Source organism: Amblyomma mixtum, chromosome 4 (assembly GCF_055824585.1).
Source record: "Amblyomma mixtum isolate Tamu chromosome 4, ASM5582458v1, whole genome shotgun sequence".
Classification (NCBI taxonomy): domain Eukaryota; kingdom Metazoa; phylum Arthropoda; class Arachnida; order Ixodida; family Ixodidae; genus Amblyomma; species Amblyomma mixtum.
Window position 1 is genome coordinate 72,437,840 of NC_143015.1, and position 272,163 is coordinate 72,710,002.

Consider the following 272,163-nt stretch of genomic DNA (forward strand, 5'->3'; position numbering starts at 1 on the left):
GCCGCTCCCTGCGTTATCACGTACGTTAGCAGGGTCATGAGTATCGGCCGACGCCATTGGCTAGAAGGCGGTCCTTGACGGGGAAAAGCTGCTCCGTTCTTGAGTTGTATTCGACTACAGTAACTACTTCATACCTGGCGTACGATCACACAGTAGGTTGTGTCCTTGGAGAAATCCTCTTTTTAAGAGGTGACATTTTTGCTTTAATATGTACTCAGCGTGCTGGTAGTGCCATTCGTGACGTCACTGTAGAAACCCTCGTGAGAGAGTTTTAGTTGTCTGCGTTAGCGCAATAAGATCCGAGCCATTTTTGATTTCACATGAACAGCATATACTGTTTACTTGCTGATTCTCCATGCTTTCGAAAACATAATTCAGTGCTGCTTGTTCTTTAACGTATTCTCTTTTTACGCTTTTGATTACAGGGCCACATCCGCCGCATAAACCATTACCAGGTACCTATTTTTTATGAACACGTTTGCATAAATTTACACGGTACTCATATTTTCGAATAACGTGACCTCGGTGAAACATGGCGTTGCATGTAGGTGAAAAGTCGAGGGGAAAGTAAAGCCAGAAGTAGATTTCGTAACTTCAAGTATGCAGCGTAATATGCGTGCGAGCTGAGGCGCACTCAGGAGCATATCTAAATGTCGTCACGTTTAAAAAGCTTATTTTCCTTCACCAATTGTATGAATGCAGCATTTCTTTCCTTTCATTGAAGCCTAGACGTTGCTGTGTTCCTTCAGTGGCTGTGGAATCAAAACCGGCAACGCGCCAGTCGTTTTTTTTTCACACTAGTTTTTGTCAGTGCAGCTTAACGGAGGGCATTCCCAAACGCGTACTCATACTTCGGATCATCAAAATAATTTACCAGCTTGTGCGCTCTCGTCGTTTTTAAATCTCTTCATAGCTCGCAGAAATTTGTTAGGGGCGCTGAAAAATTTCTCCAAGAATTAATAATACGACAGTCGCGTTTTTATAATATGTGAATTAACCTTCCTGTCTGCTGCCAGACTCGGGCTCGATTCTATTTTTGCAAAAGGATTTGCCGGGCTAGTTGGCTTATTTCTGAAATAAAGATTTAACTGCGCGAAAGGGTTAGGACACAAGGGAGGCACATTCACAATACTTAGAATTGACTCCCATCGCTGACATCGCGTAGAAGTGTTTCGTATACTGTGTTTTATCCTTGCTAACTACAACCACACAACGAGTATAACTGTTGTGAAGTCTAATCTCTGCCTCCCATCGCTGTCATCGCGTAGAAGTGTTTCGCATCGCCCTGTTCCACAAGTTGTACCATCACCCCGCTCTTCGTGGTCACCTCATCTCCCAGCCAATTTATGTATCCCACCGCATTGGTCACAGTCACAAAGTCGTAATTGTGTCATGCAACACGAAATGCTACTCGCGGTAATTCCTTCCGCGAGCCTCACGTGACTTTAACCACCTTCCCACACAAGTTGCTGGCATTGAAAATTACGAGTGGTTCCACGTAGCACTAGCTAACATTGTAAATTCAGCTGCTGTTTAACATTCATATAACCAACTGAATTTTTCTCTCCATGTTTGTATATTTACCACTCCTCCCCTGTAATGCCACTGGCCCTGAGGGCATAGCCTGTGTTCGTGAGATAAATTTTCTTGATTTCGACCAAGAGATAGACTGTCGCTGTATTTGGGGGAAAATACATCTATTGGCATAAAACAAGTCTAATATATGTATAAAATTAGAACAACTTGATAGGGAAATACTTCATGTACTTTGAAGGAATAAGGTTACATCCGCGTATTCTTCTTATGACACTAATAACGCTGACAGCTCTGCAGGCCACATGCTTTTGTGGACAAGTTGACTGTAGAAACGGTTCCTCGTCGTCTTTTTTTTATTTTCAACCGGATGCAAGTAGTTCAAAGCCCTTAGCCACTACGTGTCCCCAGTTACCATATTTGTCCGCATATTGGTCGCTACGTTGAATAGGTTGACCCTCTGTCTTCGAGAAACAGAAGAAGGAAATATAAAGCTGGAGTGTCGCTAGGCTGACCCGTTGGGTGCTCCGAGCCGCTAGCATTTTTTTAGCCGACCGGCGCACTGCCACACATATTGGAGCAGCGGTGTCGTCCACCTCATCGCCTAAGACGGCACACACAGCCTAGGGCGATTTGCACCCGTGTGTACCCTATCGGCGTCCCTGTCTTGTTCGCGCTGTTTCAAGAATTATCTGCCGCCTACTCGCCCAGTGGCAGACAACACAGATATTTAGCATAGCGTTATCCCCGATTCGCTGCCGCAAGCCTGTTCTCCGAGGCACCACCTGTGCATGCGCAGATAGCTTCCATGGGCGCACACCCGTCACTGCGGAGGCGCTGTTGCGTCCCAGCTAGTTGCGCTGTGCTAAATCTCTCTAATACCCCATTCCGAGAAACGCGTGGGAGAAGGCGTGTTCCGTTAGCGCTTTCTTTTTGCTATATTAATGTTCGACAGACATCATCAACGTCATCAGCTTCGCCGACGTCCTATATTAAAGGGATTGATCGTTGTGGGTTCATGTGGGAAGGCACTCCTCCGCTTTCACTAATAAAGCACTTTCTTTTCGGCGGCACTGAAGTTATCAGGTTGGCGCTGAATTTGCCGACGTCTCCGCGCCGATGATGGCCGCTCGCTGAAGTCCAGCAGTGGGGTAGTCAGTCTGATGATGATGATGATGATATGGGTGGCAGTACTTGTGGCACGTCTGAGCGAGCTTCCTTTCTACAATGAGGTTCCTAAAGCGCACGGTCGGTGCTGTGCCGGCTCAAAGGTTTCGTGCTGACCTTCCTGTCGGCCTTACCTGAGAGTTGCTTTTACGGCCACCGTGTAAATGAATAGGGACGCGGAACTTTTTAGCTGCAATGCTGGCATCTGCTGCCAGTCGTGATTAACGTATCGATTGAATTCCAGCCCGGAGAGCGTGATTTTCGGCAAAAAGAACAAGAAAAAGGTGGAACTACACTCGAGTACATAACAGTAAACAAAAATCCGGCTGTTGGCATGTAAAGCGATGCAAGGTGCTTTTCAGGATGTCATAATAGGCATTTGAAAGAGTTGCACGTATTGTTTAAAGCGCATGCATAATGCTTTCTTTAGTCATCTGTTTGATGCCACGACTTTACGTTTAATCACCGTTCTGTCCTCTCTTCGCCTGCTCCTCCCACAGACGAGACCGGTTCAAGGAGTACCCTCTGTCCCCTCCGGTGAACCCTCCCGGCTACTTCATGCCGGTGTACTACCCCCGTCCTCCTTTTCCTCCACCAGCTCCGATGCCCGCTCCAAGCGCTCCTGTCCGAACACCTTATCCTGCACCCTACAGCACTGTTCAAACGCCTGGGCGCGGCAGGATTCGAGGTAGGCACTCCACCGCATTTTTCTTTAAATGGTTAGTGCCTTCTTTGCTAATCAAAGTTTCGTACCGAAGTTAGGGGCTTGGGAGAAGGCTTTGCTTGGCAGTGAAAATTGCTGCCATTTTGCAGTGATGTTGACGGACGGCGATACCAGGGCGGCAATGTGTATTATGAGAAAAATACTGTTGCATTTGATACTATGACTGAAAGAAACATTGCGTATTTGATGCCTCTTTTTATACTCGAGGCTCCAGTCACACTGAAGCGGAATTCATTTCCAAACGCCGGCGCCCAACCCTCGTTTTAGTTTGGCTCACCGTAAGGCGGGTGTGCATAGATTTAGTACAGCCGTGATACTAACTGACTGCCAGGCTGAGTGTGAGAACTTCCGCTGAATAAAAAGACCCGCCATAATCTCTGTGCCGCCTAGTGTGGAGGCGGAGTGGGTGGAGGAGGTGCTGCGGTTTAGGTGCAGGGATGCTCTTGTGCAGAAGTGCATCCAGATTTGTGCAGCTTTTGACATGCTATGCTAATACAGTTTGCACATTAGCAGGTCCGGAAGTCTCTTCACTAGTAATTCTCCGGGTTATCCTTTTCTACTACGTTTATCATGATAATAAGCAGTTTATAGGACTAATAATAATAAGTGCTTCCCAGGCAACTCGCCTGCAGCATTAATAGACTGCTGGTTTTGGGGTTTTGCATCCGCAGTTTATGTGATATGTGATTAAATAATAATGTCGGGCTATTTGGAGTCTAGCGTCTGTCCTTTGCGTTTCTGCACGCTGTTCTTTGTGTTTTTTTTTGGCGCTAGTAATATGTCGCAGTTGGTGAATGATATGTCTACCACGCTACACGTTCTCTGGGTTGTACGAAGTTTTTCTTCGACAGATTACCACAGTGCTTAAGTCACGGCTGTAACAAGATGTGTTCCATATCGCTGTGGTTGTCTGTCGAAAAAAATAAAATGAACCTCCTAGTCCAGACCAAAATCCTCAAGGCAATAGGTTCGGAGAAATTGATTTAAATGCAGAAAAAAGAATATTAGACGCCAAGAGGGGGATTATTGGCGCCATTTTTTCACCAGATGAAAGGCTAGCCTATCATGCTGTGAATTATTACCTGCCTCTCGATTAAGGTGCGAAGGACACTGGGGGCAGGTTTCCCAGCATTTACAGTGTTGGAGCACTTGAAATGCACTAAATTACTTCTTTCAGTCTGCATTCGCTTCATTCACTCTCAAGACTCTTGATATTAAATATTTTGTTTTCTTTTTCAGCCACGACTGGCCAGACCACAAGTGACGGGTGAGCGCGGCAATATCTGATGTGGTTCTTGAAATTAATTCGCAGGGTTAATCTGGCTGTACCGACTGCATTTCCAGGTTTTAAATTTATGGCGGAAATGAGAAGGAAACTTTCAGTTCTGTCTCGTTGCCTGGGCTTTACATGTGAGGGACAATGGCGCATTAATCACACGTGTCAATGCGTCACGTCACAGAAATGTTGTGCACGAAACTGTTCGCACTAATTTCTCAACTGTGTCAGTGGTAAATACGAGAGTACTGAATGCGTAGTAGGGGCAGCATTATGCGCAAGAACCGCACATTCTCGGCAAAAATGATAACTTAGCGCTATGGAGCCGCCTGAAAGTCATTGCGCAGGTCTGGTATGGTGGATATAGTTTACATCTAGTAGAGAGTGACGGATGGCTCAGCAAACTTAATCCCTGAGCTTTCACTTGCAAAGCCGAACACACAGGCAGGAAAAGAGGGCAGGCCGCCGGGCATACGTTCCTTTCTGCACTTAATACTCCACTTATCTATCTTCACACAGTGTAGAGCACGTTTAACTCGCACATCAGCACAGCACCCTATCATGCGTGAATCTCTGGCTGAAAAAGCCTGTATAATGTACAGTATTTTGTGAACCCTGTAAACAGCACACCTCCCATATGAAAGTGGCCAAAACTGACAGCCGTGATAACTGCAGTGCAATAAAGCTTTATAGATATGGTTCAACTCCGTCGCCGTGGTGCCCCACCCTTTCCATTAAGCGATTCACAAAAGCTTATCTTTGTGTACTAGTACTTCTTTTATCTGCTATGAAATGAAAGGTTTGCTTGAATAATGATGTTCCAGGTACTTTATCGCGATCACTTCGGGGCTCATATCACTTTTTCTGCTTAAATTCTGAAACAGTGCCTTGTGAGAGCGTAGAAGCGCGTTTTGTTTGTTTCGTTTGGAGTACTCTATGCCATGCAAGGTGTGCATGGTTTCCGCTGAAAGTTATTGCAGCTAGATGGGGGAAAGAAACCGCACGGTTATTACGGTTTCTCTGTTAATCAGCAGAATAGTAGAGGGACTCAGTAGCGAATGCCTTTTTGATACCAACGCTTCGTTATCCTGTAATAGAGCGGACCTTTCCTCCTTAACTGCCCACTGACAAACGCCGAATAAGAGCGTAATAACGAGCGAAGGTGCAATGCAAAGGAACAGTGGTATTACTTTGGAGATTTGAATGAATGTCACAAAGAGCGGAAAGTCCTTGACTTATTAGGTTTTGCTTCGATAAAATGTTTATTGATTGCATGTCCAGTTAAGAAACCGCGACAACATAAATCAAACGATGCAGACGCATTAAAGTAAGGTTCTTTGTTCCAGGTATGCTGTTTAAAGTGTTCACTAATTGCGGTACATTGTTCTTGCTTTTTGAGGTGCAGCTTCACGTGTGATAAGTCGCTGTGCCAATGTACTGGTTAAACGGGCTCAACAATGTGTGAATATTGATAAGAGAAGTATTGGTACAGAAGGGAACGTGTGCACGGTTGCTTGTCTGTTTTTCCTGCATGTGTGTTTTGCTTTGGGTTAGGATCCCAAGCAGCACAAATAATCGACCCTTTATTGAAAATGCATTGGCGAAGGCTGGCCTAACGAAAGGCGAGAGTTAAACCAACCGTTTCCAACATTGGCCTGATTACATGTGCGGCTTGGGATAGTCTTACAAAGGCACAGCATTCTTTTTGCATTCTGGGTAATCTCGCGAAATGCAGTACCGACTTTCTCCCATTACATCATGGATCCATGGGTTTCTGTGGTGGACCCCAGGATCACGTCCTAACTCTGAAACTGCGGCTTGCTTTTTGTCACAAAATTCGGCGCAATTTTGAAACAAATAAACAAAAACAGCGCAGCGCGGACGGGTCTCGCCGGCGCGAGCTGAACGGGGGAGAAGGAAAACCCCCGCTTAGCGCGTGGCTCTCTGTCCCCTCCGCCACCGCTCACCGACACGGCGTGCGCCGAGGGAATGAGTCATCCATGCCGAAGATTTCTCTAGAACATCCGCGTCGCTTCTACCGCTGACCGGGGGAAAAGGGGGAAGCCTTGCGTACACGAAGACACGTCCTCCTCGCCCGCCGGCGGCGGCGCCACGCCAGAACTAACGCGAACATTCGCGAAACTTCTCCCGACTTTGACCAATGAGGACCCGCGGCCAGTGAGAAGAGGGAAGGGAGACAGCACTGCCGATGCTGCGTGTATGTGCTCGCCTACTTTGGCGCGTGGAACAAACAGACGTGAGAGCGAGCCTATAAAAGAAGGACGTTGACCGCTGTCAAGTCAGTCCGGACCGCCGTTTAAGCTTCATCGAAGCGCTCCCGTTCGACTCCCGGGAAAACACCACTCGGCCAGCATCGGACCAACGAGGCAACGGTCGCCAGTCTGCGGGACGGCATCGTCGTGGAACTCTGGTCGTCGGACTGCCGCAGTGCCCGGTGAACAAATTGTGTTTTCTTTGTTTGCCTCTCTCTCTTGTGTTAGTGCACTTTAGGTGCAATATTGCCATTTTCTCGTATTCTCTCTCGAGTTTAACTTTGCACGAGTTGCATTGTGTTGTTAATCACTTGGTATGTGTTTGTACTAGTGATTGTAAAATCCTCTGTATCGTCTCATTGCTGTAAAACATTGTTTTGTTTGTGAACCTTTGGCTTCGACCCATTCCCTGGCTTGCGACCGGCGAAAGCCGGGCACCAAACGCCCAAAAACCTCTTGTCACTTGGTAGCTGGTCTCCGCTGAGCTTGCCACGCTGAGTCGAGGGCATCTCCTTTGAGTCCGAGACCGCTGCCCCCACACGCTCTAAGGGTGTCTGGGAGCTTCCCACGTAAAAGTGCGCGAAGTCTGGGTGACAATATATTCTGGCGTCCGCGACAGGACGTTTGGTGTTTGCAAGCACAGGGAACGGAGAAAGAGTCGGAATGAGTTTACGAAGAGGTCGTAAACGAGGGTTAGCAGCAGAGCGATATTGTGAAGTGCCGCGCCGAAGGGGTTAGTGATGTTCACCGTGGTGAGGTACTAGTTGCCTTGAATGTAGAGTTCGGTCTCCAAAGATGAGCTTCAAGGAGCTAAAGGAGCTAATAGAGGTCGGTCTCCAGATGGGGATGACCGGAGCGGAACTGCTAGAATGGGTGGACCAGGAAAGAGAGAGGGCTCGAGAAGAGAGAGAGAGAGAAAGACAGCGCGCTAGAGAAGCCGCTGAGAAAGAGAGGCAAAGGAAACGTGAAGAAGAAGAGAGAGAAAGGAAAAGGCGCGAAGAAGCGGCCGAAAGAGCTTTTGAAAGAGATATGGCAATCCTTCAGAGGAAGCTTGCTGAAATGCGGCGTTTGAGGAACGTCAGGGATCCAGTGGAGCTTAACCCCGGAGAGGGCGGGTGGAAGACTAAGGAATCTAATTTGTTGACAACCACGGAAGAGGTTGTAACTAGCTCCACTAGTGAGAGTGAGGTTGTGGAACAGCCTGTTCCTGCAACTGAAACCACAGAGAGTGAAGAACAAACCGGAGTGTCGCTTCCTCAGGAAGTTGAAAGTGTAGCTACTGCTGAAGTAGTAGGCACTGAAGTTAAGTCCAACGTGACGGTTCAGTCAGAGGGGACCCTAGAGCAGCCGCCTGAGGACGAAGAAGCAGTTGGGATCTCTATGGAGGAGTCCGAGTCCTACACCTCTGAGTCCGGCAGTGAAGACCACGAGAAAGAGTGGTTAAATGGCACTGAGTGTGAAAGCTCAGACGTAGTAATACCTGAGGAAAGTGCACTCAGTGAATACCCGGAAGCCGTTCCGAGTGAACCCTCGCGCAGCGAGCAGGGCTTTCCCGAAGAGGAAGGCGAGGAACTTTGTGCCTCTGAGGAAGGAGACAGTGCAGTACAAGGAATGGAGCACCACTGCACTGAAACTAACGAGCTCAGGAAAGTATCAGAGAAAGCTGAGGAAGCAACACTGAGCGAAAGTGAGGAGAATGAGTCATCAACGGCTAATGAGCCATGCTCAGAATGCCCCTCACAAGGAAGGCTCCAAAAGAAGAAAAAGGATTTGGAAGAAGAAAGCTCAGCCCTCGAAGAACAAAAGAGAGCTGAACCAGTGGCTTCATCCCGAGACAACACCGCGGATGACGCAATTGACAGTGAACCGAGCTTGACCCGAAGGAGAATTCGGAAGAAAGTAAAAAGAAATGAGTCGGACACCACCAAAGCAGGTGAAGCCGAAAAGCAGAAGCCCTGGAGAAAATTCAGGGAAAAAATGAACAGAGACAGAACTAAGCTGAAGACAGCTGAGTCGAGTCCAAGTGAACTGCCGGAACATCGCAGCAAAGTGAGAAAAAAGTTCACACGAACGAGCCCAGCGTTCAACAAGGACCCAGTCTGGAGGCGCAAACGCAAACAGAAGGGCGTATGCCAAGAAGGAAAGCACGGGAAGCGCAGCCGTCATGAGCGAACTGGCGTCAAATTTGTTCGCAACAGACGCGCTAGCCACAGGAAAGGAAGAAGGGCTCGAAGCCTGGGCACAAAACCAGACAGGAGTACGAGTAGGAAGCGAAGCCAAAACAGCGTTCGGAAGAGAAGCCTCAGCACAAAGTGGAAGAAGACTCGAACCCGCGACGGGAAGAAAAGTCAGAGTCGCGTAAGAAAGAGAATTGAAAGTGCGGCAGAAAGATTGAAGGAAACAATCCTGCTCCGAGCCCGCTGTTTAGGCCAAACTTGGAAGTATAGGCGAAAGTGTGCCTTGTACTTGCGTGCTCCATATTTGTAATGTTGTGTCAATGTATTGCCGAATCGCGGTATATTTGAAGCGTATTGCGAACATTGCACTTTGTTACGTATGTGGAAACATCATTGTATAGATGTATGTATTTTCACATGTAGTTTGTGAGCGCATGCAAGTGCGCGCGAATTGTACCGGCGAACTGCGGCGTGTTTTGAAGTGAAATCTGTCCATTGCACTGTATGTGAAACATCATTGTATTGTTGTATGTATTCTGGCATTCGCCTTGAGTTTGTGAGTGCGTGCATGTGCGCACGAATTTTGTGATTTGTGAATATTGTTACACAATATTCTTAAAGGAAGGGGCAGTGTCACAAAATTCGGCGCAATTTTGAAACAAATAAACAAAAACAGCGCCGCGCGGACGCGTCTCGCCAGCGCGAGCCGAACGGGGGAGAAGGAAAACCCCCGCTTGGCGCGTGGCTCTCTGTCCCCTCCACCACCGCTCACCGACACGGCGTGCGCCGAGGGAATGAGTCATCCATGCCGAAGATTTTTCTAGAACATCCGCGTCGCTTCTACCGCTGACCGGGGGAAAAGAGGGAAGCCTTGCGTACACTAAGACACGTCCTCCTCGCCCGCCGGCGGCGGCGCCACGCCAGAACTAACGCGAACATTCGCGAAACTTCTCCCGACTTTGACCAATGAGGACCCGCGGCCAGTGAGAAGAGGGAAGGGAGACAGCACTGCCGATGCTGCGTGTATGTGCTCGCCTACTTTGGCGCGTGGAACAAACAGACGTGAGAGCGAGCCTATAAAAGAAGGACGTTGACCGCTGTCAAGTCAGTCCGAACCGCAGTTTAAGCTTCATCGAAGCGCGCCCATTCGACTCCCGGGAAAACACCACTCGGCCAGCATCGGACCAACGAGGCAACGTTCGCCAGTCTGCGGAACGGCATCGTCGTGGAACTCTGGTCGTCGGACTGCCGCAGTGCCCGGTGAACAAATTGTGTTTTGTTTGTTTACCTCTCTCTCTTGTGTTAGTGCACTTTATGTGGAATATTCTTTGTACTGTAGTCTCTCTCTCTCCAGTTTAACTTTGCCCGAGTTGCATTGTTTGTTAATCACTTTGTATGTGTCTGTACTAGTGATTGTGAAACCCTCTGTATCTTCTCAATTGCTGTATAAACTTTGTTTTGTTTGTGAACCTTTGGCTCCGACCCATTCTCTGGCTTGCGACCAGCGAAAGCTGGGCACCGAACGCCCAAAAACCTCTTGTCACTTGGTAGCTGGTCTCCGCTGAGCTTGCCACGCTGAGTCGAGGGCATCTCCTTGAGTCCGAGACAGCTACCCCCACACGCTCTAAGGGTGTCTGGGAGCTTCCCACGTAAAAGTGCGCGAAGTGCGGGGTGACACTTTTACAGTTCTGCGTTGGCTGTTATCTTTCCTCTTTCGTGACCATAAACGTGTCGATCTGCATTACAGAAAGATGTCCCTGGCGGCGTGTATATCGTACACTGCTCTGGTGCTGGTCGGCCTCCTCCTCTTCACCTTGGCAGTCATGCTCGCCGTCGTCATGGCAGGTGAGCTGCACTGCTTGTGAAAGCACGCTGCCGAAGCTTTGGGTTGACAAGACTAAGCAAGGACTACAGTGTCATCTTTACCTTTGGACTAGCTTCCAGTGGAAGTACTTGTTGCACATCAAGAGAAATGAAATATGCAGGTGATCTTCTTTCACTGCTCATTTTGCTAACGTGCAAAAGCTGACTTCCTTTTTTGCTGTCACTATATTACTCTATTCTAGGGCAGAGTAGTAATGTTGGGTTTATTATTTAGTCATCACCATCACCCTTAGGGCAGGTAGTGACCGCTGATCCGGATTATCAGAGGGAAATAACTAGGAGAATAAGAATTACCCTCAAGAGAAAAGCATAAAACAGCTGTATCTTACCGCTACTCACCTACGGGGCAGAAACGTGGGGGCTAACATAGAGTGTTCAGCTTAAGTTAAGGACAACGCAGCGAGCTATGGAAAGAGAAATGATAGGTGTAACGTTAAGAGATCGGAAACGGGCGGAGTAGGTGAGAGAACAAACGCGCGTTAATGATACCGTAGTTGAAATCAAGAGGAAGATGTGGGGATTGGGCAGGGCATGTAATGCGAAGGCAAGATAACCGCTGGTCCTTAAGGGTAACGAAGTGGATTCCAAGAGAAGGCAAGCGCAGCAGGGGGTGGTAGAAAGTTAGGTGGGTGGATGCGATTAATAAGTTTGCGAGGATACTGTGGCTGCAGCTGGCGAAGGAAAGGGTTAATTGGAGAGACATGGGAGAGGCCTTTGTCCTGCAGGGGGCGTAGTCAGGCTTCTTCTGCTGCGGATGATGATCACCCTAACTGCGGCATTACTGCAGGTCAAATGCCTTCCCCACTGATCCCCCATGAACCCTTTTTTGCGCTTGCTGCGGCCAACTGATCTCGGTAAACTTCTCAATCCCCTCCCGCCAGCTGACACACTGCTTGGCCCTTCCCCATGTGCACTTGTGCTTTATTTCTGCTCTCCTTTGATTTCTGATCCAGTCTTTTCACTTCCTGCCGCTTAACGTTGGAAAATAATTTTTTTTTCTTTCCACATCTCGGTGCGCTATCCTCAGTTTTATTTAAACTATTTTGTATAGCCTCTCATTTTCGACCCCGTATGCGAGTGCTGGCAAGATATAGATGTTCCACCTTTCTAATTAAGGGATACCGTCAAATTGCTATTCGCGATATTAATGGACCTGGAAAATGTACTCCACCTTTTCTTATTGTTATAATTATTTGAATCACGTGGTCCGGATCCGCGTACACTACCTGTCCTTAGTATATGTTTGAATCACGGGGTCCGGATCGGCGTACACTACCTGTCCTTAGTATATGTATACCCTAACCGGTTCTAGTGCTTAATAGTCAACTTGTTCTTTTCCGAGACTATGTAAGATCACTAGTTTTGTTCACGTTAATTTGCTGACGCGCTTCTCTTCTTTGCCTGCTGCGATCCTCAAAGCCTGGAATTCATCCGCTGAGTTACTTAGCAGGGCAATGACATCAGCAACTCGGGGTTTAGTAAAGTATACTCAAATACCCTTTATTTCAAAATCTTGCCGATTAAGGTCTCCGAGTACCGTCTGAAAGCGCGCAAATATTAGTACTGGAAAAATTGTTTCTCGGCCTTACATGCTTCCTAATGGGGACTTTATCATTTTACCTCTGGACGGCTCTCTTCTTTATGAATCAGAATATTATTGCCGTTTTTGCAAGTTTATCGGACACCCGGCGTCGCGAGGCATTCCATATACAGAATGAAAAATTCTAGCCCTATGTTCGCACCTTGCTACAACAGACAAACGTGTTGTTACTTGACGTTCATCTGCCGCTTTCCTGTTTGGGTTACCTGTAAGGTTTTCTGTACCTCCCCTATAGTTACTAGCCGGTTATCCACTAGTTCGGGAATATCGCCTCTGTCAGGCGCATCCTGACTTCACCTACTACAGATATCTGTATAGGACAGAGGCTGTTTTGCCGAGGAAGTAGATGTAACGCCGGTCAGTATATAGAAAGTGCAGGAAACCTTAGACGCACTGCAAGTGCGAAAGCGGTAGATGAACGTGAAGGAAGCACTTATTTGTTGTAGGGAGGTGCAAACATGGGATTATTCTGCAAAATTAACCTAGTTTCTAATTTGCTAGTGGCACGGCCCCTCTTGTTTTTTGTGCGTACATTTGATTTTTGCTCGAGACTTATTTTCTGTTTAACGCTGTCAGACTACCTCTTTTCATTTGAGCAAGTTCGATCATCTCCATGCTACAACTCCTCCTTTCCGCTCTTGCGCTTATTATTAGCTTTGACAATTCGCCCAGTTCTTTTCTGTCAGTGGGGGAAGAAGCGTTCATGTTTGAGCTCCATCTTAACTCTGGCCTCCTGGGAAAGCTTGCCAGCGTCCTGCCTAGCTGCCCTATCATTTCATTCTATAGCGCACACTGGGATTATATGGGGAAGATCACCCCTGTTTGAACACTACCGTTGTCATCCTAAATTGCAATGAAGTCATGTATGACGTCACTGCTACGCACCACGGTGAGTAGGCTAAACATAGTCACGGCGCGGGCATTTTTTCAAAGAATGTAAGTAATAATGATTAAAGAATGATACTGCGCCACACACAGCTCTTGGTGAATCTGGCATTACTCAGTGGTAACCATCTTGTGAGCTTCTTAGTCTTCTGAAGCCGCTCTTCTAAAATAGCTCCAGCTTGAAAATGCCTTAAGCATGTTTCAACTTCCGAGTACTCAAAGCGTTTTGCTCATAGAGTGAACGTTCTCAGAGCGCCTAGAAGTGCTGTGACTTCGGCTACATGGCATACTGCTTTATAGTGGGCTAACGCCACATATAGTCTTCGCGTAGCAACGACATTGCGTGTTTCACTGGTCTTTGACCGACGCAATCACTCTTGCCATTCACAGTGCAATACAGTTTTTGTTGCACAGATCGGAGTGTACATGACAGAATATGACCATAAGAGCGTCACTGACACCAGACGTCTTACTGCGAATAGACACTGATTTCGGAATGAAAGGTGGACTGTAAATGTGCAGCCTGTTCCAGGAGGCCAGCCGATTGTGGCACCGCCTATCAGCGAAGCAGTCAGCTATTGGAGGCGCCCTTTTCCACCACACTGCCTCTTTGCGCAACCATTCATAATTTATCTAAACGTCGTAAAGAAGTGTTAAGACGCGTTAAGGCGTTTCGGAAAAGGTATGTTGAAAGAGCTATCCCTAATGTCGCCACGCAGGGAGAAAATTCTCGGTGAGGAGGCACACGACTCTAGAAGAGGAGGGGCCAGTCGTGCTCAGGACGGCTCCTCACGAACACGTGGGACTCGTGCCTCCGACCTCGATCCCTATTGAGGCTGGGCGTGCCTACCAGCAGATCCCCGGCGTCGCATCCACACCACGTCGACGCCGAAGATTCCGTTGAGAAGACATGATGTTATCCTTCGCCTCTTCTGTCTGCGCTTTCTGTAATCTGCCACTTTTTGCTGGCGCCGTTGCTTTACTGCATAAAAGTTTCCGCATTGATCGATGTAGCGCTTGTTGTGACTTGCGTATACGAGGTTTTTACACCACGCCCAGCACCCTCCCTCCTACCCCCTCCAAAAAAAAAAAGAAAAAGAAAAGGACGTCTAACTAAAGAGCGTGTGCAGCCGTACGACCACAAAGGGGTCTTGGACTGAGGACTTTTCCCGTGAAGACATTACGAAATCCCTCTCCCGACCACCTTTTCGTGAGGCTCAGTAAATGTTTTACCGCCATCACAAAGGAAACCTACGCAGTTTTTCGAATTTTCGAAGTCGCTGGAGAAATGGTCCGAGGTTCTACCCTGTTACCACGGTTGCTTTCGTGTCACAACCCATCATAATTGTCTCGCGTTTTTTTTCGTTTTGGGGCACCTCTTTTTCATGCATGATGCTGAAAACCTCACCACGACCGATTTTTGAGGCAGGAGGAAAGGCGGGCCTGTTGGTTCGTACTTGCATGGATATTAACCACGCGAACGACAAGGGACGAAGGAAACAGACAGGACGGAGCGCAGATGAATTTTACCTCATAGACAAGGCTCATATTGTCACGTCTGAAATTAGCGGCCGAGGGTGAACAGCGGCGTAGCCCAGGACGTGCACTTCCAGAACACTTTCACACACACACTTCCTCCTCCTCTTGAAAGGCGCTTTCGTGTGCAAGAGCAGCACCAGCAGCAGTTAACACCAGCAAGTCCGTCGGGCTCAGTTGTTGAAGCAGTTGTTAAACTGTGCACACACCTATTTTCACTAAGAGCGTCAACATACGCCACAGTCGTTCCCTTGTTAAGGTGGTGTTCGTTGCTGAAACTGGCGACAAGAACATTGACCTTGCTATCTTCAAGGAAGCCAACCGCCCTGGCGACGGAAATACCTCTGTCCAGGCGCAACAGCTGCTTGCTTTCGACGACACCCTCAGTTTGCCGTATGTGCTTGGAGCCGACGGTTACCATTACACTGGAACGTGGAGGCACGGTCACGTGTTCGTCCAGAATGTGCAGCGCCGCAGAGAGAACTGTGACGTTCCGTGCGTGAGCTACCAGGGCCCATATCTTCGGCGGAATCTTCTCTTTGCTCAACCGTCCTACTCCCTTGTCTCCCCTTAAACGGTCCGCGTTCGGCGGCGCCGCGTTGACGGAGCCCCAGCGGCGGCAAGCCACTGAAGGGGTACAATGGTACGAAAGCTGCCGGCGGGAGACAAACGACATTCCAACGAGGGAGGTCGGGGGGCCGCAGGCGCCGCCGTGGAAAGGAGGAAGAAAGAAACATTCCAGTCAGGAAGACAGGAGATCGGGCGTGGCCGGCGGAGCAGATATAGCTGGGGAGTGCGGACGAAAGGCACGCTCAGGACGAGATCGGACACGAAAAAGGGTCCTTGAGCGCCGAAGCCGGACAGCGCGCGGTTTCTGCCAGCCACCGACGGATCGCAACTCCGGAGCCCCTCCATCGCCCCCATGACGGCGTCGCCACGTAAGCTCGGACACCCCAGCCTCTGATGTACCATGTATAATTATTGATTACATCATTTTGTTTAAACTGAGCCATACGGTGTCTTCTTGCCTCTCCATCCCGTGTGGACCTGCGCAGTATGTGGGGTCGTCACACTGGTGTCAGAAGTGGGGTCTAAAAAGCAAATGTCCTCTGAATGCTGCGACATTCATGACTTCAAAATTGTAATGAAAGGGGAATCACGGGACTGATTGTGGGACTTTGACCCCCATTTGAGAGGCTTGAGGCACCGGAGGGCTGGAGCGGAAAAACATGTCTGTAACTGACGGAGCTCCCACTCCACAGCCGTCGCTCGGAGCAAGCATGCTGGCATTAGGAAGCGTCATTCCGACGTTTACGGGAGATAAGACAGGGGTTCCAATCTGCGATTTCTTTTCCATGCTAGAAGAGATTGGGAAAATGGGGGGATGGTCCGATGCTCAAATGCTGGGAATGGCGAGGTGTAAGATGGCAGGAGCTGCTCATGATTTTGCTTGGCGAGACGAAAAAGTAAAATCCACAAAATCATTTGCGGAACTTAAGAAGCTCGCGTTCGAGCATTTCGACACTGAACCACGTCATGTGCGGGTACAGAGGTTCCGTGACGCCGGACAGATGGTAGGGGAGGACGTGCGAACGTTTGCGTCGCGGCTTCAGCGCCTAGCGCGCGATACGCTGAGTAGGGAGGAGGAAGGAGACCAGCTAAAGAAGAAATACGCGGAGGATCTACTTAAAGAGGAAATGACCGCTTTGTTTGTGGCTGGTCTGCAAGACCCCGTGCGCCGGTTCGTGCTCTCGCGCAAGCCGAGCAATTTCGACCAAGCCGTGGTGGCCGCATTGGATGAGGAACGAAATGAGGCGCTAACGGCGGCCGCAGCGAGAGTACGCGTCATAGAGAGAGCGGTGCCCAACCCTGAGGTTGCTCTCTTGACAGAGCGGTTAGATCGCTTAGAGCAGCTGCTATCTCAGCAGGTGGAACGCCAGGTTGAAGCGGGCGCTCAACGGCGCCCATTCGCTGGAAACCGGAGACCGCCACAAAGCTACAGGCGCGGTATGCAAGATTTTGAAGAAATCGTGTGCTTCGCGTGCCAGGGTCGCGGACACATCGCAAGGTTCTGCCCAAACGTGCGCCGTGGGGAGCCACAAAGAGAAGCAGGCGAGACACGCCCTAAGCAAGCCTACAGCGAGGCTCCAGATACAGGGACAAAAAACTAGGTTGTCCTCCCCATCCTGATGAGTGTGGGGAGGGAGCAGTGGGTAATGAGGTGGTGGTGGTTTGTGTGGCCGACGAGGCATGCCCTGTTGTGCGTTGCAAGTTAAATGGTTGTTGCATGGAATTGTTGATAGACACGGGGTCAAAGGTGACCTTCCTTAAGGAAAGCAGCTTTAACACGCTTCGAAGGAAAGGGGACCGCGAGGTGTTGGAAGCGTCTGGTGGTATGGCAACCAAATTTGTAATCATAACGGGGGATCCTCTTGGCATAAGTGGGCTCTACCGGTTACACTTCACTCTCGGCGGAATTGCATTGGAGCACCCCTGCTACGTATGCCCGGACACGGTGTCTCTGCCAAACGGAGTGTCAGGTATATTAGGGCAGGATTTTTTGAGAAAAGGGAAGGTAGTAGTCTCATTCTATGAGGAAGAAGTTAATGCGGGGGGCTCAAAAGTTCCGTTTTTGAACAGGAGCAGGGCTGAGATTCGCAGTACCGATATTGACACCCGTCAAACATTGGGATCATTAGAGAAGGTATATTCGCGGGTTGCCGTAAAGCTGGTCGATGAGGCGGTCGTCCTTCCGCGGTCGGAGCACATTTTGTACGCTTATGTGCCTGCAGATGTAGAGAGCGGCGCCATGGGAGTGCTTGAACCGGTCGACTCTCTTAGTAATGGCCTGAAGGCAGCCGCGTGCCTCGTGACTGTTAATGACGCCCACAGAGTGCCTCTACGGGTGGTTAACTGTAGCCAGCAGCCACTGAGCCTTCCCAAGAACAAAACATTGGCTTTCTTCACCTCTGCGATAGAGAAACATGAGCCCACCGATACGGTACTCGCAACTGTAGAGCATGCTAGTCCTTCGGTTCCTCCAAATGCGTTGTTCGATCTTTCCCACGTAAAATCCAGGGAGAGGGAGGCTCTGGCTGGTTTGCTGAACGACTACTCAGAGGTATTCGCCGCGTCCAACCTGGATTTGGGCTGCTGTAGCGTTATAAATCACAGGATAGAAACCGACACTTCATCGCCCGTTTACCAACGTGCGTACAGGATTCCTTACTCCGAACGTGAGGAGATGGAGAGGCAGGTGCAGGACCTTATTGATCGCGGCATTGTCGAACACTCAGTCACCATGGGGAGCACCGGCACTATTGGTGGAAAAGCCAGATGGCTCGTATCGATTGGTGGTGGACTATCGCAAACTAAATGCCGTAACTCGCATCGATCCATACCCCATTCCCAAAATACATGAGACGCTTTCTCAGCTGGGCTTTGCGAGGTACTTCACGGTAGTGGACATGGCGGCGGGATTCTGGCAGATAGCAATGGATCCGGCAGATGCTGAGAAAACGGCATTCAACACGCCCTCAGGGCACTATGAATGGAAAAGAATGCCGATGGGTCTGGTCAACAGCCCTGCTGTCTGGCAGAGAACCGCTGATCTTATCCTGGCGGATCTTCTGGGGAAGCTGTGCTTCGTGTATATTGTCACGTTGTGACGGCAGTCCAGCGGTCAGGAAGACACCGGAAAGACTTGCAAATGAAGCTCTTTAATTTGGGCTGACTTGCGCCCGCAAAAGAACTGAATCACTCGGCGGCGGCGTAAGCAACAAGCGTGCTCGTCAATCGTCGAACTACTAATGTCCGCCGCTCGCGGCATCGCTCAATTTAAAGCCGGCAAGGAAACTTCCAGATAACAGGTCAAGATCATCTACGGTAATATGGAAAAACCTAGATGCAGCCTTTCATGGCTGCGAACAATCGAGATTAGTCTGGTCGCTTCTCGTGCCAAGAACAAAAGTGATAACGACCCTTTCCTGCTGCCTTGAGCGTGAACGAACACACACTGCAATGATACGTGGCATTACCCCCCTTCCAAAGAAGCATCGTCTCGATGCTTTAAAATGAAAATAAATACGGAGCATGTAAACTTAGAGAACTTCAGCGTTCATAATAGGGTTTAAGGCGGCGGTAAAAGCTTCAAGTCTGGCCGTGCCATCGTTGTCGTAGTTGTCGTAGATGTCGTCGTGGATGTCGTCGTGGATGTCGTCGTGGATGTCGTCGTGGATGTCGTCGTGGATGTCGTCGTGGATGTCGTCGTGGATGTCGTCGTGGTTGTCGTCGTGGTTGTCGTCGTGGTTGTCGTCGTGGTTGTCGTCGTAGATGTCGTCGCGGTTCTCGTCGTGGTTGTCGTCGTGGTTGTCGTCGTGGTTGTCGTCGTGGTTGTCGTCGTAGATGTCGTCGCGGTTCTCGTCGCGGTTCTCGTCGTGGTTCTCGTCGTGGTTCTCGTCGTGGTTCTCGTCGTGGTTCTCGTCGTAGTTCTCGTCGTAGCTGAGGCATGGTCTTGCGTTTTCGTCCATGGAGGATCTTAATTATTGCGCTTAGAAGCAACCTCACCTTCAGAGGCTGCTTTATTCAGCTTAACCTTGCGGGGGCTGGGGGAGCGTCCACGCACTGCGTAGCTTCGGCTAGGAGATACATAGCGCGGTGACGATGGCGACGGGGAACGTGATAGGCGGCTCGGCGATGAGCATTCTTCCCGACGCAATAACTCTTCTCTTTCGGCAGGTCGCTGGCCGGGTCGAGTTCGTGGGGCGTCGTAAGAGAACCCTCGGATGCCCATCCTCCTGTATGGGCAGTACCGGAGAATGTGACGGGCATCTCCGCAGTGGAAGCATAGTGGGCGGCGCTGGTCGGGTGTTCTCCACTCGTCGCATTTCCTCGGCCATGAGCGACGCTCGTAGGACGGGCGTGTTCGGGGGAGAGGGCGGCGCTCCAGCGCAGCTGGCTAATGGCGATAGGGGCTTGGGTCCCGTCGTCGAGGTACAGGACGGCGCACTGCTGTGGCGTAAGTCATGGCTCGAGGCTCCAGAGGCTGCGTGGTAGACTGGAGTCAGGTCTTCCGGTGAATAACTCAAAGGGTTTGCAGGGGTTGTCCGGTACCTGGAAGGTTACCCCGCACCTCCACCAGATGTCACGTTGTGACGGCAGTCCAGCGGTCAGGAAGACACCGGAAAGACTTGCAAATGAAGCTCTTTAATTTGGGCTGACTTGCGCCCGCAAAAGAACTGAATCACTCGGCGGCGGCGTAAGCAACAAGCGTGCTCGTCAATCGTCGAACTACGAATGTCCGCCGCTCACGGCATCGCTCAATTTAAAGCCGGCAAGGAAACTTCCAGATAACAGGTCAAGATCATCTACGGTAATCTGGAAAAACCTAGATGCAGCCTTTCATGGCTGCGAACAATCGAGATTAGTCTGGTCGCTTCTCGCGCCAAGAACAAAAGTGATAACGACCCTTTCCTGCTGCCTTGAGCGTGAACGAACACACACTGCAATGATACGTGGCAATATGGATGACATAATCATATACAGTGACAGTTTTGAGAACCACTTGCGCGATATTGAGCAGGTTTTGGTGCGACTAAGAGGAGCTGGTCTCAAGCTGAAGGCTTCTAAGTGCCAATTCCTCAAAAACGAGGTGAAATACCTCGGGCACGTTGTTTCAGCTGACGGCGTGCGACCGGACCCTGAGAAACTAAGGTGTGTCTCGGATTTTCCATCCCCGACTAGTGTCCGCCAGGTCCGGCAGTTTCTCGGCCTGATCGGTTACTACCGAAGGCTCATAGAGGAGTTCGCCAAGCTCGCTAAGCCGCTCACTGCCTTAACAGCCAAAAATGTCGCCTTTCGCTGGTGCAAAAACGAGGAGGATGCTTTTGGGGCCCTGAAGAGGAAGCTAATGAGTGCACCGCTGTTGCGCCACCCGGATTTTAATTTGCCCTTCGTTTTGGCCACAGATGCGTCAAAGTTCGCAGTTGGTGCTGTGTTATCTCAGGTTATCGAGGGCTAAGAACATCCCGTGGCTTTTGCTAGCCGACAGCTGAGCCCCACAGAGCAGAAGTACGGAGCTACAGAAAGAGTGCCTCGCCGTTGTCTGGGCAGTAAAGCACTTCAGATGCTACCTTTACGGCCGCCAATTCAAGCTAGTCACAGACTGCCATCCTCTGAAATGGGTGATGAGTGTCAGGGACCCTAGCTCGCGACTCGCTAGGTGGAATCTACAGCTGCAGGAATACTGCTTTGAGGTGGAGCACAAGTCAGGAAAGACACATCTGAATGCTGATGCGCTCAGCCGTACAGCTGCCATGTCAGCTATAGATGAGTTTGTCCCCGTAGTCGACCCCGCCGAATTACGCACAGAGCAGTGCAAAGATCCTGACCTGAAGCGAATAATCGAAAGCTTAGAGGGCGCACCATCTCACCCCGAACAGCTAGGTTATTTCATTGGCAAAGACGGCACCCTGTGTCGGCGCACGAGGCCAACCAGGAAAGGGAGACCAGAGAAAACCGCTTGGGAGAGAGTCGTCATACCTCGGACGTGGACAGAAAGGGTTCTTCGCGCGTTCCACTATGCGCCGTGCGCCGGTCATTTTAGCGTAGCGAAGACACGCAGGCGCGTCGAGCGTTTGTACTTTTGGAGTGGCACGGGACAGGATGTTAGAGACTACTGTGCGAAGTGTCATTCCTGTCTCGAAAGAAAAACACCCAAGGGACGCAGGCCAGCACCAATTCAGCCGTTCCCTGAGGTTTCGGCTCCTTTCGAGCGGACAGGTATGGATATAATGGGCCCATTGCCCACGACCACTTCTGGAAACAGGTACATTTTAGTATTTGTCGATTACCTTTCAAAATACGCGGAAGCGGTAGCACTCCCAGATCAGAAAGCAGACACGGTTGCAAGAGCATTTGTCGAACAGATCGTGCTCCGACATGGATCTCCGAGGCAACTCTTGACAGATCGGGGAACAAACTTCGTGTCGCAGCTAATGAGGAGAGTTTGCGAGCTGCTTAAGATCACTAAGAAGCAGACAACACCGTACCATCCGGCTTGCAACGGCGCGGTGGAGCGACTGAACCAAACCGTGGCCGGGTTCCTGTCGCATTTTGTTTCGCGCGACCAGCGGGACTGGGACTTGTGGCTCCCGTATGCAATGTTTGCCTACAATTCCGCAGCACACGAGAGCACGGGCGAATCGCCATTCTTTTTTCTCTACGGCCGAGACCAGGACCAGCCTAGTGAAGTGCCAGAGGGCCCCCGTCGTGTCCCATACGCTTCACTGGACGACTATAAGGTTGAGCTAGAATCGCGCTTGCAAGTGGCGAGGGACATCGCAAAGGAGGCCTTAAAGAAAGCGGCGAAACGCAGGAAGGAGGTGCACGATCGCGGTGCTAGAGACGCGCCGTTTGATGTGGGGGACAGCGTGTACATCGAAAACTGCCAAAGACAGATTGGGTTGGCTCGTAAGTTCCAGACGAGGTGGAGAGGACCGTGCGAGGTTGTCGAGAAGCTTTCTCCGGTAAACTTCAGGGTCCGAGACGTGAACCGCCGCTTGATAAGGATACACGCAAATCGCCTCAAGTCGGCACCGGTTCAGTATTCACGAAATGAGGAGGGGGAAAGCGCAGATTTTGATGGGGACCGAAGTGAAGCGGAGCGCGCAGATTGTTCGCAAGAAACGCCCTCTCCTGCATTTGTTCGGCAAGCGCCAGAGGTTACGGCAGGAATGCCACCGGATTTACTTCATGCATTGCTGGAGGAAGAAGCGCGCGAGGTTGCCGCGCAGATAACGCCAAGAGAGGCTCCTGCCACGAGCCCTCGCGAGTCTCAAAGCAGACAAGGGGTCACAGAATTACTTGGTACGACTCATGAACGCCGATATCCGCTTCGAAATCGGAAAGCTAAGTCGGTCTAATGGCGTAAACAGAGTGGAGTTGGGGACTGGTTAAGACTGTAATGATGCAGCTCATAACATTGCTATGTGCTTATGTGTTAAAATATCGGAGTTGCTAGTTAAGCCTTTCTGTCATTAAGTAACACTTTTACACAGGATGCAGAACATGCCCGACTTCCTTTCGTTATCTTTTTTTTTGTCTGTGCCGTGATTGTGCTGGAAGTGGGAGCTCCTTTGTAACTGTGGTAAATTTATTTCGTCCAGTTTGGACTAGCAGGGAGAGGCTTGGGTGCTGAGTTTCATGTTTGTCTGTGAAAGAAGATCAGTGCTGCCCCTGGAGACGCCAGTTATGACAGCTGCGGCATATGGTGCAGTGCAGTGGTGTTGTGTGCAGCGAAAAGTGTTTTGTCGGACGGAATGTGCGAGGCGATTCAGAAAAAGAAGGGGAGCTGCCTGGACTCAAATGTTCGGAGAACATTCTTCTGGAGGGTGAGCGAGTGTGACGTTCCGTGCGTGAGCTACCAGGGCCCATATCTTCGGCGGAATCTTCTCTTTGCTCAACCGTCCTACTCCCTTGTCTCCCCTTAAACGGTCCGCGTTCGGCGGCGCCGCGTTGACGGAGCCCCAGCGGCGGCAAGCCACTGAAGGGGTACAATGGTACGAAAGCTGCCGGCGGGAGACAAACGACATTCCAACGAGGGAGGTCGGGGGGCCGCAGGCGCCGCCGTGGAAAGGAGGAAGAAAGAAACATTCCAGTCGGGAAGACAGGAGATCGGGCGTGGCCGGCGGAGCAGTATAGCTGGGGAGTGCGGACGAAAGGCACGCTCAGGACGAGATCGGACACGAAAAAGGGTCCTTGAGCGCCGAAGCCGGACGGCGCGCGGTTTCTGCCAGCCACCGACGGATCGCAACTCCGGAGCCCCTCCATCGCCCCCATGACGGCGTCGCCACGTAAGCTCGGACACCCCAGCCTCTGATGTACCATGTATAATTATTGATTACATCATTTTGTTTAAACTGAGCCATACGGTGTCTTCTTGCCTCTCCGTCCCGTGTGGACCTGCGCAGTATGTGGGATCGTCACAGAACACTATCCACTGATATGGCGTTCTCGGTCGAGAAATTGACGGATTGCGATTGCAGATCAATAACTGCACCGTTTTCGGCCGGAAAGTCCATACCAACGTCTGGGGAGAACTCGGCTAACACTACAAACGTTGTCAAGAATGTTAGGCCTTGCACGGTTACCATCGATGTGCACGTTCCCGTAGGTGTAATCAAATGTCCCCCTGCAGTACGCATCTGTGGGCCGTCCCAAGCGGTTGTGACCTTTTTTAGTGCCGCGGTGAATTGTCCACTAAGTACAGAATAATCGGCAGCAGTATACAGCAGCGCGGTTACATCGGCGCCGCCAACCGAAATCTCCAAGTCGGCAGTTGGTGGTGTCTTACTTTGGGTATGTCGAGGCATTCGGTCTCTGCTGCGGTGCGTCGAAGGAGTTCGGCATTGAGAAAAGGCGTCGCGGCCATGGAGGGGTGCGTCTGAACATCGGCTAGTTTTGAGGTACAGTACGTGGGCTCAGGAATCGTCGGTACGGCTACGGAATTCGGCGTTGGTTCAGAACTGTCTTGTGGCGACGGAGGATCTTGTACACTTTTTCGTTGAGCAGCCGCACCTCCAGAGGCTGCTGCATCTAGTTTACCCTACGGAGACTCCGAGACTGGCCCGTCCTGGGGAAGGGAAGGGAAAACTTTTTTTACACTAATGGTTTTTCCTGCGGTTTGGGGGCATCTTCAGAGACGTCTTGGTTCTACCCCCAGGAGCCTTCTCTGTCGAAGTCGTCCGCCTCTAATCAGTGGTCGGTTGCCCTCAGTCCAGGGCTCCGCTGGCCACTGCCGCCCGTTGAGCTCGCTGCACCAGACCTTGTTGGTCTTAACAGCGGTCGCTGGACAGCAGAGTCTCCCACTGCTCCGCAGTCGGGTTTTGTATTTTGGGGACCACGTGTATGTTTTGGAAGGCCCATGTGATGTGGTATTGTAAGGAGATAGCGCCACCCAGCGGCGTTCGTGAGGAGAAGACAAAGCACGAGGAGCGCGTGCGGAGGGGAACGCGGGGCAGGTCGAAGAGGATTACGTGGCAGAGAAGAGAAGAGCGCGGTGGGCGACGGACGTGGACGAGTTCTGCTGGCTCCCCGAGTTCCGGGCTTGGGCCTTAGCCGCAGACGTCCGGGCCACCAGACCTGGACATCCATCGTCGAGAGCCTCAACCACCAGGCCCAGGCGCCACTCTTCTCCGTCCATCCGTCAGCTGCTCCACACAGGCCGCCTCTGGCGCCTACGTGACCTTTTTCCGGGATACCAGACCTGGGAACCGTGCCGGGAGCCCACGAACGCTGACGCTGCGGTAGCGTTTCATCGACGTTGGAACGCCAAGAGACTCCTTGACTGCCCGACACCCAGCCAGTCCTTCCCGCTCGTTGCTCGAATAAGACAAGTAGTGTGAACTTTCCTCTTTGACTCTTTTTCCTGCATTTATCATAAGCACTTTGTTCTGTTCCCCCGTGTGTTTTTCCCGTGTATTGTTGCGTTGTTCTCTTGTTCCTTTCCTTTCTTCTCGCTCATATTGTAATTGGTTTCCTTTCCGTTAAAAGCCGCCTCGTTTATTGTTTGTACTTTGGTGTTTGTTGAAAATAAGACCTGCAATCTCTCAGAGATCCTCACAAATTTGGCGTCCACTACGACAGGACGAGGTCGGTTATTATTTCTTTGCCTGTTGTGTTAATTTAGGCACAGTATGAGCGCGTCAGATTTGGTTACTTTAGGCGAGCGCATGGGCTTGTGCGGCGCGGAGTTACGAGCGTGGGTGGAGGACGAGCTTCGTAAGGCACGGGAAGAGAGAGCCGCTGAGCGTGAAGCTGCGAAGCAGAAATTGGAGTTAGAGCGAGAAGCTACGAAGCAGAAATTGGAGTTAGAGGCACGGAATTTAGAGACGGAGCGTGAAGCTGCGAAGCAGAAATTGGAATTAGAGGCACGGAATTTAGAGACGGAGAAACAGAAATTGGAGTTAGAGGCGCGGAACTTGCAGCTACAAATAAGGCTCATGGAGGGTGGCGCAAATCCTCCGAGTGACCGTGGAGAGCGTAGCGTCTCATCGACCAGCTCCATTAACCCGCACAGCCTCATACCACAGTTCAATGAAGCGCGGGATGACCTCGATGCCTACTTAAAGAGATTTGAGCATGTGGCCACGGGGCAGGGTTGGCCAAAAGAAAAGTGGGCAACGGCGTTGAGCTTGTGCCTTGGCGGCGAAGCACTTAGGGTCTTCGGTCGGCTCTCGCCTGAGGATTCCGTGGATTATGACAAAGCGAAGCTTGCCTTGCTTCAGAGGTTTAGGTTCACCGCGGAAGGATACCGAGAGAAGTTTCGCCAGAGCAAGCCCCAGGATGGAGAAACGGCCTCGCAATATGCTGCCAGGTTGTTTAGCTTCTTTGACCGTTGGGTCGAGATGCGGGGTGAAGGCCGCACTTTTGAGGTGGTTCGCGAGATGGTCGTGAGCGAACAATTTCTGAACAACTGTCATTCTCGTTTAGCCCTTTTCTTACGTGAGCGGGAGGGCAAGACAGTTTCTAAGTTGGCGGAGGCTGCCGATCATTTTCTCGAGGCACAGCGGCAAAATAACTTGTTGTTCTTTAAAGAGGAGGGTGAGCACACGATAGTTAAAGCCAAGGACGAGGTTTCACGTTCACAATCCCGCCTTCGATGTTTTCTTTGCGAGAAGACTGGGCACAAGGCGGCGGATTGTCGGACGAAGCCGAAGCAATCGTATTGCACCTGGTGCCGCGAGGTAGGACATGATGCCCAGTCGTGCAAGGCTAAGAGGCCAGGAGACCGTGAGGAGTCCGCCTGTTGCATGACACCTCGATATTCACATCCCGATAGCACTGCAGTGGTAACGCGCGTAGAGGGCCAGTTGGGGGAGATGGTCTGTCCTTCCAACCCGGTGGAAATTGCTATGCCCGTGGCGCACGGTGAGGTGTTCGGCCAGTCTAGTTCGGTATTACGGGATACGGGCAGCACCGGCATTGTTGTGCGTGAGTCCCTTGTACCGGCAGCGGCGCTTACAGGGGAACAGGCTACATTATTCTTGGCCAATGGGACCCGTGTAGAAGTTCCGGAAGCGGAGGTGGTGATTTCCTCACCATACTTTTCGGGTAAGGCCATCGCGCGGTGTTTATCTACACCCCTGTACGACATCATAATAGGCAATGTCCCTGGCGCTAAACCTCCATTCTCGGTTGACCCGCCAGTTCTCACTGATCAGGCAGTTTCCCTTGCCATGACGGGTGCGGTCGATGTTCCTTCCCTTATGGTGACAGCAAAGGTTTCAGAGAGTAGTAAAAGCCCCACTCTGAACACACTCCACTTGTCACGGCCGGAGTTTCGCCTCAAACAGGAAGAAGACCCGAGCTTAGAGGTGTGTCGCAGGAAGTTGGGGCAAATATTTCATGGCAAGGGACAGACCGCCCACTCCTTTGATACAGATGACGGTGTTCTTTTCCGGTCGTACCAAGTGTGTCCCGGCCAAGTCGTTGAGCAAGCGGTGGTACCGAAGGGCTTACGCACGCAAGTTCTTAAGTTGGCACATAAGAGTGCATTATCCGGCCATCATGGAATACGGCAAACAATAGCTAGGGTGCTCACTGAGTTTTACTGGCCCGGTGTACAGGCTGACATTAAGAGTTATGTCAGATCGTGTGACATGTGTCAGCAGACTGTGTCGAAGGCAAGGGAGAACAGAGTGAATAACATCATAGGACGGGAACATGTAAAATCATGGTGGAAACTGAGGTCGGTGTGGAGAAAACGGTTTCACAAAGGAAAACGGAAGTATTAGCCGGAAACGTTCTCGCGACGGTGATGTGGTTTGATGGGAACAATGGAATACGGAAGAATGTAGCCCACACCTATTGTTGGAATTGTTTTTGTTTGTTCATGTTTGTTTTTGAGTGTCGGCTATCTACTTTTTATGTTTTCCGTGTTTCTTCGCCCTCTATGGACGCTTTACGTTGACTTTCCATGTGCTCTCTGTGTTATGTGTGCGAAGGTCTGTGAACGCTTCGAACATTGACGACCGTCGTATTGTGTGTGGTGTGTAGTGTGCGCGCTGTGGTGCGGTGTTCTGTGTTGCGATCGTCGAACGCGTCTGGTGTCGCTCTCCTGAAGTTGAGTTCTTTCCCTTGGAAAAAACTTCCGAAGAGGGGGCCTTCTGTAAGGAGATAGCGCCACCCAGCGGCGTTCGTGAGGAGAAGACAAAGCACGAGGAGCGCGTGCGGAGGGGAACGCGGGGCAGGTCGAAGAGGATTACGTGGCAGAGAAGAGAAGAGCGCGGTGGGCGACGGACGTGGACGAGTTCTGCTGGCTCCCCGAGTTCCGGGCTTGGGCCTTAGCCGCAGACGTCCGGGCCACCAGACCTGGACATCCATCGTCGAGAGCCTCAACCACCAGGCCCAGGCGCCACTCTTCTCCGTCCATCCGTCAGCTGCTCCACACAGGCCGCCTCTGGCGCCTACGTGACCTTTTTCCGGGATACCAGACCTGGGAACCGTGCCGGGAGCCCACGAACGCTGACGCTGCGGTAGCGTTTCATCGACGTTGGAACGCCAAGAGACTCCTTGACTGCCCGACACCCAGCCAGTCCTTCCCGCTCGTTGCTCGAATAAGACAAGTAGTGTGAACTTTCCTCTTTGACTCTTTTTCCTGCATTTATCATAAGCACTTTGTTCTGTTCCCCCGTGTGTTTTTCCCGTGTATTGTTGCGTTGTTCTCTTGTTCCTTTCCTTTCTTCTCGCTCATATTGTAATTGGTTTCCTTTCCGTTAAAAGCCGCCTCGTTTATTGTTTGTACTTTGGTGTTTGTTGAAAATAAGACCTGCAATCTCACAGAGTCCTCACAGGTATAGAGTAGGTTTTTCGTCGCACCAGGGGCATTTGTCCGTGTATATCGTAGGGTGCATTTTGTTTAGTATATGTAGTTTTGGGAAAGAGCCTGTTTGTAATTGTCTCCAAGTGACAGCTTCCGCTCTGCTGAGAGATTTGTGCGGTGGGGGATATCGCATTCTTCTGCCTCTATAGTATTGTAGTATGGCCGAATATTCCCTGGGTGCTGGCGCGAGTTCGGCGGTCTCGTCGGATGCTCGGAAAGTAATGTATCCTCGAGCTATCCTGTCGGCCTCTTCGTTCCCTGCCACCCCCGTGTGCCCCGGTACCCACACAATTTTGTGTGGGATCTTGTCGTTTTGTTCTTCCTGGTTTTTAATTCTGTCGCTCGCTGCGAGGAGTATACGGAGCGCGTGACGACCTATCCTGCCATTCATGTAATTTCGGCAGGCTGTTTGAGAGTCCGTGAGTATTGTTAGTGACCGCCCGGTTCTATAGCCCTCCGCCACCGCTAGAGCAACGGCTACTTCCTCGGACTCTGCAGCTGTGCAGCCTCGGAGAGACGCGCTGGTCATTTCGCGTAAAGACGAATCGACCACCGCCGCTACAGCGATTTTGGTATCTCCTCCTCTCCAAGACGCGTCTGTATACACGGTCGTGGCTTGAGGAGCGTATGTTTTCTCAATGAATTCGGCCCTCGCTTCTCTTCTGCCTCGATGGAGGTTGGGATCCATGTTTTTTGGTATTGGTGCTACCTTGAGGGTCTTGCGAAGCTCGTCGGGGATCGTTGCCGTCCTCGACATTTCTCGCATCTGCTCGCGGTATCCGAGCCTCTGCAGGAGCGCTCTTCCAGTCGTTGTTTGCAACAGCCTGAGTTTTTCCGACTCAAGCTGCGCCTCTCGTAGCTCCTCAAAGGTGTTATGTAATCCCAGGGCCATGAGTTTTTCTGTAGACGTGTAGCGTGGTAGTCGGAGCGCTGTCTTATACGCTTTGCGTAGCAGGGCTAGAGATGTAAAATTTCAAGAAATTTTGAATGGCATGAAAAAAAAACGTTTTTTCCAGGGCTTTTTCATGAAAAATTGAAATTTTGAAAAACGTGAAAAAAACAGATTTATTTGCAACAGCACAACGATCAATAATAATGCTCCGAAGTTCAGTCGAATATGCAGTTATAGATGTCATATTGGGAAGCGAACTTCTTGTTCTATTGCACCGAGAAGATAAATAATAATTTGCATTTCAGGCGAATATGGAGATATAAATATCATATGTGTAGAACTAACTTCTTGTTCTATTGCAGCGAGAAAGGGAACATGAAAACTGATCTATAAGTCACTCCATATCGGACTCAGAGTCACTGTCGCTGGATGCGGCACTACGCGAAGCAGCATGGATTGAAGCTGAGTCCACAGCTAGGTTCGACTGCACATACACAAACTTTCGAGCGCGTTCCCCTGAAAGCCTGTTGCGAATCCTTGTATGGACCTTTCCGAAACGTGACCAGATTCGTTCGCAGCTGGCGGATGATGGTGGTATCTGCAGCAGTCGGCAAGCCAGACGAGTTAGCGGCTGGTTGGTGCAAAGGTCTTGCCACCAGGTAGATGGGGCCACGTGCTTCGTTGAAGACCCCTGTCCTGGACAAATTCCTGCTGTTGTCCTGTACTCTGCTACGTTGGAAATCAAGAAGCTAGGCTTGTATTTGGCAAAAACCGCTCAAGTGCACAGCAGCCTATGTTATTTGTGCCATGTGTGCAGCGCTGTAGAATTTGCAGCCATTTTGTTCTACTTCAGCTGGGAGTTCAAGTATTAGTGTGTTTTTAAGTCAAGCCTGGATCTTATATGTGACCTGGCCTTCAACCCACGTACTCGTAGCACGAACGTTTTAAAAGCACTACCTGGCACCGGCGATGACGACTGCTCTCCAATTATTCAGCGATACACGCTGTAATAGTTTTCAAAGCAAAAACAAGAACCTAGACTAAAAGCAAGCAATCATAAAACCTTGAAATCGCATTGTGAAATTTTCGATGTTTCTTTCCATTTTTCCTCGTCTGAAAAAAAACAAAAAAAAACGTTTTTTTTTTTCAAAATTGCAGTGTTTTTTTCAGGCCTTCACATCTCTAAGCAGGGCATCCGCTTGTTGTATTTCGTTTTTGTTGAGGCACTGGTAGGGTAGGGTAGCGACGTGGTGATGGAGATCGAGAGAAACGGCACTGTACGGAGTCCGCATGCGAGATGTAGTCCGCGATCTCCTGCGGTCGTTCTCCATACATCGGACGAGGACAACCGACGGGGAATCCTCGAAGGCTCATCTCCTTGTATGGGCAGCGGCGCCAAACATGTCCAGCAGATATCAGTTCTGCGGCGTCGCAGCCGCTGTGGAGAGTTCGGTTGGGGAGGTGGAGTTCGTGTAGCGGCGGAGGCGGGTGTGTCGTAACGTGGGTTCGGCTGGAATGGAGTAAAGCGGCGTGTGACGGCGGCGTAGCGGAGATTCGGGGGCTGAGGCTGCACAGGGCCGGGAACAGGCTGTGGTGTGCAGGCACCTAAAACTTACTGCACCTCCTCACGGACAACGCCGGTAAGTGTGCTAACCTGAGGCTGTTCCTTGTCCGGAAAAGGCTTCGCCAGTTCTTCCCTCACGATGCATCGAATGATATTCCGTAGAGAGTCTGCCGAACTCACCGTGGCGCCATCCACAGTGGCCGTGAGCATCGATGCTGTTGTACGGTCGTACTGCTGTGCCCTCATTTGAAGAGACTTCTCGATGGTGCTCGCCTGCTTTACGAAGTCAGCTGCAATGACTGGAGGACATCGAACCAAGCCGGTGAACAGCTGCTCTTTGACACATTTCATCAGGAAGCTCAACTTCCTCTCTCCTCCGACATGCTTGGGTGCGCACGTCAGAAGAGTCTGTTCATTTCCTCAACATACAGCGTCACACTCTCGTTGGGGAGTTGATTTCGGGCCTTTAAAAGCAGGTCAATTTCTCCTTGCGACACGTACTGTCCTTGAAGTCTTGGAGGAAATCTGTTTTGAACGTATCCCACGTTCCAAGGCTAGATTCATTGTTTAGAAACCAGGTCCTCGCGTAGCCTTCAAGGGCGAAGTAAACAAGCCGCATCTTGCAGTCAGCACCCCAACCATTGTAGATGGCCACCCGGTCATACTGGTCCAGCCAGTCTTCGGCGTCCTCGTGCGGTTAACCGTGGAAATGGGGTGGCTCTCGCTGGTGGTGGAGCAGGACCGGCGGGACTGTAGCCGGAGGATTCATTGTTGTAACACTTGCCCTCCGTTAACAATGGGAAACAGGGAACAGTCCAAATTCGGGAGGTAAGCCCTGCAATTGGCGACTGCCCTGGTGGACTGGCGTGTCTACCTTCGGTATTTGTCCGGGGCTTGAATTGCGGCTTGAAGGGGGCGTACGGTGCATTAACGTCGTACTCAGCACCTCCACCACATGTCACGTTGGTAATTAGCGGCCGAGGGTCAACAGCGCCGTAGCCCAGGACGTGCACTTCCAGATAATTTTCACATACACACTTCCTCCTCTTCTTGAAAGGCGCTTTCGTCTGCACGAGCGCTGGCTTCAATATATACGTCTCTCGTAATCACACCTGATAACTGACAATCATCACCAAACAAACACTGGCATGCGAAGGTGTTGATGTGCTCGTTTAGAGTGCTAGCTCGATTGCTCGCATTATTCGAGATCGGGTTAGTGTGAAACACAAGGTCTGTCAAGGGGGACCAGTGGGTGGTACCATCGGTGCACAGATTGTGGACCATCTAATTGGCGTAGTATATTCGGAGTCCCATCAAACGATTGAGCTCGGTACGGAGCATATTATTACTAGTCGAATGAAAGTCTTGCAAGTCATAGAGATTGGCACCGACGACCTTTGGTTCCCTAAACCATGACTTCTTGAAACTTCAAACGTCCATTACGGCCAAAGTAATTGACGTAGGACATTCGGAGTGGTATCAAAAGATTTGTCTTCTTGCGCTGCATACGTTGGCGTCAAAAGTAGATATCCGGATATAACAAAAATTTGTACCGCATGTAGCGAAGATGACTAATGACGCAATACTCGTTCGGTATTGCTAATGCTCGATACTCAGACGCTACCTCAGCGTTTTGCTCTTTTTGCTTAGCGGGACAGATGTGTGGTCTTCGCCCGAGCCAGATTCTTTCTGTATACGGTGAGCTTCGTAGATTTCTCTGCAGATTTGGGACGAGTGCTATTTCAAAATTCTCGTTTCACGAGAATATTGCCGCGCTCTGTCATGTCTGTTTCTTTCTTCCTCCCTTGTCGTTCGCGCGGTTACGAGATGCATTCATTCAGGCAACTGCCACGCACTGTGGAAACGGTATGCTTACTGCAGCTGTCCACATAATTTCGTTGCAGCGACTCGCACTAAGATCGACCAGGGCCCGTCGTGGTTTCGAGATTAACGCTCCCTCAGTTCATATGATCTCAGAGTTGCTGTTTCGCCTTCTTGTGGTCACGGGGCCGAAATATATTTACCTTAAATTTTTCAATTGCCGCTCGTCAGCAGTTATTTCGAGATCTAAGGGCATTACTACAAGAGATTAAAGGAAATGCATAAGTACAGCTCAGGCGCTGACTTGCGATGTGGAACGAAGTAAGTGCTGCCTCAACCAACTCGAGTACTGACGGGCTAAGTAGGCTCAACCTAGCTCGGCGAATTAGGTTGCGCAAGCTGACTCACCTTTGTTCTAAAGTGTGTGCACTTAGTAGGTCGCTAGTTCACATTGGTGACTCAGAGCGGAAAATAAAATGTTCATTATGTTGTACAGAGCAGTGGACGGTTACAATGGCCTCATGAAACTGAGTCTGGCATGGCACGCCTGCCAGCCTTTCTTTTTTTGTTTACTTTCTATAAAGGAACGTTCTCGCGAGCGAGGATAGCGCGCGGTTTGGTGAAGACAGGTGCAGGAAATGACAGTAGAGATTTCAAGGCTAGAGAGGCTGCAAGCAGATATGAAAATTGAACAGCCGTAGAAATTGCCTGCGTTGCAATTCGTCGCAGTCGTGAATGCGGAGCCCTCATTTGGGTGCATGTTTGTAACGCTGATGCCTTTTTCGCATGCGCCTGTGAGGAATGCTCGATGCATTTCCATTAAGTTTGTGGAATCCCGCCCCGCTCCGTCCCTTTTGGTACCCTTTTCCATGGTGTGCTTTCTAGTTACCTTGCCTTACAAGGGAGGACGCTGGGGTCGCAGTGACACGAACGCCACGGGCGGCGTGATAGCTGCGCGCGAGCGAGACAGCTCTCTCCGGCTCGGGAACGCGACTTGTGCAGACGTTTCGACGTGGCGCTGCGCTCACCGCCAGCGAGTAGAGGAATTGTGGAAACATTATATTTTTATACTTTATACTTTTAATACTTTAATCTCCATGAAACACTTATGCTTCTGAAATGGCATAAAAATGTCGCTCGAAAAGTAGACGTGAATGTAACGTAGTAAAATTTACTATCAAAGTGTGCAAAATTCTCAACCACACCCCGAACATTGCTTTACAACCATTGACATTTGTTGCTATTGTACGCGTGCATCAATTCACGCAGGTTCAGCCCTGAGAATAGAAGCAAGATAGACCCGAAGACGTACCAAGCATATGGAAGTGGGCTACGCAACTGTGTTGTCATGTGCTTTGCACAGCTGGTGCTGAAGATAACTTTGGCAAAGCTGCTCCCGAGGTATCAACTGACTCTGGATGCTGAGAGGCATAAGGTATGCTTTTATATGTACTAGTAAGGTATGCTTTTATATGTTTTTGAATTGGTCATGTTTGGATGATTTATTTATACATCAGTTGGACATTACTCTCTATTCAGCTGCTCAATGCATTGCTGTGATGTATACTAAGAAGTTTTCGTGTGCTCTGCTGAAGTCAGATTTTTGTACAAGCTGATCATATTCTTGTTCAGTTTATTTTTTCCTTGTAAAACCAAGGGCTGACATAATGAATGCAGGAATATTTTAAGAAATGAGGCTACATTGCAAGGAAACTCTTAAAAACGTGTTCAAGTGAATACTGCGTTTACTTGTATAATGAACGCAGCCCCTACAGTGCCATTCAAAAAGTGCAGTTATCTTTCCTTCTCTATGCACCACTTTCTTTTGGCATGCAGCCTGTTGATAGCTGTGGTGGACACTGAAAGACCTACATAATAATGTAAACCTCCATCTGTCGAATGTCAGAACTTTTATACCTCTCCACACGAGAGGAACACCAATTAAAAATGTTTCTCAAGGAATCCGAAAACCAATAGAAACCGTTCATTTTCACAAAGAAGTCCTTTGTTCGATATTCCATAAGGATTGTAGAAATTTGTCGCTGTTTGGGTTCGCGCTGAATTGCATGAATTGAGCTTGGCAAGATATACATGCAGGTTTTAATATAAAGGTTATTGGATATGCTGTCGAGCATGCAAACAGTGTTGAAGGGTGTGTTAAGTGTTATTTAGAACAAGAGTCACACTGCAAGAAGTGTTCACTCCTTCTTTCATGTTTTTAACCACTTGAAATTATTTATAGTTTACTCACCATGATAACCGTATTGCTTAAACTTGCAGTAATTTTTCTAGAAAAAAAGTGCATTCATTCTGCTAGTAAATACACAGTTACGATGATAATGTGTGGAGTCTTAGCTGTTGCAGTACTTGTCAGCGCCAGCTGAAGGCTGATTGTTGCTAGCTGGTAAAAGTTGTAGCCCCCCCCCCCCCCCCCTCATATGAGAGTGTTCACTGCAAGCTCTAATGATTCATATGACCTTAAAGGGAGCATCTTAGATTGATCCCATTCACTGGCCCGCCTGGTTAATATTCTTATGGCCAGCAAGTGAATTGAAAATTCGAGATTACAATGTACTTTCACTGCTGATAATTCCATTTACCACAGAGGAAGTCCTGATTGCAGTTACTGTCGTAAAAAGTTCTTTGTTGTATTCGCTGCTCATATTTAGCTGGTCATTGCAATGGCGCATGTGCAGTAAAACTGGAGGGACAAGTTTCCCACCTGTGCTTCAGAGAAGAAGAAAGTTATAAGAGCCAGAAAACTAAGACATACAGAGCTTCCAGATTGAATTAAAGAAGTGGTTGAGCTTAAGCTGTTCATTTTGCAGAACTGGTCAGTCTCGAATTTGTACCTACCATTTTTATCAATACTCCTCCAGTTTCATTCGCTTCTCTAGCCTTTGAAGTCCATTGTCGCCGTCCGCATCATATTCACGGGCCACATATCTTTGTGGAAATATCGAAGGCTATGTACAGCATCAGCGAAGCTTGGCTTTGAAAGTTTTTTTTTGTCATCACTGCTGCGCCGATTACACAGACTGCAATGATTTCTGTTGTGCTCTGGTACTTCGTGGGGCTGTGGAGGGCCTCAGGATTTCTCAATATTATTATCTTGCGAAGAAGCCTCCAACATTTCGCTCTTTCTCTATATTCATGCTCGTGCTTAAACAAGTTTTTATATGAAGCTACCAACTGTTAAATAAAAAGAGCATGCTAGCGCAGACACAAGGATGCAGTTAAAAACCTAACAGAGCTCTACCATCTAGCCCGAACCTTGATGTGTTGGCCGCCATATTGCTGTTAAAACTGGGATCGAAACAACTTGAAAGAAGAAATTCATGATAAATTATTTACTTGGCATTCCACGTGGTGATTCATGCATACAAATGCCTTTCGCATACCACTTCAAGAAAGAGAACATGGAACCAAAAATTTGGTCTACAGTATATTTTTTAAACATCCGCTTGCCTGAGACCTGCCAGTTTTCTCGTTGATCATTGTTTAGTGATAGTTGGCCATGATGATGACCAGTCTGCTAAATGCACTTCAAATGCAGTTGCATTTTTTTACTTGCGAATATTTAAGGAGAGCACATCGTTAGCCTCTAAATGGTTCCTTCAAATGCATCGCAGTAAGGATTGTGGAGTATCATTTTTTTCATTTCTTGATACTCTGGTCTTTTACAAGACCTTAGCAGGATGGGCATACAATATACGTACTGGTAAACACACATTGGAAACAATAAACACTGTCTTAACATGTTCAAATTATAAACCGATTATACAAAAACATAACTCAAGAAACAGGAATTTCAAAATACACAATACAATGCAACAACAATATCATGTGGTGGAAAAGACGTAAGGAAACTAAAGATTAACTTCAAACATTTTTAGTGAGAGTTGCGATACTGTATAATTAGAGATTATCCCAGTCTGTAATCGTACAGGGGAAACAGAAATACTTATAGGAGTTAATTTTTGTGTTTAATGGTGTCATTGAAAACTCGTGCCATCGCCTTGTGTTATATCCAGATGATGGTTTGGTTTCGTTTATTGGGGTCTAACGTCCCAAAGCGACTAAGGCTATGAGAGACGCCGTAGTGGAGGGCTCCGGAAATTTCGACCACCTGGGGTTCTTTAACGTGCACTGACATCGCACAGTACACGGGCCTCTAGAATTTCTCCTCCAAAGAAATTTTAGCCGCCGCGACCGGGATCGAACCCGAGCACGATGAGTACGATAAAATGTTGGAGGTGCTGAACTTGTATTCGCCTTTGGTCAATTGAAAAAAGAATTAGAAATGAGAGATGCAGAGTGATTCAAGCGCGCATTGTTTTGAAACCAGGGTGACCTGAAGATAGGCTCATCATTCACACTGGCGTATCCCTCTGAAGGCGTGTGGCTTCAGCTGCAGGAACTGTGTTGACTGTCATCTGGCCTGAAGGTCAGTAGCAAAATGAAATGAGGTTAATTGGGCTTGTTGGGAAAGGTAGGGTTAAGCTAGCCGAAATTTAGGGAAAGTAAGGGCTGCAAAGAAGGTGCTGAAATATTTTTTTTGCCAGATTTCGCATAGAAATAACGTTGGTTTTGCAAATTGAGTACACACATATATACCCTACTTTACTGTGTTTTTGGGGCTAGTATATACTGAATGCTTGGCATCATGCATAAGCTGTGGGTCAGATGTTTAGGGGAATTCCGCAAGGTAGAGTAGATTTGTAATTGGGTGCAATTACTCATTTACATCCACCCGAGTGGAGCCATACGGCTACAAAGGAAAGCTATACAACTTTCTGAGAAACTTCGTAGTTAAAGAAAAATTCGTGCTGGTCCGGGGTTCAAACCCGGGACCACCGCTTCACGGGAGCAGTCGGTCTACCAAGTGAGCTAACCGGGACGGCAAGCTTGTGGTAGGACGAGAGCGAATTGATCAATGACTCGAAGTGGGAACAGAGTTAAATGTTTAGGGGAATCTCCCAAGCTTTCCTTTGTAGCCGTATGGCTGTGCTTGGGTGGATGTCAGTGAGTAATTGCTCCCTTATTACAATGCATAAGCTGTAAGTTGCTGCACAGAATTCTTTCTTTAAGTGCAAATTAGTGGAGGAGCATGCGGAGTGGTGAAGAAATAGATACCAGAGCAGTCGTAGCATCGTATTGTTATTGTATTATTGTATTGCAGTGCCTGTTCTCATTTTTCTATAGCTGGCCATTCGTATATATGTTATCGAACCCCCCGCCCCCCCTTATGTAATACTCCTCTTAGGAGCCTTTAAGGGATAATAAATGACGATGGTGATTCAGTACCGTTATAGCATAACGCCGCATCTAATAAGGGAGTCAGTGGAATGAAAAATGTTTTGCTTAGTTTACGCTTTTGGCACAGCACTTTTTAATCGTTGCTCTCACTTTTTTGTATTGTATTTTTCTTTTCAAGCTCTTCAGACTTAGCCACTTACACCACATCATTTCAGAACTGCTCATTGAGATCCAGGTGCCAAAGTTGGAGCTTCGTTGGATATGTGGAAACATTTCACCAAAAAGTTCAAATGCAGTTTATATTTCCATAGTCTCTGGATTTCACTAAGTCAGCCATGTGCTTCTCTGTCATATTGAGCTTAGCATTACTATCTTAATGAGCATCAATGATATTAATTCGTAGTTTGGCCAAAGCTTTATTCGTTATTTTTTGCCCTTTGTGCACCCTATTTTGTGTGAAGAAATATTTTTCTACTTGACGTAAGAAAGACCCTAATAAAGCTTACAAAATATTCTCCTCAAGGTGTTTCATTCATGTACTAATAATAAAAGGACAGCCTGCTAGTATGTTGTTTGGCTGCTGTGAGCCACCTTTGCTGAAAAAAAAAGTTTAAGATTCAGTGCCATTGTGTCTTATTTTGCGTATTGAACGGGGAGGTTTCACCACAGCCTCAAGCTTCATTTTTAATCAGTCTACATTTATTCAGCTCGCAGTCTTTTTGCACGTTTGATATTCATCACCTTAATTCTCCTGGCACTTCTGTTCTGTGCTTATGCAGGGTGTTTTAACTAAGCTGTACCTAGCTTAACGACTGTGCACTCTGCATAGAGCAAATTAGGCCATATTTGTAGACAGTTGTCTTGAGCAGGCGAGCATATTTTTAAAAGTGCCCATTTGCTAATTAGCCAAGATAACTGAGGCAACTTCTTTCTGTGAACTTCAGCACATGGTTGAGCTCATGGTCATTTTTTAAACTTGGCAAAAGCACACTCTGTGTTGTGCTTATATGGTCTTTTATAGTCCGTGCTTTTGCATGTTGATGGAAGAAATCCAAAGCAAACAAAAAGCATTGCATTCATTGCAGTATTGTCATAAATTCTAGCTTAGGAGACGGTCATACTAATATGATGCCATAGTGACAACAGGTAGGCAGGAAGCTACTGAACTGTTCACGGAGAAGGTTTTACTCGCAATTGAAGATGAAATTTGATGGCACTGCTTTGTCACATGTCAGTCATGCATGCAGCTATGCACTGTGTGCTGTAAGTGAAGTTTCCGTGGCACTAAATATTTAAACAGAATTAAAGCATTGGACACAGCTGAGTGACAAGGTGTGCATTGGGTATCTTGGGCTTGTAGAGTATATTGTATCAAGCCTAAAGTGTACACAACAACGTCAACGCATTTCGAACAGCCACACTATGAAGTACACGTTTGTATCAATTTCATGCCAAGGATAACAGCGCTACTTTGAGCCTTTATAAAAAAGAACCTGCATATATGTCTGCAACCTGAGGTAATAGCTATCCTCACATTGGATATTTGAAGATGCTGTGAACAGCAGACTTCTGAGTGGCTGGAAGATACTGCCTCTTGGCAACATGCTCAGTCTTGAAGGAAACAACAGAACTAGTAGCTAAGGTTCCTTTCTTACTGATAGCTAGAAAATAGCGGTAAATGTGCAAAGAGTGATTTCTATTCAGTTCGGTGAAGTCCATGTGCCCAAGCCAGTATGACCCATGCTCAGAAAGACAAGAGAAAGTGAGTACCTTCTAGTCTGTTTCATTGAGGCACTTCCACACTGTCTAAACGTCTTGCCACTAGCTAGCTGATTACAATAAAGTTGGAAACATGGCTATTTCTGACCAGTCTGACCATGCGAAGAAATAGGTCCGTAGGGAACCGAGTATCTCTGGTCTACACTCACAGACTGATGGTTAAGAACAGCCCACTGAAGGAAGACGTGGCACAAATGAAAAGAGACTGCAGAAGTGCTAACTCTCAGCTCTTCTGACTTACTTTGCCGAAACGCTTTCACTGTAACTGCGCGAAAGTTTGCTGGAACTCTCGGCTGGACAATTTTTTAGTGAATATGTAGATGAATATTATCGACTAAAATGAATAATATAGACCTAATTATCAGCTCTCTACAAGTCCACCAATTTCACTGTGTGTCAAAGCAGGTCATTATCGCTATACTGCACCGCATATGCCTGGACGACACGCATTTTTCCCTAAACGGGTGGTTTTCCCATCACGAGCAGTAGTCCTCCTCAGTGATGTGCAGATATAACCATACTGGAATAGCGTCCCCTCCCCCCCCCCCCCAATGACTTTTGATGCACAGAGCCTAACTCATTGTGTGCCACTGTGCTGTATGCCATAATTCCCCAAAACAAAGGGAGTTTCACATATAACTAAGCTGCTCTACATGGAAGCCCATCATCCCACATATCGGGGAGCACTGTATGTCTTCGATGGTGTCCGTGTAAATTTCACTGACCAGCCGATCCACGCTCGCGATTATCCGCGCTCTCCGAACTGATTGTGTCTGGGTGCTTCTTCGAGAAATTTCGGCGCTTGCGATGGCTGCCAGTTTTACTGCTCGTGTCCCGCTGTTCCCTGGGGCTGTGGGTAGCCAGGGAAGCCGCAGCTTCCGGTGCCGCGCCCTCTTTTCCTGTAGCAGCAGCGACGTCCGTTTCCGGCGTCAGTGACGCCAGCAAATGTGGCGTCTTTTCGATGGCCGCCTGTTGGCACGTTGGCAGAACCAACGCGCTTGCAACTGCCCGCTCGGCTTCTGGAACAGCCGTGTCTTGCTGCTGAATGGGGACCGGCACAGGCGCCGTCTCGGTCGCGTAGGACTTGTTACTCTGCACCGTGGAATGTGCCCCCAGTGAAGCGAGCGACGGGTAGTCCGGGGACGCCTTCAGCGTTCCAGCACTTCCAGCGGTTGCAGCGACTCTGCTGGTTTCGGCGTCGACATCAGGAGGCGCTTCGAGATGCCTTTTCGAGCGGCGTCCTCGGCTCCAGCGGGGTCTGTGCGCCACTAGCTTGCGCAGCAAATTGGTGGTCTTGCCCGATGATGACTTGCGGCTCCTCGAGAAGTCTGTCTGGCTGGTCTGAGGCTGGGACGGGTTTGCCGCGTCTTGCTGTGCCTGCAAAGAAGCGCCGGATGGTGGCCGTGATGTGAAAGGTGCCCGTATACGTGACGTTTAAACTGCGTCTCAGCGAAGCTCAGTCTTAAAGATAGACATTTCGAAGTGAAAGATTGCTTTTGCTAAGTGGCTGTACCAGTGGTGGCGGAGGTTAGATTTTAAAGATCCCCATGCGGCCGAAATTATTCGTAGCCCTCCACTAAGGCACATATCCTTTGTCTTTCACTTCCTCCTTTATCCTATGCAGAGATAGCAAGACAGTTACTAGGTCATCTCCTTTCCTCAAAAAGCTATTTTCATTTTTCAGTTTCCTTTTTGATTGACTGGGTCATAGAGTTATGACTGGGCGCATGATTAATTCTTCTATACTCGGGAATCCGAAATATTTTTGATTATTGGGAGCCTTTCACTCGAAAAAGTACAAAAGAAAGGCAGCACAAGCGAATGAGAGCTAATAAGAATAAAGCTAGGGGTGAATGTTTCCATTTTGCTTGAGCGTATTCTGCAAGTAGTGCTGCTGTTCAAAGTGCTAATATCTAGAAGCCCGGGCAGACGGTGTGAGGCAGGTGGCTCAGTCATTCTCTTACTATGGCATGCAAAGACTAATGCCCCGTATTGGCAGTAGTACATCGGCGGCTGGTGGCAGCTATGGCAAAAGGTAATGCATCCGTGAATGTATCCGTGCAGAAAGAACATTTTGAACCTTCGTTTCGAAAAGCGGAACTTAACAAACTGCTATCATATTAAATTTCCTTATACTACAGGAGAATGCAGTTAAACCTGTATAAATTATAAGCTGACATAAGTCGGCAACTTTTAGTTACATGTGTAGTTACATGTGTAGTTACAGTGCAAGCACTGTCCGCGGTATTCGCTCCCGCCGTCCTTCTGCTGTCGGCGCCGGAATCATTAGCAACATAGTCGCGGCAATGGGCGCGCACTGCTAGTCACGTATCTTCCTTGTTTTGTGCTGCTTTTGGACATGGCTCTAGTATGTGCCACTAGTAGGTTTGACTACAAATATGAAAGCTGCGATGGCTACGGAAAGACGCCGATCGCGCTGGAGCACGGCGCATTGTGCTAACTTTGTTCGTAGACATTCCTCTTATTTCAAACTCAGTATTTCCACTACCTAAAACATTGTCGGCGTTCGTTATGTCAAGGTCAACCGCCTTAAAAATTACCTACTTACGTGGAGTTTTCAAATACACACGCTTTCAAGGGGCTCTGAAACACCTCAGTCGAGCACAGCAACTCGCGATCGCTTAGTCACTGCATTATGTTGCAACGAAAACCCGAGCCAAATACAATTCGACGCGCAGCTGAGAACCCACAATCTTTCGCGAAAGTTGGCAAACCCTTCCCGGCGACTTTTTCATGCTCGCACTTTCCTCCGTCGCTCGCACCTGTGTATGCAAACTGAGAGATGGCCATTGGTTAGATTCTTTCAGACGTCAGGCAGCTACCATGACCGCGGCCAATAAGCTGCTTAGCTCTGGCGGGTCAGGAAGCTCCGCCCACGGAGGTGGGGCCGGCGGAGGAGCGCAGATTTTCCAGTGTGCAAAAAGTGACGAGAGGAGAGGGAAAGGCGCGAAGACGCTGAAGTTCAGATTTTGACTACAGCTGACACAGCTTCTACAAAGGGTTTTGAAAAAAGTTCTTTCTGGACAATATTCGTGAAGCGGCGTGCTTTAACATCCCAAGCTTCCCGCAACTTTAGATCCCCTTTCAGAGCTTCTTTTAAGGCGCGAATATAGTCCGACGTAACGCGCGCGCGCGCGCGCGCTCGCACACGCTGCGTTACGTTGCCGAAAACAACTCCTCCTATAGTCCGACGCACTGCAGCGCCGACGTAACCGGCGGCTGCCAGCGCGCCCCGACGAGCCCGGCGCAGATTTGGCTTCTGCTCCATTCGCGCGCCGGCGCCGCCGACCGCGTCGACCCACAATGCATCGCGCAGACAAAGATGGCGGATGTCTTTGCGGGCAGCATGAGTGGCGCCTGCGGCTCAAACGTCGAACTTGCGTCGGATAGCGTGGTGGAGAGGTTCATTGAAGCGATAAAACAGCACCCCTGTGTGTATGATACCAAGCGACTCGATTTCAGGGACCTACCGCGCAAAGAGAACGCGTGGGAAGAGATACGGCAACGCAGTGGTCTCTCCACAGGTGAGGTGTTTAGCGACTGCTGCGTTCGGCTTCATTTGTACGTTTGTCGGCCGAAGCATCCCAATCCCACTTGCTGGTTGCGCCGTAATGTTTGACCGATTTTTTTGTCCCTTGTTCCTGTTTGTAGTTGCAGAGTGCCACAAGTTGTGGAAAAAGCTGCGAGATCGCTTTACCCGTGAACTCAAAGCAATCGAGCTCGCAACAAGGAGCGGCAGCGCCTACGTTGCGAGGCAGACGTGGGAGTTTGCTGATGCGATGAACTTTTACAAGAATTGCGGTCGTCCAAGAAAGTGAGTTGTTTTCTCTCTGTTTTGGAATGCCTGTTTTCGCAGCTCGAGGTACGTGGAGTTACGAGCATGAAATGTGCTAGTTGTACTGCATGAATTGTGTGCTACGTTCACGCACATGTTGTTCACTGAGCCTCCTTCGTTAATTTATGCTTTTTTACTGTGACTTTCACCGTCACCGTCTTTGTGGGAGCATTTAGTACCTTTTTTTGCTTTTTGTTTTGTTGCATGTAACTGCCTATGAACTATTGCGCTGTATTACGTTTAACAGCATAGCTTCAGGGGAAGACCCTGGAGAAGCGTGTGGACAATTGCTGGTCTTTTCGGAACGTTTCGCAGCTTTTATGCGGCTCAGAAAAGAGAGGACTCAATCCGTAATAAAATCAGATAAAATTTTGGCCAGCTTTGAAAAGCTAGAGTAATACCAAAGATGCTATCAAATGAACTTGCCGGACAGTCAGACATCTGTTGCGAAAATTGTGAATCCTCGAGCTTCGGATTCTGCTTCGGTGTTGTGTGTTTTTGCATGTTTGGTTTCATGGGTTTGGCTCAGCTGCATTCTTGGAACTCGCGTAAACTTTGTTTTGGGCTAACGTGGCATGTGCATTGGTTTTTCGTTGCTTGGTTGTTCGGCCTGTGTCTTTGCTGTTTGTGCTGAGGGTGGGTCGAGGGTTGCATAGGGTCTGTGGGCAGCCTCCTGCCTAGGACATGGGTCGGGGAGGTGGCTCCTGCTTCTGGAAGGTTGAGGCGTTGGTCACCGTAGTTTGAGGACAACACTTTGTGACACTAATACTAACGGGGACAATTGGAGCAGTTGGTTTAGTATTTTGCTTACTGGAACAGCGCTACTCACCGGCACGAATACGAAGGCAAGACAAACACATGGGTCCTGAATTTCAACTGAATTTCAAACATCAGTTGAAGCCAAAGCTCATATGTTTGTCTTACTTTCGTCTTCCCTGTGTGTAATGCTGTTCCACTCGACAAGACACTGGCGCTCTTTTTGCAGTAAAATAAAAAAGTGAAACGACAAGACTGAACTAACTGGAGTCAAAACTGTTTTTTCAGGACTACCTGCAACGTGGGCTCAGGTGCCCTGCCAAGAGGTGACGACAGCGCCTCAACAGCAGAAGAAATCTTTAACGCAATTCAAGGTAATTCGTCAGCACCGTCGCCCATCGCCAATATTGATGAAGACCTGGAGCCCTTGGCATCAAGTCCTGGTCAACCTGCCAGTCAGGAAGACATTACATTGAGCGAGCCACCCTCAAAACGGCCAAGGAAAGGAAGGGGTTGTGACACTTTCGAGCAGCAGCTCCTTTCACAGCTGGGCAAGCACAGCACAGAAAATGAGGCTTTTGGGCAGTCCATTGCTATGAGCCTTGACAGGATGCCAGCGAGAATTGCCTCTCGCTTGAAAGTGAAAATAATGGAACTCATAGCAGATGTTGACCAGTGTGATGCTTAATTTTAACATATACCTTTTGAAGCGTAGGTAACAGCAAAGATATCTGCGCTTTGTTTCTTTAGATAACCTCAAGTGCATTTGAGTTCATTTTTTTTTTGCATTTCCTGTCATGCAGCGCAGTTTTTTTTATATCATTGTGTTCATGTTCCTATTGTTTTAGTCAGCTGCATAGCTGTGATATATTTATTAGACTGTTGAACTGTTTCATTGTAATTATTGGAAGTTTCAATGTGGTTAGTAGTCTCCTGCCTCTTTCACCACTTCATTTTTTTGCAATGCAAGCTGTCTGTGATGTGATGGTAACTTGAAAGCATTTTTTCAGTGCAAAATTAGGTAGGATGTAGGAAAGGGACACACGCAGCAGAAATGCCGTGTCCTGTGTTTGTCCTGGGTGTGTCTCTTTCCTACACCCTCTCTAATTTTTCACTGAAAAAATGTTTTCGAATCACTGAGACCAAATAGCATGTCTTTATACTCTTGCAAGTGATCTCATGCTTCGAGACTTATACTGATTGGAAACAAGAAGAAAAAGAGGGCCATTGCTGAACTTCCACCATATATTTATTCACATGGTATGTTGATTTATATATCAAACATCTTCCGCAACATAATCAATCCTACATGCCTTGATGTGTTCAAATGAAACGTTAAACACGAAAACAGTTCAATAATAAGGTGTATAAAACAAGCACACAACTTTATGTGGTATGCGTGTACAAAAAGCAGAAACACAAATGTTACATGAACAGTTGCAACACACGTGTGGCATGTCATTAGTGCAATCCATGTACAACTACTGAACTGAATGATCACGAGATTGCTAAATAAAGTTTCACATTTTGAGCTGGCGTGTGACTTTTGCTTGTTTTACATGGAAAAGAACGCAGTTTACAGACAGAGAGGCAACAACTTCGTGCTGTGCATTAGCATCGCCTGACTACCCTCAGTTGCCATGGCAAGGAACCCCTTGGGGACATGAAGTACTCTGCAATGGAGTCACGAATTCTCATGGCATCTGAAGCTGAGCGGCTGCCATTGCGAGTACCCTGATGGTTTAAGTGTGCTATGGTCTGCCTCCAGCCACCTTCTTGGACTCTGTCACCACTGACCCTGTCACCATAATCATTAGGGCAATAGGCATTGTCCGACAGCAGAAAATTGTGCAGGCACACCGCCGCACTAACCATGTCCGTTAACAACTCCACATCACCACTAACGGTTCCTAGGAAGCAGCGCCAACGTGAAACCAAAATTCCAAATGCGTTCTCAACGCAACGACGTGCCCTTGACAGCCTATAGTTGAACACCCGTTTTGTGTCATTCAGTTGCCTGCCGGGGTAAGGGCGCATTAAGTAAGGCTGCAGGGGAAATGCTGCATCTCCCACGATGCACAGTGGCCACCCGTTATGCCCCGAAGGCAAGTTAAGTGTGTTCTCCTCAAAGCTCTTTCTGATGGGGCTTTCTCGAAAGAAAGAGCCATCAGAGAGTCGGCCCTTGGCACCAATATCAACCAGTGTGAAGCGGTAATTTGCGTCTGCGACCGCCAGCATCAGTAACGAGTAAAAACCCTTGTAGTTATAATACTCCGAACCACTCTCATCAGGGCACGTAATAGCGAAGTGTTTGCCATCTATGCACCCTACACAATTGGGAAAGTTCCATTTGGTGTCAAACCCCTCTCTGATGAGCTGCCATTCTTCTGAGGTCGGCTGTCGCAGCACAATTGGGGAAAGGCAGTCCCAAATGGCAGGCAGAGTCTCTTTCAGAATGCCGGAGACCGTGCTTACATGCATGCGATAGCTCATAGCAATGTCGATCATAGAGCCGCCGGTTGCCAGAAACCTGGGACGGGTACAAACATAAAAATTGAATTATAATGCAACAGTGCTGTTCGTTCCCAGAAACAGAATTGGGACTCGGGTAGCACGCACGTAAAGTGTCACTCAGTTGAAAAGGAGTGTTAATATACGATTAAGCTGGAGGGGGTGACGACGCAGCTGTCTTCAGCTATGTTCAAGCGTTCAGTCATTTGTGACGTGCTGTTTTTTCACGGAAAAGAATGAAATGCGCGGTATGCAGGTGGAAAGAAAATGTGCGTTCGGAAAGACCAGCGCGAGAAGTGGTCAGACGACACAGAATTGTTTTCCCTGCTATTTCACTGCATAAAAACAAGAGAGATCAAAAGAATAAAAATTTTCTAAACCTTATCAGGAGGTTATGTGCTTACTTTCATCTGGAGATCTAGGAAATACTATTCACAGCGATAAACACACGATAACTTCGTAGGTAGAGCATTATGACAGATAAAAACAAGTGGATCTCGGTAAATAGACTATTGAACACAACTAAAAGCCAAAATATTTACCGCAACGTGACTGCCAGCCTTTCTCCTGGGCTGATCGGGTTCTTGTGGTTCGGCGGATGGAGGATGCGGTCATGGACAAGGCTCAGGAGTTTATCAAACGAGGCCTTGGTCATCCTGCGCGGGAGGTCGTTGTACATAACGGCTTTCAAGCATGCACTAAGCATGTTCAAAGCAACACCAAATCCCATTTCGACCGGTTACATACAGTACAGCCATATTTTTAAAATGGGCCAAACAGCATCACATAGTGTGAAAGCATTCGGCCCTAAAGCATAAAACAGGGCTCCATTTTCCTTCGTGCATTTTTATAGAAATAAAAAGCTGCTCGCATACTTCACAGCGAGCTAAAATCTACTCAAGAATAAAACGCACCCTTTGTGCGGTCTGGTTACCTGAAGTACTTGAGGTGGTACTCTGGGTCCTTCTGCCGCAGTTCTTGAACAAGCTGGTGGTACTCGCCTGTGCTTTTCCGCTCAGAGAAAATCTCTCGCACATACATCGAGCGCCTGCGCTTTCGCCGCAGGCGGCGTACTAATAACGCGAGAGCAAGTTTCTGTCGCGCAGATAACATCCTAGCCATGGTTAGTAGTAGCCGCGATGCCGTGGATGGAGCGAAACAGATGAACCGCCGAAGAAAAAGGCGCGAACGGAATGCAGACGGCCCGCGGGTCGGAAATTGGCGCGCGGGTCTGCGATCGTTCTGCGCATGCTCCGAAGAGTGCCGCCGACGGCGCGCAGCGCCGAAGTATAGAGGGGTTCGCATTTTGTCTGGCGTAGCGAAACCAGCGTAGCGTGGCTGACCGCGAGCGACGCTTGCCCGCGCGCCGACCACGTCGGACTATAAACGCGCCTTTATGGGCGGCGTTGGGGAATTGAGAAATTTTGTAATATTGAGCAAATTACTACAAGAGCTTCGTTACATCCAGGTTTCACTGTATCGCCATACACTATGTGCTGCAGCTGTCGAGAAGAATATGTTCGCATTACCGTCGACATTCCGGCCGCATCCATCCCTCGCTGCTCGGCCACTTTCTCGGGCGCTGTTGTCTTGCGCTGTCCCTTCGCGACTGCTTCACTCTTGTCAAGCGACGTCGCTACCTCGGCCGTAGGTGCTCTGGCTGGGACCTTTGCGCGAGACGCTGCCCCCGAGGACTGCTTGTGGACCGGTTGCTTCAGCTTAGACTGCCTGCTCTCCTTGTCGCCAGTCGATTTTCCGGAGTATGGCGCTGAACTCGTGTCTCTTGGAGGCACCGCCGCCGCTGTGGCTGAGGAAGTGCCGTATAGAAGTGCCAGCTGCAAAGGCTTCTTGTCTGCAGTGGCAAAGCTCGGTGCTTTCTGGGAAGACGATGAGGACTTCAAGGAGGACGAGTGCTTTCGCGAGGAGGACTTCTTGGGGGTAGTCGGTCGTCCCTCGAACGACGTCTTCACCGAGGGTCCATGCGGAGGCTGCTTGAGGAGTGCGTTTTCCTCGGTTGCGCCCGGTATAGCTGGAATACCTAGAGGTTCTTGCGCAGGACCGGAAGCCTTCTGGGCTTTTGAGTCCTCCGAGGCCCGTTTCACTGCTTCTTCTAGTATGGCAAGCTGTTCGTCATGCACCGTCGATGCTGCGACGTTGCTAGCGCCTTTGTGTGGTACCGTCAGCTTAGCGTCGTGGTGCGGAGCGGTGAGCAAGTCGGGCTCTGGTCGTTGTTCCTGGACGCTTGGTTCGAGACCCTCACCCGCGCGGCGTTGCGTTGGATCTTTCCGTGCAGTGTCGTGTTGTGACGACACTGACTTGAGGGAGGCGACATCTTGCTGAGCGGGCTTCTTAAGAGGCACGCTGCCAATGGAGGCAACTGGTGCCAGCAGGAAGTGCTCAGCCGCTGAGTCGATGACAAAGTCCTGGTTGTCGATGGTCTCGCCGCTGTCGTTCTGTGCGTTTTCAGGGATGCCGACCGCAGATGGAGGTATGATAGGTGCGCAGGGTACAAGGCCCGCTGAGGGTATCGCAACGGCGGCCGGCTTTTTTGGTTTGACTATAGCCTCTCGAGTTTTGCTCGCCAGTCGCCTCAAGGAGCTGAGTCTATGGGACACGTGGATGGTGCCAGACTCCGGAACGATCTTTTTGGAGGCCCGCTTCTTTTTGGACTTTTTCCCGCGATGGGTCTCTTCGGAACTGCATTCACGCCAGTCGGACGGCGGTCCAACGCACTTGGCCGGATCAGAAGGCACGTACTGGTGCGTCGCAAAGTGTTCCGAGGTCGATTTAGAAGTTGGAGAATGGCGCTTCTTATGCGAGTGCTGATGTTCTGTGTCCACAGCGGCTTCCGCCACCGACGGCGGAATAGAACCCTTTTCCAGTTCGGGCTTGCTCTTCAAGATGTCGATGTCTTCGACCAAGGCCTGGTGCCGGTAGACCATGGCGTCTTCCCAGCTCAGCGGAGTCCATGTGGGCAACGGGTCGAGGCTATTCTTCAGTTTCTGTTGGAGGGAAATTTGGGAGACATGAGGAAGTGACTCGAAAATTGCGCTTTTTATGACCGCTATGGGCAGAGCGTTTAGACGAACCGCACTCCGAGTTCCTTGGTGTAATGGGTTCACTGCTCAAATGCGTTGTCATGACATCCGCGATAGCGATTACGGTTAAAAAAATCCCATCCCACGTCACTCATACTGACAACAAAGCTCTTGTAACGTAGAAAAGAGCAAGAACCAAAATACAGGTATCGCCGCCACACGCCAAACTCGCAAGTGCAAGCGTGATGACGCCATAGGACAAAACAGTGTTGCTAGAACCAATGGTTCTAGAAACACTAGGACACGAGAAGTCACGAATCACTGAGGCGCAGCCAATGCATGCGCAAATCTTCTTGACGTCGCCAGATGGCGCCACGTATCCGGCAGCTACGCGCGCGCCTGCAGCATCGGGACCAATCACAGCCTGCTCAACGGCCTTAGGCGGGCTCCCGGTATTCCGCTAACGGTACAAGGCACACGGTATGCTAAAGGTGTCTATTTGCTAGAACTTCGTTGACGACTTCGAGAACGGGATCCATCGTCACGCTGGCAAAACGCCGGTGCAAACGTAAACGAAGCGAGGTAGCGATGGCCGCAATAGCCGATAGATGCCTTCAACGTGCGGCCGGCGGTAGCTTTCTTTTCGGCTGCTGCAAGGCCGCACTGCTGGTCGCCAGAAATCACGGGGTCTGCGTTACGTCATGTGCACGTCATGTTTCACGTCACTTAGTCCTGTGTCGTGATAAGAGAATCCCAAGTTTGAATCAGAGCGGCGGGAAAAACTTTTGCAGCTTCGAATCCAAATTTCTTAGAAATAAATGCACCTTTTGCTGCCTGCCAAGTGGCAACAAAGCCATGAAATGCCGAACTACCGGATTTTGCTGTAAAAAAAAATATTAATAGAGCTCTCCTCACTGTCCCTTTAAGACTTTATCTGTAGTAAGCATGGTGCTGTTTGACACGCGTGTCGGTTGTTAGAAGACATTAAGGCGAAAGCCTTTAATGGCTTATACTGTCTTCCGTTAGCAGAGGGTGTCACACCTTTGGCAGCGTTTAACTCGTGTTAACTCGGGAAGAAAAAAGATAAGAGAAAACGAATGGTTTCTTCAGATAGAGGAGGAAAAAATGAGCCCAGAAGCCACGTTTAATCACTGTAGAGTGATTAGTTAATTAATTATAGTGAAAAATGTCAAAATTGGGTCGAAATAACGCAGACGTCGATATAGCTACGGAAACGGTGTGGCGTCACATTCACTGGAGATCGTCACGGCATAATGAAAATAGTCACAGAATGGTCGAAAAAGGCCAGATTTGCGTTAAATTAGATGGAAAGATGTGTAATTAAGCGTAATTAACACTTAATATGCCCAAGAGATGTATAATTTGGGTATCGATGTATCCACGGGAACGGTGTGACGTCACATCCACCGGAAGTCGTCACGGCATAGTGTCCTCGGCTTTCGCATCTTAAACACTGCAGTTGCCAGTGTCCTCGCAATTTTTATCGCACGTACAGGATACCAGGAAGGACAGACAGTACGAAGCTGTAGCTTTTATAAAAGTTGGTTACGTGTGAAAAGATCCTTATAGTCGGATACAACTTAAGTCTGCAGTGAAGCTCCGCCCATATTCAGCCTTCGTGCACAGAATTCCTCCACGACAAAAAAGTAGTCCGCTGCTTAAACAATTCTTGTTACTTTAACAAGAAGCTTAAGACAAGAAAAAAATTATGACCTCTAGAATTTTTATTCATGAATTGTTTGATATAGTCAAACATTAAAAAGCTGATTTCGTTTACAGTTGCGATTAGCCAGCGGAGTAATACAAGACGCCGCGGACCGCGGCCCAGTGTTAGCAACTGCTGTTTTTATAAGTTGTATCCTACTATAGTGTCCTTCTGAACAGCAGCCTCGAAAGAATGCTCACCATCTTGGTACAGACGAGGAAGACGACGGCGAAGACTGGTATGAAGCTGAACTCGACCATCTCGAACCACGCGATGATGAACGCCAGCCCGACAGGGTAGCTCTCCCACGCGCTAAACGCAGCCTTGGCCCACATGAGTGTCTACGAAAGCGGGCAGGGAGGGAAAAGCGAAATCGTTGAGACGCGAGAATGTCCCGGGCCTCATAGTTTGGGGCGTCGGGATGCCCAGGGATGCCTTGTATGTAGGTATTGTTTTAGGGGCGATTGAGGGGGCGTCTCAAATCTGAGCCACATCTAGGATAACATGAAAGTGCGCGCTGTCTCTTGCTATGCGAAAAATTCGTCTTCGTTTGCTCCCTGTGCATCGCGCTAGCAAATAGTTAATAGGACTTTCTTGTTCTGATACGTTTCGGCCGCGCCGCAACGTTTCAGCTAGGGAACAGCGTAGTTTTAGAGATAAAGTGTGAATTTAAAGCGAATAACGCCTATTGCAAGCACCTGTAGTACGCTTTCCCTTACAAAAATGTTTCTTGAGACAGTGTTGAAGTTCTCATGAGCAAACTTAACATGGCATGTTAAATTTTTGTTGTTTAAACTCATTGGAAAAGTGGCCACCGTGAGAGTTGAGCATTCTCAATAAAATTTCTGCATTGCTTTCATGTTGCAATTACTGGGGTGAATGAACACATCATTCTGAATTTTGGCTGTGGTAAAAGAAACGAAAAATCCTTGTAATACATTCGTATTGCGCCAGATGGATCGACTACCAATGCAATTTTCGGTAGTATATTCATATTTATTGCCTGCAATTTCTCGTTAACGTGACGCTGACAGTCCCGGTGGTGCAGTGCTCCACACATATGCACAAACACACGTGTGTGCATGCATGCATGCATACATACAGTAAATTTCCAGGTTCTTCTTCTTCTTCTTCTTTGCACCATAGGTGCACCGCCAGAGACGGTTGGTAACTCGAACTGAAGCTCTTCGCACCAGGGGTGCCACGTCAGAGACGCTCGTGTGATCAGTTGACACGCAGGGATAAAAAAAAGGCAATAACTGAGGTTTATGTACAGATATTTACAGCGTACAGAAGTTTAGACACTCGAGACAAATTAAACGGCAAACGGACAAACAACAAAAAGGGCGGAACTGGCTAATACTAGGGGAGACCCCTACTCGGCGTTGCCGAAGATGCGTTGCATCTCACCTTAGCGCAGAACCCCGCTTCCACCTCCGGGGCCCGGTTTTAAAGCCCTAAAGGCCCGGCCCACATTTCGTAGCTTCCAATCATGTCACAATGTTCACATGATTGGTTTATCAAGAGCCTGGCCAGCCCTCCAGCTTCCGTAGGGCAAAACGCCCTTTCCACAAATACAAACGCACGGTCGTGCCAGTACGTGCAGAGAACATTCCCTCCACCACAAAATAAAAATAGAACAAACACAAATACACATCCGTGCCAGCACGTGTGCGAATCGGTACCGCGGGTGGGGTGGACACCCGTACTTCCCAGCGCGTTCGCGAGCGGCCGCGTTCCAAGAAAGGAGACGCTCTGCTTTGAGTGCCCCCAGCCGCGTTCCGATTACCCCCGCGAACGCTACCGATACCTTACACGCCCTTCCCAAGATTCTACAAAGGGCTCAAATGGCACTTTTAGAATTATAACAAAGGGATCGGTACGGGTCACAAAACCACCCTGTGGGTTACATGCCGCGGATACACTAGCACTGGCACAAACAAAACCAAAAACAACAAAATGCACACGGGCACCAACACAACATCACGCAAAATGCACACTTAAATACACACAGTGGCATGCCTGCCGTGCGCCGTAACACAGCGTCCAAGTTGGTGCGTTGCACCCAGTTCACCAGCATGCACGCCGTCGTCCTGCTCGCGAATGAGCACACAGACACAGACACTCGCGACTGGAGCGTTCACAGCACTCGCCCAATGCCCACGTGAGCCTCCTTAGTCGCACCGAGCGTCCCTGTGTAGTAACATTTAAGCCACCACGTGTTGTCAGTAACACAATTAACGCCTAAACGGTAACTCACTCATTAGGCTGGCGCCACAACGGGGCGCGAACTGAAAAGATGGTGCCCTCCAGGATCAAAAACGTCCCGGTTCTCGATGGGTCTAAACCCCTGACCACACAACGCACCTGAGAGCACTCTCTCTCCGGCGCACCAGTACGACACGCGTGCTGCGTAAAGAGCATAGCCCCTGGCCCGTCCAAATATAGCAGTAACGTCAGTCTTGCTACACTTGATATGCCGACCTCTAGCACGGAACATACTGTTCCTCGCGTCGACTTTCAGCGTGAAAGCCACGCACCTGCCTCCTGCCACTCCACCTCGCCCGGGGCCATCTGCACCTTTACTGCACGAGCAAACTTTGAAACCGCCGCTCCGTGCTTGATCAGCGCCCGCTGGCCCCGTGGCATAGTCTGACTCCGAGGCTCCATGAGCTCCCTGACAGTCACTTGACCCGGGCTTGCCTTGCGGCAAGTCGCCACTCATTTCCGGGTCCTCAACTGACCTGGTCGGGCACACACCGGGTGCGTTCAACTGCTCGGCGTTCTGCCCGGTCGGCCCAACAGGCCCACCTCCGCTCTTTGCCTCGGATGAAGGGCTCTTGCCACCAGAAACGCTACGGGGCACTTCATGCTCCATACCCGACACAGTGTGCGGTTGCGGCAACGCCAGATTTTCACTGGCTGTTACTAGTTCCGCGTCAGAGGTCACAATCTTAGAGCCTACAGGAATTCCACCGCTGTCCTGTTTGTTATCGGACACCTTGGTCACGATTGGCCCTAGATCACTAGAATTGGGCTGCTCCTGTTCTTTGCTAGCCGCCCGCGGTGGCGGAAAAGTTGTGGTATTTCCGCGTCCTTCAGGAATCCTGTTTTCACTTCCTGAACCTTTCGCGGCGTTTCCTAAGAAAGATGCGTTCCCGCATACCGGCTGATTGCTTTCAGCGTCCTCACTGCTTTTTCCCTGACCTGTGCATGACAAGCATAATCCTTTGTCTTCCAGCACAGGCTGCCTCACCTCTCGGGACTCGGAGCAGTTCTCCCTGATTAGTTCACTAGCTTTCCTAGACGCCTTGAGCTCAGCGAGCTCCAGCGCTAGCTGCTGACGCTTTGCTTCTAATTCATCCAAGACGCACTTGACATCCTGAGGTTTCTCCACGCACAGCGGCGCCTTTCCTCTATTCACTTTCGCAAGCTCTGCCTGATAATACGCTAACCGCGCCTTCGCCAGTTCAACCTGGTACTTCACATCAAGTGAGGGCCGGCTTGGATAACTCTCCATACCGCCTTCCATACCCCCCAGCTGTCCTATCGGCTCGAACACAGGGACGTGAACAATGCGACCAAGGAAACTCACGGTTTCGATGCGTCGATCCGCATTGCCCGCTCCTTGGCGTCGGAGTACACCGCCACTTTCCCCGGACGCTGCTATGAGTTGTCGCACGCCGCTGGTCCGCCGCCGGTGACCGTCAAGTTATCGACGCGCTGCTTTTCTGGACCGTATGCAGTCCCGCGTCGCTGGACACCTGCCGTGGTCCTTGCGTCCTTGCCGCCGTCTCTCCGCAGGTCCTTGCTCGAACGCTGCTGTTGCCTGGCCGTCGCCTTTATCCCTGCGTTCAATTTCTTCTTCCTGCGCCGTCTTCCGATGGCCGCAGGATCCTGTCGACTGCGCCAGTAAATTTCCAGGTTCTTCTTCTTCTTCTTCTTTGCACCATAGGTGCACCGCCAGAGACGGTTGGTAACTCGAACTGAAGCTCTTCGCACCAGGGGTGCCACGTCAGAGACGCTCGTGTGATCAGTTGACACGCAGGGATAAAAAAAAGGCAATAACTGAGGTTTATGTACAGATATTTACAGCGTACAGAAGTTTAGACACTCGAGACAAATTAAACGGCAAACGGACAAACAACAAAAAGGGCGGAACTGGCTAATACTAGGGGAGACCCCTACTCGGCGTTGCCGAAGATGCGTTGCATCTCACCTTAGCGCAGAACCCCGCTTCCACCTCCGGGGCCCGGTTTTAAAGCCCTAAAGGCCCGGCCCACATTTCGTAGCTTCCAATCATGTCACAATGTTCACATGATTGGTTTATCAAGAGCCTGGCCAGCCCTCCAGCTTCCGTAGGGCAAAACGCCCTTTCCACAAATACAAACGCACGGTCGTGCCAGTACGTGCAGAGAACATTCCCTCCACCACAAAATAAAAATAGAACAAACACAAATACACATCCGTGCCAGCACGTGTGCGAATCGGTACCGCGGGTGGGGTGGACACCCGTACTTCCCAGCGCGTTCGCGAGCGGCCGCGTTCCAAGAAAGGAGACGCTCTGCTTTGAGTGCCCCCAGCCGCGTTCCGATTACCCCCGCGAACGCTACCGATACCTTACACATACATACATACATACATACATACATACATACATACATACATACATACATACATACATACATACATACATACATACATACATACATACGTACATACATACATACATACATACATACATACATACACTCTCGCCTTACACATCAATCAGATGAAGAGCATGGAACAGTATAGAACACGAGGCTTTAGCATGAGCTAACGAAGAATTCATCTCAAGCGCAATCTCGACTATTATTATTTATTTATTTTATGTGTAGTAGAAGTATTCAAGTTCATATGCAACGTTCTGATAGTTGACGACCTTGATTCATTCATAAACAACATAAATAAAGCACTAATTAAGCGCCCTTTTTTATGAGCGCACATACGAATCCTCCGAAGTAGGTATACCTTAAAGAGCATAATCCTCTACTAGCACTTTTTTCTCTGAAAGAAAATGACTGAGCGATTTATGAGAATTTTAACGGGTGCTGCATGCGTTCTTAATATGTATAATATGATAAGGTTCTGTTTACACAATGCATGTCGAACTGATTTAATTTAGGTAGGCTTAGAAACGGCTGCCTTCAGACGATTCAACTTGAATTCAACAGAAATTGCTCAACAATTAATGTGTTGACTACGCTCAACAAAAATTTTGTTTAGCAGGTGTTGAGTAGGCTCAACATACATTGAATTCATGTTGGTTTCCAGTTGATTCAACAAGAGCTCAACAAGGCGTCAACTGAAGCTCAAAAGTCATTTTCTTAAGGGTCAACAAGAGGAGGAATCTAACTGCTACGAGTGCTATGAATTGCGTCCACCGTAGTCGGGGCGCCTCCGTTTGCGACCACTCACAGCGACGGTGACCGGTATGATCGACGTCCAGCAGACCTTGACGAATGTGCTCGGTGCGCCATTGGTCATCATGCGCGAGCTGAGGGAGAGTCTTCGGAAGCCTGAAAAATGAAGATGCGATTTCGTTCCCTTTCTTCGGCCCTCGATGCAGAGGGTCCAGCTTCTATTTCCAATGTTTACAACCACTGGAAATATTAACACCAAGCATCTTACAATGGCGTGCCGATCCTTAGGCTTTGGCATGATCAGTTGTGCCTATATATGTGTGGCAGCATATACAGAACTTAGGCATTTAGAATTATTAACTACGCAGAACGCAGATTAATCCCTTGTAAATTGTGGGTAAAAGTATAAGAAAGTCTGCGGTATATCGAGCTCAATTTCGCTGGTCATTCGATATAAAGAACTATAACGAACTGCACTGTTCGATCAGCTTTCGCACGCGAAGATGGATGGGCTGCGTGGCCTTGGGCGCCTTACTGCAGCGCCAGAGCTTTGAAAAAATGTGACAAGATGATTTTTATTTATTATTTATTTATTCAAGGTACCTACAGTGCCTTGAGAGGTATTATTGTAGGGGGGGGGGGTAAGTACATTAACAGTAAAATTCAATACAGCAAAATAGAACAAAACAGAAAAAAAGTTACAGAAAAATGTTAAGAACTTCCAATAAAGAGAACAGCATTCTGATTACACCCGAGACGCAGAACCAGCAATGAGAACAGCATAATCAGATTATTGCATTGACAATTGCGGCCTGGAAATTCTCACTCTCAAATACTTCATTAGGCAGCAGGTTCCGGTCATTTATTGTGTTGGAAAAACGTCGGGTGCGCTTGAAGGGGGTCTTCGATCTCTAGTCGCCATTTTCCACGCGCCGCCGCAGTGGCTCAGTGGTTGTGGTGCTCGGCTGCTGACCCGAAAGAGACGGGTTCGATCCCGGCCGCGGCGTCCGAATTTCGATGGAGGCGAAATTCTAGAGGCCCGTCTACTGTGCGATGTCAGTGCAGGTTAAAGAACTCCAGGTGGTCGAAATTTCAGGTGCCTTCCACTACGGCGTCCCTCATAGCCTGAGTCGCTTTGGTACGTTAAACTGCCTGAAATCAATCCATTTTCCACGCCACATCACTGTCATACGATTAAGTCAAACAAACTACAGCCTTACGGGGTTTGACTCCTGGCGTGCTTCGTCGCAGAAGGCATTGCGGCATCGAAGTGCACCTCACTTTTAATGAGGCGATTGGTTACAGACTGTCCATTGATAGTCTACTGACGAGTTCGTAATGAATGGCAAATCGGGTGAGGGAATACGTTGAACCAATAGCCTTCGGCGTTACTTGTAGCGCAGAGAGCACATAATCGATGTTCTTTTATATGACAGAGTGGGATCCGAGGGAAAGGAAATGTGTTCGTCTGGAGGAGACAGAATCGTCTAGTGAGGCAAGATAAGAAAATTTGCTGCCAGGGCAGAAGCGCCTAGTTCAGCACGGGGTAATTCAATATATCAATGCGAGATACCTTTGTCCTGCAATGGAGACATTCCTGCTGTGATGGTGATGTACTAGCCGACGTAGCAGAATTACCTGTTTAAAGGTCAGACTGAGATATGCGCTGGAGTAATGCTTAGAAATTAAGGGCAGAGAAATTGCCAAAACACATTGGTTGCGCGTACGAGCGCGGGTGAAGAAGGGCATTTCCGGAAGTTTTCCACTCACCGTAGAACTGAAGGATAACGACCGTCTCCAGCGCAACCATCAGTAATCGGAATCTGTTGTCCTGTGTGTATGCCAGCACAGAGACGACGCTGGCGCCGCCCTGTTGGACATAGTGCGAACGAAAGGAAGGTTGCTGTTGGATGAAAACGGTTGTTACAATTTCAAACGACTGTTATTTGGCGGAGTGTCTGGGCCTCTTGTACCGCCGTCTTTTTTTTTTTTTTACAGTAAAAGTCGTGCACTCTAGCGGCGGGTTTTGTTATCAGAAGCCGACTGATTTCATTTCATGTCTACAATGACCTGTTTCGGTTGGCGTTGACAATCGTGCCGGGCAAATTGCTTTTTATTCGAGACCACTATTGACAACGAGAATAAAACGGAGCGCTTATGGCTTAAACGGGGACATTTCTGCAACCAGCGAATACGAACTTGGGACTTATTGTTGCCATGCAACTACGCCGTGAGCGAAAGGCGCTGAAGGGCAGAATAGCCGTGCGGCTATTGTGGCTCGATTGTGCATCTCTCCTTGCAAGTTAAAGGCTGTGGATAACACAGATTGTACTTGTGAAGTGTGTACAGCTGTTATGTTGTCAATGGCCGAAAACGATATTTTGGGAGTAGTTGACGCAAATCGTTTTGTGGGCATGTATGGAAAAAAGGGGCAGTGTCCCGGGTAGTAATGTAGTAGCTTTGAAAGTTTTCCACCTAAGGATTCTTCGTCCGTGATCAAAGCACATACATCGCTTGGGCTAGCCCCGAAGATATTTCAGCAGATTCACACATGCCGTTACAATTACACCTTGTAGGGCTGAATGAAGAAGCAGGTAGTTATTCGTTTTCCTTATCTTTAAGAAGCAGCAAACTCGCTTACCGGGCTACAGGTGGCGATGCTGATGACGAACATTAATGTGCAGACGAAGAGGTGCGCGGCGCCACGGTGCAGCAGAATCATCGGATGCGATGCCGACAGCACCTCGATGACGATGTCGGGGACAATCAACTGGTGCAAACGAACCACCCGATTACACACTACAGCAGCTATCTCTCTGCGCTGAAGACAAACCAGTTAAATCTGGTCAGTACAGGCATACACGCTCGAACATGTATGGAAGATATATCTAACTGCTTCATGGGTGATTTTTTTGTCTTGGATCCATACCACATGTCCATCATCACCGGCACAGACTATGTAGAGCACAGGAGGCCTATGTAGACAGCAGGAGGCGGGAGCAGTACATCTGTACTGTTCCCGCCGCGACTACCATGGTGACACCTTGTATGTGACTATTCCCATAATTGCGTAGGTTTTCCTCGCGGATCGCATGAAATCTATGAAGAACACATGAAGCATACGGAGTCTATGCGAAAAATGCATGCGCAAAAGTCTAAGTACGTTTATGAACTCTCTCTCACCTCTTGAACTCAATGTTTACGTCATGGGCAAATTACACGTACAGGATATGGAAACCGCACGGTAAACGCGCGGAAAACGTACGGATTTCTTAGTACACGGTTTTCACTCTAAGTGCACATTTTACATATGCGAGGCTTACAGAAAACTTTTAAGTAGGGATATATCTTATCTGAAATCTCATTACGCTGCCTCACTTCCGGCTATTCGGAGCCAGGCTTTCCGTCCCTTCGAGATCACCGCTGCCTTAATGTACCATCGGTTACCTCTTTGCCACAATACATATTCTGCAGCTATCATAATGCCACTGGTCCCACGCACTTGAAGCGAACATTTAAAAGCAGCAGTGAGGGATAAACTTCCACTTTCCTCTGGAAAGGGGTCCTCACCGTTGCTGTCCTCAACTGTAGAGTCATGTTGAACTTAGAAAAGCGCAATAAAAAGACAGGGACAAGAAGAAGCACGCAGGACAAACGCTTCCAACTCTGCCTAGGTGTCATCAGTTTGAGCTTTTGTTAAAATCCACTGTTCTTTCAGTTTTGCCCTCACATTAGACCTATTTTCAATACCATCTGTCAGAGCGCTCTTCATAGCTTCACTTGGAGCTATTTTTTTTTGTGAGCCTCCAACTGTAAGCGCCGCAGGAAACAATTTCGGAGTACACATGGTAAGTTAATGTGCTGTCTTTGCCAAAAGTAACTGGGTAAAGTTGGTTTCTTTCTTAGCCGCGCAGCGAAGCACTCATGGCAGCCATTAAGCTGTGAATCTGTGTAAAGTATATGGTGAACCCTTGTCCTCACGTTCTGACACCCTTCGGTCTTTAGGGGGGCCGTAAAGGCTCCGTTATACGGTTAAGAAGCAAAATCTGTTGCTCGGTTACTTTTTGCAAAGGGTGTAGATGCCTTGACGGCACTTACAAAATATTGCCAAACATTAATTTTTCCTCTAATTTGTTTATGGCGGTCAGCATTTTTAGTAGTTACTTTGCGTAGACTTTGCAGACAAGCGTACCTTTTAAGTACTTCCTGCGCCTAACTTTACCATTCTTAAAGTGCCGCTTAAAGTCTTGCTTGAGATACATTTCGAAGCGCAGCTGCGCTAGTGCTTTGCTCGCGAACATCGCAAGGCATTTTGTAAGTCATTTCCAGCAATGAAACAAACTTCGCGACACAAGTATAGTCGCAGTCCTAACAGGACGGAGCGCTTGTGTTTAAGCTGTAACATATGTGAGTGCGCAGTTCTCTACTTCTGGTGTCGGTCGGGGTTTCAAACATTCAAGAGGCGCCGTGCACTTGTAGCAAAGCGGGCTTAAATGTTCACTTGTGTAGACGTGGAAATGCTTTGAATGAACTTCTGAATGAATGCTGCGAGGCATATGGACCCGTATCCGAAGTCGCGAAAGCAGCGGAGGCCGCAATTCTGAAGAGAAGTGTGCAAACCGCGGGCTTTGGGTTCGAAGGTAATGACGCGCATTGCTCTTTTACGCACCAGAGGTTGCGCATGGCTCAGTACCCTTCTCTGTAAAAGCGAATTATCTCTAAATATTATCTTATGAAAATATACAAAATACGGATCATACCCCATGTGCAAAGCTGTACCGATTCTCGATGGGTTTTACATGCTGAAACCATGTAATGACGAATAATGTGCGTCTGCCCTTGTGTTTGAGCCGTCTGCCGAGTGGTGACCGATAAACCGCCGAGTGCACACTAGTTTATCATAACGGAATGAATACTGGCTATTAGGCGGTTCACATAGATGAGTAACGCTCCTGGATAGGTAATTAGGTAACCAACAGATCTTTCGCAGGTCATCAGATTTTAGATTCCGTGAACTGAGTTGCTAATCTGGGACAACCTGGTACCATGTAGCAACTCTTGTTGCAAAAATTACCGCTAGTCAGGGCAGGCGGGCACATGAATACAGTGTGAGCTTGGAGTAAAACATTAAAACTAGTGAGAACCTTAGACCAAACAGACCATGTCTACAGAAATTGGTGGGCGTATTTAGTCGGCACATTCGCACATTTTGTTTTCAGTCGGTGCGATAACTAAGCTATTTAGCTCTAGGCGTGCTTGTTTCAAAGTTTACTCACAAACTTCGGTAGCATCATAGATATCCGCCACAGGAGGTGAACCTGGCTCCAAAACTCTGGGTCCGGAGCCAGACTGATGGCCTGAGGCGTGATGCTGACGATGAAGTTGGACCCTGCGGAAGAGTAGGGTTTAAACCAGTGACAAGGGTTTGCACCCGCTTTTCCAAAACTTTATGTGAAACAATGCGGCAAACCATGTGGCACGTCTGTCCTTTGACATTGTGAAATGTTTGACGGCGTGTAATTTGCTTTAATCAACACTGAGGGGGTTTCAAGAGACGATACTTCTCGACGCTTCGGTATGGGTATATCCGGTGACATAAACTGTAAGAATAACGGTTGCTTATAAACGGAGTGCATGTTTTGCATGGGCGCGGTTTTCGCTCATATCTTCCTCAAATTTTCATTAAACCGCTTTTTGCGGCAGTGGTCCTTCGTTCCTCTCCCGTTAACTAATTGGTTACGGTAAAACAGTTTTGTGAGGTATGTAAGCGGGTGCATGGTTCGCTGGTTGGATTCACTAGCTGAGTGCTACTAGGTGTTGTATATCCTTATCGTTGGACTGCACGAACTGTAAATCAACAAAGTGTTGGACAGAACAAGACAGCGCAAGCAAAACATTTTGCATTCACTAGACGCGTGCTTCGACTGATACCGTCAGCTCAACGCCGACATATTGTCACGTTGTAGTGATGGCAGTCCAGCGGTAAGGAAGTTTAACAGAGTACACTGTGGGGCCAGTTGGTCATACATAATCTGAACGAACAAACGTAGCGTTTAAACAGGACACAGAAAGACGAGGACAGGATGGGGCTACAACAGGATGTAGCCCCGTCCTGTCCTCATCTTTCTGTGTCCTGTTTAAACGCTACGTTTGTTCGTTCAGATCAGCGGTAAGGAAGCCACTAATAAGACTTGGAAACGCAGCTCTTTATTTGGGCTGACTTACGCCCGCAAAGAACTAAACAGCACGGCAGCAGCGTAAGCAACAAACGTGCTGGTCAGTCGTCGAACTACGAATGCCCGCTGCTCGCTGCATCGCTCAATTTAAAGCCGGCAAAGAAACTTCGAGACAACAGGTCATAATCAACTACAGTAATCTGGAAACACGTAGATGCAGTTCTTCATGGCTGTGATCAATCGAGATTAGTCCGGTCGCTTTTCGCGTCACGAACGAGAATGATAACGCCCCGTTCCTGCGGCCTTGAGCGTGAACGCACGGACACTACAATGATACGGGGCAATATGGTTGTGAGATATACATGTGTCTTTCATGTTTTCATAATTTCCTCCTCTCTATATACAACGCTAAGCGCGACAAAGGTGGAGTGGTCGAAGGGAGCGCGTTGCCTTTTAAAAGAGTTGCTGCACCTTTCCTCCCTTCCTAGCACCGTCAAGAGCTGCCGAGCCTTTCTTATTCCATAGGAATCTTCTTGTAGCGCTAAGCGTGACAGGGGTCATATGGCGGCGTGGGCAAGCTTCACTTTGTCCTCTAGCGCACTCTCTTACATAAGGGAGTTCCGCTTACTCCCTTTCTAGTCCCATATAGGTGTATTCGTGTTTAGAGTGTAAACACTTACTGTCCGAAACAACTGCGACAGTGTTCCTTAACACGATGGGCCATTTATGATCTCATAACATTCTCCTCGGCCTCGTAACAGTTAAGATCCTTTAGTTTTTACTAACCTCCTCCTTGCTCTAGTGACGCAAAGCGTGACCGAACCTTTCATATCTCATAGCCTACTATTCGACCTTAGAACGTTAAGTGGAACTGACCCTTTATTCGTTAACAGCCTCCTCCTCACCCTCGCAATGCGAGACGTGACCAATCCTTTGTCATTTCATAACCTCATCGCCCTTGTAACGCTAATCGGAACCGAGCTTTCTTCATTCATAGGTCCTCCTCGACTTCGTAACGCTTATTATGACCGATAATTTTATATTTCGTAACCTCCTCCTCGCCTTCCTGAAGATAAGCTTAACAGACCGAGCCTTTCGTATTTGATAACCGGCTGCTCGCCCTCATAATACTGAGTGGAACCGAGCCTTGTTATTTCACAACTACCTCCTTGCCTCCTTAATGCTATTCATGCCCGACCATTTAAAATTTCATTACAACCTCGCCGCCCTGGTATTGCTAAGCGTGACCGAGTCTTACTCCATAACCTCTTCCTCTCGTAACGCTAAGCGTCACAGTTCCTGTATTTTTCTCAACAAAAACGGCTACCGCTGCAGCAAGACCGGAGACGACGCACGGGTGTCGATGAGCGTGGCGATGTCGATGTCCACGCTGGAGGACAGGTGGCCAAGGAAGAGGAAAGCCATGGCGGTGACGATGCCCTTGGACGCGACCTCGGCCACCAGCACGAACATCACGTCTCTGTTGGATGCGTGTCATGGAGTTAACGTCGCTATGAAAACTGAAAACTATGAAAACTATGAAAACTCACTACAACCTACGCTATGCTCCGCAAATCCACGAAACTCGAATCGCGAACAGTCTGTTTTCCTAAATAGCTGACCCTTTCAACCCTTCGCGGTTCCTTTTATGATTGTATGGATATCGCGTCATTTCTTAGTTCGTATAACATATGCAAAGGCACGCACTAAGACCAACTGAGAGGCGTTTCTGAGCACTTGATGGTTTCTTACGACTGCTCTTCGGTCAACAAAGGTTGTCCAAGACGCCGCGGGCGTACTGCGTGCTGGGTACGGGGTGGTCCCCAAAATACGTTCAAAGAGCTATACCCACCCTCACCATCATTAACTTTTCCTAATCTGTAGACATACCTGCACTGCGCGATGTCATCGTCAAGCTAACTACGCCTACTACAAGACAAATGCCTCTCTATATCCCTCCAATTAAGCGTGTCCTGTGCAAGCTGTGGCCATATTATCCCAGCAAAATTCTTCATCTCATTATCCGGCCTGACTTTCTGCCGTCCCTTACTCCAGGAGCTGAGCTTTCCAGCTCCTGGAGTCCAGTTCGTTGCTCTTAACGACCATCGGTTATAATGCCTTCGCGTCACATGTCTGACCAAGCCCATTTCTTATTCACGAATTCGACTAGGATGTAATTAACTCGATTTTTTCCCTGATCCACTCTCCTCTTTTCCGTTCTCTTAACGTTACATCATTTTGCGTTCTCTCTGCGCTGTCCTTCATTTAAGTTGAAGCCTTTTCGTTAGCCTCCACGTTACACATTACACGTTACACATTACACGTTACACATTACACGTTACACATTGCACCATTACAGAGAAACGATTGTCGCGAGCACTTTGAGTCACAACGCGTACAGTCGCGTTACCTTACGCGTGAAAGCTTTTTTTTTTTGCGTTTCTGAGCGAAAGAAAGATGAAGACCAACACCGCTTATTGTTAGTCAGTCTTCGTTCTTAATTTTCATTGTATACTATACCCCGTTTCAGACTTCACGTGCAACGCTGTCAAAGCTAGCACTCTTGTTTGCGCTGCATGCATCCGCGACAGAATAGTAGTGCGTTGTTTGTGGTGACCGAAACATGGCAAATGCTACATGACACTTTTGTCATGTATTGCTGACGACACGCTGTCGTATTCTCGTGCCTTAGACCGCTCCGCCACAAAACAAGAGCGGAGTAACACCCCTCCCTTTATTTTTCCGTGCGGACTACTTCCGTACCTTTCACAGCGTTGCACCTGTTGTATGAAACGGAGTATAAGTAGCTGGAAAGGCAGCGAGCATAATGTGCTTCTAAACAGTGCAAACTTCTCTTCTACACTTCCTTTTCACTGTTCTGGCTGTAGTTAATTTTTTTTTTGATGTATCACTCATAGCCAGACTATACCCATACACATAGTACCCGGAATGACCAGTAGCACACGCTGGCAGATGCAGACTTCCAAAGAATGTGTGCCGGGGAATAGAAAACAGACACAAATTAAAGCATGCGCACTCACTCTTGGAACTTGTTCTTGAAAGAGTTGAACCTTTCGACACCCAGGTAGATGGTACCCGTGACGCCGACACTTTCCAGGCAAGTGGTGAGCGCGCGGCTCCACATCTGCGCAATTTATGATGACCAGAACAGGCTGCCTGCTCAAGGGGTTTGTCCCTGTTCCGAGATCTTTACCAAATCCCTGGTTGCAGTGTGCCAAATGCGTGTGATATTCTATGCATGCAGAGGTTGCGCGCGAAGCGGTGGGGACAGTTTTTTTGTAGCATGCTTTCCCTTGGGAATAGTGCGCGAAACATTAATAAACATGATTCATCACGCGGAATTCGGCAAAGACCGAATAAGTTTAAGTAATAAGTAAATAAGTATCTGATAATTTAGGTTTCAGTGGCTGTACTGTGGCTATGACGTATGGAGGACGGTGGAGATCACGTAAGACAAGCTGTTTGCTCGCTCATTGCTACGGCTTTCCGGGCAGGACGGCGTACCAGCTGGTGAGGTATTAAAATATGAAGCAGCCATTTTATTGGTTACTGTACCAATAATTTGGGCCGTCGGAGACGCTGTTAGGCCGCTGAAACCTAGACACACACTACATAGGAGAAGTATTTTGATGCAAAATTATTTAACGGCGGCAAAATTCCACGCAGCGACGGATTATGAATATTGTTCCTTTAGCTGATCATTCAAAAGAGAAAGAAACCAAGAATTATGTGCCTCCACGTTTTTATTAGCAATTAGCTCACAGGAGTACGGTAGGTACGGTACGGTAAGGTACGGTACGGTAAGGTAAGGTATACTGATTGTGGGTATTAAGAGTGTACACGTTTACAGGTCTGTGTGTGATATCTTAACTATTCCTCTACGGGCATTGAATCGTTTTGCGCATAAAAACAACACAGAAAAGTGTAATGAGCGAGGAGCTTATAAACACGACGAAGAAAATACTGTTAAAAACTTTTTATTGCGGCAATAAGAACTGACCTCAATCTTAGCCTTCGCTGCTTGCAAAGATAGTGCTTAGTATATTATAGACTAATAATAATGTTTTCAAGCAAGCACGTTCGAGCAGCAAACTAAACCCATAAATAAGTTGGAAGTGCAGGTATGAAATATTGTAGGTGCGGTTTGCGCTCAGAATTTCCACTGTGAAGCACACAGACATTGGACAGCCTTCTCTTGATCGAGCCTAGTGCCAGACTTTCGTTCTTGTACGCGCCTCGACGTTGGTCATGTGGCTCCAGTCGGCGCGGAAGAACACGTGGAGACCTCTGGCGGAGCCATCCAGCATCGCAGCCCGCGACAGCAGCATCAACGTCGTCGCGACGAGCAGCGACAGCATGACGTAGAAGAACTGCATTGAAACAGGTGGCTACGTAAGATGAAGCAAAATATAGCCTGTCCATGAGTGTTAAGTCAAACACTTTTAGTGACAATGGTTTTGGGAGTTTTCCTCGTTACACTGACGAACACAATCTGAAGGTGCGAGCTCTAGCTTGCCTACTGCAAAGTTTGAGGAGCAATGATGCCGGAATGAAGCCACGATGAAATCAACGGCCGCGACGTTGCCTTTTTACTCTGTACTGGTTGGGCCTCGTTCCGTCTGTCGCCAGCAGGTTCATCTCCAAGTTACTGACGCGGTTTTATTTGTCTCTCATTACTGGACCACTGCAGAAATATTCGCAAAGACCGTTTCAGGAGCACCTCTGTAGCCGCAACAGCACTACAGCATGCAACAAGAGTTCGGCTTTGTCTCTCGCGTGAATGTGCCCAGGTGCTTTGCACTAATACTTATGAACCTTAAACACAGCATCAGTAGCCGAACTGCGGAGACACATTTGCAGCTGCTCCTTTAAATGCCACGGCAGCGCCACGCTCTTCAGATGATGATGATGCCTTTACGGTTGACGGTGGCGCCGCCATGTAGCTACCTTGAGCGTCATATGAAGCTTCTCTCAAATTTCCAGGGAGGAGTTTCATGAGCAAGGAAAGAATTGAAGATCTCCATCGTTACTCGGCTCCTGGTTTAAGTGCTGAGGTATGCGTAGGCATTGGAAGAGCAGTAACTTGTGACGATTTCGTAAGGATTTCGCGGCTGCGCCAGGAATCCTGCTCGACAGACCGGTGCGGACATTTTCATCTTGCGTACTTTCGTCAACATCAGAGACAGCAGTAGAAAGGGGAGGCCGTCGAGGCGGGGTAACGCACATTTTTGATTCCGACGAATCCCCGGTGGGCGACCGCGAACACCAGCAGCCACACGGCGCCGATGCAGAGCAGCGGCTGAGCGCGGACGTTCTCGAAAGACTGCTCCGTCCAGCTGTGCTGGCGACGGCTGCAGCAGGAAGGGAGAGGCGGTGGGCTCATCAGAATAACAAGCTTCACTGAAAAATATACGAGTAAAAAAATATTGAACAGATACAGAAGTGTTTCTGCATTGTATGCACGTCATGCTCGGTGACTGTTTTAGCGCCATCTCTGTGACAGACGTTAGAAATGCGAATATTTCTTCGGTTTCTCGAGAAGCAGCACTCCCACTTCTGTTGTTCCTGGTTTACTGTTTCTGATGACCTGGTCTGTTTACTAGTACTGTAGTGATATAGATAACACCACCGTTCATAGTAGGTTTCATCAACAGCAAGAGCAGCACGCAAAGACTCTACCATTGCCGCAAAATCTAAGCAATGCGGATCATTGTGGCCTACATGAATCAGAAATAAGGCTGGCTGCTCAACTGTGCCTTCGAAGTTTCCTTTCATCATCAAAGATGTGCTTACTTTGGTGTTGGTATCGAAGCACAACAAAAACGAGCATGAACCATACACTGCAAACACGAATTACCCTATTAGGGTGTAAAAAGGGAGTAAACGGTCCACGAGTGCACTTCCCAATAGGTACAGGGTGTGGTGCTTAATCCCTGGTATGGATTCGCATCACTAAAAGATAAAAAATACGGCTGGTAACGGAAACAACTTTCTTCAAAAAATACGAACTTCTGGCAGTCACCAAGATTGTACCCGAGGATTCAATCTTCTCTAATCGCTAACCTCAAAAACTCCAGTGCCGCATTTAAAAAATCTCCTTCGATTCTCGTTCCTTGCTATCCCAGTCCTACTTCCTTGCTGCCCAAGTTACTATTGCTTTGAGGTGGAACTATGACTGCTTTGCTAGTAGTAACCGTTCGGTATTTTCAGTGATCGAAATCTACCCATGGACTCTGGCAGCATGTCCTGTTTTAAATGAGAGTGCGCTGGAAGGTTTCTACTCTTTTTTTTTACTCCCATATAAGGTAACTCATGTTTACAGAGTGTAAACAGAGTACTGCCACAAACGGTCGCCCATCGGATAAGAGTGCAGCTCAGATCGAGAGACGCCTCGCTAGACTTCGCCGTGCATAAGCAGGGGCTGCAATGCACCGCGCCACTGATACAGCTTCAAATCGACACTCAAGTGCAAAGAACACACGCGAAGGCAGCAGCAAGCACCGCTACAAGCATGGATTACGGTAAAGAATCTCCGTTTCCATCGGTTGGGGGGACAAGACCTGGAGTCACACCCGTGAATGTTCGCAAGTGAATTTTGTGTCGAACGGAAGGAATTTACCCTGGGCGTGTCTGAGTGTCATGAAGCGGGACACAGACGTATCTTAAAGTGCGCATTCAGCTGTGCATGTTCTACGCACTCCAAATATGGATCCCATGGTCAAAATGGATCGCGCATTCTAGCTTCAAAGTCTTTAGCGCTATCACTTGAGGGAGAAGTTACTGAGTTGCATGTGACAAAGCGCAGCCGATATCTGCAAATGAAAGCAGGATCTTTTCGGTTAAGACGAAAGCGTTAACGTACTCTGAAATTTAATAAGGTATACGCTTTGGCAAGCGATCTACTTAGCGGCACAGGTTAAATTAGATGGGGGGTGAATTTTCTGAACATTCTGGGGTCTCGGGTTCGAGTGCTAGACCACAGCGAGCGTTTCTTAAATACCGATGGCTCTGAAAAATCTGCATGGCTTTCCATTGTAGCCGATAGCTTTTCCCTTATGGTAATAATTTCTGACTTGATTTAAATCTCCTCCACCTGCAGGAGTTTTCTTAACATACAGTGACTAAAGCCTATGGCTGAACACTTGAGGTCTTATTCGCCCACTTATGTTAAGCGACGAAGATAACTATCATCGGACCGCCTCGCACTATGCGACTGCAGGTCGATTATGACGTCATGACGCATGCGTTAAGTGCACGCTACATCATATCTACGTGAAAAGTTTGCAGAAGATTCTGAAGCGTATATAACCATCCCTTCTTCTGTGACAGCCTTATTGTGAACAAGGGCCCCGTATGGGACCCGAAACGTCATTTTTCATTTTTTGACTTGGTCAGTGACCCAATTTTCCTTTGTGAATAAATAGCGTTAAGTGTTGACCGCTAGTGAACTACATTCGGACGTTATAGATCAGTGCCCCCACGGCATTTTAGAATGGCACATGTGTTCTCCTGGTGGACTCTGTTTCCGGTCTCGTTCTGGATGTTGTGCTGGTCTAGTACCATGCAGGCGCTGTCAATGAAAGCGTCGCTCTAGGTTGCAGGTGCGCGGTGTACTCACAAGTCGTAGACGGGGACCGGTGTGTGCAGGTCTGGCGTGCAGCCCACGGCCTCGGGGCGGTACACCGTGGACGGCACCAGGACCACCCGGTCTCCCTTGAGCAAGGGCATGCCTTGGCCCATTTCGTGGCGCTGAAACAAGTCCGCGACCAGACTCCGCACAGTGCGGCACAGGGTCTGTGATAGAGAGCAAGGCAAGGCAAAGAGAGCTGGCGTTGATAATGATACTCTTCATATGCCTTCATTACTCTGTAGCACAAACGGCTTTCTCAGGGACCTCGAATTACTGGTATTGTTTCAGCTGCGACCACCCTGCAACCTACCTCTTATTCTCACCTATGGGCGCCTGTTTTTGTGCTACGCGTTGCTATGCTTACTTTTTTCTTCGAATCGACTCCATTACAACAGGGAGCCATCTGATCTCTTCCCCCTATTATATGCCCTCGCCATGTCCATTCCCTCTTCATGGTTTCAGCAGAGATGTCATTAACACGTGTTTGTTCTATATCTCTATCCTATCTCCAGCTTTCCAATGTCACACATTGCCCTCAACATTCAATTTCAACCGTTTCGCAGCCTGGCTCAGTGGTTATGGCGCTCGGCTGGTGACCCGAAATACGCGGGTTCGATCCCAGCCGCGGCGCTAGGATTTCGATGCAGGCGAAATTCTAGAGGCCCGTGTAGTGTGCGATGTCAGTGAACGTTAAAGAATCCCAGGTGGTCGAAATTTCCGGAGCCCTCCACTACGGCGTCCCTCATAGCCTCAGTCGCTTTCGGACGTTAAACCCCCATAAACCATTAAACCATCAACCGTTTTGTTAATCCTGGCCCGCATGGGGTGTTTTTTGCGAGCGAAACTCACTGCGTGTGAAAGGTTAGCGCGGCCGGGATTGTTTAAGATGCGGAGCGTTTTTTTGTACAAAAAGCGCACCATGCTGGCGGGGCTTTAGCGTCTAAGTTTCTTTCTCATACGTGAGAACTATCAAGAGAGAACTGTCCATAAATTAATCACTTTTAATACGTGAGCAGAAAGAACAGAGCCCCTTTTCAGAAAAATAGTAAATGAAATGCCGCTTTGATGAGCGACTCCCGGAAAGGTATATACTGGTGGCCTACGGGTAATAAGATACGGTTTGGGCTAAATGATGAACAGCAGCAGAGTAAACAATGCCTTGAAATTTGACAGCTTGCAGTGGCGGTTTGCTTTGAGCTCATCAAGAGTGATCCACTACTGTCACAGCTCTATTGCAAAGACTACTGCGCTACCAAGCAATATAGGTGTTCGGGTACGCGTCGTTTAATTCACCGGATGTCATCTGGGAAGAAGGACTGGCAGCCGTCGGGGGCGAAATAAGCGGCTGCATTTAAAGACTATACTCTGCATGATTCGGCACATTCGACGTGGTCAATATACTTAAGACATTTCAGCATTTCTCACAAAGAGCATTTTAACAGCGAGGTGAGCTCCTGCTTTTGCTCATGTCAGACAGTGCGGAATTATCGAAGTGGATGACTTGGAGCATTGTGCACAGCTCCTTGCAAAACCATGCTTGGGTGCATCAACACAACCGGGTTAGGTTAGATTAGAGTTTTCACCTGCGAACCACTTCAGCGCGCTCATGTGCTGAAGTGGGAAAGGAAGGCATTGACTTATTTGACGCCCTCTGTTCCCTCGTGAACTGCTAAAGGGTACTTCTAACGTTCTCGGTAAGTCTAAACTGCGCTCATTACCTCGATGGTAACGTGGCACGCAGGATTACATCACTCACTGATCCCTTCCTGATGGTGTAGCAGGTGCGGTTGTCGGCCGACCACCCCCCGGGGCACTGCCCTCCTCCCCACGGGAAGGTGTCCGTCAGGCCGGCCATCTGGACCAGCACGTCGGACAGGGGCACCGTGTCGGCGACCACGCGAAGCACCACGTACAGCATCAGCGCGTAGCCCGTGCCTGTGTCGATGTCGCGGGGGCCGAGAGGGCCACACCAAGCTGTCATAACTACGCGCTGGCAACGAGCACTGGACTTGGAGAAAATGACGACTAAGAAGGGAGCATCCCGACACGTAATCACTTTTAGCGGAAGCAGTTCCATCACGGCCGAAACACGGCCCTGATAAATTAAACGCCTCACTGGCAGTAAGGGACGTTGACATAATACCTCTCTTATGGCTAGGCTTCAAAAATGCCGCTGCCATCCTGAGTTCTTTTTGTCTTTTTCCGCGACACTAAACTGTGCACTACTTGTAAAGTGCAAACCTTTAGTGGGTAGTACACCGACTTCATTTTATACATAGCGCAATAGAGATCACCAGTTGCTCCATAACCTGTACCCAGATTCGATGTCTTTTTTAAAGATCTCTTTGAGTGTGTCAAGTGGCCTCTATGTCTTCTACGATGCCTCATGCCGTATCCGAAAATTCCCACAATTAGACATAGACTGTCAACTTTCTTTTTCTGCAGCGGCTTGAAAACTCCGTTCATTTGAGAACAGTCAGAATATTTAATTACTTGAAATTTTCTAAAACTCCAGTAAAACTTGCTTGTCGCCAAATTTTGTGCTCAAATTTTCTGCAAAAGGGAAAAGTTTCAAGATGGAACATCACACTGCATTTCTCGACAGCCAGGCCGGAGTAGCTGGGGCTAGGTGTAAGTTATGCGTGACATAATGTCGAAGCCCAGTAAACACAATCAGATAACCTCCCTGACTCATAGGCGACGTGATAGTTAGTCAGCAGTATACTAACTTGCACTTGCCGCAGTGTACAGGAATGTAGACTGTGAATACAGAAAAGGAACATTACGCAACCACACATTTAAATAGCTGTTCATCTCTGTGCGTCCCCTCGTACCGCTCACTGACTTCGCGCCAACTACAGAACGCGCCTTGCTACACAAGTCAGCATTAAGTGCGTGGTTACTTCATTTGATCCCTATGGTTGGTTAGCACGCAAAAAAAAAAATAAAGTTTATAGTTTATGCGGGTTGAACGACCCAAAGCAACTCAGACTATGATGCACGCTGTGGTGAAGGACTCCGGAAATTTCGACCACCTAGGGTTCTCGAAATTTCCGGAGCCCTTCACTACGGCGTCCCTCATAGCCACTTGGAGACAGTATGTCATGCACTGACCGAGGAAGAGCGGGACCGTAGTGAAGATGCCGCAGTTCCCGTCCCCGGCGAACTGTGCCAGGTTGCTCTCCAGTTGCATCATGGGCATCGCCACGGTGGCCAGCAGAGTCAGGTACGCCACCAGGAAGGGCACTGCGCATGCGCCATGGTCACGCCACGGTGCAAGGTGTCAGCTTGCAGGTACTCTCTTGATGACAGTTCGGAAACAGGGCTATTTGATGATGATGTCCTCAGGCTTAATGACACATACCCACGGCGGGGGATGGGCTATTTGGCAAGAACACTACAACTTCCTCTTCATCATCAGCCTAACTGCGCCCATTGTAGGACCATGGCTTCCTTCATATCGCTCCAATGAACACTGTCCTCTGCCACCTGCGGATACCTTTTCACTCCAAGCTTCCTTTTCTAACCCGAAAACATGACTTCTTGCCGGCCCGTGCTACTCTTCTATTCTCTTGGAGCCTAGACCATTGCCCGTAACGACCATCGATTATCTTGCCTACGCCTTACATTCCCTGCCCAAACGCATTTCTCTTCCTTGATTTCCACCAGCATTAATTCATAACTCGTGTTTATTTTCGGAATTACTCTGCTTTCTTCAAGTCTCTTAATGTCACACCCATAATCGCAGGTTTCCTTACCCGCCCTTTATTTTCTTCGTTTTCTCACCCTCCTTGCAGTCACAATTAAGTCAACATTTCACCTTGCAACCCTGATATAAACCGAAGTGGTGGTGCCAGCGATGGGCGAGCCGCGCTCGTCGTGCCGACTAACAAGGCATACCAGAAAGCTGCGGGCTCACCGGCCAGATATGAGCGCCCTGTCTGGGCCATTGATCAGTATTTGGGACGCTGCTCTGTCCAGCACCGACCGACGAGACCAGCAACGGCTGATCGAACGGGCGCGCAGTATAGCGACAGCTAGCGGAGTCCTGTACTATAAGGACAGCACTCGAACAAGATGGCGGCCAACTGCGATTAGTTTAATAAAAGTTTCTCCTCCTCCTCCTATTTATTGCGTGCTACGAAACTCCACTCCACTGGTGTACCTAGGCTAGTGTTGTTAGCAGAGTCACTCTAAACATTTGTTTATTTTTGATCATTTGATGATATGAAAGCTTTTCCGATAACATAGGGAATCTCAAACGACGTAAGGCTAACGCTACATTTGTTTTGCCTGCGCCATGCTCGCCTAGTAAATGAAGGCAACGGTTTCAATTTTGTGCACGTGGGTATACGTACCTCCGCCGTAGAAGATGAACATCATGGGAAACATGGCGGCATTGCTGCCACCCGCGGTCATCATGAACAGCGCGGCAAGCTTGTGGGCGCGGCTCTGGTACGTCGTGCCGGGGCTCTGCTTCGCCGCAGGGTCTTGCGAGCGCTGTATGAAAGCCGCAGCGGAGTAATGCTTGTAACACGGCGCAGATCGTATTTTTATCAGCCTGGCGCCTCTTTCTTCTTGACAGCGATGCAGAGAGTGGACCTTAAGAGTTTGGTTTACGTAAAGCACATGCTGTGGTGAAATAGTCTTTGCGGGAGGAGGGGGGGTTCATGCACTAAGCATTTCTTGAACTTTTCTGTGGAAACGCCGACCAATGCGTCCTTCACGTAGAAAATTTCAGAAAGGGGAGACCATTGTCCGCTCAAATAAATTGCTTTTTAATTCGCAAGAACAGCTTAGTTTTACGTTGTGGTTTACCGACGGCAAATCTACCCATATAATCTGACTCTACAAGATAGTAATAGCATAAATGTGCGCAATCTGAATTGAGAATTCATTGCAGGTGAGTACCGTGGTTGAAGATAGAGGGCATTTAATGGCGGCCGTAGTTCAATAAAACATTATTGTCGGTGTTGACTGCGCATCAACATCACTGGTTGGTAAAAATGCTTCTCTGTTGCTATTGGTTCTCACTGGTGCATAAGCCACTACCAGGCTATTCTAACTGGGCACAGCGTAGCTCTACACGTGGGAGGGATAATTGCAGGAAGATTAGTCCTGTAATCTCCGGCCTTCAAAGATCCTGCTTTGGCTAAGTTTATATTATGAGTGTTTATTAATCGACTACCCATCTAGATCCTTAAGACCTCGAGTAAAACTGCCCGTGGTTAGCAAAACACCGGTTATGTTTAGGACATTGTCACCTATTCAGAAAGTCTTCCATGTGACGAAAATCTGGGGTGTGAAATGCGAAAGAGTACGCACGCTTTCACGAGAGCAAACAGAGGCTTCCAGAGTCCAAAGACAGCTTTTAATCCCCGTTCAGAATAATCCTGATGCCTGCGGCCCACCTGAACCACCGCCTTTTCCCGGCTCCTGCAAGGGGGCTGAGTAAGACGGAGGAGCGAACTTTAAGGCGTCTGCAGACAGGTACTCTACACTGTCCTGCAATCATCAAATATTACGATCCTAACACGGATGGGCGATGCCCGCATCATGGGGAGATCTGTGATATCTTCCACATGGTGTGGGCGTGTACTCAAGATCCCCACCTCCCCCTTTCCCCTACCCGTTTCCGAGAGGCATGGGAGACTGCCCTACTCAACTGCTCCTCGCTTGAGTCCCAAAGGGCTCTGGTGAAACGGGCGAGAGACGGGGCATCGTCATGCGGTGTCCCGGACTAGGGACGCCGACCAAGTAGCGGGGCCACTCTGTGGCTCCCAAACTCTATGTCACCAAATAAAAGTTTTCACCAGCACCTGAACATTGCTAGAGTAGCACATGAGCGCGGAAGTTCCCACTTACGAGATGGCATGTCGCCTATCCAAAGTAGTGTACGCCAGAGGAAATAAGTAACGAACGAAAGCAGATGAAGGAAAAGCTTGGGCGTTAACGAGAGTACGGTTAACCCTAAAGAACTCCCGCCCTGCCGCAATAGCTGGGTTAAGGAACGGAAGGAAGAAACTCACCCCGCTTTCTTCGTCGCTGTCGGCCATGCGCCAGGCGCTGGGTAAGAGTGGTTCCCGACAGCAAAGGTGGGAGAGCACGTCAGAGTGGCGGCAGGCAGTTTCGAGAGCAGTCTTCTTCTGACATCGGGAAAGACCCCGCTTCTCCTCGAGCTGAACTTCTTCTTCTTTTGCGTTCTTGCTGATGGCGATGCTGTTGGCAGCATGCATGCGTTGTTGTTGGGCGTTAACGCATGCCAGCCAGGGCGAGGAAGCGCAACGATTTCTCGTACGCCGAGTCACGATGGTAGCAGTCAACTGCGGCATCCTGAACCAAGGATAGGCCAAGACGCTCAGTGAACCGAAAGGCTCAAAAACACTGTAAATTTGTCATAAATAAAGTTTTTTTCATCCAATGCAAGCGTTTATGTTGGGGAGAACGAGGCAAACTTAGACCGAAAATTTACTATTTTCTTTGGTTCGCAGTGGACACGACTGTTTTTGTGATTCTTGAAGCGACAGCGCTACAAGGGGCTATTTCGTCGGTTGGTGGCGTTGTCAGCGTTATCCCTTGACTTCTAGTACATCACAACCGAAAGCGGTCTCGCTCTTCTGATGTTCACTGAAAATCGAAACCTGAGGTTCCTGGGCAATATTGCCAAGAACAACATCTTGGAGTTGTTGAAAGAAATATTGTGCCTCCAGCTTTTTGGCTTTCGTTTTGACGCGTCGGGAAGAAGTGTTTTCGTTTTGGCAGGCGAAATCAGCCGACAGTCACGTGGCCAGCGTGTGAACTGGTCGCGAGAGCAAAGAAGACGAAGAAGAGTGCTCGCAACCGTCTGACGCGTAGCAGCCAGCTTCGTGAGGATGAGTGATCAAGGTGAGTAAACTTAATGCCCGGTCTGCAGTGCTGCCTGAACTTCCGCTGTCTCAACAGCCCCCTAAATTATCGATGCAAGCAAACCCATGAAGGCTGTTCCCAAATCACAGTCCTGGACGCCGAGGGCAGTCAACCTGGCTGCGTGCAGTTCCCGCCCGTGGTCTGGGAGCAATGCGCGAAACGATCGCACACTTCGTGGAGTTTACTGCTGTGTAATACTTTATAAATTTCTCATTATTTTTAGGCTGCCCAACCTACAACTTGTCTATATGCTTAGCGAAGACTTGAGTATGGTTTTGAGAATTCATTGTCTCCGGAAAAAGCGCAGAGTTAGAGATATTAAGCGTTTCAATGACTGTCAACGAAATCAACTGCTGCGCAGCTCTGTGGATCTGATTTCAGAGGACTGAGATCCATGGGAACGCTTGGCCGAAAGGAGTAACACACGCGGCTTCTTGGTGCTCAATGCAGGTGGCGACTGAGTTTTAATGCGTGAAACATTGAGAGGATCCATGGCGGTAAATATCGACCTTTGAGTGAGGCCTCGCTGAGAGGAGGAGAGATCGAGCGAAATAAAGAGAACATGCTCTCGAGAGGGAGTAGCGGCGACAGAACGGAGAAGGACGGATGTGGCTGGGGAGGAGGGGTCATGGTTCAGCAGAATGACTGGGCGCATTTGTTTTTCAGTCCCGGACTGTCCGGGACTACTTGCGGACTCGAGTCCGGTATTTGTTTTTCTCGGGCAGCCCGAAAGCTCCGCCCACCTGCTTGCATCGCCATAGCAACGCGTTCGTTTTTAGCTTATGGCAGTCCGCGGGCTGCTTGGGGCTGCTGAGAAGGCAGCAGACGATAGCTGCGCGCCGCGCTGGCAGCCATATTAAGTTAGACTCCGTGTGCATTTTGAGTGCTTTTCGTGTTCCTGGAGGTCGATATCATGCGTTAAACCTTCACATGAGCTTGAGCCATCGCAAGACTTTTTGTTCTTGCATCTTCGTTTATTTTCTTGAAATCCACCGCACACTGACGCGCGTTCGGAGCTGCGAGCGCGTATTGTTTGCTCGTGTCGTCAAGAGGCTCTTGGTCGCTTGTTTTGCCACATGCCGTCTGTACGCTTACCTGAAAGCATCGCAGGTGAACCACTCGTATACTGGAGCAGCTATAGAGCTTGTTGTCAACATTTTTGCGGAGGGTTTCGTCTATCCGCCTTTCCGCAACGAGTTGGGCTACTTTGTGCGAACTTCGCCGCAAGCAGTAGCGGCGAGCATACCTCCGAAGCTGAGTTCTGTAATACACCTGCGCTAAGCTGACAGTACAGTCTTTAAATCGACTCAGTATCATGATCAAGCGCACGGCGTTGCTTCGGCGTCGTAGTGGCCGTGGCTTGCATCGTCTGCTAGCAGATGACAGCGTCCTTGTACGGTAACCGAGGGGGAGCCCGGCTCTGGCGCCGAGTTCGAAAGCAGCCTATGGCAAGTAGGTCATGTGACCATGACGCTTTTCCTGTTCGAGCGGAAGCCGAGACCTGCCAGCAAGTAGTCCGGGACTGGAAAAACAAATGCGGCCACTGAGTGAACGTGACGTCACATATCACGTGACACCACCAAACGAAGTGACGTCACCGAACCGGAAGTACTTTGGCAACGTCTCATTGCAGGTGGTGTGATGTCTAGGTAGCGTTGAATAAACGCTAAGTCTTGTTATAATTTATATTTTTTACAGCTATATTTAGCGAGCTGTATCAGGCTTCTCTACGTAAGTATTGCATCCACTTCGCTAAGCATTATGGCGTTTTCTCGTGGTTGCGATAACACTATAGTATAATTGATACTGGAATAGAAAATGTACACCTGGCATGAAATGAATATCATTACAACCAGTGAACTGTTATTCCGCATAGATGTATGATCACAGGTGTGCGCCAGTGCAGTCGTGTTGGTCTGACACCGCTGATCTGCGCGTAACTCTTATCAGTACCAGAATATATTCAGGAAACATCTTGGACTTGTAGAAATTGACTCGAGTTATACGGGTTGCACGCTAACTACATGTGCTAAATCCTAATCACCTTTCAGCAGTACAGGTGAAATGAATGACTTACAGTCGGATACAGCGGAAGAACTCAGCGGCTTTTCCCCTTCAAAAGGCCCCATTCCAGCCAATGGCGTCGGCTGATTCTCATGACCCGCCTAGTGTGACGACCACACACTGCGCGAGTCCACACGGGACGGAGAGGCAAAGGGACACCACTAGACTCAGTTGGAGCAAAACGAATATATAGACCTTTGCACCGGGCGAGGGAGTTGTCGAAACGCCTCCTCTCTGGAGTGTCAGAAACCGCTTCCACCGTGCTAGCGCGAGGTACTCACAACAGTCCAGTGAACAATATGGCAGCGCCCAGGGAACTTATTGCAAAGCTCTATTATACCAGGTGTCCCAGGTAAATGTAACCAAGCTTTTAATAAACCCGGGGTGTCCTAGCCGTCTGAAACCAAATGAGGGTTGTTTAGTGTCGCGTGACCTAGTCTGCAGTATTTTTTTCGTTCTTCAAGGTTGAATAATTAGTCAAGTTTAATTAACTAACTTTTTAATTATTGACTTGAGGAACAAAGTGTCAATAGAAAAGTTGTAGATCGCTTTGAGAAACAGCTTACTGAGACATTTGCAGCAAAGTAATATTTACGCAAAGTAGTTTTTTTACCGGCCTTTAACCATAACCCGCACAATAAGAAAAAGCTTCCACATGACAACCGTGCCACTTCAACGTCCCAAGACGCGCCTTAAAGAATAAAATCCGTTTTTTTCTGAAGTCCTCTGCTTGATGAGACTTTGGGTGCACATTGGGGCAGAGAAGTGAGCGAGCAGCTGGTCACGTGACAACTTTCTTTTAAGGCCAATAAATCCGTCAAGTTACGTAAAGCGTAACTTGACGGAAACAGCGCTACTAGCGGTTTTTCGAGGTGATCTAAAACTTTTGAATTGACATTTTCTTCCTGAAGTCAATAATTCAAAAGTTAGCTAATTAAACTTCACTAATTAATTAACTTTCAAGAGCGACAAAAATACTCAAGACTAGGCCACGCGACTATGAATAACCCAGAGTTGGTTTCACTGGACTAGGACACTTCGCCTTTTTTAAAAGTTTGGTTACATTTAGTTGGGATACCCGGTATATTCAAGAATTACATGTTAATGATGCAGAGGCAGGGGTGCCCAATATTGCATGCCGCTGCTTTGGCGCCGGAGTCTTCGTCCGAAGGAACGGAGGGAATGTGGAGTTGACCTTGTTCGTTCGCTCAGGCTTGTCTTCTTCCCCGATGATCTGGGCGCTCCGGTGACCGGAGGACGGACTGTCAGAGGTGTCGTCACCCCCCCCCAGTGAATTGCTTTTTCTCCTTTCTTCTCCCGTCCATTCGGGCGATCCTTCTTTCATCACTTTCCTCTCAGCGCCGCCGACTGCCGCTTTCCCTGTCTTTGCCCCCCATTTCTCCACCGGGTCGGGTCTTTTCTCGTACGGCCGGCGCCATTGTCACTCTTGCGGGGTGTGCTTCACCACTCTTGTCGCGTGCGAATAAAGATGGCGGTCAGGCTGTCACTCTTCGGACCCGCAATGTGCCTTGGCCCTCCGACACCCTACGATTACTGGCACTATACAGTTTCTTTGTTCGAACGCCTCCGGGGTCCCACAAAAGGAAGATGATGTCCCCGGAAATAGCGGTCCTCTGGAGACGCGCGGCGCACTAGTGTGACAAAGCAGGGAGTTGTAGATGAAAAGGGATAATTCCTTCTCTCTATGGTTGGGGATAAACCCTTCTCCTCATTGTTGCGTAGCTTCCTGTATTGTCACTCTAGCAGGGTCATGGAAATCTGTCGACGTCATTGGCTAGAAGGAGGTCCTTGACGGGGAAAAGCTTCTCCGTTTTTGAGTTGTGTCCGACTATAGTAACTATTTCATACGTGGCGTACGATCACACAGTAGCCTGTGCGCTTGGACAAATCCTCTTTTTAAGAGGTGCCATTTTTGCTTCAATATGCATTCAGCGTTCTGGTAGTGCCATTCGTGACGTCACTGTAGAAACCCTAGGGAAAATGTTTTAGCCATCTGCGTTAGTGCCATGAGATACGGGCTATTTTTGATTTCACATGGACAACATATATCGTTTACTTGTTGATTCTTGTTGCTTTCCAAAACATAATTCAGTGTTCCTTGTTCTTTAACGTATTCTTTTTTTCACGCTTTTGATTACAGGGCCACATCCGCCGCATAAACCATTGCCAGGTACCTTTTTTTCTTCGGGAACTCGTTCGCCCAAACTTACATGGTATCCATATTTTCGTACAATGTGACTTCGGTGAACAATGGTGTTACATAGGTGAGAAGTCGAGAAGAAAATAAAGGTAGATGTAGATTTCGTAATTTCAAGTATGCAGCGTAATATGCGTGCTAGATAAAGTGCACCCGGGAGCATATCTAACAATCGTCACCTTTAAAAAGCTTATTTTCCTCCACCAATTGTCTGAATGCAGCATTGCTTTCCTTTTCATGAAGCCTAGGCGTTGCTGTGCTCTTTCAATGGCTGTGGAACCAAAAACGGCAATGCGCCAGTCGTTTTTTTTTTCACACTAGTATTAGTGGGTGCAGTTTAACGGAGGGCATTCCCAAACGCGTACTCATACTCCGCACCGTCAGAATAATTTACCACTTTGTGCGCTCTCGTCGTTTTCAAATCTCTTCATAGTTCGCTGAAAAATTTCTCCAGGAATTATTAATATGATAGTCGCGTTTTTCTAATATGTGAATTAACCTTCCTCTCTGTTGCCAGACTCGGGCTCGATTCTAGTTTTGACATGAACGTTTTTGGGATCGTGTTTTTTTAACCAGCTTTGGACGCAGCCATGTCACTTTGCGACGTAGGTAGCTACACTCAAGGCGTGTTTTATGCTAAAGCATAATGAGCCTGTTGAGGAGTTTTTCTTTCCTTTTGTGGTTGTCGGACTTTGTGAGGTACTGGCACCAGGAGCAACGATTGTGGGCACGAAAACTGTCGAGCAAATGCGGGACTGCCGCATTAGAATCTCGGCGAGATCTATCACAGAATTTCCAGTCATAACTTGAGCCAGCGATTGGTCGGGAGTCAAACCGCCAAGCAAAACTTGCAAAGGTGTCCATTTAAGCGGGCCATGCTTGGGTGTCTATGGCATAGGTGGTATTTAGGAGAGGCTGTGCTATATCGCCTTTTCACATGTCATCAGCGATTAAATGTCCCCTCTGCGGGTTATTCTTGTGTCACTAGCGTGTTTCACCAGGTAACTTACTGGGCTGCGATAAAGCGCCCTTCCTGCAACTTAAAGCCTCCCTCTATGCGAATTCCGTACTTCATTATCATGATCATCCGTGTGAAGAAGTCTGGCTCCAAAAGATGTATTTTCAGGATCAAAGAAAACTAACGCCATGATGTAGTTTCAATACAAATTGACAGCGTACTGTATAGTTTTCATAAATTGTTTATTATGAAATCTATTCTGCAGTCAGAACCCCTAAAGTTAGGACGGTGAGAGAGTATTACATACTAGGGCATCTTCTGCGCAACAGTTTCATGACAGCAATAGGTAACGGAGGCCATCAGTTCTAACCTATTTCAGACGTAAACGAGAAACATTGAGAATTGTTTTACAAAGCAGCCGTTGTCGCAGGCCGCTTTGAACTAAGTCAACAGGCCTCTCTTTGCAATTCTTGGATGACTGGAATCGCCTTCTTGTATTGACTTATCGACATTGGAGTTTAGCGTGTTAGTTTTTTTCTCACCGTCTCCTTGCACCAGAAAGAGTTCTCAAGTAATAACTGGAAAAAAAGATTCTATATACGTCGAAACTATTCGTTTTTGTGATTGACTTATTTAGCGTGAGACAGAATTTTATGGCCCGTTTGCTTATTTATTGCTGTCTGCGTCCTTTTTGGTTAGTGCGTGTTGACAAGTTGTGCATTTATGAACCATTGTTATGACAAATATTTCATTTATGAACATTGTGTCTAGCCTAGCATGCATCAATTTGTCGTCATGGGGGGTACAGCGCGAAGAAGACGAAGGGCGAAGCAAGAAGGCTACACAGACGAGCGCTGAAGTCTTCTTGCTTCGTCCTTCGTCTTATTCGCGCTGTACCCCCCATGATAAATTATTACAAACTCGCCAAGCTGTCCATACTTCATCAATTTTTCGATTAGCCTGGCATGCTAATGGCGTGCTAGGCTACTCACGCCGCAACTTTTTTAATGCTCCTTCTAATTTTAAACTATTGCTTTATCAAATACTAATGCCATCCAAACTGCAGTGTGCAACACTTGTATGGGACCCTGCTCATGTCAACTTAATGATCTTGAGATGGTGCAAAATAACTGTTTACGTTTTATTTTTGCTAACTACAACCGTACAGTGAGTATAACTACTATGAAGTCTAATATCTGCCTCCCATCGCTGACACCGCGTAGAGAAGTATTTCGTAACTCTTTGTTCCAAAAGTTGTACCATCATCCCCTTCTTCGTGATCACCTCATCCCCTAGCCAATTTCTGTATCCCGACGCATTGATCATGATCATAAATCCGGAATTTTGTCATCCAACACGAAATGCTTCTCGCAGTCATTCCTGCCGCGAACCTCATGGGACTGGAACCACCTTCCCGCAGAAGTTGCTGCGGCATTGAAAATTATGAGCAGTTCCGTGTAGCATTAGCTAACGTTGTATATTCAGGCGCTGTTTAAAATTAATTTAATCATCTGTATCTTTCTCTCAGTTTTTGTGTATTTACCATTCCCCCTCTGTAATGCCACTGGCCCAGCGGAGTAATGTAAATAAATAAATATGTTTGCTTACCTGTGCTGGTGAGATAAATATTCTTGATTTCGACCAGAAGCTAGACTGTCGCTCTATTTAGGAGAAAAAACGTCTATTGGCGTTAAACAACTCTAATATATCTATAAAATTAAACAACTCGATACGGAAATACTTTATGTAATTTAAAGGAATAAGGTTGCATCCACGTCTTCATCTTATAACCCTGTTAACGCTCACAGCAGTGCATGCCACATGCTTTTGTGAACACTCTTACTGTAGAAACGGTTCCTCCTCGTCTTTTTTGTTAAATTTTCAACCGTATCCAAACAGTTCACAGCCCTTAAGCAGTACGTGTCCCCAGGTACCACATTCACTCGAATATTGGTCGCTACGTTGAATTGGTCTACCGTCTGACTTCACTAAAGATGAAGGAAAAATAAAGCTGGAGCGTCGCGTAGGCAGACCAACGGGTGCTCCGAGACGCTAACGTTTCTTTTAGTCGGACGGCACACTGCTCCACACATTGGAGCAGCGGCTTCACCGACGTCATCGCCTAAGACGGCGCACAGAGCCTCGGGCGATCGGCGCTTGTGTGCACCCTGTCGGCGTCCCTGTCTTGTTCGAGCTGTTTCAAGAATTATGTGCCGCCTACTCGCCCAGTCTTCTACAGTGGAAGACAACAGAGATATTTAGCATAGCGTCATCCGTGATTCGCTGCCACAAACCTGTTCTCTGAGGCATCAGGTGCGCATGCGCAGATAGCCTCGATGGGTGCACACCCCTCATTGCTCTGGCGATGCTGGGTCCCAGCTAGTTGCGCTATGCTAAATCTCTCTAACACCCCATTCCGAGAAACGCGTGGGAGAAGGCTCCGTCCTTTAGAGCCTTTCTCTTGCTATATTAAAGTTCGGCAGGCACCATCACCGTCATCAGCTTCGCCGACGTCCTATATTAATGGCGTGATCTCCAACAGGGGCACGCAAAGCTCGGCGTTGTTGTTGCATGTGACTCCTCCGCTTTCGCTAGTATTACACTTACTTTTCGGCGGCTCAGAAATTGTCAGGTTGGCGCTGAATTATTCGACGTCTCCGCACCTGTGATGGCGGCTCATTGAAGTCCAGCAGTGGAGTCAGGCTGATGATGATGATGATGATGATGATGATGAAGATGATGATGATGATATGGGTGGCATTACTTGTGGCACGTCTGTGCGAGCTTCCTGTCTACGATGAGGTTCCTAAACCGGGCGGTCGGTGCTACGCTGGCGCAAGGGTTTCGTGCTGACCTTCGTGTCGGCCTTACCCGAGACTTGTTTCTACGGCATCCATGCAAATAAATAGGGACGCGGAACTTTTTAGCTGCTACGCTGGCAGCTATACTGCCGGCCGTGATTAAAGCACTGATTTAATCCCAGTTCGGAGAGCGTGATTTTGGGCAAAAAGAACAAAAAAAAAAGGTGGAACTACACGCGAGTACATACAGGAGACGAAAATACGGCTGTTGGCATGTATAGCCATGCAAGGTGCTTTTCAGGATGCCATAATAGCCAGTGGAAAGAGTGGCACGTATTGTTTAAAGCGCATGCACAATGCTTTCTTTAGTCATCTATCTGTTTAATGCCACGACTTTACGTTTAATCACCGTTTTATCTTCGCCTCCTCTCACAGACGAGACCGGGTTCAAGGAGTACCCTTTGTCCCCTCCGGTGAACCCTACCGGCTACTACATGCCGGTGTACTACCCTCCTCTTCCTCCACCAGCTCCGATGCCAGCTCCAAGTGCTCCTGTCCGAACACCTTATCCTGCACCCTACAGTACTATTCAAACGGTTGGGCGTGCCAGGACTCGAGGTAGGCACTCTACTGTTTTTTCTTTTAATGGTTAGTGTCTTCGCTGCGAATCGAAGGAGACAAGAAGAAGACGTGTTCCATATCGCTGCGGTAATCCGTCGAAAAAAAAATGAACCAGGTAGCCCAGACCAAAATCCCCATTGTAATAGTTCCACGAAAACTGATTTTAACACACGAAAAAAGAATATTAGACGCCAGGAGGGGAATCATTGCTGTTACTTTTTTTTCTGCAGTTAAACGGCTAGCCTTTCATGCTCTGGTTTGGTTTATTTGGGTTTAACGTTCCAAAGCAACTCAGGCTATGAGGGACGCCGTAGTGAAGGGCTCCGGAAATTTCGACCACCTGGGGTTCTTTAACGTGCACTGACATCGCACAGTACACGGGCCTCTAGGATTTCTCCAAAGAAATTCGGCCGCCGCGGCCGGGATCGAACCCGCGTCTTTCGGGTCAGCAGCCGAGCGCTGTAACCACTGAGCCACCACGGCGTCTTTTATGCTCTGAACTATTCATGCTCGGAACTATTAGCCTCTCGATTAAGGTCTGAAGGACACTACGAGCAGGTTTCCCAGTATTTACAGTGTTGCAACCTTTGAAATGCATCGAATTACTTCTTTAAAACTGCATTCGCTTTATTCAATCTCGAGAACCTTGATATTAAATATTTTGTTTTTCCTCTCTCAGCCACGACTGGCCAGACCACAAGTGACGGGTGAGTGCCTGAATATCTTACCCGGTTGCCAAAATTGATTCGCAGGGTTGATACGGCTGTAGCTGCTGCACTTTTTAATATTTAACTTATGGCGGAAATAATAACTAACGAAACTTCCATCTGTCCTCCTTTGTTGCCTGCACGAGGACTTGTTTTACATGTAAAGGATAAAGACGCATTCATTACAGGAGTCAATGCGTCACGTCACACAAATATTTTGCTGGCAACGAACTAATTTCTCAACTGTGTCAGCGATAAATACGAGAGTATCGAATGCGTAGTAGGGGCAGTATTCTGCGCAAGAACCGTACATTCTCGGCAAAAATGATAACTTAGCGCTATGGAGCCGCCTGAAAGTCATTGCGCAGGTGTGATATGGTGGATATACGTTACGTAAAGGACGCGAGAGTGGGGGAGGGCTCGGCAAAATAAATTCGCGAGCTTTCGCTTGCAAAGCAGAGCACGCAGCCAGGAAAAGAGGGCAAGCCACTGGGCATACGTTCCTTTCTGCACTTAATACTCCCCTTATGTATCTTCACAAAGTGTTGAGCACATTTAACTCGCACATTAGCAGAACACCTATCACGCGTGAATTTGTGACGCAAAAAGTCTAATATACAGTATTTTGTGAACCCTTTAAGCAGAAGACCTGCAAAGAGAAGAATCCACTTAAAAGTGGCCAAAAAAGTGACAGCTGTGATAACCTTAGTGCAATATAGCTTTATAGTTATGGTTCAACTGCGTCGCCTTGGTGCCGCACCCTTTCCAAAAAGCGGTTCACAAAAGCTTATCTTTGGGCACTAGTACTTCTTTCATCTGCAATGAAATGAAAGGTTTGCTTGAATAATGATTTTTGAGATTCTTTATCGCGATCACTTCGAGGCTCGTATCACTTTTTTTTGCTAAATCCCGAAACAATGCCTTGTGAGAGCGTAGAAGCAGTACTTATGCGCGTTTTGTTTGTTTTGTTTGGAGTACTCGATGTCATACAAGGTGTGCATGGTTTCCGCTGAAAGTTACTGCAGCTGGATGTGGAAGGGAAACTGCAGCGTCACTGCTGTTTGTCTGTTAATCAGCAACAAGGTAGAGGGATTCAGTAGCGAATGCCCTTGTGATACCAACGCTTCGTTATGCTGTAATAGAGCGGACCTTTCCTTCTTAGCTGCCGGCTCACAAACTCTGAATAAGAGCGTAATATTGCCTGTAGGTGTTTGTAAGGGAACAATGGAATTGCTTTGGACATTTGAATGAATGTCACGAAGAGCGGAAAGTACTTGACTGATAAGGTGTTGCCTCGATAAAATGTTTGCTGATTGCCTGTCCAGTTAAGAAACCGCGACAGTATGTCTCGAAAGGTGCAGTCGCATGAAACTGCATTTTTTTTTTTCAGGTCTGAAGTTTAAAGTTTTCTCTGATTGCGATACATTATCCCTGCTTCTTCACCCGCAGCTTCACGTGGGATAAGTCTCTGTGCGAATGTACGGGTTAAACGGGCTCAACGCTGTGTGAATATTTATAACAGAAGTATGGTACACAAGGGAACATGTGTGCAGTTTCTTGTCTGTTTTTCCTGCATATGTGTTCTGCTTTGGGTTCGGATCCAAAGCAGCACAAATAATCGGCCCTTTATTGAAAATATATTGGCGAAGGCCGGCCGAACAAAGGACCAGAGTTAAACAAACCATTTCCAATACTGGTCTGATTACCTGCGCTGCTTGGGATAGTATTACAACGCCACTGCATTCCTTTTGCATTCCGGGTAATCTCGCGGAATGCAATACCGACTTTCTCCCACTACACCATGGATTCAGGGGTGTCTGTAGTGAACACCAGGATCACGTCATAACTCTGAAACTGCGGCCTGCTTTTACAGTTCTGCGTTCGCTGTTATCTTTCCTTCTTCGTGACGATAAACGTGTCATTCTGCCTTACAGAAAGCTGTCACTGGCGGCGTGCATATCGTACACTGCGCTGCTGCTGGTCGGCCTCCTCCTCTTCACCTTGGCAGTCATGCTCGCCGTCGTGATGGCAGGTGAGCTGCACTGCTTTTGAAAGCACGGTGCCGAAGCTTTGGGTTGCGAAGACTAAGAAAGGACTACAATGTCATACTTACCTTATGAACGGCTTCAAGTGGAAGTGCGTGTTGCACATCGGGAAAGTCGAGATATGCACAGGGCAGCTTCTTTCACTGTTCATTTTGCTAACGTGCAAAACCTGACTCCTTTTTCTGCTGTCGCGATATTACTGTATTCTAGGGTAGAGTAGTAATGTTAGGTTTGCTATTTAATCATCGCCATCACCCTTAGGGCAGGTAGTGACCGCTGATCTGGATTATCAGAGGGAAATAACTAGAAGAAGAAGAATGGTGGAGCGCATATGGCGGGTTCTCTAAGATCATGAATGGCAGTTTACCAATATCCCTCTAGAGAAAAGTATACAACAGCTTTATCTTACCGGTACTCACCTATGGGGCAGAAACGTCGAGGCTAACAAAGAGGGTCCAGCTTCAGTTAAGGACAACGCAGCGAAGTATGGTAAGAAAAATGGTAGGGGTAACGTTAAGAGATCGGAAGCGGGTGGAGGGGGTGAGGGAACAAACAAGGGTAATGACATTCTAGTCGAAATCAAGAGGAAGAAATGGGCTTTCACAGGGCATGTAGTACATGTGAAGGTAACATACCCGCTGGTCCTTAATTGTAACGGAGTGGATTCTAAGAGAAGGCAAGCGTTGCAGGGGGCGGCAGAAAGTTAGGTGGGCGGATGCGATTAAGAAGTTTGCGGGGATACGGTGGCCGCAGCTGGCAAAAAACAGGGTTAAGTGGAGATACATGAGAGAGGCCTTTGCCATGCAGTGGGCGTAGTCAGGCTGCTTCTGCTGCTGATGGTGATCACCCTAACTGCGGCATAACTGCAGGTCAAATGCCTCCTCCACTGATCCCCCATTAACTCTTTTCCTGCGTTAGCTGTGACCAACTGACCTAGCCATTCCATATATAGAATGGGAAATTTTTCTAGCCCTATATTCGCACCTTGCTACAACAGAAAAACGTGTTGTTACTTGACGTTCATCGGCCGCTTTCCTGTTTGCATTACCTGTAAGGCTTCCTGTACCTCCGCTATAGTTCCTAGCCGGTTATCCACTTCCTCGGGAATATCGCCTCTGTCAGGCACATCATGAATACTTCAGCTACAACAGATATCTGTAAAGGACAGAGGCTGTTTTGCCGAGGAAGTAGATGCAACGCCGGTAAGTATATAGGAAGTGCAGGAAACCTTAGACGCACTGCAAGTGGGAAAGCGGTAGATGAACCTGAAGGAAGCACTTATTTGTTGTAGGAGAGTGCGAACATAGGATTATTCTGCAAAATTAACCTAGTTTCTACATTGCTAGTGGCACGGTCTTTCTGGTTTCTTATACGTACATTTGATTTTTGTTCGAGCCTTATTTTCTGTTTAACGCTTTCAGACTACGTTTATTCATTTAAGCAAGCTCGATCACCGCCATGCTAAAACTCCTTTCCGCGCTTGCACTTATTGATTAGCTTTGCAATTGGCTTAGTTCTTTTCGGTCAATGGGGGAAAAAGCGTTCATGTTTGAGCGTTTCTCCATCTCAACTCCGGCCTCCTCGGAAAGCTTGCCAGCGTCCTGCCTAGCTGCCATAATCATTTCCTTCTATGGCGCACACTGGGATTATATTTGGAAGATCACCCCTGTTTAAACACTACCGTTGTCATCCTCAGTTGCAATGAAGTCTTGCATGACGTCACTACAACACACCACGGTGAGTAGGCTAAACATAGTGAAGGCGCGGCCATTTTTTCAAAGAAGACAAATAATAATGATTAAAGAATAGTACTGCGCTACAAACAGCTCTTGGTAAATCTGGCATTACTTAGTGGTAACGTTTTTAGTCTTCTGAAGTCGCTCTTCTAAAGTAGCTTCAGCTTGAAAATGCCATAAGCAGGTTTCAGCTTCCGAGGGCTCAAAGCGTTTTGCTCCTAGAGTGGACGTTCTCAGGACGCCTAGAAGTGCTATGACTTAGGCTACATGGCATCCTGCTTCATGGTCCACTAACGCCACATATGGTCTTTGCCTAGGAACGACATTGTGTGTTTGACTCGTCGTTCACCGACCTAAGCACTCTTGCCGTTCACAGTGCAATACAGTTTTCGTTGCACAGATCGGAGTGTACATGACAGAAGATGACCATGAGAGCGTCACTGACACCAGACGTCTTACTGCAAATAGGCACCGAATTCGGAAGGAAAGGTGATCTGTAAATGTGCGGCCGGTTCCAAGAGGCCAGCCGATTGTGGCGCCACCTATCAGCGAAGCAGTCAGCTATTGGCGGCGCCCTTTTCCACCACACTCCCTCTTTGCCCAACCATTCATAATTAATCTAAATGTCTTAAGGGGCGTGAGAATCCGCAAACATCTGAATTTTTGACCATTCATACCGTCACATTGATACACAGACGCGTTCAGGCGTTTCGGAAATGTAAGAGCTATTCCTAATGTCACCACGCAGGGAGAAAATTCTCGGTGAGGAGGCACACGACTCTAGAAGAGGAGGGGCCAGTCGTGCTCAGGACGGCTCCTCATGAGCACGTGAGACTCGTGCCTCCGACCTCGATCCCTATTGAGGTTGGGCGTGCCTACCAGCGGATCCCCGGCGTCGCCTCCACGCCACGTCGACGCCGAAGATTCCGTTGAGAAGACATGATGTTATCCGTCGCCTCTTCTGTCTGCGCGTTCTATGAACGATCTGCCTCTTCTTGCTGGCGCCGTTGCTTTACTGCATAAAAGTTTCTGCACTGATCGATGTAACGCTTGTTGTGTTTAGCGTATACGACATTTTTACACCGCGCCCAAAATGAAAGTCTAACTCAAGAGCGTGCGCAGCCGCACGACCTCGAAGGGATCATGGACTAAAGACTTCTGCCATGAAGGAAGACAACTAATACTAACCCACTCTCTCGACCACTTTTTCTTGACGTGCAGTGAAAGTTTTACCACCACCACAAAGGAAACCTACGCGGTTTTTGGAATGTTCGAAGTCGATGGAAAAATGGTCCGTGGTTCGACCCTATTGCAATTGCTTTCGCCTCACACCGCATTATAATCGTATCGTGTTTCTTAGTTTGGGGGCACCTGTTTTTCATACATGATGATGCAACCCTCCCCACCACCTAACCACGCGAACGACAGGAAGCGCATATGAGTTGTACTTCGAAAACACGCCACATATATACATTTGTCATAATCACACCTGAAGACTGACAATCATCCCAGAACACTGTCATGCTACCTTATACCTGGCATGCTGTAAGCTTATTCTAGCTGTCCACATCTTTTCGTAACTGTGAACTCAGTAATTACTAAGATGACCAGTGCCCTCCGTGGTTTCGACGTTCACGCTTCGTTAGGTCCAATGTTCTCAGAGTTGCTGTTTCGCATCCGTGTAGTCACGGAGGCGAAATATTTTTGCCTTAATTTTTTCAATTGCTGTTAGCCGTCATTTCGAGATCCACGGACATTACTACAAGAAAATAAAGGAAAGGTAGAAGAAGTACAACTCAGGCTCTGACTTGCGTTGTGGAACGAATTCGTTAAGTGCTGACTCAACCAACTCGAGTACTGCCAGGCTAAGTAGGCTCGACCTTAGGTCGGCTAATTTGCTTACGCAAGCAAACTGACTTTTGTTCTAAACTGTGTCCACTTTAGTAGGCTGCTAATTCGCATTGATGAATCAGAGCAGGAAATAAAATGATGTACAGAGCAGTGCTCGGTTCCACTGGGCTCAAGAAACCGAATTGAGCGATGAGGCACGCACGCCAGCCGTTGTTTTGTTGTTTACATTTGAAAAGGCACATGATCACTTTAGAGTAACAGTCGAGGTTTCAAGTGAAGGGAGGATGTGAAAGGTATACTAAACTGAATAGCCAGATAAACTGTCTGCGATGCACTTTAGTCGCAGTCGTGGATGCAGAGCTGTCATGTGGGTGTAAGGTTGGAACGCTGATGCCCTTTTTGCATGCGCCTGTGGCGATTGCCCGATGCATTTAAATTAAGTTTATAGGGACTTGCTCCACTCCGTCCCCCTTTCACTCACATCTCTTTGGTGTCCTTTCTAGTTACCTTACAAGGGAAGCGCGGGCGTCGCAGCGACACGAGCGGTGTGATTGCTCCGCGCGCGCGAGACAGTTCCCTCCGGCTCGGGAACACGACGCGTGTAGACGTTTCGACGTGGCGCTTCGCTCTCCGCCAGCGAAGCGAGGCCTTGGAGAAACATTCCCCCTCGAGCTCATGCCATCCAACCTCGGTGCTTCTCCCCTGTTTCAGCGTGGGCGAACATTTGCTCGTAACCTTGCTTGTGAGTCGGATGACCTCGATTCCTAGCGCATTTCTTTTTTTGCTACTGGGCGTGGTAGTTGTTGCTGCAGTAAATGCCATTTTGTGTCAGCAAGTGTCGTTCCCTCGTTTCCCTCAGAGCAAAGCGCGCCATGTTCGCCGTTGCGCTCGGTAGCGCTCACGACCACGAGGTAAGGTCGATGGCTTTGATCTGTGTCAGCCGTGGTTGAGCGGGGAGAACGTATTATCCGCTCAATACGAAAGCTCTTTGGGGCAGTCGCAGACAACATGCACTAGCCAGTAAGCCTATGCGCTAAGAATGCCTGGCGCTAGTGAGAAATCTGCGCTACCTGTGCACATGGGGCTATGAGTGCTCACTCATGTGTCAGAGCGCCTCTCTTGCCTCTGAGTAGCCATGATGTAAAACTATGTTTGCCTTTAGTTTTTCAATTCAGAACTTTCACCTAAGCTTTAAGTGTTATTGATGCAGGAGAGCTGAAAATTGTGAATCAACCGCGATAAAGAATACGGCACAGGCAGTGATCACAGTTGAAAGAATTCCGCACAGCACTCAGCATCAAATTTAAGGGGATGGTTTGCTGTAGAATTATGCTGCTACAAATGCATGGTACACCCTAAGACCTCTCAAGGCACTTTGGAAAAAGATGTCTTCTTTGTGACCTCGGACATTTATTGCCATGGGCGAGTTTAGCTTCTACTCTTCCTCTGCCATAACACAATTTTACTCACTTGCGGTTCGAAAAAGCGGGACCATAGGTTTTCTACTGAAACTTATGCTTCCTTCAATGTTAACTTGGGGCCGTATGTTGTAACCATCAATTTCCCGATTCGTTTTTACTCATTTATTATTGGCAGCTGCCGCCTGCCTTGTCTCAGTGTTGATGGGCAGCAAGTAGTGTCGTTCGCCAGATGAGGTATCAAAGACGTGGTTTGCCGCCAAGCATGTCAAATAAATAATTTAGTCATGGTGTAAAGGTACCGCCTTTACCATCTTTGTTGCCAGAATGAATCTCCAGCCGAATCTATTGCCCTCCACTTCTTCCTGTCACGTCAATAAAATGACTTTGACCTTGACTTCGACGTGTCCACGTTATGCAAAAGAAACTTTCCAATTAATCCCTTTGGTTTAATGTCAGCCATTGTCGCCTTATTTCCTTACATCGAGTCCGATATGCCGCTGTAAGAAATCGCGAATTATCATTTCGGCACGTTAAACGTCCTCTCCGTATCAATTTAGTGTTTTCAATTTAGGTTAGCTTTAATTAGGCTGTCGAGGTCGCCGGGAGTGGGTGACCTCGTTCACATTTATTGAAGCGAGCTGGAGGAACCACGGTGGCAGCGTCCAGCCGAGTCCAAAGTCCGGCAGACAAAGAGGATGTGCGTGCAGTGAATGCCAAGTTTATTGAGGAGAAGAAGAACAAGAATGATACAACAGCTCCGATGTGCCACCAGGGCAATAACAACGACAACAACAACATGTGAGAAAACAAAAATTGCGTTCCAATCCTTTCAGGCTTCACAGACCTTGCAAAGTCATGGACCCAAGAACGTCAGCTCCTAACGCGATATTACATTTTGCCTTTGTAGTGCAACACATGAGAGAGTTTAGTCTTTGCCTACAAATAAGCTGTTTCCTGCTTTCATCGCATTCGAAAACGCTGCAGAAAACAACGTTTTAAAGTAGAGAAGTAATCGCGTAAGTGTAAGTATATAGGAGGATAATAACCCACAGTGTTCTACGTTTACATAGCACACATCTCTGTCGGTTGTGCCAAGCAGCATCGTTGAGGTGCCTCATGGCCAGAGACTTCAGTAAAGAATTTTTATTATGAAGGTTAAACCAGTAGAATCGGAGGCCGTAGAATGCTTCATATTGCCGCGCCGCTCATTGGTTAATGTTGAGAAGCAAGGGTCGGGCTGTGAATCCTGAATCTTATCTCAGAACCTTGTGCTGTAAGCTTAAGGCAGGCGAGGTTGTCCATTGCACTTTCATCCCGCAAGCCTGTGAGCAGAGGCACTGCAAAACAGTGGAATGCTCATTTTAATGCGTAAGCATTATCTGTCTTAAGCGTGGTGTCCACGGAAAAGTGATAACAGCAAGTGTGGACAGAAAGTTCGGGATCAAGTGTGGACAGAAAGAGCGGGCTGAAAATATGGATAGAAAGTGTGGACAGAAAGTGTCGAGGGAAAACGCAGACAGAAAGTGCGGGCACTTACCTGAGCTTACCCGAGTTACTCAGCAACTCGATTACTCGGCAGTAACTCGGGTAAGCTCCGTAGGGTAGTAACTCGAGTAAGTTCGGAGGAGTGCCTCAAAGGTGCAGCGAATGGGAGGAAGCTCGGGCAAGTTCGGAGGGGCGTCGGACAGCTGCGCGAGAAGTTGCTCGGGAAGAGAAACTGGGCGCAGAGAGAGACCGTACAGACAACGACTAAGTGGCTTTGTCGAAGCTCTTGTGATAACGTGCCATAAAGGTAAAAGTAGATACGGATAGTGCGGCAGTGCAGAAGGGCTTACACAGAAGGGCTGTCCGCACAGTTAGAAGTCCAGATAGTGTGCAAATAGAGTTAATAGCTGTCTAGATCGCTGTTCTTGCCAGCTAGAACTTCGCACCGGTGTTTTCTGGCCGTGCCACAACTGTACGCAACGCCCCTGTCCTTCGTGGTTCGGCACATATACACACAATATGTTGTATTGTCTCTTGTTCGCAACACTCTCTTTACATTCGGGATTTAGGCGTAGTTGATTGAATATTAGTAGCAACGTTTTCAGATAGGGTCGGTTTGCAAAGAGCTTGGACGCGCCGGGATTAGGAGCGGGCTCGAAAGATTTCCCATCAAGGGACAGTGCTGAGGTCGCGTTAGGATGGGCTCATGCGTGTCTTCTCATGCGTTCCCGTGTTGGAAATGAACGTACATTAAAGAAAGGTCGGAAAGATGAACTTTATTCGCCTTGGGAAGGTTTTGATGTGCCCCAGTCTGTTAAAAAAATTTCTTGATGGCGTGCTTTTTCCTAGCCTGCCTAGAGATATTTATTTTATTTTACTTTATTTATTGGATGTCTGCGTAGCCTTGCAGCTTTACAGTTGGAGGGAGGATAAAAAGCGTTAAGATGAAGTCAAAATAGAGCACGTAAACAAATGCACCAATGTACCCAAAACTAATGAGGCAGTCAAACCGTGGAAAAGAGTACCGCTCTTAATAATGAAAACAACTTCGGTAAGCAGTGTGTCCCATCGCATATAACGAAGGTTTAGCTCGTTGCACCAGAGACATGAGAGCCTTTAACGGTTGCAATCAGTAGCTGCCTGCAACTTGAAAAGTCACGTCATTAACCATAAAAAGTAAAAAATCAGTGTTACATATCAACACCAAAACAAAGAAATGAAATAAACAACATTGCAACGACAGTTACACATCACTCGTAATTTTCTTTGCTTGAAAAGCTTAAGTAAAAAAGGGCCCCGTCTAAATACTGCTATACTGCTGTATTGCTATGCAATCGGTATTGCAGTTCCACTTAGGGAAACAACTTTAGCCAGCATATTTTTAAGTCACTAAAGTGGCACTCACCTTGAGCGAGCCGTTGTTGCTTCAGATTGTTCCTTTAGTCGACTAATACTCGATGCTGTAGATTCCACGAGACCTTGCAAAACCAGCACAGTGCTAGCGGAATAATTGCTCCCACCAAGAACACCGCGAAGAGGGGGAGAAATACCATCCTTATTTCTTCATAAGAAGCAGTCTGATTCGCCAAAATGCGTCTGTTATTTGCGCTTCTAAGCTACGGTGCACACAGAGCAAAACATTTCATGCAACCGTCAAGGACATAACTGACGAGTTCCGAATTCCTCTAAATGTCACATCCAATCTGACGTTTCTCAAAATAAATATAAAAAAGCAAAAGCTATGAATATAAGTTCTAACAGAATGCCAGTGACAGTCATAAATGATGAGCGCACAGGAATTTCTCTATCAAACCGCGGCACACTTTCTAGGCCACATTGGACATGTCACGGCAGTTCGTGGCTTCACGGGGTCTCGAAGATAGATTACGTGGCCAACGCGCAAATAATTCGAAACTTGCGTCAGTGAAACCACCACAAGAAATATGTGCCGGTTGCTTTCACCAACCGCTGGCCGCACTAAAATCCACTGGGCAGCGCGTAAGCAATCTGAAATTCGTTCAAGTGAAACAGAAACAAGAAGTCTTGGCCAACTGCTTCACCAACCACTAGGTGCGCTAGAATCGATTGAGCCGCTGGGGCCTTTGAAAGTGTCCTTTCTTATCCATTCCTTCTGTATGCGAATATCGAGAATCGGGCCCCAGGAAACCGACATGGTAGATGTAGAGCGGTAGTGCTACTTGCATAGAAGCCCATATGTTCAAAACATGGCGGCTTATGGTGAAGAGCCAGCGCCCTCTTCGAAGTGTGCGGACAACTATTATGAGGTTATAATGAAAAAAAAACGTAGCATCATAGCCACGTGAGTTTTGCGGGAGAAGTAAATCCTCGAACGTCGCAAGGTTCAGCGCGACACGTGAGACAAAGACGCGGAACGAAGACGCTACGAGCGCTGATTACCAACGCTATTTTTCTAGGCGGCGCTAATTGCATCTTCTTTTTTGTGTTTACCTGGTATATTGCGCTGAAGACATTAACGTACTCACAGGCTCAACGTTTTGTATTTATGCCCAAGAGGTGCAGTTATACGAACAGTTATAGCTCCTCATTTGAGAGCTATTCTTGAGCACCCGAGTTAGCTTGCAATGAATTGTGATATAATTGTGGCGGTGGAGTTTAGCTCGCATAAAAACAGACAACAGTGCAACTTCTTAGCCGAAGTCAATTTACCTGTTGAAAACGATAACACAGCTCGAAATAGTGATAGTAAGTAATCTCTGTTGGGAACTGATATTACCGTAATAATAGCAAAAAAAAAAAAATTCGTTGTGCTGCTGTTGAAAATATACAACGCGCGTTCTAGTTTCCTTGAAGTTCAGTTGACTCAACACTGAAGCAATATAGGACGACTACGGAAATTGGAAAGTAATTTTTGTAAGGTACAGGTAGGAAAATCTTATAATTTCTTACCAGTGGCTCCAGATTGCTTACTTAATGGTGAAGTTTCGGGCCATCTGCCCTCCGTAAACCACAATGATTATTTTTTTATCCTGTGGCTATTTTTAATTTTCGCTCAGATATTCTAGTGTTTTTAAAGGCGGCATTAGCCATAACAGAACGCTTGACTTGTAGAAGCAGTATTGTTTCAAAATGGGTGGAAATTTCAGTGCGGGGATGAATCTGGCTATTAAATATTTGTTTTTATTTTGCACGCCTGTCCTTCGGTGTAATCAGGCATCTGCAGTCACTTAACACGACTGTGCATACTACCGGCTAAAACCATTTCTGAAGTTTGATGATACTGCGAACATCGCTTGGTACCAATCCTTCGAATTTAGCTGCATTGGCCTTCGCTGTTCTGCCTTGTATTATGCTTGCTGACAGCTTGTCTCCTAAATAAACATTTTCAGAAGCCAGTTCAGACTCGCTCTTTTTGTCACGAATGAAGATGTCTAAACGTGCCAAATATTTTTATTGCTTCTTTTGAACAGACCTCAAAAGCCTTTAACTTTTGCCACTACCACAATCCCATTTCGCATTGAAACAAAAATGTTTCGGGATCGTGATATGAATACCAAACGCGCTTTCCCACGCAGAGAAAAAGACGAGGACGCCATAAAATGCACTCAGGCGCAGGCACTGCCAATAAGCTTGAGGACATCATCATCATCATCACTCAGCACGCTGTGTAGAGCGTTGGTTCCTTTAGCAAAGCCAGAACCACTTGCAGCAATGGGGATATAGTCCACTGTGTCGGCGCCAGCAGGTACCTGGAGGTCGTTTGTCTTTACACCTGCATCAAAGAATACCGAGAAGAGTGGAGTTATTCCTTGCAGCCACAGCTAACAGATGGCAAACAGAACTCCTCTTTAGTGTTCTGATTATAATGAGGACCTGCTATCTCCGACCTTTTCATCACGCTGTGAGCATCGCAAATTACTACGCGGCTGTACTTAGTAACGTAAGGACCCGTGGGAAGAAGTGATAAAAAAGCGTGAGATTCGTATCGCTACAATTTAAAAACTCTATGTACCTAACATTCATTGCACTTCTAGGGACAGACAGTGTTAAAAAAATATTATATATCCGCGCACTTTTGCTCACTCTGGCTCTTCCCACTGTCCCTGAGACCGCTTTGCAAGCGGCCTTCCAGGTTCCCGCGCTCTCGCCCTTTTCCTACTGAAACGTATGAATGCCGCGCAGCTTTCTCTTTACACATCTCGTTGAGATGGAGTAGAGAACAAACTGCAGCCGTCCGCAGGTCGGCTACAATAGGATAGGGGAGGCAAGTGGAAGGGCCTGGATTTCGCTGAAGGACCGAAACCCAAAGTTTCTATATTTGTTATAAGGTTGGGGGAGAGGGGGTGCCAGACCTATTCGCATTCTCTGAGGTCGACAGGATTAACACTACAAGTGGTGTTCCAACGCCACCCGGCCTAAATGACATCGCCCCACTATGCGTCTTTAATACCTGCCTTAAATGCTGCTCGTATAGAGTAAAATATGCACTTCACTTTTAGCTCCAACAGGCATTCGATGGTGCTTCCAAAGCTCCGTCCACTACCATAAATTTTCATTGCACTGGTGTAATAACGAAGTCTTAAAGAAGAAACTCACTTGATGATCTTGGGTTTTCCCTTTGTGCAAAACCAAACTTCGCAGACATCTTCCCGGTATTGTGGTTTCCCGACCCCTATTTTTTCTCCATTATGAATGCACGGTTCTGCAAAAAAGAATATGCTCTGTATGCCCACGTAGTACCTAATTACCATACTCATTTCAGCAGAAGCCTAAATTTCCTGCTACGTTCCGAGCATATATAGTGGGCATCCGCGTTCGACGGCCGCGAATAGGTTGAAGTGCCATGTGAGTACGGAAAAAGAAAGCCAATCCAGGCTCTCACCCACCCTCGGGCCCTTAAGCCACTCGCTGCTGGCACGGGATGTCTGACTAGACCCCGTCTATTGTGAAGGCTTGCGCTCGTAACAACTTGATTGATGTACTGGATGCGACCTAATCAACGAGGGCCCTTCAGGTAAAATCTCGCCGGAGTCTTGTCTGTCAGCCGCATTTTGTGCTTGTGATCCCCCTGGTAAGCGGCGACGCTCCCAGGTCTCAGTCGAGCAGCTTCTGGCCGCATTACTGCGATCCTTGGCCCTTCGCGAGTGCCTCGGAAGAGGATGCGGACGAGTGGCTCATCCACGACCAACGAGTCAGCTAATATCATAAGTCTGGACAAGAACGACTAGCTCACCAACGTGGAGTTGTCGTTCACAGACACTATTCTTACCAGGTACCAAAGTGCAGTTCTTGTTCATAGACACTGCTTTGACCAGATACGAGAACCATGGAGATGCCTTCATGCCCTGAGTGCGCTTTGTGGAGGAACTGACCAAGTGCTTCGGTGATTCGGCTGTGAAGAAGCGAGCCGAACGGACACTGGCTAACAAGGCGCAGTTCCCTAGAGAAACATGCGCTCACTATATACTAGCGATCCTTAAGCACTGGAAGGTTGTCTGTCCCCGCATGTCCGACGAGAACAATGTGGCCCACTTGTTCAAAGGTTCCGCCGAGGGCATCTACACATTCCTGATAAGCTAAGAGAGCATGGCCTACGCGGCAAATGTCATCGAGCACTGCCGCATATTTCAGAATTTGCAGATGCGGCGAATAACACCGAAGTTTGATCACCTGGCTACTGTGACTACTTTTGGCAGGATTGACTCCGCTGCTTCCAGCGATCTTCCTGCCACTGTTCACCACATTATCCGCTAAGAATTAGTTCGTCCGTTTAAATATGCAAAAAGTCATCAATCGGTGACACCGCGTGGACAAACATATTTGGCGCTTTTGAGAAAGCGGGATCCTCTCCATTTAAAAAGCAGTCTGCCTAATGATGGCATGCTCCCGCGAGAACGCCTTGTTTTTTGCATAAAAAATATTTCTTTACTGCAACGCCGCACTTTTTTCTCGCGGAACTTGGACGCCACAAAAGTCACCACAAGAAAGAAAATTATCCCATCTGCGTACGTGGAAAATAAGATTGCTTTGCTCTTTCATGCCCAGCAGTTTTGGAAAAAAAATTTGAATAATAAAATATTGCAAAGTAATGTCAAATAAATATTGTAGGCAATGGTCCATTATTCCGATTCGTAGCAAAATCTTTCTTTTAAGGTTGTTCCAACGCTCGCATCGATCAGTTAAGATTGCTACAGAAGCGTGAGGATCATTTTTGACGATAACGAAAAAGTTATTAGCAAAAAAAAGGCAAACCTGCCAAGGGGAGATCTGTGGATATATTTATTATTATAGTGAAATCTTACTCTATGAAACAATGGCGTTCATAAATTCTTACCCGTTAAAAAATGCTCTTGTCCAGAATTGCTGGGCATGGGCTGTGGTTTGAATGCGTTGTTTTGGTTTTTATCAAACCAAACAAGAAAGAACTATTTCGTCTATCGTATTACAATGTTAAAATGTGTGTCCAGTCCTTCGAGTACAATTATAGTTGATTTTGTTTCCTGTCCACAATAAACTCAATTCAATCGGCCCACGTCGGGCTTATTTTGTCTTCAAAGCTGAGCGCTTCAGCTCCTACGCACACGGCCATGGAAGTTCTGCTCGCATAGAGAGAAAAAAGTCTGCGCCATTGGGCGGAGTTGGTTCAAGCATGGAATGCACTGGCAGAAAGATATTTTGAAATTCAAAACAGCTTCTACGAAGGCAGTGCGCGTGGACTCTCTGAATGCATTCGCTGCTTGAGCAGCGTCAGCCATCAGCCATGTTTCTTGACTGGACAGCGCGCATGGCCGAAACTTAAAAAATTAAACGCCAAAACTGTGGCGGCATGCAGTAAGAAAAGTGGTAATAGAAAACGCTCAAAGAAGAACAGTTTCCGTCAGTTAACACGTAATGTTTTAAAAGCTTTTGTAATCATATAAAATGTCGTGTTACATATTGTCATAATTGCCACCGCGAGAAAGCGCGAAACCTATTTGTGTTTTTTTTTTCTGAGAATTTGCACTTTAGCTGGAGGTCCCATTAGCCTAAGAGTGTCAGAATCGATAGCCATATAAAAGGAAAGCATCAAATTGGAGCTTGTACTTTGTCCTCAAATCAAGATCTGTCATAGCGAAAGTCAACAGCATTACTAGTTACCTCTAAACGTGACCGCGAAAATCACAATGGCTGCTTATTTGGAAAAGGCTGAAGGCACTTGCGCCGCCATTTTTTCGTGCTAAGAACTTCAAAACCGCACCACTTACTTTTGAAAATTGCGTCCTAAGGTTACCGTATTTTAGAGCGCAGCTCTTTGTCGCCCGTTGCTGCGTTTCTCGGCGCCGCCGTCACCGTTGTCCGTTGTAACCAGCAGTGGACACCCTTTAAGCTGCGAAAGCAGTGGAGCGGGAGCTTGGAAACCAACGCAAAACTGCCCTCTTGGAACAGTGGACACCACAGTCGTGCTTTAAGCTACGTGGCGGCAGTGACCGATTCGTGCTGCATGCTTTGGCATTGACAACCAGTGACATTTTAAAGAAAGGAAGTGCGCATAACTGGCTCCCTGGTCAGTGGAGGCCTGAATCGCTGCACGTTAAAGAACCCCAGGTGGTCGAAATGCCGGAGCCCTTCACTACGGCGTGTCTCATAGCCTGAGTCGCTTTGGGACATTAACCCTCATAAACCTAATCTAACCTAACCTGAATCGCGCTTATAGGTACGTGGGGTGATGAGAGAGAGATGTGGGCTGCAGGCAATCAACGTTTTGCGAGAAACGCAGCGCTGAAGCCATAGGCCGTCGCCGTTCACTGTGTTCATCGCCGGTGGTGTTGACAACGTTTTGCACTCCGATCATTTTAAGGATAGGAAGTGCCCATAACTGACTCTTTGGGTCAGTGCATGCCTGAATAGCGTTATAGGTACGTGGGGTGATGAGAGAGAGATGTGGGCTGCAAGCATTAACGCTAACAGTGAACGAACTCTCGCGATCAGCCATTAACTGCCATCTGCCAGGGTCGCAGGGTGGGTGGTAACTTTAATGTACATATAAAGACAAACAGGAATTTCTGACCACTTATGCGTGAGAACATACAGTTCCTCTCGCTCGTAACGCCTCCCATGGCTGTGACAACCTCGCGAAATACTTGCACGGACCTCGTCTTTAAAAACCAGGCATTGGTGCAGCACGTCGAGCATATATACATCTATTTCTTCGACCACAAAGCTTCCCTCGTGATAATCAAGAACTGTTAATGGACTCTGTCTTGAAGAAGGAATATATGTGAAAAATAAGAAGTTGTCTGTAATTGTACATACATGTCTTGCTAGAATTATTTGTCTCACTCTATCGAAAAGCTGAAACAGCTGATGTGCTGCGCTCAAATTTCGCATTAGGAAGTAATCTAATCGTCGGTAATTTTTTTTCCTTTCTGTTTTGCTTATGCATATTCAGGATGTGGAATCCGCTAGGCACACAATCACACAAACCTTGCCATACTTAACCTATCTATGGTCCTTCCGGCTATTTCTTAAAATTCATTTTATGCTCTAAAGGGAACCCTTAAGTGGAAACTAAAAGGTGATGAAAATTACTAACTAAACAATGCTGTGACACATGATGACTAGAAAACCACCTTGTTGGTGAGGAAGGCTTTGCTGTTCAGATTAATGCGATGGCTTTGATGGCGGAATTTTACATTTTGTTGGTTGTGTTTTGAAACATGTAGGAAAGTTTCCTTTCCAATAGCTAGATAACGAAGCCAACAACAAAAATGTATCCCGTGTAATCGAAGAAATAAAAAGCCCTCCTAACCTCTAACTAGGGTGCCCTGAACGCCTTTCGTGGTCATGTTCTACACTGCCACCGATAACTCTGCACACACCAGATGTACACATTTACAGCTACTGCAAGAGAACGAAATTGATTTCATTTTATTTCTTCTCGTTTTTGCGCATTTACCTGAATTACTTACCGTTCCCACTTGTCGCAGACACTCCTGTGAAGTTTGCTGCATCAGACAAAGCAACCGTTATACTGCCATTAAGAACAGTCCTATCTGCCAGTTCACCATCTTTAAGCTATGGTTCGAGCAATCTGTGGAATGAGAGAGACAGACTGTAAAAAATTTTCCTGCTGTCTCTACTAAACCCTTTTTGAAACAAATAATCCTAATTCAGATCAAGAATTCCGTCTATCGATACCCTGATTCTGAAATTCAAATGGCTGGAACAACTTTCCTGCCACCGAAGGCATGCGTAAAAAGTAATGTTTTAAATGTTTTAACACCCCCAAGGTTAGGTTATTTGTAAACATAAATACCCCCGAAAGCAGAAGATTTGACAGCCGTCGCCGTAGCTCAGCGGTAGAGCACCGGACGCGTAATTCGGAGGTCGTGGGTTCGGATCCCACCGGCGGCATGTGGTTGTTTTTTCTTCTGCTTTTCTAATCAATGAGCTTTAAGCGGTAACATTTTCAGTAATATTAAAAATTGATCAACAGCACAAAATAAATAAATTAATTAAATATCCCTTGTGTCCCTTGGTTTCTGTGGCTGTTGGCTTCTCTCATATATTTATAACGAGCCCCTCATTCCCCTTCTCTTGTTTGCTTAACTGCTTAGCGAGGGCCTCGGTTCTGGCAGTCTTGGCGCCACAGGAAGCATAAGGGGGTTCTCACACAGCTTCCACCCTCGCCGTTCGATGACGTTCTACGTCACATCAGCGGTAACTCAGGACGTGCCACGTCCGCCGCTTAAGAACGTGGGTGGCGCTAGTGAACACCCCCATGGTTAGGTTATTTGTAAACATAAATACCCCCGAAAGCAGAAGATTGGACAGCCGTCGCCGTAGCTCAGAGGTAGAGCACCGGACGCGTAATTCGGAGGCCGTGGGTTCGGATCCCACCGGCGGCATGTGGTTGTTTTTTCTTCTGCTTTTCTAATCAATGAGCTTTAAGCGGTAACATTTTCAGGAATATTAAAAATTGATCAGCACCACAAAATAAATAAATTAATTAAATATCCCTTGTGTCCCTTGGTTTCTGTGGCTGTTGGCTTCTCTCAAGTATCAGAGGAAGTTAATCTTGTCCTCGAGTTTTTTCAGAACCTCAATTCAGTGCACCTTTCTTCTATTTATATATATCATCGGTAGAAGCTGGAAAGCAAAATTCTGCAATTCTTATCAGCGGTCCATTGCACCACGCCCACCTGCAGCATTCGCAGCTGTCATTCATACCCGCCCTTCGCATTATTCGCAATCTGCTGGCGTTTTTGCGAGACGCAGAGGTGCTCAGAGAAGTTTCTGGTAGCACCTTCGACCAATCGCAGTGCCACCGTGAATTGAAACCCCCGTGCTAAGTATGTCGCAATTATACGTAATCAAATACAAGATTGGGAACTTTGCACAAACATGAACGCCAGTCAAGTGGTACTAGCTCAGGAGGGAGCTTAAGTAGGAAGCTACCGATGAGCTTGCCAGTTTGATTTCAACGACTGGTTAGCGCGTGCGCTCATATCTCGGCATCCAGTTGTTCTCTTCCTTGGAGTGCACAACTGGACCTAAGAGAGAGTTTGGTGCCACTTTCTTTGTGAATCGTCTCCGCGCATGATTATAACCCATTCATTACTTAATATGGTACCTTTATTGATGTCGAATGCTGAGCACTAGTCATACAAATTTTCTTTTTTATATACTGCTTGAAAGGAAGCGTGATTAAATCTACTTCGATCCTTAATTCCATACTACGCGTCTGTCTTCTCTTCTAAAAATACTTCCAGAACTGGCACTGCGGAAAAGATCAAAATGAGGCACGCAGCCTGAGCACAAGCGGATATGCTTTTGTGAGCTGTTTTTCGTTAAAGAATTGGAGAAATCACAATCCCATGAGATGAAACGTATCCACACTGCACAAATGCATAGTCTGCGAAAGTTTTAGTATGAGGGGATACATTTTATGTAACACAATAATAAATTATACAACGGGAAAATGGTGTACCGGATACGGGATATTATTTAAACGATCGCCAGCCACCTTACGCAACACATAGGCCAGTTGACCAGTTATTCAGCCCTTCATTGGACACAAAAGGGGGGCCTGGTAAGGATAACCAGTTTTTGTAATTGAAATACTGTGTATATCAGAGATTCAAAGCATGCGCTATTTTCTTGCATTGCGTGCACACTGTGTACGCATATGCCGGGCACTTTCTTTTTTTTTGGGGGGGGGGGGGGGGTGGGGGTGGAGGGGGAGTTGTGAAGCAGTACTAAGTAGAGTTTTGGTTTTGTGCTCCAGAAACCGGCAAAATTTAAGTGATCGGAATGCACCAGGATATCTGCATATTCGCTATAAGCTTTGCTTTGTTCGATTCTTGCGGTTTGATTTTAAATTTCCTTAAACCAGAGATGCCACAAAATTATTCCAAATTTTTGAATGAAATAATATTTCTGGTTCCCACTTTTTTGCCATCAGCTTCGATCTATCTCTCACACTCTAGCCGCTATAAAAATGTTCTAATCAGCTTTACGCTCGATATGGTTTCAAGGCGAATGTGCGTACCTATTCTTGCGGATCAGCCCGGGGCTTGGTTACCTTGTCGCACTTGCTTCCCTTGATGCGCTGCGCAGCATCGAGCTCAATCTGGCGGCTTATATGCCCACAAAGTATATATAGCATATGACTTTTGATTTTTTCTTCGTGCATATTTTTCAAAGAGGATGGTAATGAACAATGTCTCAAACTCGATAATAAAGAAATTTCCACACCCTTGGCCTTCTCATGACCCCCTGGAAGATTTTCTAGAGTATAGTCCAATCAAATGTCATTCAGCTCATCACAGGAACGTCAGCCCGCAGGTTACTTAGCGCTCTTGTTTCTTTGACAAGCGTAGTTTGTAAACTCAGTTCTCCTATAGGAATTCTAAGCCGGGTCTCGTCAAAGCAACTTTTACGGCGATGATCGATCACAGGTAGAAAATATAATAAGCCTGTTCTGCGAAAGATTTAACTTGAGTTCAGAAGCATTTGCGCTGCTGACAGTGCTTGAAAAGGAAGAACTGACATTTCTGCTCGTTAACAGCTGCATTTCATAAAATACACTACAAGAATAACTGATTCCTTTCCTAACAGCATCATTTACACCACTCTTGAATAAAACAGCACTGGATTCTCGAAGCCGTATGTCCTTTGAAATATGAAAGTGTGTGCCGCGATTATTTCCCCGCTGTTGAAAAAATCCAAGGATTGTTCATTTGGCATTTTGGAAACCTCCAGATTTTAGAATCTCCAGATTTTGGAATGCCTTCCAAAAGCGAACGCAGCCCGCACCGATGAATAGCCGTCGCCGTCGCTTCGCCCCACCCTCAGGCGCGCCGCGCGAATGCTTCGGCTCTGTGGCTGTTGATTCCGATATCCGCTGGTCGCTGTTTTTTTCTGGCGCTTGTTTAGAAAATACCTCGTGTACTCGCTAAATGAATGCTAAATGAAAACCCGAGTGCGGAGCAATGGGAGACTGTGCTGTCCAGCGACCGCTGTGAAGACCAACAAGGTCTGGTACAGCGAGCTCAACGGGCGGCAGTGGCCAGCGGAGCCCTGGACTGAGGGCAACCGACCATTGATTAGAGGCAGACGACTTCGACAGAGGAGGCTCCTGGGGGTAGAACCAAGGAGAGAACGTCTCTGAAGGCGGCCCAAGACCACAGAAAAAAGTACTACAGTATAATAAAGTTTTCTCCCTTCCTTCTGTCTTCTTCATCTCACCATTCTATTTAATGGCGAATGTATTTTAAGCTGTGGGGTACTCTTTCATTAAAATTAGGTTTCTTGCCTCTTGGTAGTCCCAGTGTATAAAGGTGAAGGCGAGCGGGCTTTCACAAGACCTTCGTAGAGCGAATCTCTTTGAATAAAGGCGACGCGCTGCAGAATTAGATGGTTTTCACTTTAAATTTAAGAAAGTATATAGGTAAAAAAAAAGGGCCTTGAAACGCCTCGGGCGACCTTTAGCTTTCCTAATTATGGACACCAAAGTTCTTACTCTCTGACTCCGGAAGAATTAGAGTGCTATGTTTCTGTATGTTGTATGTCTTGTGCAGACGGAGTCGGTCTTCATTGAGCGAGGCGGCTGTCGCCGAAGAACGTTGCTCCTGGCATCTGTCCTCATAAAGGGCGCCAAGTAGTTTCCACATTTTTGCAAAGGTATAAAAAGCGCCGCCTCCCCTGTCACATCTTCGAGCGTGTTGATTTTTCCGACACACACACACACACACACACACACACACACACACACACACACACACACACACACACACACACACACACACACACACACACACACACACACACACACACACACACACACACACACACACACACACACACACACACACACACACACACACACACACACAGACACACACGCGCGCGCGTGCACACGCACGCACGCAAACACGCAAACACGCACGCACGCACGCACGCACACACACACACGCGCGCGCGCGCACGCACGCAAACACACGCAAACGCACGCAAACACGCACGCACGCACACACACACACGCGCGCGCACGCACGCACGCACGCACGCACGCACACACACACACACACACACGCAAGCGCGCGCGCGTGCACACGCACGCACGCACGCAAACACGCAAACACACGCAAACGCACGCAAACACGCACGCACGCACACACGCACACACACACACACGCACACGCACGCACGCACGCACGCACGCAAACACGCAAACACACGCAAACGCACGCAAACACGCACGCACGCACGCACACGCACACACACACACACACACACACACACTGTTGATTTTTCCGATTTTCCGGGGAACTTGAAGCTGGCTAGTTAAACATCCATCCTGCAGGTGGCTCCGCCGCAGCGCAAATTGGAGGAGGCCAGTGTAACGCTTTGCGCCTTCCTGGCGTGCAGGTACGAAACAGGGGTTTCTAGCCGTGGGTTAAGTGTTAAAAGAAATGTGGCGCAGATTAAATTACAGGACATGCCCATATTCGCAGTGAAATCAATATAAAGGTGGCGGGAAAAAAGCTCATGCAGAAAGGAGGATTTATAGCGTTGCGCTGATTTGTTGCATTTCTGAAACCTTAGTTTAAAATAGGTAAAAATTCTAGAGTGCAGTAATTTGTTAATGCATCCTACTTGTTCGCGGCATGCGACTAAGCACTATAACTGACAAACTAAATTTTTTCCACTTCTTGCGCATTACCTTTGAAACCTCGAACGGCAGCCGGTCCTGATCACAAGTTAATGGATTGATGACTTCCTTTGCTTTGTCAGTAACACTACTGATGCAGGCGCTGTTCGTTCATAGTACGCAGTAAAGTCTGGCATTAAGAAGTTTTCTTTCTTTTTACAGGTACTGATGGTTGTTACTATCACACCGGCTTTAAGTGAGGGCTATTCAATTCTCTGCATCATAAAAATAAATTGCCTTACCGCCGCCGCGTTCCAACACCAGGTATTAATTGCCCTGGAAAGTGTAGAACCCTGGGCCATAGAAAGAACATATTAATACGAAAGCATTGTTGGGCTCGTCAGCAACGAAACCCGATCTCCAGAAAAAGTGGCGCCCCAAAACCCACGCGTCCAGGAAAAGAAAAATCCAATTTCTTGCGAAAGTGCGGGCAGTTTAACCCATGACTTTGTGATGGTTGTTAGGTGAAAAAATTGTGTTTCATTATGAGGGAACTGTAGCAGACGGCAGCAAAAAGCCTGACGGGAACAGAAGCGTACGAATCAGCGTGGCTATGTTGTCTATACCTTGCGCCGTATAGCACTAGTGGGAAATATATGCGACGTTTCATCAGGAATGTACTATAACGTGGCTATACGGCGACGATGACGTCCATGGGGAAAATAGTGCGCTATAATGAAGCCGCTCTTGCTGTGGAGAATTGTAGTAACATAAAAACCAAGAAAAAAGAAAGCCCATGAACTGGTGGGCTGCTGCGACAGGTCTGATTGTGTTTTACGTCATGCGGTCCTTACTTCTGTTCCCAATAGTCAATTTAATATTACATATGTCGTTGGATTCATGTGCGAGTACAGAGAGCTATGCAATTTCAGAACTTTAGAGAGGATGCCCGTGAAATATATTGCCATCACCTGGAAAGATGCTATCCTGCAGTTGTAGAAAAGGAAGATAGGTTTGGTATGTCTTCGGTTATTTTTACCATTTATTATCTTACGATGCGCACAATAACTATTTCAATGAAATTTACAATTCATAAACAAAGTATATCCCCTCTCGCCTCTCAGCCAGCTGAAATTCCCGACCTGCATCATATATTTTACGCCGATGACATCACTCTCTGGTGTTCGTCTGGCTCTCCCGGTCACGTACAGGACACCCTGCAACGTGGCCTAGATCTCATCGACTCCTTTCTCACCACTGCTGGCGTCTCACCTGCTCCTGAAAAATCCGAGCTCCTTCTTCTCAACCATTCCTCATACCAGCGCTCAAACAACCACTTCGTCTCTCTCCACCTTTCTGGCTCTCCCATTCCTGTTGTCACGCAGTGCAAAGTTCTTGGCTTTCCTTTGCATGCAGCCAAGAACGTGCAAGCCCTCCACCACGCTGTCACCACCTGCCACTCCGTAACTCACCTCCTGCGGCTCGTGGTCACTCGGCGCTCAGGTCTCCACGAGGCTCATGCGTGCCGAGTTGCCCACGCGCTGGCCCTGAACAAGGTCTTGTACTTTGCACCCTACGTTTCCTTCAATCAGACTCAACTTAACGCTCTTGAGACTGCCCTTGTGGGCCTCTACAAGGCAGCTCTCAACCTCCCTATCACTACCTCTACTGCAAAGATCTTTGCAAAAGGCCTCTTTCATCCTCTCCGTTCTCTGCTCTCTCTCCATCATGACTCGCAGCTTGCCCGGCTTTCCCTTACTCGTCAGGGACAGTGGTTACTGACTCAAGCGGGTATCTCGCCCATTCCCTGCGCCCCGTTTACCTCTTCTATTCCCACCCCGGCTCCCAATCTTCGGATCCTCCCCCTTCCGTCCAACATGTCCCCCGTTCTGCACGCCGGCCGTCGTCATGCGGCCACACAGCACCATTCCCCTCTCTTTGATACCCAGGGTGTAGCTTACACGGATGCCTCCTTCGTGGCTCCTCGAGGTTCCTGCGGCTACGCCCTGTACCACCCCCACCTCCCCGCTCCTGAAACTCACACCAGCGGGCCTTTTCTACGGCCTCCGGATGCATTGTCCCTCGAGGTCCTCGCCATTGTGCATGCCCTCCAGTCATTTGCCTTCCTTCCCTCTCTTCAAGAGTACACAGTCTATTCAGACTCACAAGCCGCTATACACCACATACAGAAGCGCACCCTAACCCCTTCTCTTCAACAGGAGGTCGAACGAGCGGCCTCCGCATTGCAGCCTTCCATCGTTTTCCTCCGCTGGGTCCCTGGGCATTCAGGGATTGACGGCAATGAGCTGGCTCATCAGCTCGCCCGTGACACACTTTTCCGGGCACCGTTGATCCCCTGGCCCAAGCCCCTGGAGGACGGTGGGAGACTCACTCTTCGCCGCACCATAAAAGAGGTCTACCTTGAGCTCCGCCTCGACAAACGCCTTTACCCTCCCCCTCATCCATCACTCACAGTGCCGGAGGCTCGCCTTCTTCGGCACGTTCAAATGAATGCAGTCATCACCCCGTCTCGCCTCTTTCTCTATCGCTATCTATCGGACCCTTCATGTCCCAACTGCCCCTGTATCTATGCGGACCTTGCCCATTGCCTCTTCTATCGCCCGGCTGCTCAGCAGTCGGGTTCCTACCCCCCACCCTCTCTATCCATCACCACCTGGCTCGACTGGCTTGGCGCTGAAGGGGAGGAAGAACAGCGACTTCTGGTCACCCAGGCGGTCGACAGGCTCGGCGTGTAAATTCTGGCCGAATAAAAGTCTCCTCCTATTACTACTATATAAGTATCTTCAAGGCAACTGATTAAAAATATAATAAGTTGGGGAAGTCACATTGAAAAACTTAACAGATTTTTCGACGTTTTTCATTGGACCAGGGACTGGTCTTTTTTGAAAAAAAAAATGAATTTTAAATGAGTTTTATTCACCTTTGGCCAGCTTTTCTGCTGTGCAGCTTGCGTAGAAAGTGTCGCTGGGTTTACTGACGTCTGTTTTCCCGAACGTCGAAAAGAATCATGCCCAGGAATCTGGACATTTGTAGTTTGCGCCACCTTCCGACCGCTTGCTCAGGACGGAATTGCCTTTCACTGGAGGGCTTTTGTTAATATTGTTTTCTTCGAAGTACACGATGAGAGAAACAAAGCGTGTTCTCGTTTCAGGTAACATATTGACAAAAGCACAGAAGTAAAGAACAATTTTATCACGCTTCGCACGTCGCTGAAGCATCCATGCTGATCAGTTGAGGGGATTCAGTTGAAGGACTCCGAAGGTGATTCATTTCAAGGGGAAGTCATTACCAAGCCCTGGAATGAGTATTAATGCACTGAAAAGCTTCTATGCTGTTACTATGGGCCATATGACGCACCAAGCTCACTGTATCAGCTACTAAAAACTCCAATGTGGAACTGCTCGCTCTTTCAGATAGCTTACGCCTAAAGGTGCAAACGTCGTGAAAATAACCCCTGGAACACCCGCCGGTTAGGCCCTTTTTGGTTCAAAATGGGTTCCAGAGGTTCCTGTCACGTTAGTGTATTTTGGGTCGCTTTTATTTTTCCCTAACTTGCCGCATCAAGCAGATGCCTTTGAAAAGTGATAACCTCATATTCCTCTAAGAGGTGTTAACGCTAACCGCTCGGCAAACGCCATCATGCGAGTCATCTGATTCATATTGGACCTGGCGAACCACAGTCATTATGTATCCTAGTGTTTGCTCTTTTGTTCCTCAAGTTCGCGTTGTTCTTTTCGAGAGTACCTGTTGCAGATGACAAAATGCACCTCCTTGATTTTATGGCGATTAATCAGTCCATTATCATTATCATCATCATGCAAGATTGAGCATATGGCGCCGTGATCAAGCAGCAATACGTTCTCGTATTTTGGATTTAAAAAAATCTTCAAACTATGTGACCAGCTTTGTACCGACCACGGACATATATCAGTTAAAATCAGCCTCTTTATTCAGCTCTCTAATCAGCTATTTCTATTTCTAATCAGCGCTGCTCTTGACTTGTGATATAACTGAGAATAGCGTATTTATGATTTTAAGAAAGTAACACTACATAGGTGACGGCTGTACCTTCGTTGTTAGTGTGAAATATGTGGCACTTCGTTTAAAACAACGTCTACTCTGTAAATATTTTTTTTTCTGCTGCGGCTTTCACTATAAAGGTGTTTTTTTTTTCTGCTGCTGCTTTCCCCATAACGGATGCAACGATAGTTCGCTAAGAAATGAGCTGGACAATGTAAAAGAAAAGAAAAAGTGTTGTGCATATCTTCAGCGTGGTACTAATTAATTTTCTACCGGGAGTGCCCGAAGGCTTACTGAAAGGTAAGTAACAGGGATGGTAGAGGAAAGGTACCGTCTTTGCAAAAAGTAACAAGGCTGCTGTGACCGCTTGAGACGGGCCGGAGACACCGCGGTCTCCAGCACTGGCGGGCTACAGTGGTGACCTAAGTGACAAAAACCTGTGGTATTGTTATCGTCCTCTGAATTAAAAATATCTCGCCAAGGTAAGAGAAGTGGCAAGGGCAGTCGGTTGGTTATTTATGCCGAACACATTTCTTGACTAATTTTCTTTACGCTGATAGCAGCTGAAATAATTCAGAGTAAATTCCGGTACTTTGTACCAAATATTCTTGGCCCAATCAAGGCCAACAAACACGTAAATTGCATCACTTACCCTTCATTCCCTTATATGGTGTTGGCGCCTCTCCCTATTCTTTTCCCTGCGTTTTGACCACGCCGAGTACCTCCACTAAAATTACCGCTTTCGACGAGCAGTTTTGTTAGCGTTTGGAGCAGTATTTTTAAAGAAGTTAGTGATGTTTCTCAAAAATATTGCCGACCAAAAGTTTTTATTGAGCGACAGGCGAGCCATGACAAAATCAAGGAGTCCTCTTACGACGTGACTAAGCGTTCGGCGCGATAAAGAGAAAAATTTAATCAGAACTCGCTCTCCCCTCGTTCTGGTCGACTGGCATCTTTGTGTTGTGGCGGTCAGCAGCCACAGACTCTCCAATCTCTCGCAACTTGTTGAGTGTAAGCTTTCGTATTTCCGTCAGTGACAAGGTGAGGTTGTAGTCTCGCTCCATTGTCTGTTGGACTTCGACGCCGACGAGAGAGTCCATGCCGAGGTCGCCGAGACTCATGTTGGGATCCAGACTCGATGCATCTTTGACGCCTGCGCCGACATTCTTATCAGAAATCCGCGCACTTTAAGAAGTCAAGCCAAATTAAGAAATAAATACCCAATGAATTTAATATACCACACATCTATCCCTACAGGTGCACTTTCGCATTGACTAACTGAGCCACTTGACTGAAGGTGGCGTTCACTAAAGCGCACCTTCTAACGGTTGTCGTGCCTTATATGTTAGGCTTATCTGGAGAACATTCCTCTTACGATGCTGCTGAATGCTGCAGTTTAAGGTTCCAACGTATTACGGTAGTATTGCGAGCACTATGCTGTAACCAATGAAACGCCATGTCCTAGATACTGTAGTGAAAGGGTAGCCGACAACACTGCTCCTGATGAATAGTTCAGGTAAATCCGTCAAAGTAAACCACCGTCAAAAATGATGTACTTACGTGTAGAACCCAGTTTGATTATTATTTTGTACCGAAATTTAAGCACTTCCGTCTTGCTGAATACGTCCAAAAGTGATACACCATGCATGACGGTACCAAGAAGGCTAGCTAGACCTATATAAAGCTACCACGGAATACTCAAGCATTACCCTGAGGAATTAAATTCCATGCTGCAGTTTACTGCAAAGCCACCAAACGGTGTTAGCTATTCGGCGTCACTTACCGAAGAGACGTGCAACTGTTTGTACAAGGTCCCTCGCCTTCGTCATCGTGTCGTCTGTTTTTGTCGACGTGTCGGCTTTGACGAAACTGGAGACAACAGGGTACTTCTGGTTCAGGAATCGATCTAGCACGCTCAAGCAGCTGGCGATTCGTTGTGGGGCGGAGCCGCCGACCGATGCATCAGCACCCATGGACTCGTAGAACGCTCCGACGTCAGCAATGGCGCCCCACTGAATGGCCAGTCCTGGATAGTCAATGCGCGGAACGTTCCTTATAAATTTTATACCTGCAGATGTCGCACTAAACAGCAGAGCTGAGCGTCGTAGAAACGCCAACGAAAGCCGGTGCTAACCTTCTCTAAGAAGGATAAGAATTAAGGCTTCAAAGTTCTTCGCATTACTCCGGGCATTGGCGTTAGCCAGCATACTTGCACCAATACGTGACGACAAAATACAGTTGCAGAGGAACTAAAATCTACAACTAATATATTGTTGTCCTGTGGAGCAAAACGACGGTTCATTATTGTGGCCATATAATTCTAACTCTAAGCTCTTTTGTATTGTTATACAGGCTGATCACACTGCTTTTAACAGGCTGTTTCACGTAACTTAAGCTAAGCCTTTTCAAAAAGTGGTAGATGCAACAGGCTGAAACCGATGACTTAATGTTTGGCGCCACAAGGCGCTTCTCTGAGTACATTTATAGTCCGCTTAACTAGTCTGTTAACTAATATAATTTGTGCTGGATATTGATATTCACTTGGGGGCTAAGTGAGTTTTATTACGGTGAAATGTTTTCTAGAAGAAACCCAAGCTTCATTATGCTGAGAATAGGGTTCACGAATAACCGACAGTTTTTTAGATCGTTAAAAACTATTTTATTATGAACCAAAACCGTTCCCAGCCCAGCAGCCGGGCCCAGCAGCAACTGATTTTAGAATATATTTGTGACAACGTAAACAGAGCGTGATCCTTTTTTGCAGCTTTCAATGACAGCCGTTAAAATATGATAATAAAACTATGTGACTGCGCTCAAGAACTACCTCAATGCTTTGCTCTCACCTGTCATTTGAATTAACGAAACATACGAACTGACCGTGGCCAAGTAAATCGCCGCCGCTCACGTAGATGGGTTGCACAATGATATAAATAAAGAAAACGGAAGCTACATTGAGTTATACGTTTTGACTGCTTTCGCTTCCTTTTTTTCTTTTTTGAGTGTGATGGGCGAATAAAAGCACCGTCTGAAGTCACTTTCGGTGTCCTCAATTCGGTGTCCTCAATCAACTACCGCAGATCATGCTTTTCAACTTTTCAAGACTATGCTCTCAGTTGCTTCGACCGCTCACTTCGAGGCAATGAGCGAGCACGCTTAATTCGTTGGCAGCGCTACAGCACGGTAGCGTGAAAGTACAACCTTTGTCAAAAGTTTAGAGCCCAGGGAGTTTGCTTCTAAGCACTACTGTGGCGCTCCTGTAGGACTCATGGAAGTCCCACGCATCGGAGGGATCACCCGCCACCGATGCTCAGTGGTTACGGCGCTCGGCTGCTGACCCGAAAGACGCGGGTTCGATCCCGGCCGCGGCGGGCAAATTTCGAAGGAGGCGATATTCTAGAGGCCCGTGTACTGTGCGATGTCAGCGCACGTTAAAGAATCCCAGGTGGTCGAAATTTCCGGAGCCCTTCTCTACGGCGTCTGTCATAGCCTGAGTTGCTTTGGGACGTTAAACCCCAATAAACCAAGCGTCGGAGGAAGCAGGACCAAAAATATTCTTACCTTCAGGAGGTTTGGGACGCTGAGGACGCATTACGATCAAAGCAGTGTGGCCCAGAAGCAAACACCCTGGGCTCTAAACTTCTGACAAAGGCCGTGCAATCATGCGATTTTTTTGCAATTAGCTTTTACCTTTAAACGCAAAAAAAAAATCACGCAGCAGATACATTTTTACAAAGCGCTTAACAGGCTGTTTCTGCGCCATGTTAAAATTTAACTGAATGCTTTTGGGCCTAAAATGAATATCACAAATTTTGCATAATTAATTTTAAACAATTAACTAGTTAGCAGGAATTAAAATTGTAATCTGCGGAGCGGCAAACAATGGCAATCATTTTTTTGTTGGTTGTCCCTAGCTGGGGGGTGGGATGAGCTGCGCAGGATGAGTTCGAATTTTTCAGAAAAGAAGAGCGCGACTCACCGGGAAGCCCATCCGCTACGCGGCGCTCACAGATGCGCTCCATCGCAGCGTTAGCGTAGCCGTATCCGGTCTGCCCAATGTTGCCGTGGCCAGATGCGAGCGATGAAAAGGCGACGAAGTGGTCCAGTTCCGGGCACAACTTGCGGGACAGTTCGTCCAAATGTCGCGTGCCGTCCACTTTGATTTTGCATACTGCCTTGAAAGCCTCGGGGGTCTGGTTCTCAAACAGTGCGTCACGAAGCACCTGGAGCCAGAAAGTGAGCCGGTTAGCGCTAACAAAAACGGTAGCAAAACTAAGGCTAACAAAAAGCTAACAAAAACTTAAAGCGCTATACCTACTTTTGCAGATAGCGGTATGTTGATCGAAGTGCAATAGGGGCATTGGCGGCAACATAACTGAGTGTTGTAATTATAAGTATATGGTTATTCATCCAAAGGGTGTCTTTTGGGTCGGAGCAACTCTTTTCGGAATTTAGGTGTGGGAAGCACAAAGACCACGAAATAAAAGAGACCACGTCATTTGCTTAAAAAAGCAGTCCAGCAACAATCGTTACGCAGAGCTGGGTATTTCATATGTTGCGGCTACAAAAGCCGTGACCCAAATGTTGGCTTTCTGGTAAAGGCGTTTCCTCATTTACCGTTCTTTTTGTGGATCGTGTTTAAACAGGGCTGTAGCAGCTTTTTTTAAATGCTGTATTTCATACAGGCGTCTTACTAAACGTGCGCTGCAGATTCCTAAGCGCATGAGCGCTCAACGAAGCGACAAAAAGAGGAAAAACCTGCAGGCGCCCGTAAACCTGTGCAGGAGGAGCCCGATGTCTGAGATAGAGAGAAAATAACTTTTAGTTAGAATTAATTTTCATTAGATCAATTGGCAGGAGCCGGGTGGTCGGGGCCCCTAGTCGGCCCCGATTCCAGGGCTGAACATTTTTCGTCCAACCACCTGCCACCGCTCTGAATTCAACCGGAGTAATTATACGGCAACTTTCAAGACACACTCCAAACAAGATATCGATTGCCACATTTTGTAATTTTCCTAAAAGTAGTACCTTTAATCACATGGCCATGGCCGGCATGGCTGCCTTCAGTAACTTCACAGTTCTCGCTCTGCAAACCAAGTCGAGCCATCATTATCATCATCAGCCTGACTACGCCCACTGCAGGGCAAAGGCCTCTCCCATGTCTCTCCAATTAACCCTTTCCTTTGCCAGTTGCGGCCACCGTATCCTCGCAAACTTCTTACTCTCATCCGTCCACGTAACTTTCTGCCGTCCTCTGCTACACTTTCCTTCTCTTGGAATCTATTCCGTTACCCTTAAGGACCAGCGGCTATCGTGCCTTCGCATTACATGCCCTGCCCAAGCCTATTTCGTCCTCTTGATTTCGACTAGGATGTCGTCAACATCGAGCCAACAGATGTACGCAATTAGGTTTGGCTTATTGATTTATTGTGGTTTAACGTCCCAAAGCGACTCAGTCTATGAGGGATGCCGTAGTGAAGGGCTCCGGAAATCTGGACCACCTGGGGTTCTTTAACGTGCACTGACATCGCACAGTACACGGGCGACTAGAATTTCGCCTCTATCGAAATTTAGTCGCCGCGGCCGGGATCGAACCCGCGTCTTTCGGGCCAGCAGCCGAGCGCCGTAACCACTGAGTCACCGCGGCGGGTTATATGTATGCAATTATGTGCACCTAAGGAGAGCAAATAATGCACTGGCATGTTAGCAGTAGCCACACACTTACCAAGCCCAGATTGAAGATACCGCCAACAGCTCCCATTGTTGAGGCCTCGTCGATGATATTCCTGGCACCGCACACTGTTGAGGCGTCGGCCCTGTTCACGCGGAGCTCAGCGCCAGCAGCGTGCCACCGCCGGAGTTGAAGCTTCTGGTATCCCGTCCGCACTCCCGAACGAGAACTTAGCAAGAGCCTTCTGCAGCCGCGCCCTACCATCCAGTTTGCGAGCTCCAAGCCGAAGCCGCCGAGGCCCCCGACGATGACGTACGACTTGTTCTCGTAAAACCAGGTGCGCGCAACCGCCTCCACAGCGAGAAACGGTGCCGGAGCCGTCTTGCGAGTACTCTCTTCCTCCCGAACCTGAGAGAAGTTGCAGTCATCATTGCCAGCGTACTAACAGCCACCGCAGTACAGAGCTTTACTTCCATAACGGCGGCCACCTTATCTCCGCAAACTTTCTAACCTCCTCTGGTCAATTGGCTTTTGTCGGCGCCATTTACATTTGTCTTCTCTTGGGATTAATTGTGTTAACTTAAGAGGCGATCTATTATCTTTAGGTCGCAATGCAGGACTTAGCCATGTAAACTGTTTCTTTAATTGCTTATCCTGACTCCGAATCCAACGTTGTTAACTTGATATTCCTATGCTCATGATCGCTTTCGTGCCTTAATTACTTTGCCATCTTCCTGGATTCCGTCGTCAAGTCCGTCAATTTATCATCCGTAGATCGCTGCTGCGTCCAGAATTTAATGTCAGGGCTTTGTGTAAGCTGAGACGTTTCTTCGCAATAGGTCAATTCTGGCAAGATACAACTATTATGTACTTTCCTCATGAAGGATAATCTTAAGAGTCTATTCATGACGTGAGAGTATTGTAAATACGCTAAACTCTATTTTAATTCTGTTATTTCCATCTCACTGCCCGGATCTACACTCAGTTCTATCCCTTGATAGATGTGTTCCTTTACGGCATCCAACGTCCCACCGCGTATCATCTCGTTTCTGAATTGGGGTCAGTTTTGGTCAGTGCCGATGAAGGAATAGCAAGAGCTTTGTACGTCACTCTCGGCAGAGTGTTATTCCGCCGAAGGTGTCGCCAGAAAGCAAACAAAAATCACTAATTTTTCATGTTTCTGGTGCCTTAAGCCTGGGACTCATTTCTAATCTATACAAAGCAGCTCAAAATTGGTCGTGGTTCCAAAGGTCTCGAAAATAAACAAGTTCAACACAATAAAAACCGTGTAGACGCGCATGTGGATAGGAATTACTGACGTGTTCAGTAAACGTACACGATGTTACAGTATGGAAATAAAAGCACGTACAGCCTATTGAACCTTTTTAATAACAAGTTTTCTGTAGATCAAAAATGAATTATACCTACTATATCAAAGTGTTTGGGCAATGGAGAATTAACTATATAATAATATTGTTACGTGGCGGCCAGCGGAAGAATGAGGCGTGATGAACGATGGGCAAGAGATTATTTAACGGCCTCTAGCCGAGCGCGAGCGCTCCGTCCCGCGCCACTGCCAGCTTAGTCTTCTTCGTTACATTACCCGGGGCCACCGAGCGATCGTCCCGATCGTAAACTGAAAAGACATTGACGAAGAGATGCGCTATACGGTGATGGGCTTCCAGGGCAGAAAAGAAGTGGCAAGGTGGTGAAGTGCTGGCCGCCACGGTGGATGAGACGATAGGCGAATGAGTCCAGGTCCACGAAGCATCCGGGCCGTAGGGTGCCAAGAGCTGACGGCCGAGGTCCTTGGACGCACCGAACGGCAGGGACAGGGGAGCGGTGTCCTCACGTGTATGCAGGGTCTTGGGTCAGTCGGGTCATTCTGGTCGCGCCAACGTAGTCAGTTCGTCGTCTCTTGTGGTCCGGGCGGGGGACGGGGCTGGGGTGAGCGGCGAGGTCGGGTTAGGTCGGGCGGGCTGGGGCATGGCCGGGTGGGCCGGACCAGACACTCAAGGCCGACGTCCACGGCAGGCGCAGGACTCCGAAGCTCCGGGACCGGGATGGCGATGAAGGGATCCCCGCACCTCCACCAAATGTTACGTGGCGGCCAGCGGAAGAATGACGCGTGATGAACGATGGGCAAGAGATGATTTAATGGCCGCAAGCCTAGCGCCAGCGCTCCGTCGCGCGCCACTGCCAGCTTCGTCTTCTTCGTTACAATATTTAGAACAACAAGCATATAATGCTGTTATATCGAGTCGAAAGGAATAAGAACCTAACTGCCATTTCTGCATGATATCATCAGCCCAATACTGTGTTCTGCAGCGTAAATACCTGTACCATTTTACTGCAGTCGACTCTGTCCGGCGCGAACTGCAGTATTCATATCCCACAAACGTTCCGAACTTGGAACGTACACAACAAAGGAACTGTACACAACAAAGGAACACAGACGACATGTGTGTCGTGTGTGTTCCTTTGTTATGTCCCGTCTTCTTAGCGCAAGCACGTACCCGTTCAAAGATTAACCAACTCGCCCAAAGAAGAGTTTTACTTGTTCCGAACTTGTCTCCCACCTGACTCTACTTGTTGACCCTACGTGTTGCCTTCTGTCGAAATCTACTTATTTACCTTAAAGTTGTATCGGTTACCTGCGATCCGAAATATGTACCTTGACCAAGTACCCTTTTTCTAATATATTTTATCTAAGTGATAATTAACTCCTGTTTGTTCGCTAATTCATTCCTATTCCATCTAGTCTCTAAACGCTTCCACTTGCATTTTCTTGTCAATAACTCGCCATGTTACCCGCGCTTTAATTGAAGGCCTGTTCGTTAGCCCCCATTTTTCTCGCGCATAGGCCTCTTCTACGTCTATAAAAATCAAAGTGGAATTACCTCGAGGATAACTTTGCTGGTGTGTTCTCCGGAAGCCATAAAGCGGAATGCCTCCTCCGCCTGGTCCCGTCTGAAGCGGACGGTGTCCAGTGGTCGCACCGTCCCGGAACCGATGCCCTCCTCGACAAGGTCTCTGACGCGACGTTTATCATCCATCGCTGCCGGGTCTTTGCCGTGCAGTGATTCCAGATGGACACTGCAGATGGTGGCGCTCTTTCGAAAGACAGACATGCCTAGCGGAGAGTCCTTGGCCACATCGAACTTGCCGATGTCCAGGAAGCGACCGTTAGTCGCTAGAGAGCGCAGACTAGCCTGGAGCTTCTCACCGGACAAAGAGTTGAGCACGACGTCCACTCCTAAAGTCAGTGAGAAAGATGACGGGAAATCATTCTCGAAAACACGAAGAGAGGGAACTGATTTCGTCAAGGTAAAGAAATGCAAAGCGTGCGTGCATTGTGCGTGCATTGATTTCTATCAGACTTCAAATAACCCCTCTTTTGGTATCGACTTGTAAACTGGTTTTCTCATGATTACTTGCACTCGAAAGCACGTATCTACCGAGAGTATTAGAGAAATCCACTACACCGGCAGGAATATAGCGAACCAGTACACCGTACCTGTATAGAAACTAGATTAACACGCATAAGAGTGCTAGATAAGACGATAAAAACAATCATCATGCGGGTCTCTAGTCCAAACATGGCGTAAGTAACGAAGGAAGCCGCAGTTGAACGGCTGTATTAAGAGCCAAATCTACAAAACTTCACTGCACTATCTTCCAAGAAAATCGCAGCTGCACAACAATTAACTTCTCTCTGACCTTACCATAATGCGCATAACAGCACTCTGAGCAATAAAAAATAAGTAAATATAGAGTGCATTCCCCAATTCGTAAACGTCACTAGTAGCGTCAGGGGCCGATAAAAAAGGTAAGTTTAGCTGCCCGAAATAAACCCAACAATGTGCGGTAAGCATTGACTGTGGTGCAGGAATCCAAGTAGAGTCCGAGGGTTCTCATAGATGGTTAACAAGTCTCCTAACTGGTTCTTCGTCATAACATTGTATTCGAACTCACCCCTGTTTTTGGTTTCCCGAAGAACATCTTCTTCAAACGACAGGTCCCGCAAATCGGCAATGTTCCGGTCCTCCAGCTGGGAAAAGCGGCTCTTGAGGAACTCTCGTTCTTTGTTGCAACCTTAGGAGTAAGACGCAAGGTTGTGAGAGGCAAAATGTACTGCGAGTTTTTTTCTTTTTTATTTTATTGCTAGAAAAGATAGAAGTAGTTCTATCTTTTCTGACAATCCATTCAAGCCAGTGGTGGTAGCGACGCAGCAAAAAATTAAGCAAGCAGAGAGCTTTTTCTTACTTATAAAGAAAGATGGAAATGTGCAAAAAAAAAAATTTTTGTGGTTTGCTTGAATCGAAAAGGCTTCAAAGATTTCCATAGAAGAGTTAAAGGTAAATGAAGACAAACATGTTTATTCTTAACGCCCTTTTCTCCCTACTTAAATTGCCAGTAAACAAAGCTTTTTGCAGAAGCCTTGGCTTCCAAACAACTCCCTCATAGTTTCAAAAAAGGCCAAGTGTAAAGAAGCTTGCTCCTACATCCCAGCGCGTCCTGTGCTCGAATAAGTGGATGTTAAACTCTCTCAATGTAGGTGGCCCTTATGACAGTCCTGAAAACTGAAAACGCATATTAGGTTACGTTGAGCGGTGCCTCTAAAGATTGCTATAAGAAGACTAAAAAAATTTCAGATCACTGCGACGACCCGCACTGGGAGAATGGGAAAGCAATGACGCCTCGTTGGCACTCGTCGCCGCTCTTTGCCTCTTTTTTATCATTTTCTTTTTTGGCTAATATTTTTAACTTCTGAATTAGCGCAATTATCTTATGCTTTGATTAAATATCGATTTATTTACTCTGATTATACCTCCTTTTATCTCACTCAACCATTTTGGTTATTCAAATTTGGCGCCGTGGCTGCTCTCCCGTCCACTTACTATATCCCCGTCCAGCCTATTCCACCATCCAATGGTTTTTGCTGATAACAAATTAACTAATTAATCTGTGTCAATGAAACTTTTTGTTCGATTAATTATCACTGATCAAACACTTTTCAATTCATTTCAAATTTTATTTTCACTCCTTTTCCTATTTTTCCTCTATTTTGTTGTCAACGGCTGTTTTCCCGTCCATCCACTATATCCACGTCCGCACTATTTCATTGTTTTTCGAGATTTTGGCTGTAATTAATTAAGTAATCATCCTATCGAGATATTTTTTTTTTTTGCGCAGCATCCTTACACCGTCCTCTATCAATAACAACCACTCGTTTCATGCTACCTCTTCTGAGAACGTTACAACTGCTGCGGACACGTTTTGGTGGCACGATCCCGCCGACATAGCCTACAAATGCTTTCGCACTAATAATGTTCAATCATCTCGAAAGAGAACAGCCGGTTACTATAGATGGCAGTTTATTAGAAGTAGTAAGCGAATACCCAGGGCAGGAAGTAAACGTAATACCGGAACATCAACGCGCAAAAAAAAGCTTGTAGAGTAAGATTCAGGCGCAATGCAGTAGCAGGTACTCTATATTATGAAGTGAAAGTTGTCTGTTTTCCTCAAGAGGAAAGCGTATAATAGTTGCACCTCACCGGTACTGGTGAAGGGGCAGTTACTTGGAGGCTAGTAAAAATGGTTGATTTTAAGCTCAGAAGAGCGAAGCGCGCTATCGCGGGGAAATTTATTGGGGTAGAGTTACTTGATAGGAAGAGAGCAGAGTTAGTCGAAGACCGAGTCGGATCTAATGATATCCTGATATGAATAAAAAAAAAAGAAATGCGCATGGCACGCAGTGCGAAAGCAGAGGCCGTATTCCATAATCTGTTCATCTTAAAATGGTCATTTCGCGTCCGTCTAGTCCTGTCATTGGTCACTCAGATACGCCCTCGGCTTTCAAGTGTACGTGGAAAGAGAATCGACCATTGGGTGGAAGGACTTCGGACCTCACCTTTGGCTGCATATCGCATCCCCAAAAAATAGATTAAGGTGGATTAGTGGGTTGGGTTAGTATAATCTCATATAATAATTCAATGAAGGGTACTGCAACATTCACAAATTGATGACTCATGCATACCATATAAAAACAATGAAACCAGTTCCGACTGGAGTTTTGGTGAGAAAATCGCAAAAAGAACATTAAACACTCAATGTACACGCCATAGCAGGCAACCTAAAGCAGTCGCATTTTCTTTTTCAAGAAGTTGGGTAAGAAGGCTCCCACGTTTTTCCTTTTTTTTAAGGCATGGTCCTTTGCTTAGTTTTGAGCTTTGCGCAGCAGGGCATAAAAACTTGCTATTTTTTACTCCGAACATCAGTTTTCCTTTAATATTGCATTTCCATCAGTGTACCGCAGTATTACGATTTTGTTTGGTTTGGTTTGGTTTATGGGGTTTAACGTCCCAAAGCGACTAAGGCTGTGAGAGGCGCCGTAGTGAAGGGCTCCGGAAATTTCGACCACCTGGGGTTCTTTAACGTGCACTGACATCGCACAGTACAAGGGGCCTCTAGAATTTCTCCTCCAAAGAAATTCTAGCCGCCGCGGCCGGGATCGAACCCGCGTCTTTCGGGTAAGCAGCCGAGCACCATAACCGCTGAGCCACCGCGGCGGCTATTACGATTTTGTATATATACGCTTAAGGTATAGTTAAGGTATAGGAAAAAAACGTCGGATTCTTTTTCCTATGACATAAGCTAGCATGTAGCTAGCAGCACTATGCCACCAAGCTCCGGATCCAACTGCACTGTCATGCTGTTTATGTGTTATTTGATCGAGCTGAACTTTCAGGCATCTAGAAACGTCAAGGTCGCTAGCAAATCCATTCTGTAATAACGGAGTGATTACTCATTGGCATCCACCCAAGCGCAGCCATACGGCTACAAAGGGAAGCTGTACAACTTTCTCAGAAACTTCGCAGTTAAATAAAAATTCCTGGTCCAGGGTTCGAACCCAGGACCACCGCTTCACCGGAGCAGTCGCTCTACCAACTGAGCTAACATGGACGGCAAGCTTATGGTAGGGCGAGCGCGAATTGATCGATAACTCGAAGTGATAACAGTGTTGGCCAAATGCTTAGGGGAATTTGTATCTGAATCGCAAACTATGCCACTGAAGTAACAAAACACAGGTAATGTAGATTCCATTTATCAAGCCCGCTGTCCTTTTGCAAGCTCCAAATACCGAAATTAGGCACTGACCAACAGTTGTGTAGACAGTGCATCCCAGCGAGATCGCAACGGCGATGGCCGCCTGTCCGACACCTTCGCTGCCACAGTGGACCAGGAGGGACTCCCCGGGCCGCAAGTTACCTCGAACCAGCAGCGCGTAGTAGGCGGTTGAGTAGGCAACGGGCACTGTGGATGCCTCTTCGAGACTCCATGCGTCCGGAACATCCCACATCAATGCCGGATCGGCCGCGACGACCGTGGCCAGGCCGTTAGCGGACAACAAGCCCATGACACGGCGTCCGTTGGGGTCACGGCCCGAGAACTCCACACCAAGAAGGCTATCCCAGGTGGCCATGTCCCCTACGCATAGTAAACATAGAATTCTCTGAGCAGTGCGCTCAAAGCAGCCCTAAAAAAATGGTCTATAGACTGCCTATAGCCTTCTTATAGACTATTACCTTCCTATAGATATTTCCTTTTGTCTGTTCATAATAAATAGACTGTCTATAGACGAAAGTCGACTAAAAGATTATGATCATAAATCTATAAATTTGCTATATACTGTCTATAGCATTTGTATTGCCTACAGACTTGTCTTCAAGACTTTTCTATAGAGAATCTTTAGACTTTATAGACAAAAGGTTATGAAGAGTCTGTAGACGGTCTAAAGTAATTTTTGTAAGGGAGCGTTGCGTTGCTGGGAGTCAACAATGCAATGTGCATTGTACGCACTATACTTCCCCTTTGATTTTCCAGCAAGTTCCCCAGAAAATCGGAAGACTAAAAATAAAGCATCGAGAGAGTCACAAAACCAGAGATAAAAATGCAACAAGGAGACTGTTCGAGATTCGGGAGGTTTATGGAAGAAACTATCACTCCAGAACCATTCAGCAGGTACGCTTTTGTAAAAAGAACAAGATCAAGAGTGGCGTGGCTCGAGATAGAAGCTAGCATACGGCCGCTCGCGAAAAGCACAATCACATGAAATAAATTGTTGTTTCCTTTACTACTGGCTGATTTGCAAATCTCTGCACCAAATTCTAATTCTTGCAGAGCCGCTGCGGTGAGTGGTTATGATGCTCGGCTGCTGACCCGGAAGGCGCGATTTCGATCACGGCTGCGGCGGTTGAATTTCGATGTTGGGGAAATTCTAGAGGCCCGTGTACTGTGCGATGTCAGTGCACGTTAAAGAACCCCAGGTGGTCGAAATTTCCAGAGCCCTTCACTACGGCGTCCCTCATAGCCCGAGCCGCTTGGGACGTTAAACCCTATAAACCAAGAATTAAGACGCTACAATTGTTTTCCTTTATTGCACACTCTTCCAAACTGCAAAACGGTTCGACGAACAGAATAAGAGAACTGAATTTAAAAACAAAACCAGCTTTATGATCCTCAGTTTTCTTCCAGAGCCCCAATCGGGAACAGGATACGGACTCTTGAAGTAAACGTGGCATTAAAATACAGTGCGGTTTTATCCTTGCATGGATGTTACACGAAAATACACGGTGTCATGATCCACCGAGGGGCGGGTAGTGCGCTGCGTTTTTAATGCGAAAGCACTAGTTAACACGGTCAAACCCATCCAAGAAAATGGTGGCTTGCTTGACCTTGAAGATGACCTTGACCAACCTCCAGAAATGAAATAAATATTCCGCGACTGAGTTTCGAGCATGCGGCGGCGCGAACACACCAGCTTCTCTGGCCACTACTCGATAGCACTATGCTATCGCCGAAACCGGTCACGCCTCGTGTCAAACTGCAACACATTATCGCGCTGTGCAATGCATGTCGTCGTCTCTATCATCTACCATCTGTGCACAAAAGTTTTCACATGTCCTACTCAGTTCCAGTACGGTAAAACCGCACCATTTTTTTTTAGGCCTTTAGTAACATTTTAGTGCCGATAAGCAAAACGCTGTCAGCTCGGCTTCGTCTCAATCGACTTGACTAAAAGCTTCGTCTCAAACTGTTTTCCATGCCTTCCGACGACATATCAGAGAAGCAGACGGGTGCTTTCCATGGACCGGACCAAGGTGTTGACCCCCCTTCAGGCCGATGCTTACAGCGGTGTCATCCACTTTCTTGGCCCCCGCCGTGGTGGCTCAGTGGTTACGGCGCTCGGCTGCTGGCCCGAAAGACGTGGGTTCGATCCCGGCCGCGGCGACCGAATTTCGATGAAGGCGAAATTCTAGAGGCCCGTGTGCTGTGCGGTGTCAGTGCACGTTAAAGAACCCCAGGTGGTCGAAATTTCCGGAGCCCTTCACTACGGCGTCCCTCATAGCCTGAGTTGCTTCGGGACGTTAAACCCCAATAAACCAATAAACCAAACCAATAAACCACTTTCTTTAAGACAGTTCGCAGAGTTGCAGTACGGTTCTGCAGAAGCACAGTCACCTGATTTTTTTCATACTTGGCGTGCTTGTTTTAAATACTAGCAAGAAGTTTCACGCGCAAACTGTGTCGTCACAGTAACCCGAGTCTACATATATCTGCAACTTAATGCGCTTTTGTCTGAAACGCAAATTTAAGTTTTCGAATATTATTTAGAGGTGGTGTACTACTTTGGCTAAATTTATAGTGCTCAGTGTGAATTACGTGAGGCGCCCTTTTACAAACAAGCCACTTGGGGTGTATTTTTTTTCCCTGATGACTTCACAGTCAAGGGCAGTACGCCTCCGAATATTTTATAATACGGGACTGCCTAATGTCACGTGTTTTAGAAATGAAATGAAACGGTGCCTAACAGTTCAACTAACGCTGATCGTCACTGAATGAACCTGCCCTGGTTCTTAATGAATCCGCGAAATGAAAACTGGCTAACTACAACGGTCGCTGCCGCATGTGTTGGGGTTTACAGTTTGCGGTTATGGCTATGATAGTTCACACCTCCGGCAACGCTGCACCGTATTCCGCGGTGCAGTTTTGTCCTCGTGCTGTTTTTTCGCTGTGCTGTTCAGCCAATGTGACGTGTTGGCCGGTGCGCCGTTCTGACGCATGCTGTTTTTTAGCTGTGTCGTTTTGTCGCCATGCTGTTTTTTCCCTGTGCTGTTTTGTTTCTGCGTCTTTCTTCCGATGAGCAGATTTGTCGGTGGGCTCTTTTTTGTGCGCTGTTTGGTCGCATGCTGTTTTGTCGCGTGCTGTTCTTACATGGCGCCATTGAGTATTTGCCACTCTTTGTTTTGTTAAATGTCACCGGCTCTTACGCACAATCGCGTGAGCTCGTAATGAAACAACGAAACGAAACTAAGTATACTTGCTTAACGCTAACCCTTACAGCTCACACTCAACACGTTCTGAAGCTCGTAGCACTTGTTTATGCACTTTGTGAGCTGCCTGTAGCTTCAGTTCTACCAAGCCTTTTTTTTTTCTCGCGCAAAAGAGTCAGTCCGCTTCGGCACGGACTGCAGCGGTGCTCTTACTGGCCTTAGACGATATCCTGCGCTTGGAAGAATCGAGTACTACTGCAGTTAAGCTCTTCTTGAGCGACTGCCGTTCCCCCTTTAGTCTCTTTCTCAGGATTAAGTCCGTTGAGTTGGCGTAAGGCACGCATTTGAGGCAAGAACAGTGCAGTGTGAAAACTTAGGGAATATACCAGGGGGTGTTGAGGATTAAAGTTGTCATCGCTGTGGCCGGATGTGTTGGCTTTCACTTGAGTTTAGTTTAGTTTATTCAAGAAATTCAGACAACACAGTGCCTTGGTGCAGAGGGCAACAGGCGAAAATCAATCCGCCTGACTGGACCCTAAGCACCACTCGAACACAACAGCAAGGGGCACATACATACACATACTTAAACAATATAATGATCACAATGTGAATGTTTGTACAACACAACTTTCTAATATACACATTCATTTTATTCTTATTAAGCAGAAAACACGTCTAAAAAAATCAAAGGAAAGGACAGTGCAAGAGCAGACATAGATCCAACATAAGTATAGAAACTAATTGTACACCTAGAAAAACAAAAAAAAACACAAAACAGAGCAGTGCAAGAGCAGATACAGATCCAACATTTGTATAGAAACTAACTGTGTACATAAAAAATAAAACAAACGTGCGATGAATAGAAAGATGTAAGCAGAAAAAAATATAGTGCATTTTCCAGAAAGTAAATTTTCGCCCGCTTACGAAAAGCAAAGAGAGAGGAAGATTTCTCCATAATATCAATTAACTCGAGATGGGAGATCAAGAGGTTTGGGATTTGCCAGTTCAAAACTGCATACCATAGTTTGTTCTGTTTAATGGTTTCTGTATATTTGTGCGTCTAAACTCGTATCGTGTTTGATCGGTCGTGTATTTAGAAAAAAGAAGCTTAGAGAAAGGAAGCTTGAAATGAGGTATTTGACTTGACATTTTCCAAACCCAACAATTTTTTCTCTTTGCTATTTAGAAGCTGTCTTTCCAGTCGTAAGAATTGAAACCATCATTGTAATCGTCGTATAATGTGCCCGAGGACCCATACGCGTGTGCACACTGAGCGCTTACAGAGAAAGCTTACCGGGGAGGGTGTCGAGTGGAAGCTTTCCAGTGGCAAGCAGCACATCCCGGGAATTCACAGCAGCGTAGTACACGCTACACAAGATTCCATCGAAACCGCTGGACGGAGACGCGCAGCGAAGCGGGGACTCGTACCATCGCAGGCTGGACAGGTCGCCGCGAGTCTCCACGTTGAGGAAGGCGTACTCGGTCATCCTCTTCGGAACTCCATCTGCCGTAGAACACGGACAGGTACGGGCAGAATATCATTTTTCCAAGGAAACAACTTTCATAGCTTTGTAAATCGAGTCTTATTACGGGCTAGTAAGTCGTACACTGTAAATCTAGCCGACCTACACCACAGAGTACACAAAGTACAAAGAACGTACAAAGCCTATTCTCAAGCGTTGAGGTGTCTTGAAGATTTTGTGATGTTGAACACGTGGTCATCATCATTTTGAACGTAACATACGCCCACTGTAGCGCGAAGGCCTCTGCCCTATCCGTCTGATTAGCCCTTTCATGCGTCAATCATGGGTACGACATTCTCATATGCTTCCTGATCACATCCTTCTGCATGACCCTATACTGCTTGCACCTACGCATATGTATGAGCCGGTAAAGAGTAATGTTATTTGCAAGCCACGATTCTCTTCTTTCAAGGGTAAAAGTACACAGTATTGGCCAGATGGATAGAATAGCCAGATGGATGGCCGGATAGATGGACGTACGGACGGACGGACGGACGGACGGAAGGAAGGAAGGAAGGAAGGAAGGAAGGAAGGAAGGAAGGAAGGAAGGAAGGAAGGAAGGAAGGAAGGAAGGAAGGAAGGAAGGAAGGAAGGAAGGAAGGAAGGAAGGAAGGAAGGAAGGAAGGAATACAAATTTTCAGATCATTACTCTTCTGTGATTACATACAAACTTTCAGATCATTACTTTGTAGGTTCTCATATCCTTTTTCCTTCTTCAAATAAATCATGCCTTAATAAGGGGCAAATTTCATATACAGACACTGCCACATTTGATATACTTATAGCCGACTTTAACTGGGCCTCTTTCCTCGAGGAAGCGAATTCTTTTAACGTATACGATAGATTTGTGCAGGTTGTCAGTTCCATAACAGCCTCATCACAAAAGGTCAAAGTGATCAAAAAACGTAACCCAAACCTTCCTTGGTTAACAAGGGACATTCTAAAGGCCATTGCAGAAAAAGACGCCCTTTGGACACGTTGCAAGCTTTCTCCCAACAACACACGCCTCAAAGATAATTTCAGGTTATTTAGAAACAAAGTTACTGCCATGATTCGAGCCTCGAAACGTAACTACTTCAATTCGGCTTTCCGTAACAACCAACACTCTTCGCGTAAAACTTGGTCAACTATCAATTGCCTTTTTGGACGAAACCCTAAACAATCCATTAGCGATGCATTTGCCAAATCCTTCAAAGACCTTCCGTCTGCTGCCTCTGAGTTTAATGCATTTTTCTCTCAGGTTTCCAGGAAGTTTCCATTATCCCACTATGAGGTTCCTCGGTCTTTATATTGCACAGCTTCTTCAGCTTTTCTCCCCTCTATTACACCCCAGGACCTTCACAGCATAATCTTTAGCTTCAATTCGAAGAAAGCCGCAGGTATTGACAATATCAGGATGAGTGACCTCCAACGGAACTTCACGAAACTGCAGTCGGTACTTATTTTTATGTTGAATGGTTTTATCACTGAATGCTTCATTCCACACAATTTAAAAGTTGCCATAGTTAAACCGTTACACAAAAGTGGCTCTTTAAAAGCTATTGAAAATTACAGGCCTATTTCAATTCTTCCTGCGATTGCGCAGATTCTTGAAAAGCACCTATTTCGAGTTATGTACAGTTTTGTTTTCACGAATAATATCTTATCAGAGGCACAGTTTGGTTTTATTGAAGGTAAAGGAACTGTTCTGTTATTAGAAACCTTTACTGATATCATTTACTCATTCTTTGATAATAACAAATTCGCATGTGGTCTGTTTTTGGACGCTAGCAAAGCTTTTGATTGTGTTCGGCATGACCTACTGCTAGAAAAACTTGATGTCATGGGCTTTAGGGGTCCTTTTAAAGATTTGCTGAAAGAATATTTTTCTAATCGGGCTCAAGTTGTTGAAATAAGCGGGCATCGAAGTTCTGAATCATTTTTGTCGGCAGGTGTTCCACAGGGCTCTGTTTTATCGCCTTTGCTTTTCAATTTATTTGTAAATGATTTATCGAATGCTGTCGCAAAATGTTACATCTTTCAATACGCCGATGACACGTTATTGTTGTCAACAAATACTTCGTTGTCTCTGGCCATGGATGCTCTTAGAACAGATGTGGTGGATGTTATGAACTGGTTCTTAAATAATTCTATTACAATTAATCAACAGAAAACTAAACTCATTTGTTTTCGTAATCCTCATAAAAAGCTTTCTTTTGTTGAACCATTGTTTTTACATTCTTCGCATTGTCTTAATTGTTCTTGCATTCCAATTAATTTTTCAAATAGTGTCAAGTACCTTGGTATACTTTTTGACAGTGATATGTCTTGGAACAGTCATCTTACCCTAGTATGCAACAAGCTTCGTGGTTTATCATGTGTACTATACAATGTTCGTTATTTATTACCTTTTCAGACTCGCAAGCTTATTGCACATGCTCTCATTTATGGGATTCTCAGATATGGAGTCACTGTTTATTATCATTGCTCAAAGACTTGGCGAATGAAATTAAATGCGATACTAAAGAACATCCTTCGATCCGTGGCATACAACACAAATGCTTCACCTGATTGCAATTTGTTTTCGCTTTTACAGCTGCCCTCTTTTGATGCCCTCTTCCATCATGTAGTCATTCGTGCTCACTTTTGGGAGAGTACATTTTTGGTGCCTTTCATTCCTGTTCGTCCTTTTCGACATCATCCCCGTTTTACGGTACCTCGCTGCTACACTCACTATGGCCACTTCACTCGTAATTATTACATACCAAAAATGTTTAATTCTCTGCCTGATTCAATCTTTTCAGTTTCTTCGTTGTCTCTATTAAAAAATTTCTTAAAAACACATATGTCGGTAACCTAAACTGTTTCTTTGTTCTTGTTTTGCCTTAGGTATTGCGGTTTATCATTGTTTGCTTGCTTTGTAACACCTATTGTTTAATATATGTCTTTCATCGATTGCCGAGTACTGCCCTACAAGCCTTTATGGCTTGGGCAGACTTGTCTTAAAGATTGTGTTCTGTTCTCTGAAAATAAAGGTGTTTATTATTATTATTAAAAGGAAGGAAGGAAGGAAGGAAGGAAGGAAGGAAGGAAGGAAGGAAGGAAGGAAGGAAGGAAGGAAGGAAGGAAGGAAGGAAGGAAGGAAGGAAGGAAGGAAGGAAGGAAGGAAGGAAGGAAGGAAGGAAGGAAGGAAGGAAGGAAGGATAGTTTTCAAACGTTCCTTCCTAAAATATGATTTGGACAGTAGTAAGGTATCCGATGCTAACCTGCTTTCTCGATCTTTTTCATCAATCTTGCAATCGCTTCTTGTTTCAACGAACTAATACTGACCACACTCGTCACTTCTAAACCCTAAAGCACCTGTTACCCATGCGGTGGTCTCGTGCAGTATTGGCTAGCCGGTTTACATTGGATAGTAATATGCATAATCGTCTCTTTGTCTTGCTTATAGTGACCGCGAAAACTGCCAGTAAAATAAATATTTTTGCCAGTACCATTTTGTTTTGCAAAAACTTGCCCTTGCTTCGTAATGTACCAGACTTCCATTAGAGTTCTCAAAAAGATTTCTTCCTGTTTTGTTTTCAGCTCTTGCATAAAAATGAGATTGGTTTTATAAGCATTTCTTTTTGTTAATAAAAGGTCTTCAGATTTTGCAACCTGTGTTTCAAATTTACCCTAGTAACTGTTCTTTCATCTTGGCATAAAATTAACTCACGATTAGATGAGTCGTCCTCCCCTTATCATCAATTCTGTAGCATTATAAGTACGGAATTCTTTCGCTATCCATCGCTGTTTTTTAATTGAAGCAATAAAACCATGTTTTTATTCTTACGGTTCAAACATTTGACCACTCGTTATCAACACCTTTATTTATTCCTCAGTTTTACCCTCATCTGTGCATAAAGAATATCTGTTCACTTGCGTCTGCTTTTTCAAGTTAAGAACTCTTACTAGAACTCAGGCATGTAACAGCGGTGGCAAAGGGTATGCCCACAACAATGGCGGTTCTCAATATTGCGCGAATCTTCACCCGTTTATCGTGTCCCATTTTGTCATAAGGCAGTTCCGGTTTGTCTTGTCGCTTTTTGTGTTTTCTTTATTCTTCTTCCTTTTGTTGCTTCCTCACTCTGATCACTCGCATATTCTCTCCCGCAAGATATTCATGTTTTATTAAAGCCTTTGTAAACTTTTTCTTTTATTTCAGGTTGGATGTGTTTAACATAGTTTTACTAGCAATAGCTTCTTTTAGCAGCATTTTCTATGAGACAAAGACTTCGAATTGGCGCAAGTCTCTATACCTCTTTCCTTGCACCACATACTAGAATCGATTAATTTCACTGGCGGGGCGAAGTGGCCTATGGTGTATACGCCTAGAAGCATTCTATCAGGGTCATCATATTTTTAAGGTTTCAACTAGATCTGCGCAAACATACGCCGTGTTCGCTTCACTGCCAAGTATATTTTGCGCTGACCACGCAGGTTTCTGCACATTTATAGTGATTTTCTACCGTATACATTTATACCTCCTCTCTAGCATGGCAATGCGTGGAAGTTCCTCACCTTGTGAGGACGTATTATGACTGCCATCAATTAAGTGTAACTGTTTATTTTCATGAGCACAGAAAGTTAGTCAAAGTGTATTCAAAAGTGCCCCTCTCATAGTAACCTTTATTCACATCCCTCGTGCATCAGCACACCAAAAATACTGTTTAACCCGCCACTTTGGTCTCTCACGCTCTCGACCACCCTTGCTTACTTTAGTTATTAACTTGGAACCCCTCAAATGCAGACTGTTAACTGTAGCCGACATAAAAGTTTCTGGCCAAATATTGATTTTACTTTGCTATTCAACCATTGCACCAACTCGCGTTTGCTGTCTAATCAGCGCCACAAATTTTGTTTTTTGGGGCTGGTCCTATCAATATTGTTTATATTATATAAAATAGACGTGTAGTAATTGAGAAATGCTCGTGTTCTTTCTCCATGCTGAACGCTATCTCGTGTTATTCAGGTTAGCAACTCTGAAAAAACTTTTCGGTCTCCGACTCATCCGACGCAGATATAGGAAGGCTGATCCACTTACTTGTCTGAATAGAGAGGTGCCTGTATGATCCCCACTGCCCATCGTGGAAAATGTTCATAACCAGGTCCTTCTCGAATATCTTCTTGCATCCAGGACTTTCTATGCTGATGTCGGCTGTGTTGCCGGAGACATTCTGGCTTGTGACAGATAAGCACCTGTGAAAGGCGATAACTCACGAAAATAAGACAGATGAATAGAGAGACAGGTTATTAGGAAAAGGGTAATCTTCAAGTTCACCGCTACGAGAGCGGACGTTATCAAAAAAATTATTTCACAGAAACTCTTGTGGCACACTGATACCGCATGCGAAGTAAAATAAGAATGCAAACGGAACAGGAGCAGTTATGAAATGTCTGGTAAGGCATGTCCATAAACAACACTGCTCCGCCGATATCTGTTATAGCTACACGTTTGGTAAAAAAGCGAAAGAAGCAAAAGCAATAAGACAGAAAAAAAAATAAATCTTAAAGATCATCCAATGATGTTCGCGCTCCACGATAAACGAGAGAGCGTGAGCCTAAATCCAACCTCTTGCGCTCTATAATAACACAAAGGCTGGGCGGTGCATACATTCCCTAGAGTCCGCACCTAACTACAAGGTACAGACCCTTGGACAGTATTCAGTAAATTTTGCGATACTTCATGTATTTTTCTAGCAGTCTTCGCCTTTCTGGCGCAAATTTTTACTGAGAGATCCTGTTATTATGTCACAGTAGGTGCTCCGCATCTCTTGTTTAAGGCACTGAGCAGCATCACACTTGCTTTTCGCCAATTCTATGTGAATATATGTGAGTCACAAGAGCCAGAGAGCCCTATTGTCCATCTAGAGCCCTATTCACTTTCGTTTCTCGTGCCGGCCAACATGTTATAGATAAGAGCAATTTTGCAAACTAATGGCACTGTTTACAAAAGAAGCGCATAGATCGCACGCAAAAATTTTTCCACTGCCTCTTACCGATTCCATCTGTACGTCCCTTACTTTCAATTTCTGCACTTAAGTCTACTGTATTTGCTGGGGGCCATCTGAAGCTGGTAAAATATTCACACGCTAACGCAATACTTGCGAATCATCCTGCTGTAATACGCACCTTATATTGTGTACACCCCTCTCCACTCGCAGGCATTTCATCAAACCTACAACGCCGCTGGTGGACGACTCATCAGAGAGGATCCAAACGTTCTGGCCTCCTGGGTTTCTCTCGCAATTCATAACTTTTGTTTTTAGGCTCTCAACCCAGTCAAATTTCGAGTTGTTTACTCTGACCACATCCGGCGTCGCTGCCGTGGCTTCCATGTTCACCTTCCTCAGTAGCAGCGCTGTCGACACGCTGTTAGATTTCCGTCCTACTAGGCAAAAGCCGAATGCTCCGAATAAAGATTCAACCGTGTCTCTTGCGTGGTGCGACAGCGGAAGTTTGCCTACCCTAGACAAAAACATCTCGGCCGGAGTCAAAGATGTGCGGTGGCCCAGAAGCACGAATCCACGCTCTTGGCATTGCGTCCACAGTTGTTCCGCCAAAGCCTCGAGATGATGTCTCTCGCCGGGGAGATTGCGGATTACGATCAAGTCAGCTTCGGGTAAATTTGTCTGGGAGGCACAGGTTATGTCCCACATGACGGTCCTTGCACCCTCTGGTACTTGTTCACTCAATAGACTGTCAGGGTGTGGGTGGGCAATGATATAATCGATCTTCAGCGAGGCATTGGACATTGTCAGTAAAGAACACACCAAAGGAGCTAGAAGCAGTTCACTTTTTTCAGCTGCAAGCTCCAGTATTCGGATCCTCTTGGAACTTGTATTCTCCACTGCAACGTCAAGAAGGTACCTTAAGGGGTCCTCATTGAAGAGTGCTGTGCTAAGTAGATCACTCCTCAGGTATTGTTCATAAGTGGTCAGCGCTGAATGCACGGCACAACCAATATCTGAGCTCGGATTCTTCGCGTTCTTTTCGACATCAGTAAGAATCTTCAGAATGATGTGGTTTTCCTCAGGACTTTCCCGGTAGAGGCTAAGCACACTTTCTGACACTTGGCACATGTCTTTTATAAGCTCTGTGCGCTCTGCTTCCTCTCCGCATCCCGCGAGGAGTCGCCCGGCAACCGCATTGCAGACGTCAATGTACTCGCGTGTAATTTCTCCCCGTTCGTGCTTGGCGGACTCGTCGTCAATATAGGGCACGAACTTGTACTCGTCGAGGCACACAGCCTGTTGCGCCGGCCGCCTTGGAGCGATCCTTATCTCCAGCCCTAGAATAGCAACGCCTCCAGCACGGCACGCATTGAGACGGCTGTCGTACACAACGGGTATGCCTGCATGGAGGAACATTTTTAAAACGTCACTGCTCAAGCATACTCTCAACAAAGAAATAAGGGGAGCAGGAGAAGTTAAAATTTAAAATAGAAAACAACAAAAGGTCGTTATGGAGAACGTCACAGCAATAAGAAAGTTGTAAAGTGTGTCTACACAGATAACTGAGCAAACATTAGCACGTGCATGTAAAGCAAATTTGGAGTAATACTTCTTCGTTGAAATGTCATCTAAGATGTGAAAGAAAAGGCGCGGAGCATTGCACTCAAATATGTCAATGAGTTCATCGCGATGAATAACGCATGGAATTTTTTTGAATGTCGTTGCATTGGTAAGAAATAATGTATAGTCGGCAACGAATTAAAAGCAAATTTTTGGTGCAAATAAGCTCTCGCAACTGAAACTGGCTACCAAACCACAAAATTAGAAAATATTCGCTTCATGCTGATAGTAGTAGACATAGGGAAAGATATCGGCTATAAACATGCAACTAAGTAATAGCTTTGGTTTTCACTGTCCTTACGTGTCTAAAGCTTTCAATGATTGGCAATGAGACCACTGATGAAAGCCAGTTTTCGTAAAACAATTTACGCACAAACCCTTGGATATTTTAGAAGTTTGTTTATAGGATAATTATTTTTGCCTGAAATAGTGACTAAGATTTATATTAGCTACGCAAAAGACACAGGTTTTCCTGTAGTCTTAATGTCCACTGTGTACTTCTGCATGAAGAGTACAGCTTTCACTAACTTCTACGACCGCAATAAAAGCTTTCACTTACCCTCTCCGCTTGTTTCTTGGACCACTTGGTTGTGTAGGTTAGGGTCCACGCGACACGACCGGATCTTCACAGGTAGCCTAAAAACCCGATCGGTGTACGGCAACAGAGACAACTGCATTATATTGTCGATGAAGGTCACCCAGTTGTCCTCCCACTTCACTCTGCCGTAGCGACCTGAAAGAAATAAAGCACTAAGCAATAAGCAGTTACTCTCTGCAGAGCGATATTTTCCGCAGCAGCCGCATGATCACAGACCTGAACCAATTAGTAGATCTATATGTTTACACATTTAAGATGTAAAATCTTTCTTTTATCTTGCTCACGTCAATGACTTCTCCCTGGTTTGGCCGCACATTCGTCATTGAAAGAGCTTGCCAGGCTCTTAAGCTCACTGGGTTATTTGTCAGTCGACATAGCGCATGGGAATACGCTGCGGCCTAGCGTAGGTGAAATGATTTCTTAAAAATCGCTGGTAAGATGCTAAAATGAACACATTGGGATAGTTTCGGCTCTATAGCCAGAGAAATGGCCAACGTAAGTGCTGTATGTTTTTGTTTTTACCTGAGAGAGTTAAAGGCCCCGTTCGCCAGAAAGTCCAGTGTCGGCGTTGAAAGAGCGAAAGAGCCGACGCTGAGGCAGCGATCGAATATCGAGCGTTAACACACCTAACATAGGGCACCGGTTTGAATCCCTGCCACGAGCTAGACTCGAACTTAAACGCTGTATCCTATGACACCAGCCAGAACATTGTGCGGTATTTTTTTAATTTGAGATGTTTGCCATTAGACATAATGAGAAAGAAAGGGAAAGTTAGAAGAAGGACTGTAAACAAGCCGGGCTTAAAAAGTGACAAAACTTCTCGATAAAGCGATTATCATGTGTCCACTTGCGATAGTCGCCTGCAACGTCCCATCGCAGGCCCACCTTCCTTTTAAGAAGCGTCGTCTCACGAAGGCTGTAGCCGGACAAGTCCACAGTGAGTGTTTTTCCTCACACTGGTCTGGCGCAGCACCACAATGGGGACATACGGCTAGCCCACAAATTTTATGCGAATGTCGGGACTAAGTGGCCTGACTTTGACGCCTGTCAGACTGAGATACATATACCAGATCGACACAGTTCAGTGTCGAGTTGTAGCGCTCGGGCATCACGCTGTAGCTTGTTATTTTATTTCATTATTTAACCCCCTCGATTGCCATAGCAACCACTGGGATATAATGTCGTGGCGATGGAGGCCGCCTTCTCGGATTCTATCAGTGGAATCATCATAACTCTCAGAGGCTCGAAATGCGAGCAGTAGAGATAACGCTTTAAAATCACGAGCATGACTCTGGCAGGTGGTCCCCAGAGAGCAAACTAGGAGGCAGGTGGGCCTGCTAGATCACGTGACTTTGCGGCGTCGTCACAACCTGTCCACCGGATAGTAAGCAAACCGCCCATCGGGGCAAGTTGCAGTTCTATTAATGATTGGTCGCTCGGGATGAGCAACCTGGGACACAAGGCCCACCTACTATTGGGAGCACCTGCCATCGCAGGGCAGTGGCGCATCGCTTAGCCGCTGCACCACTGCCCCATGAGGGGTGTGAGGACTCCCAGGGATCTATGAGTGCAAAGTACAGAATGACCTTCGCATATACGGAAATTAACTCATTACTCTACCGCGTCATACCCTTAAGGTGGAGCGTAAATGTCCTCTCCAATTTTTTTAGCTTTCACTATCCTTGTGTTCCGAGGAAGAATGTTGGGCTCGAACTGATGCTGTAGCTAGAGCCGTTCTGCAGGACCAAAAGTGCTATATTGGCTGCAGGTAGCTGCATTATGGATGTGCCCGTTTGATTCAGAACGAAATCGAAAATGAGGCATTCCGTTTGCTAAGAAAATCTCCGGAGGCCACAGCTGGCATAGCGAACAATACTGAAGGTGTCGTATATGTGCAGTTACTGCATTGAGACTTAGCATAACGTCTCTGAGCACTGCAATACAAAAACGCGCTTGAGATTGCTATGATGAAAAAACAATTTGTGCAATGAACTCTTCAATCCGCAGTCCTGGCGGCAGCAGAATCACTGCAGACACGCGCTCTTGAAAAATGACGCTCGTAAGTTGTGATAAAAACACATCCCCTCAACAATAATTTTGTCTAAAATGCGCCGGCAATGCTAGCTATTGCAAAGACCAAGGAGATAATAAAAGCTAGACAAGTTTAACCGCAAACAGCTGAGGATAAGGGGAGACCACATCAATGCTAGCCAATGAGTATGGGGATATTAGCCGCTTGTACATAGCAGCCTTTCTGAGCGGAATTTAAATTTGATATATTTTTGAAACCCCCACCACTGAGTATATGAAAGTTGCCTCCACAACAGAGAATTGAGCGAACGTGTTAGTTAAGTAGATGCGCATATTAACGCCTGCCGTTTACCGCAAGCCTCAAAGGTCAGGTTATCAATGCATTGTCCTGGAGTAGGTTATCCCAGGTTCTTGCGCCATAGAAAGAATTAGGTGCTAGGGATATTTTTCGCAATTCCTTAAAACATCCACCAAGTTTATAACTGCTGTAAATTTAGAACAGCTTTCCTCGAGTTTAAAACATGAAGATCTGCAGAATCACAACACCCTGAGAATTGACCGCGGTGGGGAAAGTGTACGCTGGGCCAATTTTGCAAAACGTGGCAAATTAGGGACCTACGACGCGCACACGTTCTGTCATTCACATTCTACGTTCAGTATATGCCCTCTTATGGCAACTTCGTATCGGGAGTAGGTATGACTACGCCCAAGACAAAACTGTCAAGGCGGTCACACTAGGGAAGCAGAACATGATATTTGGGAGAAGTCCTCCATCTTGAGTGCGAAAAGCTGCAGAATGAACTACCAACAGGTACTAAAGATGAAGGACAAGCGTAACGCATTTACTTGTCGTTTCGTCTTCCTATCTTGTTGTTTCCTTTTGCTGCAGCTTGTCACACTCGAGCGCAAAGGAAAATGCTACATAGCATATCCAATATTGAAATGCTGTCCCAAATGCATCACAACGTGCGGCTCATTTAATTTTCGTTATCTCACATGCCACCTCCCTGGAAATGCATATGCGGCTTTCGCTCTCGGATTAATTGTTTTGTAAAGAACGTTTTTGGCGGACGCCTTTTTCTCCAGATTCTTTTCGAGCTCGATACACGAGGTCGGTAAGTAAAACAACGCTGAATGGCGTATGCTGCCACTGTCCGCTAGAACATAAAAAATGTGGCAATCTCATCGTACACCAAGAACTCATAGCAAGAAAAAAAATTGCTGTAAAAACACACCGGCAAACATACCGCATGTCTAGTCTGCACGAAGCCGCTTACTCACTTGCAAATGCCGCTGGTGAAGTCACCAACGTCAGCACTAAGCTTGCTGCTGGTATGCACCACAAAGCAGTGTTCCCTGGGCTCAAATGGCGGCTCGAACCTGTTATGCATCGCCTTAAATTCAAACACTACACAGAGAGGAATAAGAAGAAGAAACAGCAGTGCCGCCCCCTCCTCCGTTCCACGGTGGTTATAGGGAGAGCTTCCGTTAGGGTGGCGCGGGAAACTGTGGAGGCCCTGAGATATCTACTACGGAAGCCTGCGTGAGTAGGGCATCGGTAGCCCTTCTCGAAAAAGAACTTGATTTTCTTCGCGACCGATAACACGCTTTCTTGTTCCTGCTTTCTGGGCATTTACGCTGAGTTCGAATTGTCTTGTGCCTATCACTGATGCTATATTTGCTGTACCAATGTGCTCCCACACGTGTTGCACTGGCTACAGTACGCTTGTGCCCTTTCTGCTTCTTAAGACGATGTATCGTTTTCGAAAATACAGTTGCAAGTTTGCGCTCGTGTGTGTGTACGTGTTTCTCCCTCCGTCTTATGTTATTCTGCGCAAAGTTTTCTTGAATATGACGCTACACCAACTGGCCCAACGTTAGGCTCTACTAAGTGTTCTAAGAGCCCGGCGCCAACTACAGGATTTTTCTGGCTTTTATATTCTTTCCGGCGATCTAGAAGAAGTTAAAAATACTCTCACACTAACGCCCCATTACATCACCTGAAGAAGGCGTGGAGAGCATTGTGGTGAGAGGTACCGAGGTGGTCAGGCGCTCATGGCCGGTCTAATGACCATGCTGTGAGGGGCCCGGAGCGTTCTTGGACGAAATAGAGAGTGCAGAATTAATGAGTATAACGCATCAAGGCTGCGTTTATATATTCTTACCATTAAAGTACGATGCTCCTGCTAATTAATATCACTATGGCGAGGAGGAGGAGAAGCGTCATGAACAAAAAAAAAAAGGTAATAAAACCTTTTTTTCTACTCTTCCTTATAGTGAAATGGCGAGCAGCATCGTACTCTAATGGTAAGAAAAGGCGCAGCCTTGATTTATTATCTTCCTTGAAGGGACCTGCCGAAGATATCACCAATATGTGCTTCGGTTTACGGAAAGCTGTAGAAAAAAACAAAACGAAATATGCTTGGCTCGCAGCGCCTTTATGTTTCTACATTCGTTGTGTCCTTGTTCCTATCGTCGTTTAATCGAACAGCACCAAATACCGCAGAGTAGCTTGAATGCAGCAGAAAGATAGAATATTCAGGAAGTAGACTATAATGGCAACGCAATGAAATAGAGTAGAAGAGAGAGACAAAATATAGAATAATGAGAATACATTCATGACCAGCACATTTCCTGGCTTTCTTAGGGCGTTACTCACATTACGATGCAACAATGGACGAAAAAAACACATAGATAGTGGACCCCCTTAAGAAAGCCAAGCATAAAAATCAACTAGGCTCATCGGCAGCTTTACTTACTTTCCAAATCGGTCTTGAGGACGGACTGGAACGCACCCTGGTACTCGTAGCCCCTGAGTCGAAGTTCTTTATAGAAGTCTGCAGCGTCCAGCTCGTACACCACGGTTTCGGGTGGGGGTCCTGGTGGATCTTTCTCCGAAATCTCCTCTCCATACGCGACCATGCGAATGCGGCCAGTGGACACAACCGTTCCTGCTTCGGAGATCACGAACTCGCCGGTGGCTTGTATGAGGTTCACAAGGAAACGCACTGGACCTGCGCCGGAACAAAATTCTTCTTTGAAACGGCGCTATGTCTCAGCCTGTTTGAGCAAACCCAAATAACAAACGCTGTTCATCTCCAGAATGTGCTTCAAATTGGCCTCGTGGACTTGGATTTATATCTTTTGCAGGCGGGGGCTTGAATTAGATTCAGATTTTCTGGTACACTACGCAATTGACAAATAGCCAGAAGGAGCGTCTCGACTCCACGAAACTTTTGGTGGTAAACTTATCATGATAAGCCCAGTTGGGTCGGGTTCAGTGAAGAGGTGTTCCCACTCCCATTAATCTACAAATAACCCTGCACTATCAGCCCTATCAGCGCAAAGTTATGTTATCTAGCCACGTAACTGTGGCAATTCCAGGTGTACGTTTTTTCCTGAAACTCCTTTCTTACCTGAACTGTCAATCGATTATTGCTTGGTTATCATTAACTGCCACTGGTCCTCTAACCAACTTTGCTCTCTACCTCCACGTCTCTTTTGTTGCCCTCCATGTTAATACCGCTTTGGTGAGTACCAGGAATATAAAACTCTCACATATCTTCTTCCACAGAGATAATGCTAAGCTCCCATTTATAGTTTGGGAGTACCGGCCAAATATACTGCTCTTATTAAGCATACAAGTGAAGGGAAAGAGGTGCTCGTTTTGGCATACATGATGGAAACCTTCGGTTGTTGTTGGGTTCGGTCATGTCTACTCTCTATTAATAATCTCCTAGCTATTTCGCTCAGAAAGATCTCCATCTCCGGTCACTACTTGCCACAAATACATGCATTCTTTTCCACGTCCAATACGTCGACACCATTAGTAAATTGCGGTTCCGTTCGCGCTCTGTTCAAAGCTTGGCGGTTTTCTTGATATCATGTTTTATTCCCCATGCCTCTTTTCACAGTTTAAGTATTTAATTACAGCTCCAGTTTCCCCCATTAGTTGCGTATCACGGCAGTTTCACCAGAAAATCGAATATTACTCAGGTTTTGTCGTCAATTTCATCCCTTCTTTTCTGAATACGCCCCTCGCATTCCTCTTGCAAGCAGGCAGTTCATAGCAGCGCAGAAGTTTTCTTACATGATTCACATCTGTCCTCATTGTTGCTTTATCAGTTTTTTTCTGCGCCGAACTATGGTCGCTGGACAGCTCCTAAATGTTTTATAGCTGAAAATTAAAAAAAAGCTAAAAAAATATACAGTTACATGTAATAACAAGCACGGAGCTTCAAAAACTTTTTAGCCGTGGTCGATGGACACTTGACAGACTCATTTCTTTGCCGCTCTTTTTCCTTTTTTCCCCTTTGTTCCCCTCCCCAAGAGTAGGGTAGCCAACTCGGCATCGCCTGGTTAACCTCCCTGCCTTTCCGTCCTTTTCTCTCTCTCTCTCTAGCCGCAACGCTGGCAATTCTAGTCCGTTTGAGCGCCTAGTATGTTGAACGAATAAGCTCGCCTTGAATTACCGAAAAACGTCAGAACAGTGAATTTGTGGTAGGGCAGGCACATGTTCTGAGTGCGGAAAGAAAGAGAACACTGGCGCTATTGTACAGGCAAGATGGAAACGATCACAGATACTGCCGAAAATCACTTGATGTCCATTGTTTAGATTGCGAGCAGGTGGTCGTTTAAAAAATATTCAAGACCTACCTCCTTGTCAAGAAAAGATGAAAACATGAAATGTACTGCAAGAAAGGCGTAGGGTATCCTAGGTCTGCAAATAGACATTGATAGCCGCAATCGAGTCTTGGTGAGCATCCCTGATTAGATACTTTTCTCTCTTTACCTTTTCTTCTCGAGTGACAGCACGCTCTACTGTCTTTGCCGCCTTTTATCTACGGTGACCTGCGCGACCAGCGCTTTCAACGTGCTGAAGAAGAGGCGACGGCGCCAGACATGTTTTACCGAACCTGGCCAATTGCCCAATGTGGGTATGGGCCATTCCCACGCAGCCCAATAACCACAAGAGAGTTTAGTTTGGGCAGGCAGAAATAATGAAAAAAAAATGGCTGAGGCTTAACTTGGTTAAGCCTGGAGAATGCGAAGCATCATCGTGTCGCGTAGTTTGGAGGCGCACAACCACAGCGACGGCGCGAGGTGGGCCCCCGTTTCTCCGCTGCCGTGACGTCATCGTGTCACGTGGTGTGGCATCAGCGTATCACGTGATTTGGAGGCGCACAACCACAGCGACGGCGCGAGGTGGGCCCCCGTTTCTCCACTGTCGTGACGTCATCGTGTCACGTGGTGTGACGTCATGTATCACGTGATTTGGAGGCGCATAACCACGGTGAAGGGCTGAAGTGGTAGCTAAAGTAGTATGCTTCGCATAAAAGTGCCCCGACCGCCCAGCAACAACAGCTGGACTTTCTCGTCGGTCGGACGCCGGCCCCATTTAATCTCCGTCGACCACCACGTCGGAGAACAGATGAGACCTGGTTACTATAGTAGGATACAACTTTAAAAAACAGCAGTTGCTAACAGTGGGCCGTGGTCCGCGGTGTCTTGTATTATTCGGCTGGCTAATCGCAACTGAAAAAGAAATCAGCTATTTAATGTTTGACTATATCAGACAATCCATGTATCAAAATTCCAGAGCTTATAATTTTTTTCTTGTGATAAAACTTCTTGTTGAGGTAACAAGAAACGTTTAAGCAGCGGACTACTTTTTCGTCGTGGAGGAATTCGGTGCGCCGAGGCTGGATGTGGCCGGAGCTTCACTGCAGACTTGAGTTGTATCCGACTATAGGCGTGCGATAGACGGTACCACAAGACCTGTCGCCGCCGCGCGTATTGCGTAACGACGGACGACTCATACGGCGCTGTCGCCTCGCTCAAGTGCCACCAGGACCATTCGTGCGCCTGTCGGGCTGCAGGACAGATCTAAAGGCTTCTTCGCGCCGCGCGCTGGCTACGAAAACGCTGTTGGCGCGCATGCGCCGTTCTGGTGGCTGTACATCACGTAAGCACCATGGGTTGATGAAAAGAGCCGACAATGTTCGTTTAGGTTCGCCTCCGTGTTCTTCTCCTTGTTCCCCTCCGTTCGACTGCCCAGGTCACCCGAGATTTATTGGCAACGGGAGCTGAAAGCATTTCATGTTTAACACCTGTTGCACGGGCCAAGTACTACTTCGGCAGACAGAAGGATGCTTCAACTCACGCCTGAACGAACTCTTTAGACAGTCGCAAAAAGCACCGTCTTTTAATATCGCGCTGCACTGCAGGACTTACAAAGACTTTTTCTAGTGCTTAAACGAACAACCATCTATTTCCTGCACTATGATCAAGCGTGGCGAGAGATAGTGTAACATGAACTGGTGGGCGAGTTGGTCTGACATATCTAGTGAAGCAGCGCAATGGCACAGAGCCAAAGGGGAGAAAGGGACAAACACCTCAGTCTTGGGCCTGGCCTTGTGCCGTTGCGCTGCTTCACTAGAGAGATAGCGGAAGCTCTCCTCATGAGTGGAAATAAGGACACATATGTGCCTAAAACTTCTTTTCTCACTGCAGGCTAGTTAAATGCGAACAAGACGAAACAATTGGAGGGCAGTATTGAGCTCCGCCTCAAGGATACGACGTGATAGGTTTAATGGGCTAATGCCCATTAACGCAGAACTGGCAGTTCTCTACTGAACATTCAAAGATCCCTGGGAGTCCTTGTACCTATCCTGATGCAGTGGTGCAGCGGTTAAGTGACATACCGCTGTCCTGCGATGGCAGGCGCTTCCACCCGTGGAATTTGTGCGATGTAGTTTGCTCTTCCTGAGGAACCTCTCGTGATAAATAATTAATTTAACTGCCACCTGCCACAGTGCGCAGTTTCCTCACAGTCCGGTGGGCAGGTTGTGATGACGCCACAAGGTTGCGTGACCTAGCTGCCCAACTGCCTCCCGGGCTGCATCTCTGGAAATTTTTTGTGGATTTTTCGCTTATGGTGAACGCATGGCCAATGCAATTTCTGCGGCACTAGCTGCTTAAGTAATCGCTTTAAAAGGAGAAAGAGTTGGAGGATATCAGAAAAGGCGAACAGGTCCGTGAGGCGCAACGCCACATCCGAGAGCACTCCGCTCTTTTAGATAACCTCACTACACAACGCATTTGTTCTGGATAACTATGCGCGCTCAAGTCCGCCACATTGATTAAATAAGATGAAGCGGTCAGGAGTGGTGAAAAATTGGTCCGTGGCGTGCAAAAGACGCCCGTTTAACGCAACTCATGCAAAAATTGTGCTATCCAAACGCATTAAAGAGGATCCAAGAGCAACTTGAGAGATAATTTTTTAGATTTGCGCCACCTCGCCCGTGCGCTATGGCTGCATTCATGTCACATGTAAAGATTTACCTCGCTTCGGTAGGATGGTAGCCCTGTGAACGGCGACGTCTTCGAAAACCACCGGGACATGATGGAATGGCCTTCCGGCGCGTTTGGACAAGTGTTTCCAGGCCATCACCATGTAGCCAGTCGCAGGAAACAGTATGCGCCCATCAAGCTGGTGTCCAGCCAAGTAGGCGTCTCCCTCGTTGGCACCTAGGTCAACCTCGACGACATCTTCAGTCGACTGCACATTTAATACAGTATGCAGGTGACCAATTCCGTGCCGTCAATAATGATCAACTATCATCTACCATAGAAATATACCATTCGAATGGTCTCCGACTGAGGCATCGATGGTCCTAGTTCTCACTTTCGAACCTCGCTTCTCCCGCTGTACAGATACTGACAGACCGTCATTGTTCACCGACAGCTGTTAGTGGTGTAGTGCCAGTTACGTGCTCTGGGGAGCCAGAGTGTCATATGACATGGATAAAAATTCTAGGGGGCACTTTGTTGACCCAAAGTGCGGTGAGGCGAGAGCCTTTAGCTCGGTGTTGCTGCTTGTGTCACTGATGTGTGCTTAAGATGTTAAGCTTCGCCTCTAAGAGTGGAACGCGACAGCGTCTTGCAGCGCTGTCAGGGAGTCCACAGAACGCCATCGCCTGTTCGGCTCTACGCCTTGCTCGTCGGTAAATTGGTTTTTGAGGAAAGGAATTGTATCTGTCTCACATACCTCGGTGGACACCGGAACCTCGCCGTAAGGAAAGGGAAGAAGATGGGAGTGAAAGAAGACACCGTATTTACTACACGCGCCTTTGTTCATTCCAAACCATCGAGCTGGCATGGCGGAGTGGTTAGCATGCTCGTCTCGCACTCCGGAGACCCTGGTTCGATTTCCGAACTCGACCAATTTCCTACTTGATTTTATTTATTTATCTGCCCTGACTAGAAAGATTAATTAGGTTATTTGGGTAATTAAGCAATTAACTAAACTGATTCTCACTTACTTGGAGCATCACTATACGATCCCTTTAAGTGGTTGCATGGTTACTAGCCAAAGTGCAATTGGCCCCGTTTGAAATTCGCACACTGTGATGTCACGACCGTTTCGACCAATTGAAAAGCGTGACATTTCTGTCAACAACTCCTGCTTAAAACGATGAGGCATTAAAGGCTTCTGCCTTAAAATCTTCACTGGATTTAAGAGTACACTTATATTTATCATACATCTCCCAGGTCCCGTTCCTTACTCTATCTATTGTTTACAAAATGCGTGGTGTGAATAGGACACTTGCTCCCCTTGCCGCCGCCTATATGAGTTACCTACAAGTTTACCCCTTGACATGTTCATTGACTGTAGTTTTGCGTAACCGTTTTTCTTGAACCGAGGACCCGCCGCGGTGGCTCAGTGGCCCAGGCGCTTTGCTACTGAACCGGAGTACCCGAGTACGAACGCGGCCGCGGCGACCGCGTTAAGCCTGGAGGGCCGCCTATAACAATGGTCTTGGCGGAATGGAATGATCTTGGCGAACGACCAGCGTAATTACGAGGTATCAATAAAGCTTGTTCTCTCTACAGCTCTCGATGCAGGCGAAACGCAAAAGGCGCCCGTGTGCTGTGCATGTCAGTACGCGTTAAAGACTCCTAAGTAGTCGAAACTATTCTCATCATCCTCCTCTCATCATCATCATCATCCCATCATCCTCCCTTCTCTCACGGCGAGGTCAAGGTATTTACTATCTACTCAGAAGTGAGGAAGTTACTGCGCCATTAACATTTCCTTAAAACAAATTCAGTTTCATTCACTCAGGCGCTTTTGACCAATTGTTTTGCTGAAGGGCGACTTTTGCAATTCGGCGCGAACTCATCCGGTTTCTTTATGGTCAGTACTCCAGTGCCGCAGAAGACGAATTTTTCCCCGCGTGCTAGATCTCAGCAGATGACTGCCTTTGAAGACGAGTTCATGGCAAGGCGAGTTTTGGAGCGCACATGCACAACTCCGACACAAAACCAACCACGATCAAAGATAAAGCTTTATATTACATTTTTTGTAAGCGACCTACGTAGTATACACTATACAAATTTAGCGGCACAGTTATCTGGGGCCTTTAGCTGTAGTGGTAAATTTCGCATATACCTTGAGTATTTGTTCGCAAAATGTGAATTTGTGTAAAATGTGTGTTGTACAACCTGCACTCCCTGAGATGTCGTCGCTACTCCTTTGCAGGTTACAAAAATGAGCATTTTTTCAATCCGATAAAAGTGATGAACTTAGAAAATCACTACGAGCTTGCAGAGCTAAATGCTTTAACGATTAGTACAGTAATCCTTTCTGATATTCCCTTCCACCTCACAATAACGCCTTGAAGCCTACTACACCATTAATAATTACTGCAGTAAAAGCGAAGCAGTGTTTGGGAAGCCTTCAGGGCCTACAACCACTGAGTCTGGCCTGGTGCTCTACCATCTCGATGGCCCTCGCCCAGAAATTATAACGTTAGGTGCACAAGTGCGTTGCGTCTTCGAATTGATGACAACTGCTCAAAATAGCACTCGTCTTCTCACCTGAGCAAAACCGGCGAACTCGTTCCATTTCGCCACTCTCCACCGCTCCGAATGGTCCCAGCTGACCAAATGCGAGATGGGGGGCGTTCCCCGAGGAACTGGCCAAGGCACTGGCGGATACAGGGAGGACACGTCCATCTGGATGCCCAGGGTGTGCAGCTGGCCCAGCGAACTCAGGAAAAACGTTGAGTTGTCCTCGTAGCGCTTCATCAGGCCAAGGCATGTGGCACCCGTGCCCAGAGCACGCCTCAGGATAGGCTGCGAAAAGATTAAACATCAACCTGGAGCACGACACGAAATCTTGTTGGCTGTAAGGCACACGGAAAGGCGCTTTGACCGCTCGCGTTTCTCCTGACATTCTTGGCTGTCCTCGCTTTGTGATGCGCTATATAATTGCCATATAACATCATGTCATAACATCAAGCCCAAACTCCGACTTTAATCCACATGAAAAACGGATCGACTGAATCACGTCTAGCCCGAAGCTCTTCGTGACAGTGTGCACACAACCCGCACCACAGCCACACTTTCACTCAGGCGGCAGGGAAGGGCGTCCTCATCAGTTACCTCCTCCTAACTGACCAGTATATGCGCTATAGACAAGAAAATAGAGGCCACCTGCGCTGAAAATGTTCCGGGCTAGGCTAATAAACCATAAACATTGTGACGCTGCGAAAACATACAAACGCCCTCCAACCTGTCCATTCTTCTCAGCTATGTGCCAACTCATCCAATGCGGAAAGTCTCTAACTCTAACGCCCCAGCTTCGCCGCACAATCTAAGAACGTCTTATTATAGGAGCGTTACAAATATTGTGAACTCTTAACGCCGCGCATATGCAGCTGCGGTGAGGTTTCGCAGTTACACATTATTTCAGGAATTTTCAGCCTCGGCACTTACTTCATCTCCCGAATATCAGCATCTTCTGCATCCCTGGAGTAGCAAAGACTGGCGCTCGCGCAGACTGGAGGTCTTTCACGCGTTTGCGATGCCGAGTACCTCTGCTAAATTTATACCTTCACCGATCTGGTCTGGCGATTTCTCCACTGTGCCCATTTTGTGCCGAGCCTGAGATAATGGATTACTACCTGCTGTTCTGCCGCCGCTTCTCTTCTTTGAGGAGGCGCCTATGAGAAATTCCGTTTCACCAGCTGGGTCTGCCTGTGTCCACTGCGGTTGTTCTTTCCTTTGGCGCTTCATAACTTGACAAAGCAACACGAGCGTGCGCTGTGCTGTTCAAAATTTCCTTCTAGAAACGCAGCGACTCCCATGCTAATTTTATTATTATTATTATTATTATTATTATTATTATTATTATTATTATTATTATTATTATTATTATTATTATTATTATTATTATTATTATTATTTCAATTTATGTTTATTTTTCTGACTTTGAAAAATTTATTTCATAATTTTTTTCGCTGTCTTTCAGCCAGTGCGAAATTGAACCATTACATGCATTGCATTCGAAATTGCACAAAAATCCATGGTCCCGTCTTCGATCTCCCAACTAACAGGTTCCCTGTCGTTGCATCGTCCATTGTGTCAGCCTATGCCCTATTACTACTCCCTTTCCTCTACAAATGCTCCTCTTTCCATCAGTTCACCGCTGTAGTGGGTACGTGTCATTTTATTTGAGGCCAACCAACCAACCAACCTACCGACCGACCGACCGACCGACCGACCGACCGACCGACCGACCGACCGACCGACCGACCGACCGACCGACCGACCGACCGACCGACCGACCGACCGACCGACCGACCGACCGACCGACCGACCGACCGACCGACCGACCGACCAACCAACGCCGCGCTGTATTGCCCTCAATCTTCCTCTCATCTTCCTTTAGAAGCCCTGCGGGCGTGTCTGTATGGGCAAGACTTCTGTGTGAGTGTGCATGTACTTCTTCATCATCCTTATCACAAGTAGCTGCCAGACATATTACCAAAATATCTCCAGCAGAAAAGTTTTTATCTTGTGCGTTCGTGCTCTCCCTTCAGATCTTAAAAATAGCCAGAAGTTTCCAGATCGTCGCATTTTGTTAGGGCCAAAATACATAGTCAACTGCTGTATCTCATCTACATGCCCACCTTGCCTTGCAGGTTTTTTTACATGACTGAGGTGCACCTGGCTGCATAAGAAGTGGAATATTACCGTTTTTCGGTATTCTCTTTCCAGACACCGCTGACTTAAACTAGATTCGTTGCTTACCAATAATGACGTCGTTTCTGCGATTCGGTACTGTTACTTCAGAAGAGAGCTTGCCATACAAAATGTCACTGACGAGCTATTACTGCAAAGCTAATACCGTAACAACCGGTAGTTCACAACCGTCCTGTCCACTGCTTTTTTCCTTGCTTTTTAGCGCCGTACAGCATTTTTAAAAGATGAACGTCAACCAAGTAGCCCAGCTTACCGCTCTACTGCAACCGGTAGGAAGCTCATTACCCCATAAGTGCAGCTTCAGTGTACGAGACAGCTTCCAAACATGTGAATGAAACACGCTAGCGAGAAACTGCATGACTGCTCAAGCAATTTAATATTGAAGGCAGTATCCAATGAAGTGCAGGCTAAAACATTTAAAACATGTAAGTTCGATCTTTAAAGGTCAGCTTCCAAACTACGGTTTTAATGTGAAAGGGATTCAGAACGAGTGAAGTAGTATGTTTGTGACCATGGCATGTTTAGTCACACGGGAGCGCGCAAGTAGAGGTGAAGTATATTTTTGCGCATACATGAAAAAATTCTTATGCTTGCTAAAGTGCGATGGTAGTTTACGCGTACATGAAAAAATTCCTATGCCTGCTAAAGTGCGGTGGTAGTTTCTTCACAGCCTGGAAGCCCTCAAGTTCAGTTCCCATCTGCACCGCCTGAAGAACCCCATCTCGTGCTTCACGTGGGCCCAGCAGAAGAGGCCTTGGTGCCACATCGAAGGAGCGTTCTTAGCGCAGCGCGCTTGCTATGGTGCACAGCTCCGCAAGTTGGAGCACAAAGGTACGTGTGCGCCATTCAGCCTTAAAACAGGGCGCTCTACGTCGGGGTGGGCCGTTTAGTTAGCGCTTGCGCAACTACCCCTGGACTCGTCGATTGTCACCTCGCCAGCAGCAGCGTGTTAAGATTCTCAGTGAGCACGAGAGCCGCTGCTTACCTTGTGATGCGGCTTGTAAATGCGCCCGGTCTGCCTCCACGTTTCGAATGGGCTATCTGAACTCCCGCTGCTGCGCATTTGCGCTAAGATCAAAACTGAATTACGAATGACCTAATCTTTGTGTTTTAAGAACCCAGGGTACCTAAAGGCCAAAAGGCCCTAGAAAGTAATGTGCATCTACTCACCAGGAGAAGGCAGTGGGGGGCGATCTCGACCACGATGGCATCTTTGGGCACGTGCTCCAAGGCCTCGCGGAAGAAGACAGGGGACAGCAGGTTGTTTATTTGGTACTCGGCCGAGCAGAGTTTGGCCACGGGTTCCTGCCAGCGACTGGGAAGCACTGAGGAGCTGATCCATCGCTCGCTTCGGTGCCTAGCTTCCGGAATTACCTGCTCGATGGCGATGCATCATGCACAAAAAATCACAGGACGGTTATGAGTTTTTAACGCGAATTATGCAGTAATAGCTGGCTTGTAATTGCAAAGAAATGGCGGCGTATCACTGGTGGTACGTTGGCATAGATGGTGTGAAAAAGCAAAGAGATCGAGTGCGGGGCAGACATAACACAGTGAGAGACACGAACAGAGCTTGTCCGTGTCTCGAACTTTGTTATGTCTCTCAAACTCTGAATATTTTGACATATTGGCGCTGATATAGTAGAGAGGAGGTTATAACCCATAGTCCACCGCAGCGGTGGACTAGTTGTTAGAGGCTCAGTGTCGATTTCTGGAAGCATTCGGCTCGTATGTTGCAGGTGAATTGTTCGGTGGGTTTTCGAAGGTACAGTTTTATCAACGGGTGCCCGAGAGTGAACTTTCGAACGCCTGTCAGAACGGCGCAAAACTTGCGAACTAGCTAGGAGTATGTAAAGCTATCATACGGAGGGTAAAATAAAAGATCTTCTTGTTCTCGGTTGATGACTCCTGCTCCAGGGAAGTTCCGGAAATTTTTTTTTCATGGTGATAATTATATTAATATCAACTCCCGCTGAACTCATTGCTTGATAAATAAGTGCTTAATGTTATTCAGTGGTTGTCAAAGAATAAATCGCCATTATCCAGGACATAAACGCAGTACCATTTCCTGTCTCGCAAAGTTGTTACAAGAACCTAACCACCCTGCTAAGCAGTTCCTGGGCGACGGCAAATTTATCAAGCCCCAAGAAGCAACCTTAAAAAAGCAATGCGGCTGCGACAAAAATGTTACTGATAAATGTCATTGCCATTCTCGAGACAGCAATCACGATACACAGAATTAAGTAACGATCATTATTTACTTATGTCTTGCCAGCCTTCCTTGCAGAACACTCTTCAGCAATACGCCAATTTCAGAGAAGGTTTCACTCCGCAATCACTGCTCTGGAGAATGCCGGAAGTTGGTTTTCTGAGGATGGTTGATTGCTAACTACTCGTTTGGGTAACGGCTGTGAATAGAGGCAAGTTTTGTTAACGCGTCTAAAGGTAGTTAAAAACGCCATGTGTAGTAGTAATATCCATTTCTTCACCAAAGTAAGTTATTTTAATGGTGTGATAGCACTTACGATAAACATCAACTTTGAATTAAAGCCAATATGTGTAGTGATTTCACCGTTGTCTCACGGCCGGAAAATAGTACGCTAAAATACAATTTCAGTCAACCTTACCTTAACCAAGTTTTCAATTAAACGAATATGACTGGTGTCTGCAGCTTGTAAAAATATCGAAACGGTACCCTATAGCCTTAAGGGTATGGAAAAAAGTGTCTCACGCCAACAGAATACGCGGTAGATTCTCGGCCGTTAGCACAATGACCGCCACCGCATTGCTGCCGTATCGTCACAATGCAAATGCTGAAAAATATTGACTGGCTGATATTTAGAAGTGGCTACGGCATACAGCAGCTAAGCCCAAGGAAGTGGGTTTAAATGCCAACCGGGGCGGCATCATTCATATGGAAGCTAAATACAAAAACGCCCGTCAACTGTGGGATACCCGTGCACGTAAAAGAGCACGGGTAGTCTAAGTTCATCCGGAGCTCTTCAATATAGCGCTACTGATACCACATGCGCATATTTGTGATTTTAATCCTCACATACTATTACAATTTACCTGTTCGGCAATGGTTGGCTTGTTCATATTTTATTAAATAAATTTTTCCGCTCCAAAAAATACCAGTCAGTGCAAAGTGACTTTGGTCCAACTTCATGAAAGCAAAAAGTCTATTCTACACTAAACAGTAAATGAATATATAAGTTCCGTTCTTAAATCGATTTCACCTTTTCTAAGGCCTCTCGGAGCGCCGGTACGACGTTTTCAACGTGTCTGCTGTGGAAGGCCACGTTCATGGTGTCAACCGTCCGGACGAAGGCACCCTCAGCCTTGAGTTCTTCTACCAGCTGGGCCACGGCGGCAGCAGGGCCGGACACAGTCACCGAGTCTTGGGCGTTGTGGCATGCTAGCACCACGCCATCGCGACACCGCTTTTCGGCTTCCTCCCAGGTCAGACCTGAGAAGCATTCGCGGCGATTATAGTGCAAGACAAAATTAAAATTACCACACTCTTCGGAAAAGGCTCTCGCTATTTCTACTCATAGGTAAATTCCGAATAAACCAGCACACCGGGAACCCACTGTTGACGATGATGATGATGATGATGAAAACTTTATTTGGAACAAGGAAGTTTTGGACACGTCGGTCCTTGGGCCCCCGCACGGCCCCACTGCACTCAAACGTTCATGTCCCGGAGGCCGGTGGCGATGGCTTGCTTGGCCGGGTCCTCGGAGCGGAGCAGGGGCTCCCAAGCCTCCCAAGTGGTAAGGTGCTCCAGGCCCCGCGGGGGAGGATTCGCCGGGCAGAGGAAAAGGATATGGTCGAGAGTGGCTTTGGTTGGGGTGGTGGCAGAGGGTACAGGAGGGGTTTGTGAAGACTTGGTGATAGCGCGAGCGTATATAAGGGGAGGGCAAAGTGCGTGTTTGGAGCCGCCTCCAAAGTATCTGATGGTAATTGTCGAGGGAGGGATGGGGGGGGGGGGTAGAGTCGACGCTCGGCTTTGCAGGCCTACGTCATTTCACTGAATGAGTGCATGCGCTCCCGCGAGAGAACCCCAGGTCGGAGGCCGCCGGTGCCCGGTTGAGAGAAGCTCGGGCTAAAGCGTTGGCGGCCTCGTTTCCGGGATTCCCGGAGTGGGCAGGCACCCATATCAGCTCCACATGGCGGGGCGGGTGCGCGGCGAGGGAGTTCAGCATGCGAAGCGCAGGGACGTGAACTCTCCCGCGAGCAAAATTTAGTATGGCAGTTTTGAAATCCGACAGTATATATCGAGCCTCCGTGCGTGTGATGGCCAGGGAAATGGCGGCCTCCTCGGAAGTGGCAGCGGAGGATACGTGAAGGGTGGCAATGGGTTGGAAGGAGAAAACATCAAGACTAACGGAGCCGTTTACCTACGGTTGTTTGCTGCGTTATGTTTCTTTGAGGAACGACCTAATAGCTGTCTTAAACATTCACGATTATTAATAAATCAGTGCATTCATAGACTTTACGGCCGTATCTAGATACAAATAAGTTTAAGTGCTCTACACTGTAGCGATACCAATTGGGGAGGAATCATGGGCATGAGAAAAGGTGGGATTCCCTAAGTGATATGTGTGACGCTAGAGTGATAACAGTGAGCACTTCTTTACACCCGCCTTGCTGACTGTTCAGTCGTACTCACTGAGGGAGGAAGAAAAGCATGACAGCTGTTACGCGTCGCAAAAGGCTCACCGTTACATGCACACGCAGTATGTTTGCCCACGAGTCACTGTGGGTGCAGGGTCACTAAGGAACCCGGCGGGTTGGGGAGGAATGCGGCACAATAAAAAAAAACCTTCACGTTACTAGTTTCCTCTTAGTTCGCTGCTGTATAACTTCCATGATATCTATTACAGCACCGCACAGATACGTCGGTGCGGTCTGTGCTGGTAGATTGTACAGCAAGACTTACGTTGTGTATTTGGTAGCGTTGAATAACTGAAGAATTAGTTTACTAAAATTAAACAATCGCAGCCAAAAATTTTTGGTTTTAGGATGTAGGATTATAATGTGAGATTGGCAGCCGTCAACATCAAAGGTGGATCGAGCGCCGCATGACCATCCTCCTGGCGCGCCGTTGACCAATTCTCTTATTCTTTTACGATGCGTCTTAAGTGTAGTGGGTGGAATACTACGAGAAACAGCTTTCTCTCTAAAGGTTAATAGTTGGAGTAAAGTTGCTCGAACTGCTAAATAACACAACGCTAAAATGTGACCACATTTAAGTTTCTAATGCATGCTTCTACAAATTCTTTAACAACAAGGCTGAAAAGACCCCGAAGTGCACGGATTAGATTTGCCACTAGAAATGCCTCACCAACAGCCGCCATGGCTCCGTAAGGCACGTCTGTGACGTCAGTACAGCGGCCTCTCCAGTAGGCGCACAGCACGGACTGCTCGGCCGTGAGACACCCGTCGGCGTAGGCACAAACGATCTCTCCCACTGAGTGACCCACGGTGCCGTCCGGCTGTATGTTGAGAGCTCGGAGCATGTCTACGAGCGCCACCTGTCCACGAGTTTGAACGAAGACAAAAAAAAAAAGAAGATATGCCTCGTTTGCCCACTGCTCTACAACTAGGCTACTTGTTGATGCAAAGTGCTCTGGGACACTTTATTCACAATCCAGCGCCTTGATTCGCCGACGTTAGCTGACTTTCATGCGATTCGTAGAGACACGCTCTGCACTTCCCAAAGCATGAACACGGTAGAGAACGAAACTTTGCAGGGCGACGCGAATAGTTGACAACTCCCCCCCCCCCAAGCTGCGTTTAGGTTTTCTACAGCAGTACAAGGAAGCCCGTAATGACGAGTTCCAAGCAAGCGCGGCAAAGAGGAAGATCCAGCATGAAAACACCGTTTAACGACATAAAATACTGGACGTTCAAAATTAGGCTTGGCGCGTATTTACAACAATACCAAGCGCTGTACTCAAAAGTGGGTATTGTAAATTGGATATGCGGCCATGTAGACACAAACAGTGCGAAAAATTGTCATCGTAACCTGAGTAATTGACTAAAATTCATTATGTACCTTTTCATTCACTGCAATTAGCGTGCATGTAGGGAGGAATTTTCAAAGCTTATTCTAATTTTTATATTTTTGCTAATGCACGAGGTAAAATTTCAGCCCCAACCATATAATCACGCATGCGAGACAGCGGCTCTCAGCATGAGGCTCCTAGCTGGTGTGATGCAGCTGTTGCGTATGCCGCTCCGCCTTGCAAGAATGTGGAGTTGAAGGGCACGGCGTTAACTTTTCGTTCTTGGTCAGCGAAACCGACAAATCACTGTGCCCGCGGTGTGGATCCAGCGCTGTTTCTTTAAGTGATGGCTTCTAGAGTGGGTGATAAGAGGTGGCGCAGATTTCTTCCCATGCGGTAAGCACAGCGATACCACGCCGTCGTAATGAGTAACTGAATGCTTCAGCTTTGTTTCCTTTCATATCGGCAGGACCTGTAACAACTAAGCAGCCTTCTCCTACATATCATACAATTTTTCATGCCTGATCTTTTTATATCAGTGTGCCCGCTATTATTTGTAATTGTTTAAAATGCACCGGGGCGAAATAAGCGGGTACCACTTAAACCGTATTCCCTAAAACCTAGAAGAGGCGTGATACGTGCAAGAATATCGAGAGGAACCCGCGGTCCAAAGCAACACAAATAACAAAAACAAACATAAAAGGCATACCTGTACAGCGGCAATTGACGCGAGCACAGATGCGATGCTCTGATCAATGCCACTATCGCTGGTCACCATCTCGATAAGGTCCATGTCGAACTGCTTGAGCACCTCTGCCGACTTGCGCATGGATTGGGCGAACACTTCGAACTGCATCATCTGTCGTCCCATGCCCGTCCACTGGCAGCCCATGCCAGTCAAGGCGAACCACAGGGGGCGCTGTTCTGGCGGGGCCGGCTCGACGACCTTGGCGATCTCCCTGCCGGAGCCATTAACGGGCGCCAAGGCGAAGCCCCTATACGGAAACTGTTTCACGCTGGGTTGCCCGACCCTGTTCAGCAGCGCGTATGCAGAGTCTGGGTATGGCCCCTCGGCCTCCAGTCGATCCAGGGTGTCCTACAGCGATGACAGTAGCATTAGAGACAATCATACTCATACATAGTCTTTCCCCTAAGGAATTCCGAACCGCACGACACGGCGGCATTATCAGACCGCAACCTGATACCGTTAACAAGGCTTCGTTAAATATTTTACGGCACAGCATTAGACGAGCCAAATGTAATTCACATGTGGTCATTCCAGTGTTTCAAACAAGATTGATGTAAGCATCATTCTAGTGCACTTCTAAAGCATGTACAGTTGTCGTTTAACAAAAGCACGACACTCCTCATTCTCAATGGCGTGGATGAGATCGCTCTTTTGCCTTACTAATGGTCTTGTAGCTTTCCTTAGAGTTTTAAGAAGCAAAGCTGCGACCGAGGAAATTTTCTTTTAAGGGCCAATATCTTCTCTCTCTCTGCAGCAGGTGCAGTTACACTCTCCACGCTAGCGTATTTAGTAGGGGTGTGCGAATATTCGAAATTTTCGAATATATTTCGAATAATATATTTCTAGTATTCGTATTCGATTCGAAATCCAAGTATTCGTGTTCTTTCGATTATTCGACCCGACGCGAGTATTCGTATCTAGCCGAATATTCATTGAGAGCACCGGCGTTCATTTCGGCCCGCAAGCCCTATCGACAGAGACATACAACATGGCGGCGCCCAGAGCAATGCGCATGGATGAAGGAAAATTTTTCCATAGAATTTTTCCTTCGAGGAAGGAAAAATTTTCCTTCCTCCAAGGGCCATGCCGTAGCTAACTGCTCTGGTGAGCTTTTTTGTCGCTATACCTGCGACGCTGCTATAGTCAGAGCTGTGCACGAAGTACCTCGCAATACGTGCCAGGTCAGTGCCAAGTGAGAGGGCATTTTCTGTGGCTGGAGGAGTCGTTTCAGCTAGAAGGGAACTACTTCTGCCTGACCATGTGGAGCAGTTGGTTTTCCTTCACGACAACCTTTTATGTTCATCCCAGCAACGCGCTTTTGTGCTGATGGCAAGTTAGCCTTAATCAATGCTGTGTACTAGCCATCCTCTCTGATATTTCCGCTCTTCTAAGAATAATGTTCGAGACTTTGATACTTTTTGTGCAGCCACACACACCTTTTGTGTTCATTTAATCATCGATAGTTGAACTGTGATGTTCTTGGGTGCTCCAATAAATGTTTTGTAGTGGTTAAATGCGTCTGTCATTGATTATTTGATATTCGATTCGATATTCGGAATCAAGTATTCGTATTCGATTCGTATTCGAAAATTTTGATATTCGCACACCCCTAGTATTTAGTCATGCTCATGCCCACCCGGACTGGTCTCAGTTGCAAACAACTGCAAGTTTGAAGCCACAAAGGCTTTGCTAGAAACGTCAGGCGCCGATTGTTCAGGTGGACAACTGGTGACGTTGCGGTTCGAGTTTACAGAAAGCGGCACCGTAGAGCTTCTTTGTTGCATTTTAAAACCAGTATGATTTGATTATGATTTGTACATTTTTCATGAATAACATATTAACTCCTCCACTACCTTTAGAAACTTAAAAAAGCCCTTCTTTCAATTTGAAACAAAGTGCGGGCCCGGGAACCTTAAAAGTATATATGTTCATGCGCATGATACGACGCTCTGGCACACTGTTGCAGTAATGAAGTTTTGTATGGAGATGAGCTGTTTTAACATTAGTTGGGCTGCCCATTGCCCGCTAATAAGGCAAGAAAGGGGGCTAGTTGGTACTTCATAGTGGAGATATCGCACTGAACTGATACAGACCAGACGGATCATGCACAGAATGGTAGACAGACTATGCGCGTACTTTCAATTGTTTTATTGCATGGGATCAAAGCGACAGAAAAGAGTGGAGCATGAACTACATAAATCGGCACCCTGTAGTGCCGGCGCCCACATTTCGCTGGCTGGCCTCTCTGGAAACCAGCGCTGCGTGCCCGCCGTCGCTCAAAGCAGGCCCAGACTCTCTCGGACATGTCGCGGCTAGCAGCGTGAATCATCCGCCTCGCTGGCGCCGACGCGGGCCCTTCCTCCTCCCCTCCTCTCCGTCGGCTCGAACACCTGTGGCGCTTCGCCAGCCGTCGCCTCTCGACCATTGGTCTAATTTGAACGGTGGCCAGTGCCGTGACCTGATTGGAGGATTTGAACGGCTGGCTGCCTCAACGGACACCGGCGTCTTTAAAAACGGAGCCGCGCTGAGCCCGAGCAGCAGACGGGCAGCAGAAGAGTCATCACGCCGGAGCTACGCTCGCCGCCGGGGCCGCCCTTCTTTGTGCTAGCCCGTGGTGCTCTTGGCCCATGTATCATGTAAAAGCCCTTGTACATAGTGTACATAAAAGTCATTTGACTCACCGTCGCCTCGACCGTTTTCTTGGCTGGGATGCGAAAACCCAACAACCCCAACGGAAAACTTTCACCTGACTAGGCATAATCTGGCCGATGAACCCAACCATTGCATTTCGTACAGGTCACGCGAAGGCAAAAACCAAGAAAGAAATAATGGAAGCATTCTAGACAAGGACCGTCGGAATAGAAAATGCGTGAGTAGCCCTCGAATACAGCGAACTAGAATAGCTGGGGTCATTGGGCAGATTATAGGTAGAAGGGTGAAAGTGTTTTTTTTGGGTGAACAATAACCTAGTTTGTTCTGTCATGTTCCACTCTCCTGTCATTTTAATTCCATATAAAAGCGCTATATCTTATCCAATAAAATCAGTTGAAAGCACGTGCTTCGTCTGTCTACCGTTCAGTGCATTATTTGCCCAGTCTGTATAAGGTCAGCGTGATATCTCTCCCATTAAACACAAAAGTGCTGCTTTCGCTTTGCTGAGCAAGACGGAATCATTGTTTTCTTAACACAGCCTTTACGTGCAGCGATGGTTATTTTTCGGCGGCATAACGAGGTCACTAATTCTGCTCGTCTTGTTAATGCGATCGTACTTCAAGGCGATGCCGTTTGCGGAATTAATAACCAAAGTTCAGCCTTTCTCCCCACTTCTGTGACAAAACTTAATGTAGGGCGTTGCATATGTGCCTACAACTTCACCTACATGCTACATCGCTAACTATACGCCAGTGCCGTCTGGACTTCCTTTTCATTTGAGCCGCTTCAAAGGTGGCATTTCTAACTGTTGTCCAGTGAATGCTGGCTGTTGCGCGTGACTTCCATCTTTTCGCTGGCTACTATCATTTATCATCATATATCTATTGTTTCGTATCCTATCAGGATTAACGTAGCCCCGTGCCATTGCAAATCGGGCAGAACTCCTTAAAATTCTTATTCTGGCTCCAGCACGCGGCTCCTCAGGTGGAGATTTCAGAGGAAATCACTTTCTATGGATTGCACGTGCGACGTATTTTTTTACCAGCCGCTTGCACTGTGTCGAGTGGCAATGAACACAGGTGACGCTCATTTCCTGCTCCCAGGACAACCGCGGACCTATCTTTAGTCGAATAATACTCAACAACGAAGTGGCAAATATCCCGTCAAGAGAAACCCTCCAGCCAATGGCGTCGACCGGTTGTCATGGATTCACGATGAATCAGTTCTCCCATGCTTAATACTCAAGCTTTTCCAGCCCCCTGCGCTGTGAAGCTACGAGCTGCACGGGAATCAACCATGTTGCCATGGGAATCGGTCGATGGAAAGGACCCTTTGAGAGACGTTTGCTGCTTCCTTTTCGTGTTGCATTTAATTAGGAGCGCTCCTGCAAATTGATAAATTAAAGCCTTGAAACTTGCCGAGCGGCTCGGGTTCACCTCACATTCACTTCCAATCAGTACGTTTAGCATGCAAGGGTTGAGACAGTGTTTTCGTTTGTTTGTGAAGATGGTGAACCGCTTGACCACCTTTATCAGGCAGACAAGAGCTGAACTCTCCGAGCTGAATTCTGCAAGAAATCAATAGTCTTTAGAACCAATGGACTGTTGTTGCCCGGTTGATTATATGCATCTAATGGCGTATTGAAAAAAAAAAAGGTGGCGACACAACCATTTCACTGCAAAAGCCGCGCTGGCCTGCAAACAAATAGTTATCCAATAAGCAGGCAATAAGAACCCCGAATATGCCTACCCAAACACTGATGAAAGCGGAAAGTAAGAATTTGTCAAGAGTGCCCCAACTCGTTCCCTCCTTATGATAGAAACCAAGCGCAAAAGTAGGCACGAAAGAAGCCTGCAGGTAATACTCTGATTGCGCAAACAGTTCAGCACATGCTGATGAGCTTGACGCATGGTAGACTTAGGTGGTTATGCGGCACTAAACCCAACATAACACGGTAATGTACGGATGGGTTGCTTTCACAGGCACATTTAAGGCGGAAGATCTCCAGCAGTTCAATCGATACCCTCAGAATTTGATCACGATTCGTGCGCAGTTGCATTTAAATTCACTGCGTACCTTCGGTCGCCATGGTGTGTCTCTGTGTGTGTCTCTGTGTCTTTCTTCGTGGTTCGTCCCTTGTTTGCGCAACCTACACCTTCACAACGCCATTATACCCTGTCATTCTAGCTCTCCCTAGAGACATCTTCACTTTCCCTGAATTATACTGTTGCACTTATCGCGACTGACTATTGGCAGCTCTTTTTTTGTTTTCAAGGGTTGCCGGGAATGGTTATGGTGTTTTAACCCATTGTGCAGCCCAAAAAATTAGATGATTACATTAGCCAGTAATGCGAAATTTGAGCGCAACTGTTCACGGCTAGAAGATGGCGTGTTATGCTGCCAGCCACAATCCTGGACATTCTCGTGGTGGCCGCCTTCTAAGTGGTGTTTCGCCCCGTTACTTGGACAACTGGTTACGCCGACAATGCCGACGCAGTTCTCAGGAACGAGTGCGTTCTTAAGAGCTGCGCTCTAAAAACTCTTAGGCAATCCTCTGTGGATCATTTGAATGTGTTAGCAGCCAAACGTGTCTGAGACTAACGCTTTAAAGTTCGTTATATCCGAGGGGGAATACTTGTTTGATTTCCGAGGCAACACACGAAATTTCGCTGTATTCGAGATAACAAAGTATGTTATCTTGAGGCACACAAACGAAATAATGTTATATCCTAGGCGGCATACTTAGGTTTGGTATATCTGAGGTTAACACACCGAAGTACGTTCTATCAGAGGTGGGACACTAAGGCTATATCCGAGGTAATATAATAAGTTCTATATGTATTGTACTAAGTTAGTTCGTAGCCCGGTAAGCATGTTTCCACCTGCCTATCGTGGCACGTAGGACACCTGACACTGGCTACTGACAAACGATGGTCGCCACTTCCGCTTGGACAGACCTTTATAATGCTAAAGCATTATTAAAGTGATTTAAAGTTAATTGATTGTATTATGCAGTTATTGTGCAGTATTATGTTTATGGCGCTGCAAATTTAGCCAGTAGGACAATTGAGAAGGACCACGTGTTGAGGTTCCATAATGTTGTGAATAGGCTCACCGAGAGCGATTGCTTGCTTCTTCCGGATAAAAGAACGAGTCGGGGGATTTCTGGACTTGCACGCGGCGCGCTGTCCACGTGAAGTCCAGGGTTGGACTCAAGAATGACGTGGGCAATGGCTCCGCCTACCCCAAACGAGTTGAGACCCACCATGCCACCGGGAAAGGGAGTTGGTTTAGACACAACTTGTATGCGACTATCTTGCAGCGATGGAATGTTAGGATTCGCTTCCGTGAAGTGTAGATTAGCCGCGAGGGTCCCAGTTTCCATGGTCAAGATCACTTTGGCGATTGAGGTCAGACCTGCAAACAGAGGGTGGATGCATCAAACGGTCGCACTTGAGACAAGTATAGAGCACGGCAAAGGCAAAGCAGAATAGTTGGCAGGCGTGCACTGGAGAATCTGTGACACTGCAGAAAAATATGCACCTATGACAGCTTGCGAAACGCAGGCAACTCATCCATCCCAGCCTCAGAGCAATGGGTGTAACTGGCTTGAGCAATCAGGGGTGAAGATGACCCGGTAGAAATTACCGTCCGGTTTCCATACTTGTGTTGACCAATGAGCACGGGCAGTGAAGTGGAAGAAAACCTTTAGCTCTGCAAGACTTATTTGACAGGGACAAACACTAAAACTCGATGGTGCCCATTTTCTCAACATTTTGGGGTTACTGAGGGCTACTGAGTGATTTGAAAAAGGCCTACTGGCGGCGTGTCACGAAACACGTGAACATTGGCTTACTTAGCAAAGTGGGGGAGCCCAAACCAAAGCATCAAAAAACGCCGAGAATACGGCTATGAAAAATGTATTTTCTGACAATGGCAACTTTCCAAGCAGCCACAGGGCTATTTAAAATTCGTCTTAGTTAACCACCGCAGAAGACGCCAAGCTTTTCGCTCCTTCCTTGTTTGCTATGTTCCCCTGGCACAATGGGCGCTCTAGTCCTTCAAAGAGTCTCCCTTCAGAACCGAGTAGAAAAAAAATAAGTATATGTAGCCGACTAAAGATAGAACCAGTGAGCTTGAATAAAACAATAGAATTAATCGAGGGCAGCAGCTACTATCGTTGCATCCGCACCACAACGAACAGAGAGAAGATTTCACTTTTGTTTTCACGTGGCAGTCGCCCTTACTTCAAGTCCACTACTTTTATGACACTCTGTACCAACCTAAACATAGTGCACCGCAGGGCACTTGTTCGTTATTTCTCGAAGGGGAAGTTCAACAGAGAGCACTGCTTTCGAATTGTTGCAAAAACCAGTGAAGGTACACCACTGAAAAATACTTTCTTCAAATGTTTTTACCTGTAACATTTTCTAGCTATTTTCTAAAATTTGCGCTAAGCGTGAGGCCTGGGTATTTTGGTTTCGAAAGGCGAAAAATTTGGCTTTAACTGGTGTGTTTACGCTGTCTTCAAGTCTTTTTTTGTGCAAGTGTATCGAGAATTGCTTCACACACTGCCTTACCAGAGGCAACTTCATTGTGTCCTACGTTGCTCCTCACAGATCCAACCTTCAAGGGCGCCTGACGACCGGGCAGACAGAAGACATTTGCAATGGCTCCCAGCTCCTGCGGATCTCCTGCCTTTGTTCCGGTGCCGTGAGCTTCGACATAGTGCACTTTACGCGGATCGACGTTAGCTTCGCTGCAGATGTTCCGAAGAAGGTCTTCCTGCGACTTACCCGAGGGAAAAGTAATTCCTGGAACATCGGAGAAGGAACAGTTTATGCCGGTCTATGCGTTAACAGCGCAATAACCTAAGAATCCTGCCTAATCGTGTATTATTGCCTAATCATGTATTTTCTTATTAATACCACACTATTGTTTATGTAAAATCCCTGATTCACAATTGTAATTACGCATTTTCCTACTGTTTTATCTATATGTTCCATCGTCTGTACCACTCCTGCAATGTCCCAATTCATGAGATAGCAGCATTTGTAAATAAAAAAAAAGAAGTAGAGCGTAGAAGCCGGACCAGTAAAACCAAGGGCTGCGCCTTTCACGTCAGGTGATGGTTAGCTAGATATGACACTGACAACCTGTTCCAGTAAATCACGAATACGTTTTAGAGACGACGCAGTATGCAGCTTCAGAACGCAGTATGTAAGGTAAGACTGGCTGAACCATAAAAGCGTTTTTTTATTTAAAAGTGAGAACAGGAAGCACTCTAATGGGGAACATTCAACAACTGCTAGAGCATGGTGGAAACAGAAAACCAGCAACTTATCAATTGTGCATTGCTATAAACCGGATTGTCGAAGAAATAAACAAAGACGTTAGTGTCAATTGTGAGTGTTTATGATAGCACGCGGGTAGTTCGGGGTTCTATCCCTAGTGCCGCCGTGTAGCTGCCGGTGGTGCAATGGGTACAAGCTTTTCCCTGGCCTGATGCACGAGTTCTCTGCGGTGAAATGCCTGAATATGTCTTTGGCCCCGCCTTGTGTAAAGAAACATGGCTTGTGCCATGGCACTCTTTGCCCAAAGCTGTCCTTGCGCTATTTAAATTCATCATCATCATCACTTTGCATGATATTTTCCCCCGCCGCGAAATTCTACGTAACAGTTTTGCACCAGCGACTCAATTCACGCTAAGTTTAGACAATAGTGATAAATAACTATTAACTCGGGTTGCAGGTAAAAGGAAGAAGAGCAACCCTTCCGAGCAGTGCAGGTTCAAAACAAAGCTGCGTAAGACCAAATCTCGGATTTCTGTGAACAACGGTTGAAAAAATTGACAGTGGCGCAGCTCTGCTATGCCAGGATATACTTAGCGTCAGGTATTGGGATATCTTGGTTAAGCTTGTTGTTATTAGCTTGGTGTCCCCCCTGCTAAACCTTGAAAATCCGGTAGGTTCAGAACAATGCTGTGTAAGACCAAATCTCGAATTTTTGTGAACGGTTGAAATATCATGCAAGGAAAGCGTTGTGTACAGGAAACCTGTCGTTACGTCAAGTCCAGCAGAAACAGGAAAGAAGAACAAAGCATTACCTTTCTTATGGAAGCAAATGTCAAAGATTGGAAACATTATATACCAATGAGCACGCGCTCTTCTGCGGAATATATGATCATTTTATACTGGATCGCAGAAACGATGAATTTTAAAACAAGTGGGCGGATGTCTTTCGCAGAAAGTAAGAAATCAGTGTTCGATGATGCGGTAGATTAGGGTTCACAGAAGGTGCTCAATGCAAATAGTATTATTACAAAAGGTCCATAAAATATGACAAAACGCTCGAGTAAGTTAAACATGACAAGCTGTGCAAGAAATCTACAAAGAACATGTCAGATATTCTTGGACGAAAATTGTGAATATTGGAAAACTGTAAGGTACTCGCATACAAATACTGAAGGTAATATTTCATTATTCCGTTATGTAGCAGGATAATGGTCCATTCTTCCGATATGTAGCAAAATCTTTCTTTGATAGTGTTTCCATCGATCGCATCGAGCCGTTAAGACTGCCATAGAAAACCAATGGGGAACGCTTTCCACAATAGGAAAAACTTTAATAACCTGCCGACGAGAAATGTACGGATATATTGGTTGTTATAGACAAATCTAAAAAATATGAAAAAATGCGCTCATAAACTCTTTTAGGTTCAAAAATGTTTTCGTCCAGAATGGTTAGGTATGAGGCATTAAAATTGAGATGCAGTTACACAAGGAAAAATCTAAAGTGCGCACCGCCATTGACGCTGAGGAAAGCTTTCAACCAGGGAGCCACAGCTTATCTGACGTTTGCTGGCTCGAATGGAATAATAAAGAATGACACAACAATGTGAGTCCTACGTTAGCTTGTTTGTTGGCCCACCATTCCTCAGAGTGCATTCAAAACTGTTCCCTAGCTCTTCAACATTCGAGCCGATAGCTATAAACTTTTAGCGCAAGTGCAGTTTTGACATCATCGATGTCATCGCACCTACATTGCGCAAATGTACAAAAAACGATTTTTTTTTCTTTCAAATATTCGCGTGTCGCTGCTTTCCTGCGCCGAAGTAGATGTAGTACGCAATTATTCCCTCGTTTAAATTTCACTCCGCCTGCGCCTTTCCCGAGCATTATACATTGCTACTATATATCGCAGGCGCTTCCTCAGTCGCTTATGTGCCATATAAAACCTGACACAACACGTTGCCTCGATATGCTCATTTCAGAAAGGCAATCACCTTGAATCTTGAAGCCGTCCGCCGCAGCCTTGGTGTGAATGACCTTGGCGTAGATACGACGGGCCTCCGAGATTCGTTGTATGAAAAAGGTGCCCACGGCTTCACTTCTCACGAAGCCATTGCCTGCATTGAGCGCATTATCAACTCCGCAGTTTGTCTCCCATCCACTCTGCTAAGTAGAGACTATGCTCGTGAAAACACTCTCAGCAGACTTGTACTGGGTAGAGCGCATGTAGTTTTGTCTCTACAAACTAGTTCCTATCCTGCGACAAAAGTTGCCCCTTACACATATCAATCCTCCTCCGCGAGATCCTTCGTGCTTGACAGGCTGTCTTTAGAAAGCAGCTACTAGCATTCTTCGTGCGTTGAATGAAAAAAAGTCTAGAAAACATTTCCGTTACAAAAATGACTTTTGAGCTTCAGTTGACGCCTTGTTGAGCTCCTGTTGAATCAACTGGAAACCAACACGAACTCAATGTATGGTGAGCCTACTCAACACCTGCTACACGGAATTTTTGTTGAGCGTAGTCAAGAGATTTACTGTTGAGCAATTCCTGTTGAATTTAGGTTGAATCATCTCAGGGCAACCGTTTCTAAGCCTAACTAAATAAAATCATTTCGACTTGCATCGTGTAAACAGAATCTGACCACATTACACATATTAAGAACACATGCAGCACCCGTTAAAACTTTCATAAACCGCTCAAAGTCATTTTCTTGCATAGAAAAAAGTGCTAGTAGTGCAATACGTTCATTCAGGCATACCTACTTTGGAGGATTCGTATGTAATCTCATAAAAAAGGGCGCTTAATTGATGCTTTATGTATGTTGTTTATGAATGAATCAAGGTCGTCAAATAATACACCATTGCATATGAATTTGATTACTTCTACTGCACATAAAATAAATAAATATTAATAGTAATAACTGACATTGCTGATCGGCAGGCCACAACCTGCGCAGGTCCGGACACCCCTGAGTGGGACTATATAAGGGCGAAGCCGAGGTTGCACTTAAAATTGTAAGATGAACTCTTAGTTCATTCTATAGCCTCGTGTGCAGTACTGTACCATGCTCTCTATCTGATGGATGTGTAGGGCTAGAGTGTATGTATGTATATATATTTATATACATACGTGTTTGTGCTTATATGTGGAGCACTGCGTCACAGGGGATGACGGCTTCACGTTAACCAGAAATTGCAGCAATAAATATCAATATACCGCCGAAAAGTGCATTGGTAGTCGGTCCATCTGGCGCAATACGAATGTATTTCGAGGCTTTTTTTGCTTTTTTACCCCAGCCAAGATTCAGAATGGCGTGTTAATTCACTCCCGTAATTCCAACATGAATTCAACATGAATGCAAAGCAGAAATTTCATTGAGAATGCTCAACTCTAGCACAGTGACCACTTTTCCAATGAGTTTCAACTCGGCCTCAATAATTCACCAACACTAGCCCATCCTGGTCATAACAAAAATTCAACATGGCGTGTTGAGTCTGCTCATGAGAACTTCAACACTGTCTCAAGAAGCATTTTTGTAAGGGTTGTTTCTGTGAGCAATATTTGCGACTGTCGTTTCGTTGTGAACATTATTTGGCACCCTGCGATTTTATTGAGAATACTCGGAACAGTGAACAGGAGACGAAATTGTCCTTAGACCGAATAATTTGGAACACTGGCCAACGTTGAGGTAATGTAGACTACAGTAAGTTGAGTTTAACGTCTGAAAGCTCCACGTGAGTCCTGAGGGTGGCTGTTATGGAGGGCTCTGGACATAATTTCCACCTCCTGGGTTTGTTCAACGTGATTTGATATCACACCGCGTATGGTGGTATTTGCACTACGCCCACATTGAAACGTGGCTGCCCCGGCATTACAGCCTGCCGCCTATGAATCAGTAGTCAGGCGCCGTAGCGGCCGTGCTACAGGGCGTGTACGTTCGAATAGCGGTCGCGGTTCAAGATGTAAGAAGTGAAAGCTACACCTTGCAGGAAACGTGCATGATATAGCTATATCATTAAACGTGCATGATATACACGTTTCCTCATATATGCAGGAAAAGTGCAATGCACCACCTTTGATTAGCACGCTATAGGTGGCGGTGCCGTCCACTCTTGAAACTACTCGTAAACTGAACACCGGCCTCTGGGACTAGAGCTGTCCACGTGGGTGATGGTCATGCTATTCGCTCTGTCGAAATAGCAGTGTGGGCGGGGCACTATTATTTTTCATTCCTTTTAATTGCCCACTCTAACTTTTGTCGAAACAGCAGTGCCTTAGGCGGTGCGGGCTGGGCAACATTACTTTTCTTTCTTTTTCTCTGCCCACGCTAATATATGTCATAAGGAAGTAATTACTCATTGACATCCACCCGAGCGCAGCCATACGGCTACAAAGGAAAGCTATAAAGCTTTCTCAGGAACTTCGTAGTTAAAGAAAAATTCGTCTTGGTCCAGGGTTTAAACCCAGGACCACCGCTTCACCGGATCAGTCACTCTACCAAATGAGCTAACCGGGACGGCAAGCTTATGGTAGGGCGAGAGCGAATTGATCCATAACTCGAAGTGGGAACAGTGTTGGTCAAGTGGGAGCAGTGTTGGTAGAGCGACTGCTCCGGTGAAGCGGTGGTCCCGGGTACGAACCCCGGACCAGGACGAATTTCTCTTTAACTACGAAGTTTCTGACAAAGCTGCATAGCTTTCCTTTGTAGCCGTATGGCTGCGCTCGGGTGGATGTCAGTGAGTAATTACTCCCTTATTACAAATCTACTACACCTTGGGGAATTCCGCTAAACATTTGACCAATACTAATATATGTCGAACCAGCACTTTGACAAGCAGCCTCCAAGGTGTAGTGGGCGCTAAAGGTGCACTGCCTTACATGCATACTAGTAAGCCTCCGTACTTATATCCGGACGCGTGTAGACGAGGTACTCACCGTGAGAATCGAAAGACATGCATTTCCCTTGTGGCGAAAGCATCCCCAGCCGCTGGAAGCCCAGCGCTGTAGTGGGCTTTAGGCTGATCATGCTTGCGCCAACGATCGCCGCCTCGCACTGTCCGGAACGAATTGCTTGCATGGCCTGGTTCAGGGCCGTCATCGTTGAGGAGCAGGCCGTGTCGACGGTCATGCTAGGTCCTGAGTGAACGACACCGAAACACTGATTTTTGCTGATTTCATTGCTACGATATTTGTGAGCTATCTGAAATCCGTGTCACCACCAGACTCCTACGGTGAATCCAGCTAACGGCATTATGTCACGATGGCTGGGAGGCAGACACTGTTTCTCGCTCCTTCGTATGACTTGAAAACCAATTTTTTTTGGCTTCCTTTTTCAGCTATTCTCTGCATCGCCACAGTCCTCATTGCGTCATGTGTGCTTCCCAGCCCCACATCTGGCATCGCGAACCCCATAAATTTTTTAGACTAATCGTACATTGTTTCAAATGTGCGGTACCAGCTTCGAAATGGCTGCAGTACTAAATGCAATTGATGCATGCACAAAACAGGCGACAGTATGCGCTGAGATGCAAGTGTAATGTAGGAAAGTGGCTTTTAAGAAAGGGATATCTTTTAAAGTGTGTGTGTGTGTGTGTGTGTGTGGGTGGGTGCGTGTGTGTGTGTGTGTGTGTGTGTGTGTGTGTGTGTGTGTGTGTGTGTGTGTGTGTGTGTGTGTGTGTGTGTGTGTGTGTGTGTGTGTGTGTGTGTGTGTGTGTGTGTGTGTGTGTGTGTGTGTGTGTGTGTGTGTGTGTTTTAGAGCTCACTGCACCTATGCTTCTCCGTTTGTTTTTTTATCTGCCCCCATGGCTCAAAAAATTGCCGTAAACATGAACGTAACAGAAGCGGAAATACAAACTGCATACCACGAAAGTCGAATGCGTAAGATAGCCGGTTGGCGAACAAGGCCCTAGAGTTGCCCATCAAGCTGTAGCCGTCCATCTTCTCCGGGTTCAGACAGAACGCTTCTCCGGATTCACATTCGGAGCACCCAATGAAGACGCCGATCTTCCGGCCTTGCAGCACCGCCGGCTCGTACCCGGCGTCGAACATGGCCTCGTACGATGTTTCCATCAGGAGGCGCATCTGTGGGTCCATCAGGTGGGCCTGTCTGGGGTGGATGCCGAAGAAGCTGGCGTCGAAGAGCGCTAGGTCGCGGATCGTACCCAAGCGCTCGGGCAGACCGAGCAAACCTACGAGCAAAGGCACCAGAAAGCCAAGCCTTGAAATATCTATGGCCGAACATGCCACTGTGCAAAGTGAAGATTATTTCCTACATTTCACTCTCATACGTCTATGTTACTGGGAGCTTATGCTTGGGGCTTAAAAGAAGGAAAGGATGTCATCCGCCTGCATTGGTGGTGAGCCTCATGAATGGGGAAATGGCCGATTATTGCATCTGAAGAAGAATCCTTAAAAGATGAGGGTGCTGCTAAGATGGAAGTTTGGGCATGTTGGCAGCATATGACATACAAAATATCGCAACAGCACGCAGGGATGACCGAGAGCACACAAGAGTGCTAACTTCCAACAGTCGCGATAAATATACACCAGGCGGCGAAACATTGCGCACGCGCAGGAGACGAACAATTTTAGCTGCTCTTTAGATAGATCATTTCAAGGGGCAATGCCCGGCAGCTCATGTGCCATCGAATCGGAGTCAGAAGCAGTCTCTAAGCGACGATTACAGCCTGTAACCTGCACTTCCTGCTTTCTTCAACATAACCCAAATGGACAAGGGGGCTGAAAAGTTATCGAGGTTCTGATGGTAGAGGAACGCCATGAAGAAAGAGCCAACGTCTTCCTCTAGCTGTGTACAGTAAATGGTGGTCGGTATGAATGATGGAGCTACATTTTAAAGTCCGAATCAGAATATCTTTCGTTGTCATTCCACTACCGCCAGAACATCAGTGAAGAATTCAAAGTTTCCGAGCGCACGAGAACGAAACGAAGACTGACAGAAAGTACACACACCACAAAGCACACACCACAAACGGTGCTTTGTGGTGTGTGTCCTTTCTGTCAGTCTTCGTTTTGAGATGTTTAACCAACTCGTCCGTCAGTTCATCCTGAGCAAAATCAGTGAACAAGTCGTTCTTGCTATCACCCCCCCTCCCCCCCCCGGAGTCACTCGGCTCAAGGAGGTGTTATGCCACCCAACCAACACCTAGAGTTATCGAAAGACCCTTGTGTATTCTAGGCCGTAAGGGGACTGTATTCTCAGTCGCACAATCATTCGTGATTTATGGCGTGCAACATTCTGCTCTGGTTAGGAGGCGCACTGTGGCGGTTTGTAAGTGAAATGAAGAGGTCTAACCTGGTACGTTAGGTACACTGACTGGAAATATTCGTGTGTGCGTTCCATACCTCGGGGCCAGCGGGCCTCATCGTCGGTGACAGAGTCAAAACCAGCGTAGAGTTTTTGCTTGAACTCGGCCAGGTGATCAGCTTGCGGAAATCGTGCTGAGAAGCCAGTGATTACTATTTCTTCCTCCTCCATGGTCTCCTGCAGTGTGAAAGACAGGCACCATATGGATGAGAACTTCACCTGCCCGCCATCGCTTATTAACCCTGAGAATTTACGATATATCCTTTGTATCATCACACAGCGCACTTGCTGTGTTGACGATGTCTTCGGATCTGGTAAGTTATTACAAAGTACTTTAGCTGCATGGGCTCCTCTGGACACGATTGCTTCCTCTCCCGGAAACCCAGGCGCGTGATATACAACCTGTGAACTTGATCGACAGGAATGTAGAGCGACTAAAAAACGTTGGACAATCGATCGATAGAGATACAGGACAGACGAAGACATAAAAACGGAGCGGCAATTACTTGCAGCTCTTTGTATCGTCATAGTGGAAGCTGTCACCTAGCAAGTAATTACAACTTCTAATGTGTCGGCTTTGTAAATACTGCTCGGGTTTTCTTCTTTCCACAGCGAAGGCAGCCTCCCGATCTCTTTTTCATTCGTGACTTATTTATCTTTTTTTCACTTCCTGGATATCGCATACATCCTAGCTACTTTTGAACTAAGCAGCTTCTCGGATATATCTCGTGGCAGGCTTTAAATTGCAAATGAATCTGCTCGCTCTTATGCATTTTTCGCATACAGTGTCAACAAATTTTTCGAATGTGAAGGTTGCGCCTTTTTTTTTAAAGCAAACATTGCCTACTGATAGGAGTTATGTTCATTGATTAATAACGGCAGGCATGCGTGGCAAACATAAAGCTTGGAGAAATCCAATCATTCACTAAGAGAGGATATCGTTTTTTTTTCGGTAATGTTTTGAAGTACGTAATAGCAAGTGCTTAATTCAATAGACACCATTAGACATAGAAACCTGAACATAAATCATCAAACAACGGCTTGTTTGTCTCCCGAAGACATGAACTCAGACCACCATCATTTCTGCGCTTATTTGTTTAAGCTATAGGCGTAAAACTGGTGCACATTCCTTATTTGTTACTGAATGCATTGAAGTTACAACTTTTAAAAGAAAAAGCGCTAACTGAATAGGTCATTCAAATTCTTTATTTTCCCTCTATACAATGAGATGATATAATAGGCACCACAATAACTTCATGGGAATCTAAATGTCCAGCGGTGAATGCTGAAATTACTTCTGAAGATTATCCGGTGGATTTGATGCAGGTCAGACGCAAAAAAAAATAACTTACATCTGATTTCCTATGCTTCAAAAAGCAGTCAAAGACTAATTTCGTGTCCTAGGAGGAGAAAGTCACAAATGTTTTCGGTCGAAAATATGCTAAAAGAAAACAAGGTGAAAATCTATCATCCCTCCTCTTTGGCAAGATTTTGCTGCAAAACTATCGAACCCATTGTAGGCAGTCTATTGTTCAAAATCCTGCAAAAACATTATTGCATTACGCCTGCTCTAAACGGTTTTAGGTTAAGCTAGTCTCGTACTACACAGTTTATGTAATTAACGCACAATATTTGTTCATTTTTTAGCTGACCGAATTCAGCAAGAAGGCAGCATAATTTCAGCATATCGAAAAACCATTCGATACCCTGCAGCATGCAATTGTGTTAATTATATATTCTTGACATCACATTTTTCTTATTATCTTTTATCTGCTAATCATCCAGTTACAGCGGGTGTCATCCATAACTTTATGCTGGGACTCATTATTTTTGCTGATTCTCATTACAAGGACTGAATTCACCCGGTCACATGTCTAATATGCGACTGCATGAGGACAATTCGCGGTTTATAGAAGCTTGCCATTGTTTCGAGCGTTTTTTTACAAGCTGCTTTTTTCTGAATTCATCAATGAAACATTAAATATAAGCTCTACCTTAATGCTGGTTATTGTGAATAAGTGCCATTTACGAGCACGTTTTCAGTGAGATTGTCGTCAACAATCCACTGAGTTTACCTATGTCGTTGTTTTAATCTCTCTTAACCTCACAGGGACTAAACACATTTGAAATGTTAATGATCATTGTTCGAGATTAACAGATTTTATAGAGCGTCACTCCCGTGCGGATTCTTCAAGCGTAAGAGACATATCCGATTTTTCTAGTGTAAGGATGAGAAAGGAGTATATGTCAGCTCCGAACGAGACCACCGCTCGAACAGTTTCTGTTCTAAACTATAGCACATTAAAAGTATCGCAGCTCGTTTCATATCTACCAATGCCATGATAATTATGTCTTCAGCAGTATTTCAACGCTTAAAGATATTTCGCACGAGGGAATAGAGATGAGCGAATCTCGCGTACCGAAAAAAAAATTTCTGTACCGCATGCATCACAGTTTAGGCGGCATAGTACATTAGACTTGCAGCCGCAATACTTCGTTTACCTCAGCGTGCGACGGGGTTTGAAGTTTTGTAATGCTGAGCGCCGCACTGTCGTTTTGCAGGGCTTTTTTCCTTTCGCACGAATGCAATGCCCAAAAAGCTTCCAACAAACATTCGGGTTTATAAATCTATGCAACAGCTTACTTAATGCTTACTGCTCGTCTGTTATCTATAAAACTTCGTTTTTTGTACCTTTTCTATATTTGTCTACTTTTTTTTTCTGAATTATCCAGGGTTCTGTTGAACCGCTACATGAATGCCGACGTGTAGCACGTGCATCTGCTAATAATCCTAAAACACAGATGTGATACTCACCTGTGAGGCCTGAACTGGAACGATAGAAATCCTGGAATGAAAGCCTAGGAAAAGCGCAACGAAAGATTAGAAAAAAAAATACATTAATATATTAAATGCAACGTTATAGGCGAGAATATACCTACGAGGAATAGCAACTGAACGCCTCTTCAGAATACTGGAGTTGAAATGGGGGAAACAGTGCACATAGACGCCGCGTGGTTTGCGGAGACGCTATAACCGCAGGTCTTTTGGAGTAAATGAGCAGGTTCCAAGGGTAGACCAGTGTAGTCAGACAAGAGACGGCTATGCCGTCATCATGGAAGGAGAGGTCGGTGGGCTCGCAAAATTAGTCGTTAAAGCGTGACGCGGTGAGCACAAGGCAGGAGTAATTGGGAGCCGTTGCTCTCTAGTTGACTCAGATCGGTTGGTGATCGCAGTATTGTGTTAAGAATAAAAAATAACAAAATTGAAAGGTCAAAACTGTGTGCTTGCTTCGCAGCATGACTAATTAACGCTCGACGCCCGACCTTGAGTTGGGGACGGCAGATATATAGCGCCCTCGAGAACGTCACAACTGTCAGAAAAAGGTTACTGACTCGACAGTCGACGCATAATTCTGGATTATTTTCGCAAAATTTAATAAAGCCTCCAACGACCGACTTTAGCGTGTAGTTCTGCTGCTTTCTTTTCTATATTGAAGCGGTCTGGTAGTCGTTTTTTTTTTTCGTCCGTGTGATTTTTCTCTTTTTCGTGCGGTTTTGCTTGCATCATTTCTGTCTAATCGAATATGGTTGTAGGGAGGTATGTCTGGATTCCGCATCAGAAGCGCTGAAATAAGTGAAGCTAGTCTCATCAAGGGTTCAATGCACAAACTGTTGTCTGGAATGCGTTTTTGAGGCAACAACAACAACAATTCAATACAGCTACCTCAACAATTTTGGAAAACAGTAGCAGCAACAGAGATAGCCGTGCATTTCGGGGACTGTTGTGAGCGCGTTGCAGGATATAGTTATTTGCTAATAAATATTACTACAATTAAAAAAGTAAGAATGAGAAAGCCAGAGCACTTTAGAGATCTGGCTGGGCCATGCTCCAGGAAAGTAAATGAATCAAAACCGCATGACACGTAATCAAAAGACACCAATTAATTACGTCAGGTATGTCAGGTCCTGATCTCCGGACGTCCATGGGGTTAAGAATCAAATATAACAACCCACTCCGCTCCGTGTCCATTTACTACGCAGAAAACTAGCTGGTACACAACAGTCGAGCTTACTTATAATCGACCTCGTGCTCCTGATGGAGAACGGGGGGGAGAGGGGGGCTCATGCGTTGTATCCGAATTTCTTAGCAAGTGAACATCTCCTTTGAAGCCACAAATAGCAGATCAAACAAAAGCGCCGCATAATTACTTTAAAGTAAGCTTCTTATGCACGTTTCAGCACACCCTTCCACGGAGCTTTCCAGGGTTTCCAGTGCAGACTTCTGGTACTCACCGAGATCGTTGCTGGCGACGAGTGCTTTGTAACTAATCGGGGTTGAAGCTTCGAGGACAACCGGCGCCAGGTAGGCCTCCTCGGAGAAGTGTCACTTTGTGCCGCTAGCGCGAGCGGCGGCCTAGCGCGCCATCTCTCCCCCCCCCCTCTCTTCCCTCCCTTGTGCGTTCCATCATGTTCTCTTGTTATGGTCTTGTACACCAGGTAGCCCTTCTCTTGGACTTGCAACCTTCCCCAAGGTTGCACCCGGTTGCAGTGGGGGGGGCGAAAAGCCTTTATTGAATAAAAGAGGTGAGGTTATTTTAAAGAGTCCCGCAATGGGTGGAGTCCCTATTCCGGGACCCCATTGGTCGAAGCCTTCTTCTATCTTACTTTATTTTGCTGCTTTGCTTACGCTTAGAGTGCCTAGTGTTCTGTCCGTTATTCGCAGTTGCGATAAAGTTCGATTTACGTCCGTCATTCGTTGCGTTCATAATTCCTTTTTGTTTTCATTTCTCTTATTGCGCAAAGCACGCTTCATGACGTTAGAAACGGCCATCAAACTCAGCAGTCTGCTGCAATGGGCAAATTACATTGCGCAGGCAATGAATGAAATCGGAGGCGTGGTTCTAAGGGACACTTTGTTGCCCGTATATTGTAGCTTAGCATACTTAGGGTTATTCGTTTTCGGGTTTTATATTTTTTCAAATTCGGGGGGGTAAAAATCGGGCGTTATTTTTCGGCTTGCTAATGGGGAGAAATCGGGTTTTCCGTGAAAAAACTCCGAAATTCGAGTTTTATCAGGGTTAAATTTGCAAACTAATAATTTATTCGATTTGCTCTAACGGGTGGGTAACGATTAGGGCTATATTTTTGGCTCCTTTCAAGAAAGTATTGCAAAATTGGCATTTTTTTGGTAATTAATTATTACTCGCAGTGAGAGCCAACGGTCAGTTTCGAGAAAAGAAACATTTTATTGACGAGGTCTGGTCATCGACGTTCTACACGTCCTTATTAACATACATTATCATCTGCATGCGCAACATCTCGGTTTCCATCCGAGGCCTGTCTGGTCTATGCAGGCACCTTAGCTGAGAGAACGTTCGCTCAACGTCACAGCTGCCATTAGCTAGGCACAACAATGACAACGCTGCATTTGCTATCCTGGGGTAACGCACAGTTGCGTTGTTCCACTAGTCCATCACTTCAACACCTTCATTTGTGGGGCTTCCTTACAGCAAGTACTACTTAAACTCCTCGCGAGGCGAGCCTGCATCGTCCATCACGGAAATAAAGAGACGTCGGTAGCCATCAAACGACTCACTCAGCAGCCGCTTCTGGAACGGATCAAGTACGGTTCCCAGTTTCCACAGTATCAACTGGTTTTCTTCTTTGTCTGAGACGTTTCGTTTCAAAGTGCAGTCCCATTTTGTGGAGATTTTGGCGCAAAACTCTTCACAAGTTCTTACTAATATGGCACTGCTCTTAGATAACATAGACAAAACACCTTTCGCCCGGGACTCCGATGTTAGATGGCGCCACGGGGCCTGCAGTCAACGACTGTCGGCCGCCTTGGCCGCGTCTCGCCTGCGCGCCGACTGGAGGCACAGCAATTCCGTGGGCCCAATTGTTTCAGAAATCGGGAAAAATCGGGTTTTACCTGATATTTTAGGAATACGTTCGGGGTGAAAAAATCGGGTAAAATCGGGTTTTACCCGAAAGCATTCCCTAAGCATACTCCATACCCTCCCAAGTTTGTTATGGGCTGCTAGAGGGTTTTAGAAATATGTGGCTCTGAGAAGAATTTTGCTTTCTTATCACATGCAGCAGGAATCCTGCAGCTCCTGAAACACCTCAGCCAGGTTGCAAGGTAGAACGCGGCTTGTAGCATTCAAACATGGAACGCAATAATGGTGTCTCTAGCCTGAGAACTCAGAGACGAACGCGGGTATAGGGGATAGAAAAACAGTATTTCACAGAACTAATCTGTAATGTTTATTTGGCATAGGTGTGTTTAGACAACAATTCAACTCCGGCGATAGCAGAATGTCTACTCAGTGTTTGGCAAGATTAGAACAGCGATAAATTAATTATATATTCAGATCAGGCTGGTCAAACAACGATAGGAGTTTTAAAAACCTAAGAACCCGCCGAGCCTACCATGCACTGGAGAATAAGGTCTCAGCTGGCGAAAGAAATAAAAGCTTGCAATGCCGCACGCCATCACCAGTAAGCAAGGAATGTGAAAGACAAACCTCTATAGTAATAAGGCTTATTTCTTTCCGTAGACTGGAGCTATCATAGAGTTACCATGACATAATACTGCAAGCCACATCGATCAGATTAGGGAGCGCCCTACGACAGGCCGCCCTTATTAGCTGTAAGGAGCATGTAGCACGCAAGAATATGGGAATTGAGAGGCCTGTTCTGATGTTTTTTTTTTCAATTTCAATTTCAATTTATTTTCGAATTTCTTTTACAGGAAATACAAGCACTTTTTGGACCCATAGCCAGTGGCTAGTTCGGGTCCAAGTACACAAAATACGTAAAAGCACATTCAAAAACGGCGGACATATATAGAAAAGCGTAAGCGTAGTACAAGATTAAAAGCAAAGCAGTCTAAATAACACTGGTAGATAACATTCGGCGCGGCAAAAGGAATAAAATAGCTTTGAAAACATGACATGCAAAAAGAACTTTCGGACATCAAGTGTTAGTAAAAACTATCGTGTTACATAAAGAGTACATAATAACAGAAAACTGTGACGGAAAAAGAATTTCAGGTTAAATCAGTTATTTCAATTAAGTGTTTTTTAACCATACCAGCAAAATTCTGCGAGTTTTTAAGAGAAATGGGTATCGCGTTCCAAATTTTTACCCCAGCAGACTGCACTAAACGCTCACCATATACATTGCGGATGGGAGGGAGGTTGAAATTGCAGAAAGAGAGGTTTCTAGTGGATTGAAGCGGGAGATGAAGTATTGATGCATGAAAGGGGTGGTTGTGTCTTACGATGTTGTGAATACATACAGATTTTTAATCGGTACAATGAATCAAATGAAAGGATCATTGACTTGCAGAACAACAGTTTGCTGTGCTCATAACGGTTAGACTTGTTTATTATTCTTAATGCACGTTTTTGAAGACGGATAATAGGATTTAAACACGTATGGTAAGTTCCACCCCATAATTCGACACAGTATGATAGATGGCTTTCGATGAAGGCAAAATAAAGCATTCGTAATGTAGAGATGTCAAATAATTCCTTAACCTGATGAAGAGCATGACATCCAGATGCCAACTTCCCGCAGACTGCCTCAATTTGGTCTTGCCAGTGTAAGTGGCTGTCAAATGTGACACCTAGATATTGTTGTTGAGAAATAAGATATTGTTGTTGAGAAACAAGGCAACCGACTTCTAGGCCAAGGAAGACTTAAGGGAATTCGTCTTCTTTATAAATTTTTTGTGGCATTACTTGACGGCAGAAAATCTTCCGCTAATTTCTACAGACACCAGATAAGTAGAAGAATAGATGGAAAGACAACTCCATGCCGCGGTCTGTATCCGAACCCACAGTGGCGTCGAATGGCAAGGTGCGGTGCTTTGCAGAGAGAGCCTCGGAGTTGGCAGCATGGTTTTCTACTTTCGCGGATATATTTGTTAAGTGTAGGCTAGGTTTCGGTTTGTTCACAGCAGCCGCATTGAACCTAGTGGCCGAAGCGGAATGTCCTGTTAAACCGTATCTCGTGGAGCGTGATCGAAGACGGGCAACGGCAATTGTGTTGAAACCTTCCAACCCTACCTCTGGCGTCGAGACTACCACAGTCGAATCCCTTGCTAAGTGACGGAGTGCACCGCTACGCATGAGTGTAATATGGCATTTTACTCCATATGCAATGCGGACTGAATACAGAGTTCTTGGAGGGGTGAAGCAGTCGATTCACTCTTTTCCTGCCGCCTTCCTTCAGCTTTAGAGGGTAGGCGCCCTAGAAAATGCACTGCCTCGACCGTAGCTGAGAACTCGCTCTGCCAACCTGGTTGATGAGTTTTAATGCTCCACCATTACAGTCTGGAGTTGGGCTAATGGTAAACTTGGCAGAAAACAAAGCGTAGAGACGGGAAGGAAAATTTGTCAAGCTCTCGGCGGTGACGGTCACCAGGTGTTGCTTGCTCATGTGTCCACAACCACAACTGCGGTTCGCTCCCGATTGCATTCTGCGACGAAAAAGTATAATGGCAAAGTTTTGACGCTCAGCTAAAACACTTGTCTCAGGTGCATTTTTTCAAAGTGAATTATTCGCTTCCGAATTCCACCCTGGCCGTTCATTAGCGGGAGAAAACCCGCGGTCGCCCGGAGGGGCTGTGGGCGCACAGTGACTTGGACATTGCGGTTGCATGAGTTCACTTCTGCCAGTCATTGTCCTCTGTAAAATTAATTTTTCGTTCCGTGCCAGCATGTTTTCGATATGCCATAGAAATCGCTCATGTCGTTCTACTGATACAGATGGGAGACCGTGGTTCGCTTATAACGAGGCCCGTGCGATTCATCTCCTGCGATATATTTCTTATCATTATTTTACTTTTGTATACTGTCAGCCAGACTGTAAAACCTCTAGCAAGAGTCAGTAGTAAAGAAATAGACAATGTGCACCTACGAATTGCCGCAGTGGCTCAGCGGTTATGGTGTTCGGCTGCTGACCGGAAAGACGTGGGTTCGAACCCAGCCGCGGCTGTCGAATTTTGATGGAGGCAAAATTCTAGTAGAGGCCCGTGTATTGTGCGATGTCAGTGCACATTAAAGAACCCCAGGTGGTGGAAATTTCCGGAGCCCTCCACTACGGCGTCCCTCATAGTCTGAGTCGCTTTGGGATATTAAACCCCCATAAACTAAATTCAAATTCAAATTCTTTATTTCTGCCTTGTAAAGATACAGACAGCGGAGGCGCAGAAAAAGCTGTGAGAGACAGCTTGACTAAGCCGCAGCCCCCTTTCGCTTGGCAGCAGCTTGACAGCAAGGCTTTTAATACAAAAGGCAGTTGCAAAGCGTGATAACAAGTATACAATAATGAGCAGGTACAAGAGAAAACGAAAAAACATTATACAATATTGACACAATATTCACATTGGGTAGACACAGGTAATGGCAGCAAAGAAAAAAAAAGAAAAATAAAAAAAGCACAAATTACAAATCCTAGATGCTAGCATACAAAGCACGCAAAGACCTGTTTGACGAACTGAAAAGGTCAAAATTATTATATACATACGCGTTTAGCAGGGACGGAAGAGTGAACTGCAGGCGTTCTCTACCCGAGTTTAATCGTGGGGTCGGGACTAAACCAAACGAATCATGTATCATTCCAAAGAACAATGACATGTAGACCACACGTGCACCACGTAAGAAAGAATAAAGAATACAAACAATGTATAAAGGCAACGTCACTGACAATGTTTTATGTTAGGAAACAGTACGTCGCACAGTCAGACGGGAGATCGGAGACGGGAGATGGGAGCTTTGTCAAGCCGCGTGCGCGGCTTTTTTTCCTTTCTCCTCAGTCATTGTACATGACTGAAATAAATGCACTGAACTGAACTGAACTGATCAACGAAAAGTGTCGATCTAGGTAAACGAGGACTGAACGTTTCCTGCTCCTCGCTGCCGTCACTAAGGTGGTCTGGGCCTCTGGAGATACGAGCACAGACGGTTCTCGCTACCTCGGCTCCAGCTTTAGTCCAAAGGGGAAACAATTCTTTCCGCCTAGGGTAATCTCGTGACAAAAGCATAAATTAACCGCAGCGCTTTTATTCAACCAGAAATGGTAAGAAAAGCAGGCCTTCGCCCTCCCCTATATACTTCTTGCCGCTCAAAATAAGAAAAAAAAAATGCAGCCACACTCATTTTCCACCGAGATGCTGAAAAAAAACGCGGTTGTTGGTGAGCTAATGGATCTTCGAGACACTAGCAGTACATAAAAATGAACTGGCGCACACTGCATTTCCGAACTCTAAACAAGACGAAGTGACGGCGAATAGACTGCGGACAATTTCCAGCCGTTGATGTCTTTCATTGGAGCAGGCAAGTGGTTGTGACAGTCCCAAAGTTGAAGCAGTGCTATGGTGAAAGATTGCAACAGCAAACAGTCAAAAACGAACAAAGTACAGAGCAAGGTGTTCAGTGACCACTCTCTGCTTATTTCGGTCACTACTAGTATACATACACGGCAGCACCTTCCGAACAAGTTATATGAACATGGGAAGGCAAAAAGTACACAAAAACGAACCACAAAACAACCCTCTCTCGCTCTGAATAAAAGAAAAATAGCGCAAAACCATGCGTACCACAAGAAAAGAACAAGGACGAGACACAAGCGCTTGTGTCTCGTCCTCGTTCCTTTCTTGTGGTTTGCATGGTTTGGCACTATTTTTTCTCTGATACAAGTATGCACCAACTAACCCAAAAAGAGGTGTTAATATAACAAGCAAGACAAGCCTATCAGGAAGTAACAGATACACTTGATCTCTAATAGAGACAATTATAGCTGTAATGCAAATCACCCTAACCGTTTTGATTCAGTCAGTACGATAACCTCTCTTTTGTTTGTCACTTTATACTTAGACCTTTCCATTCCATATCAGCGCCTTAAAATTAGGATACAACCCCCTGCGAACTGACGAAAAGAACGGGACCTAATGCGTCCCTCTGTGTGGCCGAAGAAAGTAACCAAGGATAGTTTTAAAGCCACAAGCACTGCAAAGAACGTAAATGCGGAATGTACCGTCTTTGCCAAAAGTAACCGAGCAGCAGGTCTTTGCTTCTCACCTCTATAACTGAGCCTTTATGGCATACCTAAAGACCGAAATCTGCCAAAACGTAAGGACAAAGGTTCCCCTTACTTTACACAGATTCAGAGCCTAAGTGCTGCCAGAAGGGGTTCGCTACGCAGCTAAGAAATAAACCACCTGTGCCCGGTTACTTCTGGCGAAGACGGCACGCAGCAACCTTAACACCTCCGCAATTTATCGATGAACTTGCTTCGAATATTCCGTTCGAATTACGCAACCCATGCCAGACAGCGCAAAGTGGTAGATGCCGGCACAATCGGGCTGTTTTTCTAGACTACCTAATTGCTGTATCGCACAAAAATTACTTCCCTGAGATGTGGATTTGTTTCCCCACATGGGGAACAGATGACGCATGTGGGTATAATTTTGCACTTGGTTTCTCCGCTTTCGAAACCGTCCACTCACACACTCGCTCGCTCACTCACTCACTCACTCACTCACTCACTCACTCACTCACTCACTCACTCACTCACTCACTCACTCACTCACTCACTCACTCACTCACTCACTCACTCACTCACTCGCTCACTCACTCACTCACTCACTCACACGCACACACAGACACACACGCACATAACACGCACGCACGCACTCACGCGCACACACACACACACACACACACACAGAAGCCGCTGCCTTCCAAAGGCGAGATATATGCCTAATTCTTTATCGCTTCGTTGCTTGCTGTGAGGAAAGGCGAGCCGAAATCTTTAAACTTAAAGGGGCTGCGAAACACTGCCTGGGGGAATACCTGCTTTACTTCAGGTGGGTTCTTTATGTCACACAGATGCTGACTTAAAAAGAATTACAGGAATCGATGCACAGGAACGGGAGTTATTCAGTGAAGAAATTTCAAAATACAAGCAAACAAAACGCTGCCCTCAACGCGATTTTGGCGGGGCTTCCCACTCCTATTTCGCTCTCCCAATGACGGCACCTGGCGCAACCAATCAAAACAGCCAGCCAGAGCACGTCGCGGAAGTTTGTACTCCATGGTTGCCTGCTCTCTGTGAGACTGGCAGCGTTGTTTCCATGCCAGAGCGCCCCTGGTGGTGTGTTTTTATTTTACTTGCTTTGCAGGGCTTTTATCTAAGACAAACAAATTGTTTTTGTTGATCTAATATAAAACGCAGACAGATGACAAAATGTGTCTCTATTTATTCACACAATTTGCAGTATATTTACTGTTTGTCCGGTCTTCAAGCTCGCGCACGGTGATGTCATATCCGCTGCTAAAAACCCGCCACTGTGTGGCGGCACCATCAGAGCCATGTAGTTGTTTTTGGGAGGACATTAAAATATTAAAAAACGGAATGTACGCGGTATTGCCGACGCTAATAGCACCATTATAACTCACTGTATGCAATCAACAGGCAAAACAGTTAACTAAGATTGTGTTTCTGGGCCCCTTTAAGACACCGAAAGAAGCTTGAGATAGTCATTCCTCGACGACAACAAGCGCTGTGTTGGTGGAGGAGGCTTTCCGGCATGAAAACTTACTGTATGCAAACCGCATGAGGAACGTCGAATACTGCAGACGGAGACCTATCTTATTACAAACTATTTATATCTGAAGCCTAAAGTATAAGTAAACCCCTATACATGTCAGAGTAAGTATTTTTATTTATAGCTTTATGTTCCAAAGCAGTTTTAATCAGACGGGCTTTCAAAAGCCTTGTCACAATCTAAACATATCGCATCGACTAAACTATTCCAGTCTCACTTTACTGCCAGATGACGCAAAATTTTGAGCACTTGGGCCGTTAAAATGTCCTCAATGAAAAACATGCCGGCTATCAATGACGAAATTCTTCAAAACCGAAAGTCGAAATGTGCATAAATATTATGTTCTGGAGGGCCTTCAGAAAGAGAGCAAGTAAATAGGTTTCTAAAAAGAAACAAGCGACTCATGCTGTTCATTTGTTATTGGTGTGATTTTAGGATGAATCCTTTCGTTTCAACGTTCGGGACATGACACTGATTTTTAGCGCGCTCAGTGGATTGCATGTCATTGGTGGGACATGCTATATATTCACGCTGTGAGACCCCGAATACTGGCTTACAGGATGAAGCCGTGGGACAGATTTTATTGGGGGAGAACCTCCTTCTTAGGCCTCACAATAAACTGTGACCCATGGCTTCATCATGTGACGCGGTATTTGAGGCCTCACAGCATTAAAAAAAAACGCGACCCAACAGTGACCCACAACGCCGTGAACGTGTTCAATATCGAGCATAACTATTGCGCGCACCTTTCAGCATAACAAATATAAAAGCAAATAGCAGTAAATCAGCTCCCGGCTAATTTCACAGATCAGAAGCAAGCAAACCAACACCCAATGAACACCAATACTCTATGGGACTTCCTGGGGACGTTTGTAACGTCCCGTGGACGTCCAGTGCAGTTTCAGTGGCTGTTGGCCAGCGTACCGTATCCGCTTGACAGATATTTTTAACCAGCAATTCTGCCAGACGAGGTTAATCCCGCAGCGACCTCATAATTAGTACGGAAAACTAACCAGATACAAAAGTGATGTTATCGGCTACTTCTTTCGTGCCTCAAAAACCAAGTGTCTTTAAAGGTGCACTAAAGGGGAATCTGAACTCGTCTTTTTACCGTATGTTTGTATTCTGCTGCATATACGTAAATTGTTCCGGCGCACTGTCCGTATTTATTATGTAAGGCTTTGGTCCGTGCTTGTCTTCTACACTTATGGTGTATGGGGTGCATGTTTTTGGGAAGTAATAGGATTAGTAGGGCTGCCCTAAAGTCGCGAGGTAAGTCTACTTTAGCGCAGGAACTCGATCTACACTTTCCGAGCATTCTTGTAAAATATGGAATCATTGTACTGTGTGCCGATTTCCCTAATTTAAATCCAATTAAACATCCCGGCTCCCGCCTTTTTTCAAACTCACAGCTGATGGTAGGGGGAGTCAACCAACCAATCTTTCAGCCAGTCCCGTGGCGGCTTGCCGCTCTGCCATCCGCGGAGGGATACGTAGTGATTGGAGAAAGCAAAGAGTCCGCGCGTATTCTTATTTCCGTGTTCCTAATTAGCAGATATGCAGTCCCTGACTGAATCTATTTATTCACGGAAACGTAAAAAAAAACAATAAAAGCGAAATCGAAGCCGCCACGCGACTACTTTAAAGGCACACCAATGCGTTAGTTGATTCCTCCTACCTTCACCGATGAGTTAAAACAAAGGCAGGGGCCGGAGCGTTTAATCCAATCTAAATTAGATTGACATTAGATCTAATTTATTGTCGGCACAGGACAATAATTCGAAGTTTCTAAGAATGCTTGGAACATGTACATCGAGTTCCTGCGGTAAAAAAAGGAGCTCAGATTCCTCTCTAGCGCACCTTTAATCAAGAGGTTCGAAACCAGGCGCATCTATAGCGACAATTGACGCCAAAATATTCCTGAGGACTCAAAAAGAAATTCTGTTGAGTGTACGCATTGAGAATGGGAGTCTAAGCCATGTGCATCAATTGCATTTTCATCTCTGAACATTCATCATCTCAAACCTTCCATTCGTCGCTAACGTCCAATCCTGCGAGAGTAAATGACCCTTGCTTCCGGGGCTCACTGTCTCATGAGTGGTGGAGGCGACTCTCGGTCGCCCAGTCTTCCCGTCGCGTACAGGAACACCGTTTGCGGTCAATTTCCAAGTGTGCTTAAATTGTAATCCCAAACTAGTGTGTGGTTGTTTTCGACTAAGCTGGAAATTCGATAATTGTCCCATTTTTCTTGCCTAGTGCGCATTTAAAGAGCTGTCATTCGTTTATAGTGTAGTGCTAAATACTTGATACATATCTTCTGTGTGGGTTTCTGTGCTTTAAGAGCGTGCAAACTGACCAAAATTTGCTCAGCCATAGTGCGGAGGGAAAAGCTGAGCCACAGCACGTTTTCGATATCCTATAAAACTGTTATGCCATACTAAAGCCTACCTCCAAACCTCTTGTTGAAATCAGGTGCCTGTGTAGTATCTGAAAAGCAAACTAGTAGAAATTATTTAACCCTATTACTAGTTAACATTACCATGTTTCGCCTTACCCCGCCGCGGTGGCTCAGTGGTTACGGCACTCGGCTGCTGGCCAGAAAGACGCGGGTTTGATCCCGGCCGCGGCGGCTGAATTTCGATGGAGGCGAAACTCTAGAGGCCCGTGCACTGTGCGATGTCAGTGCACGTTAAAGAACCCCACGTGGTCGAAATTATCCGGAGCCCTTCACTACGGCGTCCCTCGTAGCCCGAGTCGCTTTGGGACGTTAAACCCCAATTAACCAAACCATGTTTCACCTGTTTTCTGATGTTCGCCATCACTGGTGTTATAGCGTCCAGTTTTCAAGGTTTCTTAGAAAGCTGCCTTTTTCTCCTCATTATCTGTTGTTAACTCACTTTTTTTTCTCTTCCTCGCGCTGCCTCTGAAGCCCTGTGAACCTGTTAGCAGTTAAAAGGTTTTGTTCGTTTCACCTCAACAGGTAATGTTGTTATCTTGATATATAATATATTTCTAGCGTCTATGTTTTTGTGCGAAACATATTTGGCATCAACACAGGTAATGTTGTTATCTTAATATATAATATATTTCTAACGTATATGTCTTTTGTGCGAAAGATATTTTTAACATTACGCATATTATATGGTGTGGTATCTAGAGCTTATCGTCCCGAACGTGTACGTGGGGTTTGAACCGCGCCTTAATAATGATCTGTAATTTAATTTCGTCTGCCTAGAATTATCCACGTCACCGATTTTGCTCAGCACAAGGACCATTCTGCATTTAGCGTCCGTCAAAATGCGGCCTCCACGTGCAGGGTTCGATCCTCTTGTTTGGACTCAGCCGCCGGACACCGCAGCATCACGTTTCCAAACGCGAATATTTCCTGTGATTCAGGCTTACAGTACTCAGTACCAATAAGCAAAATAAAATGCATCAAAGCTTAAGTCATGTTCAAAACCGATGCGCTAAACCGAACATCACCTAAAAGAGATACCTTGACTTGAGCCAGTAATAGGACAAATGCTGTACGTCGCGGTATAGAGGCAAAGGGTCGTACAAAATGCATGCCATTTTATTGAAGTACAGGTATTGATTTTAAAATTGTTGGTGCCTAAGACTGACCACACAAAAACGTTACCATCAGGACTGGCCACAGAAATGCCCCTTCGGAAAAGAACACCTTCTTCCCACAGTTTGCTAGATAACAATCCAGCCTTTGTAATATTTCTTAGTACTGGCAGCAGCATATGCTGCCTAATAAGGACGACGGATGTAAATATCTCGCAAAACCACTACAGTGAACTCAGCTGAGCTTTATTTACGAACGTCGTTTCATCTACCACTCAGGCTCTTGTGTTGGCTTTTTCGTCTTCGGTGACTTGGTTTTCTTTGTTTTCTTTGGTTTCTTGGGTTTCTTGGTCTTTTTTGTGCCCTTAGTTGGCTTCTTGACCCCAATATCTTGGAGGAACTTTAGTACCTCATCATCATTCTTGTCGAAGCAACCGACGCCTACTCCGGAGATCTCAGCGCAGAGCCCGGTGTCATCGCCGTACTGTCGAGGGGCGAAACGTTGGGGTTAGGCAACATGAGCCCAAAATTCTTGGCATCTTCTGGGCACTTAAAAGTATGAAACGAGAAGCTGGGCCCTCCAGATTGTTCAAACGCGCCTTAACCACACATCGTCTATAATTTTAAAACTTCAGCCTTCATCGGTTGTGAGAGCATTGAATCACCAGCCTGACTACGCCCACTGCAGGCCAAAGGCGTCTCCCATGTCTCTCCAATGAACCCTGTCCTTCGCCAGTTGCGACCACCGTATTCCCTGCAAACTTCTTAATCTCATCCGCCCACCAAACTTTCTGCCGTCCCCTGCTACGTTTGCCTTCTCTTGGAATCCACTCCGTTACTCTTAAGAGCCAGCGGTTATCTTGCCTTCGCATTGCATGCCCTGCCCAAGCCTATTTCTTCCTCTTGATTTCAACTAGGATGTCATTAACCCGCGCTTGTTCCCTCACCCACTCTGCCCTCTTCCGATCTTATAACGTTACACCTAACATTTTTCTTTCCATAGCTTGAAGTTTGAAGTTTGAAGTTTATTTATTTCAGGCAGACGTGATACAAATGTACAGGTCTGTCTAAGAGGCTGACAAAAAGGCACAGGTGCCTGACGAGTGTCAGCCTCTCAATACACACAGCACCTCAGCATACGGTGAAGGAAAAGAAAGGAAAAAGTGGACATGAAAACGGTTGCAGGCACTGAATTACAGGTGAAAAAACGAAAAAAAAGAAAAAAACATGCAGCGATACAAAACGTGACGCAAAGGTAAGAAACTAGCACTCAAAAAGCAAGAAATGTACGAAGTCAAGTCCTTTCTACTATGACATTAAGTAGGCATTCAACTTCTTTTTGAAAACCCCTATGGACGGTGATTGATTTACAATTGTCATGATGGCTGGGTGACGATTTAACAAATCGGGTATAACAAAGGATTGCTTTTGCATGCCATAATTTGTGCGTATTTTACATATGTTGTAAGCTGTGCACCTTGTGTTGTAGCTGTGTTCTTTCAGCAGATATTTTCGGAAAAATTCAGTTTCATTAAGCTTGACTGCGCGGAATATGGCAATTGCAGTTTTTCTGTTTAACAGGTTTTCGATAGTTAGCACAGTGTTCTTCTTGAAAAGTGGGGCAGAATGAGTCCTGTAAGGTGCATTTTCTATAATGCGTACTATTCGTTTCTGTAATGTATATAACCTATCTAAGTTGGTTTTTGTTGTAGTTCCCCAAACGGATAAACAGTATTGAAGGCGTGAATGCACTAGACTATAATAAAGCTGAATTTTCAGTTGTTGGGGTAGCAAGTTTCTTAACTTATTAATAATACCAATAGATCTCACAATACTGGTTTTTATGCTGTCGATATGATTTGACCAGTTCAAGTTTTCTTCAAACAAAACTCCCAGAAATTTATGAGAAATGGAGCGCTCGATGGTCTCACCGTTATATTTTAGCGCTATGTTTTCATCAATATGCTTACCACGAGGGCGAAAAACAATGTACTTTGTTTTCTTAATGTTAAGTTCTAATTTATTTATTCTTAGCCATTCAGAAATGTTCTTTAGCCAAATGTTAGCTTCGCGCTGAACATTAGATAAGTTTGCACCAGAAAAAAATACGTTAGTGTCATCAGCATATAGTATGATGTCTGCTGTTAGGGGCACGTTAATAATGTCATTTATGTACAAAAGAAAAAGGAGCGGACCGAGAATAGAACCTTGTGGGACACCATATTTGATATCTCCTAGTGCGGATCTCGATTTAAGTATTTCTGTGCACTGTAGTCGATTACTTAAATAGCTTTTCACTAGGTTAAGTGCAATTCCCCTTATGCCATACTCACTTAACTTTAGCAATAAGATATCGTGTTTGATAGAGTCGAACGCCTTTTTAAAGTCAAGAAATATTCCTATTGTGAACAGTTTATTCTCAAAGTTGCTAACTATTTTTTCTTTAATGCGTAGTAGTGCTGTTTCCGTACATTGTTGTTTTCGAAACCCGTACTGTTTATCGGTCAGAATGTTATTTATATTGCAGAAACTTAATAAACGTTTATTAATCACCTGTTCGACTACTTTTGAAAAAACTGGCAAGATAGAAATGGGCCTGTAGTTGTTAATGTCATTCCTGTCACCACCTTTAAATATCACGGATACTTTCGCGATTTTTAATTCGTCTGGAAAGATACCATTTGATAATATCAGATTGCACATGTATGAAAGGGGTTTACTAATGAATGCGGCAACTGTTTTGACAGGCTGTGCTTTTATACCGTCGATACCACAAGCTGCCGAGTTCTTTAACTTGGAAAGAAGATCGCATATTTCTGTCTCATCTGTAGGTGTGAAAAATAAAGACCTGCTTATACTAGCGGACATATACGATCTATACGTAGGTTTGCTAGTGTCCGAAGCACTTGAGGATCCACTTTTCAAGAAATGTTGGTTAAACTTATTCGCGAGTGAAACTCCGGTGTATATTGTTCCTCCATCGCTTATCTCAGAAACAGGGCTTTCTTTTTTATGAGGAAGCAGTTCATTTAGAGTTTTCCAGACCTTTTTGGGGTCATTAAGAATAGTACTGAATTTGTTCTCATAATAATTTTCGCGTGCTAATTTTACATCCCGGGTCAGTCTGTTTCTTACCTTTTTAAATTTTATTAAGTACTCCGGATTCCTTGTCTTTATAAAAGCAGCAAAAAGTCGTTCTCGCTCTTTTATTCTTTTTAACAGCTCGTTGTCAATCCATGGTTTTCTGCATTTCCTATTGCATTTAGTCTCTCTTAAAGGAAATGCCTCCTCATAAAGCTGTTTGAATACTGTAGCAAAACGGCAGAACGCCTCTACAGGATCCGTCATGTTGTAAATGCAAGACCAGTCTAGTTTGCTGATTGATCTTTCAAAAATAGCCATCGTGCTCTCGTTTATTGCTCTGTATGGTGGTCGCACGTCATGTTCGCGTTGTCGGTGTATTTTTGTTTCTGGGTTAAAAAATACAAATATCGGCATGTGATCACTTACATCTGATATTAGGACACCCGACTCTAGACCAGCTGTTTGCGTCGTGAAGCACAAGTCAAGTAGGGTTTCAGATTCATTCGTCACCCTTGTAGGAACAGTGATAACATTTCCGTAGCCAAAAGAAAAGAACACATCTAAAAATGCCTGCGCGTGATGCTCCAAATAAAGTAGATTAATATTAAAATCCCCAGTGACAACGACACGTTTGCCAAGATGTGAACAGTAATCAAACATGTGCTCTATAAAATCAAGCAGCTTAGATTTGACTCCAGTGGGTGGTCTGTAAATAACGACAAATATAGTTCTAGCACATTCAATCATCAGTGATTCGTAGTCATCAAGCGTAACCGTAAACTCACGAATAACATCAAAGGAATAGTTTGATTTGACATAAAAAGCTACACCTCCCCCTCTTTTGTTTTTCCTGGGCAGTGAAACACATCTATATCCTGGGAAGTGCACCGCATCAGACTCATCACGAAACCATGTCTCAGAAAAAGCCATAATATCAAATTCGTGGTTTAATTCATCTAGGAGCAAGCAAACAGATTCATGTTTACTTTTTAAGCTTTGTGCATTCAAGTGAAACATAGAAAGCCGGTTGCCACGGCGAAATGATCTGCTTTCTTTAAAGGATTGCGTGTCATAGTACTTGCATTCGCGAGAAGGGATTGTCATTTTGAGCACAAATAAACCAAGAAACTGGCACAGATGACTGCCTCTACCTTATTTTATCGAGATCTTCCATCGTGACAATTCTGATAACCCGAGAGCGGCCGGCACGGCGTACGAACAGTCTACCATTCTTGTGCCACGCAAATTCATAGTCTTTTTCATCTGCTCGTGCCTTCATGTGCCAGAAAAGCTTTTTGTTTTGTGCTGTGAGGTTTTCATTGAAATAAATGTTTTTTCTTGATTCTTTCAGTGCAGCTTTTTTTTCGAGCCAAGCGTCTCTTGTTCTACGGGAAGTAAAGCGGACAAGAACGGGTGGAAACTTCACATTCCTGTCGGTACTAGCTTTCTCAGCATCGACATCAGTTCCATCAGATCGTGGCTTCAGGGGAAGGCGGTGGGCGGATTCAATGTCTGATCCAGAGAGAGGCGGAAGCTGCAGATCGTCTGCGATACGATTAAGCTTTTCTAGCAGATTTTCACTTTCATGTAAGGGAAGACCATGTACTTCTAGATTGAGCCGTCTGCTGTACTGATCGATGTCATTTACTTGCTGCCGCAGCTCATGAATTTCCTGATCATTTACTTTGACCTCCAGCTTCTCCACACGTTTACGTAGGCTTGCGATGTCCGCATTTTGCTGCTTCATCTGAATGATGACCTCGTCATATTTTGAGGACATCTCGTGCATTGACTGTTCGACATTTAATACTGTGTCCTTTATTTCCTCCAAGGCATCTACTTTAACTTTCATTTCGATTAGAATGGCAAGTTTGCGGTGAATCTCTAAAATTTCAGCTGAAAGGTTCGGCTCAGCTACCTCGTCATCGGCTGCGGCACTCTGACCACTTCGGGCCTTGGCTGTTTTGCAAGTGGCACATTTCCAGGAATTTAGGGCCGCCTCGGATTTTTTTCGGTGCGCAGTTAAAGATACTCCCGAACAGGCGCCCACATGATAACTGAACTGACATTCCGAACAAGACAGGAAAATTTCGTCGTCGCCAAACGAGTTGTTGCATATGAGACATTCAGACATGTTTATAAAACCAGGCGCGCTCAGCAGCAGCGGCAACCACACACCCTCTGAGTACAAAGTCAACGGGACCAACCTGTAATATATGAAGGGTTGTTTTAGCCGAGCGCCAGGAACATTCGGGACCGCTGCTGCTGAGTGTATGTGAAGCTGCTGTCGATGTGGGCCCTTTTTGTAGTGGTCCTGATGTGACGTGGTTATGAAGTGGGGATGAACGGAACAGGGGCGTTGTCTTCTGTTAATCGGCTGGATCTGGGCTTGAGGAAGGAGCAAGGCACGTGCTGGTGATGATGTGAATCCTGTAATATATGAAGGGTTGTTTTAGCCGAGCGCCAGGAACATTCGGGACCGCTGCTGCTGAGTGTATGTGAAGCTGCTGTCGATGTGGGCCCTTTTTGTAGTGGTCCTGATGTGACGTGGTTATGAAGTGGGGATGAACGGAACAGGGGCGTTGTCTTCTGTTAATCGGCTGGATCTGGGCTTGAGGAAGGAGCAAGGCACGTGCTGGTGATGATGTGAATCCTGTAATATATGAAGGGTTGTTTTAGCCGAGCGCCAGGAACATTCGGGACCGCTGCTGCTGAGTGTATGTTCGCTCGCTGAGTTGTCGCTGAGTGTATGTTCGCTCGCTGAGGACAGCTCGCTGAGTTGTCCTTAACTTAAGCTGAATCCTCTTTGTTAGCCTCCACGTTTCTGCCCCACAGGTGAGTAACGGTAAGATACAGCGGTTGTACACTTTTATCTTGAAAGATATCGGTAAACTGTAATTCATGATCTGAGAGAACCCGCCATATGCGCTCCACCCCATTCTTATTCTTCTAGTTATTTCCCTCTCATGAAACTGATCATGAGACTGTTGAATAGAGGGCGTTAAGTGTCACACCAGAAGCATTCCAAAAATCAATCTAATGAAAAAATCTGCGCTACCTGAACATTTCGTCCACAATTATTATGACGGATTGATTGACTGAAAGCTTCTGTAGAGAAAACGGCACCTGAGAGAATCACGACCCATGCCTGATACAAGTAGATTAAAACATATCACACCTGATTAGGTTGAAAAGTAAGGCATCCAGCTCTCTTTGTTTTACTCAAGGAAGGTGGGGATATTTGAACAATCAATATTACGGATTTAAATCATTTTTACCGGCTGCCGCTGCAGTGGCATTATGCCCATGACGAAAGCGTATGACCTTTATAACATGCGATTTAAGCTGCTAAGTTTTCCAGCCGCTTTCATTGTACAATTCAGTGGCTACCGTGGACATACTGACCGAAGCAGCTCGAAGTATGACATGCAGTACAAAATACGTTGACACATAGTGCACTGACTTAAAGCAGATGTTACAGTTTTCAGCCAGTGATGTATGCGTTAAGCTGTTTCATTCGCCTACTACTTTTAGATTTCTCCAGACAGCGTACAAATATATCGCTGCTTAGCTGCGCCTTGCAAGAAACTTCTGTGCGCACAGTTGGCATAGTATTATTTCCATCTCGATCCGACCCTTTCTACTATCGACCCATGGTGAGTTTTTCTTTACGCCTCAAGAATAAACTTTACAAAGTACGTAAAAATATTTTTGTTTTGATCACTGGGGCTTCGCGCACACGAAACTGCTGCGCTCACCACCCTCCTGTGGTAGAACTTTCTTTGACTATCATTAAGGTTTCCTTACAATTTTATGCGCGCAGAGCATAATCTTTTCATGCTCTGCGCGCATAAAATTGTAAGGAAAGCTTAATGATAGTCAAAGAAAGTTCTACCACAGGAGGGTGGTGAGCGCAGCAGTTTCGTGTGCGCGAAGCCCCAGTGTAAATACCCATCTGTAAAGACCTTGGTTCACTCGAAGCTCCCTCAGAGGGGATACGGGCACTGTGTGATCTTACCTGGCAAGTAGTTCCATTTACGTAATATCCCATCTTCCACACGCCACCATCTGTCTGTCCACAATAGTAATTGCAGCTTGGAACTGGCTCTTCCTGAAGCAGAGAGTACAAGCAGATATTACAAAGAGATTGATCCCTTTAAGAGTGAAAATTTATTTCCGCACAGCTGTGGCCTTTTCGCGGCAAATTAACTATTCATCGTCTACGCAAGAGCCGAGTATACGTGAGCTAATAGCATTCTAACTGACTCAGGCATGTACAACCTAAACCTAAAGGTATCCTCAAAGTAAATCAACCTAAAAGTAAATTTGCAGGTGTTCGAATTATCTGACTCGAGCTTCTGCGTTAGCTGTACGAGCAGAAGTCAAACCGTGAGGGGTCCATTGGCATGCTTACTCCATATAAGAGGTCATTCATTGAAACTCACTGACAAATATGGTCATCAGAGTTAATGATTCGCATCACTGGCGAAGATGTCATTCATGATGGTCTCATGGTATTGGCTCTGCTTCTAGCGAACGACGTGACGTGCTCACTACAAGCCCTTACGGGGTGACGCTTTAGGACAAGGGTGTTGCTTAAGCTCACAATGTGTGAGGTCAATAACGTGAACCTGACATCATGTGCTGAAAGCATTAGAGGAAACGCTGAACTAAGCCGAATGAGGAAGCTATAGCGTCGGCTCTGCGGCGACGCCCGTCCGGACGGCGTCTCGAGCATCAACTGGAGTCCCTACTCTGCTCCGACGCCTCGCCGTACCTCCTCGCCCAGCGCGCCAAGTCATCGCTACCGAGCCTGGGCACCAACTTTAGACAAAATGGTAGATTGGTTTTTGAGGAAAGGAAATGGCGCAGTATCTGTCTCACACATCTCGGCGGACACCTGAACCGCGCCGTAAGGGAAGGGAGGAAGGTGGGAGTGAAAGAAGAAAGAGAGAAAGAGGTGCTGTAGTGGAGCTCTCCGGAATAATTTCGACCACCTGGGGATCTCTAACGTGCACTGACATCGCACAGAACACGGGCGCCTCTTGCGTTTCGCCTCTATCGAAATGCGGCCGCCGCGGTCGGGTTCGAAGCCGGCTACTCCGGCTCGGTAGTGAATCTTTTTTTGCTCGGACTCGTTTTTTTTGCGCGTTCTGCTATTTTCCCGTGTGTTCCCTTCCGCGTACTTAAAGTCTTTAATCGCTGTTACTATCATTTTTGCTATTCTATCGCAGTGCTATCATTTCTGCTATTGTAGAATCATACAAGTAAGAAGCGTAAATTGAACGACAGAGGGGCACGACTACAGCTCCGAGTCCTACATGTCAGCACAACGCCTCGAGCTGGACTGCGAGACCTGACAACAGGGTTCAGTACAGCGTACCTGGTGCCTGATTTCGTGCATCGATAAAGGTATTGGTTGAGGCCTACCTTCTGAGATCCATTATTGACTTGTTTATGCTTACGCAAAACAGAGAGAAAGAGAAAATAGGGAATGCTGTTACTCACTGTTGCTTGTTTAGGAGGGCATCCAATAACACTTTCAGCCAGGGTATGGGGTACTGTGAAAAGAGAAAATGGGGGTCACTGTTGCATCCAAATTTACCCATTCGGTCATACCAAAATTTGCAGCAGTCTGTCACCTTTCGAGCCTTTGCCCGGCAAAGTTTCTGGCCTCCTGTTGTCCGCATGAAAATAAAAATCCCCCTCTGTGTAAGCGTCCAGTCATAAAAGTTCAATCAGGGTTTAGGACGTTTATAAACGGGCTTCTACGGTGTCATGTGTTGCCAGGTACGGGCTGTGGACTCGGTGAAGGCTAGGAAATGTTAATCCCTGAGCACAAACTGGTTGGCAGCGGCGGGATAAGGACAAGACTGGTGGACAGCTGCTGACGAGAGAGCGTCTTCGACGATCTGGGATCAACGGAGCTCCGCTACGTGGCTCAGGGAGTCACCTTTGTCGCATCGCAGCGTGAAGGCCAGGCGAGAAGACAATCGCTTAAAGGCAACCTCGACGATTTGGGATCGACCAGGCTGAATGATGGTGTAGCTTCTTTGGCGGCGGGATAAGGACAAGGCTGGTGGACGCCTGCTGACGAGAGAGCGTCTTCGAGGATCCGGGAACAACGGAGCTCCGCTACGTGGCTCAGGGAGTCACCTTCGTCGCAGCGCAGCGTGAAGCCTTGGCGTAAAAACAACCGTTCAAAGGCAACCTCGACGATCTGGGATCACCGGACTTGGCAGTTCCGGACTTCGGAAGTCACGGTGGCCATCGAGGGCTCCTGGTTTGGTGAGTGCTGAAGCGACTACGTATTGCCAGACGATTTAGAACTGGGTTCTATCTGAGCAATCGACTGCATTTATTCACCACTGTGTGTGTGATTAGTTTGCAGATTTTGTAGTCGGCTCTCGCCAACCATGGATTTAAAGAACTTGAGTAAAGACGAATTGCTGCTCTTGGCAGCTGAACTTGGTTTAGAAGTAAACCAACGTACGCGGAAGCCAAAGATTCGCCATAAAATTGAAGAGGGGGAGTTTGAAGAGGACGAGATAACGGAGGCTTGGGAAAAGATATGCCGAGTGCAGAAGGAAAATGAACGGAAAAGAATAGAAGAGCAACGGGTAGCGTCAGAGCAACAGGAGCGGGAAATAGAGGGAGCAGCAGTGAACGCACGGGAATCAACGAGAAGAGTCTTCCTCCAGCAGCGGAAGAGAGCAGCGGCTCGGGGAGCCAGTCTGTACCTTCCAAGGGCCTGGGGCTCTCTTTTCTTTTGGGTCAAATTCTTTTAATAAAGACCCATTTCCCAGCCTTCACCAAGTCCACAGCCCGTACCTCGCAACACATGGCGATCAACGCTTAGAGATGATGAAAGGTTATCAGGCAAAATACGGATGACACCAGCGGAACCCAGGTGCCTAAGCTTCTCCTCATTCCATCTTCTATCATATTACAGCCCCTAGCGTAATTCTTATCTGCGCTTCCGAAAACATAGCTATTCCTTGTACGGATGCCTTTCTCTTTATTGGATAGAAATGTACTTCTTGCATGAAGCGGCTCACGCCTCACATAACTGGGTCGCATTGTACCACCCTGCCGCATACCTCCATTTAGAGCGATTAAGTACAGAAAAATATGTTGAGGCAGCCACACGCATCTAGAGGGTATAACCCGTCAGGAAGCTGTTCCTGCACCGCATACACTCCATTCACAAAAGCGTACGACCCTTTGCGCCAAGACGTCGTCCAGCGTTGCGGCTGGGCATTTCGATCGATCATAACGTCTCCCGCCGACTTAACAGCCCCTAAGATGCGAAAAGCTAGATTGCAAAGCATTCGAGTTTTGTAGCAAGAGCTAAACTGGCCACAGTTTCGCCGTTTCGCGTACCTCCACAGTTCTGCGCATACGCTAGGAACCCAGTGACGTCATAGCGCGCAGCTGGCGCGCCCCTCGCCGTCGCTCCGACCGCTTCGCTTCGCCAGCTGTGCGCATGCGCGAGGAGCCGAGTGACGTCACTACACGCGCCGCCACCTCGCCAGATGTGCGCATGCACGGCGCGCGCTACTGCGCACGCTCAAGGAGGCTGCGTCACCGTATAAATGCAGGGTGATACAACCGCGGTATCACCGCGGTTACCACGCTTATCTGTTTTTTCAGCAGCGTCTGCTCCGGCGGACGAAGTTGTTGCTGCGGCGCGCGTCTTTTCTTTCCTTTTTTTCTTTCCTCTGATCTCTTAACTCTCTTCTATCTGCATGTGGCAGCGGTGGTGGCTTGGCTCGAGCCAGTAGGCAGGCCCGTGCAATTTCCTTTTCATCCTTCTCTCAGTCACAACAACAACAACAACCGCGGTGTATAGCCGTTTGCCATGGAGAAGAAGAGTCGGGCCGCTGCCCAGCGGCGCTGGAGACCGGAGAATCTCAACTCGCCTGACCCCGAGGTTGCGGCCTGGCGGCTGGCCGCCGAGAACGGGAACAACAAACGGTGCAAGGCCAAGCGAGAGGCTGAGACGCCGGAGCAGAGAGAGGAGCGCCTGGGCAAGAGACGGCGTCGGGACGCGGAGCGGCGTGCCCTGGCCTCGCCGGAACGCGATGCGGTGACGGAGGACGACGTGAAGGCCCGCCGTGTAACCGATCACGTGATTAGATCACGTAACCGGGGGGAGAAACCAAAGCTAAACAATAGGGTGTAACCAAGTTAAACCTGTACCTCTCGCTACGTACATCCTGGCATAGCTGAGCTAAGCCACTGCCATTTTTTATCGACTGCCAAAATCGCCTCCTTCGTAATCTTTCATCTTTTCGTTCTGCACTTCTACACTATTAAGCAGAAAGGAGTAAAACAGAAGAAAGCTGTCCGCTACCGAACTCCCTTTTATAAAGGGCAGTGCGCTACAGGGCAGTTTACTCCCTTTTGTGACTGTAGTTGGCCGACTCCAGTTATGCTGCCGCCGTGACTCTGCAATAGAGCCGAATGAATCATCACATAGCAACGCTTGCCAATGTCGCCAGCGGCAGCTTGATGGTGTTGCTGACAAAGGTGACAAGGCGGCTAAAATGGCTCAGCACATAGCTGAGGCCGAAGCAGAGAAAGGAAGCGGTACAGCGCATAAAACAACAATAGTATACCATCGACGCTGAGCGCTGTGAACAGCGCGAACAAGACAACCTGACTATACGTGGAGCAATAACATTAGATTCTCTGAACAAAAGAATATGCTTCTAGCAAAAGTGATCACAAATTATGGAAAACAAACTGCTTTTTTCTCCGCCATAAAAGCTGCAATTCATTACCACTAGCAGTAAAAACCGCACGTTCGCAGCCCGCTTTCTACATTTTACTAAAAAACATCTATTATCAACGCATCGAGCTTCACGCGATACATAAGGTTGCCTTAATCTCATTTTCTGTTCCCCACTCCGACAGCAAACGGTCATGTGTTGCTCATCTGGAATATCTTTTTCTGTTCTTTTCTTTGCCTCCACTTCTGTTTTATAATATCTGCATTTATTCATTGCCCATTGTTATCTGATGTCTTTTGTGTTCTTTTACATGCTCTTATGCTTTGCTGTTTTACGCCTTTTTTTTAATTATGCCCGCTAACTATTGTATAACTTATTCATTGCCGTAAATTATACTAATAGGTTTTAACTTGACTCTATACTTCTGTTCCAGCTCCTCTGTCAAACGTGTGCACATTGCTTATGTATAACTGATGGGAGGTCCTCCAGACAGTTTTACTTTGGCACCTCCTACTGTACTAACTTTTTTATGAAACTTATAACTCATTTGTATTTCCTTTTAATAAACCTTCAAACTGGTAAGGCCCCACAAGCGATGGAAGTAGCAAAGTGCACTGTACAGCGTAAAAATGAGACTCATGTCGGAGGTTCCTGAAGCAGCGATAGCAGCCAATGAGAGCTCATGCCTTGCCCAGCTCGAAGGATATAAACAGGAGAACGAGGGGGGCAGCTTCTGCAGACAAGGATCCAGGCGAAAACCAAGTTTTAGCTTCCACCAGCTACACAAACCAGCCTAGAATGCGCTACACCAGCCCTACAGTGCGTTTTATACCTACACATAAAATTGACTAGAAGAAACACTACATTCAACGCATCCTTATGCAATTCGTACCGTGTGGAATTCGTCAAACGTGCACAGTAGTAGACAAGAAAAACGAAACATGCGCTCTTTATACCATAAAACTAGACAGCGTTTGCAATGGCTCCAAAGTTGGTCATTTTTCGGTAAGCTTCCGGGGCATAAGTGATCTTCAAGTTAAGGATCCCCCTTAGAACTAAAATACCGCGAAGATACCTAGGAAATCGTAGTGAGCACAGCCACATCAATAAAGCCTGTGTTAAGCGGGCTCGTAGAGCGGATAATAAATCAGAGTAACGAAGATATTTCTGCTATAGCAACCAACACTTAAAGCGCGTCTTCATCAGTTCCTTAGTGCAACATTCAATATATCCCTTACTGGCACGTCTGGCATAGGTTAGAATGGGCAATCAAAATGCACATAATGAGTCCAGCCCGCACCGCCAGGTGGCAGAACGATATGGTACGACAGCCAGGAGGAAAGTGGTGTGGAACTTACGTATCATCAAGCAAATGACCATATAAAAAGATGAAAGCTGCTCGTTTCTTACCGTTCAGTGCCACAACTCCCAGGAGCAGTAGAGCGAGCATGTTGCCTCAACAGGATGCGTTGCAGCCTGCCTAATGACGGTCGCTTGACAATTTTTATAGCCGCCTCAAACTGCGAAATTTCTTTCCAAAGATCACCCACAGGCAGCAATGACCTTTTATTTCTATCCTTTTAAGCAATCTAACGTGCACAGCTAAACATTTTCTATAAATACAAGGTGCCTACGCAAATGAAGACCTTCAAAATGCGGCGTAGCAGGGTATTGAACCTATCCGGTATTATTAAACCTATCTAAGTACCACCTTTCGAAATGACCTCCTTGCTCTCGAGCTTTTGGAGCTGCACACAATTTCCTAATGCTTTTTCGTCGACCTTCTGCATCTAAGAAAATTAATTTGAAGGTTGCAACGACCTAGTCAGAAATGGCATGCGTTTTCAAGTTAAACTCTGTCCCCGCGATATTAAAAATATAACACCGCCTGAAGGCTACCGTGTTATTCCAAGAAGGTTACGCTTTGCACAGAGCTCTGGAAAAGGACACCATCATCTTAAGACGACTGTAGAACTTTTTTTTTAGTTTTCTTTCCCGACCTAAATCTTTTTAGTTTTAGTGTAAATTGCTACGTCTTGCGCACCAGATGTTCGGGGTATTTTTTTATACTAAGCATTTTGTTATAGAACCAGCACCCACAAATTCCACAGTATCACCAACGTATATGTCGTCGTTTAGCATATCCAGGCCACTTTCTGCTCAAAAAAAGAAATACACAGTTTCACTAAATACTTCACTTAGCAGCCAGAGATGTTATCGGTCTGTATAAACAAGCTTTGTGTACTCTGGAGATGAAGATCACCTCGAAATGATTAGGCGATTTCAGTCATTTATTACAAAATTACAAGACCAGGACTTCACCAAAACCTTTGGCAAACAGTGCCGCCTAAAAACCTCTGTATCTCAAAAGAAATATCCTGATATTGCTCACCCACTACCACCGCATGCTACGGTCCCACTGGTCCTCTTTTAGAAGCCATGGAGAGGGGCCCAGTAATGATCATCGTCACCTTAAACACGGGATCGCTGAATTTCGGTACGATCAGAGCCGTCGTCTAACGGCGCTGCGTAGAATTTACACTCATTCGCTGAGAACTTCCTATGTGATGCGACGGACGACGCCGGTTTTTCAGCAGAACGAGCTCCTTACGCTATTGCGCAAAAACTTGGAGGAGGCTTAAGCTTCGCCTTGTCGGTTTCATATATGTTGAAGGAGCAGCTGCGCAAGGCCTCCGCCAATGGTATCTCCGGGATTTTTCAGGCACGAACGACGCGACGGAGCACGACGCCGGCTTTTCCGCCTCACGAGCTCGACGCTCTTGCGTTAAAGCGCAGCATCCTGGAAGAAAAATTGTTTTAATGCGGAGAAAAGGCTCTTGACGGAGAAAGCCAACTGGGCATGTGAACACATAGGGCATGTGAACACTCACATAGGCGTTATTTCTTCGTTCGCGCTAATGACAGGTTCTAGCCTAGAGGGCTGTGATTCCTGCCAAGCAGAATGACGCCAGGACATAAGCGTTATCCAAGCTTTCGCTTTTAGCTGTGCAGCATACTTCCTCTTTTCCAGATTTTGTTTTTCCATTGATATGTATTCTATCGTTCTCACTTTTCGGTTTCGTGCACCTCCGATTAAAGCGCACGAGTTAAGCAAGCTGGTGTTGTGGTATTGGAAGTCAATGTGACCAGTCACTTACACTCTCTTGCACTGCAGTGGATGGGGTGTATATATATTTATCAATACTGTGGAGTCGCCTGACTCCAAAGGGGTGAGCACAGAATAGCAAGAAAATATCATAATAATCAAGCACATAATGCATGAACTACGTACAGTGAAAAACGCATGACATGAATACAACAAAAAGACCGCACACGCCAGGCTTTCAGGTTAGCAATTAACATTTCCACATTCGGGCTATCCACAACACGTTTTGGCAATTTATTTCAATGGCTAATTGTTTTGTCAAGAAACGAGAATTTAAATGTGTTACTATATGCTCGATATTTTTTAATCATTTGTTCATTATTGTTCTATTTTCCGTTATTGTACTTGCACAAGAAACAAGCGTAACGTACTCAGAAGTATTTATTTTATTACATTATTATATATAAATATAGCAGTTCCAGCCCAGCTTCTGCGCTTCTTGTCTGGAACGATTCTAAGCCAAGAAAGTTAATAATTGACGTTACGCTGTCAGTTCTTTTATTCCTATTACAAATAAATCAAGCTGCCATTCTTTGCACTCTTTTCAAGTTTTGCGACGTTATTTGCAGTGAATGGGTCCCATAACTAGGATGCACACTCAAGACGAGGCTGCACGAAAGTCTTATATGCTGCCAACTTCACCTCCATCAGGGCTTTCGGCAATTTATGTCTCAAACACTGCAGGGACTTAAGAGCACTGGTGTAAACATTGTCAATATGCGTATGCATCGTAGCGCTAAACGAAGACAAGAAAGAAGAGGACATGATAGGCGCTATTTCTAAACTGAGGGTTTATTCACGCGAAAAATGAAATATATGCAAACAGGCATGCAGGAAAAAGAAACAAATGCAAGCTCACACAATACTACCTAATATATGAATGTCGCTCTCGAGTAGTGCGATAGAGTGCTGGCGCATGTGCCGTCGGCCTTATGAATGCAAAATGCCTCTACTATATCCCTGACTGCTGTGTTCTTGTCACGGAAGATGGAAGATGACGAAAAATAAATGGAAAGACGGGGTGTTTTCGCAGAAATCGGGGATCTGCACAGGCTCGAGAGTTGTGCCAGTTTTGAGCGATATTTTTTTGAGTATGGTGGACCAAATAATGAAGTTGTCTCTACTAGGTGAAAAAGTGATAGCCTGTTACCGGTGCGCAGATGATTACTTGATTTGCATGAACTCTGGACTTGGGAAATATGGTGTAGGAAAGGTTTTGCAGAGTTTTGAGGAGTGCGATCAAGAGCTAGAATTCAGAGCCGAAGAACCGGAGAACGAACAAATCCTGTATCTTGACGTTAACACCAAGATGACTAAGGACCACGTATGTAGGATGCATGCTTCGCGTACGGCAAAAGCCTTGCTGATCTTTGCCTCAGCACACTCGAAATTGGTTAAAGATGGTATTACACTTTCTTCGCTAGATCTGTTCTTTCAAAATCATCCCACCACCTGACTGAAGAAAGTTTTCTTGGCCAGATAGCCAGGCGAAAAGAAGCCGGTTACCTCGATGTCACGATAGGACGCCTATGCGAAAGGTTGACAGGTAGGCCCAAGAAAAGTGTAAATAACCCTGGCCAGCAGAAAGGTGTGTTAGAAAGGAAAAATCTTGCAGTCAATCCTTATGTTCACTGCGCTTCGAATCGCCTCAAGAAAGTACGTGTCAACTATGACGTCAACGTCGTCTTTTCGACGGGAAGGAAGCTCGGCACCATCTGCCAGTCTATTCGTCGCCTCAAGGAAGGCGGAGAATTGAAAAATGACTACTTCGAGATTACTCATCAGTCACCCCTCATGCCATGCGCAATGAGCACAGTTTAGAAGATTCCCATCTCCTGTGGTAGCAGCTATATCGGTCAAACGGGCCGTTGCTTAAATGAGCGATCTCAAGCAGGTGAGCCAGCCCAGCAACTTCAGCTTGCACTGCAAAAACCACAAATGTCATCCAATATTAGAAGAAAGTGATACCATCTTCCGTCACAAGAACAGAACCGTTAGGGAGATAGTAAATGCATTTTGCTTTCGTAAGGCCGGTGACACATGCGTCAGCACTGCCTCTATCGCACTACAAGAGAGCGAAATTCCCATATTAGATAGTCTTGAGTGAGCTCGCCTTTGTTTTTTTTCCTGTATTCTTGTTTGGCTATATTTCTTTTTTCGCGTGAACAAACCTTCGTTGTTTAGCGCTGCGATGTATAGTTCAATCCAACTCGCCCAACGTTCCATTATTCTAATATGCGTATTCCAGTTCAAGGTATCGCTGGCTCCAATTCCAGGATGTTTTGCAACTGCTAATTCTCTGAGTAGTACTCCAGCTATAGAGTATGGATGTTTCAGAGCAGTTTTTTTTTTTCACATGTTCAGAGTACCAGACACTTATCAATATCAAGAAACTTACCCACCTCAATCTGTACACCACTTCGAGGTTTTACATACATATTGTTTAATTTTATTCGATCAGCTGAGGAGGTAACCATTGTGTTGAGAACACAACCCTCTGTAAAAATTTGAATATTAACCTCAGAATCAATAACATTTGCTATGTCATTGATGCTAATACGACCAAGTACGATAAAGTAGGACATCTTCTGAAGGGCATTGCAGAAGATGCGTACACTTTTCTGATCGCGACAGATGACCTGGGAGCCGCCTCAGACGTCATTCGGCACGTCCGCATATTCGAGACATTGAAGACTCGTCGTATTACGCCCAAATTTGGGCGGCTGGCAAACGTTCCAGCTGTGGCCAGCGTCGAAGAGCGCTTTACGGATCTCTCAACGACGATCCGCCAGATCGTTCGCAAGAAACTTCAGCGTTTCTTCAAGCCCGTAACACTTACGGCTGTAATCCCACAGCCGGGGTGTTCTATCTGGTTCAACAGGCCAGCGGGGAGCGGTTGAATCGGCGAGCGGGGATCAGCGTCCAACGGGCAGAACACTCTCAACTTCGTCTGCTTTCGTTCTCCGCCTTGCTCTTCCTGCGTTTCTTCAAGCCCGTAACAATATAATAAAAATAGAACGGGTCCCGGAATTGATACCTGGGCCACACCAGATGAGAAAGGAATAGCATCTGAAAACTGGCTGTCAACGTGGACGTACATGGACGTACGTATGCGGACGATATTATATTATTAGCAGATAGCCACGAAGATTTCCGTGCTCTGGTTATTTCTTGTGAAGACGAAGGAGACGCTCGGGGCATTACTTTTAGTGCAATTTGGTGATGTCTGATGATTTCCAACGATTGCACTGATCAGATACTATAAGGCCATGAGATATTAACACTGGCACATTACAAATATCTTGGGGTATGGGTAACAGAAGGACATACATGCAAAGGCATGAATAGACTTAGGTATATAGGCAGCGCGAAAAAATTCGCGATAATGAAACATGAGACATTATGTGGGTACAATTAGTAGAAAGCACTGGGAGTTATTTGGAAAGAAAAATATGTCACATTCAACTTGGTTAAACCTATTGTAGTGCGAAAGCGCTGGCTTTTGTCTTTACTTGATTTTGTGTAGTCCAAATCGGCCAACGTCAAATTTCTGGGGTGGCCCGGGCAAAATTTTGGAAATGACCCGGGCCAGATCGTGTCGGCCACGGTGAATTATGGTTGGACATCTATTTTGTTGCAAATCGGCCAAGTTCGAATTTCAGCGGCGGCCCGCGGCCAAATTTTAGCAATGGCCCGGACCATACTTCGAGGTTGCAATCGTGTAGGGCATGTGCAAATTCGGAGTCGGCCGCGCCAAATTGGAGGTTACTATGTGTTTTTATCCTTTATTTGCCAGTACACGTTAAAGAGCCGCAGGTGGTCGAAATTTCCGGAGTCTTTCACTACGGCGTCCCTCATAGCCTTAGTCGCTTTGGGACGTTAAACCCCCCCAAACCAAACCAATCCCCTATTTCACTTAACGTGGCGCTGCTGTTGCTAGAAGACAGCACAAGAACGAACGTACGCATGGTAGTGACAAGATTCATGGTCGATGTTGGTGAGCGTATGAGTGCTTTCGCATTGATACCGGTGCCAGGGCTTACTTTCGCGAATGTAGTTTTGTGCCTAAGAAGAGAGATTCAGTCGAGACTACAAATTAATCACAGAGCTTTTGGAAGATTAGCACCAGGTGCTCACAGCAAAAGCACGAACGAAGCAGTACAAGGGGTATGTGCTGAGCATCTTTCGAAGCACGGGAAAGCAGAAAGTTGGGCTAGTTGGTTGATATGTGTATACTGAAAAAATTACAAAAACACGAGGACTGAGCAGAGACGAACACAAGGACGAGCGCTACTCACAACTGAAGTTTTATTCCAAAAGCATACACATGTCATCAATGAAAATGTTGTGTCTCAGTTGTAAAGACTGGAAGAGAGTGGGTACCCTCAGCAAACAATCGTGGAAGCTTGCGGGAGGTTGTCAAGGTGGATCAAGGCAGGGTCGAGGTCCAAACTCAGGGAGACAAACCGGCGAAGGGTCGCCGTTATACGCTACGTGCAAAACTGACCCGAAAGACGCGGGTTCGATCCCGGCCGCGGCGGCTAGAATTTCTTTGGAGGAGAAATTCTAGAGGCCCGTGTACTGTGCGATGTCAGTGCACGTTAAAGAACCCCAGGTGGTCGAAGTTTCCGGAGCCCTCCACTACGGCGTCTCTCATAGCCTCAGTCGCTTTGGGACGTTAAACCCAATAAACCAAACCAAACCAAGCTACGTGCAAAAGTTGGCGCATGGGCTTAAGAACCTAGCAGGGCATTACAACGTTCCTGTAGTGTTTGCCGCCCCTAGAAAGTTGGCATCAATCTGTTCACAGGTGAGCAGCCGGAAGGAAGAAGGCGGCAGAAGGAAAGGAAGAAAAAATTAGTGAAGTATCAAACACGCAGCCCCTTTCGCTCCTTGTGCCAGCGGAGTTGTGTATAAGTTGCAGCTATCCTGTGGTGCAGTGTACATCGGCCAAACCGGCAGATGCGTCAGCGAAAGATTATGGGAACACCGAAGATTACTCAGGGGAGATTCCCTTGACAACCTCCTAAAACATTGCCGCACTCGTTATGCGAGCGATAACAAGAAGATGCAATGTAAACCGCTCTTTGACAAAACAACAATTCTGTTCAGGCATAGGGAACGACTTGTGCGTGAGCTCATGGAAGTCTTTCATCGTATCAGCGGAGATAAATATGCATCAGACAGACTTCCGTGCGCTTCTCTGATAGGGAGTTCCGCTTTTTGGCCACTCACTCGGTTATACAGGGGGTGGCATGTGATGTTCTTGATGATAGCTTGGTGTGGTTTGTTTTGTTTTTCCTATTTATATGTGCATGCTTTTGGAATAAAACTTCACTTTTGACTAGCGTTCGTCCTTCTGTTTGTCTTTACTTGGTCTCCGTGTTTCTGCGCAATTTTTTCAGGAAGCACGGGAAGCTGAGAGCAAAATTTTATATGAAAAACCCCTGAGAAAAGTAGCCGGTAACATGTTTACAGCTAAGGTATTTTAATACTTCTATCATGTAACAAACTTGGCAGTATTTATGCTTTTTAATGCCTAGTTTAATTAAACATACGTAGGTTGCATGTGTAGTCTAAAATTATGTAAGCACCTCATCAAGCCTTGGGATATAGTACCATTGAATCCGCGGTATTAGCTTACATGGTTTCTCTGGCCATCACCAGCGAAGAGTGTACGCGAAGTTTTTTCTGTTTGTATTTTTTCTTTTTTTTTCTTTAATGTGACCCCTTGCACCACGAAAGTACGGGGCATACTTGTCTCCTTTTTCGCTTGATTGTGATGCACATTTTTTGGTGGCGAGGTTGACCCCAACCACGGCCCTGACCACAGTGCCCTTCACCCTGCCTTAACAACACGGTCAAGCAGTGGCAAAGTGTGTGTGAACGTGCGCGAGATTTGAGGGGTGAGGTGACTGGTGAACAAACGACAGTATCCACGAGGGTGTCCGGCGTCCGCCACGAATCTTATAAAAAGAGGCCCATCCGCTACCCGCTTCAGCCCGGTCCTCAGGGGATACTGCCGCCGCCAAGCCCTCCCGGGATTCCAAGCCGCCTATGACACCGCATCTCCTTCGAGAACCCGCTTGCTGTTCCGGTAGGACCAGCGCCTTCGAGAACCACTCCGTGTCATATCTGATTGGACTGTCGATGCCCCCCCCCCCCCCCCCCAGTCATCGTATGCTTCTTTCAACTTCCATTCAGTTTGCTTCATTGTATTATTCAACTGTGTTGGCTAATTGGAATCGCTTTTGTGCAATTTGCATGCACCCCGAAAGTAAAGTGCAAATGCGTGTATATAGTGATCTATTAGTAGATATCATGTCGTATTCATTGATTATTTAAACGACGTGTTTGGTTTGCCGATCTGCGTTTAGCTGAGAAAATATTTTTTATGTTTTTGCTGTTGTTTTTGTTGTTGTTGTTATCTGAATTCACGGCTTTGCCTCATTCACAACGCTGAAACACAGACCGGCTAACGCTAGGCGTCAAACTCCACCACAATTTGCCTCGATTCGAGAACGTGCCTCGCATTTCTCCTGAGTCGTGACATATGGAAAGAGCATTGGCTAACAGTGGCGGAAAAGAACTGCGAAACTAACCAGCTGGTATACAAGAAACAAGGACGGGGAAATAAGGAGCTTTAAACGAGAGGTAAAAAAAAAACACGGGGTAAAAAATGGATTACTTCAATGGAAAAGATGCAGAGTGCCAAACCATGCAAAAATTGGAATATGAAGAGGAAACCGTTCTATGATAACTCAAGAGGAAGTGTCCTACTAGGTCAGGGTGTCTTAGAACGCGCAGCTACGAAAAGAAATTTAACGAAGAAGATGACACACGTGCTGTGTGCGGTAGATCGGTAGAAACAACTGAACACGTCATACTCAAATTCGATGGCATAAATTCGGAAATCGATGCAGGCACTGTCATTCTCCCTGAGGCTCTAGGGTGTAAAGTTAACAATGTTCATGTGAATGAATTCGATGTAGACTCGAACAGGAACGCAGCAGGAACATACTTTGCCTAGGCGAGCATATATGAGTACTGATGCGATTTGGGTGCTGTTATTGGTGTAATGCCTATGTGGTTTTCACTTCTCATTCCTCACAGTTCTAAGTCGCCACAGGGAATATAATAATGATTAATCAATGCGAACTATTGAATGAAAGAAATTCAAAACAATTCCGGTACTATTGCGCCCTTTTAAACCACTCTCTCCAAACATTATTGCAAATTATAAAAGGCGAGCGGTAGGCTTAAGAAAAATAAGACCCAGTCTGTCTTCATTCTATAACCCTTGAAACATGCTTTTCACTACATTTATACCGGCAGACTAACCTTGCGGCTGCTGGAAAGACGGGCAAGTAACAGGCGGCTATTATCGATGTCTTCAGTCCTCGCTTCTCAAGGCGCCAACTTTATGTTCAGCAGTTTTACCTTTCAGATATAACAACTCCCCATCGGGCGGAAAGACAATCCAATAAAATTACGGAAGAACGCAAAAGGAAATCTCACCTGTAGCATACAGCAACTCAACTCAACTCAACGCAAAGAGAAGCCTTAAAATCCGGACACTGAAGATACTGTGTTGTCATCACATGAATCTCTCTCATATAATTTAATCCCCTGTCACTGCAACGTGCCATTACTTTTAAAATGTGACGCGCTTGAGAGTCTCGAGCGATCCCCTGACAGCGGTATCCCTCCCGATAACATCTGGCACAGAGTGAGTGCGGGATGGGCCTCATATTGTCGCTGGGGGGCATGGCTGTAGTGTAAGCAACATCTGTCACTGAGTAAGCGCCCATCCCTGAATGCTGCCGCTTCCCGTCGTTCCGCGGTTCGTGAAGGTACACTGTTCCAGCTGCAGTTGCTAGCATTGCTTTCATAGCACTGAATTATTTTTTGCTCCATTCCTCTTTTCTAAAAAGCGGAAAAAAGAGGGGAAATAAAGGCGGGTTTTCATTTTGAGCAGTTGGAACTGCTACCAGCCAGGCACTAGTTGATAACGACTGCACCTGCCCTGACGCGACGAAGCTGCCGCACCGATTGCGATCCTGAGCGGTCCTGCAACGTGTAACATCGACTCTCTGCGGTTGGTTAACCCCTACTAAACAGGGTCTTTCAAGAACCTCACTGGTGACAAGCGCATTAACGGAGAACCAAAAGCAGGGAGGGACTGGACAAAGAATCACGCTGCACCTGGAGACCCAACAGGCAGGTAGGCCCTCTAAGATGTAAAAACGATAACTACCAATACACCTATCCCAAACAAACCCAGGGCAAGCATCTCATTGTTAATGGCACCAGGCATTCGAAACGCCATTAGAAAAGACCGAGGAAATGTAGCCTCAAAATGTGTCGTTAATTCCTTTAGGAAGATATGGCAAAGGTTGGTACGCATTGCTTGCCTGTTTGCATCATCCTTTGCGGTAAACGAACATGGCAAACGCAGCAAATTAAAAACAGTAACGATGTAGCGGATACGCTTTCGAAGATAGGATATCGGATGCGTTTGCATAAGAAGAAATTATATGTCAATGCAGCCAACCTCACTGAGCAGGAAAAACATGACTGTCCCGAAGAGTCTCGACGCTGCTGACTGCGCCGTGTTCGGCGTGCTCACTGCCTTGGGTTACCTGGTCGGCCTCTACTTTTCTGTGGCTCGTCGCTGGAGGAAGGTGAGTTTTAATATGCCGTCGGCGGCTGCCGTAGTCCGGCTGTCCTAAGTGAAAAAAAATGTTCGTAGTTAAATCATTAGGTTGAAACATTCTAAGGAAATATGTCAGAGGCGTAAGTGTTCTTAAAGACATCTATTCAATTTTTGGACATAAAACTGCACCTCCAGGCACGTCACACCTGCTGGTTCTATGAACCACGGTGCAAAAAGACGGTCTTTTTGTTGCACTTGGCTCATTCTAAGACACGGAAACGTGCCATCGCTAAGCTATGCCTCTCCAACGCGCTCAAAAAATCTTGTACACATTGTACAGCGTCGTTTTCTTAATCAGTGCAACAGGCTAAAAGAAGCAGGTTACCCACCTTCTCTTCTGGTATCTGTCGCTGAGAAGTTTCTGAAGCATACACTATCTCAGTTCGGAAAGGCCGAACCTAGTGAGCCTATTCCAAAAAAATTAAAACATAAACAAACAAAAAGTGACGGTTATTTCATATTGCCATATCCTTTCCCACAATATCAAGAGGATAATGAGCCCTGCAAAAGTACAGTTCATATTCTCCGCTCCTGACAAATTATCAAACTTGTGCAATCGTGTGAACCTTCGTCATAAAAAAAAACATAAAATATAAAAAGAACCATAAGCACCAATATGTCACATGTGAAAAGAATGTAATCTGTTCTATTCTTTTCAAATGCGACCGGAAATACATAGGGCACACAGGCAGATGCTTCAATGATAGGTTGCGAGAACATAACAACGATGTCAGGAATGGTGTCATAGGGAATCTTCCTGGCCACATCAACGCAAAAAAAAAGATGAAAAGCAAAGAAGTGTCCCGACTGTTATCCGGATTTTAAAATCTCTCTTGTCGTTGATTGTCACAATGATCAGCTTACAAGGAAAATTATAAGGGCGTTCAATATGCATTCGTCAAAAGAAGATACGTGCGTCAGTGCTGCCTCAGAGTTTTTATGTGACAAAGAAATGCATTTCATGTCTGCTAATCCGCAAATGTTGTTCGACGATAACGCTGTTTGAGTGCTTCCTATATTTCAGTGGTTTTATATCTCTTCTTCTCTGTTAAGAAAGTGCTTATACTGCCTGGTTTCATGCAATAAAACTTCCGTTGCAAGTTAGCGCCCGTCCTGTTTGTCTCTCTGCGTTCGTGTCTGTTTAGCGCTATGTGGCAAGTTAGACATAACCTGCATTGGCATTCAAAAGACCGAAATTTCGAGAGTGGTCCGTCCGAATTTTAAGTTTGTTCTTTCAGCGCCAGAGCTAGTTGTGATTTATTTGCTCAGACGAATTAAGCACGACTTATATCTCGGCGCGGGTACTATTTCGTGTTCGGTAGCGAACGCAGGAAAAAAACTTCTGAGCTTAAGCACTGAGCTTGATAACAAATTTTTGAACACTGACCTTAATAAAACGCATTTTGACATGGTCATTTAACAGGTATCACCACCGCTAGTATATCTTTTCCCGCTTTTCTAGCGTAATGTGTATCTTCCAAACAGAGATCTGATACCCTTATTCGCGAGTACTTATTTTTCAGTGCATACCTGACAAATCCTGGTGTTGCGCTGTCGCGGTCTATGTCTACTATGGCACCTTAAACAATTTTTTTTACGCGCCTGTAAGAAAATAGCCAATGGGGGTTTGCTTCGCAAACTTAACTGATTGAATATGTTGAGCCAGCCCTGCACAAATTTTTTCATACAGAACAGAATTTTAAGCAAAAGGCGAATGGCACCTAAAAGAGACAAAGTGCCCAGCGCTTCAGGCTCTTATTCGCTTTGTAGACTAACGCTGTCCTGTGGAAATGAGAAAAATCAATCGAATACAGGTAAATTTGAATAACGACATTGTACTTAACGAACTCCCTAAAAATGCTGGCCATCATCATCATCAGCCTGACAATGCCCACTGCAAGGCAAATGCCTCCCCCATATCTCTCCAATTAACCCTGTCCTTTACCAGCTGCGGTCACCGTATCCCCTCAAACTTCTTAATCTCATCCGTCCATCTAACTTTCTGCCGCCCCTGCTACGCTTGCCTTCTCCTGGGATCCAATCCGTTACCCTCAAGGACCAGCGGTTATCTTTCCTTCGCTTTGCATGCCCTGCCAGTAATGTGATAACTCAGAAATGAGCAAGTATAGCATGTTATTAGTCTTAGGCGAAATGTTTTTCGTAGCACGAGCCTCGCTGCAAATGCAATCTAATCTAATTCACTATATTGCCACGTATCATTGTAGTGTCCGTTCGTTCGCGCAAGGCCGCAGAAAAGGGGTGTTATCATTTTTGTTCGGGATGCGAGAAGCGACCGGACTAATCTCGATTGTTCAGAGCCATGAACAGCTGCATCTACGTGTTTCCAGACTACTCTAGATGATCTCGACCTGTTATCTCGAAGTTTCCTTGCGGGCTTTAAATTGAACGATGCCGCGAGCAGCGGGCATTCGTAGTTCGACGCTGACGAGCACGCTTGTTGCTTATGCCGCCGCCGAGTTATTCAGTTCTTTCGCGGGCGCAAGTCAGCTCAAATAAAGAGCTTCGTTTACAAGGCTTGTTGCTGTTTTCTTACTGCTGGATTGCCGTCACTACAACGTGACAATATTCTAGAAGAGCTGCCCGAGCTGTTCACATCTGGAACTAAAGCTGAGTTTAATATAGTGGTGAACCTTTCCACCACTATAGAGATACCACAAAAAGTCGAAATCAGAAAATTCAGATTTGTCATCGACATGGGACATGCAGCATGGCACAATTACCGAAAACGTATCGGGACTCTGAATGACTTTTTCTTAGCCTGATTGAATTACCGGAAACAACTCAATACTCCGCTCACATGCTTGAAAGCGAACTGCTGCGCAGACTTGTGAGTAGCGTCCATCTTACTGATGGTACACGCGGGATTTACAGAGTGGACGCTCGTTCCTAGTGCGTGTTTTTAATTTTTATCGATGCCTTTATTTTTTTCAACTACAAAGAAAAAATAGGACGTCATCCTAATTGGCCGCCTTGGTGGCTCAGTGGCTATGGTGCTCGGCTGCTGACCCAGAAGACGCGGGTTCGATCCCGGCCGCGGCGGCTAGAATTTCTTTGGAGGAGAAATTCTAGAGGCCCGTGTACTGTGCGATGTCAGTGCACGTTAAAGAACCCCAGGTGGTCGAAATTTCCGGAGCCCTTCACTACGGCGTCTCTCATAGCCTTAGTCGCTTTGGGACGTTAAACCCCCAAAACCAAACCACCAAACCATCATCCTAATTGAAGTGCATATAACCATTTTTCTTAAGTACTCCACAAAATTCTAAATAAAACTTTTTACACGTACACACTACTTGAAGATTAAACCAACAGATATCAACTAATTACATACAGGGAGAAAAATAAATACGTTAATGCATGTCAGGAGACTAACATAACACGATAATCGTCGCGTTAAAATTGCGCCAGATACATCCTTGGAAAATCGGGTGAAGATGATTGTTTTGTGGTTTTTATTAGCTGTAGACATGACTTCGTTTCTTCTGCGAGCTCAGCTGTGCGAACCACGTCCTAAGCCTACCTCGAAACTACACCCGATGGTTAAATTCATAGTCATGATTCATTGCAGCTATCGAAGCAGGCTTTTCACACTTTTGAAGAATAAAAACTACAATGACTCGAGTAAGCCTTAAAGTACTGTTTCCCGAGTATTATGCGAGAGAGCAATATAAGAAAGGATTAAAAACCTCCCGTAATTTCCTTCTGGTGACGCTGCGGAGGCGAATTGCCGTCGGCGGCCCGGGCTTCCGTCGTGCTCAGTTATGCTTTCCTCGAGAAAAGCCGAGATCGGGCTTCGAAAACGGATACGTGACAGTGCAACTTGTCTCCGGAGAATGGACATAGGGCCGCCGCGGTGGCTCAGTGGTTACGGTGCTCGGCTGCTGTCCCGAAAGACGCGGGTCCGATCCCGGCCGTGGCGGCTGAATTTCTATGGAGGCGAAGTTCTAGAGGCCCGTGTACTGTGCAATGTCAGTGCACGTTAAAGAACCCCAGGTGGTCGAAATTTCCGGAGCCCTCCACTACGGCGTCTCTCATAGCCTGAGTCGCTTTGGGACGTTAAAATCCCATATACTAAACCAATGGACGTAGAGCCTGCAGGTAGAGACAACCTGCCTTATCTATGGCTAGAACCTGCAGAGCACCAGTGCAAAGAGGAAGATAGGAAGAAAACAGTAAACTAGTAGCGAGAAAGAAGAAATCTTGGCAAAGTGGCGATTTTGGCTATTTGGTAAGGTATTCCGCCAGAGATGCTTAAGGATCGCTCCCTTACGGGTTGATCCAAACATACCGCCTGTCCCTTTTAAATAAATTTTTTCACCGCCACCACCTTAGTGTAGGAATGCAAGACGAAGGGACTAAGACAGGACAGGCGCTTGTCTCTATTTCTTCGCTCGTTCTGTTATTCAACGCTCAGCCTCTCTGCCAGAAAGAAGAAACGCGTGAAGCAGGAGAGTATAAAAGGTAGGGGTAGTGGCTGTTTACAAAGCATGCACAAAGACACGCGTTCGCATAAATTCACACGAACAGAATGATGCACAAATTGCATCAAGATATTTTTCGAATAGGGAACCACAACGGTAGAGTTGAATGTGGCAAAAAAAAAAAAAACGTTAGAGATCACTGCGGCGACCTGCAATGGGAGAATGAGAAAGCATTGATGCCTCCTTCACACTCGTCCCCTCTATTTGCTTCATTTTAGACGGTTTGCCTCTTTTTGCCACTTTCTCTCTATTTTGACTGTTTGTCTCTCTTTTTACTCCTTCCCATTTCGACGTATACCGCTATTTTCAAGTCCTCACACTATATGCACGTTCGGGGCTGTTTCGACGTCTAAGTGACCTTCTCGCCTCTAATTAATTAATCATTTCAGATAAATCAAATTTGGTTTAAAACGACATTTTATCATCCTCTGTCACGTGGTTGCGCTTTTTATCCGCAATTTCTCCGTCTAGTACTGTTTTCACGTCCTCGCACTATACCGACGTTCGATGCTATTTTGGCGCCTATGTGACATTTCTGGGTTTAATTAATTAAGTAATTACTCCGCATCGACCAAATTTTAACGTGCATCATTCTCACATCATCCTCTATCACATGCAATCATTCCTTTTTGCTTAACTCTCGCACGAACGGAGAAATCGCTGCCGACACGGTTTGCGGACACGAAATCGTCGACATAGCCAAGTAATACTTTCGCAATAATAAAACAAACAAAAAATAGGTGCGGTTCAACTACTCTTGAACCTGGTCAGAGAGCGAAAGCTATGGCGTATCGGGCAACCATAAGCGGCTTGGCGTCTGTATCGTTGAGTGCGTTCCGCACACTGGATAGGCAGCGCGCCCACCCAGCCACCCTGGCAGGTGGAAGTGAACTTTTGATCGCGACACAAAGAAGAAAACAGCAAGACCACACACAAAATTGTGTGGGTACCGGGGCACACGGGGGTGGCAGGGAACCAAGAGGCCGACAGGATAGGTCGAGGATACATTACTTTCCGAGCATCTGACGAGACCACAGAACTCGCGCCAGCACCCAAGGAATACTCGGCCATACTACAAAACTATAGAGGCAGAAGAATGCGATATCCCCCGCCGCACAAATCTCTCAGCAGAGAGGAAGCTGTCACTTGGAGACAATTGCAGGCAGGCTCTTACTCAAACCTTGATATACTAAACAAAATGCACCCTACGATATACGCGGACAAATGTCCTTGGTGCGCCGAGAAACCCATTCTATATTACATCACATCGGCCTGCCAGAACATAGACGTGGTCCCCAAAATACAAAACCCGAGTGCGGAGCAATGGGAGAGACTGCTGTCCAGCGACCGCTGTGAAGGCCAACGAGGTCTGGTACAGCGAGCTCAACGGGCGGCAGTGGCCAGCAGAGTCCTGGACTGAGGGCGACCGACCATTGATTAGAGGCGGACGACTTCGACAGAGAAGGCTCCTGGGGAGAGGACCAAGGAGAGAACGTCTCTGAAGATGACCAAAACCGCAGGAAAAAGCCCTAGCGTAAAATAAAGTTTTCTCTTCCTCCATTCCTTCGCGAGATGCTCACCTAAAGAATCCTGCGGCCTGCTGCTAGAGTGCCGCGTGTCTGCCGCAACGTTGTCGGCGCTAAAGCATGCAGCTCACATCTCTCTCACCATCCAATGTGCCTCAGAGCGCTATTCAGGCGTCCACTGACCCAGGGAGCCAGTTATAAGCCTAAAACTGTCAACGCTAGCCCCACTGAACACTGAACTCTGAAGGCATATGGTTTCAATGCCGCGTTTCTACCACACCGTTGTCAATGCCAACGCATGCAGCGCACATCTGTCCCTACCGCCGCGTAGCTTAAAGCACGACTAAAGTGTCCACTGTCCCAGGGGGACAGTCGACGAAGCCTGGCTTCTTTCAGTCCCTCCGACTCACTTTCCATATCTGCCGACGAATCCCACCGAGACGCCACTTCTATATATACGATGCAACGCCGGCTCCTCCTCTGTTGTTGCAACGCGCTTTCAACGGCTGTACCTCTGACGTCATGCCAGATGGCGCGGCGAGTGGCCCTGCCAGCTGCGACGGTTGCTAGGCAACGGCTCAGCTGGCGGTGTGGCCGCCGGCCACAGCGAGACGGCTAGAATACGGCCAATGTAGCTCTCGCTACATAATTCAATGCCGAAATGCAGGCTCCGCTCGGTGATAGGATCAGCCCCGAGATGGAGGCTTTCCTGGGCGGCCGCACTCTACCGACGACAGCGCTCATCGTTTCTGTCCTGGCGTCTTCGGTGAGCGGAATGGCCGTGGTGGCCTTCATGGGCCATTACTACGGCCACGGCTTCCACATAAATTGGTGGATGGCTATGCTGCCGGTGTCAGTAGTGATCACGTCAACGACACTGGTTCCGCTCCTGTACAAGCTTCGGGTTGCGTCCATTTTCCAGGTGAGCATATGGGGAATTTCTCCTTCTGAGAGTTGCACGTGCAGGTAAGATCAGTACAAAGAGGGACAGTCAGTTTGCTGCCTAGGGACAATTTTTTTATATTTGTGCCGATGTAGGAAGCGCAACAAAGGCGTCAGCATCTAGATGAAACCTTATTGTCAAGAAAGTAAGAACAATATTTTAAAAGCTTTTGCTCTTACTCATCCCGTTTCGAGATTTCGTGGGGTCTGGTACCACCCTGAGATTACAGCGCCATCTGTGCCAGCAGCTAGAAAACAGCACATCTCACATTGAGACTTGTAGCGCCATCTACAATAGCATTGTAGAAATAACCCCCTGCCGCGGGCCAATGATGGCGTCATGGTCCAATATGGTGGATTCACTTATCGCAAGACTGTGTTAGGGCTAATTAAGAAGAGACGAGAAGAATGTGAATCCATGGATGACGACGAAAGTGTAATGGAAGAAGACAGTTCTTCTAACCAATCAAGTGAAGAATTTGATGAAGGTGCCAGTGAAGATGTTAAGCAGTGATAGTTGGTTGCCGTATGTACAAGTTAAATGTTTGTGAATGTGTTTATCATATGAAGAAAGAAAAGTACAATTTCGTATTACCATTGGTGTACCTCCCTTTAATCTCTTTCATATCCATTCTAGTAAACCCATCAGCTAACACTCGTTACTTCAACGTCTTCCAGACGGTGGCGGCCATCTTTTTTTTTCTTGTCCCTAGAGGGCAGTTGCTGTAAACATGCTGTAACTTGGAAACATTGAGAACTACTACACCTTCGTATATTCTGAAATTCATAAAGCTGGATACGAGAAGGCGCTACGTGAATCAGAGCAAACTCTCTTTCAAGTTTCAACGTTAAAATTTGTGCCATGTCTGTGGTTTAAAATTCGAACTTCATTGAATCGGCATGTTACAAGTGTTTAAGTTCAGCGCTTACCTCCGATAACACATCGGGCAGTCACGAGCATTCACAACAGATGTTTCTCGGAAACAGTGCAAAAGAAAAAACATGGAAAAGAAGTCAGGAACAACCCTTCTATTAAATCCGCTGCACCCAACGAAGTGCCCCAAAAAGACGCTCTATCTCGTCTGTCCCTCGTGTTTTCGCACTTGTTTCTCTCATTCCAGAATACTGTACCAGCTAAAAGATTTTCCTAGATTGGTGATTTCTAAATTACATTGTTCCCGCCTCTTTCAGCAAGACCATTAACCCCTTGTCTTGCGGCTTATGCTAGCGCCAACAAGGCACCCTCCATAGCGTTTGCATCATATCTCCGCTAAAACTGCCGTAGTTTTTTCGGACTTCAGTTGTGAGATGACAACTGCCCGTTGCCAGCGTTGATTGCTTTAATGAGATTCCCGAGACCAGAAACTCGTGGAATGCATGCAACGGTGCTAGGTTTTTGTTCCCACGTTCCCTCTTACATTACATAAATAGTCTAGGGCAACCTATGCTGTTAATTCCCCAATTACAAAGTGACTGTTTTCGCGAACTTGTTCGCCACAGCAAAGAAGCTGCCCTCAGACTACGGCTGCGGCCGGAGCTTGCTAAGAGAGTTGACAGTCAAGCGTTGCTGTATGATCTAGATTCATTATTGAAAGCGCAAAGCAGGGTAACCTAACTGCCAAATATAATTCTAACGAAGCCATGGCATGTACTGCATGATAGAACTTCCCTGCTAATCAAGCCTCTCGATCCCTTGCGTATGACTTTTCCAAGTTGCCATAAAGTGCTCACACGATTTGCTTTCTATGCGTTGTGCTTTGTTCCAACTTATTGTTTCTTGATAGATGCAAGGTGAATGTTTGTAATATTACTGACAGTGCTGCAGCATTAACCAAGGACACAAGTGGAGAGTTATTTTGCGTTCAAAACTGCGGTTATGCTTCTTTACCTTGAGTCAGGTACATCTGAACAGTTTGGAGTATAAGCTCTCCCTTCACCGTTCATGTAAAAATGGTGGTAACTTTGCCTTGCTAAATTCTGTTAAGATTTAGTCATTCGGTCGACGTGTATTACTCTACTCACTCCTCCGCTGAATTACTTGCTAATGTTGCTATTGCGGCAACGCCTATAGCTAGTCAAGCATGCGCACAACCTTTTCACACCATATATGAATGCGTATACCTTTACTTATTCATTTTCATGAACTCAAGTACTTGCGGATGCGTTTTGACAACAAGGTCGGCGTCACGGCTTGCATCGTCTACTTCGTTTTCAGTGTAAGAGGTATTATTCAGACATTTTATTAACGTTTAAGAATGATGTAGGCGTGATTTTACCTCTCACTAATGTGCCAGACCTAAAGCAATGGCAACGGAATATAGTCACATTAGCTGATCACCCTGCCCTGCTTTATGGCATTTAGACAAACGGTAACATCAGAGCTTGCTGATTGCTTTCGTTCATGTTGACTGTCTATATAGAAACAGCGTAAGGACTAAGGGCTGCACAAATGTTCTATCCCCTTTGTTGCATTGTTTAGTCAATTTTTTTCCCATATCTTCAATCACACCTTAATCATCCTGGGAGAGGGAGTTGTTTAAGTGAAAGAAATGAATACTGCAGTGCGTTAGCACTACAACAGTACGAATCATTGTGCTTGTCAATTTGAGCAAGCACCAGCTTCAAGTACACTTAAACGTCCTGGTATGAGAAGCATAAAAATTCACGCGCTATGTGGCCAATTCTCTGGTCACATCTGCTTTTCTATCTTATAATTTGAGAGGAAGGTTGGTTGGTTGACAATTTCTCTTTACTGCACGCAGCAAACCCTCGGCGCAGTGGCCATCTACAGCGCAGCAATAGGGATCTCAACGAGTACGTATTTCAGTCTTGTTTTGGACTAAGTGGAGCAAGATGAAATAAAAACTGGTATGGCGCAAGAAACGGGGACACAGAAGGCACACAAAACACAGGACTGGCGCCTTCTGTGTCCCCGTTTCTTGCGCCATACCAGTTTTTATTTCATCATGAACCAACTCGCCTAAACTAGAGTTTTAAGTGAAGCAAGTTGTTCAGAAACAACTCAGAAGTTTCAACGGATACGGTGGCTGCCACTGGCGAAGGACATAGTTAATTGGAGAGACACGGGAGGGGACTTTGCCCTGCATTGGGCGTAGTCAGGCTGCTGCTGCTGCTGCTGCTGCTGATGATGATGATGATGAAGCAAGTAGTGATAGCTGCTTTAAGTTCATTCAACGCAATTAGCCCTCAGTGAATGGACTCGTGTTACTGAGCGTGAAAAGACTCAAAATGTGAAAAACCTTTCATTCAATGTTTCCTTTTCAAATACCTTGCCCACTGAAAGAAGGAATGCTAAAGCAGAAATATAAGGTCAGTCAGCTATTTTCGACAAAGACAACCTTCACCAAAAATGGTGGTCATTCTCCTTAATATTGCTCGCGCCGAAAGAGCGAGGCTATTCACTCTATATCTGCCTCCGTTCTCGCCCTCCGCTATATTTAGTAGCAACGCATACAGCTGTTGGTCTCATCAGCGCTGATTGTGGCATGTTTTCGTGCACACAGTGACTTGTTGCTCAAAGCTTCAACACTTTCTGAGCATACGCTGTAAGTCAACAAAAGCCAGCACACAGCGAAGTGAAGTCCCAACTCCAGTTTTAGTCAAGGCCGGACGGACGCCTTCCTCTCACGCAAATTCTTGACATTTGCGCATGTATTACGCCATCAGACATGTGTTAATATAAGGTTCTACATGTGTGCTAGTTGATCACTGCATGGACACGTGCAATATGGCTTTGACACCTGCTTCGCCGATGCTTGTTCAGGCCTTCTGTGATGTTTGCCTTAACGCCTGTGTGAGTGGACATCTGAATTACGTCTTGGGCACCTCAAACACATTGTATTTTGACATCAACTCCCATCTTCGCTCGTTTTCTTTCTGTTCCCTCTGTCTCCTCTCCCTCCAGTAGCTGGCTACTAAGTTTCCCCGACCTTCCTGACGTAAAACATTTCTCCCAATATTCGTGTCTAATGCCTAAACTTGCCAACACTATGGAATATAAAAAAGCCATAAGCAAATGCAATGCCAATTCTCAGCCCTGTTCGCCCGTTACAGCCGTACGTGAGTGGCTGACGTCTTCTTCATCGTACACTGCACAACTGTGGTCGCCAACGTGACAAGTAAAACAGAGTGAAAAGTGGAAAACTTCCTAAGAAAAAAAAATCTGAAAAATTAAGGTAACTGGTATGCTGACAAAAATATTACAGAATTATAAGGAGGCATGCTATATCTCAAAGACACTCTCGTCGCAGTGTGCGCCAGAATTTCATCCTTTTGTTGTCTGGGCCCCCTACTTTACGACTACAATGTTGTTTGGTGTTTTGAGTCACAAGAATACAGCAGAGCGAAATCGGTCATGCAAGCATCCAGCATGGAACATGCAAAGCAATAGGATTGCTTAGTTCACGCTACAGAAGCGCATTTAGGTTCATTTCTGTATTCCGCGTGTACCTAGGGTGACCACCGCTCATACAGAGTAAGCTGCTAAAAAATTCCGCTCCTGCTAATGGGTGAGAACCACTTAATAGTTACTAATCAGGACCTGTTTTCGAAGTATTCATTGTTGTTTTGCGTTGGTTGACACACTTGTTCCGTGAGTGCCAATCAGGACTAGACAACGCGTTCTCAGCGCTTACGAGACTTCTAGGGCATGCTCGAAACGATAGCCTATGTGTGTCGGCTTTTGCATGGATTGTGAATTACTCATTATAATTAAAAAATCTCTACGAAATCCTGGAGAGATTGCCAAATAGCGCCAACTAATGACGCAGCAGTGCGATTGAAAGGGTTCTAGTCGTGTATGTGGGTCACTGCGCACAGAACAGCACACAGGAGCACATTGCCAAGAACCGGAATGGAAAGGATCTGACTGGCAACTGTGTGCAGGTTCTTTGAGCTATGAGTGGTGTATGGAAATCAACTCGTTATCAAGGGGTAACCAAGTGAAATAGATCGTTGCACTGTTACAGTTCCAAATTTATATAGGATATTTCGTCTAAAATCGTATCACCAAAGAACTACAGAGGAAAATTTCTCTGTTCCAGCCTGTCAGAAGCTTTCACATTTATCGCTCGAGTTTAATAGCAGTGAATTATTTTTGTCAAACACGGGAAAACCTGCAAAGTAAGGAACTGCATTATTCCAAGCAAATTCTTCGCGGCTTGATCACAGCTAGAATATTAAGCTTACACACGTGTTTTGCACTCTCCGTCTAAAGTTATCAATGAATTAATAAGACATTCAACAAACTCTGTGCTTCGTGGTTGCCATAAACTTTTCGTTTCATTTATTTCCCTCCTTATATGAACTCGCTTTACCCGCTGAGAAGGTTTATTATTTTACAAGCGTCGTTTCCAGCGTCCGATAAAAAGGACGTTATCCTCATTAAGGCAGCTTCGTACTTCTACTTCAGATATAAACAATATAAGCTGTGCGATAGCAATGCACGTTAAATAACCCCACAAAGTTGAAATTATTCCGCAAACCCCTGCTTCGGCGGCTACATCGCTCTCTCATTTTACCATTCCTTTATCCCTTCACAGAAGCAATGGTTGTGGTGTCGCATCTACCTCTCATTTATTCTCCTCGTAACCCCTCCCCCTCCCACACTGAGAATAGCGTGGTCTTTGTGTTTTTGACAGAAGCATGCAGTGAAATTAAAACGTCCGGCGCCAGAACAGTACACAAGAAAAATTCGTATTTGTGACAGGGTCAGTGCACAACAATAACGTAATTTGAAACTACAGTTTTGTTTTCAGATACACGAATCGGCGTACGAGAAACTTTCCCCTGCAGAATCCGATGGCGCTGCCCGTACATAATCTCGATAATAAAATCTACAGCGATTCATCTTCCGGATAAAGAAGCCGTGAATAAGGCAGGCGTCAGCCATAAAGACCCAGCCTTGCAGTCGAAGTTGTAGACGCAGTGAATGGGAGGTGGCCCTTACAAAAATCTATAGAAAGTCTATAGACTGTCCATAGACTTCTGTCTATAAAGTCTATAGACTCTCTGTAGACAAATCCTAGAGAACAATCAATAGGCAATACAAATGCTATAGATAGTGTCTATAGACAGCTATAGATTGATGGCCATACACTTTTGGTAGACTTTTGTCTATAGACAGTCAACACACTATAAATAGACAAAAAATAAATATCTATATGAAAGCAATAGAGTTTGAAAGACCTCCACAGAGTGTCTACACACAATTCTTATAAGAGGCCATGGCATCGCTTGTCGTTCCTCCGCACTTTGAGCAAAAATGTCGACGGTTCTTGCCCCATCAATTTTCCTTTCTGAAGATCAACCATTTTGAATATATTGCTTCCAGCTTGATAAGTCACCAGTGTTGTTCCTTTGTCCTGTGCACCGTTTGAATCGTTCCTCCTACATTAAGCACGCGAGTCAGCAAAGCCGTTCAGAAACAGTGAAAGCACTGCTCTTCTCTGTGCGAGGCGCTGTAGCGTTGCGAGCAATCGTGCACTGTTTTTGGAGCAGAACTCGGCGAATGAGTGCTGCAGGGTCGTACTATTTCTCTTTTCTAAACTGTCACTTGTATTCGACGGATGTACAACTCAAAGCGCTCGAGTTTCTGACAGAACCGCGCTGCCTGCAGCTGCCTGCAGCTGCCCTGCGATTTCGGTGCACAGCCCTATAACCTATATTACGAGAGGTCGTGTCAAGGACGGGAGCATGGGCGACTGAAAGGAAAATATAAAAGCACGAGCGGATGAAATAGGATGGCGGCATCAGTACGCACCATACCTGTTTAACGAAGGCAGCAGCGCACAGTTGGAAGATTTTTTGGCGTGCTTGTTTGGGAGCATAATGGCGTAAAAAGAACTGACTTGGCTCAGTTTCGATTTACTAGATATGAAAAGCTCCGGCTCTCTGGTCTATTTTCGTCTGCGTACTTGCACGAGCTAAATGCTGTTATATTTGAAGAGCCCAAATTGAATTTGTTTATTTTGTAACAGCGTGCCGCTGATACCAAAGGCATTGTGCAGCTATCTCGGATACTAGTCTAACCAAAAATAACCATTCATAATGCATGTCACTCAAAGCTGCAGACAAGAATAAACAAAAACAAAGCACTGTAAATATAAAACTCACCGTTTAACCGGAAGTAGGGGAAAATACCAATCAGAAAAGTGGGAGAAAATACCTGTCAAAAATGCTGTTTAGAAATAAAGAAAGATCCCGAGGAAATCATTACAACAAAAAGAAGCGTATAAAAACGAACGGCCAAGTTTCAGTTGAGCATTTTTAGGCGGTAAATCAGTTCCAGCTCATTGGTCTACATAACAACACAGCGCAAAAAAAAAAAACTTTTCGTGTGTCACAACATCTGTCCAACTTTCTCTCCGTGGTGTGCTGTTCAGAAACAATGTGTCACAACGTCTGTCCAAATTTATGTCCGTGGTGCGCTGTTTAGAAACAATCGATGCACAGGCTCGGTGATCACTACATGAAACACGCATCCTAAGTGAAAAGTTGCAGGGGACAATTAAGGTCCACCTGAAGGCTATCACGTGTTAGGGTCAGTAGGTTAATGGCCCTATATGAACAATTGGTCATGGTCTACTTAGCAATCATACATCCCTGGGAGTTCCTATACCATTCCTTCATTAGGTTAATGGCATAACATGCACAATTGGTCATTGTCTACTTAACATTCATACATCCCTGGGAGTTCCTGTACCATTCTTTCATTAGATTAATGGCCGTATATGCACAATTGGTCTTTTTCTACTAAACATTCATACATCCCTGGGAATTCATATGCCATTCCTTCACTAGGTTAACGGCCGTATATGCACAATTGGTCATTGTCTACTCAACATTCATACATCCCTGGGAATTCCTATGTCATTCCTTCACTGTTAATGGCCGTATATGCACAATTGGTCATTGTCTGCTCAACGTTCATACATCCCTGGGAGTTCCTATACCATTCCTGCGCAGCAGTCCTGTGGTTAAGCGGTGCGCCATTTCCCTGCGATGGCAGGTGCTGCCATCTGTGGGAACTTGTGCGATCCAGGCTGCTCTTCGCGGCCAACTTCTTGCGACTAGTAATTAATTTAACTGCCACCTGCTATAGTTCGAAGTTTGCTCACAACCCGATGTTCAGGTTGTGATGACGCCACAAGATTAGGTGACAAAGATGACAGCCGCGCGCTGCACTGCCTCTTCTAGTACGGTACATTGTAATGCCGCTGAGAAAATACAAATATCCGCAGCCTCCAGTCAAAGGGTGAACCTAATCGTGGGTGAGGAGAAGAATACTTTGTATAACGGTCCCGATTATGCTTCCGGCTCGCATTCGGTTCCGCAAGTTGACCTTCACCAGAGGGTCGAGACAGGGCCAGATTGTGCATTTCCCCGTGCCAACAGATTTGAGCATGTGTATGCACGACGTTCCTTTTCTATCCTGGGTCTTCCTATGGTAGTCCATTCCTGGGTCATGAGAACGTGACGACGACTCAGAGCACGTGAAGCCGAGTGAAATAGGCTAAGACATCTAGCGCACTAATTGTCGACAAGTACTTTTTTACAAACACACTGATGCACGTGGAATAACTTGCGTTAATATCGCGACCTTTGGTATTTTTGCCGTTCACATGACCACTTTATTCTTGCGGAAGCGGTGTGTGCTATTATAATCCGCCTTTGTGATAGCGCGCCGTGGTCAACCGACCATCGTCCGGTTACATTCACTGGTTCTTTTCATTCTTCTTTCTTTCAGTGTTTCCAGTGTCGATGCTGTACTCCAACATTGCCATTGGTCTCGCAGGCACAGTTTACACCGCTTTGGTAACGACGGTTTTGCTCTCGTTGACTCCCGAGGTTCCGTTATACACGATGTGCAGAGAAATGCGTAAATGTACGACCATTCGGGAGTACACATCGAGTGCAGAAATTTATTGGTCGTTAGTTGGTCTCAAAAGAATGATTAAGGTTTCGGGAGTGGTGTTGTTTCTTCGCTGACAATGAAACCACTTCACTGGTGAGTCACCAGTGAACTTGAGCAGCTATGTATCCTCACCATGCGGTGTACGGTGAAACCGTCGACTTCACCTTGTGCACCCCAGTGTTTTACTGTCTTGAACCAGCTTCGAAAATGAGCCTTTTGGACAGAACGCTGCGAAAAGCGTTCTTTCAATGTCAAAACCCTGGTTTAATGTTCCCACTCTCAAGATGCTGTCTTTATTATGCGCAGGAAGCTTCCGGAAGGTTAAGTTAAAACCAGAGGTGGAATATTTTCCATTGAAAAAACCGTCTAGGCTGAAAACATGGAATAGCTTTAGGCTTGGTAAATTGGTAAATTGGTCTCTGAGGACAGGAAATGGCGCAGTAACTGTCTCATATATCTCGGTGGATATATGAGACAGTAAGGGACCGCGCCGTAAGGGAAGGGAGGGAGGTGGGAGCGAAAGAAGAGAGAAAGAGATGCCATAGTGGAGGTCTCCGAAATAATTTCGACCACCTGGGGATTTGCAGCATCATCAGTTAGCAACCTTGGAAATTAACTGCGAGTCCTGAGCAAGCAATTCTACTTCTATGAGCTCAACAATGAACAGTAACTGCAAACCACCAGAGGTGTGTGATTCTATTATCAACGAGGCTAGCTAAGAGTAGTATCAGCGTTTCAGCAGACTTTCTTGTATTGTTTCAGCTACAACGTAGCTGTTTTAAGAAGCGCAATACTTAGGAAAGCCTTGTAGTTTTGTTGACAGCTGTGAAGTTTCTATTCATGGGCCTACTTTTGCATTGCAGGGGGGACTGCGAGGTGTCGTTTGGGCTGACTGCGTGCAAGCTACGGTGATGCTTGCGTCTCCTATTGTAGTCATTGGAAAAATCATCTACGACTCCGGGAGTGCCATTCCGCCACTGAGGCCACTAAACGACCTGAACTTTACAGATTACATGTTTCGGTATGACTGAAAATCTTATCATTTGTGGATAATTTCGACATGACTGGTATGCATTACGGCCTCACGTCTACATTCGCGCGATTTTTGCATGCTACGGCGCTGTTTTCTTCCCTTCTCTCAGCTCTCTGGACTGCGTCATGTCTAATAGTTGGGCAGTTCTATTCGACTTACGCTTGCATGAACCCTTTTATTCAAGCCCCCCAGACTAGCGCAGTGGCGAAAGAGAAAGGGGGTAACACTTGAATGGGGAATGTATGTACAAAAACTAAAAACGGACACCGTCATCATTATCAACATCATCAGTCTAACTACGTCCACTGCAGGGCAACGTGTTTCTCTCTCATACCCAACAATTAAGTCGGTCATTTGCAGCCTACCGATACCCTATCCCAGCAAGCCTTCTAAACTGCGCGACAACTTTTTCTGGCATTGAAGCAGACGCTACGGTGCCGAACCATACCCTCTTTTTCTACCCAGCTGAATATACTCCCCGTTCATCGTCTATAGAGGCGCCACTAAAAGCCCCCTAACGGCGGCCCCTGAAAGCAGGGCCGGGTCACTCTTCCCAGCTTCCTCAGTGCTGCAAATATGATTCGCAGGTCTTGCGAGTGGCAGCCAGCGAAAAGGTGACAGCCAGCGAAAAGGTGACAGCCAGCGAAAAGGTGACAGCCAGCGAAAAGGTGGCAGCCAGCGAAAAGGAATGAAATTTTTCTATACGTAGCAGCAGTGTAGAGTGCCGCTCAATTTTGTTCAAGTACCACTAAGCTCGGCTCGACCTGATGCACCAACGTGAACACAACTTTTTTAATGTGAAAGCATTACTTGAATATGTCGACGATTTCGTGTCCGCAAAACATGACCGCAGCGATTTCTCTGTTCGTGTGAGAGTTAAGCGAAAAGGAACGATTGTGTGTGATAGATGATGACGTCAGGATAATGTACGTCAAGATTTGATCGATGTGCAATAATTAGGTAATTAATTACAGCCAAAATGTCACTTATACGTCAAGATGGTATGGGTCGTCGATATAGTGTGAGCACCTTAAAACAGTACTATACCTCGGAATTGCGGAGAAAAAAACGCAATCACGTGGTACAGGATGATAAAATGTCGTTGTACACCAAATTTGACTGACCTGGTGTAATTAATCAATTAGAGCTCAAAAGATCATTTAGACGTCAAAACAGCCCGGGGCGTGCATATAATGCGAGGACGTGAAGATAGCGGTATACGTCAAAATTGGAAGCAGTAAAAAGAGAGGCAGACAGTAAAAAAGAGAAAAAAAGAGGTAGAAAGAGGTGCAAACAGTGTAAAGTGAACCAAAGAGAGGTGCGAGTGTGATGCAGGCGTCAATGATTCGCATTCTCTCAATGCTAGCCGCCGCAGGAGGAGGAGGTAAACTTTATTAAAGAAGAGGTCTTAGGCGCGGATAGGGGTGACGTTCCCCTCCCCTCGGTGGGCTCCTCCTCTAGGCCGGACGCCAGGTGGCCGACCGACGATGCCATTCGGCGACCTCTTCGGCTCGCGCTGTGACTCGAAGTTGAACATCCGGGTCCGAGCTGAGCAGCGCGGCCTCCCACTGAGATTGGGTAGATAGCTGCAGACTTTGCGATGGCTTGTCTTATGAGTACATGAGTATAGGATGTGCGGTGTGTCTGCCTTTTGGTGCCCACAGAGAGAACAGACGGGGCTGTACTGCTCCGGGAATCACATGGAGTACATGTGCGGATTAAAGAAAGTGTCTGTTTGGAGCTGCCGCCAACAGACTTGTTGTATTTTACTCAGAGATTTATGTGGTTCTGGGAAGATCTGTCTTTCTTTCTTGAAGTGGGTAGTAATTTCTTTCTAGGTTGTCATTCGCTCCTTGGCCGATCTGAGCTCGGGGTAGCGCACCTCCCGGTTAACCACGAATCCTCAGGCATATTGGTGCGCCGCCTCGTTTCCAGGATGGTCCGAATGGGCGGGGACCCAAATCAATGTGATCTGGCGGGTATTGGAGATTTTTTGTAAGATTTTGATGGCTGCGGAGTGGGCCCTTCCTTTTGCAAAATTTCGAATTGCTGTTTTAGAGTCGCTGATGATGTATTTGGCAGTGGTGGAGGTAATGGCTAAAGCTATGGCAGCTTCTTCGGCCTCCTCCGGAAATTTTGTATTATCGATCGTCGCCGAAGCAAGGGGAGAACATTGATGATCGACAACCGCCACGGAAAAGGCATCTCTTTCCGCATGTTCTGCCACGTCCACGTGCGCCGTGTCTTCCTGAACTGAAAATCTTTCGTGAAGTTTTTGTGCCCTAGCCTTTCTTCTGTCCGTATCGTAGTGTGGATGCATGTTTTTAGGCAGAGGAGGGACTGTTAAGTGTTCGCGCACGTGTCTTGGGATTGGCAATGTGGGTGTACGGATTCCTTCATATTGTATTCCTGCTTTCTTTAGGATGAAACGTCCCGTTTCAGTGCCTGATAGTCTTTCATATTGGGCGGTGAGGTGTGCTTCTATCATTTCCACTAAGGTGTTATGAATTCCTAACTGTAGTAGTTTTTCATTTGGAGTCTGACGAGGGAGCTTGAGCGAAATTTTGTACTACTGTCTAATTAGAGAATCCAGGTCGTCTCTTTCTCTGACTGTGAGAGTGAGGGTGACGTATGGCGTAGAGTATGACTCTGCTAAGAACAAAGGCTTGTATTAGTCTCCTGGTCTCGGCTTCTTTAACTCCTCCTCGCCTATTCGCGATGCGTCTGATGAGGAAGGAGATTTGGTTGACAGTGTTTCTCAGCTTCTTAATTAGTGTGTCATTTTTTTTGGTTTGACTATATCAGATTTTTGGGGGGAACACACGAGTCCCGCGGCTTGTGCCTCCTCTACTACTACATCTGCCGCTTGTTGTAGCGTATCTTGTATCGTGGCGACACTCCCCTTAGTGGTCCAAAGGGTGATATCGTCCACGTATGCCATTTTGTTGAGGGTTATATTGAATAAAAAGGGGGAGAGGACCGATCCTTGCGGCGTTCCTCTTTCTCCTAAACTGAAAGTGTCGGATTTGATGGTGCCAATTTGAATTTTAGCCGTTCTATCGGAGAGAAAGTCCTTGATGTAGTTAACAGAGATCTCTAGCGTTTTGTTGTTTAAACTTAGTACCGTGTTCCGCACGTTACTTTTTATGCAAAGATGAAAGGTCTTTTTTGTTGTTGGGGTTAGTGCATGGGGCCTGCGTCGCGTGTCCGTTCATGCGAACAACAGCGACAAAAGTGTGCGCAAAAAATTTCATCAAAGGCACGCGTCTGACAAACACGGTAAATGCTAACGAACGTTGACTTTGACCGTATATGCCGAAGTAAAAAATGCATTGAGGCACGCGGCTGAACGGAAGAGGAACACCTTATTGCTACCGCCATCATGACTGAAGTTTCAAGGAGCGTTCTTAAGACGCGACTGCTTTCTCACTCGCTGCCTCCTCTAGCATCGGAAACTGAGTGTGTGGTGATAGCATAGTCCTAAGTGCATTCTTCAACATCACTGCGGCATAAAAAAACAACTTTCAAATGACAACTAAAGTTAGTTTGATAAGCTATTGTACTGTTGTGAAAGGCACCGTTTCGTCCCCACAAGCTCTACTGTCCAGCGCTTGCGCCGAAAGAACGCCCGTTCGCTTTACTTTTTCGTTCTTATTAATGAACGCGCAGAATACAGGAAAAGAAGTAAGAAATGAGGGAAGAAGAGAGAGAAGAAATGAAGGCAGAATGGAAGGCAGGAAAAGGCCGCAAGTGATGATGGAAGTATTACTTTGGTAAGCGGTGATACGATGTGTACTCATAATGTGACCGTGATGCCACCTTCCGCCTTTTAACCTGTTTCATCTCGTCTTCAGGTAGGCCTTCTGTACAGCTCGCAGGACACCTCCCTAACTGAAAACGTTTGCTTCTGAACCTCTAAATGTTGTCTGGGCTGCAGGATGTTTTTTGCCAATGCGACATTCTTTCTCGGATTAATTAACTCGATCCTGAATAGCGTTTCTCGGTAAACAGTACTGCTCTAACGCTTGAGTATATCAGCGTTCACCACTTTTCCGCCCATCCGTAGTACCATGTAATCCTTATGAACTCTTTTAAACCTTTCCACCTCTCATTTCTCAACCATGTATATTAATAGGGGCCCATCTTTCAATGTGTCAACTTGTGCTGCACCCCGATTGAGCCGGGTTTTAAAAAACAACAACAACTTTGGGTGCGTTAACGCGCATTCTTTGCTCATTACTGACTTCAGCGGAGACTATCCCCACAAAAAGTTACTGCACTGAGTCGCAGACTAATTCTGAAACTCTGTGTCACGCCAAGGACGAAACGAATAAAATGATGATGATGATGACGCCCCCTCTTCACTCCTCATTGTTTCAACTTTAAGGACCAATTTGGATCTAGCGAGCGACGAGAACGTATGGAGTACCCTGGCGGGAGCGCTGCCTTTCTCTCTGGTGCGTACAGGTTTTGACCAGATGGTGGTGCAGAGATTCATTGCGGCCAGCACGCTGCGACAGGCCAAATGGCACGTACCCACTTTTATTGCATAGTGCTTCACGGGTAGCAACTTTAAACGCAACTTCTATGCGAGGTGACCTTCATTATTGATGCAGGATATCAGTGGGTGGTCCGGTCAGCTTCGCGCTCTTTCAAATCCTCGTGGGACTTGGATCTGCAGCCTTAATCTACTGGTACAGGGACTGCGACCCACTGCTGGCCGGTGCCATAACCACCCCGGACCAGGCAAGCGTCACTTCCTTTGCGCAATATCAAGCCGAGAGAAGCACAACAACTTTTAAGTGACAACAGGAATTGAGGGACAGAATAGAAACTCAGCTACACAGAAGTAGCATCCGTGAGTCTGTCGTGGTTAAACGAGGTACTTAAGCTCGCAAGAACGAAATAATTGTGAACTGTTCAGCGCAAACTGACACGGACCCAAGATGAAGAAATAGATGGATCAGCGGGCAGTACCCAGAGCTCCTCCGGTTCGTCCTTTTTCCTTCGTCGCCATCAGTGTTCGCTGTACTGCCATTCCACAAAAATAGGGCTTCGTTTACGCATATACACCGCTGTGTATACTAACAATAGGATTTACTGCCACTGTATTCCCCGAAGCGCTTCCCGTTGCAAAATTATGACTATAACAATCATGCCCATCCGTATTGCTAGCACAGCGAGCCATCACGCGAAATGGCGCCCTGTTTGGACTACCGGTCACCGACCCTTCTCCCTCAGACTGGTACGGGCCCGCATGGGCAGATAAACTTCAGTAAGATATGTTGCCCGGATAGTTGGGTCTGCATGTTAACTTGTGAAAGAAGGCGCTACATTTCCACACACATAAAGACAGGACGACCAGCACAGGTTCCAAATTCCAACTTTTAATTACACCATAGGAGCACATGCATTTATAGCATCCAGACACTCCCACATTTACGACTTCGGGCTTCGCAGTTGCTGAAACTTATCACATCGCCTTATCATTGGTGCCTTCGCTGACAGTTGGGGCTTGTGCTTAGCGTCCTGTCCTTTCGTGAGTGCTAATGTAGCGCCTTATTTCGTAAGTTATCATGGGCAGATAAAATTACAAAATGTCGCACAGCCTCTTGAAGTATAGGCAGTGACGATTGCGCTCCCACAATGACAGAGACCACCGCAATCACGCAGCGCATTTTTATTTTGATGGCTTCAAGCAACAAGCGTTGATCCCTATTTAAGCTGGTCGACGGGCGACTTTTGTTCAATGTAAACTTCCCGACTTCACGTCAACTGCGCGCGACCGTCAATAAAAATCTTGTGCGACTTCAAGCAATCGGCGAAGATTGTAACTTAAGCTGATCACAAACTCCCCCTGATAAATACTGGCAGTTCAGCCTTCCGGGAGCAGAACGACAGGCAACAGAGGTGTAACTGTAACAGAAGTGGTAACATCTGCTAAGATCTGGCAACGTCTGGTAACTGTAACATCTCTGGTAGCAGGACTGCTACTTTGGGGAATAGTCTGCCAGTGTGGCATCGCAGACATCATAGAGACCATATTCACAAACCTTTTATTGCACGAATGTTGCGCTTAAATAGCTTCTTACTACCTGCCTTAATGGCACAACCATGAGCGCAGAAAGCCTCATTTGTAGTTGGTTTATTAGGATTTTTTTTTGTTTTTGCTTTCGACAGATTGTTCCATACTTTATACGAGAGCGCCTCTCTGACGTAACACTTCTTCGCGGTCTACTGCTCGCAGGACTGCTTGGTGCTTCCACAAGGTAACGTGAACAAATTCATGAAGTTGGACGCCGTTGCCACACTAGAATTAGACTATCAGCAATCCCTCAGAAATTTTCTTGACTGAGAAGCTTAAACAAACAATCGTACGTGGAAAACAGTGAGCTGCATGTATTTCTCATCTTAAGACTTCTCACATATCCCTTTCCGCTCTACTTCTCGCAGAGAACGCTATTGTAGATACACGAGAAACGTTTAGATTCCTGAACCTAGGAAATTTTTTACACGTGTGCCAAAGAATAAGAAATCTTTCTTTACCTAATCTAATAAACAAGCATATTCATGAAGCTGTTTTGGCGAGCTAGTTGCTCCGTGGAAGGCTACGCGAACATAGCAAAAACCTAGAAAAGTGTAAAGGAAACCTTGCTGAACACCCTGAGGATTGTAACTCAAGTGTATGCAGTCTGGTTTTCAAAGAATGCAAAGTATTTAGGAGGAATAGAAAAAAATTAACAAGGATGATCACGGAAGATAGTCATAGGGGACCGCTCTTGCAATCGTAGTTCGAGCGTGAGTCCAGCTAGAAGGCCATGGGTTCCGTAGACGATCATCGCGGCTCGCAATAAAAAATTGACCGGACACGCTTGTTTTACTGCGGAATAAAAAACATCGAGATCTTTGCTCCCATGAATGCTTTCCGTGCGTCAGAGTAAAAATAAATTTCAGCACCCGCTTTGTCGTGTCGTTTTTCTATTGCCCGGCACTGTTGTTTGCTCCATAGCTGGCTGAATCCGCCTAGAGGTCGCAATGTTGGCGTTTTTTCCCCCTCCAAATGACGCCGAACGCTGATCCAATTGGCACTCACGACAAGAAATTCTTGAAATGTAAATGTTGTAAATTTCCACGTTCAAAATTCGCGTGACACTCAAGCTTCGCCTTAAGGGTACGACGTAAAACTTTGGGGGCACTTTGGCAGCCTAAAGTGCGCTAGGCGAAAGCCTTTGTCGCTGTCACGCTACTTTGACTGCTAATGACCAATTTATTTGTTACGGCTGCACCGCTTGGGGGCCATCCTCCTCCACTAGCTGCCGCACACCGACTGACGACGGAGCAGCGCTGGACGCCGCCGCGCCGACCGCTCCCCCTGTGGAGGAACATGACGTCACCTTTTGGCAGCTGCGCTCGTCGATGAGTCACCCCAGGCGCTGGATGCAATGCCGGACGGACGGACGGGAGAATGAGCCATTAAAGGCTTTCGCCTTAATGCCTTTGATGGCCCCCCGCAGCTGCGTGGTGTACTCTATGAATATCCCTTCGTAGGCACGGACAGAGTTCTGCGTTTTAACGCTGCATGGTTCAAAGCCCCGTTCTCCATAAAATCCGGCGGTGTTGAAAAATCACGGCCACGGCTCTGGCAGGTAGTCCCCAGAGAGCAGCCTAGGAGGCAGGTGGGCCACCTAGGTTACGTGACTTTGTGGCGTCATCACAACCAGCCCACCGGATGGTGAGCAAACGGCTGAACGTGGTAGGTGGCAGTTTAATTATTAGTCACTTGGGAAGAGCAACCTCAACCCCACAAGCCCCACCAGATGGCAGCACCTGCCATCGGAGGGCAGCGGCGCATCGCTTAACCGCTGCACCACGGCGCCAGGAGCCCAGATTTTTCCTAGCCCAGATGTCTCTTCTTTTGCTAGGAGGGGTATGAGGACTCCCAGGGATCAACGAAGATAAATTATAGAATGTCCTTCTGCATATATGGTAATTAACCCATTAAGCTATCGCGTCCATACCCTTAAGGCGGAGCTTAAGTGTAGCCTTCATTTTTTCTTTATTTTACTTATTTTTTATTTTATTCTTATTTGCCGCAAGAAGCACAAAACCCTTCCTTTAATAAACGCGAACGAATGGACTTTCTGAGTTGTCCAGTGGAAGCGCGCTTGGCTGACGACTTAACGAGCAGCGGGTATTTGGACAGTGAAAACCACGCTAAAAAATGTGCGCACCAACACACACGCAACACATGATATTGCAACAACTAGCCCTGTCAGCGGCAAGCGTTACCGGGCCCTCAATCTTTCTCACGAGCACAAGTAGCTCATTTTGTTTTTCACAGCTTGTTCCCATCATAATAAGGCCATTTTTGTGTTTTTTCTATCATTTAAATTGTGTGGCATTTTGCAACGAACGGAACTCAGAATGGAAAGGAGCAGCCCTGAACGCATGCACATGAAAAAAAAAAACAAACTCTAGTACCAGCGCTGCCACCACGGCCAAAAACTAAACTATACTCCTTTCGCTCTTTTCTTTTAGCGAACGGATGCAGAAAGGTGAACATCCCAATAAAGGTACTCATGATGCGCGTCTTGTTCGCGTTATCGCTTACTGGTGCCGTTTGGAATTGATTTATGCAAAAGACATTAAAAAGGTTAGCCAGCCGAGCTCCAGAACATATTTCACCAGCATAAGAAATTATTTGAATTTCGCTTTTTTCCCGGCCGCCGCATATCAGAGAGTTTAGGTTTTTCTGCAGTAAATATGATCGGTTATATTACGAGAATACAAATCATCGTAAATCATGGCTGCTCCTGCCTGCCTCAATACAGTAACAAGTTTATTCCGTGCACGCTTATATACTGAGAAAACATTTTGGTTCTTAGTTTCCAAGAATTTTTGATAAAGGCTATCTTCTAGCGTGATCTTCTGAAATATTTCGTGTTTACTCAGGATTTACACTTTTCTACCTGCTCATGTTTGGCTTCCTCATTGCGGTTGACTTTTATTGGGGGCTAAACTATAAGCGCGACAACCATGTCCCACCGCTAGTGTTCTGCGGTTTTTGAGCTAAGATAGCAACCACAGCTGTTTGCCCACAAAATACGGCTTTTAAATACCGAAATACTAGTGTCAATTGGCGATTCTACAGTGATATGCAGTAAACGTTCTCCCACAGTCTCCCTTGGGAAAGATTAACGAACGGCCCAGCCCCTTGCTTTTCCATCAATGATTCCTTCCCCTCTTAGCGTCATCCCTCCCCTCTGTAACTGCAGTTAACAAGCCGAATCCGCAGTTTCCGCAACAGTGTGTTCTCATAGGAGTATACAGCCGAGAGCTACATCAGTGGGCAGTCCTCAGAATTTTCCTGTTGACTAAAATACCCGACATTTAGGGTGCTCTCCGGCATCACCAGCTTCCCTCGATTTCTACTACTCGTGGCATCATGGTGTGCATCTCCAGGTAAATCACTGTAAGTCATAAGGGGCTATATTGGTGACAGGGATACTAACCTTCTTTCCGCAACATTACATGAAAATCGACCATTACTCTCTTAAAGACTAAATGTAGAAGGAGCTCAACTGCACTTCTCCTCCAAACTGATAACCGTTTTCTCGTGAATAAGTTCTCAAGACGCTCGTATTTCCAATTTTTGGTTTGGAGTGATTCAAGAAAATGTGGAGGTCTTCGTTTTACAGCTCACGTAACGCTCCCGGCTAGAACAATGAAAGGAATTTATTTCTATTGTGAGCGCACAATATTTTCTCACTGTCATATAATATTTACAAAAGAAACAGTTTTAAAATGTGGGTAAAGCTGTCTTTTATCAGTGGCAGCTTCCTGGATATTTTTTTGCACACAAGGAAAAAACACGAGCATTCTAGGTCGCCCAAAAATAACATACAATCTCTTATATATTTTTTACTCAAACACCCGCCTCTCTCTCTTGCTCGTTCTTCAACTTCTTTTTTTTTATTCCGGTAACCACTCTTGGCCTTCACTATCTTCTAGCACCGTGTCGTCCGTGGTCAACTCCCACGCAGCCATTTTCTACATCGACGTGGTATCACCGTTCGTGAAGATAAGCGATCGGTGGGCGGTCGTCGTGATGCGTCTCCTAGGTACTGTGCACACTTCTTAGGCCTTCAGAATTATCCTGCCCACAGACAGCGCAAACCCTTGCACGAAACAACGTTATTAGGCTTTCATATGGAACTGCTTACCCAGCGACCTGCAAACCCTTGCATGTTACAGTTTGTTGTTATGCTTTCATATGGAGCTGTGTGGCCAAACTCAGGCACAAAATAATCACGCTCTCGACCCACGGAAGGCAATAAGCGAAAGCCAGCTTCTAAATTTCGCCAGGGGGTGAGGTACAGGACGAAAGCTATTACAAAAGCACCGAAATTGGGCTGGCGAACATCGAATACACAATTTTCTCGAAGATCGTTGGAACGGAAGGCAAAGAATAAACTTGAACTGGTGGTTGTATTTTTTAAATATCAATGCTTCCTTATGGTTTGCCGGAGCCCTATTTAGAAGAGAAAAGGTTAACTCTGCCATGTCTAGGCCGCTTGTGCTTACAATTCTACAACTAATTGGCGTGTAAATTTCTCACCGATGACAGCATGCTCTCGAAGCTTTGTAGCTAAATGTTACAAAACTTAACTAAGAAATTTTTTTTATTTTTGCTTACATGTAGAGAACTGTTACATTGCATGGCTGTTGCATCCAACATTTATCAACCCAAGCTGTTCGCCTTGTTAGGAAAAAATCTAAATGAAAAGCGGAACACTTCGTAGGGATAGTTAGCTCTTCCGAAAGTGATTTCTCAGCTAAGCTGATGGAAGCTTAAAGCACACCGTTAATCTTAGTTCTAAGGCACTGCAAATCCCATTTGCGATTTTCAGTAATAATCTTGTTTTCTGATGACATTTTTTTTTTTCAGCCTTTGCAAGCGGCACCGTAATGACGGTGTTTGCTATCGCCGTGCCTTACATGGGCTCTGCCGCTCGGGTGCGTTTCACATCTGACCCCTGAGATATTTCTACCTTGCGCTGTTCGTTCCTCACGCATTGTTAACAACTCTGTAAAATTGCTCTTTTTCGCCCGCAGCTTTTCATAAACCTGTACACGTCCGCATCCGGCCCGTTCGCCGGTCTCGTCCTCGTTGCTATCTCGTCGCCATGGGTGAACTCCAAAGTAGGCTTCTTTTTTTACAGAATTCATTATTTTAAAACGCGACATGGGTTCTCCGCTCGTTACTGCGTACAGTGACTTCACCGAAGGCTTATGCAATATGTATTCGAGAATTTTAAAGCGCTGCAGTTTACAGTCCGCATTGAATGCAGTGCTTCACTGCGCACAGTAGCTACGATGTAAATGATGAAACATATACTCGGAAAATGCTGCCGTCATGCGTGGTCCTCGTTTGACACAACACCACCTTATTCGATACCCTGCTGTAGTCAGTCAGTCAATCAATCAATCATTTTTTCCAGAAAAGAATCTGGATGGTCTCCTGGGCAAAAAGCTGCTCAAACACCTTGACTGAGGCCCAAGAGACCACTACAAGACAGTAGCAGTCGAATACAAGGCACAGCTACGGCACCAAAAGATATACAACCAATAATCACCAAATAATGAGTTGAAAAACAATTCAAAACGTGAAGCAAGCATTGGACAATACAAAAGAAAACAACTGAAACAAAAATCTGGTAATTACATCTTAAAACAATAAACACACGCGACAACATTATGCTCATCTGCGCTTCAAAAAAACCTGATTGACATTGAGCCATATAAAACAAAATAACTTAATAAAAGCAAGTAATTAGAAGCACACATAAGACAACATATAGCGTCCTACAGTTCCAAAAAGAAAGACTAATGCAATGCAGACTATGGTAAAGCAAGTTGTATGGGTTTAGTGCTCACAAGCTGCATATAGGCTATGACAGGCGAAGCAGTGAAGGGCTGCGGAATATTTTCAACCGCCTGAGGTTTTTTTAACACGCACTGACATCTCCTGCATCCATCCCGATGTGTCGTGTCAAACGGTTCTTCTTTCTCTCTGTTTCTTTCACCTGTTCATTTCTTCTTCTGGGTACTTCTGCATCCCTTCACCAAGTAGATAAATAGCCGCTTTGGACCATTGCCTAGCTCTACTGTTTGTCATCCTCTCCTACTCCTTCCCTGCAGTGACGTAGCTTTTACACTATCTTGCCCTACTAGTGATCATTATCCATAGACACTGACTGCTTCTTCTGTCAACCTTTCAAAAATATGCCAGTGTCGACAAACAAGGTAGCTGGCAACAGCCTTCGGAAAGATCATCCATCGTTTACCGCATTGAATTACAGGGCGCTGCATGGTCATGCCTGCTGGTCTGCGCACTCCAGCTATGGCATGGAGTGGGCAGAGGACTGTCCGGCGTTGGCCGATCTCCAGTCATAGCGGGAACGCTAGATCGGTGTCCGCAACATACCAATGGTACACAGAGAGTCTTCGGCCTCAATGCAACTCAGCCACGGGAAAACAGGTTAGTACTGTCCGGCTGCTTGTTTAAGCGAGCAGCTTGCGGAAACCCTTCACTGCTATCCTCATGCTCTCGTTGACGCATGGAACTGCGAAAGTGTGAATCTGCTCCTCACTTACCCCATTACTAGTATGACCGAAAGCACAATTGTCAAGCCCAGAAGAATTCACGTGCATGTGTCATTTACACGTCCGTACTGAATTTCTCCCTGTTCCTGTAGAAATTAAGGGCAATTAATGCTTTGTGCCGCAATTTTATTTAGATATCCTATTCTAGATTCCACCAGTATAACTAAAGGAACCGGCTTGGTAATGAAAAGTCTCAGTGAATGAGAGGCTTTTTACTGATGCATTTTTACGTTCATATGTAGTTTCCCACTGTCGCGTCGGTCTTGTGCGTCGTCTTTTATTCCCACATGTGCAGTGTGAGGATAATCTGCAGAATCAATTGAACATCTCATACTAGAATATGGTGGTAGCCGTCCGAAAGTTGATGCAGGCAACGTCACTCTCCCTGAAGCCCTCTGGTTTAAGGGTAACAATGGTCATGTGAATTAATCTGCGGTGGAAGTTAGCAAAAAGTCGCTGGACGATTGGTGGCTCAAAAGCAAAGACGTGACATAAGGTTAGAAGTGCAGGATTAAAAACTATATTTAAAGAAAATTGTGAATTTATGCGCCATTTTATGACACCGACAACGCGGTTACCGGAATACACAAGAAAGAAAGTCGTGCATGATAGCAACTGCTACCGCCCCGTCTCGAAAAGAACGCTCGCCAGCTGTACGGGTGTGGCCAGCAGTAAACCCTCAACTCTATCCGTTCTTAATTCGAGTTAAGCCTGTTCCTGCAGAAATTATAAAACATTTTGTTTCCATTAAAAACTGCGCTATATTACACTACCAGAACGCACAAACCGCACCTCAGAATTCAATTAAGCCAACCCCAATGTCGGTCTAGCAGGCCATAGCATGCTCCGTTTACTTTTATCTTCAGCTGGGCATAAAAACTCCTGCCTTGGGTTTTACATTTTTCCAGCAGTCGAGTAAAGCGATAATTTTAATGGCATTCTTCTGCTCTGCATGAAGTCGCAAGCTCTGCCTGGACTGATTCCCACAATGCTAAATACGCCGATGCTAAATACGTCGATTTACGAATATTTATTTGAAAGCATAGGTGCCCACAGCGATCCAAATAAAAAAATTGGTTATGCGGAGCGAAAGCTCCATTACACTTGGCTACGCTTGGTTAGGCGTTTGAAAAACTTCGCAGGCGTTTCAGGCACACTCTAAGCCGCGCTGTCATCCATGGCGAAACCGCATGCCAGAGCGGCGTCGCCTCCTTAAAGGGATACTGAGGCGGTTTTCGAATCAGCTAATTTTTTAGGGTTTTGAAGTAGTGTCATTGCTGATCACGTCTGTGAAATTATTTTTTTTATTTTGGCCAAAACAGTGGCGTAATCACCAATTAAAAACGCGATGTATAAATCTCCCGCGCCCCGCGCGACCGCAGGAGAGGAGAACAGCGGAGGGGGAAACCTCGTCCATGTCGGCCAACGTGACGTCACGTTGAGGAGCCGGGGATACTTCGGCGCACCCGAGAGAGCTTTCAGCGCGCCTTGTTTTTCGTGCTGCATGCGTTGTTCCTCGCACTGCGTGCGTTGGGACGTACAAAGCGTGTCAGCCGACCTTCAGAATCATGTTCAACACGAGGTACTACTCTGCTTTCGTGTCCACGAACTACGCCCGCGACTGTATCGTCTTCCACTGCTTTCCGCAAGATCATACGCTCGCAGCGCAAGCGCTCGCTGCTGTGACGAAGAATTCAAGCGGACCAAAGCAAGCGTACTCTGCTCGAAGCACTTTCGTGACACCGGCTACATGCAGAGCTTGTCCCTAATGTGATCTCTGGAAATTTCTGCCGCGGCTGAACCATGACGCATGCAGTTCCTTTCATTTCCTCGCGCATGAGAGGGGTGTCACCATTTTGAAGAAGCGTCTCTTTTAAAAATAGAAACATCCTCACTAAGCCCCTGCAGAAACCTAATAGAGGCTCAAGCATGTGTTGCTCTTCTCAGCTTAGGTGCCGCCAGATCACCTGAAGCGTGCTCAGCAAGGCTCGGTTAGGGATTTTATACTCGGTTCGATGTGTCCAAGCAAGCAAGCAAAGTAAAACACAATAAAGCAAAGCAAGCAAGCCAGCATCGAAGCTCTTCATATGCGGCATCTCTTTTAATCGTAGCTAAGCAATTAAAATGAAAGCGTTCGACGTTCTGATTTCGGATGCAAATTTAACAGAGAAATGAATCCCAACCAAGTTTTTGCAAAAAAAAACACCATGTCTCGCTACCTTAGTCGGTTTCTTCATCAAGTTGTGGCAGCGAACGAGTTGCAGCTAGCTTGGCTTTTAAACACACGTAGTTGGCCACTACTTCACTGAACCTAAACTGAAAATCTAGGGAGGGCGAACGTTTCCGAGGCAGCGATTAATATTTTCTGGCATCTGCTGAACGCGCCACGAATGAAGCAGCAGCCTTATGCGCGTATTTAGCTTGGTTTCCAGCGCATAATGATTCCTTCAATACCCTGTGGTCACATGCCTCGCAGTGCTTGGCCACTGTGCTTCGCTAATTTTGACATCAGCTTTGTGCTGCTTCATCGTTTCCTTGAAGTACTTTCTTGCCCCAACCTACGCCGGGTAATGAGAATAGGATTTTTTGTACACAGCGCTTTGGGCCTTTTCTTTGGGATGACGCTCTTTCGGGCGAGCCAGGAGGCGTCCGGGAGTGGTAATTGACTTGAGTATTGTTCGCACCCCTTCCTTTCCGAGAATACCAGCCGAGGTTGTGCTGGCACCTTTTACGCATGGTCTGCATACATGTCTTTCACGCTAGCGTATGCTTGTGCTAGGCGTAGAATTTTTTGCGCGTGTCTTTTTTGCTGTCAGGTGATACGTGGAATGAACAAACTGTGGTACCCTTTCCTTTGGAGGTCAGTAAAAAAATAGTCGCCATATTCGCTTTTACAACGCCACGGAAAGCTGCGATCTGCACTCAGCGCAGCGCCGGATCCGCATCGGCAGCTCCTCCAGTCCTCAAAGTGACGTCACGACCTCTCTTGACCAATCACGGGCGGCGGCGCGCCGCGCTGCGTGCCCAGCGGCACAGGCCGCATATTTCTGCTAAAAAAGGCAATTCGCGCTGGTTTTTGCCTTATTTGGATGCGATATTCGAGCATACAGCATGAAAAACTATAGGACGCCGCTGCCAGCCGGATTTTCAAAAAAAGTGCTTCAGTCTCCCTTTAAGCAAACGCCGAGTCACGTGCACAATTACATCTGGAGGAGCGGCGGTCGGCGCACCGAGGTCGGAGCAGCGGCGTGGCGGCTGCAGCCAGTCACGTGGCCTGACGTCACAGCCACACCTCCGGCGCACCTCCTGCTGAAGGTGAAACTGCAACACCCGATGACCTTAAGGAAACATGGCGTAGTTGAGCTCTCGCTCCGTAACATCTCTCTACTACAACGCCCGTTACAGCCTACGCCATGTCGTATGAACGTAAAAATCAATAATTTTCCTCGCAGCCCATACGTGCTCCCCCTGTACCGGGTGTCGTACTTCTGGATCGGCTTCTTTGGATTCCTGCTCACGATTGTTCTGGCAACACCCTTGAGTATAGCCACAGGCGAGTGTCCGTGGAGGATTTACGGCCTCCGCTCATCAAACTATCAAACATTGTCGTAATTGAACAAGGCTGTAGTTGAAAACGAAGCTGTGGTTCGAATAAACATATGGCCATTCTTGCGCGCTGGCACAAACACTAACCGAAGCGATAGCCATGAGAGCACGAGGCAATATTGTTAATATTTGTGGCTATATTTTATTACACTCATAGATTTTGCCTCAAAGCAGAGGGAGAGCTCTGGTTCTAAGCTCGACGGCTTCATCCCTGACGCAGTAATAATAGAATTATTGCTAGTTATATTCTTTATATGCCTGCTAATAACTAAAATACATTTCCTAAGATAGTATTGCTATTGCACATCACACTACTGATCACGCTATGCCATCAGAAAATTCTAATGACGACATACGACATCAATCCTAGACCACGTGACCAGCTAACCTGAAGGTATCCTTCTGGTTTTACCTCGTTTTGCTAAGGATACAAGTTGTCTCGCGATAGAACAAGTGTTTTGTTTCCGTTCGCGTTTGTTTTCGACAAAAATGGCCGCAGATTTACACATTAGGTCAGTCCTGTCATAAATGGCGCTTGCTGCAAAACGCCGGACGTGCGATAGCAGAGTACAAAAGCAAGCTCGTTCGTGCAGTGCACATACACTTCACTAGAGCATGCGAAAGGTGCACTGAGGAGCGCTTGTACGCCAGTTCTCATGGTAACCGTAGCAATGCACTACTATACCTGTTCGTTTCTACGAATCGTGGTACATATATTACGCAAAGATGTTCAGTAAATTCGATTAGGCAGCGCTAAAATCCGTCAATAAGCGCCCGAGTGTACCTTCCGGGCTCTGCAGACAGCTGCTTGAGGCATTGCGGAAAATATGTACATCTAGCACTACTAGTCTTTTACTCTAATCTCCAGCCTATAGCCAATGGCATTTTTTATTCTCAATAATCCTATTTCCGTGTCAGGGCAGACGCTTGGGCAAGTTGGTACAACATTATAAAGAAAGTTAAACCTTTCTTCGAACCCTATTTTCTGCTTGATTTCATGCTTATAGACCCAACATGGCGAGTTTCAGCACAATGTGCAATTTTTTTACTTTATAGCGATCCCTCTTTTTCAGGCCTCAGTGCACACAATATTGGTCCCTTTTTATTACAGCCATGGGCCTTGCTTAATTCTTTTTTTTTTTCAGGTGGCGCCCAAAAGGCTCATACCAACTACCGCCTCACAAGCCCATTATTTCTGAAAATATGGCGCCACTTCAGGTCTCGTCAGCTGATATTTCAAGTGAGCTCTGTGATTGAATAAAGTGGCTAATAAGGGATATATGTATTTTTACGCATGCTACCACCCTACGCGCCACTTGATGATAATGTTGTTATGTAGTCTATCAGAATATCTCCTTGGCTGAATACTTCAATTTTTTACACTTTTGTTTTACTTAGTGCTGCTGTTATTAGTGGTCCCTTCATATGTACGTATGACCGCCAGCCACACTTGTCTCCCTTGTGTAATGCCCCTACGGGACCCTTAATGTTTAATATATGAAGCTGATGATGAAGGTGGTCATGTAGTAAAGGATGCTTTGGCATTGCCGCTACGTCGCCGCTGAGCACGGAGATCAGGGAACCTTACGTTAATAGTTAGCACTGTAAAGAGGCCTTCTCGTTTGTACTGGCAAAGTTCAAATTTGTTTCTACACTTTAATTATATATTTGCACGATGTGTAATTGTATGACTTGCATACTATTCAGTAAGGCATATTGACGGGCTAGTTGGATCTTGAAACTTGGGAAAAACCCACCTAGGCGCAAATAACTTCACAAGGACACAAAAAGAGACGAGGAGACAACGGACAACTCTTCTCTTTTTGTGTCCTTGTGAAATTATTTGCGCCTAGGTGGGTTTTCTCCGAAGTTTCAAGTTGCATACTATTGGTTTGCATGTGCGCACAACGCTAATATAACTAAAGTCTTATTTTGCACTAATGAAGCTCAGATGCATGACAGTTGTTAGTAGCTACTTAGTTGTCGAAGACTGTCAGGGAAGGTGATTTTGTTGATCTACTGTGTTTTTTTTTCATATTGTATCTTATTCCGACAGGTTGGCGAACAAGTGATGGAAATGGACAGCAGCGAAGCTGCGTGCGGTCGGAACGGCGACGAACACACGCCGCTTGGCACCGAACTCACGCTGCGATGTGAGAGGACGGATTCCTGAGGAAATGCTCTGGCTCAAGATGCTACTGTTCAACTGTGATAAGGGCGGCCGCTTTTATGTGCATCGAGGAGTTGAGGAACTAACTAATAGAAGTGTTAGCGTTGAGACATATGTAGTTTTCTTCAGCAAAGCATTTTATCATGCAGTTGTCATAGACTTGAAAGATCTTGGGGTGGCCTCGATGTCAGTCTCAGAAACGTTCTGCGGCAAACATGCTTTATAGACGGGGACCAGCCACAAGACTAGAACTTTTGTTTGGCTGAAGAGGGCGTGGGTAGAATAAAGAGTACCCTCAACGTCAATTTAAAATTAAAATACGAACTCGGTCTTCGTCCACTGTTTACCCTCTTGGGTATAGTTTTGCCAGAAATGTGTCAATCCAATACACGCGTGGGAGTTACCTACCTCTATCCACAAATTTTACGGCACCTGTCTCTCACTCGATGTTGCAAAATGGTGCAATAAATCCAAGAACTTCTCTTCGATTTCTCAACAGAACAAACTGCATTATCCAGGTTACCACCCTCTCTCTCAGTGAAGCCAAATCATGGACCCCGATGCTAACTCAAGAATTTCTTCAACCTTCTATACTAGGCGGTTCCAGTTTCGTGTAGTTCTGTCCAGCTTAATATTCAACATTCAAATTATCAGCCATGTTCGCCGCAGCAGCTGCGAAAATCTTGTCTGATAACGCCAGAAACTCGTGACTAGCCATACTGACTCCAGATCAATCAATTATATACGGGGGCTGATAGAAAAAGTTAAGTAATTGTTATTATATGTCGGCTACTCATAATACCCTAATCAAAAACTCTATCATGGCAATGCATTGTATAAAAAGTTGCGATCCGAATTCATACATTAAGAGCAAATACTTAAAATACGTACAGGCAATAAAGAAAGTATAGCTAATATTAAAGTCATTTACAGATTGTAAAACACAAGGTGAAACATCTCGAATGCAACTTAAATCAAGCTAAAACTGAACGGCAAATTTCAAGCTTAGAGCACTCTTACTCAGCTTTTAATGATTCTGCAGTAAATAACCGGTTAACGAGTGTCAAAGGTACGAGATCTGGAGGTCATTGGAGCTCTCCATTTATCATACGCACGGGTTATTGACATATTGGAACGTGATGTTCCAATTGGTACACATCTGGAAAACCGGCGCGGTGCGATAGCAATCAGCGTAGACGGTTCGAGAACATTGGAGAAAATTTAACTTATTGCCCACGAAGAGCGGGTAACCTCGAGCATGCTGAGTGATGGCACTTCGCTCGCGCGCAGCGACGCCTAGTCGGAAAGACGCTACAACTTTCTAGAAGCCTCTCTCCACGCCTGACCAAAGGCGATGGGCGCCCGGCGGGTGGAACAGAGAGAAACTAAGGTTAATGCTGTGTGTAAGTACGAGCCTGTGTTGGCGAGAAGGAACGAACAGATATGGCGCGCTTCAGGGGCGTAGCCGGGAAGACGGGGGGGGGGGGGGGGGTCTTATGGGGCTTCAGCTCCCCCCCCCCCCCCCCCCCCCCGACATTTTTTCGAGCTGTCACCAACCTGAGCATGGCCCAAGTACATATCGCGACTTTTGCTGTCAAAGTTGTGTTCCTGCCTGGATGGTCTGTCTTTCCTTGTGCAACGTTTATTATATGTGATTGCGCAAGATGTTTATTTGCCTTGCTTGAAGCATTATACACAGTGACTTTTGTTTAGATACGTAGATTTAATGGAGGCATAAGTGTATTTGAATATCTTGTCGCGAGGTTTTGTGTATGCATTCGGTGACTTCGTTTCCACTGACACTTTTTTGTCCTTTATCAAGTTGTATCTTCGCATTTCTAATATTGCATTTTATCTTCGCTCTTCTAACGTATATTTTGCAGAACTCCTCGTTTATGCATGTGCTCGGTGTTGCTACTAAAATATCGGTACAATTACTCGCAGTACATGACCGGTGGCAGCTGCTGCTGCGCAGCACACTAGAACGCGAAGGACAGCATCATTGAGATTTTTCTCTGGCCATTGCATACTTACAGAAATGTAAAGGTGCTTGAACGACAAAGATTTATTAAAATATTTGTCCTCTACTTGCTCATTTCAAGGCCTTTACGTTTTTCATATCAGCAGCGTGCACTGCTTTCTTGGTTTCGGACTGGTATAGTTCTAGACTTCATGTGATATTTTCTTTACTTAATAAGTACACATTTCTCTCTGTCACGATATTTGAGACATACGAATACATTCTTTTATTTCAAAAATACATATTTCACTTGTCTGGACCATGCGTAGCGTTATCTAATACACAATGGCATTGTCAAGGGCAACGCAGTTATTATTCTTGCGTTTGATCCCTCTACAAATTCCATGAGGAGGCCGCGCGGCAACATGAGCCCTCTCCGAACAAATTTTCTGGCTACGTCACTGGCGCGCCCTATATATGAAAGGCGCTTGACGCCGCCCGTGAGCTCGTGCCGTCGTCAAGCTTCGGAGAAGCGCTCCCGCATGACTTCCGGGTCGAAACCCCTTGCCCAGCCACAGACCAGCGAGCGAGGGTACACACGCCAGTCTTCTGGACGGCCGCGTCATGATCCTCCGGCCATCCAACTTTGACAATGCCCGGTGAGCATACTGTGTTCTGTTTTGTTTGACTCTCTCGTGTGTCAGTGCACTTTGCGTGCAAGATCTCTCTTGTGCTGGAGTCTCCCTTTAGTATTACTTTGCCTGTGTTGTATTGTTTTGGAATCGTCATCATCATCACTCTGACTATGCCCACTGTCGGGCAGGGGCATCTAACATGTCTCTGCAATTAACCATGGCACCTCTCTTTCATGAGTTCGAGATGTTGCCTATTACTAAGGATATGCAGATCGGAAAGTGTCGTGAATTTAGCCTCTTACTCAACGGAAAGCACCCGGTCCAGTCGACCTCCCAAATTAATATTAAAAGAGGTAGGTAAAATGGTCCTCTCAATTTTTAGCAATCATTTATCGGTTTTCTCTTTCTGCAAGCGCCATGGGAGAGCCTTAGAAGTTATGTAAAAAAGAAACACTCTTTAAGCAAGGTAATAAACAACTTACTAACAATGGCGGCTCCGTAGCTCCCACAAGCACATGGTGTAACTTCCTAAAGCACATGATTCATAAGCATGTCTTCATTCTCTTGGATGCTCACCCAATTCTATCTCCTGTGCAACACGGCTTCTGGCACTTACCAGCTATCACAAATAGCTGATGATTAAAGCTTAGCTGTTACTACAGAAGTCATTCTGATGCAATATTCTTTCACTTCGCTAAAGCTTTCTATAAAATCTAGAATACTAAATTGACAAAACTGCCGGTGGAGTAAAAATATAAACTGTTTTGTGATTCAGTTCATTCCTGCCTATCATCAGTATATGTCCTCAGTATCAACGTCAGTATGCGGCCTTCAACAAATTACCTGCAGAAATATTTTCATTTGTGTACAGGGCTCTGTAACAGACCTTTGCTTTCTTTACTCTTCATAAATGTCCTTTTTGATGGACTCAAATGGAGGATCAGACTCTACGCGGATGATTGAATTTTATATAATGGTATTAACTACTAGGATGATCAGGTATACCTCAACAGGCAACTCTAGAGGCTACTTGAATGGTGACACGCGTGGAATATCCCTGTCAAAATACTAAAAACGTCATCATATCTGTGACTAACAGAAAGCAACCGCTAATCCTTGAGCGAGTGAGGCTGCACTTGAGCGTTTACCAAGCACCAATGGTATCGCAAGAATTACGTGTTCATCTTGAAAAATTTTAGCGCGAAAAACACGGACAGAAAGAGTAGACGACACGAGCGCTGACTAACAACTGGAAGTTTATTCGAAAACACGTAGAATTATAAAGGAAGAAAGTGCGATAAAATTGTTGGTCAAAACCAAAAGAAGAAAACTAAACACAACAGTCCCAATCGCCCAACCTGCAGTATTGTTAAATGACGTGTTCATTCTTTCCGCGTACTGTGGCAGACTGCAATAAACTCGATGCGGCTGTTGTTTCCCTCAATGACCTTGAAAAATCTGTGAGTTAGCGTTTTCGTCTCTTACTCTACTAGAGACAGATATACTTTAAGTTACATGGTATCGCTCGAACGACATGTTCATTCGTTCATTCTTTCCGCGTACTGTGGTAGATTGCAATAAACTCGATGAGTCTGTTGTTGCCCTTAATAACCTTGAAAAATCCATGGCTTAGCGTTTTCGTCTCTTACTCGTCTAGAAATGGACATAATCCGAATTCCATGGTATCCCAACAACGACTCGTTCATTCGTTCATTATTTCCGCGTACTGTGGCAGACTGGAATAAACTCAATGGGACAGTTGTTTCCCTGAATGACCTTGAAAAGTCCGTGGCTCAGCATTTTCGTCGGTTTCTCCACTAGAGCTAGACATACTTTGACTTCCATGGAATCGCAAGAGCGTGTTCATTCGTTCATTCTTTCCGCGTACTGTGGTAGAATGGAATACTCCATGCGACTGTTGTTCCCCTGAATGACCTTGAAAAATTCGTGGCTTACCGTTTCCGTCTGTTACTCCACTAGAAACAGATATACTTTGACTTCCATGGTACCGCAAGAACAGCGTGTTCGTTTTTTCAATCTTCCTGCATACTGTGGTACACTGGAATAAACTCAATGCGACAGTTGTTTCCCTGAATGACCTTGAAAAATCCGTGCTTTAGCGTTTTCATGTGCTACTCCTTTAGGAATAGACATACTTTGACTTCCATGGTATCGCAAGAACAACCTGTTCATTCGTTCATTCTTCCTGCGTACTGTGGTAGATTGGAATAACCTCAATGCGGCAGTTGTTTCTCTGAATGACCTTGAAAAATACGTGGCTTAGCATTTTCGTCTGTTACTCCACTAGGAATAGACATAGTTTGACTTCCATGGTGTCGCAAGAACGACTCTTCGTTCGTTCATTCTTTCCGCGTACTGTGGTAGATTGGAATAAACTCTATGCGACAGTTGTTTCCCTGAATGACCTTGAAAAATCCGTGCCTTAGTGTTTTCATGTGCAACTCCTTTAGGAATAGACATACTTTGACTTCCATGGTATCGCAAGAACAACCTGTTCATTCGTTCATTCTTCCTGCGTACTGTGGTAGATTGGAATAACCTCAATGCGACACTTCTTTCCCTGAATGACCTTGAAAAATCCGTGGCTCAGCGTTTTCGTCTGTTACTCCACTAGAACGAGACATACCTTGACTTCCATGGTATCGCATGAACAACGTGCTCATTCGCTCATTCTTCCTGCATACTGTGGTAGGTTGGAATAAACTCGATGAATCTGTTGTTTCCCTGAATGGCCTTAAAAAATCCTGGGGTCAGCGTTTTCATCTCTTACTCCAATAGAAATAAACATACTTCGACTTCCATGGTATCGCAAGAACAACCTGTTCATTCGTTCATTCCTCCTGCATACTGTGGTAGATTGGAATAACCTCAATGCGACAGTTGTTTGCCTGAATGACCTTGAAAAATCCGTGGCTTAGCATTTTCGTCTGTTACTCCACTAGAAATAGTCATACTTAGACTTCCATGGCATCGCAAGAACAGCGTGTTCACTCGTTGATTCTTTCCTCGTATTGTGGTAGATTGGAATAAACTGGGTGCGACTGTTGTTTCCCTGAATGACCTTGAAAAATCCGTGGCTTAATTTTTTCGTCTGTTAATCCACAAGAAATAGACATACTTTGACTTCCATGGTATCACAAAAGCGACGTGTTCCTTCCTTCATTCTTTCCGCGTACTGTGGTAGCCTGGAATAAACTCGATGCGGCTGCTGCTTCCCTTAATGACCTTGAAAAATCCGTGGCTTACCTATTCCGTCTGTTACTACACTAGAAATAGACACACTTTGACTTCCATGGTATCGCATGAACAGCGTGTTGATTCGTTCATTCTTCCTGCGTACTGTGGTAGATTAGAATAAACTCGATGAATCTGTTGTTTCCCTGAATGACCTTGAAAAATCCGCGGCTCAGCGTTTTCGTCTCTTACTATACTAGAAATAGACATACTTTGACTTCCATGGTTTGACATTTTTTGAAGCGCTAAAACAACAAGGACGCAGAGGGAACAGACAGGGACGAGCGCTTCAAAAAATGTCAAATCTGCACCAACTAGCCCGATCTGCTACCCTTCTGAACTTCCATGGTATCGCAAGAACAACGTGTTCATTCGTTCGTTCTTTCCGCGTACTGTTGTAGATTGGAATAAACTCGATGAGACTGTTCCAGCTTGTATGCAATAAACAGGAACGCAGAAATAAGTAGCTTTAATCGAGAGAGAAAAAAATTCAGGGCACACTTTGTTGACCTAAAGTGCGGTGAGGCGAAAGCCTTTGCGTTTGGGAGGCATCCGTCTGATTTGACGCCTTTCTGCAAACTGTCTCCAGCGTCCTAGACAAGGAGAACTGCATGTGATTTGGCAGGGTGTAGCGCAGCCATTCGCACGCTCGGCTGCGGAACGGAAGGATGGTGGTTCGAATCCCATCGGGCACAGAGATTTTTTCTCTAGCCTTACTAGAAAAGCGTGAGACCTCTGCTGACAACCTTCTGTCGACAACGATGAGGCATTAAAGGCTTTCTCCTTAGAAACGCAAGCTAAAAAATGGATAACCTCAATGTAAAAGAACCAGAGTGTCGAATCATGCAAAACTAGGAAGATTAAGAGGGAATCGTTCTATAATGAATCAAGAGGAAGTGCCTGTTCGTTCTTTCCGCGTACTGTTGTAGATTGGAATAAACTCGATGAGACTGTTCCAGCTTGTATGCAATAAACAGGAACGCAGAAATAAGTAGCTTTAATCGAGAGAGAAAAAAATTCAGGGCACATCAGGGTAGAAAATTAACCATGAAACTGGCTCATGTGGAGTCTCTGGTAAATCTGTAGAAACGATTGAACATAATATAGTTGCGTGTGATTGTATTCATCCGGATGTCGATACAGGAACAGCCACTCTTCCTGCGGCCCTACAGTATAAAGTTAACAAGGGCCATGTGAATGAATCCATGTTAGACTCGAGCAGGAACAGAACAGGACCATTGTCTGTCTAGGTGAGCATATATGAGCACCGATGCAGTTTGGGTGCTGTTATTGGTTTGATGCCTAACTGATTTTAACTTCGCATTCCTTAAATTTTAGAAGTGGCTATACGGAAGATATTAGTGATTAATCAATGCGAACTATTTAATGTAAGCAATTCAAAATGATTCCTGGTGCTACTGCGCCTTTTTAAACCACTCTCTCCAAAGGCTATTGCAAATAAAATAAGGTGAGCGGTAGGCTTAAGAAAAATAAGATGCAGTCCGTTCTCATATTCTATAATCCTTAGCACATGCTTTTCCCTACATTTATACCGGCAGACTAACCTTGCGGCTGGTGGAAAGACGGGCAAGTAACAGGCGGCTATTATCGATGTATTCTGTCCTCGTTTCTCAAGGCGCTAACTTTATGTTCAGTTGCTTTACGTTTCTTACATAACTTCCCATCGGGTGCAGTAGCAGCGTAATAGCCAATTACGGAAGAGCTCAAAGAGAAGCACCAAAATTCTTTTTCCTCAAAATCCGGGCGCTGAAGATACTTTCACATGAATCCTTCCCGTATATTTTAATCGCCTGTCACTGCAACGCGCCATTACTTTCAAAATGTGACGCGCGTGAGAGGCTTGGGCGATCCCCTAACAGCGGTATCCCTCCTGATAACATCCGACACAGACTTACTGCGGGATCGGCCTCATATTGGCGCTGGGGGCATCGGTATAGTGAAAGCAACACCTGTCTCTGAGTAAGAGCCATTCTCTGAATGTTGCGGCTTCCCGTCGTTCTGCGGTTCGAGAAAGTGCGCTGTTCCAGCTGCAGTTCCTAGCATTGATCTAATAGAACTGAATTATTTTTTGCTCCGTTCTTCTTTTCACACGAAGCGGAAATAGAGTAGAAATAAAGGCGGGTTTTTATTTTTGAGCAGTTTGAACTGCTACAAGCCAGGCACAACTGCACAACTGCAGCTGCCCTGGTGCGACGAAGCTGCCGCACCGAGTGCGATCCTGGGCATACCTGAAGCGTGTGCTGCATCAACTCTCCGTGGTTGGTTAACCCTTGCTAAACAGGGTCGTTCAAGAACATTACCGGTAACAAGAGCATTAACGGAGAAGCAAAAGCAGGGACATACTGGACAAAGGATTACGCTGCATCTCGAGACCCAACAGGCAGGTAGGCCCCCTCTAAGATGTAAAAAGGATAACTACCAGCACACCTATCCCAAACAAACCCAGGGGAAGCATCTCACTATTAATGGCACCAGGCGTTCGGAACGCTATTAGAAAAGACCGAGTAAATGTGACCTCTAAAATGCCTCGCTCATTTCGTTAGGAATATATGGCAGAGATTGGTGCGCATTGCTTGCCTGTTTAGATCATCGTTTGAACGAAGGAAATTAAAAATGGTAATGATACAGCAGATACGCTTTCGTAGATACGTTATCGGATACGCTTGCTTAAGAAGTGACTACATATCAATGCAGCCGCCCTCATCCAAGAGGAAACACATGACTGTCTCGAAGAGTCTCGACGCTGCGGACTGCGCCGTGTTCGGCGTGCTCACCACCTTGGGGTACCTAGTGGGCCTCTACTTCTCCGTGGCTCGTCGCTGGAGGAAGGTGAGCTTTAATACGCCGACGACGGCTGCCGTAGTCCGGCTGTCCTGAGTAAGTGAAACAAAATGTTCGCAGTGAAAGCAGTATGTTGAAATATTTTAAGAAAATATGTAAGAGGCGAAAGTGCTCCTAAAGGTATAATGGCCATCGGGATCCAGAAGAGCATCTCCTGAGTGGTCTGTGCGAACTCGCGGTTCTCTCTGGGTACGATGGTTAGTTTCGATTTAATTGCTAAGCAGACTTAAGCACAATTCATATTTCGGCGGAGGTGCTACCTTATGTTTGGTAGCGAACGCACAAAAAATTATTTTTCGAAACACTGCACTAAATGACACGTATTTCGACATGGTAGGACGAGGGAATATGGATGGGGTCTTGGAAACACAAAGTGAAAAAAGGGAAGGGGAAAGCCTCAGGGTGCTGGCGAACATTTCTACAAGAGGACTTGTCTTCGTGTGGGCAAAGCGTTCATCAACAGTGGGCTAGCTTAAATAGGGCCTTCACTTTGCATGAGGAGGAAGGCCTGGTGAGGGGAGGAGTGTGTGAAGAGTGAAGGGTGTTATGATGGGGAGGGTGGATCTTGTCCAGGCATGACAGCTGCTAAAGAGAATTGACGTTAAGACGATTTAAGAGAAGTACCTATACGAAAACGAGTGATCTTTCCTAAACGTTGACAAGCTCCTTGATGCTTCCATCTATTTCATTCAATTTTTATCTGTATTTCGACATGGCCATTTAACGGTTGTAACAGATATCGACGCCGGTAATATTATTTTTTTCTGATTTTTAGCGTTACGTGAACAATTTAAAATAGACATCTGGTACCCTAATTTTCAGGTATACATGTGACAGATCCTCCTGTTGCGCGGCCGCGGTCTGCGTCCACTGTGACACCTTGTACAAAATGTTGTACGTTCCTGCAAGAAAACAACCATTGGAGATTTGTTTTGTGAACCCAGTTTTCTTCATACCTGCTCGGGTTCCGTATGCAGAAAAAAATAATTGAGCCACAGGCGAGCGGCGCCTGAAGCGGTCAAAGGGTCATGGAGGCTTATAGGTTATATTCGCTCTGTAGCGCTAGCGCCGTCCTGTAGAAACGAGAATAATCAATGGGATAGGGGCAAATTTTAATCCCTACACTGAACATAAAAAGCCTAAAAAATACTGCCCACCGGTCATTACACCAAATAATGTATTAACTTGGCAATGGACAACGATAGCATGATACCAGTCTATTGCCAATTGTTTTTGGTAACATGAGCCTTGGTACAAATAGAAGTTAATCTTATTCACTATATTCTAGTAGAGCTACCCGATATATTTACATTCTCGACTTAGAGCTGGGTAGAATTTAATGCTGAGCATTTCTATCACTAGAAATACGATAAAGGTTTAAGTGAAAGATTCTGCAGTATACATCAGAATGCCAAAAAGGGAAATTACCGAAAGTCTAGCGTGATTCTGGATTATTCTTGTCAGCCTGATTGAAATACCGGAAACAAATAAAAATTCCGCTTACGTGCTCAAAAGCGAACCGCAGCATAAACCTGGAAGTAGCGGCCATCTTATTGAAGGCAGACGGGGAATTTCCAGAGCTGATGCCCGTTAGTAGTGTATACATTTATTTTCATCCATTGTGGTGGCCTTTTTTTGCGGCTGTGAAGAAAAAAACGCCATCCTAAACGACGTGCATATAGAGAGGACGAAGGAACTAAGACAGGACAGGCGCTTCCTTTCTTCGTTCTTTCTTTCTTGCTGTCTTTCTTCGTTCCTTCTGTTATTCAACGCTAAGCCTCTCTGTCAGAAAGAAGACACACATGAAACAGGAGAATGTAAAATGTAAGGGTAGTGACTGTTTACAAGGCATGTACAAAGACACGCATTCGCTTAAATTCACGCACAAGGGAAAGATGCGCAACCTGCATCTGGATAATTGTCAAATAGGAAACCACAACTCGAGAGTTGAATCCTGGGAAAAAACGTTAGAGATCACTGCGGCGACCCGCATTGGAAGAATGCGAAAGCATTGACGCCTCCTCGGCACTCGTCGCTTCTCTTTTTTTCACTTTAGACTGTTTGCCTCCCTTATTGCCTCTTTTTCTCTCTTTTGTCTGTTTGCCTCTCTTTTTACTTCTTCCAGTTTTGACGTCTACCCCTATCTGACGCCCTCACACTATACGCACGTCCGGGGCTATTTTGACGTCTAAGTGACATTTTGACCTATAATTAATTAACTAATTATTCCAGGTCAATCAAACTTGGTCTAGAAAGACATTTTACCATCCTGTGTCACGACGTGGTGTTTTTCCCCCGCAACTTCTACGTCTAGTACGGTTTTCACGTCTTCGCGCTATATCGACGTCCGATCCTAATTTGGCGCCTAAGTGATATTTCTGGCTTGAAATAAGTAACTAATTACTCCGTGTCGACCCAATTTTAACTTGCACCATGCTCGCATCATCCTCTATCAATTGCAATCATTCTTTTTCGCTTAACTCTCGCACGAACGGAGAAGTCATTGGTTGGTTAGTTTTGGTTTTTGTGAAAGGAAATGGCGCAGTATGTGTTTCACATATCTCGGTGTACACCTTAACTGCGCCTTAAGGGAAGGGAGGAAGGAGGGAGTGAAAGAAGACAGGAAGGAAGCCGACACGCTTTACGGACACGAAATCGTCGGCATAGACAAGTTATGCTTTCCCATTAATAAAAGAACTCGATGCCGAAACCCAGGCTTCGCCCGGTGATGGGACCAGCCCCGAGATGGAGGCTTTTCTGGGCGGCCGCACACTACCGGCGTCAGCGCTCACCGTCTCCGTCCTGGCGTCTTCGGTGAGCGGAATGGCCGTGGTGGCCTTCATGGCCCACTACTACGGCCACGGCTTCCACTTAAATTGGTGGATGGCTATGCTGCCGGTGTCAGCACTGATCACGTCAACGACACTGGTTCCGCTCCTGTACAGGCTACGCGTGGCGTCCATTTTCCAGGTGAGCATATATGGCGAATTTCTCCTCCTGAGCTGCACGTGCTGTTAAGATCAGTACAAAGGGGAACAGTCACCTCGCTGTATAGAGACGATTTTTTTTTCACATTTGTGCCGATGTAGGAAGCGAAACAAAGAGACCGGCATTTAGATGAAACCTACTTGTCAAGAAAGCAAGAACAATATTTTAAAAGCGTTAGATCTTACTCATCAGGTTTAGAGATCTCGTGGGGTCTGCTACCACCCTGAGATCACAGCGCCATCTCTGGCAGCAACTAGAAAACAACACATCTCGCATTAAGACCCGTGGTGCCATCTACAATAGCACTGTAGAAACAACGACCTGCCGCGTGCCAATGATGATGTCATGGTCCAATATAGTGGATTCAGTGATCACAGGGCGGTGTTAGGGCTGATTAAGAAGAGCCGAGAAGAATGTGAATCCATTGATGATGACGAAAGTGTTATGGAGAAGACGGGAAGACAGTTCGTCTAACGAATCAAGTGAAGAATTTGATGAAGGTGCCAGTGAAGATGTTAAGTAGTGATTTATGTGATAGTTGGTTGCAATATGTACAAGTGAAATGTTTGTGAGTGTGTTTATTATATGGGGAAATAAACGTACAAATTCGTATTTCCATTGGTGTACCTCCCTTTAATCTCATTCACATCAACCTACCGCTCGTTACTTCAGCGTGTTCCGGACGGTGTAACTTGGAACCATTGAGAACTACCACACCTTCGTATATTGTCTAATTCATAAAGGTGGATACGAGAAGGCGCTACGTAAATCAGAGTAGACTGTTTTGTACCTGGTAAAGAACTCAGTAAAAACCCTTGCATCAAATACGCTGTACCAGCGAAGTACCCGAAAAAGACGCTCTGTAAATCTCATCTGTCCGGCTTGTTTCTCACTCCAGGATCCTGTATCAGCTAAAGAGACTTCACTAGATTTGTGATTTATAAATTACATTCTTCCCGCCTCTTTGAGCCAAACCATTAACCGCTTTTGCGACTTATGCTTGCGCCAAAGCACCCTCCATATTCTTTGCATCACATCTCCGCTAAAACTGCTATAGTTTTATTCGGATTTCAATTGTGAGATGCCAACTGCAGGTTGCCAGCGTTCATTGCTTTAAGAAAATTCCCGAGACCACGAACTTATGGAATGCATGCAACGGTGCTAGGTTTTTGTTCCTACATTCCCTCTTACATTACATAAATAGTCTAAGGCATCCTATGCTGTTAACTGCCCATTTCAAAGTGACTGTTTTCGCGAACTTGTTCGCCACTGCAAAGAAACCACCCTCAGACTTTGGCTGCGGAGGGCGCTTGGTAAGAGAGTTGGTAGTCTAGCGTTCCTGTATGATCTAGATTCATTATTGAAAGCGTAAAGCCGAACGACAGAATTGCCAAAGGTAATTGTATTGAAACCTAGGCACATACTGCGTGATAAAACTTCCCTGCTAATCAGGCTTCTCGATCCCTTTCGTATGACTTTTTTTGTCATAAAGTGCACACACCGTTTGCTTTCTCTGCGTTGCCTTTGTTCCAACTAACGGCTTCTTGAAGGATGCAAGCTGAGCGTTTGTAATATTTCTGCCAGTGCTGCTGCATTAACCAAGGGCACAAGTGGACAGTTGTTTTGCATTCAAAACTCCGGTTATGCTTCCTTACCTTGTGTCAGGTGCATCTTAACAGATCCGAGTTTAAGCTCTAACTTCCGCGTTCATGTACAAATGATGGTACCTTTGCCTTGCTAAATTCTGTTAAGGTTTAGTTATTTCGTCGACGTGTATTACTCTACTCACTCTTCCACTAATTGCTTGCTAATGCTGCTGTGTGCGGCAGCGTTTATAGGTAGTCAAGCATGCACACTACCTTTTACACTATATATGAATGCATATCTTTACTTATTTTTTTTCATGAATTCAAGTACTTGCGGATGCGTTTCGACAACAAGGTCGGCGTCACGGCTTGCATCGTCTACTTCGTTTTCAGTGTAAGCAGTACAGTTGAAACTTTTTCTTAACGTTTAAAAACAATCTGGGAGTGATTTTACCTCTCACTAATATTCCAGACCTAAAGCAATGACAATACAACATAGCCACATTAGCTGATCACCCAGCCCTGCTTTATAGCGTTTAGACAAACGGTAACATCAAAGTTTGCTGATGCCTTTCGTTCGTGTTCCTTGTCTATAGAGAAATAGCTTAAGAACTAAGTGCCACACAAACGTGCTATCCACTTTGTTGCATTGTTTAGTCAGTTTTTTTCCCATATCTTGAATCACATCTTTATTAACCTGGGTGAAGGAATGCTTTAAGTGAAAGAAATGAATACTACAATGCGTTAGCACTACAACAGTGCGAATCATGGTACTTGTCAAGTTGAGTAAGCACCAGCTTCAGGGACTCTTAAATGTCTTGGTATGAGAAGCATAAAACTTCACGCGCTATGTGGCCAATTCTCTGGTCACATCTGCTTTTCCATCTTATAATTTGAGAGGAAGGTTGGTTGTTTGACAATTCCTTTCTACTAAAACGCAGCAAACCCTCGGCGCAGTGGCCATCTACAGCGCAGCAATAGGGATCTCAACGAGTACGTATTTCAGTCCTGTTTTGGACTAAGTGAAGCAAGTAGGGATAGCTGCTTTAAGCTCATTTAGCGCAATTAGCCCTCAATGAATGAACTCGTGCTACTGAGCATGAAAAGTCTCAAAATGTGAAAAAGCTCTCATTCAACGATTACTTTTCAAATACCTTGCATATTGAAGGAAGGAATGCTAAAGCAGAAATATATGTTCAGTCAGTTATTTTCGGCGAAGACAACCTTCACTAATACTGGTGTTTATTCTCCTTAAGATTGCTCGCGCCGAAGGAGAGAGGCTATTCATTCTATATCTACCTCCGTTCTCGCCCTCCACTATATTTAGTAGCAACGCATGCAGCTGTTGGTCTCAGCAGCGCTGATTGTGGCATGCTTTCGTGTCACACTGACTTGTCGCTCAAAGCTTCAACACTCTTTCTGAGCATACGCTGTAAGTCAACCAAAGCTAGTACGCAGCGAAGGCCTAACTCCAGTTTTTATGCGATGCCGGACGGACGCCTACCTTTTAATCAAATTCTTGAGATGTGCGCATGTAATACGCCATCAGCTATTCACACCAGACCTGTCTGGTCGTTTGTCCGTCAGACATGTGTTAATATAAGGTTCTATATGCGTGCTAGTTAATTAGTGCATGAACAAGTGGAATATGGCTTTCACACCTGTTTCACGGATGCTTGTTCAGGCCATCTATGACGTTTGTCTTAACGCTTGTGTAAGTGGACATGTTCATTACATCTTGGCCACGGGCTGACGGCCATCTAGCGCGACCAAGAACTCACTTTGAAACACTTTTTGCCGGTGAATAAATGTTTTCCAATCCAATCCAAATGGACACATCACACATCTTGCATTTTGTTGTCAACTCCTATCTTCACTCGTACCCTTTCTGTGTCCTCTCTCTCCATCAGCACGGTACTAACAGTTTTCTCGGCCTTCCTGTCGTCAAACATTTCTCTCAATATTCTTGTCTTGCGCCTAAATTTTCCAACACCATGGATTATGTAGCAGCCAATAGCAAATGCAGAGCCAATTCTCCGCCCTGTTCTGCCGTTGCAGCCGTACGTGAATCGCCGGCGCCTTTGCCATTGTCCACTAGGTAACTGTGGTCGCCAACGTGACAAGTAAAAAGCAGTGCAAAGTGGTAAACTGTTCTTAAGCAAAACAAAAGCTGAAAACTTAAGCTAAATGGTCTGCTCACGGAAACATTACATAATAATAATGGGACACGCAATATCTCGAAGACACCCCCGTCGTAGTGCGCCCCAGAATTTAATTCTGTTGTTGTGTGGACCCCCAATTTTACGACTAATGTTGATTGGTGTTTTCAGACACAAGAACACAGCAGGGCGAAATCAATCATGGAAACATGCAGCATAGAACCTGCAAATGAGAAGGATTGCTTAGTTCACACTACAGAAGCGCATTTAGCTTCATTTCTGTATTCCGCGGATACCCACGGTGACCACCGCTCGTACAATGTAAGCTGCTAAACAAATGTTCCTGCTAATGGGTGAGAACCAATTAATAGTTACTGATCTGGACGCGTTTTATAAAGTATTCATGGTTGGTTTGCCTTGGTTGACACACTTGTTCCGTGAGTGCCAATCAGGACTAGACAACGCATTCTCATCGCTTACGAGACTTCTAGGGCCCGCTCGAAACGATAGCCTACGTTAGTCGGCTTTTGCATGGATCGTGAATTACTCATCATCGTTGAAAAATCTCTACGAAAGCCTGGGGAGATTGGCAAATAGAGCCAACTAATGACGCAGCATTGCGATTGAAAGCGTTCTAGTCGCGTACGTGGGTCACTGCGCACAGAACAGCACACAGGAACACATTGCCAAGAACCGGAAAGGAAAGGATCTGGCAAGCAACTGTGTGCAGGTTCTTTGAGCTGTGAGTGGCGTATGAAAATCAATTCGTTATCAAGGGGTAACCAAGTCAAATACAATTACAGATTTATATCTGATATTTCCTGTTCTAAACATATCACCAAAGAAATGCAGAGGAAAATGTCTCTGTTCCAACCAATCAGAAACGTTCACGTTCATCGCGTTGAGTTTAAGAGCAGTGATTTTATTCTCTCAGAAACGAGAAAACCTGCACAGCTATAAACTGCATTATTCCAAGAAAAGTCTTCGTGGCTTGATCACAGGTAGAATATTAAGCTTACACACGTGTTTTGCTCTCTCCTTCTGACTTTATCAAAGGATTAATAGGACATGCAACAAGCTCTGTGCTTCATGGTTGCCATAAAGTTTTCGCTTCATTTTATTTTCCTCCTTATCTGAACTCGCTTTATCCACTCAAGAGGTTCATTACGTTACAACCATCGTTTCCAGCATCCTATCAAATAAAGGACGTTATCCTCATTACTGCAGCTTCGTACATCTACTTCAGATATATACCCTATAGGCTGTGCGGAAGCAATGCACGTTAAATAACCCCACAAGGTTGAAATTATTCCGCAACCCTCCGCTTCGGCGACTACATCACTCTCTCATTTTACCATTCTTTGATCTCTCCCCATACGTCACAGTTCTGGGTGTCGCAGTTACCTCGAATCAATTTTCCTCAACCCCCCCCCCCCCCCCCTGAAAATGACATGGTCTCTTTCTGAATGAAGCATGCAGTGAAATTAAAACGTCCTGCGGCAGAACAGTGCACAGGAAAAATGCGTATTTGTGACAGGTTCGCAAGGACATGTAAACGGCAGTGCTGCCACAATAATGTAATTTGAAAGTCCACTTTTATTTTTAGATACACGAATTGGCGTACGAGAAACTTTCCCCCTGCAGAAACGCGATGGCCCTGCCCGTATAGAATCTTGATAATTAAATCTACAGCACCCCTCTACCGGGTTGGTTTGGTTTGGTTTATTGGGGCTTAAGGTCCCAAAGCAACTCAGGCTATGAGGGACGCCGTACTGAAGGGCTCCGGCAATTTCGTCCACCTGGGGTTCTTTAACGTGTGCTGACATCGCACAGCACACGGGCCTCTAGAATTTCGCCTCCAGCGAAATTCGGCCGCCGCGGCCGGGATCGAACCCGCGTCTTTCGGGTCAGCAGCCGAGCGCCGTCACCACTGAGCCACCACGGCGGGTCCTCTGCCGGGTAAACAAGCCGTGAATAAGGCAGGCGTCAGCCGTAAAGTCCGAGCCATGAAGGTGAAGTGCAGACGCAGTGAGCGGGAGGTGGCCCTTACAAAAATTTTAGACAGTCTATAGACTGTATAATTTATAGGCACAAGTCTATGCACAGACTCTATACAGGCAAATCCTAGAGAACAGTCTATAATAGAAATGCTATAGACACTCTATAGACAATCTAAATTGATGGCCATACACTTTTAATCGACTTTTATCTATACACAATCTATAGGCTACAGATACACAAAATAAATAGATCTATAGGAAGGCAATAGAGTCTATAAGAGCTCTAGAGACTGTCAATAGACCATTTTTATAAGGGGGGCACGGCATCGTTTCTGTTGCTCCGCACTTCGAGCGAAAATTTCGCCAGTTCCTGCCTTAACTGTTTTCCTTCTTCCAAAGAGCAACTTGTTTTAATATATTGCTTCCAGCTTGATAAGTCACCAATGCCGCTGCTTTGTCCTGTGCACAGTTTGAATTGCTGTTCCTATATTAAGCACGCGCGTCAGCGAAAACACTGCTCTTCTGTGTTTTGGGCATTGTAGCGCTGCGAGCTAACGTGCACTGTTTTTGGACTTTTATTCGACGGATGTGCAACTCAAAGCGCTCGAGTTTCTGACAGAACCGCGCTGCCTGCAGCTGCCCTGCGATTGCGGTGCACAGCCCTGTAACCTATATTACGAGACGCCGTGTCAAGGACGACTAGCATGGCTGACTGAAAGGAAAACGTAAAAGCACGAACGAATGAAATAGGATGGCGGCATCGGCATATACCATATCTTTTTAACGAAGGCAGCAGCGCACAGTTGGAAGACTTTTTGGCGTACTTGTTTTGGTGTATCATGACGTAAAAAGAACTGACTTGGCTCAACTTTGATTTACTAGACATGAAAATCTCCGGCTCTCGGGTCTATTTTCGTCTGCGTACTAGCCTTGCACGAGCTAAATGCTGTCACATTTGAAGTGCCTAATGGAATTTGTTTGTTTTTTGATGGCGTGCCGCTGATACCATGAGGCACTGTGCAACTATCTGGGATACTAGTTTAGCCGAAAATAACAATTCACACTGCACGAAACTCACATCTGCAGACATTGATAACCAAAAACAAAGCACTGCAATTAAAAAACTCACCCCTTAAGCGGCAGTGGGAGAAAATACTTATCAAAAAAGTGAGAGAAAATACCTGTAAAAAAAGTTAGTTAGAACTAAAGAAAGATCCCGAGCAAGTTATTACAACAAAAAAGTAGGGTTAAAAATGAACGGCCAAGTTTCAGTTGAACATTTTTAGGCGGTAAATCAGTTCCAGCTCATTGGTCTACATAAAAACACAGAAAACGCAAAAAAAAAGATCTTTTCGTGTGTCGCAACGTATGTCCAACTTTTTATTGCCACTTATCATTGTAGTTTTCGTTCGTTCGTGCTCAAGGCCGCAGGAACGGGCGTTATCATTTTTGTTGGGGACGCGAAAAGCGACCCGACTAATCTCGATTGATCACAGCCATGAAGAACTGCATCTACGTTTTTCCAGATTACTGTAGTTAATTTTGACCGGTTATCTCGAAGTTTCCTTGCCGGCTTTAAATTGAACGATGCCGCGAGCAGCGGGCATTCGTAGTTCGACGACTGACGAGCACGTTTGTTGCTTACGCCGCTGCCGTGCTGTTTAATTAGCTCTTTTGAGGACGCATGTCAGCCCAAATAAAGAGCATTGTTTGCAAGTCATAAAAAAATTGATAATGCTCGTTCCTGCGGCCTTGAGCGCGAACGAACGAATACTGCAATGATACGTGGCAAAATCCGTGGTGTGGTATTTAGAAACAATAAATACACAGGTGCGGTGATCACTAAATAAAACACGCACCCTAAGCGAAAAGTTGCAGGGGACAATTAAGGTCCGCCTTAGGGGTATCAGGTGGAAGCTTCACTAGGTTAATGGCCGCATATGCACAATTGGTCATTGTCTACTAAGCACTCATGCATCCCTGGGAGTTCCTATACCATTCCTGCGCAGTGGTGCAGTGGCTAAGCAATGCGCCACTTCCCTGCGATCGAAGGTGCCGCCATCTGTGGGGGCTTGTGCGACCCACTTTGCTCTTCGGAGCCAACCTCTCGTGACCAGTCATTAATTCAACAGCTACCCGCTACGGTTCGCAGTTTGCTCACAACCCGATGTGCAGGTTGTGATGAAGCCACAAGATTAGGTGACATGCATGCCAACCGCGTGCTGCACTGCCTGTTCTAGTACATTGTAATGCCGCTGAGTAAATACAAATAGCCGCAGTCTCCAGTAAATGGTTGGACGAATTCGCGTGTGAGGGAAAGAATACTGTGTATCACTGTCCGGATTATGCTTCCGGCTCGTATTCGGTTGCGCAAGTAAGCTTGCCTTCACCAGACGGTCGAGACAGGGGCATATTGCGCATTTCCCAGAGCAAACAGTTTTGTACACACATAGTGCGTACTACATCACCACTGAGCCACCGCGGCGGCAGAAAAGGAATGTTGTACGTACTACACACATAGTACGTACTACATTCCTTTTCTGCCGCCGCGGTAGCTCAGTGGTTATGGTGCTCGGCTGCTGACCCGAAAGACGCGGGTTCGATCCCGGCGGCCGCGGCGGTTGAATTTCTTTGGAGGAGAAATTCTAGAGGCCTGTGTATTGTGCGATGTCAGTGCACGTCAAAGAACCCCAGGTTGTCGAAATTTCCGGAGCCCTCCACTACGGCGTCTCTCATACCCTGAGTCGCTTTGGGACGTTAAACCTCAATAAACCGACCAACCGCATTCCTTTCCTCCCCTCAGTCCTGCTATAGAAGTCCATTCCTGGTGAGTGCGAAAGTGACGACGACTCCAAACACGCTAAGTCGGATGAACTAGGATGAGACCTTTAGCACTCTAATTACCGGCCAGTACTTGTTCGCAAGCACACCGATGCACGTGGAATCACGTGCGTCAATATGGCGAGCTTCGGTGCTTTTGCAGTTCAAATGACCACGTTATTCTTGAGGGCGCAATGTGTGCTATTATAATCCGCCTTTAGTGATAGCCCCTTCGTGGTCAACCGACCATCGTCTAATTACATTCACCGATTCTTTTCATTCTTCTTTCTTTCAGTGTTTCCAGTGCCGCTCCTGTACTCGAACATTGCCATTGGTCTGGCAGGGACAGTTTACACCGCTTTGGTAACGACGGTTTTGTCTCTCTTTGACTCCTGAGGTTCCGTCATACAAGAAGTGGAGAGAAATGCGTAAATGTACGACCATTCTGGGGTACACCCCGAGTG

General features: G+C 46.4%; 5 protein-coding genes and 1 long non-coding RNA gene across 6 annotated transcripts in view; 3 read left to right on the forward strand and 3 right to left on the reverse strand.

The window, feature by feature from the left end:
* Positions 1-40,969: 40,969 nt before the first annotated feature.
* On the reverse strand, positions 40,970-77,703 carry LOC149346981 (uncharacterized). Its single transcript, XM_089541454.1, has 15 exons — positions 77,401-77,703; positions 75,730-75,871; positions 74,486-74,617; positions 73,128-73,306; positions 71,360-71,535; positions 68,966-69,092; positions 66,762-66,865; positions 65,076-65,200; positions 62,821-62,933; positions 60,186-60,314; positions 59,315-59,414; positions 57,600-57,700; positions 52,340-52,480; positions 48,905-50,377; positions 40,970-41,629 (listed from the first exon to the last, which is right to left on the reverse strand). The coding sequence occupies exons 1-15, from the start codon at positions 77,701-77,703 to the stop codon at positions 40,970-40,972; spliced, it is 4,005 nt and encodes a 1,334-aa protein (XP_089397580.1).
* LOC149346982 (uncharacterized) lies at positions 44,038-45,552 on the forward strand. The gene is made up of 2 exons (XM_089585475.1): positions 44,038-44,087; positions 45,153-45,552. The coding sequence occupies exons 1-2, from the start codon at positions 44,053-44,055 to the stop codon at positions 45,550-45,552; spliced, it is 435 nt and encodes a 144-aa protein (XP_089441601.1). The 5' UTR covers positions 44,038-44,052.
* Positions 77,704-115,249: 37,546 nt separating the features above from the next.
* Positions 115,250-176,338, reverse strand: LOC149346983 (fatty acid synthase-like). The gene is made up of 24 exons (XM_089541455.1): positions 176,206-176,338; positions 174,705-175,031; positions 173,779-173,979; positions 170,837-170,959; positions 168,133-168,366; positions 166,668-166,969; positions 160,862-161,248; positions 159,489-159,678; positions 157,378-157,607; positions 155,309-155,512; positions 151,970-152,227; positions 149,432-149,648; positions 144,847-145,101; positions 140,018-140,191; positions 138,017-139,238; positions 136,929-137,083; positions 131,638-131,847; positions 127,168-127,497; positions 123,982-124,101; positions 122,907-123,262; positions 120,061-120,414; positions 118,315-118,558; positions 116,122-116,364; positions 115,250-115,491 (listed from the first exon to the last, which is right to left on the reverse strand). The coding sequence occupies exons 1-24, from the start codon at positions 176,336-176,338 to the stop codon at positions 115,250-115,252; spliced, it is 6,711 nt and encodes a 2,236-aa protein (XP_089397581.1).
* A 16,381-nt stretch (positions 176,339-192,719) lies between these two features.
* Positions 192,720-200,973, reverse strand: LOC149346984 (uncharacterized). Its single transcript, XR_016292115.1, has 3 exons — positions 200,949-200,973; positions 199,459-199,551; positions 192,720-192,840 (listed from the first exon to the last, which is right to left on the reverse strand). It is a non-coding gene; the product is annotated as an uncharacterized LOC149346984 (long non-coding RNA).
* Positions 200,974-215,914: 14,941 nt separating this feature from the next.
* On the forward strand, positions 215,915-251,437 carry LOC149346985 (sodium-coupled monocarboxylate transporter 1-like). Its single transcript, XM_089541456.1, has 17 exons — positions 215,915-216,025; positions 222,665-222,670; positions 222,750-223,004; positions 225,175-225,240; positions 225,787-225,838; positions 231,792-231,859; positions 232,823-232,980; positions 237,380-237,520; positions 237,609-237,738; positions 239,173-239,261; positions 243,004-243,113; positions 243,941-244,008; positions 244,108-244,194; positions 245,355-245,533; positions 249,111-249,211; positions 250,410-250,504; positions 251,321-251,437. The coding sequence occupies exons 1-17, from the start codon at positions 215,915-215,917 to the stop codon at positions 251,435-251,437; spliced, it is 1,833 nt and encodes a 610-aa protein (XP_089397582.1).
* Positions 251,438-260,023: 8,586 nt separating this feature from the next.
* The window catches only part of LOC149346986 (sodium-coupled monocarboxylate transporter 1-like), a 33,356-nt gene continuing 21,216 nt past the window's right edge, over positions 260,024-272,163 (forward strand). The window contains exons 1-5 of the mRNA XM_089585477.1: positions 260,024-260,134; positions 262,862-263,116; positions 265,049-265,114; positions 265,662-265,713; positions 271,995-272,062. Coding sequence (XP_089441603.1) covers positions 260,024-260,134; positions 262,862-263,116; positions 265,049-265,114; positions 265,662-265,713; positions 271,995-272,062 — 552 coding nt within the window. The remainder of the gene's footprint in view (positions 260,135-262,861; positions 263,117-265,048; positions 265,115-265,661; positions 265,714-271,994; positions 272,063-272,163) is intronic.

Bases quoted from the DNA above. Each gene is read 5' to 3' on its own strand.
- LOC149346982 (XM_089585475.1), top strand. From the start codon at position 44,053: ATGAACTTTTACAAGAATTGCGGTCGTCCAAGAAA. The intron at 44,088-45,152 runs GTGAGTTGTTTT...CTGTTTTTTCAG, and splicing joins AATTGCGGTCGTCCAAGAAA to GACTACCTGCAACGTGGGCT.
- LOC149346981 (XM_089541454.1), bottom strand. From the start codon at position 77,703: ATGCCGCAGTTGACTGCTACCATCGTGACTCGGCGTACGAGAAATCGT. The intron at 69,093-71,359 runs GTGAGTACACCG...TTCCTGCTGCAG, and splicing joins CCGGTCCCCGTCTACGACTT to CCGTCGCCAGCACAGCTGGA. The intron at 65,201-66,761 runs GTGAGTGCGCAT...CGCATCCAACAG, and splicing joins TTCAAGAACAAGTTCCAAGA to AGACGTGATGTTCGTGCTGG.
- LOC149346983 (XM_089541455.1), bottom strand. From the start codon at position 176,338: ATGGAGGAGGAAGAAATAGTAATCACTGGCTTCTCAGCACGATTTCCG. The intron at 152,228-155,308 runs GTGAGTAGATGC...ATCTTTTCGCAG, and splicing joins CCCCCCACTGCCTTCTCCTG to CCTATCCTGAGGCGTGCTCT. The intron at 116,365-118,314 runs GTGAGTCGCGCT...TTGACTATCCAG, and splicing joins CGTAGCGGATGGGCTTCCCG to GACTGGCCATTCAGTGGGGC.
- LOC149346985 (XM_089541456.1), top strand. From the start codon at position 215,915: ATGACTGTCCCGAAGAGTCTCGACGCTGCTGACTGCGCCGTGTTCGGC. The intron at 231,860-232,822 runs GTAACGACGGTT...TTTGCATTGCAG, and splicing joins GCACAGTTTACACCGCTTTG to GGGGGACTGCGAGGTGTCGT. The intron at 232,981-237,379 runs GTATGACTGAAA...TTCAACTTTAAG, and splicing joins TTTACAGATTACATGTTTCG to GACCAATTTGGATCTAGCGA.